Below are 288,358 nucleotides of genomic sequence, written 5' to 3' on the forward strand. Positions count from 1 at the left end.
AACAAAGAATCCTAAAATTCATGAGGCAACAAAAGACCCCGAATAGCTAAAGCAATCCTGAGAAAAAAGAACAAAGCTAGGGGCATCACAATACCTGACTTCAAAATATACTACAAAGCTATAGTAATCACAACAGCATGGTACTGCACAAAAACAGATGCACAGATCAATTTCAAAGCCCAGAAATAAAACCACACATGTATGGACAGCTAACTTCAACAAAGAAGCCAAGAACATACAATGGAGAAAGGAAAGTCTCTTCAATAAATGGTTCTGGGAAAACTGGACAGCCACATACAGCCACAAAGAATGAAAGTAGACCATTATGTTGCACCATACACAAAAGTTAATTCAAAATGTATTGAAGACTTGAAGGTAAGACATTAGACCGTAAAACTCCTAAAAGAGGATATGGGCAGTATACTCATTGATATTGGTCTTAGAAGGATCTTTTTGAATACCATGTCTACTTGGGTAAGGGAAACAAAGAAAAAATAAAGAAATGGGACTTCATCAGACTAAAGAGCTCCTGCAAGGCAAAGGAAACCAGGAACAAAATGAAAAGACAACCCACCAACTGGGAGTAAATATTTTCAAATCATATATCCGACAAGGGGTTAATGTCCAAAATATATAAAGAACTCACTCAACTCAACAACAACAAAAAACAACCCAATAAAAAAATGGGCAGAGTATATGAACAGACCTTTTTCAAAAGAAGACACACAGATGGCCAATAAACACATGAAAAGATGTTCAACATCACTAATCATTAGGGAAATACAAATCAAAATTACATTAAGATATCACCTAACACTCGTTAGAATGGCTATAATCACAGAGACAAAAGTAACAAATGTTGGAGAGGATGTGGAGTAAAGGGAATCCTCATGCACTGCTGATGGGAATGCAAACTGGTGCAGCCACTGTGGAAAAGGTTATGGAGATTTCTCAAAAAATTAAAAATAAAAATAGCATAGACCCAGCTATCCCACTACTGGGTACTTATCCTAAGAACTTGAAATCAACAATTCAAAGAGACTTATGTACCCTTATGTTCATTGCAGAGTTATTCACAATAGCCAAGATGTGGAAGCAATCCAAGTGCCCATTGAGTAATGAATGGATAAAGATGTGGTGTGTATATATATACATATATACATACAATGGAATACTATTCAGCCTTACAAAAGACAAAATTGTCTCATTTGCAACAACATGGATGGACGTTGAAGGTATTATGTTAAGCGAAATTAGCCAGACAGAGACAGACAAACACCACATGATTTTACCCATATCTGGAAGATAAACAAATACATGGACAAAGAGAACAGATTAGTGGTTACTAGAGGGTAAGGGGGTTGGGGGTCGGCAAAAGGGGTAAAGGGGCACATATATATGGTGGAAGATTAATAATGTACAACTGTAATTTCACAATGCATAAACTATTATGACTTCAATAAAATAATTTAAAAATAAATACAAAAAATCAGAGCAATATTATCCAATTATAACAACTGAGAAAAAAATGAACTGAAAAAATACAGATACCAGCAATGAACAAGTGGAATTTGAAGTTAAAAAACACAGCATTATTTACTTTAGCCCTCCCCAAAAGGGAATATGTAAGTAGAAATCTAACACAATATGTACAAGGTCTATATGAGGAAAACTATGAAAGTCTGATGAAGGAAATCAAAGAACTAAACAAATGGAGAGATTTTCCCTGTTCATGGATAGGAAGGCTCAATATTGCCAAGATGTCAGTTCTTCCAAATTTTATCTATAGATTCAATCTATAGATAAAATCACAATCCTAGCAAGTTATGCTGTGCATGTTGACAATCTGATTCTAAAGTTTATATAGGCATACAAATGACCCAGAATAACCAACACAACATTGAAGGAGAAGAAGAATATTGGAAGACTGACACTACCTGACTTCAACACTTACTATAAAGCTACAGTTAACAAGACAGTGTGGTATTGGTGAAAGAATAGACAAATAGATCAGTGGAACAGAATAGAGAGCTCAGAAATAGACCCACATAAATATAGTCAACTGATCTTTGACAAGGGTGCAAAGGCAATACAAGGGAGCAAAGAGAGTTCTTCCAAAAAATGTTTCTGGAACAACTGGACATCCACATGCAAAAAAATAAATCTAGACACAAATCTTACACCCTTCATAAAAATAAATTCAAAATGGATCACAGGCAAAAATGTAAAATGCAAATCTATAAAACATCTAAAAGATAACATAGGAAAAAAATCTAGATAACTTTGAGTTTGGTAATTTCATTTTTTGTTTATTGAGGTAACGCTGGTTTATAACATTATATAGATTTCATGTGTAAATCATTATAATTCGACTTCTGTATACACTATATCGTGTTCACCACCAAAAGTCTAAATACCATTCATCACCATACAAATCTCCCCCTTTACCCATTTTGTCCTCCCCCACCCTCTTCTCCTCTGGTAACCACCAATCTGTTCTCTTTATCTGTTTGTTTGTTTTTATCTTTCACGTATGAGTGAAATCATTCAGTATTTGCCTTTCTCCGTCTGACTTATTTTTCACTTAGAATAATACCCTCAAGGTCCATTGATGTCGCAAATGGCAAGATTTCATCTTTTTATGGATGAGTAGTAGTCTGTTGTATATATGTACCTTATCTTCTTTATCCATTCATCTATCAATGGACACTTAGGTTGTCTCCAAGTCTTGGCCATTATAAATAATGCTGCAATGAACAGGGGTGTATATATCTTTTCAAATTTGTGTTTTTGTATTTTTTGGATAAATACCCAGAAGTGGAATAGCTGGATCGTATGTTAGTTCTATTCTTAATTTTTTAAGGAATCGCAATACTGTTTTTCATAGCGGCTGCACCGTTTACCTTCCCACCGGCAGCATATAAGTGCTCCCTTTTCTCCACATCCTCTCAAATACTTCCTATTTCTTGTGTTTTTAATAATAGCCATTCTTATGGGCATGAGGTGATATCTCATTGTAGTTTTGATTTGCATTTCTGTAATAATAGCGGTGTTGAACGTCTTTTCATGTGCCTGTTGGCCATCTGTATATCTTCTTCAGAAAAATATCTGTTCAGATTCTCTGCCTATTTTTTAGTTTTTTAATTGGTTTTTTTTATTGGATTTTTTAATTGGGTTGTTTTTTCTGTGTGTGTTGTGTTGTATGAGTTCTTTGTATATTTTAGATATTAACCCCTTATCCAATGTAGGATTTGCAAATATCTTCTCCCAATTGGTAGGTTGTCTTTTTGTTTTGTTTATTGTTTCTTTTGCTGTACAGAAGATTTTCAGTTTGATGTAGTCCCATTTGTTTATTTTTGCTTTTGTTTTCCTTGCCTGAGGAGACATATTGTAAAAGATACTGCTAAGACCAATGTCAAAGAACATAAGGCCTATATTTTCTTCTAGGAGTTTTATGTTTTCAGGTCTTACATTCAAGTCTTTAATCCTTTTAAGTTAATTCTTGTGTAGGGTATAAGATAGTGGTCTAATTTTATTCTTTTACATGTGGCTGTCCAGTTTTCCCAACATCATTTACTGAAGAGACTTTCCTTTCTCTGCTGTATGTTCTTGGCTCCTTTGTTGAACATTAGCTGTCCCTGTGTGTATGAGTTTATTTCGGGGCTCTCAATTTTGTTCCACTTATCTGTGTGTTTTTATGCCAATACCATTCTGTTTTGATTATTACAGCCTTGTTGTATACTTTGAAATTGGGGAGTATGATCCCTCCAGCTCCGTTCTTTTTTCTCAGGATTCCTTTGGCTATTTGGGGTTTTCCATGGTTCCGTATAAATTTAAGGATTTTTTGGTTTATTTCTGTGAAAAATGTCATTGGGAATTTGATAGTGATTGCCTTGAATCCATAGATTGCTTTCGTAATATGGACATTTTAACTATGTTAATTCTTCCAACACATGAGCACAGAATATCTTTCCATTTATTTGTGTCTTCTTTAATTTCTTTCAAAAATGTCTTACATTTTTCTGTGTATGGGTGTTTCTCTGCGTTGGCTAAATGCATTCCTATTTATTTTATTCTTTTTGTTGCTATTGTAAAAAGGGTTGGTTTCTTGATTTTTCTTTCTCCTAGTTCATTGTTAGTGTATAGAAATGCAACTGATATTTGTATGCTGATTTTGTACCCTGCAGCTTTACTGTATTTGTTAATTATTTCTAATAGCTTTTGGTGTATTCTTTAGAGTTCTCTTTATATAAAATCATGTCATTCACAAACAGTGATACTTTTAGTTCTTCCTTTTAATTTGGACACCTTTTATTTCTTTTTCTTACCTCATTGCTCTGGCAAGGACTTCCAATACTATGTTGAATGAGACTGGCAAGAGTGGCATCCTTGTCTTGTTCCTGCTCTTAGAGGGATAGCTTTCAGTTGTTCACCATTGAATATGATGTTAGCTGTGGGTTTGTTGTGCATGTCCTTTATTATGTTGAGGTAATTTCCCTCTATACCAATTTTATTCATTGTTTTTATCATAAATGGATGCTGAACCTTAAACACTTCCTTTGAATCTATTGAGATGATCATGCAATTTTTATTCTTCTTTTGTTAATGTGGTGTATCACATTGATTGATTTGTGGGTGTTGAACCATTCTTGCATCCTTGGAATAAATCTGACCTCATCAAGGTGTGTGATCCTTTTAATGTATTGCTGTATTCAGAGTGCTAATATTTTGTTGAGGATTTTTTCATCTATGTTCATCAGTGGTAGTGGCATGTGATTTTGGGAGGGGGGCTTTCCTTGTCTGGTTTTGGTATCAGAGTAATGTTGCCCTCATAAAATGAATTAAGAAGTGTCCCCTCCTCTTCAATTTTTTTGGAAGAGTCTGAGAAAGATAGGTATTAAATCTCTTTTGAATGTTGCGTAGAATTCACCAAAGAAGTGGTTTGGTCCTGGACTTTTTTTTTTTAGGAGGTTTCTATTAGTGTTTCAATCTCCTTACCATGATCAGTCTGTTCAGATTCTCTATTTCTTCTTGATACAGTTTTGGAAGAAAGTCCAATTCTAAGAATTTGCCTATTTCTTTAGGTTATCAAATTTTGGGGGGTATAGCTTTTCATAGGATTCTCTTATATTCCTTTCTATTTCTGTGCTATCCATTGTAATTTCTCCTCTTTCATTTGTGATTTTATTTATTTGAACATTCTCTTTTTTCTTAGTGATTCTAGCTAAAAGTTTTTCAGTTTTGTATATCTTTGCAAAGAACAAGTTCTTAGTTTTTGTTCTTTTCTATTATTTTTTAGTCTTTATTTCTGCTCTGATTTTTATTGTTTCTTTTCTTCTACTAACTTTGGGCTTCATTTGTTCTTCTTTTTCTAGTTTCTTTAGGTGTAATGTTAGACTGTTTATTTCAAATTTTTCTTGTTTCTTGCAGTATGCCTATATTTCTGTAAACTTTTCTTTCAGTACTGCTTTTGCTTCATCCCATATACTTTGATATGTCATATTCTCATTGTAGTTTGTCCCTAGCTATTTTTTGATTTCTCATTTAATTTCTTTGTTGACTCAATAGTTAATCAGTAGCATGTTGTTTAGTCTCCACGTAATACTCCAAATAATCCATTTGTGAATATTCCATCTTTTTTCTTGTTGTTAATCTTTAGTTTCATATTGTTTTGGTTGGAAAATATGCTTAATCTAATTTTAATCTTCTTAAATTTATTGAGATTCTTTTGTTTCTCAACATATATTCTATCCTTGAGAATGTTCCATGTGCACTTCAGAAGAATGTATATTCTGCTTCTTTTGGATGAAATGTTCTATATATATGTCTATTAAGACCATCCAATCTAATGTTTCAGTTAAGGCTTATGTTTCCTTGTTGACTTTCTGTCTGGATGAACTATCCATGATGTAAGTGCGGTGTTAAAGTCCTCTACTATTATTGTGTTGCTGACAATTTCTCCCTTTAGGTCTGTTAATAACGGCTTCTTATATTTTGGTGCTTCCATGTTAGATGCATATACATTAATAAGTGTTATGACTTCTTTTTTTTTAATTTTTTGTTTATTGCAGTAACATTGGTTTATAACATTGTATAAATTTCAGGTGTACATCATTATACTTCTTTTTCTGCGTAGATTACATCATGTTCACCACCCAAATACTAATTACAACCCATCACCACACACATGTGCTGAATTATCCCTTTTGCCCTCCTCACTCCCCCCTGCCCCTTGGGTAACCACCAATCCAAACTCTGTCTCTATGTGTTTGTTTGTTGTTGTTGTTATTATCTACTACTTAATGAAGGAAATCATACGGTATTTGACCTTCTCCCTCTGACTTATTTCGCTTTGCATAATACCCTCAACGTCCATCCATGTTGTCACAAATGGCTGGATTTCATCGTTTCTTATGACTGAGTAGTATTCCATTGTGTATATATACCACATCTTCTTTATCCATTCGTCCCTTGATGGGCACTTAGGTTGCTGCCAAGTATTGGCTATTGTGAATAACTCTGCAATGAACACAAAGGTGCATGTATCTTTACGCATTGGTGTTTTAAAGTTCTTTGGATAAATACCCAGCAGTGGAATAGCTGGATCATAAGGTAGTTCTATCCTTGATTTTTTTGAGGAATGTCCATACTGTTTTCCATAGTGGCTGCACCAGTTTGCACTCCCACCAGCAGTGTATGAGAGTTCCCTTGTCTCCACATCCTCTCCATGTTATGACTTCTTGATGGATTGTCTTCTTTAACATTATATAATGTCTATCTTTGTCTCTTTTTACCTTTTTTGGCTTGAAGTCTATTTTTTCTGATATAAGTATGGCTGCAACAACTTTCTTTTAGCTGCCATTTGCTTGGAATATCATCTTTCATCCCTTTATTTTCAGCCTATGTTTGTCTTTCAAATTGAGATGGGTCTCCTTGAGGCAGCATATTTCTGGGTGTTGTTTTTTAATCTATCTAGCCACTCTGTTTCATTTGATTGGTGAATTTAATCCATTTACATTTAGGGTGATTATTGATATATGAGGACTTAGTACTGCCATTTTATCTTTTGTTTTCTGGTTGCTCTATATTTCCTTTGTTTCTTTTACCTTGTGTTTCTGTGTACCATTTTAGTTTCGTGTTTTTCTGTGATGTTTTTCTCAGTTTCTTTTTTTGTGTGTGTGTGAGGACGATTAGCCCTGAGCTAACATCCATTGCCAATCCTCCTCTTTTTGCTTAGGAAGATTGGCCCTGGACTAACATCCATGCCCATCTTCCTCTACTTTATATGGGACGCTGCCACAGCATGGTTTGACAAGCCATGCATCAGTCCATGCCCAGGATCCAAACCCGCAAACCCTGGGCCACTGAAGCAGAGTGTGCAGTTTCTTTTTTTTATTTTTTGTTTCTCTGCTCTGAATTTTTGTTTGGGTTACCATGAGGTTTGTATAAAAGGCCTTGTGGATAAGATAGTCCTTTTTCTGCTGATGGCATCTTATCTTTATTTTCCTATGTAGATTCTGTCCTGTTCTTCTTCCCCTTCTATGTTTTTTAAAATTATTTTATTGAAGTCATATTTGCTTGTAATATTGTGTAAATTTCAAGTGTACATTATTATATTTCAGCTTCTATATAGACTGCATCATGTTTGTTGTTGCAAATTAACCCTTTGTATGTTGTGAGGTTTTTACGAAATTGAAGTAGTTATAGTTATTTTTAATGCCTCCTTTCCTTTTAATTTTTATATTACAATTGTGTTTATCAACCTATTGTGATATAGAGTTGAAATTTTCTGATTCTGGCTATTTATAACCTTCTTCAAGGTTTTCTGTACCTTTTCCTTTTTGTTTCAGGTGGGAAAGTTCCTTTCAACATTTCTTGTAGGGCAGGCCTAGTGGTGATGACATCTAGTGATGAAATACGCTGAAAGCCTGTCGGAGGTTCCTTTATAGGTTATTTTCTTCTCTCTTACTGCCCTTAATATTTTTTCTTTGTTGTTAACTTTCAACCATTTTAACATTATATTGGAGACCTTGGAGAAGGTCTTTTTGCATTGATGTAATTAGGAGTTCTATTGGCTTCATGTACTTGTATGTCCAGTTCCTTCCCCAGGTTTTGAAAGTTCTTAGCTATTATTTAGTTGAACAAGCTTTCTGTTCCTTTCTCCCTCTGAGATACTTATAATCTTTGTTACTTTGCCTAATTGAGTCACATATTTCTCAAAGAATGTCTTCATTTTTTAAAAATATTTTTTCTCCCTCCTCCTCCTCCTGAAGCATTTCTAGGTTTCTATCCTCGAGGTCACTAATTCTCTCCTCCATAAGGTTTACTCTATTGTTTATGTTTTCTACATTATTTTTCATATCGTTAATTGTGTTCTTCATATCCAGAATTTGTTTTTTTTTTTTTACAACTTCAATCTCTTTGGTGAAGTATTCCTTCTGTTCATTAATATTATTCCTGAGCTCATTGAAATGTCTATCTGAGTTTTCTTGTAACTCATTGAGCTTCTTTATGATAGTTATTTTGAATTCTCTGTCAGTTAGATTGTAGTCTTCCAGGACCTCAGGTTTGGTTTCTGAAGAGTTGTCATTTTCCTTCTGTTCTGCAGTGTTACTGTAGTTCTTCATGGAGTTTGAAGAATTGATCCTGTGCCCCTGCATTTGTGGTAGTAATCACCTTTTCTTATTTGGGTACAGCTTTCTTTACTTTGGCTCTGGTCACCTGGGTCTCATGTTCCTAAACTGGTTCTCCATGGCCTCAGATGCTGCTGTCCTGTGCACTTGTGTTGCTGTTCCCAGTTTGTCTTGGGGTGCTGGGTTCATGAGTGTCCCTGTTGCTGGCAGGGACCTGGGGACCCAGGGACTTGTATATAGCCCTCACTGCTCATGGAGCTGGTATCAGGTTTGCCACTGCTGGAGGCCAGGTCACCAATTATGCTGTGGTTGCTGTTGCTTCTGGTCACAGATTCCACCTGCAGTCATTGGGGGAGGGCAGGGGCTAATTTTTATCTTCCCACCCCATCTGCTTATAGTTGTGCCAGTCAGCTGTTCTTCATTCACACAGGCCAGCCACAGCTGCTCAGCAGGTTATCCTCATGTGGGTCGGGCCACTACACTTGGTGGGCAGGTCGTGCTTACACAGGTGGGGCCACCACTTGGACAGGGTGCCTTAGCTTGGGCTAAGCTGCCACCACACAGTGAGGAGCTTTCATGCAGGCAGTGCCATCAGCACAATGGGCACCCCTGCAGTCCAGGCTACTGCTGCTCTGCAAATGTTTATGCACAGGATAGGCTTCCTCTGCCTTCACTCACAGTTGTGCTGGCCATTGTGTGAGGATCCATGACCTGGATCACTGTCTCTAGGGATGAAAAGAGGGCCACTCCTCTAGTTCCACTGCTTCTTGGGGGTCCAGCCCACCCACCTTCAGATGTATAGCTGCATGGATCTCTCAGGCATCCTGTTGTGTGGTGTAGGGAATCGTCTTATGGTTAATGGATGTCCATTAAGTTGTAACTTAGAGAGGAGAGACAACAGGAATAACTCACTCTGCCATGATGCTGCTGTAACTTATTGTCATTGATCTCTGACAGTTTTATTATCATATGTCTTGGAGAGGATCTTTTTGTGTTGAGATAATTTGGTGTTCTATTAGCTTCATGGATTTGTATATCCAGTTCCTTTTCTAGTTTTGGGAAGTTCTCAACTATTATTTCTTTAAATAAGCTCTCTGCTCCCTTTTCTCTCTCTTCTCCTTCTGGGATGCCCATATTCCTTGTGTTGCCCTATTTAATGGAGTCAGATAATTCCTGTAGAATTTCAACATATTTTAGAAATCTTTGTTCTCTCTCCTCTTCTACCTCCATCATTTCTAGGTTTCTATCTTCAAGGTCACTAAGTCTCTCTTCCATATGTTCTATTTCCAATGATTTATAATGCTCATTCATCTCATTTATTGAATTTTTCATCTCCGAAATTTCTATTTGGATCTTTTTTTAGAGCTTCAATGTCCTTGGTAAAGTATTTCTTCTGTTCATTAACTTTATTCCTGAGCTCATTGAACTGCCTTTCTGAGTTTTCTTGTAGTTCATTGAGTGTCTTCATGATAGCTATTTTGAGTTCTCTGTCATTTAGATCACAATCTTCCATGACTTTATGTTTGTATTCTGGAAAATTGTTATTTTCTTTTTGTGATTCCCTGTTACCATGGCTTTTCATGGTGCTTGATGAGTTATTCTTTTGCCAGTGCATTTGTCTTAGCAAACACTTTTCTTATTTAGGTATAGCTTTGTTTGTTTTGAGCCTAACTATTCAAGCAGTTGGTGATTAGGGAACTTTCTTTTGTTTTTCAGTAGGTGGCACTATTGTGATAGTTTTTGGTTTCTCTTACCTGAGCTGCCTCTGGCTATATTTGAGAACTGGCACTTTCTACCCTCTACGACCTCTATTAGGGATGTCCCTGGTACCCTCATCATTGCCACCTATGCCTCCAGGCATCACTGATACCTTGCTGTTGCCAGTATCACTGTAGTTTCTGGCTTCACTGTTGGGGCACACGGATGGTGGAACCTCCACAGTGTTCAAGACTAGCTGAATCCCAAACACCACCATCATGGAGAGGGGAAGTGGAGAGGGGTTAGGGAGCCATTTTCATGCAGCACTATCTCTGCTGTTGCCTGATTCCTCGTGGCTGCAGGCACAACTGTGGTTGGGAAGCTGGAGTCATGTGCACACCTTTGTTGCTGTTACTGAGTTCTGAGTTGTGGCCAGGGGGTTGGGATCACAGTGCTCTGCCTCCACCTTTGCCTGGTTCCCTGTGGGTGCAGGCACTGCTGCAGTTGGGAGGCTGGAGTCATGTGCATGCCTCCACTGCTTCTACTGGGCTCTGAGCTGTGGTCAGGGGATAGAGATTATGGGGCTTTGCCTCTGCTGTTTCTCCTTTCCCTGTGGCTGCAGCTGCCACTTTAGCTGGGAGGCTGAAGTCATGTGTGCACCTCCACTTCTGCTACTGGGTTCCCTGGGGCTGAGGGAAGCTGGCTTAGCCACCATGGCTGGGGGCCAGGATTGTGCCACTTCATCCACTGTTCCCCCAGTTCACCTATTCTGTGTGCTCCAATCCACTCACCTTTGTATGTACGTATGTATGGATCTCTCTGGCATCCTGATGTGTTTGGCAACACAGCCTTTGTTAAATTATGGGTGTTTTACTTATTGTAGATTGAAGGGGAGGGACAAAAGGAGCATCTCATGGCACCATGATGATGACATCACTCCTGGCAATGACCTTTAAATACAATACTGAAGGCATAGTCCATGAAAGAAAAAATTGATAAGCTGGACTTCACTGAAACTAAAAATTTCTGTTCTGAAAAAGATACTGTCAAGAGAATGAGAAGACAAGCCACAGACTGGGAGAAAATATTTGCAGAAGACATATCTGATAAAGGACTGTTATACAAAATATACAAAGGACTCTCAAAACCCAACAATAAGAAAACAAACTGATTAAAAAATGTGCTGAAGACCTTAAGAGACACCTCATCAAAGAGGTATACAGATGGCAAATAAGCTTATGAAATGATGCTCCATATTATGTGTCCTCAGGGAAATGCAAATGAAAGCAGCAATGAGATATCATTACACACTTATTAAAATGGCAAAAATCCAGAACACTGAAAACACCAAATGCTGGTGAGGATGTTTAGCAACAGGAACTCTCATTCATTGCTCTGCTCTGGATTGTGTGTGTGACTGTGTGTATGTGTGTGTGTGTGTATTTCTGTCAACTTCTATCACAAGTATAGATAGATTGATGTAACTACCACCACAATTAGCATACAGAATTATTAAAAATAGCTTCTTAGTAGTAACCTTCATAGTCACACCCTCCTAAAATTTTATATTTAGATCTATGATATATACTGAGTTATTTTTTGTATAAAGTTTGAGGTTTAGATTAAGCTTATTTTTTTTTCTGGCTTATGGACATCTAATCACCATTGTTTGAAAGAGGCATCTTTTCTCTATTAAATTGTTTTTAATTTTTGTCAAAATCCAGTTGGCTGTACTTGTATGAGTCTATTTTGGAACTCTATTCTGTTTCATTAATCTGTGTGTCTTTCACTCACCATTAATAACATGCTGTCTCGATTAATGTAGCTGTACAATAAGTCTTTAAAATGAGTAGAGTGATTTCTCTCACTTTATTTTTCTTTTTCAAAATTGTCCTAGCTATGTTAATTCCTTTGACTTACCATATCAATTTTAGATTAAACTTGTCAGTATGTATAAAGGAATCCTGCTGGAGTTTTTATAGAAATCGTGTTAAACCTATAGATCAAATTGGGGAGAAATCACTTCTTATCTTTGTTCAGTTTTCCAATCTGTTAACAAAGTATATCTCTCCATTTATTTGTTCATTTTTTTATTTCTTTAATCAACATTTTGCAGTTTTCAGCACATAGATCCTACATATTTAGCTATATTTATGGTTAAAGATTTATTTTATTTTGGACCTATTATAAATGATATTGTTTTTAAATGTGGTTTCTAATTTTTCATTGTTAATGTATAGAAATGCAATTGATTTCTGTGCCTTGACCTTGTATAATGTGGCATTGCTAAACTCCCTTATTTGTTCTGATCTCTCTCTCTCTCTCTGTAGATTCTTTGTATTGTTCCACATAGACCACCATGCCATCTGATAACAAGGGCATGTTAATTTATTCCTGTCCAATATGTATAGATATTATTTTAGTTTAGTAGTTTTACTTTATTGCATTGGCTAGGACTTTCAGTATTATGTATAATAGCAGTGGTGACAGTGCACAACATTGCCTTATTCCCAATCTTAGGAGGAAGACATTCAATTTTTCACCATTAAGGACAATGTTAACTGTTGGTATTTTGTAGATGCTCTTTATCAGATTGAGGACGTTTCTTTATATTTGAAGTTTGTTGACAGTTCCTGTGTGAATGGTATTGAATTTTATACAATGCTTTTATATAATTATGTTTTTCTTTTTTATACATACTGTTAATATGGTATATTACATTGGATTTTGAATATAGAATTAGTCTTACGTTTATTGAATAAATTATACTTTTTCATGGTTTACTATTCTTATTATATGATGATGATTTGATTTGCTAAAAATTTGTTGAGCATTATTTACATTTATATTTATGAATAATATCTGCCTTGTATATTCTTTTTCTTAGAACTGTCTTTGTTTTCCTATCAGGATAATTCTTGCCTCAAAACAAGGAGTAGGACATGTTTTTTCCACAATTTTTTGGAAGACATCATGTAGAATTGATAATATTTGTTCTTAAAATGTTTGATAGAATTTGTCAGTTAAAACTTTTTCAAAATATTTCTAAATATAAATTCAATTTATTTAATAGTATAAAATGATTCAGATTAATTAATTTAACATGAAACTTGTTAATTTGTGATTTTTGAAGAATGTGTTCGTTTCAACCATGTTCTATGCATCTAAAGTTGCTAATATTAACATTATTTTTTAACATCTGTAAGATCTGTAGTGATATCCCTTAGCTCACTCTTGATAGCTGTAATTTAACGGTATCTCTCTTTTTCTGGCCAAAGTTGTTAGAGGTTTATCAATTTTATTGATATTCTCAAAGCACTGCTTTTGAGTTTGATTTATTTATTCTGTTTTCATTAGCAGTGCTTCTGCTTATTTTGGGTTATTTTAATCTCCTGTTTCTAGTTTCTTAAGTTGTGAGTTTAGGTAATTGAGATGGTTGTTTCTTTTTTTAATTTATTTGTATTTATAAATTTTTCTTTTTTCCCCAGCTTTATGAAATATGTTTGACATATACCATGGTGTAAGTCTAAGATGTACAATGTGATTATTTGATATACATATATTTGCTAAATGAGTACCACAACAAAGTTGGTTAGCATATCCACCACCTCAAATAGTTACCATTTTTTTGTGTGTGTGTGTGTGTATGGTGAGAACATTTAAGGTCTACTCTTATAACAACTTTTAGGTATATAATGCAGCATCACTAATTATAGTCACCATTCTGTACATTACGCCCCTAGCACTTATTCATCTGATAACTTGAAGTTTATACTGTTTGACCATCATAAATCATTTTTCCCAGCCCCCAGCCCCTGGGAAACACTATTCTACTCTCTATTTGAATGCGTTTGTCTTTTTATATTCAACATATAAATAAAATCATACAGCATTTGTCTTTGACTTATTTCACTTAGCATAATGATCCCTAGGTTCATCCATGTTGTTGCAAATGGCAGTATTTCCTTATTTTTTAGGGCTGAATAATATTCCATTATATACAAAAAATCAGATTTTCTTCATCCATTCATCCATTGACAAATAATTAGGTTGTTTCCGTGTCAGGTATTGTAAAAAATGTACAATGAACATAGGAGTGCAGATTGCTCTTTGAGAGACTGATTTTATTGCTTTTGGATATACATCCAGAAGTAGGATTGCTGGATCATATGGTAGTTCTATTTTTTGAGAAATCTCCATACTATTTTCCATAATAGCTGTACCAATTTACATTCCCACCAACAGTGTACAAGGATTTCCTTCTCATTACATCCTTGCTGGTGCTTGTTATCATCTCTTATCTTTTTGATAATGGCCATTCTAACAGGTGTGAAGCGATAATCTCATTGTGGTTTGAGTTGTACTTCCCTCATGATTAACAGTGTTGAGCACAACTTTTCATGTACCTGCTGGCCATTTGGATGTCTTCTTTGGAAAAATGTCTTTTCAAGTCCTTTGCCCATTTTAACATCAGATTATTTATTTTTTTGCTATTGAACTGTAGAAGTTACATATTTTGGATATTAACCCCTTATCAAATATATGGATTGCAAATATTTTCTCCTATTCTCTAGGTTGCCTTTTCATTTTGTTGATCATTTCTTTTTCTGTGCATAAGCTTTTTAGTTTTATGTAGTCCCATTTGTTTATTTCTGTTTTTGTTGCTTGTGCTTTTGATGTCATATCCAAAAAATTAATTGCCAGGACCAATGTAAAGAAAATTCTTCCCTATGTTTTCTTCTAGGAGTTTTATAGTTTCAGATCTTATATTTAAGCTTTTACTCCATTTCAAGTAAATTTTTGTGAGTGACATAAGATTACATGTCAAGTTTTATTATTTTTCATGTGAATATCCAATTTTCAAAACACTATTCAAGAGACTATTTTTCCCCATTGAACATTCTTAGGTCCCGTGGCAAATGTTAATTGACTGTATATGCATGGGTTTATTTCAGCCTCTTGATTCTGTTCCATTGGTCTATGTGTCTGTTTTTATGCCATTACCATACTGTTTTGATTACTATAACTTTGTAAAGTATTTTGATCAGGAAATGTTGTGCCTCCAGCTTTGTTCATCTTTCTCAAGATTGCTTTGCCTATTTAGTCTTCTGTGGTTATATATGAATTTTTGGATATTTTTTTCTATTTCTGTGAAAAACACCAGTGGAGTTTTGATAAGGATTGCATTGGATCTATAGGTGGCTTTGGGTAGTGTGCACATTTTAACAATTTTAAATCTTTCAGTCCAGAAACGCAACATATCTTTCCATTTATTTCTGTCTTCTTCAATTTCTTTCATCAATATCTTATAAGTTTCCAGTGTACACAGCTTTCACCTCCTTGGTGAAGGTAATTCATAATTATTTCAATATTTTTGATGCCATTGTAAATGGGATTGTTTTACTTATTTATTTTATATGTGTGTGTGTATATATATATATATATATATATATATATAGTCTGTGTAAGGAAGATCAGCCCTGAGCTAACATCCATGCTAATCCTCCTCTTTTTGCTGAGGTAGACCGGCTCTGAGCTAACATCTATTGCCAGTCCTCCTCCTTTTTTTTCACCAAAGCCCCAGTAGATAGTTGTATGTCATAGTTGCACACCCTTCTAGTTGCTGTATGTGGGATGCGGCCTCAGCATGGCCAGACAAGTGGAGCGTCGGTGCGTGCCTGGGATCTGAACCCAGGCCGCCAGTAGTGGAGCACGTGCACTTAATCACTAAGCCAAGGGGCCGGCCCTGGGATTGTTTTCTTAATTTCTTTTTAAGAAAAGTTTTTCTTAGTGTATAGAAATGCAGCTGCTTTTTAATGTTCATTCATTTATTTGTTTTTTTTATTTTTTTTTAAATTTTCTTTGTGAGAAAGGTTAGCCCTGAGCTAACATCTGTTGCCAATCTTCCTCTTTTTCCTGAGGAAGATTGGGCCTGGGCTAACATCTGTGCCTTTCTTCCTCTACTTTATATGTGGGACGCCTGCAACAGCATGGCTTCATAAGCAGTGCATTGGTCTATGCCTGGGATCCAACCTGCAAACCGTGGTCCACCAAAATGGAGTGCACGCACTTGACCACTACTCCACTGCACTGGCCCCTGTGAGTTCTTTATGTATTTTGGAAATTAATCCCATCAGATATATGATTTGCAAATATTTTCTCCCAGCTGGTGGGTTGCTTTTTGTTTTATTGATGGTTTCCATTGCTTTGCAGAAACTTTTAAGTCTAATGTAGTCCCATTTGTTTATTTATTTTTTTGGTTCCCTTGTTTGGGTAGACGTTGTATTCGAAAAGATAGTGCTAAGACCAGTGTCAAAAAGCATGCTACCTATATTGTCTTCTAAGTGTTTTATGGTTTCATGTCATACCTTCAAGACTTTAATCCACTTTGAGTTAATTTTTGTGTATGGTGTAGGATAATCAACTTTCATTTTTTTGCATGTGGCTGTCCAGTTTTCCCAGTACCATTTATTGAAGAGACTTTCCTTTCTCCATTGTATGTTCTTGGTTCCTTTGAAGATTAGCTACCCATAGATGTGTGGTTTTGTTTCTGGGCTTTAACTTCTGTTCCATTGATCTGTGTGTCTGTTTTTCTGCCAGTACCGTGGTGTTTTGATTACTATAGCTTTGAAATGTACTTTGACGTCAGCGAGTGTGATACCTCCAACTTTGTTCTTTTTGTCTCAGGATTGCTTTGGCTATTTCGGGTCTTTTGTTGTTCCATATAAGTTTCAGAATTCTTCGCTCTATTTCCATGAAGAATGTCATTGGGATTCTGATTGCCATTGCATTGAATCTGTAGATGTCTTTAGGTAATATGGACATTTTAACTATGTTTATTCTTCCAATCCATGAGCATGGAATATCTTTCCATTTCTTTATGTCTTCTTGGATTTTTTTCAATAATGTCTTACAGTTTTCAAGGTATAGGTTCTTCACTTCCTTGGTTAAATTTATTTCTATGTATTTATTCTTTTTGTTGCGATTGTAAATGGAATTATATTTTTGATTTCTCTTTCCCCTAGTTTTTATCCGTGTATAGAAATGCAACTGATTTTTGTATGTTAGTTTTGTACCCTGCAAATTTACTGTTATTTGTTGATTATTTATAATAGTATTTTGGTGGATTCTTTAGGGTTTTCTGTGTATAGAATCATGTCATCTGCAAATAGTGACGGTTTTACTTACTCTTTTCCTATTTGACTTATTTTATTTCTTTTTCTTGTCTGATTACTCTGGAAAAAACGGCTAGTACCATGTTGAATAAGAGTGGTGTGAGTGAGCATTCTTATACTATTTCTGTTCTCAGAGGAATCGCTTTCTGCTTTTCCCTGTTGAGCATGATGGTGGCTGTGGGTTCGTCATATATGGCCTTTATTATAAATAAATATTATTTATTATATTGAGGTACTTTCCTTTTATACTTATCTTATTGAGAGTTTTCCACATGAATCAATGTTGGATCTTGTCAAATGCTTTCTCTGCATCTATGGAGATGTTTGCCATTTTTATTCTTCCTTTTGTTAATGTGGTGTATCACATTGATTAATTTGCAGATGTTGAACCATCTCTGCTTCCCTGGAATAAATTTCACTTGATTGTGTTGTGTGTTCCTTCTAATGTGTGGTTGTATTCCATTTGCTAATATTTTGTTGAGGATTTTTCTATCTATGTTCATCATTGACATTGGCCTGTAATTTTCCTTTTACTGTTGTCTTTGTCTAGTTTTTGTGTCTAGATAATATTGGCCTCGCAAAATAAGTTAGGAAGTGACCCATCTTCTCCAATTTTTTATATTTTGAGAAGGATAGGAATTAAATCTTCTTCTTCTTTTTTTTTTTTTTACTTTTTTGTTTATTGCAATTAAATCTTCTTTGTATGTTTGGTATAATTCACCAGAGAAGCCCTCTGGTCCTGGACTTTTCTTTTCTGGGAGTTTTTTGATTACTGTTTCAATCTCTTTGTAATTAGTCTATTCAGATTCTCTATCTCTTCTTGATTCAATTTAGTGAGGTTGTATGAGTCTAAGAATTTATCCATTTCTTCTAGGTTATCCAGTTTGTTTGCTATTAGCATTTCATAGTATTTTCTTATATTCCTTTGTATTTCTGTGGTGTCCATTGTCGTTTTTCCTCTTTCATTTCTGATCTTATTTATTTGAGCCTTCTCTCTTTTTTTCTTAGTGAGTCTGGCTAAGGGTTTGTCAATTTTGTCTATCTTCTCAAAAAACCAGCTCTTAGTTTCATTGATCCTTTCTATTGTTCTAGTCTCTATTTGATTGATTTTTGCTCTGAGTTATACTATTGTTTTTCCATCTACTGACTTTGGACTTTTTGTTTTATTTTTCTCATTTTTTTACACATAGTGTAGGCTTGTTTTTTTGAAATTTTTCTTGTTTCTTGAGGTAGGCCTATATTGCTTTAAATTTCCCTCTTAGGACTGCTTTTGCTGCATCCTATATGTTTTGGTATTGTGTGTTTTCGTTTTCATTTTTCTCCAGGTATTTTTTTATTTCTTCTTTGTTTTCGCATTGATACAATAGTTCCTCTGTAGTATGTTGTTTAGTCTCCACATATTTGTGACTTTCTTTGCTTTTTTCTTATAGTTTATTTCTAGTTTCATAACACTGTGGTCAGAAAAGATGCTTGATATCATTTCAATCTTCTTAAATTTATTGAGACTTGCTTTATTTCCCAACATATGGCCTATCCTTGAGAATGTTCATGTGCACTTGAGAAGAATGTGTATTCTTCTGCTTTTGGAATGAATGATCTATATATATCTATTAAGTCCATTTGGTATAGTCTTTCATTCAAGACCCCTTTTCCTTGTTGACTTTCCGTTGGATGATCTATCCATTGATTAAGTGGTGTGTTAAGGTCTGCTATCATTTTGTGGCTGTCAATTTCTCCCTTCAAGTCTGTTAATAGTTGCCTTATATACTTTGGCATTCCTGTGCTAGCTGCATATATATTAATAAGTGGTGTATCTTCTTGGTGGAATGTCCTTTTTATCATTATATAATGCCCATATTTGTCCCTCATTATCTTTTTTATCTTGAACTCTGCTTTGTCTGATACAAGTATGGCTACACCCACTTTGTTTTGCTTGCCATTTGCTTGGAGTATCATCTTCCATCCCTTCACTCTGAGCCTATGTTTTTCTTAGAACTGAGATGTGTTTCCTGGAGGCAGCATATTGTTCTGTGTTCTTTTTTAATTCATTCAGCCACTCTGTGTCTTTTGATTGGTAAATTGTACCCATTTACATTTAGAGTGTTTGTTGATATATGAGGGCTTAATAGTGCCATTTTGTTTTTTGGTTGTTCTATATTTCCATTGTTTCTTTTCCTTGTTTTTCTGTCTACTATTTCAGTTTTGTGTTTTTCTGTCTACTATTTCAGTTTTGTGTTTTTCTCTTATTTATGATTTGTGACTCTGTGCTGATTTTTTGTTTTGTGGTTACCATGCAGTTTGTATAAATGATCTCATAGACTAGATTGTTCTTTTTCTGATAGCATCTTATGTCCATTAGCCTATACATGTTCTGTCCTTTTCCTCTTCTCTTGCTATGTTTTTGTTGTCTTAACTTTTTGTTTTTTGTTGTTGTGAGCTTGTGACCTAATTGAAGTGTTTATACTTAGTTTTGATGCTTTCTTTTCTTTTATCCTGTATGTTATATTTCAGTGGTTACTAATCTCTCTCTCTCTCTTTTTTTTTTTTGGTGAGGAAGATCAGCCCTGAGCTAACATCCATGCTAATCCTCCTGTTTTTGCTGAGGAAGACCAGCTCTGAGCTAACATCTATTGCCAATCCTCCTCCTTTTTTCTCCCCAAAGCCCCAGTAGATAGTTGTATGTAATAGTTGCACAACCTTCTAGTTGCTGTATGTGGGACACGGCCTCAGCATGGCTGGGGAAGTGGTGTGTTGGTGCACGCACGGGATCCAAACCCGGGCTGCCAGTAGCAGAGCTCGTGCACTTAACCGCTAAGCCACAGGCCCGGCCCCAGTGGTTACTAATCTATTCTGATATATGCTGCAATTTTCTATTTCTATTTGTCTCTTTGCTCAAGGTTTTGCAAATGTTTGCTTTTCTGTTTCAGATAGTAGGGCTCCTTTTAACATTTCTTGTAAGGCATGTCTAGTGGCAATGAACTCCTTCAGCTTTTGTTTCTCTGGGAAAGATTTTATTTCTCCAACATATCTGAAGGATAATTTTGCTCAAGAAAGTATTCTTTGCTGATAGCTTTTGGCTTTCAGTATTTTGAATATATCATTCCAGTCTCTCCTAGCCTGTAGGGTCTCTATGAGAAATCCACTGAAAGCATGACGGGGGTCCCTCTGTAGGTTATTCTCTTTTTTCTTGCTCTCCTTAATATTTTTTCTTTGTCATTGACTTTTGACAATTTTAATATTATATGTCTTGGAGCAGATCTTTTTGGATTGATGTAATTAGAAGTTTTGTTAGCTTCATGTATTTGCATGCCCAATTTCTTCCCTAGGTTTGGGAAGTTCTCAGGTATTATTTCTTTGAATAATCTCTCTGCTCATTTTTCCTTCTTTTTTCCCTCAGGAATACCTATAATCCTAACATTACTTTTCCTATTTAAGTTGGATATTTCTCAAAAAATTTATTTTTTTCAAATCTTAGTTTTGTCTCTTCCACTTGAATCATTTCTAAGTTTCTATCTTCGAGGTCACTAATTCTCTCCTCCATATGGTCTGGTCTATTTTTAATGCTTTCTACATTATTTTTCACATTATTAATTGTTTTCTTCATCGCCAGAGTGTCTGTTTCTTCTTTTTTCAGAGTTTCAATCTCTTTTGTAAAGTACTTCTTCTGTTCATTAACTTTATTCCTAAGTTTACTGAACTGTCTCTCTGAGTTTTCTAGTAACTTGTTGAGTTACTTTATGACAGCTATTTTGAATTCTCTTTCAGTTAGATTGGAATCTTCTGTGACTTCAAGTTTGGTTTCTGAAGAGTTGCCATTCTCCTTCTGCTCTGCTCTGTTACTGTAGTTCTTCACGGTATTTGATGAACTGATCCTCTGCCAGTGCATTTGTGGTAGTAACCTCCTTTCTTATTCAGTTACAGCTTTGGTTACTTTGATTCTGAGCTGCACCTGGTTGTATTTGAAAGCCTGCACTTTCCACCCTCCACTGCCTCTGCCAGAGGCATCATCAGTGCCCTCCTTGCACTGCTTGTGCCTCTGAGGTTGCTGGTGCCTTGCTGCTTACAACGTCACTTCAGTCTCAGGTGTTGCCACCAGGGTCACCAGGCTGTATGCACTTCTCCTGGTTCTGGGGTAGCCTTGGTCTCATGTTCCTCCACTGGCTCTCCACAGGCTTTCCATGGGCTCAGACGCTGCTGCTCCTAGGTTGTCTACAAGTGCTGGTTGCACCATTGTCAGGTGTGCTGAGTTCATGGTTGTCACTATCACTGCTGGGGCCCCAGGGACCTGGGGAATTATATGCATCCTCCACTGCTAATGGAGCTGGTGTTGGGGGTGCTGGGTCACTGGATTTACTGTGGTTCATGAAGCCTCTGGTTGCAAGTTCCACCTGCAACCACTAGGGAGGAGCAGGGGCTAAGCAGGGAGAGGTTTTTGTTACTGCTCACTACACAGCCTCTGGTACCTAGTGCTAGCTGGTGTGTTCTGAAAATTCAGGTCAGGTTGCCTTGCCCCAACCAGGAAAATCCTAGGTTTTCATACTATCCTGAATGTTGGAAAGACCTGGACACTGCCAGAGGAGGGCGAGGGGTCACACATACTGCCTCTGCTGGGAGACAGGCAGTGAGCAAGCCATGTCCACCTTCTCTGCCCCTGCCATGACTGCTCACAGTCTGGGTCCTCTTGGAGATAGGCAGGGAACAAACATGCCTGTTTTCTCCACCCCACTGTGACTGCTTACAGGCTAGCAGGCTGAGTCTGCTGGGAGATGGGCAAGGAACAAGCCATGCCTGTTTACTCACAAGTGTGCAGGACAGTGTGGGCATCTGCACCATAAATCACTACTGCCTGGGGATGGGGGGAGGGCTGCACCATTTTTTGGTTTCCCCCAATTTTTTTGAACCCCAAAATGGCCCCCTCATTTCTTTTTTCATATTGTCCTGTCTGATTTTAGTATCAGAGTAAAATGAGTGTTGGTTTCATAAAATGAGTTGGGGCATGCTCTCTCCTTTGTATTTTTTGGACAAGTTTAAGAAGGATTGACACTAATTCTTCTTTAAATGTTTGGTAAAATTCACCACGGAAAACATTTGGTCCTGGACTTTTTTTTGGTAGGAGGTTGATTACTACGTTGCTGTCTGTAGTTATTATTGGTTTACAATTTTCTATTTCTTCATGATTCAGTCTTGATAGCTTGTATGTTTCTAAGAACTTAACCACTTCTTCTAGGTTATTGTAGTGTAAGTCCCTGACAATAGGCTTTTTTTTTTAATAGTATATATATATTTTTTTATTGATGTTTTAATGGTTTCTAACATTGTCAAATTTTGGGTTGTACATTTTTGTTTGTCCATCACCATATATATGACTCCCTTCACCCCTTGTGCCCAGCCCCCACCCCCACTGCCCCTGGTAACCACAGTCCAGTTTTCTCTGTCCATGTGTTGGTTTATATTCCACATATGAGTGAGATCATACAGTGTTTGTCTTTCTCTTTCTAGCTTATGTCACTTAACATAATACGCTCCAGGCCCATCCATGTTGTTGCAAATGGGACGGTTTTGTCTTTTTTTATGGCTGAGTAGTATTCCATTGTATATATATACCACATTTTCTTAATCCAGTCGTCAGTCGAGGGAAACTTAGGTTGCTTCCACTTCTTGGCTATGGTGAATAATGCTGCAATGAACACAGTGGTGCATAAGCCTCTTTGGATAGTTGATTTCAGGTGCGTTGGATAGATTCCCAGTAGTGGGATGGCTGGATCATAGGGCATCTCTATTTTGAATTCTTTGGGGAATCTCCATACCGTTTTCCATAGAGGCTGCACCAATTTGCATTCCCACCAGCTGTGTATGAGGGTTCCTGTTTCTCCACATCCTCTCCAACATTTGTTGTTTATTGTCTTGGTGATTATAGCCATTCTAACGGGCGTGAGGTGGTATCTTAGTGTTGTTTTGATTTGCATTTCCCTGATGATTAGTGATGTTGAGCACCTTTTCATGTGCCTATTGGCCATCTGTATATCTTCCTTGGAGAAGTGTCTGTTCATTTCCTCTGCCCATTTTTTGATCGGGTTGTTTGTTTTTTTGTTGTTCAGTTGTGTGAGTTCTTTATATATTATGGAGATCAACCCCTTCTCAGATGTATGTTTTGCAAATATTCTCTCCCAGCTGGTTGGTTGTCTGTTCATCTTGATTCTAGTTTCGTTTGTCTTATAGAAGCTCTTTAATCTGATAAAGTCCCACTTGTTTATTTTTTCTTTAGTTTCCCTAGTCTGGGTAGGCATGTCATCCGAAAAGATTCCTTTAAAACCAATGTCAAATAGTGTGTTGCCTATATTTTCTTCTATGAGTTTTATAGTTTCATGTCTCACCTTCAGGTCTTTGATCCATTTTGAGTTAATTTTTGTGAATGGCGATAGCACATGGTCCACTTTCATTCTTTTGCATGTGGCTGTCCAGTTTTCCCAACACCATTTATTGAAGAGACTTTCCTTTCTCCATTGCATGTTCTTAGCACCTTTGTCGAAAATTAGCTGTCCGTATATGTGTGGTTTTATTTCTGGGCTTTCAATTCTGTTCCATTGATCTGTGTGTCTGTTTTTGTACCAGTACCATGCTGTTTTGATTACTATTGCTTTGGAGTATGTTTTGAAGTCAGGGATTGTGATGCCTCCTGCTTTGTTCTTTTTTCCTTAGGATTGATTTAGCTATTCGGGGTCTTTTGTTGCCCCATATAAATTTTAGTATTCTTTTTTCTATTTCTGTGAAGAATGTCATTGGGATTCTGATTGGGATTGCATTGAATCTGTAGATTGCTTTAGGTAATGTAGACATTTTAATTATGTTTATTCTTCCAATCCACATGCATGGGATATCTTTCCATTTCTTTATGTCATCGTGGATTTCTCTCAATAATGTCTTGTAGTTCTCATTGTATAGGTCCTTCACCTCCTTGGTAAGATTTATTCCTAGGTATTTTATTCTTTTTGATGCAACTGTAAATGGTATTATCTTTTTGAGCTCTCTTTCTGTTAGTTCATTATTAGCATACAGAAATGCAACTGATTTTTGTAGATTGATTTTGTACCCTGCAACTTTGCTGTAGTTGTTGATTGTTTCTAATAGTTTTCCAACAGATTCTTTAGGGTTTTCTATATATACAATCATGTCATCTGCAAATAGTGAGAGTTTCACTTCTTCATTACCTATTTGGATTCCTTTTATTCCTTTTTCTTGCTTAATTGCTCTGGCCAAAACCTCCAGTACTATGTTGAACAGGAGTGGTGAGAGTGGGCAGCCCTGCCTCGTTCCTGTTCTCAGAGGAATGGCTTTCAGTCTTTCCCCGTTGAGTATGATGTTAGCTGTGGGTTTGTCATATATGGCCTTTATTATGTTGAGGTACTTTCCTTCTATTCCCATTTTATTGAGAGTTTTTATCATAAATGGATGTTGTATCTTGTCAAATGCCTTCTCTGCGTCTATTGAGAGGATCATGTGGTTTTTATTCTTTGTTTTGTTGATGTGATGTATCACGTTGATTGATTTGCGGATGTTGAACCATCCCTGCGTCCCTGGTATAAATCCCACTTGATCATGGTGTATTATCTTTTTAATATATTGTTGTATTCAGTTTGTCAATATTTTGTTGAGGATTTTTTCATCAATGTTCATCAGCGATATTGGCCTGTAATTTTCTTTCTTTGTATTGTCTTTGTCTGGTTTTGTTATCAGGGTGATTTTGGCCTCATAGAATGATTCAGGAAGTGTTCCATCTTCCTCTATTTTTTGGAATTGTTTGAGGAGGATGGGTATTCAATCTTCTTTGAATGTTTGGTAAAAATCACTGGAGAAGCCATCTGGTCCTGGACTTTTATTTTTTGGGAGGTTTTTGATTACTATTTCAATCTCTTTACTTGTTATTGGTCTATCCAGATTCTCCATTTCTTCTTGGTTCAATTTTGGGAGGTTGTATAAGTCTAAGAATTTATCCATTTCTTCTAGATTGTCCAATTTGTTGGCATATAATTTCTCATAGTATTCTCTTATAATCCTCTGTATTTCCATGGTATCCGTTGTAATTTCTCCTCTTTCATTTCTAATTTTATTTACTTGAGCCTTTTCTCTTTTTTTCTTAGTAAGCCTGGCTAAGGGTTTGTCGATTTTGTTTATCTTCTTGAAGAACCAACTCTTTGTTTCATTAATCCTTTCTACTGTTTTTTTGGTCTCAATATCATTTATTTCTGCTTTGATTTTTATTATTTCTCTCCTTCTGCTGGCTTTGGGCTTTGTTTGTTCTTCTTTTTCTAGTCCTGTTAGGTGTAATTTAAGGTTGCCTATTAGGGCTTTTTCTTGTTTGTTAAGGTGGCTTGTATCACTATGAGTTTCCCTCTCATGACCGCTTTTGCTGCATCCCATATGGTTTGATATGGCATGTTATCATTTTCATTTGTTTCCAGATAGTTTTTGATTTCTCCTTTTATTTCATCAATGATCCATTGGTTGTTCAGTAGCATGTTGTTTAATCTCCACATTTTTGTCACTTTCCCAGTTTTTGTTTCATGGTTCATTTCCAGTTTCATAGCCTTATGGTCTGAAAAGATGCTTGTTATGATTTCAATCTTCTTAAATTTATTGAGGCTTGCTTTGTTTCCCAACATATGGTCTATCCTAGAGAATGTTCCATGCCCGTTTGAGAAGAATGTGTAGTCAGCTGTTTTTGGGTGGAGTGCTCTGTATATGTCTACTAGGTCCATCTCGTCCAGTTTTTCATTTGTCTAATATTTCTTTATTAACTTTTTGTCTGGATGATCTATCCATTGCTGTAAGTGGGGTGTTGAGATCCCCTACTATTATTGTGCTGTTGTTGATGTCTCCTTTTAGGTTTGTTAATATTTGCTTTATGTACATTGGTGTTCCTATGTTGGGTGCATATATATTTATAAGTGATATGTCTTCTTGATGTAGTGTCCCTTTTATCATTATATATTTCCCTTCTTTGTCTTTCTTAACCTGTTTTATCTTGAAGTCTTCTTTGTCTGCTATGAGTATGGCAACACCTGCTTTCTTTTGTTTGCCCTTAGCTTGGAGTATTGTCTTCAATTCTTTCACTCTGAGCCTGTGCTTGTCTTTAGTGCTAAGATGTGTTTCCTGAAGGCAGCATATTGTTGGGTCTTGCTTTTTAATCTATCCTGCCACTCTGTATCTTTTGATTGGAGAGTTCGATCCATTTACATTTAGGGTAATTATTGAAATATGAGGGCTGAATGTTGTTGTTTTGTCACTTATTTTCTGGTTCTTTTGCATTTCCTTTGTTTCTTGTCCCATTTGTTTTGGACTGCCAATTCAGTTTGGTTGTTCTGTCTTATGTTTCTTCTAGTTTTCTCTTTGTTTATCATATGTGGTTTTGCTTTGATTATTTGTTTAGTGGTTACCTTGAGGTTTGGGCAAAAAATCTTGTGTATGAGATAGTCCATTATCTAATAGCCTCCTATTTCCTTATACTAAGCCAATTCAGTCACTTTCCTCTTCCCCTTCTAAGTTGTTCTTGTTATACCTTATTCTATCTTGTGTTGTGGCTGTGTGTTTACAGTGATGAGGTTAAATTTATTTTTGGTGAATTTCTTCCTTTGATCTTTGAGTTTAGTATTTAAGTGGTTGCTAACCTATTCCGGTAAAGATCTACTATTTCTCTGATTTTGTCTACCTACTTTTCTCCTTCCTCCAAGCTTTGTGTTCCCTTTCTCTTCTTTTTTTCAGGCCTGAGGGCCTTCTTGTGTATTTCTTGTAGTGGGGGTCTCATGGCCATGAACTCCCTTAGCTTTTGTTTATCTGGGAGAGTTACTATTTATCCATCATATTTGAAGGATATTTTTGCTGGATAGACTATTCTTGGCTGAAAGTTTTTGTCTTTTAGTATTTTGAATATATCATTCCAGTCTCTTCTAGCCTGAAAAGTTTCTGTTGAGAAATCCACTGAGAACCTGATGGGAGTTCCTTTGTATGTTATTTTTTGTTTTTGTCTAGCTGCCCTTAATATTGTTTCTTTGTCGTTGACCCTGGCTAGCCTTACCACTAGGTGTCGTGGTGAAGGCCTTTGTCTGTTAATATATATAGGTGTCCTGTTGGCTTCGCTTACTGGTATTTCCTGCTCCTTCCCCAGATTTGGGAAATTCTCAGCTATTATTTCCTTGAATAGGCTCTCTGTTCCTCTTTCCCTCTCCTCTCCCTCAGGAATACCTATAATTCTTATGTTACATTATCTAATAGAGTCAGATATTTCTCGGAGTCTTTCTTCATTTCTTTTTAGTCTTAGTTCTCTCTCCTCTTCCATCTGGAGTATATCTGTATTCCTATCCTCTAAAGTACTAATTCTTTCCTCCATATTGTCAGCTCTGTTCTTTAAAGATTCCAGATTCTCCTTTATCTCCTCCATTGTGTTCTTCATCTCCATCAGCACTGATTGGTTTTTCTTTATGATTTCAATCTCTTTTGTGAAGAAACTCCTAATCTCATTGAATTGTTTGTCTGTGTTGTCTCGTATTTTGTTGAGTGTTTTTATGATAGCTATTTTGAAATCTCTGTCACTTAGATTATGGATTTCTGTGTCTTCGGGGTTGATTTCTGGGTGCTTGTTATTTTGTTTCTGGTCTGGTGATTTCATATATTTTTGCATTGTGGTTCTTTTGTTGGTTTTGTTTTTCCTCATCCTGGAAGTCTCTGGTTGCAATTTCCACCTGCCGCCACTGTCTGGTGGTAAAGGGCTGTGTAGTCTAAGCCCCCTGTGCTCTGCCCCAGTTTTTCTGCTGCGATCTGCAGTTTTGTTTTTTGTTTTTTTCCCCCTGCGATCCACGGGTCCGGTCGTTTGATCAGGTCTGCCGTGGATCACTTGGTCTGGTCTGTCGCAGATCTCTTGGTCTGGTCTGCTGCGGATCGCTAGGTCTGCTCTGGTCCGTTGAACTGCAGGGTCCGGTTTGCAGGGAGTGGGGAGCTCTCTTTTACCCTCTGGGTCCCTGATGTGGGAGGCTTCTCGTTTGCCCCTCTTTATCCACTCTCTGGGGTGCTCAGATGTTGATGGTAGCCCTGTGGCTCTTCTGATTCCTCTGTGCGGGAGTTTCCCACTGGCTGAGAGAGCCCGAAGAGCTACGTTTTCCCCGCCAAGTGCCACCCCTCCCCCCTCTCTGGGAGCCGCCCGGACCGGGATTGCTGATCTGATGGAGAGGGAGAGGAGTCCTCCTTACCTCTCCCCACTTCCTCCGGGGACCCAGCATGTTCCGCTCTCAGATGTGCGGCAGTGTGGATCTTTCTGCTCTAGCTTTTCACTGTCTGGGATTCCATTGTTGGTCTCTGACTGTTCCTTTTGTTGTATCTTGTCGGTGGAAGAGTTCATGGGGAAGCTCACTCCGCCATAATGCTGACCCACATTTTTTTTTTGTGTGTGAGAAAGATTAGCCTCGAGTTAACATCGTTGTCATTCCTTCTCTTTTTGCTGAGGAAGATTGGCCCTGGGCTAACATCCATGCCCATCTTCCTCTACTTTATATGGGACACCTCCGCAGCATGGCTTGACAAGTGGTGCGTCAGTCCACCCCGGGGCTCCGAACCTACAAACCCTGGGCTGCTGAAGCAGAGCACACGAACCCAACTGCTATGCTGCCACCTGGCTGGCCCCCTGAGCAGATTTTTTGACAGATGGACTACCATTGTTTTTTCTTCTGGTTCTTCCAACTATGAATTCAGAGCTGTCTCTGCCTTCCTCCAGCTCAGCTGAATACTGACCCCAGATGAGCAGATTTCCCAGGAGGCCTACACTAGGGAGACATATGGGCATTTATTCTTATGGGCTTTCTGCTAAGATTTCTCTACATCTAGTCTCTTAGAGCTTATGCAGACTAGTATAGTATGAACTGACTGTGTAAACTTGGTCAAGCCTTTTGTTGTCTATTGGTCTCAATTTCCTTAAGTGTACAAAAGGAATGATCATTCTTCCACCCTTCATCCAAGATTCTTATACCTATTAAATGAGATGTTTGTATATGTGAAGATTCTCAGCACAGTGCCTGACATACACTAGGTACCCCAAAAATTGTAGTTAATTCAGAGCCAGTCTGATAGTGATTTGATTTGCATTTTAGATAGAGACATCTCTCTATAGTGGTCTGAAATCCCAGGTATTTGGGTTGCTTTCTCTATCCACAGAGCAGTGCACAAACATGTGTGTAACCAGGTATACACATGAACATTTATTCTAAGAAATATTCCATATTTATTTGATTCTCAATAGAAATTTGTCAAATAAGGTTGAATTGCTGCCCAATGGGATAGAAATTTAGAGTTAGCACTGAATTTAGGGGTAGATGACTTTGGTTCAATTTTTAACCTTACCAAAGATTAGCAGTGTGACTTCGAGCAAGTCACTTTCTGACTCCTGGTTTTCTTATCCTTCAAATAAGCATTTTTTTATTGGAGGAGCTTGACTTTAGTTTTATGAGTTCCCTTGTAGAATAGTTTAAGAGATGCTGCTGAGTTTTTACTCACTATCAGCTGAAAATTTGCAGAATTGGCATCCAAAAGGACCACCAACAGTTAATGATTAAACATCACCATAAGAAATGAGTGGCTGAAGTTGATAATGTCTCTGTGTCTGGAAATCTCCAAACACACATTTCTCATTAAAGGCAGTAGGATAGCTCACATGACCTTAGAAGAAGTGAAGTTTAAGCCACACTGGACTGGGAATATGAGTGACCTCTGTTCCAGTCTCAGCTCTTTTCCTAGGGAGTGACTTTGGACAAGTCTCTGTAAACTCCCTTGTTTGTTTCATTGAGATGGGAGAGGGGAAATAGGGGTTTTGAACCTGAAAATTTCTGTCATCCCTTTTAGCTCTGATAATTTACAAGTCTATCTCTTAGGCCCATTCTAATCTGAGACTGTAGTGATAAAGCTCATCAAAATCCAATTCTGGCAGGCTACTGTCCCCTGAAATGCCCTCACTACCTCACTCTTTTCTCTCCAGCCAGACAGACAGCCAATGAGACCCAACAAGGTTGGAATGTTTCTTGGGGCTATCCACATGCTATTAAACTCTGTTAGTTGTTTCCTGAAATAAAAGATCTTCCCATTAAGAAGATGAAACCAAAGCTTATCAATCTGAAGAGCTGCAGGGGACACCTAAGCCAGTACTCTGTTTATTTTTCTCAAGTATTTGCCTTCATATTGCTTGGCCTAATGTCCATAGTTACATGGCTTCTATCAGTGGGGATGATAGGAGGGTGAGATCAGTTTTACAAAGATGTCTCCAGAAGTGGTTGATACGAAATTTAGTGATATGATATGTATGTATGTACTTTTACCAGCCCACTCCCTCAGCTGTCTCTACCATGTACTAGGCATTGTGTTGGGTGTTCGGGGGAGGATGGATTATAGTAGAGAGAAGGAAGACAGAGGGAGGGAAAGAAACTGCCATTTAGTGAGGATCCACCATAGGTCAGGCAATGTGCTCTGTGCTTTGCGTACATTAGAGACTTGTAATATAGATATTAGTATCACTCCTATTTTACAGATGAAGAAACTGAGATTCAGAGAAGTGAAGTGGCACGGTAGAGCCAGCTAGGTTCCAGGTCTGGACAATTTCAAAGCCATTGTGTTTTCTACTAATGCCTTGCTTGTTCTGCTCAGTAGGCAACCTGTTTCTGTTTTAGGCCTTTGTTAATGCTTTTCTAGTGCCTGGAAAGCCTTCTTTTCTTCCTAATCAAATCATATCTATTTGTCTTTCCACTTTCAGGAAGATTTTTGTGTGTGTGTGTGAGGAAGATCAACCCTGAGCTAACATCTGTGCTAATCCTCCTCTTTTTGCTGAGGAAGACCAGCTTTGGGCTAACATCTATTGCCAATCCTCCTCCTTTTTTTTCCCCCCCAAAGCCCCAGTAGATAGTTGTATGTCATAGTTGCACATCCTTCTAGTTGCTGTATGTGGGAAGTGGCCTCAGCTTGGCCCGAGAAGTGATGTGTCGGTGCGCGCCCGGGATCCGAACCCAGGCCGCCAGCAGCAAGGCACGCACACTTAACCGCTAAGCCACGGGGCCAGCCCCAGGAAGATTTTTTTAAACTTATTCAAATGACCTGAAATCGCACCCATTTTAATTGCCTGCAACATTAGTTGTCACTATAATATCTTGGAGGAATCAGTTCTATACCGTCCAATGTTTTTCAAAGAATCTAAGCATATTTTAGTTGGAAAACACTACAGAATGTTAGAGCTGCTAAACTACTTACCCTAGGTCTAGGGTACATACTTAACATATGGGAGGACTGAAGGTCAGAGACAGAAAGAGACTAGCTCAAGGTCCCACATTGGCTCAGCAGCAAAGCCTGGACTAGACCCAAGGCTTGGTTACCCCTTAGCCCATACTAGCAGTGTGCACTTCAGAGGGAAGGTGGCCCAGTGTTGGGAAAGCAGTGACACATCTCCTCCACATCAGGGGCCTGAGGACCATAGTACACAGGAGAACAGAATATCCATCTCCTAGGTCATATTGGTTAATTTCATCTTTGTTAATTTGACAGTCCAAAATACTCCCTTTTTAAAATCTCTATTCATTTGACGTCTAGTAAAATTGGACCATTCTTCACATAGCAACATAATTCATGCAGCTGCAGACCAAAAGTCCTACTGTCTCTCTTATATACTAAATCCAGTCCAACAGCAAATTCTGTCAACTATTTCTTCAAAATATATCCTGGATCATGGCACTTTGCTCCACTTACACTGCTATCACTCTAGACTAAATCATCATTATCTCTCACCCAGACTATAACAATACCTTCATAATTCATCTCTTTTCTTCCACCCTTACTACCCTAAATCTATTCCCTATATGGCTGGTAGAGTGGTCTTTTAAAGATATAAATCAGATCATATCACTTCTCTATCAGAAACCTCTAGTGGCTCCCATCTCCCTCAGAAATAATCTGAACCCTTTATCATGACTGTAAGTCTCTGTATTATCTGGTCCCTGGCAACCCCTGTCACCTCATCTTCTAATTTTATCCTACCCTTACTCACTCCGTACCAACCACCATGGCGTCCATTGGTTGTTCATTGGATATCCCAGGTATGCTACCATTTCAGGGCCTTTGCAATTACCATTACCTCTGCATGGCATGATTTTTCACCAGACATCATTGTGACTCAATAGCTCACCTCCTCACTTCGTTTAGGTCTCTGGTTAAATGTCACCTCCTTAGACAGGTTTTCCTGACCATCCTATCTAAAATAGCAACCCTCCTTGGCTACGATCTATCCTCTTTCTCTACATTATTTTTCCTCATAGTACTTATTGCTTCCTGACATTAACTTATATGTCTACTTATTTTTTGTCTCCCTCCACCGTCAATAAGCACTATGATGGCAGAAGTTTTGTCCGATTTGTTCACTACTATAACCCCAGCACTCAGAACAGTACCTGGCACAAAGCAGTTCCTCCATAAATATTTGTTGAGTGAATTTATTGAGTGAATGAATCAGTAACATCTTTGCTGATGATGGCCACATTAGCCTTATAGAAGTTGATGGTACCCAGGGCAAATTTCATTATGTCTATTAAATAGGTAAGTTAAAGGGGGGAAAGAAAAGAGATGGGGCTTGCCTCAGGATACCCAGTGAGTCTTTAACAGGCCCAATATCAAATTCCTGTCTCCTGAAATATACATCAGCATTTTCCACAGAGGTTCATCACTGCAGAGTGTTTTTGAGGGATGTATTTTCATGGGCACCAAGGCTGATTACCAGAAGTTTAAATGAACTTAATGAGATATTGTAAGCTCTGCATTTTTGTTCATAGAAGCTGACAAAATAGTGAAATTTCAGTTGATTAGTCAACAACCAAATTTTAGTAGCTGAGAGTGAAAAGCATACAAATAGGCCCTGATTTGTCCAACAGTTCGTTTGCAGGTAAGAGAAATGACTATTTTGCATTATTCAAGACATGAAAATATCTGTCACTGAAATGGAACCAGTTTATACAGTAAAACTTGTTTCTTAATGAAAACAGGTTTGCAAGGACCATTTTGGATACAAATAAATTACATAATAAAACCAAAACACCCCAAAGTTAGCTTTGCCTTGAATTATTTATGTAATGTCTTCCTTTTCAGTGTTATATCATTTATTCCTCTAAATCATCTCCTTCTAATCCGAGCACAAGGAGGACAGAAAGAACTGTCTGCATTGTAGAATTGGTTAACTCTGAAGCTGAGTACTTAAACAACTGCTCTTGAGTCATACAGCATGCCAGTGACAGGAACAGAATGACCACATGTTCCTAATCCACCATTACAAGGCTCTTTGTGTCCACTATCACTCTACTTTCACCATGCTCATCCCCAGCACCCAGCAATAGAATAACCATACACCAGTCAGGAGGTCTTGAGTAGAGTAACTAAGAGCACAGACTTGAGAGTCCAATGACCTGGATTTGAATCTCAGCTCTACCTCTTAGATGTAAACTTTGGCAAGTCACTTCACCTCTCTGTGCCTCCCTCTCATCAGTAAAACAAGGATAATAATAGTTGTGAATGAGATGATGCATGTCAAGCACTTAGCACAATAACTGTCATATCATATATGATATGTTAATGTTTGTAATAATAATAATAATAATAATAATAATAATAATAATAATAATAAGTACTTTTCCTGATGGAGCATCTCCTATGTGCCTGATACCACACTAAGGGTTGGGATAAGAATAGAAGAGGGCATATGAGTTATTGTTGGTATATGTGCTCATAGTTACAGCTCCCTGTCCTTTACTCCTTTTTTCTCTCCCTTCCCTCCTCTTGGGGCAACTCATATCTGGGAGAGAGAAAAGATTCCCTGTCTGACAGCTTCTGGCAGGAAGGGGGATGAAACACCCAAATCAGCTTGGTGTTATGGCCTCAGACTTACCATACCTCAAGGACAAGGGACACTGACTAGTCTCCCAATCAACTCAACCAATCTGACATATCCTCAGGCTGCCAACTTGGATTTGCTTAGTTACCTGGGATCTTAGCTTCCATTTTGGTTCCTATCTTCCTGAGCTCCCTTATTCTATCTTCCTTGCCCCATCTCCTTGGTCTTTCCTTTTCAGCTCAGGTTCTCCTGGTTGCCCTTGATTCATCTTTGTTTCTTTCCACCTTATGCTCATTTCTCTTGGAAATTTTCTCTGTGAAGAAGGACTACAGGTTTCTGAATGAGGACTCTCCAGGGTCTGCACAGGTTGGTTGGCTGGGGGACAGGCCAAGAAATTCAGAGGCCCAGCTTGGAGCTTTCTCATGGAAAAAAAAATTACCTTGCACCCTATGATAGATGGGGAGCCCAGCATATTCAAAATTAAAATTCTTAGGTTAAGAATATAATTTCTACAGTAAGACCAGGTTTTAATCCCATCTCTGTCTCTTACTAGTTTGTTATTTTTAACAAGTTATTTAATTTCTTTCTGATTTATTTTCCTTATTTATAAAATGGCAATAATAAGAACAACAATTTAATTGGATTATGGGAAGGATTAAGTGGAACAGACCATGTGAAATTCTCAGAATAATGCTTGGCATATGTCAATGACTCAAAGAAAGTTAATTATTATCATTTTTATTACTTCATCATTATTATTCCTAATTTAATCTTAAAACAGTATTTGACACATAGCAATCATTCAGTAAATGTTAATTACTATCATTATTATTATTGTCATAGTATTATTTTCCTATAGCTGCCATATCTAATTCCCAGAAACTTAGTGCCTTATGTTGAGAAAGAAAATGCAGCTACCAATCACAAGTGAGGATTTCCATTGCGTGGAGGATGGCAAAGATCTTAAGAATGCCAAGCACTAGAAGTAGGAGCTTACAGACCTTGGCCCACTGAATATTTTGCAGCTTTGGAGACACCAAGGAGGACTCATCATATAAGGGCACTGGTTGGAATAACTTTCCTCACAGAAAGAAGAGACACAGTGAGATCAGTGTGTGTAGTGTACATTGGTCTCCCATTGCCAGTGCCGAATTATCCCTTTCACCCTCCTCCCTCCCCTCTTCCCCTCTGGTAACCACCAATCCAATCTCTGTCACTATGTGTTGTTTTCTTTTTTGTCTGTTTATTATAAGTAGGACAAGGGCCCCTTTGAATGTCTTATGGGTCTGTACCCTCTCCCAATGCACATAGAAACTTAAGATAGATGTCTACTTAGGTCTGGGATAGGGGAGAGATTATTAGAATTCCCGCTGGCCATCTCAGGAAATTTAGATTCCAGCTTGGACAGTGCTGGTTGTCCTCCCTCCGGAGGACAGAGAGAGAAACAAATTGGAGATGAGTACCATATAAAACATGGATTATAAGAAAAAATAGAGTAGCAATAGACCTAGTTCTGGTGCTGTTTTCTCTCTACTCCCCTACTTTGTTGTAGAACCTTATGCATTAAAGTTCTTTTCTCTTTCTGTTCTCCTGTTTCCTTAATAATAATGGCAAACACATAGAGTTTATACTATGGACCTGGCACAATTACAATCACTTTGCATATATTAACTTATTTATTCCTTACAAAAGCCTTATGAGGTTGTTACTGTTATTATGCCCAGATTACAGATGAGGCAATGGAAGCACAAAGAGACTAAGTAATTTGCCCAAAGTCACCAAGCCAAAAAGCAGTAGCTAGGGATGCATACTTGTATACTCTAGCTGCAGAATTTGCTCTTAACCACTATGCATGCTGCCTTCTCTGGAAAATTACAACAAGAATAATGCATGTCTCATTGGGCTTTTGTGAAGAGCAAATGTGATATATAGACTCACATGAAATGTTCTGAATAATAGAAAAGCAGTATAACAATATGAATAAATTTAGAAATGGTGAAACCTTGGGCCATCCCTTTCTCTATCAGAGCCTCAGTTTCCATGACTGTAACTGAAGAGGGTTGGCCCTCTGAGCATCTGATCCAATGAATGCAATGCCTCTCCCTCCAACCAGTGAACATGAAAACAAAATTTTGCAATGATTTCAGGGGGTTCATGGATGTTCCCCTACAAAGATTACCTATAGAACCTATGTTAAGAACACTTGTTCTAGCATCAAGCTTTTCTACATATGGACTCGAGAAAGTCTCTCTTTCCAGAATTTCAGAGCCCCTCTTCTCCTCATGATAATGACAACCTCTCAATTAGTATCAAGTTTAATTATTATTTTAAATTCCATTTCTCTCTTCCTAAGGCCTGTGAAGTAAGTTGGGCATGAATTATCATCTCCATTTTACAGATAAGGAAACTGAGGCCCAAAAGCATATGACTGAGTGAGTCAGTGACAGAACTAAGTGTGGAATACCAGGCTCCTATGTACTATTGCTGGCCCTCATAGGGCGATTTATGCCACAGGGCTGTATGTTGCTCTGGAAAAATCCCAATTCAACTTAACTAGCATCACAGGAGTTGTTTTAATTCACAAGTGAACATTAATTCATGACATAAACACTCTGAAATTGTGATTTAACTGGAATGAATTTTTCACTGTCTTTTTTGTAGTAGAAAGGGTCATCTTAAAAACAGCAACTTTCCAGTTCCTGAACTGAGTGTCAAGATATCAGTATAGATTTGCTGACTGACTCACTTGCCTCTGAGCATGCTATGAAAATGTCATTGGGTTTAGAAGTGGTGAAACCAACCCTGAAGGAACAAATTCATTGGAATTGCTAGATGAAGACTTTTAAAATATTAGCTCTTAAATATGTTCAAAGAGCTAAAGGAAAACACAGACAAAGAGCTAAAGGAAACCAGGGAAAAGATATATGAACAAAATGAAAACATTAACACAGAGATATAAATTATAAAAAGGAATCAAATGAAAATTCTAGAGCTGAAAACTCCAATAACTGAATTTAAAAATTCACTAGAGGTATTCAATAGCAGACTTGAGCAGAAAGAAAAAAAATGAAGAAAAATGAAGACTGCTTAAAAGACTTAATGGGGCACTATCAGAGGAACAAGTATACACATAATGGGAGTCCTAGAAGGAGAAGAGAGCAAGAAAGGGGCAGAGAGGTTATTTGAAAAAATGATGATTGAAAACTTCCCAAATTTGAGGAAAGATGTGAATCTACAAATCCAAAAAGCTTAACAAATTCCAAGTAGCATAAACCCAGAGAGAACCACACTAAGACACAATATAAGCAAAGTGTTGAAAGACAAATACAAAAAGAGATTCTTGAAAGAAGCAAGAGAAAAGCATCTTGTAACCTACAATGGACCCTCCAGAAGATTATAAGCCATTGTCTCAGCAGAGACCTTGGAGGACAGAAGACAATAGGGGGTGATATTTAAAGTGATGACAGAAAAATACTGTCAACCAAAAATTGTGTATCTGGAAAAACTGTTCTTCAAAAATGAGGAACAAATTAAGACATTCCCAGATTTAAAAAAAATATGCAGATGTAATTTATTACCACTAGATCTGTCCTATGAGAAATACTAGCAGGAATCTTTCAGGTTGAAATGAAAGAATGCTAGAATGTAACTTGAAGCCAATAAACATTTAACAATCTCTGGTAAATGTAACTACATGGAAAAATATAAAAACCAGCATTACAGTAATTTTGATTTGTAACTCCACTTTTATTTTCCATAGGACTTAGAAGTTAACTGCATAAAATAAGTATAAATATATATTAATGGGTACAAAACAAGATGTAATTTGTGACATCAATAACATAAAGTGGGGGGATGGAGATATAAAAGCATAAAACTTTTGTATGCAATTGAAGTTAAGGTGGTATCAATTCAAAATAGATTATTACTTTAGGATACAATATGTAATCCCTATGGTAACTACAAAGAAAATATCTATAGAATGTATACATAAGGAAATGAAAAGAGAATCAAAATGTGTCACTAAAAAAGTCAACTAAACACAAAGGAAGGCAGTAATGGAGAAAATGAGAAATATATAAAAAAGTATAGCAAAATGGCAAAAATAAGTCCTTCCTTAACAATAATTATATGTGAATGGATTAAACTACCTAATCAAAAGACATATAGTACCAGAATGAATTAAAAACTATGATCCAACTATATTCTATCTACAAAAGACTCACTTTAGATCTAAGGACATATATACGTTGATAGCAAAGGGGTGGAAAAAGTCATTCCATGAAAATAGCACCCAAAGGAGAGTAGGCATGGCTATACTAATATCACATAAAATACACTTTAAATTAAAAAAAAAAACTAATACAAAACACAAAGGACATTGGATATTAATTATAGAATCAATTCCCCAATTATATTTAATAATTATAAACATATGTACAAATAATCAGAACTCTGAAACTCATGAAGCAACATTGACAAAATTGGTAGCACTCTAATAATGGTAGGAGACTTTAATACCCTACTTTAAATAATGGATAAAACAACCAGACAAAAGATCAATAAGAAAATAGAGGACAAACTATAAGCCAGTTGGAGTAACAGATATATACAGAATGCTCCACCCAACAACAGCAAAATTCACATCATTCTCAGTTGCACATGAAACATTCTCCAGAATAGACCATAGGTGAAGCCACGAAACAAATCTTAGTAAATTTTAAAACATTTAAATTATATGTAATATCCACTCCAATTGCAATGGAATTAAACTAGAAATCAACAGCAGATGGAAAACTGGAAAATTAATAAATATGCAAAAATTAAAAATACACTCAACCAATAGTTTGAAGAATAAATCACAAGGGAAATTAGAAAATATATTGATAGAAATAAAAACAAAATAACAACATGCCCAAATTTATGAGAAACAGAGAAAGTAGTGTTAAGAGGTAAATTTATAGCTCTAAATGCTTACCTTATAAAAGAAGAAAGATCTCAAATCAACAACTTAACTTTATACTGTAAGGGATTAGAAAGAGAAGAACTAACTAAACCAAAGCTGGCAGAAAGAAGGAAATAATAAAGATTAAAGCAAAGATAAATAAAATATAGAAAAACAATAGAGAAATTCAATGAGACTTGAAGTTAGTTCTTAGAAACGATCAAGAAAATTGGCAAAACTTTAGCTAGATTTACTAAGAAAAAAAGAGAGAAGACTCAACTTACTAAAATCAGAAATGAATGTGAGTACAATACTACAGATTTTACAGAAATAAAAATGATTATAAGAGAGTAGTATGAACAAGTTTACACCAACAGATTGGATAACCTAGATGAAATGGATAAATTCCTAGAAGCACACAACCTAAAATGACTGAATCATGAAGAAATAGAAAGTGCGAATAGACTTTAACGAGATTGAGTCCATAATCAAAAATCTCTCAACAAAGAAAAGGTATGGACCATGTGGCTTCACATGTGACTTCTACCAAATATTTAAAAAAGAATTAACATCAACTATTCCCAAACTTTTCCAAAAATTTTAAGAGGAGGTAACACTTCCTAACTCATTCTATGAAACTAGCATCACCCTGACATCGAAGCCAGAGAAAGACACTGTAAGAAAACAACAGGGCCGGCCCCCGTGGCTTAGCGGTTAAGTGCGTGCCCTCTGCTACTGGTGGCCCAGGTTCGGATCCTGGGTGCGCACCGACGCACCGCTTCTCCGGCCATGCTGAGGCCACGTCCCACATACAGCAACTAGAAGGATGTGCAACTATGACATACAACTATCTACTGGGGCTTTGGGGAAAAGAGGGAAAAAAGGAGGAGGATTGGCAATAGATGTTAGCTCAGAGCCGGTCTTCCTCAGCAAAAAGAGGAGCATTAGCATGGATGTTAGCTCAGGGCTGATCTTCCTCACAAAAATAAATAATCTAAAAAAAAGAAAACTACAGACCAATATTGCTTATGAATATTGATGCAAAAACTCTTCAACAAAATTCTACCAACCAAATTCAGCAGCATATTAAAATGATTATACACCATGATTGAGTGGGATTTATTTCTGAAATGCAAGGACAGCTCAACACATGAAAAACAATCAATGTAATACAACACATTAAACGGATGAAGGGAAGAAAACAGTTGATCATATCAATTGTGGAAAAAGTTTTTGACAAAATTGAACACACCATCATGATAAAAACACTCAAAAACCTAGGAATAGAATGAAACTACCTCACCATATAATGAGGTCATGTATGAAATACCCACAGCTAACATCCAACTCAATGGTGAAACAGTGAAAGCTTCTCCTCTAAGATCAGAAACAAGACAAAGATGCACTCTTTCACCACTTGTATTCAACCAAGTATTAGAAGTTCTAGCCAGAGCATTTAGGCAAGAATATAAATAAATGTCATCCAAATTGAAAAGGAAGAAGTAAAATTAACTCTGAACACAGATGACATAAATCTTATATGTAGAAAACTCTAAATATTCCACAAAAAACATTTAGAACTAATAAACAAATTCAACAAAGTTGCAGGATGCAAAATAAACACACAATACCACTTGCCTTTCTATTCACTAACAATGATCTCTTAGAAATAATAATTAAGAAAACAATTCCATGTACAATAGCATCAAAAAGAATAAAATACTTAAAGAAAACTTAACAAAGGAGGTAAAAGACTTGCACACTGAAAACTACAAAACATTGCTGATGGAAATTAAAGAAGACATAAATAAATGAAAAGACTTCCCATGATCATGGATTGTAAGACCTTATGTTGTTAAGACGTCAGTACTACCCAAAGCAATCTACAGATTAAATGCAATCCCCATGAAATTCCCATTCATGTTTTTTGAAGACATAGAAAAATCTATCCTAAAATTCATATGGAATCTCAAGGGACCTTGAATTGCCAAAAAAATCTTTAAAATGAAGGAAAATTTGGAGGATTCCCACGTCCTGATTTAAAAAATTACGCCAAAGCAAGCGACTGTAATCAAAACAGTGTAGTTTTGGCATAAAGATGACGTACAGACCAACAGAATAGAGTAGAGAATCAAAAAATAAACTCACATATATATGGCCAAACAATTTTTGACAGGGGTGAGAAAAACATTCAGTGAAGAAAGGACAGTTTTTCCAACAAATTGTGCTGTGAAAACTGGACATCTACATGCAAGTGAATGACACTGGACCCTTCTTCCACACTTTATACAAAAATTAAGTCAAAATTGATCAAAGACCTAAATATAAGAGCAAAACCATAAAAATCTTAGAAGAAAATATAGGGGAAGATCTTCATAATATTGGATTTGACAACAATTTCTTGGATATGACATCAAAAGCCCAGGCAACAAGAGAAAAAAAAATAGATAAAATAGACTTCATCAAAATTAAAACTTTTTTCCATCAAAGAACACTATCAGCAGAGTGAAAAGGCACCCCACAGAATGGGAGAAAAATATTTGAAAATATTATATCTGATAAAGGATTAATATCCAGAATAAATGAAGAACCCCTATAAGTCAAAAACAAAAAAACTACCCAATGTGATGTAAAAATGGGTAAAGGACTTGAATAGATATTTTCCAAAGAAGATACATAAGTAGGCAATAAACACATGAAAACATGCTCAACGTCACTAATCATTCAGAAAATGAAAATCAAAATCACAATGAGATATCACCACACACCCATTATGATAACTATTATTTTGAAAGAGAAAAAACAATAAGTGTTGGCAAGTATGTGGATAAATTGGAGCTCTGTGCACTGCTGGTGGAAATGTAAAATGGTGCAGCCATTGTGAAAAATACTATGACAGTTCTTCAAAAAATTAAACATAGAATTACCATATGACCCAGAAGTTCCACTTCTGGCTATACACATCAAACAATTTAAATCAGAGACTTGAACAAATATTTGTACAATCATTTCCTTAGCAGCATTATTCACAAAAGTCAAAAGTTGGAAACAAGCCAAATGGTCATCAATGGATAAATGGATAAACAAAATGTGGTATATACATACGATGGAATATTATTCATTGGCATTCTGACACATGCTACAACATGAATGAACCTTGAAGACATTATGCTAAGTGGGATAAGCCAGACACAAAAGGACAAATATTGTACGATTCCACTTATATGAGATACCTCGGTACCTAGAAGAGTCAAATTCATCGAGTCAGAAAGTATAATAGTGGTTACCAGGGATGGGGGAGAAGGAAATAAGGAGTTATTGTTTAATGGATATAGAGTTTCAGCTTGGGAAGATGAAAAGATTTTAGAGAAGGATAGTGGTGGTTGCACAACAATGTGTATGTACTTAATGCCACTGAATTATGTACTTAAAATGGTTAAAATGGTAAATTTTATGGTATGTATATTTTACCACAATTTTTAAAAAAGCTGCAGTGATGGGGAGAGGGAGAGATGGAGAGATAAGAAGAAGGCAAAGTAGGAGAAGGGGAGAAGTAGGAGAGGTGAAGGAGAAAGAGGAAAAATTTCCACACAGTTTTCTGAAATTATTTTGCTAATATAACCTTGTCTGAATTCAAGGACATTCTGAAGCATCTGCCCTGTTTTATTTAGGACACATTATGGCAAAGTGGATTAAATTCTAAACAATAGAACATTTAAATCATGTCATTCAATAAACATTCAGCATCTATCAGGCACAGTGTTAGGTGCTGGAGACAGGCCTCACTCTTGAAATGCTCAAGAGCATGGACAGGGGTTGGGAATGACAGGCATATAATCAAATAATTACAATAGTATGATCTGTGTTGTAATAGGAAAGTGTGTGGTAGGAGGAGCTCAAGAAATTCTGCCTGGGGGAAAATTTGTTTTGCTTGGGTGCTTGTGGGCAGGCTGGGAGGTGGGGGAATGGACACCATCAATTAGAAATAGCTTTACCTTTGATATAGTTCATAAAAAATTAATAGGAAAAGAAAGAGCAAGGGCATTTTAGCCAGAGGGAATAGGGCATGTGTGCGAATGTTCTTAGACTTAAAGAGCAATGCCTGTTTGGGAAACATGTCATAGCCAGTAACAACTAGTTACACGTGTGGGAGTTATAAATGTAGGTTTGGGTCAGATTCTGAAAGGCTTTGATTGTGACTAAGGAGCTTAAATTTTAGGAAGGCAATCAGAGGTTTTTAAGAAGGCAGTGATGTGATCAAATATGCATTTTAGGAAGATTATAATAGCTATCCCTACTTATGGAGTGCATGTTTCCACCAAGTTCGTAATAAATAACATCACAACAACCTGCATTGGGGCAGATATTATTGAACCCATTTGACAGATGAGGAAGTCGAGGCTCAGTCAAGGCAGGAAAAGGATCTTGCCCAAGTTCTCACAGCTTAGTAAGTGGCTGAGCTGGAATTCAAATCTGGGTCTACTAACTCCAAAATGCATGCTCTTAAACAACGTGTCATGCTGCTTTCACTGTGGGGACTAGAAAGGGAAACAAAGTCAGAAACACAGATGGCTTTTGTAATAATCCAGGTTAAAAGTGATGTGAGTCTGAACCAAGGCAGTTGGTACCTTCATTTTTACCAAGCATGCCCTATAGACATACATCCAAGTTAAACTTCAGTAAATTTGAGGGCTTCTGGTTCTGCCCTGATGGACCAGCTACATTCCACTCAGATCCTTCCTCTCACAACGGAAAAACACTGAACATAACAAGACAAACTACCATAGGAAGACTCTGAAAGGTATGAAGAGGAAGAAAGGCTACCTAGGGACCTTAAGACTTGAGGAATATACTGGGATAAGTTTCCTGGATTTCTTTTCAAACTCCTACATATCCTAGATAGGACACTGGAGAAGCCTCCAATTCATAACTGCCAAAGACAGGCACAGACAGAGAAATGCTGTGAAAAACCCTGTTTGCTCAGGCAAAAAAAAAAAAAAAAAAAAAAAAAACTGGAAAGGGTGGCTTAACAACAAAAAATCTTTTTTTTTTTTTTTTAAGATTTTATTTATTTTATTTTTCCCCCCAAAGCCCCAGTGGATAGTTGTATGTCGTAGCGGCACATCCTTCTAGTTGCTGTATGCGGGACTCGGCCTCAGGATGAACGGAGAAGTGGTGCCTCGATGCGCACCCGGGATCCGAACCCGGGCCACCAGCATCGCAGCGCGCGCACTTAACCACCAAGCCACAGGGCCGGCCCCAAAAAATCTTTTCAGCAATGTGTCCTATTCCGTCCAAATACCACCAGAAAATCTTCACCCTATCCCCACAAGGACAAAAAGGGAACTGATCTTCCATCCTATTCCCCATTCCCCTCCACCATGTAGAATCAGTCCTCACTTTTTTTTAATTGAGACATAAATGACACATAACATTATATTAGTTTAAGGTGTACAACATAATGATTTGATATTTGTGTGTGTTGCAAAATGATCACCACAATAATTCTAGTTCACATCCATCACCATACTGATAGAATTTATTTTTGTGATTAGAACTTTTAAGATGTATTCTATTAGCAATTTTTAAATATGAAATACAGTATTATTAACTATTACAGTATTATTAACCACGCCGAATATTACATCCCCATGACTTGGTTATTTTATAACTTGAAGTTTGTACCTTTTGACTCCCATCACCCATTTTGCCCACCCCCAACCCTCCAACACTGGCACCATCAATCTGTTCTGTGTATCTATAAGGTTGTTTTTTTTTAGATTCCACGTATAAGTGAGATCATATAGTATTTGTCTTTCTCTGTCTGACTGATTTCACTTAGCATAATGCCCTCAAGGTCCATCCATGTTGTCACAAGTGGTAAGATTTAATTGTTTTTTATGGCTGAATAATATTCCATTATGTATATATTCCACATTTTCTTTATCCATGCCTCCATTTATGGACACTTAGGTTGTTTTCATATTTGAGCTATGGTAAATAATGCTGCACTGAACAAGGGGGTTCATATATCTTTTCAAGTTAGTGGTTTTATTTTCTTTGGATAAAACCCAGAAGTGAAATTGCTGGATTATGGGCAGTTCTATTTTTATTTTTTGAGGAAACTCCATACTGCTTTCCATAGTGGCAGCACCAATTTACCTACCAACCAACAGTGCTCAAGGGTTCCCTTTGTATCCACATCCTCACCAACACTTGTTATTTCTTGCCTTTTTGATAGTAGCCATCCTAACAGGTGTGAGGTGATATCTCATTGTGGTTTTGATTTGTATTTCCCTGATGATTAGTAATGTTGAGCATCTCTTCATGTACCTGTTGGCCATGTGTATGTCTTCTTTGGAAAAATGTCTATTCAGATTTTCTGCCCATTTTTAAATTGGATTATTTGCTTCTTTGCTATTGAGTTGTATGTGTTTTTCATATATTGTAGATATTAACCCCTTATCAGATATATGATTTGCAAGTATTGTCTCCCATTCAGTAGGTTGCCTTTTTATTTTGTTGATGGTTTCTTTTGCTGTGCAGAAGCTTTTTATTTTTATGTAGTCTCACTTGTTTATTTTTGGTTTTGTTGCCCTAGCCTGAGGAGACTGGTCCAAAAAAGCATTGCCATGATTTAGGTCAAGAACCTCACTGCCTTTGTTTTCTTCTAGGAGTTTTATGGTTCAAGGTCTTAATCCACTTTGAATTTATTTTTGCATATGGTGTAAGAGATTGGCACAGCTTCATTCTTTTGCATGTAGCTGTCCAGTTTTCCCAATTCCACTTGTTGAAGAGACTGTCCTTACCACAATGTATATTCTTGCCTCCTTTGTTGTAAATTTATTGATCATATATGCATGGGTATATTCTCTTCCATTGATTTCTGTGTCTGTTTTAGTGCCAATACCATACCATTTTAGTTACTATAGCTTTGTAGTATAGTTTGAAATCAGAGAATGTGATGCCTCTAGCTTTTTTCATCTTTCTTAAGATTGCTTTGGCTATTAAGGGTGTTTTGTGATTCCATAAAATTTTAGAATTATTTGTTCTAGTTCTGTGAAAATTGCCAATGGAATTTTTGTGGGGATTGCATTGAATCTGTAGATTGCTTTGGGTAGTACAGACATTTTAACAATATTAATTCTTCCACTTCATGAGCACGGAATATCTTCCCCTTTATGTGTGTCTTCTTCAATTTCTCTCATCAATGTTTTATAGTTTTCAGTATATGGGTCTTTCACCTCCTTGGTTAAATTTATTTCTAGGTATTTCTTTCTTTTTGATACATGTGAAAACAGGATTGCTTTCTTACTTTCTCTTTCTGATAGTTTGTTATTAGTGTATGGAAATGCAACACATTTTTGTATATTGATTCTGTATCCTGCAACTTTACTGAATTCATTTGTTAGTTCTAACAGTTTTTTGGTGGAGTCTTTAGGTTTTTCTATATGTAATATCATGACATCTGCAAATAGTGACAGTTTTACTTCTTTCTTTCTGATTTGGATGTCTTTTTTCCTTTTCTTGCCTAATTGCTCTTAGGACTTCCAATACTATGTTGAATAAAGTGGCAAGAGTTGTCAATCTTGTCTTGTTCCTGATATTAGAGGAAAACTTGCAGCTTTTCGCCATTGAGCATGATGTTATCTGTGGGTTTGTCGTATGTGGTCTTTATTACGTTGAGGTACGTTCCTTCTATACCCACTTTGTTGAAAGTTTTTATAATAAATGGATGATCAATTCTGTCAAATGATGTTTCTGCAGCTATTGAGATGACCATATGATTTTTATCCTTCATTCTGTTAATGGGGTGTATTTCATTGATTGATTTGTGGATGTTGAACCATCCTTGCATCCCCAGAAAAAATCCCACTTAATCATGGTGTATGATGCTTTTAATGTATTGTTGAATTTGTTTTGTTAATATTTTGTTGAGGATTTTTGTGTGCATGTTCATCAGTGATATTCACCTATAATTTTCATTTATTTTTGTGTCTTTATCTAGTTTTGGCATCAGGGTAATTCTGGCCTCATAAAATAAGCTTGGACGTATTCTTTTCTCTTCAAATTATTGAAGAGTTTGGGAAGGATTGATACTAATTCTTCTTTGAATATTTGGTAGAATTTACCTGTGAAGCCATATGTTCTTGGACTTTTGTTTGTTGGGAGGTTTTTAATTACTGATTCAACCTCCTTACTAGTAATTGATCTATTCAGATTTTCTATTTCTTCATGATTCAGTATTGGAAGGCTGTGTATTCCTGGAATTTATCCATTTCTTCTAGGTTTTCCAATTTTTTGGCATATAATTGTTCATAGTAGCCTCTTACAATACTTTTTATTTCTGTGGTATCAGTTGCAACATCTCCTCTTTCATTTCTGATTTTATTTATTTGAATCATCCCTCTTTTTTTTCCTGGTGAGAGTAGTTAAAGGTTTGTCAATTTTGATTATCTTTTTGCAGAACCAGTTCTTAGTTTCATTGATCAGTTCTATTATCTTTTTAGACTGTATATGATTTATTTCCACTCTCATCTCTGTTATTCCCTAACTTATACTAACTTTTGGCTTCTTTTCTTCTTCTTTTTCTAGTTTCTTGAAGTTTAAAGTTAGGTTGTTTATTTGAGATTTTTTTTGTTTCTTGAGGTAGGCATGTATCTCTACAAACTTCCCTCTTAGAACTGCTTTTGCTGTGTCCACAGCTTTTGGAAAGTTGTGTTTCTGGTTCCATTTGTTTCAAGGTATTTTTTTAATTTTCTCTTTGATTTCTTCATTGACCCATTGGTTGTTTAGTAGCATGTTGTTTAGTCTCCATCTGTTTTTGTTCTTTCAATTTTCTTCTTGTAGTTGATTTCTAGTTTCATACCATTGTTGTTGGAAAAGATGTTTGATATGATTTCAATATTCTTGAATTTATTGAAACTTTTTTTGTGGCCTAAAATGTGATCTATCTTGGGGAATTTTTTATGTGCACTTGAAAAAAATGTGTATTATGCAGTTTTTGGATGGAATGTTCTATATATATATCTATTAAGTCCATCGGGTGTCACCTGACATTTAAGGCAAATGTTTCCTTATTGATTTCCTGTCTAGATGATCTATTCATTGAAGTAAGTAGGGTGTTAAAGTCCCATACTATTACTGTATTGCTATCTTTTTCTCATTTTTATTTCTATTAATATTTGCTTCCTATATTTAGGTGCTCCTATGTTGGGTGCATAAATATTTATAAATGTTATATCCTCTTGTTGGATTGACCCCTGTATCATTATGTAATGACCTTCTTTGTCTCTTATGACTGTCTTTGTTTTAAAGTCTATTTTGTCTAACTACCACAGCTTTCTTTTAGTTTCCATTTGCATGAAATTGGAGTATCATTCTCCATCCCTTCACTTTCAGTTTGTGCATGTCTTTACATCTGAAGTGATTCTCTTACAGGCAGCATATAGATGGGTCTTTTTTTTTAATTCATTCAGCCACTCTAAGTCTTTTGATTGGAGAATCTCGTCCATTTTCATTTAAAATAATTACTGATAGGTATGTACTTATTGCCATTTGGTTATTTTTTTTCTGATGTTTGTATTTCCTTTGTTCATTTCTTCTTCTCTTCCTCGCTTCCTTTGTGATTTGATGATTTTTCTGTATTGAGATGCTTACATTACTTTCTTTTTGTCTTTTGTGTATCTACTATAGATTTTGCTGTGTGATTACCATGAGTCTTACATAATACAACTTATATTTATAACAGTCTATTTTAAATTGATAACAACTTAAGTTTAAATGCATTCTAAAGCTCTACATATTTACACACCCTTCAATGTTTTATGTTATTTATGTCACAATTTACTTCTTTTTACCTTATGTATCCACAAATTATTGTAGTTATAACTACAATAATTTTTACTAATTTGCCTTTTAACCTTCATACTAGCTTTTTAAGTGATCAAGCCACCAGCTTTACAAAGTAGATTATTTTGAATTTTACCTAATATTTACTTTTACCCATGAGATTTATGATTTCATATATTTTCCTGTTATTAATTAGTGCCCTTTCATCTCACCTTAAAGAGTCCCCTTTCACATTTCTTGTAAGGTCAATCTAGTGGTGCTTGTCTAGAAAAGTTTTTATCTTTCCTTCAATTGTGAAGGACAACATTGCTGGGTAGAGTATTCTTAGTTATCAGGCTTTTTTTCATCACTTTGAATATACGGTGCCTCTCTCTTCTGGCCTGCAAAGTTTCTGCTGAAAAATTTGCTGATAGTCTTATGAGAGTTACCTTGTATATAACAAGTTGTTTGTCTCTTGCTGCTTTTAAGATTATTTCCTTATCTTTTAACTTTTCACATTTTAATTATAATATGTCTTGGTGTGAGTCTCTTTGGGTTTAATATTTGGAGCTCTCTGGACTTCCTGGATCTGGATGATTGTTTCCTTCTCCTTTTAGGGAAGTTTCCAGCCATTATTTCTTCAAATGAGTTTTTTCTCCTTTTTCTCTCTTCTCATTCTAGGATTCATAGTGTGAATGTTGGCCTGCTTGATGTTTTCACATAAGCTTCATAAGCTCTCTTTACTCTATTTCATTCTTTTTGCTGCTCTGATTAGATGAGTTCTACTGCTCTGTTTTTGAGTTCACTGGTCCTTTATTCTGCTTCATTTAGTCTGCTGTTGAATTCCTATATTGTATGTTTAAGTGCAGTTATTGCATTCTTCCCCTATGTGGCTTCTACTTGGTACTTTCTTATATTTTCTATCTCTTTGTTGAAATTCTCACTTTGTTTATCCATTCTTCTCCTGAGTTTGCTGAGCATCTTTATGACTATTACTTTCAACTCTTTATCAGGTAAATTACTTATTTCCACTTCATTAAAGTTTTTTTCTGAGGTTTCTATGTTATTCTATTGTTTGGAACATATTCATTTGTTTCTTCATTTTCCTTTACTCTCTGTGTTGGTTTCTATGCATTAGATAAAAGAGCCACATCTCCCAGTCTTGAAGGAGTGGCCTCATGTAGGTGATGAACATTATCATTCAATCTTGCCCTAGTTCTTGGTTGTCTCTCAAATCTTTGTGATTTTCAAAGAGCCTACTTTATTCTTAGTGACTCCCAGTAGTTGAGGGTGTGCCAAAACCCGTCAGTGTCCCAAGTGGAGGATCTTAGAATCTTGATTCAGGATGATTGAAAGCTGTACCTTCAGGCAGCAGTTTTTAAAGTATGCAAATATACTTCTTTTAAGGTAAGAGTTGGAGATGGTGTTTCTGTATGCTCCCTCTGCACTGAGTCCTGGAGTGATAGTCAGTTAAGAACTGTTTCTTTGTTTGCTACTGTCCTATTGAATCCATGATCACAAGTCCTGTTGGCCACCAGAGTCAGGATATCAAGGGATGTGTCCTCTGGGTGGCAGCCACAAAAGCTCGGGCACCAGATGTGTACACAAGCTCCTTTCTTGGAGATACCAGTGCTGTGGGGTAGGACAGAGGGAGAGCACAAATATGGTGCCTACTAGCCTACCGAGTCTCTGAAGAGGATTGTAGTCAGCCCCTAGAAGTGTGTTTAATTAGAAGCCTGCCCCTGAGGCTGCAGCTATGAAGATAAGCTAATAGGCCTTTTTCACAGAAGGATTGGGTGTTTCAGTCTGTTGCCTCTCTGTTGTGCCTTGGGGGTATAGCTGGTTAAGAACTCTTTCTCTGTTTGTTACAGTACTATGGGACCTGCAAGCCTAAGCCCCACTGGCCCCCAGAGCCACACAATCTAGAAGTGTGTCCTGGGTGGCAGCTGCTAAAATCAGGGTGCCAAGTGAGTGTATAAGCTCCTTTCTAGGATATCCTGGCCTCCTGGATCAAGGCAGAGTGAGAACACAAAGATGGTGACTGTTGGCCTCTGTCTTTGAAGAGTATTTCACTATTTCCTTTGTTGTGTGTTAAATTAGATGCCTGTCCCTCAAGCTACAGCTTTAAGATAAGCAAATAGGCCTCTTTAACAGGAAGACTGGGCACCTTTCTGTCAGCTGCCTCTGCACTGGTCTCTGGCATGAGTGAGTCCACATGAGCCCTTTAAGAACTGTTTCCAAAATCACTATACCTTTTTGAGTCTTGTGAATGCAAGCATCATTAGCATTCAAAGCTAGATGTTTTGAGGGCCTATCTTTTAGGTGCAGGTCTTAAATTTTGTGTGGCCAGATGTGTGGTTCAAACCTTTCACTCCTCAGGGAGAAGCTTGGGGTTGTGAATTTCCTCCTGATTGTGAGTCATCACACTAAGGGTGAGGTTTATGGCAAGATTGTGTCTCGCCTTTTCTATCCACTTCAATGTGGGTTTATTCCCATTCGCCCAATGTGCATGAGTCATTCAGCTAGTTTTTAGGTTTCTTTCAGAAGAAATTGTTCCATATGTAGCCACAGATTCAGTGTATCAATGGGACGAGGTGAGTTCAGGATCCTTCTATATCACCATCTTGAACTGGAACTTCCTCCAATCCTCACCTTCTGATTCCTCTTCTAGTTCACATTGGAGTGGCTGACTGAGAAGATTATTTTTCATCCCCTTCACAGCAGAAGTATATAGCAATGATCAGAACCCCTTGCTGAGTAATGTCAACAAGGTCAAGAAACAAGCTAGTCTTCCATCACCCACCAGGCAGAACCAAGAGGTGTTCTGATTCTCCCTCCTGAGTAATGCCAGTGGGGCTAAGTGGGAGAGTTGAGCCTCCATTTATCACCTAGAAAAAGCAGATAGTGCTCTGATTATCATCTCAAGGTAGTCTTGTTAATGGGATTCAGTGCCAAATTGAGCCTCCATAACCACCCTGCATCAACTAGATTTAACGAGGCAATGCAAAGCAAGGCTAGTCACCTTTAGGCTTCACCTCTCACCTTTGTGTCAGTTGCACCCAATAGGAAACTTAGACTTTACCCTCTTCCAGCATCATTGAGATTGAACAAGGCAATGTGAGTTGGGGTTAGTCAACACGGCACTTTCCCCACGACCCTGATGTCAGCAAGACCAAAAGGAGAGCTGAACCTCCATACCTACTGACATTAAGGTGTATAAAAAGGTGGTGTCACCAGGGTGGTTGACATTCTGCTTCCTCCCTTTTCTGGAGGCAGTAAGTCACAGAGGGGAGCTGAGCCTCCAATCAAACCCAGCATCAAAGAGGAGGAAAGAGGTGTTTCAGGAATAGGCAGTGGACACTCAGCTCCCCTCTTCCCCTGGTGCAGTGGTCAGTAGTGAGCTGAGCTTCTGTTTCTGTCCTTCTGCAAGAAAACAGTGAAAGTTAATCTCCTGCTTCTCCTTCCCATGGTGTCAGGAAGCCAAGGGAAGAGCTGATCTTATACCCCCAAATAGAGGTAAGGAGAAAGTGCAAGATGAGAAAGTGTCAGCAGATATGAAGGGGCAGTTGAATTTCCATTCTACTCACCTGTAGAGAGGCAGTGTAAGTCAATGTCCCACTTTGCCAAGGTGGTGCCAGTGAAGTTCAGCAGGAAATTGAATATACATATCTATCCACACTTTGGGCTACATCTTAATAGGGGAACTGCTGGCTGGAAAAGAAGATAAAATAGGATCAAAAGTCTCATAATATAATATCCAAACATTCCAGGTTGCATTAGGAAATCACTCACCATAAAAAGTATAAGGAAATTCACACCTCAAAAAAGAAAAGATAATCAACAGATGCCAACACCAAGATGAATCAGATGTTGGAATTATCAGACAAGGATTTTAAAGCAGTCATCATAAAAATGGTTCAACAATCAATTATGAATTCTCTTCAGACAAAAGAAAAAATAGACAATCTCAGCTAATCAGTAGGAATTATAAAATGAAAATTATAGAATTCAAAAATACAATAATAGAAAAATTTTAAAAATTCGCTGGATGGGCCCCACAGGAGAGTGGAAATGACATAAGACACAATCAGAGAACTTGAGGGTAGATCAGTGGAATTTACCCAATCTGATCAACAGAGAGAAATAGACTGGAAAAAATGAATACAGCCTCAGCTACCTTTGGGACAATAAAAAAGAGCTAGATTTTATATCATTGGTGTCCAAAAAATGGAGACAAAGAGGGACTGAAAAAGTATCTGAAGAAATAATGACTGAAAACTTTGGAAATTTGAAGAACTACATAAACCTACAGATTCAAGAAGCTGAGTGAATATTAGGTAGAATAAACTCAAAGAAATCCACATCAAGGCACATCCTAAACTTATGAAAAATAAAGACAGTTAAACATCTTGAAAGCAGCCAAAGACATGTTCTTTACACAAAGACATATTCTTTACATAGGAACACTAATTTGAATAACAGTGAATTTCACATCTGAAAGCATGGAGGCCAAAAGGAAGTAGCACAACATTTTTCAAGTACCTAAAGATAATAACTGTCAACCCTGATTTGTTATCTGGTAAAAATATCCTTCAGGGATGAACGGTAAATAAAGACATTTTCAGATAAAAAAATACTAAGAGAGTTTGTTGCTAAAAAACTACTCTAAAATAATGGCTAAAGAAAGCTTTTCAAACAGGAGAGGTAAGAGGATGAGATTTGAAATTTCAGAAAGGAAAGAATAACATCAGAATAGGTTTAAAACATTGGTAATTATAATAGACTATCCTACTTTCAAGACTTTCTTAAATCATATTTCATGGGGAAAGCAAAAAACATCACACCATCTGATGTAGTGTTCAGTGTATATAGAGGAAATGTTTAAGATTTTTTTTTCCCAAAAGAGGAGAGGTAAAAGGACCTAAATAAAAGTAAAGTCCCTACATTTCACTAAAAGTGGTAAAAATGTTAACAACAGACTTTGATAAGTTATTTATGTATGTTTTGATACTTGTGTAACCACTAAGAAAATTATACAAAACAATATACTCAAAAACACTATAAGTATATCAAGATGTAATCCCAAAAAAAATTCAAATAACCCAGAAGAAGATAAGTAAACAGAAAAAATAAAGAGTATAAACAGAAAACAAAAACTAAAATGTTAGACTGAAACTCTGTCACATCAATAATTACCTTAAATGTAAATGGTGTAAGTATACCAATTAAAGGCAGAGGTTTGCATAGTAAATTAAAAGTAAAACAAGATCCAACAGTATGCTTTCTACAAGAAACTCACTTGAAATACAATACAATCATGCACAGCATAATAGTGTTTTAGTCAATGACAGATCCCATATACAACAGTGGGCCCATAAGATTAGTACTCTATAGCCTAAGTATGTAGTAGGCTATACCATCTAGGTTTGTGTAAGAACTGTAGAGGAGAAATTTTCCTTTACACTTCTAGGTTCTTCTGGCTGGTCTAAGAATTAAATTGACATGAGACAGATTAACAGGAGAAAAACAAACAAAAGTTTAATAACATGTATATATGGGAGAAAACCTGGAAAACCAAGTAACTCATCAAAGTGGCTGAAGCCCTCATCAGCTAAAGCCATGCTCAGCTAAAGAAAAAGATGTTGGGGGTGGGGAGAGTCAGGGACTTCAAAGGGAAGAAAGTAGGTAAAAAGGAGAAAACATTTGGAAAACAAGTGTTTGGCCACACAGAAACAGAAGAACACAGAAGGAAGCCCAACAAACAGGCTTTTCCAGATTCCTCCCTGTTTACTATCTAGTTCATGTTATGCTAAGGGGACAGCTCACTTCTTTAGACAAGTTTTTGTAATCTGAATTATTTTAAGCAGTTAAGGGGGAGATAACACAAAAATTTTTATGATCCTTTTGGTTTTTTTAAATAATAAGCCTAAAATAATACTTATGCTAAAGTGACACATTTTGGGGTGGCAAATTTTCATCCCTTTCAATACACTCTATGATATTCACAGAATGATGAAACCACTAATGACATATTTCTCAAAACGCATCCCTGTCATTAAGCAAAGCATGACTATATAGGTAGTTTGCACATAAGAGGATGGAAAAAGAGATACAAGGCAAATATTAATCTTGATAAGTAGGAGTGGCTATATTAATATCAAATAAAAGAGTCTGCAGAGCAAAGAAAATTAGAGACAAAGAGGGGCGTTGCATAAGTATGAAACAATTAATCTACAAGGAAGACATAACACTTCTAAATGTGTATGTACCAAATAGGAGAAGCAACAGAGCCCCAAAGTAAATGAAGCAAACTGATAGACCTGAAAGGAAAAATAGATAAATTCAAAATTATAGTTGGAGACGCCAACAACCCACACTTAACAATTGATAACACTACTACACAGAAAATCAGCAAATATATAAAAAAATTAGAACACAATTGACCAATAGGATCTAATTACATATGTAGAACATTCCACCTAATAACAGTAGAATGTTAATTTTTTTAAAGCATCCATAGAACATAATATATACCAAATACCGAGCTGTAAGATAAATCTCAAAAAATGTAAAAGATTGGACATCATACAGAGTATGTTCTCTGACCACAATGGAATTAAATAGAAATCAAAACCTAATTTAACAATACACTGAAAGTATCATACGCAATGATCAAGTGGGATCTAGTCCAAGGATGTAAGGATAGTTCAACATCCCCAAATCAACCAATGTGATACATCACATTAACAAAATAAAAAATAAAAATCATATGATCATCTCAATATATGCAGAAAAAGCATTTGACAAAATTCCACATCCATTTATGATATAAATTCTCAACAAGTGTGGAAGGAGGGAACATACCTCAACATAATAAAGGTCATATATGACAAGGGCACAGCTAACATCATACTCAATGATGAAAAGCTGAAAGCTTTTTCTCTAAGATCAGGAAGAGGATAAGGATTCCCAATCTCTCCACTTTCATTCAGCATAGTATTAGAAGTCATAGCCAGAGCAATTAGGCAAGAAAAAGAAATAAAATCATCCAAATTGGAAAGGAAGAAGCAAAACTGTAACTATTTGCAGATGACTTGATATTTGTAGGGGAGGAAGATAATTCCTCTATGCTCTAGATCTTTCTGCTGAGCTATGAATTAAATTGACATGAGACAGAATAACTGGAGAAAAATCAATCAAGTCTTTATAGCACATATACATGGGAGAAACCCAGGAAAACTGAGTAACTCCCAGAATGGCCAAAGCTGCCACCTTAAACAGCATCTTTAGCTAAAGACAAAGGAGGATGCTGGGAGTGGGAGAACTCAGTTATGGGAGATTACCAGAAAAGCACAGTAAACAAGAGTAAGGTTATTATGTAGATTTAAGTCTTTATCTTCCACATTGATAAGAGTTCTTAGAGATAAGGTCATCCCCCTCCTCCTGGTACAGAGAGGGAGATATCTTTACAAATGGAGATTTCCCTTGCAAATGTAAATGTCTCTTTAAAAGGGTAACTTCCACTTGGTTTTCAGAGCTTGTCCCATGTCTGAAGTTTTTTAAAAAAATAACCAGCCAATAATAGTCCTCAGGCCAAAGAGACACATCTTGGAGTGGGCAATTCTCATCCTTCACAGTAAAAAGTTTCATAGTCCTTTGAAACTTTAATAAGTTTCATAGTCCAAAAGGTGGGTTGGTAGATTGTTACATCTCATTGATCACATTTCTTAGTCTTGATGATACATCAGTCCAGTTAAATTCATTGTAAAAGGTGTTGATGCAGGTGGGCTCCCAAAGCTGAGCCTATATTGTGGAAGCAAGCAATCAGGTATTTAATAGGAAGTATTTCTATGGAAACAAACAGAAGAAGGTTAACACTTGGAGCAAATTAAATTGTAAATCAGTTTCTGAGCTCAGGAGACAGCCAGTCAAGAGGATTTTTAGATGTCAGGGTCAAAGCATTTTTTCCAGCTTGAAATGTCTCTGATGATGTGATCAAGTGTTCAGGCATCCTTTTGAGTGGCTTACACAACAACAGGCATGCTATTCTGGTGATCTCTCTTAAGTTTATATCAAATTGTCCAGTTTCACTTTGCCAGGCTTTAGGAACCAGGGTCGTTTCTGTTCTTAATGATTTCAAATGCAAATGATGGAAAAAAATTGAAAATGTTAGCTTAGAGATTTATAGCCAGATATTTTAGGAAACTAGATGAATTCAGGATCCAGTCCAGTTTACAGGTAGGGAACAAAAAGCTCAAAGACAATTAACAGAACTACAATGTAATATCCACAAATGTATATTAAAGTTTCTACTGAAACATATTTTTTTCTCTCTAAAATCACCCTCATTTTTACCAAAGATAGCCAAATTAAGACAAACTGGTTTGTAATATAAGCTTAGTTTCAATAAATTTTGCCAATTATTTACATAAGTACAGCAAGAATAGAAATTGATCATACAGGCTCCTTTAAATCTGCTTTGCTGTAACTTGTTATAAGGATTCTCAGATTGAATTTTAAAGGCATTTCCAGGCCAGGGGAGCTAAGACAAGGACTTTGTCATCAGAATTTGCCTGCAATACCTATAGATTTGGGTAAATTCCTCTCTTCTTTTGAGGTTTCCCAAAACACTGATGTTCCTTGCACCCATCAGAGAAGTGACCTTCCTTACTCACCTGGTAGGTTGCTGGAAACCCTTACAAGGTACCAGGCCAATATTTTCATGGCTTTATTTCATAAAGTCCAATCTTAGTTCCTCAAAAGCTGTCTGGTCATATCTGAGTATATGCATGTTTCTCTCAAATATGACATTCCAGTCAAAGCTTTGGTAATATAACCAATGTTTCCAATTGTGTCCTGTTATATGGAGAACAGATTCTTATTGAACTTATGCAAATAACCATATTGATATGTTAATAAGAATATTTACTCACTAATTCTGGAATGATCAAGTAAGGAGAAAAAATAAATGTTTCAATTCTGTTTACAAAAGTATAATTTACCAAATTGCTATAAGTCATAGTTATCTTAAGAAAAAAGAGAAGGGCCGGCCCTGTGCCTTAGTAGTTAAATGCACATGCTCCACTACTGGTGGCCCGGGTTCAGATCCGGGGCATGCACCGATGCGCCACTTGTCTGGTCACGCTGTGGTGGTATCCTACATACAGCAACTAGAGGGATGTGCAACTATGACGTACAACTATCTACTGGGGCTTTGGGGAGAAAAGGGGGGAACAAAGGAGGAGGCTTGGCAATAGATGTTAGCTCAGGATCAGTCTTCCTCAGCAAAAAGAGGAAGATTGGCATGGATGTTAGCTCAGGGCTGATCTTCCTCACAAAAAAAAAGAAAAAAATTTCCTTCAATTTGAAAAAAAACAAAATAATTTAAAAATTCCGCAATATTTTAAATGGAAAGTCATAAAAATCATAATCATCCTCGTCAGTTTATTCAGTCCCATATAATCAACACTTGATATTGATCATTTGTTAGCAGTTTATCAGGAACCTGTATTCTAAAGTGTCAGAGTCCTTTCCATGAATCTCTCTGAAGATGAAACATATTTGAAAAGGCATCAGAGTTAAACAATAACTATCGGTAAATGACAAAAGACTTAAAAATGACAATTGACAAAGAAGCTTGGTTATTTTTGTGACATACAACATTCTAAGATAATAACTAGAATTATGACTGATAACCATGATCAGAATTTTAGTAATGTTATATAATTTTTTGAAAATACTTATATCTATAACATTTACCCACATAGTATCATAGGTCTCTATGAAACAATGCTTAGTAAATCCATTTAACCATGGTTACAATTAAATAATTTTAGGTGAATGTAGAAAATTAAATAGCTGTAAGAAAAACCTTAGCATCTGTGATTAAAAACCTGCTAAAAACAATATAGTAAATTTATTTTGATAAAACATAAAATCCTTACCCTCCTAGTCAACTACTCAAAGAAAAAACTTTCATAATTTCTTTACCAAGAGCAGACTAAAAGTTTAAGAAAATTATCCTTTTGAGAGAGAGAAAAAAACAAATCCTAACTTTGCATCAGCTTACTTTTGATATTAAAACTTATTCACTTAATTAAATTTATTTTAATCTTAGCCAAATTGACAATGCATAATTCTTTTCTCAGGTTTCCTATTCCACAAACCTTTTATAACATTTTTTTTTACATTCAGAAGTTGTCCCATGCCTTCTTTTCTTTCCCTCCTAGTACTTTAGGGAAAATTTATCTTTATTAACCAAATAAAAATATTTCCATTACCTATACCTTCTTTACTGAAGACGTATATCTTACATTATATTCTGTGGCTTGGTAAGTTTATGAATACATTTTATAATTTTTTAGAAACACATTACTTCATAGTACAATCTTTTAATAAAATGCAAGACATGTTTATTAATAGACCCAAACACTTTTTATTTTCTCTGTAATAATAAGTCAAAAGTAGATAAACCTATATTTAATAATTAATGCCTAATATTTTATCTTATTTGGAAATGATCTAGATAGTTAATGAGTTTTTATCATTTAATTTAACCCAGCAAAAATTCAAAGTTTCTAACTACCAAATAGATTTTGGAAGTTACTGAATACATGTCATAAAATATAATTATTGCTAAAAGTTTAAACTCTTATCTCATTTACTTCTAAATAATTTGTTCCCCACAATTATGTTTAGATTACCCACAAAAACTTCATGAGACATTAGACAAAATTAGCTATTATTTAAAGCTGTTATTTTCTGACAAATTTGTAACAGGGATAACACGAGCTTATTTGACTAGTAAACCCTGGCTGTATGTCTGCATCATATCCAGTGTTGACAACTCTGTGGATGTGTCTATTTTAATCAAACCAAAAATGTAAACAAGCTTTTATTTACCAAATATTATTTCATACCAAGTTAACTTGAAAGACTTCTGGGTTAGTTTCATTTAGAAATAATTTTTGTAAGTGCTTGCTTTAAGCAAATTAAACAGAGCGCTTTATTTTGGCCATACCATCCAGAGGTAAAATATGACACATATATAAAATATATAGAGACACACATGAACACACAGGTAGACACAGAGAGAGGTGTTAAATTTTTGTTATGAATCAGGTGCAGTACAAAACTTACTAGTTTATGAGAAACATTTGTATTTCAAAGAATGGCTCTCAGGTCCTAGAGAGCATGAGAGCAGATAATCTACATTATGATGGCAAAGAAAAAGCATTCAAGTTTTTTTTTCAAGGTGGAGTTTCTGGGGCATATTTGCCTTATCAGTTTCTAATGTCTCAATCTTTTATCTCAATTAATATCTAGGAGAATTTTGAGAGGAACAGGAGAGGGTTTTATTATCCTTTTTATTAGCACCTGATATTAGCCTCTAGTTTTTATCTCATATGGTGTGGGCTCAGGCAACTCTATTGATTTCCCTTTAGTAAATTTAATTATCATTGTCTGAAGGGCAGATTTAGATGCTGTTTTACAATCAGGCAGGGGAAATATTCCCCAGTGATACATCATGTCTCTCTCCACAATAAAATCTATAGCACAATCAGGCAAAAAGAGATGCAATCACTTAACATAAAGCTCATAAATATATCAATTTTTTTACAGAATTTCATCTGAATTCCATCAACTCTTATACATCTAATCATAGCTTTCATTAGGACTTTATCAATAGGTCTTGGTCTTATAATTTTGGATAGGGGAAACATTCCCAGTCAGACATTTTAAAACATACTCAGGCAAAGTTGATATAACCTCTTTATATAAAAGTAGCGTAAACATCCCAAACTTTATAATCTTATCAATATTTATACTTTTACATTTTCTCAATTTAATTGTACCTTGATTCAGGATCTTAATGCTAGTCATGATCTTTTATTATTTCTTGTTTTTCTTAATTTGGCCTTTTCATAGGTACCAATAAAACAATTATGATGAGAGCTCTCACAATTTCTTTTCCCAATTTAGAAGTTTTTCTAATTTAAATGATCCATCATCTGGCTACATTGATGAGTAGGATCTTAATAGAGACTCATACCAATAAGCTTAACCATGGATGTAAGTGCTGTCCCCAGAGGAGATCTGTAAAGTTTACTCCCAAAAATAGTCTAAGAAAACAATTGCCATCATTGCACAACAGCAATGAAGGTTGAGACGACAAATGCCCCTAATGAAATCAATTGAGACCCCCTATGACAAACTCCGCTGAAAGCTGGCACAGCTGGACAAAAAGAGTGTGTCCAGGAACCCCAGTATACTCAACTGGCAGCCAAGATGCATGCCAGTACATGCATCCTATCGATGGCAGAGACCATAAAGGTCACAAAGCCAAGCTTTCAAGACATAGAACAAGACAAAAGAGAAAAACCTCACCTTATATGCACAGTAACAGCTTTAGCTAAGCCTTGGGTCTCTTGAAGCCAGAATAATACCTAGGAGGGAGATGCCATGGGGTTAGGGATCATGTGTGCTTTACAGAGTACCTCATTGTTGAACAGATGTTTTCTTGAAGTTGGTAGGGGACCTGTGTCATCTACCCCATTCCATGACCCAATTTATCCTTTCATGGGAGACATCTTGAGGTGCCGAGTGCCCTAATGGCTCTTAACTGTTTGATCTGTGCTCACCAAATATGTGGCCTTTTTGGCTTCCAAGATACCCTTAGCAACAGCTTTCACCTCATGTGCATATTCCCAGACAAAAGGCTTATAGATGCTTGCATCTTGCTCTATGGTTTTTCCTTTTTATGACAAATGACAAAAAAGAGACAAGGAAAAATAGTGACCATCTCTGGCAGGAAAAGGATCAATTAACCAATGAGTACCCAACCGAATTTCCTAGAGTCACTGACTCCAAGAAGTTACCTTTACCAATATTTTCTCCTGCTAATCTAAATTTAGAAAAGAAAAAAAAACAAAACAAAACTTCACCACTCTCACTTCCATTGGACCCTGCAGGCAGTGATCCAGGAGACTGACATGGTAAGAACTTTTACCTCCTGCCAGCTCTTGTCAGGGGTCCAGGATCTCTCAGCTGCAGTAGTCCAGGAGCAAGCAACATCTAGCCAGTAAAGTTTTAGCCCATTCAAGTCATCAAACTGTAGGGGAGGAAAAGAATTCCTCTACGCTCTAGGTATTTCTGGCTGGGTTATGAATTAAATTGATATGAGACAGAAAACCAGAGAAAATCAAACAAAGCTTTATAACATGCATGCATGGGAGAAACCGAGGAAAATTGAGTAACTCCCAGAATGGCCAAAGCTGCCACCTAAATAGAATATTTAGCTAAAGACAAAGGAGGATGTTGGGGTGGGGGGAGTCAGTTATGGGGACATAACCAGAAAAACACAGTAAACAAGATTATTATGCAGATTTAAGTCCTTGTTTTCCACTGTGATAAGAGTTTCTAGAGATAAGGCCATCCTCTTTCTTCTGGTACAGAGAAGGAGATATCTTTACAAATGGAGATTTCCCTTACAAATGTAAATCTCTCTTAAAAAGCGTAACTTCTACTTGGTTTTCAGAGCTTGTTCTATGTCTGCAGTTTTTTAAAAAAATAACCAGCCAAAAATAATCCTCATGTCAAAGAGACACATCTTCTGATAGCCAATTCTGATCCTCCACATATTATATATAGAAAATCCTAGAGACTCCACCAAAAACATGTTAGAACTAATAAGTGAATTCAGTAAAGTTTCAGGATACAAAATCAATATGTGAAAGTCTGTTGTGTTTCTATACACTAATAATAAACTATCAGAAATAGAAATTAAGAAAACAATTCCATTTCCAATTGCATCAAAAAGTATAAAATGCCTAAGAATGAATTTAATCAAAGAGGTGAAAGACCTGTATGCTGATAACTATAAGACAGACATTGATGAAAGAAATTGAAGAAGACACAGATAAATAGAAAGATATTCCATGCTCATGGATTGGCAGAAGTAATACTGTTAAAATGTCCATACTACCCAAAACAATCTGCAGATTCAATATGATCTCTACCAAAATTCCAATGGCATTTTTCACAGAACAAAGAATCCTAAAATTTGTATGGAACTATGAAAAATTCAGAATAGCCAAAGTGATCTTGAGAAAGAAGAACAAAGCTGTAGGTATCACACTTTCTGATTTCAAGCTATATTACAAAGCTATAGTAATCAAAACAATATGGTATTGGCATAAAAATAGACACATAGATCAGTGGAACAGAATAGAGACACCAGAAATAAATCTATGCATACATTGTCCATCAATTCACAACAAAGGAATCAGAATATACAATGGGAAAAGGACAGTCTTTTCAATGAATTGTGTTGGGAAAACTGGACAGCCACATGCAAAAGACTGAAACTGGACTACTATCTTGCATATACACAAAAATTAACTAAAAATGGATTAAAGACTTGAATGTAAGACCTGAAGCCATAAAACTCCTAGAAGAAAACATAGGCAGTAAGATCCTTAATCTAAATCTTGGCAATAATTTTTTCTACCACTCTCCTCAGGCAAGGGAAACAAAAGCAAAAATAAACAAGTGGGACTACATGAAAACAAAAAAGCTTCTGCACAGCAAAGGAAATCATCAACAAAATGAAAAGGCAACATACTGAATTGGAGAAAATATTTGCAAATCATATATCTGGTCAAGGGTTATTATGCAAAATATATATAAAGGACTTATACAACTCAATAGGAAAAAAAAAACTGATTAAAAATTTGCATAATATCTAAATAGACATTTGTCCAAAGAAGACATATAGATGGCCAACAGTACATGAAAAGATGCTAAACATCACTAATTGTCAGGGAAATGTAAAGCAAAATCACAATGAAATATCACTTCACACCTGTTAAAATGGCTATTACCAAAAAGAAGAAATAACAAGTGTTGGTGAGGATGTGGATAAAAGGGAAACCTTGTGCACTGTTACTTGGAATGTAAATTGGTGCTGTCACTGTGGAAAACAGTGTGGATGTTACTCAAAAAGTAAAAAATAGAACTACCATATGGTGCAGCAATTCCACTGCTGGGTATTTATCTGAAGAAAATGAAAACACTAAATCAAAAGATATATGCACCCCCATGTTCATTGTAGCATTATTTATAATAGCCAAGATATGGAAAAAACTAAATGTCCATCAATAGATAAACAAAGAAGATGTGGTATATATATTTAATGGTATACTCCAGCAATAAAAAAATGAAATTTTGCCATATGAGAAAATATGGATGGACCGTGAGGGCATTATGCTACGTAAAATAAGTCAGACAGAGAAAGACAAATACCATATGATTTTATTTCTATGTAGAATCTAAAAAAAAAAAGAAGAAAAATCTCATAGATACAGAAAAGAGATTGGTATATTGGTAGTTCTCAGTAGCAGTGAGTGGGAGGTGAGCAAAATGGGTGAAGGAGGACCAAAGGTACAAAATTCCAGTTATAAAATAAATAAGTCATGGGGATGTAAACTACAGCATGGTGACTATAGTTAATAATAGTCTATCGCATATTTGAAAATTGCTAAGAAATTAAATCTTAAAAATCTCTTTCATGAGAAAAAAATTTTTTTTAAGTTTTGTAACTATGCATGGAGAGAAATGTTAACTAGATGTTGTGGTGATCATTTCACAATATATACAAATATAGAACCATTTTATTGTACATCTGAAACTAATAAAATGTTATATGTCAATTATACCTCAATTAAAAAAAGAAATTAAAAACAAAAAACAACAGAAAATCTCTAAACATTTGGCAGTTACCCAGGAATTTTTAAAACTTACATGGAACTGAATGAAAATGAAAATAAAACACATCAAAATACTTGGGGCACAGCTATAAATGTGCTGAGAAAAAACATTATAACACTTAATGCTCAGTTTTGAAAAGAATGTAGCTCTGAACACAATAATCTAAATTCTTATCTGACGAAACTAGAAAAGAAGAATAAAATAAACCCATAGCCAGCTGAACTGAACAAATAATACTGGTAAGAGCCGAGTAAGTGAAATTGAAAATAGTACAGAAAATCACTGAAACAAATAGCTGATTTTTCAAAAATGTCTTTAAATTAATAAACTCCTTCCTAGACTTATGGAGATTAAAAAAAAAATGAAGACACAAATCACCCCTATTAGGAATGAAGCAGGGACTATCACTACAGATTCTGCAGCCATTTAAAGGATAAGGAAATAATACAAAAAAACTTTGTGGTCATAAATTTGACTACTTAGAAGAAATGGATCAATTCCTTATAAACCACAATCTACCTAATATCAAACAAGGAGAAATAGAAAACCTGAATAGTATATAACCATTAATGCAATTGAATTTGTAATTACAAAGCTCCTAATAAAAGTTTCTAAGCTAATATGGTTTCACTGGAGAAATCTATCAAAACATTTAAAGAGTAATTAACACCAATTTTACACAATCTCTTCCAGAAAATCCAAGAGGAGGGAACTCTTCCCAACTGACTTTATGAGACCAGCATTACCCTAATACCAAAACCAGATCAAGACATCACAGGAAAGAAAATTACAAACTTTGAATCTCATGAATATACATGCAAATATCTGCAACAAAATATTAGCAAACAGAATCCACAGAGTACAAAAAGACAATATGAACAAGTGCTATTTATTACAGATTTGTATGGGCGATACACATTTGAAAATCAATGTAACCCACTATAACAACAGGTAAATAAAAAATCATATGATCATAGCAACAACACAGAAAAAGCATTTGACAAAGTCTAACACTCTTTCACGGTGAAAATTCTAAGAAAACTTGGAATAGAAGGTAATTTCCTCAACTTCATAAAAAACATCTACAGAAAAACTGCTGCCATTGTCACACTTAATGATGAAAGAATGAATGCTTTTCCCCTAGGATCAGGAACAAGGCAAGGATGTCTACTCTCACCACTCCTTTTCAACATAGTACTAAATTTCTAGCAACTGCACTAAGGCAGAACAAGACACTAAAGTCATGCAATTTAAATGAAAAGAAATAAAAGTAATTTTATTTGCAGGTGATATGGTTGCATAGGTCGAAAATCCCAAGGAATCTATAGAACAAACTAAAACAAAACAAGCAATGAGAAAATTATTCTCCTAGAACTAATAAATTAGTTCAGCAAGGTTGCAGGATACAAGATCAACAAACAGAAATTAATACATTTCCATATAATAAGAATAATTGTGTGGAAACCAGAATTAAAAATACACAATACCATTATACTCTCTCTCACAAAAACAGAAAGACGTAGCTATAAATTTAAACATGTATAGGACTTTATCCTGAAAACTATAAATACTAATAAAATAAATAAAGGAAGATCTAAATAAATAGTGATACCATGTTCATGGATTGAAAGATTGAACCTAGTAAAGACGTAAATTATCCCAAGTTGATCTGTAAGTTTAATGGAATTCCTACCAAAATCTCACAAAGATTTTTTTGGTAGACATAGAGAAGCTTATTCTAAAATTAATATGGAAAGATATGGGTCCTAAAATAATGAATATAATTATTAAAAAGAAGAATAAAGTGGGAGGAATCACTCTAATTCATCTTAAAAGACCTAGTTTTTAGCTACAGTGTGTTACTAGCATAGGGATAGACACACTGATCAATAGAACAGAATAGAAAACCTAGAAATAGATACATACGGATATGCCCAACCTATTTTTGATGAAAGTGCAAAAGCAACTCAATGGAGGAAGAATAGCCATTTCAACAAATAGCCATTTCAGCAATTGGACATTCATAGGCAAGAAAAAAAAGAACATTGAACTAAACCTCATACCTTATACAAAAATTAGATCAAAGTGGATCACATACTTAAATGTAAAACTATAAAAATTTTAGAAATAAAACAGGTGAAAATATTTGGGGTCTAGGGCTAAGGAAAGGTTTTCTTAGACGACACCAAAAGCACAACCCATAAAATAAAAATTTGATAAATTAGACTACCAAATTTAAAAACTTGGTCTGCAAGACTCTTCTAAGAGGATAAAAAGACAAACTACAGACTTGGAGAAAATATTTGCAAAGCACACATTTGACAAAGGACTAGTATCTAGAATATATAAATAACTCTCAAAACTCAATAGTAAAACAAACAAAAACACTAAACAATCCAAATAGAAAATGGACAAAAGATATTAACAGACATTTCACTGAAGGAGAGAATATACAGACGTCAAATAAGCACATGAAAAAATATTCACCTTTATTACCCACTAGAGAAATAGAAAAAAAATTTAAGGCTAGTCAAAGGAGAAATACAAATTAAAATCACAATGAGATATCACTACACACCTAATGAGAATAGCTAAAATGAAAAAGATATAATGTAAAATAGATGCTACAATAGGAAAGACAAGCCCATCTTTTCAAAAATTCTGTCTCTCCCAGGCCACATTCTCTAGGTGGCCCTGTAAATGTTTGTCAGCCAAACATTTACATTTATAAGGAAAATCTCCATTTGTAAAGATATCTCCCTCTCTGTACTGGGAAGAGGAGGGATGACTTCATCTCTAGAAATGTATCAATGTGGAAGGTGAGGCCTTAAATCTGCATAATAACCTTACTCTCATTTACTGTGCTCTTCTGGTAATCTCCCATAACTGACTCCCCCCACCCCCAACATCCTCTTTTGTCTTTAGCTGAAGATAGTATTTAAGATGAGAACCTCCACCATTTTGTTGAGAAACTCAGTTTCCCTGGTTTCTCCCATGTATACATGTTATTAAACTTGGTATTATTTTCTTCTGCTAACCTGTCTTTTAATTATTTGGACAGCCATAAGAACCTTAAGGGAAAGGGCAGAAGGGGATTCTCCCTCTTCCCCAACAACCTCCTACTAGATATAATGCATTGCCCTGACTACTTCATGTTAGATTTGGCCGTGTGACTTGCTTTAGCTAATGGAATGTTAGAGGATGTGATATGAGCAAAGGCCTTGAATATACTTGCATAGTTTGTTTTGCCCTCTTGGGCTCTAGCAAGTCACCATAAGAAGAAATGTTCTGGGTTGCTACTGGCACAAGGAGAAAGGGGTCACATGGAACAGACCCATACCCAAACCACAGCCTAAAGCCAAGTCCAGCTGAGCCCGGTTAAGGTTAGCAGAATGATAGGTGATCCACAGACCCAGGAGCAAGAAAAATAAATGTTTGCTGTTTCAAGCCATTAAGATTTTGAGGTTGTTTATTATGCAGAATTATTGTAGCAATATATTACTAATATATTTCACTTTTAGAAAAATGATTATTCTCTTTTATTTTTCCACATAAACTTGAGAATCAGCCTGTCTACACACTAATTGGATACACGCATTTATTCAGTTAGTGCCATTATTAGTACTACATTAAATTTATAGATCAAGTTTAGGGGATCAAATTCAGGGGACATCTTTATAACATTGAGTCTCCTTATTCAAGAATAGGGTATATTTCTACATTTAGTCTAATTATCTTTTCTGTTCTTCAGTTAAATTTTAAGGCTTTTTAAAATGTAGATATTGAACTTTTCTGTTAATTTTTTGGTATTTTACCCTTTTCTTGTTTTTGTTGTTGCTATGCTCTCTGAAATCTTAAGCAATAACTTCTTAAATGTTGGTTGTATAAATCTCTGAACTAGGTTCTGAAAGTAAGCAGGCTATGATGCCACAGTAAGAGTTAAAGGAACTTTACAATGAAGAAGAAACAGGCCTCCTTAGTAGGGCATTAAAGGCTTTACATGATCTGAGCCTCTCACTTCAGGCTTGAAGTTCCTTGAATGCACCATAGTTTTTGATATTGCAATAACTTTGCATATGCTATTCTCTCTGTCTCCGTTATCCAACTCTCTTCTCTCAGAATGTCTACTTCTTACTCAATCTTCAAGATTCAAGTCAAGTATCACCTCTTTTTCTCTATGAAGCCTTCCTTGATCATTTCAGGCACAAGTGACAATCTGCATCGTATCCTCACTGATACACAGATCATTCCAGGCACTGTACCATATAGCATCTGTCTTGTAATATTGACTGTTTGCTAACTGCCCTCCTTCTTCACTCTACCACACAACTGCCAATTTTCCCCAAAAAATGTATGTTTCTTGAAGGCAGGGAGCATGTCTCATTTGTCTCTATATTCCTGGAACCTTGCACATGACCCAATACTTAGTAACTAATTATTTGGTAACATGTTGAATGAACGAATGAATAAATAAATAAATAAATGAGAAAATGAATGTCAGAACTGGAAGGGACCTTGAAGACCATCTTGCCTAACCTCTTCATTGTACAGATGGAGTGATGAGGCCCACAGAGAAATTTACCCATGATCACATAGATGTGGGACTAAAACTCTGAACTCTTAGGCTCCCCTCCAAGGGAAAATGGCCTAAAAGGAAAGCAGGGTACTGATCCCAGATGTCCACCCTTTTCTTTCTGCTGTATTGCATCTTCTTCAAAGCCCTGCAGTACAATAGTCTATTATGGATTTTTTATGGACAAGTTAGCACTGCTGTTGCTTAGACCTCCGGCTTCCTTTCAGTCTAACCTATCAGTTTACTGTCTCCTGAACTCACTCACTTCCAGGCCACTGTTGGTCCTTTGCCTTCACCTTTGTTCTTCCTTCACTTCCTTTACACCTATCTTTCCTCCTTTCTGCTTAATATCATTTCTCTTACAAAGCTGCCTTTGTGTCTAGTTCCTCCAGAAAGTCTTAACCAAAAATGTAGAAACAAGTTCCTGATTCATCTGGGAGATAACATATTCCTTTAGGTCCTGTCTAGATCACTGCAGTGCAATAAAAAGACAGAGGGCCCTGCTAAGACAAATATTGGATACTTGAATCAGGGTTTGTAGTATATGAAAATGATCCCTGATGTGCCTAGAAAAATTACAGAGATTGATGATGTATAAGTTTTAGAGCCTTACTGTTATAGTTCAAATTTCATGTATTTCACTCACTACCTATATTACCATGAACAAGCTCTTGGGTTAAAACATGAAGTTACAGGCCGGGCCACGAGGGACGGGGAGAGGAAGCTGAAGTGTTGCTGGCCCGAGGAGCGTTCACCTGAGTCGGTGGTGGCGTTTCTGGACCCTTGCCATGGAGGCGTCTAGCGAGCCTCCGCTGGATGCTAAGGCCGAGGTTACCACCCAGCTTATAGATTTTCAGTGGAAACTGGGTATGGCTGTGAGCTCGGACAGTTGCAGATCTCTTAAGTATCCTTACGTTGCAGTGATGCTAAAAGTGGCAGATCATTCAGGCCACGTAAAGAAGTCCTTTGAAATGACAATTCCCCAGTTTCAGAATTTCTACAGACAGTTCAAAGAAATTGCTGCGATTATTGAAACTGTGTGAAAACTGATTGCTATCATCATTCTAAAATCGTGGACTTCACTTTCTTCAACAGAACTGCATAAGGATCAAATGATATTTATTGAATGAAAATTGAACTTTTGTTTTTTCATTTTTTTAAATAAAAAATCAGACAAACAGAAAAAAAACATGAAGTTACTGATATTCAGTCATTTTTAATTACACATATAGGAAGTTCATGTAGTTCAACATAATATTTAATCTCTCTGTTTCAATTTGATTATTTGTAAATTAGAATAATAATAATATCTATTTATGAAGTTGTTATGAGGATTAAATAAGAGATTCTGTGCAAAGTGCATAGCCCAGAGTAAGCACTCTATAAATATTTGCCATAAATATCATTAATTACCTTAACTTTTTAAATCTAAAATTAAATTATAGAAGCCTCAAATGAAGAAATATAAATCATCCAATTATATAAATAATTGTTCAAAAAACATTGACTTACAATTATGTATCAATAAATCTGGAAAAATGGCAAGATAAAAAATTATAAGTTTAATTCTAAATACTTTTGATAGCCATTGAATATTTTTCTCAAGAAAATGAAAAACCCTAAAATTTTGTGTATCAGATTGTTTTTATACTGCTTTCTTGAGCTATAAGCGATGTACAGTAAACTGCATCTATACAGGGCATACAATTTGTTGAGTTTTACATATGTATATACCCATGAAACATCTTTTCAATCAAGAGAGTAAACGTACCCATCAACTCCAAAAACAAACAAACAAATGACAACAACAAAAACATTGACTTATTCCTGCCATGTGTTTGGAACTATACTGGAATCAAGAGACCAAGTAGTTGCGGCAAATGTAAAAATTTTCTAGTCTAACTGGGTAATCATTTCTAAACACATACACCAGCATTCTTAGCAATTTCATTGTATCATATCCCCTCACTCTCCTTTAGCTTCACAAATGGCTTCTCTATTGGGGCCTTATAAACATGCTCCAGTCATTTCCATTTAAAAAAACAATACAAAACAATTCTCTTTACCATATGTTTCTCTCCAGCTATACTTTGTCTCCTCCCTTCTCAGCCAAACCCTATTTGTTGTCATTATTCACTGTCTCCACCTCTGTAGGTTCTACTCTGATGATCCAATAGTATCCTATGATTACTGTATTTCTGTCATAACTGTTATCATGTTGTACTGTAACCATCTACTTATTAATATGTCTCCCCTTCTAGACTTTAAGTTTCTTGAAGCAGTGACAGAGTCATATTGATTTTTGTATCTTCAGAGCCTACCCCAATGTCGGGAATGTATCAAGCAGTCATTACACTTTTATCAAGTAAATAATGGATGAGATGGTCAGCCCAGTACCTTCATATAAATAAGTCTAACATTTGTTCCTCAGTCTTATGTTATCAAACTACTCAGATGTAGTGAACAATATTTTAAAGAGAATTTTTGTAACGTAGTATTATAGAAAAGCGCCTTCCTCCTATTCCTCATTTTACTATTGACTCATTGTGTACCTTGAGACAACAAAGTCTTTTCTCTTCTCTGAGGGGCCTCATCTGCCTAATGAAGGGCTTAGCTGGTCCAAATTCTCTTCAAAGTTTCTTTCAAATTTCAGTTTTAAATGAAACACAATTATCCTGCAAAAAGCACAAAAGAACATTGGAAATGACTTTAGACACTGGTGGCTATCCCAATACCTTCATCCTCCAGTACAATGTTGTGTGCCTTAAAGAAACTCAATACATGGGAAATGAACTGCCTAGGTACAAAATTGATAGTAAGATTATGATTAAACAGGCCAATTGAATGATCATGAAGATTGAACTGAATTAATTGGGTTTCTTTATTGATTAGTTCACCTAGACAATGATTTAATTCCTTCCTGCAGCTTGCTTTGGTCACAACAATTGTTCTCCCTTTGTGGAAATACGTTCCTTCCTTGTAGAGTTGCATAAGTTACACACTTTTACATCAACAGTGAGAAAGTTACACAGATCCACGTCCCTCATGAAGGAAGGTTTAGAGCAAAGGAGATTTTTCATCAGTGATGCTATAATACCTTTAATTGGGGGATAACACACCTAATTTTAAAAATTAGTCTAGAGTTACATATTTCTCTGCTTGTATTCAAGAGACAGTCAAATGTAAATTACTAAGTCAAAGGAGATGGATTTTCATTTAGCATTTATTGTCTTCCGACATGTCTCATCCAGAAATGGAATGACATAATTTTTGTATCTTTGTAGATTAGAAGCTGAAGGGCTTGTTTAAGTGACATTTCTGGGCCCTGAAAGAGAAAGCAGGGAGTACATTCCTCCTTTCTCCCATTCAATCCCAACAAAAATGTATTCTCCCTCTCTCTGCTTCCTCTTTAGGGAATCACACTGTGGGTCTCTGTCTGTTGGAATCAAACCTGGAGGGTCTATAAGCTTTATCTCCTCTAGGCTCCCCTCCTTGAGGAGGGCTAGGAACATGAGAAACCAGGTTCTTCAGACATTGGAGGCTAGAGATAAGTAATGACAAGCTGAAAGACTCCAGGACTTTTTTTTTTCCCAGAAAACAGGAGTCATCCTCTTTAGAAGCCCAGCTGTTCCTCTCTTCCCCCTCCCCCCTACCTCCACACACACAACTCAATATAGCTTCCAGTTTTCTTAGGGCACTTTGCTTCTTATTTTATGGGAAAAGTGTACACAGCTCTGGAGGAACCCTCTAGCTTCCTCTACCTCACTCCTCTCTTAAAAGGGACAAGGACAGAATGTGTCTAGGACTACTGATGGTGAAATGCCATTCTGAACCCTGGAAAAATATTTAGTTAAGATTTATCTTAGAATCTTTATTGGGAGAAAACTCCAAGGGGGAAGGGAAGATAAGAATGAAAGAACGTAGATGAGGTACACGGGACTGTGAGCCAAGAAGGCAACAAGTCTGAGATGGACCTCAAAGACTTTTAAAACCCTTGAGTGACTTGTTCAAATGAAAAACAAAAAGATGAGGCTACTAGGTCACGGAAAAGACCGTACCCCCCAAATAACCAAATGAGGCTGAAGAAGAATGACCACCACCTCACTCACACATTACCCTGAATTATAATTCTCTCCAGGCACTGTATAAGGGGTGATGCTTCAGCATCAAAGAATTGCAACCTCCCTCAGTTTAAAGACTGCCCCTTTCTGGAGGGACTGTGAGGGCTTAGGTAAATGACCAGTTAATTTTCCAGTCAGCACCTACTTCCCATCCCATCTTCAGTCCAAGGAGCAATGTGAAGGCTTGAGCTGACACCATTTGCTTAATGTTCCTCTCTAAGTGGAACTGGCTCTCTTTCACTTGTTAGGGGAAACCACCAGCAGTGAAGTAGAAATCAGTGAATCAGCTACTTCTGCTCTTCCATTTCCTTTTTGAACATTCTAATGAGAATGCACTCTAGAGGCCTTGGACCTCAGCTCTAACCATGCTTTCATCTGCTAGATCTTATCTAGTCTAGCCCCATATTTTAAAAAATAACATTTGTTAAATTACAAAAGTAAAATAATCATATTACTGAAAGTTTGGAAAGTGAAGAGAAGCCAAAAGAACCAAATACAAAAAACCTACCTCTGGAACACAAGCCACTGTTGATCACTCTATTTTATTTCAATTCAGCTGTTTCCCCCTGTACATATTTTTTGAATATTGTATGCAGAGGGCTCAGCCAAGTATTTTATTCTGGCTCGTGCACTTTTCATTCTTCCCATATTGTTTTTTAATCTTCCAAATCATCTCTTTATTGAAAAAGATTGTGTGACTTTTTAATGTCTGAACAGAAAGGAAATAGCATCTTTCATCATACCACCCTAATACATTAACATTATGCTTCTGCTTGTTCCTTTCCAGTAACACCTTATGCACAGGTAGAACCATTTCAACATAATTTCAACCATACCTTCAGACCACTCTCTGAGGGGCTATTGTGACTTAAATTCATAAATATTTTCCAAGATCCTAGATAGTCTTCATAATTACTCCACTCTTTAAAAATTATAAAAGCAATATTACCACATTAACAGTACTTTTGAAATTGAGAAGATGGACTAAATCTATTTAAATCCGCCTCTCAGAACAAAAACAATTTTAGCAATTTGGAACACATCCTTTGAGACTTTTTTATGCATGTTTTTCTATACTTGTAATCCTATTGTTAGATCCAATTTTGCATCCTGCTCTCTTGCTTAATATTACATCCTGAGTATATCCACTTGTTACATAGATTTTATTCTTGTATTTTCTTAAAGAAGTAATATGACCATACAGCAGGGAATTTAGAAAATGGAGGGTGCATGGGAAGAACAGATCACTCCTAACCTCATCACTGCACTTGGCCACTATTAGCAGTTCAGTGTATTTCTCTTTAGCTTTTATTTATTTTACTTAAAATTTTTCATATATTTACAAATATGTTTATATTTTTATATAATAGGTTTAGTTTTTTAAATATTTATATAATTATAAAAATATATAGCATGGAATTTTGTATCTATATATTTTTAGAGGTTTTAAGAATATGTTTATGTAATGATTTTGTGTGCAATTTTGCAAGCTTAATTAATTCTGCTTAATTTTATATCATGAACATTGGGATCTTTTAAAGTTTAAAAAATATATATATATATGTTTACAGAATGGTAATAATAGAGTCATTTTTAATCTTGTATTTTATTTTTTAGAATACTTTATATAACAGTAGTATTGCTTTTACCTCTGTTACCACCCAAGGAGGGGAGGGTCATCTGCCCAATGCAAGACATGCCAATAGTCAAGAGGCAAGGAGGTAGGAGAGAAAGGAATTTTTATTACAGCTTGCTAGCAAGGGTAAAAATGGCTGACTAATGTCTGAAAGAACCATCTTACAGAAGAAAGGCTAGAGGCAAGTTATATATAGGGCTAGTATCTGGGTGGGGGCGTCTGTGATCTCTGGGTGGGGATAGACATCTGGTCTTAGTTCCTGATAGTCTTTTCTTTTACTGGATATGAATCAGAGACTGGAGCAACACTCTATACCCTGATCTTTCTGTTGTCATTGATGATAGCTATCAGCATAGACTCTCTGCCTGGGGATCATCACATTCTTAAGGAACTCAAAAGAACAAAGTTATCAACTTATAGCAGCTGGGAGGGGCCATAAAACCCACAGAGCATGTCTGAGATATTTAATCAGAGGTCATTCAAATTTACAACAGAGTTTCTTTTCTACAATATGGCATCCCTCATGTCAACCTTGTATTGAGCCGATGTCACCTTCAATTTTGTATGCTTCATTTTTACTTACTTTGTAGATATATTGCAAAATTATCTTCTCATTGTATCTGCTTAACAAACACTAACACAATGCTTACTGTATGCCATGCACTATTTTAATTGGGTCTATATATTAGTTCATTTAATCTGAATTACAACTGGATGGGGTAGGGTTACAGAAGAGGAACCTAAGGGAAAAGGGAGTTAAATAACTTGTCCAAGGTCTTACAGCTTATAAATGACAGGTGCTGGGATTCAAACCTATGCATTCTACTTCTAATATCCATGCTCTTAATCATCATGCTATGCTGCCTCTCTATCATTCTTTGTTATCCTAATGATTTCAAAATAATCCATTTAGTGGTTGTACCATTTTCCTATTATTCAGTATTTTAATTGTCTTCAATTAATTACTATTAGAAGTAACAGCAGTACTGATATGCACATATACCTTTAAATGTATTGAGGTTTATTTTTAATCCCCCTCAACTTGTAGCTAAGGAAAAAGATCTAGGGAGGGAAAAATGATTTACTCAATGGAAGCTTCAGCAGAATGTCAAGAAGGACAGTTACAAAGTCAAGACAAGTAGACCAAAATAAGGCCCGCATCTGTCTCAATCAAAAATATTTAGGAAATAGGATATCTACAGGAACTAGAAAGAAGGAGAAAACCAAGCAGGAAAACAGATTTGAGGCATCCATAACAGGCAAGGGACTCAATCACTGAGCTGCAGATTCTGCTTGCCTCAAGTAAGGCAGCTCATGTAGGTGGCAAAAGCCTAGTTTCAGGCCTCAGCAGAGTCTTTGCTTAAACCCCAGCACCAGGGTGAGGAAATCACTTGCCTTCTCCAGGCCTGAGCTTCTGAAGGTGCAAAGTGCAGTTCCAGCCTCCCTAAAACCTTCATTTCTCCCTGGCTTTTGTACTATTCATTGACCTGGCTTTCTTTCCCTGCCTCTTTTATGCCTTCTTCTAGGTCTCCCCTTTTGTTTCCATTCAATTGTAAATTTTGCCATGCTGCTGGGTCTCTCCTCAGCCATAGCTTCTTAACCTACACACTTTCATTGTTTCAAACTCCATCTACACGCTGATGGCTCCCAAATCTCTTTCTCCAGTCACACCTTCCTTAAGCTCTGGACCTATTATAACAACAGATGATGACACCAACTGTCATTGCTCCAAGACTCACATGTGTTAGGTACTGTCTAAGCATTTTCAATGTATTATTTTATTTTATGCTCACAATTACCTTGTGAGGGAGGTATTATTATTCTTCCTTCCTTACTGATGGGGAAAGTGGGGCACAGGTTGCTTAATTAACTTGTCCAAAGGGCATGCAGCTAGCACAGAGATTTGGACACTGGTAGTGTGGGTCCAGAGTCCAGCCATTTAACAAGTGCATTATAGTCTCCTTATCTAGCTACCTGCCTGTTGGTCATGTCTTGATTTCCTACAGGCCATCAACATTAGCATGGTCCAAACAGCCACCTGAAATGTCTTATGGAATATAAAAATGTGCACACAACACAGAACAATACACAGAGAAAGATTTCATGAAGCATAGCAATCTTAAGCACTTATATACCTGTGCATAACATTTTAAATTAAAGCTACAGGTGGAATTAGACCCCATCCGGACCAGTAATTTTCAATGTGTGGTCTTTGAACTGCTGGCATTATTCACCCAAGGATGGGAGGGGGATTCTTAAAAATTCAGATTCCTGGGCCCCACTCCTACACATACAGAATCTCTGTGGGTGGTGCTCAGGAATATGCATTTTTAACATGGTCACAGTAGATTTATTTTGTGCACTCAATTTTGAGGATCACTGACCTAGTTCCATTATATTATTTGATAAGTGGGGACACTGAGGCTCAGAGATGAGTGAGACTTGCTCAAGGATGTGCACATAGATAAGTAACTGGAAATTTACTCACTAATGTAGATAAGAAAAGACAAAATCTCTCTCTTTTTTTTTTTTACATTAGAAGGCAATTCATGGCTACTGTAGGGAGCTTTAAAACAGAGTATAAAGGAAAATGTAAATCACCTGGAGTCTTAGCTCTCTATAATCAGTTCTTCCTCTCTTAGCAAGGAAGTTATTCTTGCCCTCTAGAGTTCTATTCAGAGATAACTAGCATTAACAATTTGGCACAAGTCATTTTTATCTATATTATAAATAAATACATAAATAAACACACACACGTATATATGTGCATATATACACATATACATTTTGCATTTTGGGGGGACAAAATTATAAAGTTACTGTGCAAGCTATTTTGTAATCTGCTTTTTTCATTGATGATATCATGAATATTATTCTTTTATAATATTTTTAATGGATGCAAGTTATTCAATATGGATATGAATGCACCATATTTATTTATTTATTCCTCAATTTTGGGGCATTAGGTAACTTCTAATATTTCATGAAGCACCCTTTGTTAGGGGTCAAAGATTCAAATATCTACATGGCCAACACCTAACCTAGCCTGAAGACATCAGAGAAGGCTTCTAGGAGGAAGTGACAGGACCTGAATTTTTAAAAATGAGTGGGAATTAACTAGATTATGAAAGTGAAGAGGATATTCCATCAAATGAGTAAAGAGTGCTTGGTAAATATAACAGGGAGTCATGATAAGTATGAGGGGATATCTATATACTATCTACAGGGGGTAGCCTCTGCCTCTTGGCTACAACCAATTGCTATTACAAAGAAATGTGGATCTAGTGCTACTAGATCACCTAAATTTTCAAGAGAAGTCAGAAATGCCAATTTGTATGAGAAATCTTGTGATTTTTAAATATAAGAACCCAATTCTCAAATGTTTAAGTACTCTGCATGACAAACCGAATAGATGGGTAGAGGTGGGCGGGTGAGGGATATTGGTCAGGGGTCCTGGCCTGGAAATTTTTGCACATAAATATGTGTTCATATTCCTGATTTTTTCCTAAGAATAACTTTCTAGAAGTAGAATTAGTGAATCAAAGGATATATACATTTTTAAGGTTGTTATGATATATATTATTAAACTGTTTCCAGAAAACATGTACAAGTTCTGTGAGAGTGCTGTTTTCAACTGTAACAAACAATGCATATTATACACATTGTTAAACCTTTCCCAATTTGAGAAGCAGGAAAAAAAATGGTATCTTGTTATATTTTCCATGTATTTGAACTTTTTTTTTCATATTCTGCTTAGCTATTTCTACTTCTTTGGGACTGTGTGCTTTTTACACCTTACTGTATTCAATAATTATAAATATCATATTTCTATTATTTTCCTAGGACTTTAACTAGAGAAACTTTCACTTTCTTATTTAGGAGGTAAAAAACGTTCTGAAAGTGCATATCCCTCTCTCTGGGGTCAGAGTTCAGGTTCTTAAGCTACCTCTTTCTCTTTGGTGAGATCTTCAGCCTTAGTCTCTCCCTTACACAGTTCTTGAAGTCAGTCCTGAGAGATTTTTCCCTCTCTGCTGCAAAGATCTCTACTTTTCCCTTTCTGACTTTGTCATAAAATGAAGATCTGAGCTATATAGAACTGCTTTTTTTCCTGGGGAGACACCATTGGCACTATGCTTTTTGAGTAACAAGAAGATTTTTGTCCATCTATTAGCCTCTAGTATCCACAGCCTGTTTGAAAACAGAGCTTTTGTAAATCCCAATTTGCATCAAATACTTCAAACTTTTATCATATACATTAATTAATAAAGCAGTAGTTCCTCTCAATGAGGCAGAGACCAAATTGTAGATTGCATGCAAAGCCTCTTCTGATTTTATGAAAGGAATCATTCCCCTTTTCCATAGCATGTAGTTAAATACACATTTTAAACTACTTCTGCATTTCAAGAAAGAGATACAGTATTTCACAGTCCAGTCCTTCACTGATAGTGACACACTCTTATGTCTAGGCTACCTGGGAAGCAAGGGCATCTCCTTTACTACATTGTAGAGGTAAAAAGGTAAAAAAAAAAACAAAAACAAGACAAAAACACCCATCTTTTATTATGCAAATTTCCAACATACAGGAAAATAAAAAGAAGAGTATAATGAGTTCCTGGGTGCCTATTGTTCAACTTCAAAAATTATCAACATTTTGCCAATCATATTTTCTATTCCCCACTTATTTATTTGATCTATCTGTCTACACAAATAATCCATAATCAATCTATATATCAATGTTGGGATTAGTTTATTATGAGCCAGATGTGAGGACTAGCCCAGGGCCTGCCTTCTCCAAGGAAGGAAGGGCACCAAAGAAGTGGGGTATACAGAGTAGTTATATGCCATCTTGGAACAAAGAGCATACATCACATAGGATAGGACCGTACCTTTTACAATAGTCATGAGATTGCTTTGCTGGAATAGCAGATTGGTGAACACAGCAGGTTCATGTTCACAAGGTGAGTGGTCACAAGGTGAGCACAGCAGGTCAGTAATTAATCCTTAGTTTAGGGAGAGATGCTTATTCTAAAGGAAATGCTGATATGGGAGAGGTTACATCTCTATCTTTAAGGGCATCATTCTTGTCTTTGGGACATAGAAAATATTTAAAGCAGATGTATAATGCACGCCCAACAGGCAACATCGGGCCCTTTTGGAAAAACAAGATCAGGCCAAATTAGTTTTAAACCAAATGGCTTCCACATATACTCTAATATATCTTATTTCTTTTCATTTATGTATCATTTCCCCCCTTTCATCTATAATCTTTTGATAGATAGCATTGACGATCAAAATATTACCCCTCAGTGCCAGGGTAGTTGCTTCCTGCCCTGGGTCCATCATGTACCTCAGTGATAGGCTTTTATCTCATTGACTTGCCCGGTTATCCACATTGGGGGCAAATAGACAAACATAGAGGTATATATTAACAGAGGAAGCATTTCACAGGTTTTTCAATTAATTTTAGGTTGTTGCACAAACATTGTTCATGTGGTTTTCTATGGCTTCTTATGCTCACATTGTTTACAATTATAATTGCAATCCAGATTGTAAAGGGGAACCAATACCTGAAAGAGGCCAACCAAACAAACCAAGACTGAGTACAGGATTGCTTAAGGCATTCACCTGCTTTTTCATGTGCTTTAGCAGAGAATACATATTCAAAAATTCATCAGGTATAAAAGCATAGCATCCAGTTTGAATGATTGTATGTGTACCACCTTGGGATGCAGTTAATCTAAGTCCATTTCATCTTGAAGGGCAGCCTTTTTCATTAAAGACATTTTAGTGTTTAATAAGGCTATTCCTGCTTGACTGTCATTAAGAGCTTGTTGAGTAAATTTACTCAGGGTTTCTATATGTGATAATGACATATTTTAGCCCCAAGGAAGGAACAAATATGGCCACTATGTGGCCATACCAGTGGAACACTGAAAGAGCCCATCTGGCCTTAAAGAGAGGAAGATTGGTAACAGGTGTTAGCTCAATGCAACTTCTTCTCTGCATCTAAGGGAAGCTCAGGGTGCAGTGTTTTAGCCATCAAGGCAGTAGCCAAGGCCAGATATTTGTTCCACATAAGCACTGAGTTCCATTAGGAGCCACTCAATAAATGCCTGGCCTTCGAGACCAGTCTGTTCCAAATTAATCACTTGCTTTAAGTATGATAGTATTCTGAAAACCTTAAATGGAACAATTATAAAATAGGTATATAGTTTAAGCATTACAAAGGTTTAAATGAGGACATATAATGTTTGGAATACAGGCTTGGTCTGGACTCTTGGGACAGCTGTCTACAATAGATGCCTTCTTATTCTTATCCTGGTTTGGAGATATTTACATTGGTCAGTTGAAGTTGGGTATCAGAAATATGAACTGAAACCCACTCAGGTGGAGAAGACTTTTTTTTTTTAATTAGAAATGTGAATCCATGAGTCTATGCCTTTTGATTCTGCAGTGCATGAATTGGTTAAAAGTACCTGATCTGGTCCTTTCCCACAAGGCTTCAAAGAGTCTTTTATCTGGTGTCTTTTTTAATAAACAGTCTCTAGGTTGAAGTCCATGATTCTAAAGGTCTTTGTCTCCCAGGCACTCACTGTGAAAAGAATCAGCTACCAACCTCTCATTTCTTTTAAGTGTCTCAATGAGACCTTGACTATAATTAAGATATCTCTTTTAAGCAAAGTTGGCTCATACATTCTTTCATCTAATTGAATAGGCCGTCCATTATTATCTCAAAAGGGGACAACCAATGTTTACCAAAGGGTATAGATCTAAGATCGAGGAGCACTAGTGGAAGATCTTTTGGTCATGAGAGATTAAATGCTTCTGAAAGCTTTGCCAATTGAGTTTTGATTGTGCCGTTAGTTAAAATGTTGCATTATTGACCAAATGACACAAATAGATTTAATAATTTGCCTGGTGAAATAAGTTTCCTGATCACTGTGTAACTTGCTAGGAATTCCTCAAACAGGAATTATCCTTTCCAATAATAATTTACCTAAAGCTATCACTCTTCTGCAAGAAAAGGCCTCAACCCAATAAGAGAACATACAGATCATTACAAGATATATTTATACTTGAGATGGTGGCATTTAAACAAAGTTCAATTACCATACCTCAAATGGTCCCTTAGGAAGGGGATAGTGGCCTTGTGGTTCATGAAATAGTTTCCCTAGATTATATTTTGGGCATATAGCACAATTAATATAGGCTTTATGAGCCACTGTGGGAAAAAGTATCCAAAAGTATTGTTTTCCCCTTTTTGTTGCCACCTTTGTTTCTCTTCTTCCATGGTGATTTCTTGAGCCTATAGAAGGAAATCTTTTACTGGATTACCAGAGTTAATAGAAAGTAGCGGGCATTCTTGAGGCTGGATGGTGTATCCAGCTTGATAACGTCCTTGCTTATCATTTAAGTAAGACTCATCTGTAAACCCAAGTAGATAACAGAATGTAGTCATGGTTGTTTTTCTCCTGTAGTGCTGGAAGCAAGCCAGCAGGGTTAACATAGCGAATAATATTTACCTATGCAATATAACCTAAGGTTTATCATCATTTACTTGACAATGCTTGCCAAGCAATTTAGCATGCCAAACAAGCCTAGTTAGTATCTCCCTCTTTATAGGAAAATAGAACAAATTTCTTTGAGAAGTCCCAGGGGCCCTCTGAAAATTCTCAGAGAAACTTTTTAAGTCCAAAGAAAGATTTCATTTAGGATATGAATTTTGGGGATCTTGTCAAAAATGTCAAAAAGTTTTAAAACACTTAGTCAAAGAGGATCCAGGGGTTGCTGATCTTGTCACCATGAAACAAGGGTCACTGTGAAACAAGGGTCACTGTAAAACAATGCTTAGTTATCCATTAAGCCAAAGTGAAACTCACATAAAAGTAAAGAAAACGTTTTATAATCTCTTTATGAAAAGCAGACTTAAAGTCCAGTAAAATCATCCTTTTAATAAAGAGAAAAACACATTATACTTTTTGTACCAGCTTACTTCTGATATTAAAACTTATTCACTTAATTAAATTCCTTTTAATCTTAACCAACTTCACCATGCATAAAACTCTTTCCTCAGGGTTCCTCTGCAACAAACCTTCTATAACTTTCTTTTTACATTCAGAATTTGTCCCATGCCTTTTTTCTTCCCTCCTAGTACTTTAGGACAAATTTATCTTTCTTAACAAAACAAAGATGTTTCCATTATTTATACCTTCTTTACTGAAAACATACATCTTTCCTTAATTACAAAGATGTTTTCCTTATTAATTTTAGTAGCTTTAATCACATATTTTAATTAGAATTTTTAACCCTTACAGACCTTAATTTTTAGTGAAAAATAAGTAATTGTAAACAGCCTTTTACATTAGCATTCTGTGGCTTGACAAATTTATAAATACTAGTTATAATTTCTAGAAACATGTTACTTCATAGTACAATTTTTAAATAAAATAAATGTTTACTAATATATCCAAACTCCTTTTAGTTTCTCTGTAATAAGAAGTGACCTAAAAAATTAATAAATTTTTCATCATTTAATTTCACTTAACAAAACTTCAAAGTTTCAAGTTACTAAAGAGATTTTGGAAGTTGTCTTAAACACACATGCCATAACACATAATTATTTTAAAAACTTCACCCAACACTTTCATCTTTTTCACATCTATTTAGTTTAATCCTTCCCAATAGTTATTTAGATTGCCTACAAAACTTCATGAGACATTAGGCAAAATTAGCCATCATTTTAAGTTATTATTTTTGCTAGCCAGTTTTGTAATAGAGATAACATCAGCTTATTTGACCAATACACATAGAATAAAGGCTGCATATCTGCATCATATCTAATGCTGATAAAACTGAGGACATGTCCATTTTAATCAAATCAACAAACAAATAAGATTTTATTTGCCAAATATTATTTCATATCACGTTAACTTGAAAGACATTTGGGTTAGTTTCTATTACATTTACAAATAATTTATGGAAGTACTTACTTTAAGCCAGCCAAACTATACCATCCAGAGGATATCACATACGTATAATATACATAGACACACATACACAGAGACTCCACATCTATTGTTTCAAAATTACTATCATGAATCAGGTACAGTAATAAAAGGCTCCCTAGTTATGAATCCAAATTTTGTTTTAAGTAATTTACTAATATTTTGTGGAGAAGACACTCAAGATGCTAGATTTTTGGTGGGGGCACTCTCATAGCTGTTTTTCTTTCCTTTTCTCCTTTTTTTTCCCTTCAGCCTTGGGAATTAGTGATGGGCTAGATCTTCCCAAGAGGGTTTTCAAACTCTTTGAGATAAAAAAAAAATGGGTGGAATCTTAACTGTCTCTAGAGCTGCTTTTTAGTTTTGCAAGGATTTTTTTTTTAAGGACAGTTTCTCTTGATTCCTCAGAATTTGAGTTGTAACTTAAATGACATTATAGGTCAATCTACCTGTCCAAATACATCATCCTTAATTTGTTTCTTTCCCTCTGGGTGATTAGTTTTATTTTAACTTAGGTAAGAAGGCCTGGAAAGAAAATTCCTATCAGGCTCTGAATATCAGCTTCCAGTTTGGCTGAATTTCTGATCATAAGTTGCTAAATCCTTTCAAATACCTTGTCAGGTTTCAGCTGGGACATACAGTAACTACCTGGCTGTATTGAACAGTTCCAGTAATCTTTTTTTTTTTTTTTTGTGAGGAAGACCAGCTCTGAGCTAACATCCATGCCAATCCTCCTCCTTTTTTGCTGAGGAAGACTGGCCCTGAGCAAACATCCATTGCCCATCCTCCTCCTTTTTTTTTCCCCTTTGTCTCCCCAAAGCCCAGTAGATAGTTGTATGTCATAGTTGCACATCCTTCTAGTTGCTGTATGTGGGACACGGCCTCAGCATGGCTGGACAAGCAGTGTATCTCTGCACGTCCACGATCTGAACCTGGGCCACCAGTAGCAGTGCGTGCACACTTAACCACTAAGCCAGGGGGCCAACCCCCCAGTAATCTTTAACACAGCAGTTTCCCAGAAAATCTCTCAGAGTATCATTAACTCTGGGAGTAGATTACAGGGGTGTCTGTAAAGCCATGGCCTAATATATTTTCCTTTAGGTAACTTTTATAACTTAATTTTTACTAGTTGTTTGTAACAGAACTTTCAATAAGGTTATTTTGGAATTTTAAAGTTTTTGCTTTTAAACATTCTTCTTGAATGATCTTATCTAAACAGCATGTTCCTTCTCATGGCCAATGTAATTCCCCTGAGCTGGCAGCAGTTTGGTAGGATACTCAGCCATGAATGGAGTGGAACCCACACTTCTGTCTGACTATCTCTGACCGGAAAATGGGGTGCAACTGAATTTTTGTCTGACTGTACTTTGGGACCTGCAACCTGACAATTATTAAACCAAGCCCTCAGGACAGGAAACGAGCTTGGTAATATTTTTTATTTTTGCTGTTCTTTGTAAACATTTACAGCTTCTGGAACCTTTAGTTTGAGTCATCATGGCAGAAGGTGGCAAGCTTGACTCTTTAATAATTTCTCCATTACCTGGCTCTTAAAAAGGAGCCCCACAGTGGCCACTGTAATTTTAAATTTTCCCAGGTTATCTTTCCGGCCATTTACAGATTTTCTTAAGCACGTGCAAGTTTCAGCATGAAGCAAGCTGGAGTTCTGGAGGGAGGCTGCCCATTTGGGAACTGGTCAGCTTTTAGAAGCTCAATTTCCCATTTTTCTTTGTTTTATTTTAATATAAAGTCTGAGCAATTTCTAGTGACAGTGTAGTGTGTCATAAATGTGCTGCTTCTGAGTGTTACTCCCTAAAGAAAGGTTGTAAACACTTTTATGTGCCTCAGATTCTCCCACCAGCAGTCTAAAACTACCGTGGGGGCTCAGAGTGCATGGGCAAGCAACACTTATATGTGCTTCCCCGAATGAGCCTTTAATTAATTAATGTGAATGATACTGGAGTTCTCTATGGGACCCCTACTCATCGCAAGGATTGATCCTCTGACACTGCCACGAGGTTCTCAGTCACCTGAAAATGACTTTAGGCCAGGAGGAGCTTGTATCCCTTCTCTTTGGACCTGAAAAGTTCAGATTCTCATTTCTCTATCAAGTAGTTTGTTCAGACTTTATAAACACAATTCTTTCCAATGTAAAACCAAATTAAAAGGTCAGCCTGTCTCATTCACTCCAAATTTCCCCCTAGGTTCCCCTGGCCTAGGAAATTTCCCCTAGGTTTCTCTTTCCTAGTAATTCCTGCCTAGATTCCTCTTACCTAGGGTATGTAGCAGTACTCCCTTAAGACACTTAGTCTTAAGGCTTGAACCAGCTCATACAAACTCTAGACCATTGACTTAAAATAAAGAGGTCTGAGTTTCAGGAGAATTCACCAGGGTCACCTGAAGAATGCAGTGATCTGGGGTGGGGGGCTCAATGGCTCTTTATTGGTACTGAATGCCAGTTCGGTGTAGATTCCAGGTGGTGTCCGGTGGGTTTCTCTGAAATATGCTGTAACTATGCTGAAAAATGTCAATGCAAATAATCTATAATCAATATTTAAATCAAAATTGGGGTGCGTTTATTATGAGCCAGATATGAGGACTATCCAGGGGCCTTCCTTCTCCAAGGAAGGAAGGGCACCAAAGAAGTGGGGTGTACAGAGTGGTTATATACCATCTTGGAACAAAGAGCATACATCATATATGATAGGAATGTCCCTTTTACAATAGTCATGAGATTCCTTTGCCAGCACAGCAGATTGGTGAAAACAGCAGGTCCATGGTCACAAGGTGAGCACAGCAGGTGAGTAATTAATCCTTAGTTTAGGGAAAGATGCTTATCCTAAAGGAAATGCAGATATGGGGGAGGTTACATCCCTCTCTTTAAGGGCATCATTCTTGACTTTGGGACATAGTAAATATTTAAAGCAGATGTACAATGCATGCTCAACAGGCCACATCAGGCCCTTTTGGAAAAACAAGGTCAGGCCAAATTAGTTTTAAACCAAATGACTTCCTCATATACTCCAATATATCCTATTGTTTTTCATTTATTTATCATATCTATTATCTATTTATTGTCACAGTATTTTAAGGCAAATCACAAACACCCTATCATGTCACCTATAAACTCATCAGTATTCATCTCTAACTGATGATTTTATATTTTTTGCACAACAATGCCATTATCATACCTAACATAAATACCCATGTTCCCTTAATATTGTTAAAATTCCATTCAAACTTCCTCCAATTGACTGAAGATGTTTTTTCACAGTGATTCATTCAAATCAGAATCCAAACAAGGTCCACACATCATATTTGGTTGATTTGTCCCTAAGTGTCTTTTAATTTTTGTTGATGGAAGAATTTTTTTAAAGACATGATCAAGAGAGACTAAACAGGGAACATGAGTTTAGTTTTAATAGGCTTGAGAGCAGGTGAAAATCCTTAGGTCCTAAACTTCTGTCTAGTTTTCTCTCTGTTCAGGCCAAACTGGCTCACTGAGGAAGCACTAACCTGTCCACCCAGATAGTATGTATACTAGTCCAGGATGAACACTCCTGACATTTTACAGGAAGATCTTAGTAGATTTTCCCTGAGTTTGTGCCTGTACTCCCCACTGGACCCCAAGCTTGGTTAATATACACTTATTGGGCATTCCCATAACATTTAATTCTAGCTTTGGCACTGGTCACACTGTATTACAATTGTAATCATCTGTTAATATACCTCTCTATTTTTTATCTCTGCCTTTCTAAATATATTTATAATTTTGCCTCTCTAGTGGAAAAACTAGAATATCTAAGCCACAGGTTTAATCAAGTAATGAGATTTATACATATTAGTGCCTTTCTTTCACCAAACTTCTTTCTATCTTTTATAAAACTTCAACTGGAAACACCCTTCCAGCCGTGACAGTCCAACTGCCTCAGTATACCAATGAAAGCAACAAGTTCCAAAAAACTGATGACACCAGCTCAACACAAGTTTGACATAAGGGAAGCCATATGTTAGAAAAGAAATCATATTGTAACTTTGAATGACCTCTGATTAACTAACCCAGCTGGATATGCATCCTCCAGGGAATATACGTGCTCTATAGATTTTATGGCCCCTCCCAGCTGCTATAAGTCAATAAATTTGTTCTTTTGAGTTCCTTAGGCATGTGATGACCCCTGGGCAGACAGTCTATGCTGATAACCATCATCAATGACAACTGAAAAATCCAGGTATAGGGTGTTGCTCCGGTCTCTGTGGCATATTCAGTAAAACAAAAGACTACAAGGAACTAAGACTAGATTTCTGCCCCCACCCAGAGATCAGTTGGATGCCCTCCCCAAAGACCAGATGCCTCCCCCACCAGGAGACCAGCTCCTATATAACTGGCCTCTAGTCTTTGTTCTGTAAGATGCTTCTTTTGGATATTTGTCAGCCATCTTCCCCCTTGCTAGCAAGCTGTAATAAAACCCTTTCTCTCCTACCACCTTGCCTCTTGACTATTGGCATGTCTTTCAGTGGGCAGATGACCCTCCTTGTGCAGTAACACTGACACATTTGGCATAAAATCAGACAGGTGTGGGACTTTTTTGTTTGAGGAAAATTAGCCCGGAGCTAATATCTGTGCCAATCTTCCTCTATTTTGTATGTGGGTCCCCATCACAGCATGGCTGACAAGTAGTGTATGTCCACACCCAGAATCCGAATGTTTGAACATGGGCCACCAAAGCACAGCATGTGAACTTAACCACTATGCCACGGGGCCGGTCCCACCCCTCCACTGCTTTTTTTAGTGTAATCTTCAGTTAGAAATTTGGTTAGAAAGAGACTTTCTGTCGCTCCAGAATGACAAGAGTCAGCTTTTACATACCAATGTCAATTAATTGTAAAATATGCTCCAGTCATTAACATATAGAAGCCTAATTTTTTATCATAGTTGAATGGGAGGCTACTTCCTGACACACCCAAAGAGAGTGCATGTGGATCCATCCACATCGACACATACATTATTATTATTAGCCTTACTTAATTCCTGGAGGCATTTCATCAGTCTGAATGCTTGTTATATTGCTTTAATTCTTTTCAGACCATTCTCAGAAGAGTATCCCAAGTGGACTAAAAGTGAATTTTCCCAAATGAAACTGATGAAGGGCTCCTACTTTTAAATTCTCCCAAAATTTGTCCATCCAAGGGAGACTTATGTGGGATGAGTTCAACTCTGCAGAAGCACCTGCAAAACCTGGCTCAAAATCGCATGGCTCAACACAGGAAATAGTTAAAGGGTTAATGTCCCTGACGTCAGCAGCACCACTCCTCATTACCCAAGACTTTTCTCCATATTCAGCAACCTGAGCTCCTTTGTAAAGCACTAGTTAACCCTACCCCTACACTCCAATTGGTAGCCCAAAGTCATGCTTTTATCTTTTGTGGAAAAGAGGAAGGGGTAAAGAGAAAGGTCAGTGACCTGCCTGGTGATTACTATTGAATCTCTTCATTCTCTCACTTTAAACTGCATTGCCAATACCCAAATAATCCAGGAAGAAGAATGTGAGAGTTGGGGTAGGGTAGGGTCTAGTGGCTGATTCTGCCTTCCCCAGGTTCCCTTCCTCTCTTTGAAGAGCAGGCCTGCAGGTTGGAACCATTAGTAGGTTGCTTAATTGATTTACCGGGGGGAAACCTGTATTGAAAAACATGCAACAGAATAGAGTAGAAAATATCTCAGTGCATCACCTCTAATGAGGCTAAATACAGAAAGGTAGTAGAACATAGTAGAATGGCCTCTGAAACTGCACTACTTGGGAGTGAATCCCAGCTCTGGCAATTACTCATTACTTGACTTGTTTGTGATTTGGTTTCCCTAGCTGCAAAATGGAATAGTTATTACTATTATATTATATTTGTAATTACTAATTATTATTAATTAGTAATTACTAATATATACATTTATAGTTCCAATTGCATAATGGTCATTGTGGGAATTGAGTGAGTTAACACATTTAAGGTACTCAGAACAACATAGACAATAGATATTTTTCATGAACTTTTGGTTTCAGATATGTATTTGAGTGTAAGTGCTGGTTTGTGATTTAAAATTTACTACATACTGTGGCTACAGATTAGAAAAGGTTGAGAGACTCAGCTCCTGTTTCATGAGTTGTAATACTGGTATACAGTTATTATCTCCTACTCCTCTGGCTCTCTAGCTACAGAATTATCATAAGCTTGTTAATGAGTTAATGAAATGTAATTAAAATGGTCTCACCACCCAATCATAGCTTGAGTGCCAAGAAAACTGACTGGAGTGTGTGTGCGTGTGGGGGTGAATGCAGCCCAAGGTCCTCAATAAAAAGCTATAGTCCAAATTAATACTTCTCTCCTGGCCCCAGGGATTCTCCTTCCTGAGCCTCATCTGCATCTCCCTGCTTTCGACCTGATAAAAGTCTAGGACTAAGTAATTCGGAGCAGATCTCTTCCCTCTCCATCCCAGTTTCCACATCTTTCAATTAGTAGTTGATTGAGGGACAGGACTCTGATTTTGAGGTGGCCCTTCCTGCACCAGATCTACATTTTAACATTAAGCATATTCAGAATGAGCCAAAGGTAAGGACCAAAGTTGCCCTTAAGCATTTGGATAGACATTAAAGTGGAGGTATGTAGGGACTTTGTTATAATAAAATGCCTTGGGGTGACCAGCTTAAGCTCCTTTTTTGCCTATCTAAGCCCTAGCAGCACCTTGTAGTCCAGAGGCAGCTCTGGAACAGATCACTGCTAACTGGCCTCCTAGACCTGAAATCAGCTCTGGGGATTAATGAATTCAAAGACTGGATCTCATCTTCCCAGTTGCTTTCAACTCTCTGAGAAAAATATCATACATGTGGAACAGGCAGATAAGATTTCACCTTTGCCCAACTTCAGGCAGGGCCCAGCTCTAGGAGGGAGCCAAGCTAGGCATGAGCACCAGTGTAACTCTGCAAACTCAACCTCCATAAGTGCAGTGCTGCTTTTTTAACTGGAATGTGTCCAAATCCCTAGATTCATTTTGGATTCAACAAAGACACAATGTCTCCCAGCAGACAAACCCAGCAGATCACCATAAATCTCTTTAATTACAAGAGCAAATGCGGCCCATCTGGCCTGCAGAGGTAGTCACCAAGAGAGCAGAGCTCATGTCCTTCTGTGTTATAGGGACACTAGCCTACATACCCTTTAAGCCATGTGTCCTTGAGACTCTTTCTCTGGGCCACGTGGCAGCACTCATGATGATAGCAGTCCTGGGTTTGGCCGAACTAGCTGTTTCTCATGGGACAGTTAGCACAAAGACTGCCATGGTCAAGGGAACACGGAGGCCCTCTGGGGGGAGCGCTGGTCCTTGGAATGCAGGTCATAGAGTGACAATCCCCCTTGGTAAGCACACAGCCTTTGTTCCTCTGCCTACTTAAGCAAGCTTTTCTCTGGGGGGGGATAGCAGGTACACATTTCTGTCCAACTAGCCACCATTGGACCTTCTCTGTAACTCCCCAATAGATGCATATGTCTCATTCGCTGTCTCCAGGTCTTTTCTTTGGTCTCTCGGCAACCTATCCTGTGCTGCTCACCCAGCTGGGCATGTGACGGAAAATGTGTCCTGTCCCAAACAGTGCTGATGTGTGAATGACAAGTATTCTGTGGCCTCACACTACCCTGAATTTGTAAAACCAAAAGTATCACTGGGAGTGTTCCACTAAATTTGTCACTGTCCTCATTGACTGGCTGTCCCAGCTGGAAAATATCTGTAAGACTAGTTATGTTTAGTTCAAGACTCTTTGTTTGTGGGAAGAGAAAAGTGAGGACCCAGAGAGGAAGGGCAAGGAATTGTCCAAGGTCACACAGCAAGTCAGTGGCAGAGCACAAAATAGGACCTAGGGATCCTGCCTCCCAGACTTATACTTTTGCCATGATCATCTGTTTTGGAGTTAGGTGTTGTGTTAGTTTTCCCATGGCTGTTGTAACAAATTTCCACAAGCTTAGTGGCCTAAACAACATACATTTATTATCTTAAAGTTCTAGAGATCAGAATTCCAAAATAAGTCTTATGAGGCTAAAATTAATGTGTTGGCAGCAGAGCTGGTTCCTTTTGGAAGCTCCAGTGGAGAATCTGTTCCTTGCCATTTCCAGTTTCTAGAGGATGCCTGCATTACTTGGCTTGTAGCTGCATAACTCCAACCTCTTTTTCTGCCTTCACATCTCTCCTCTCTGACACTCCTGGCTCCCTTTCTCTCTTATAAGGATGCTTGTGATTACATCGGGCCCATATGGATAATCTGGATAATCTCTCCATCTCAAGACCCTTAACTTAATCACATCTGAAAAATCCTTTTTGCCAAGTAAGGTAACATATTCACAGGTTCTGGGAATTAGGATGTGGACATCTTTTGGAGCATATTATTCTTATTGCCCCCAGGAGTTTTCTCCTCAGGCAAATGAAACGAATGGATGAGCTGTCTTTTTAGTCCTTTTTAGTAGCATGATTAGGAAGCAAAGTATAACTCAAACACAGTAAAAGTCCCATTATAAAATGCCATACTGTATCATAGATTAGTTACATTATGAGTCAGCCTATGTCATGCGTGGAGAGTGAGGAGCATTGTATTTACTCATTGTATTATGGAAAACATTCTCTTTGGGAAAAATCTGTAGACCTCAAGATTGCATTATTTTTATATAGAAATAAAAATTAAAATATAAAACTGTCTCAGAAAGTTACCTATTGATTGCTCAATCCACAAATTTTAAAAAATTCTAAACAAGAACTATTTCTCTCCTCTGTCACCCCTGTCCTAAGTCTTCCATATCCAAATCTCTCATCTATCTTCCCCTCAGGCTGCTCTCTTCTCCCTATTCACCTCCTTACTACCTCCACCACTAACTTTGACTTTGTCTTCAATAGAAATAACAGATAGTTTTACATCACATTAGTTATTCCAGATATCTCTAAATAAAATATAAGCTCATTATTATGTCAAAATGAAGGTAGTTATATGACTTGATACTATATCTTGTTATGTATGCATTAATAAAGAAATATATACATCATATATTGGCTTAAAATATTTTGATAACTGTTTCAATATGCAATCATATTTTTTTATTTTATGCTTTTATTTTTAATTTATGTTTGTTTTCTTTTTTTTTAACTTTTTCTTTATTGCAGTAACATTGGTTTATGACATTGTAAAAATTTCAGGTGTACATCATTGTACTTCTATTTCTGCATAGATTACATCATGTTCACCACCAAAATACTAATTACAACCCATCACAACACACATGTACCGAATTATCCCTTTCACCCTCCTCCTCCCCGCATCCCCTCTGGTAACCACCAATCCAATCTCTGTCCCTATGTGTTTGTTTATTGTTGTTATTATCTACTACTTAATGAAGGAAATCATACGGTATTTGACCTTCTCCCTCTGACTTATTTCACTTTGCATTATACCCTCAATGTCCATCCATGTTGTCACAAATGGCTGGATTTCATCGTTTTTTATGGCTGACTAGTATTCCATTGTGTATATATACCAAGCTTCTTTGTCCATTTGTCCCTTGATGGGCACTTAGGTTGGTTCCAAGTCTTGGCTATTGTGAATAACGCTGCATGAACACAGGGGTGCATGTACCTTTGCAAATTGGTGTTTTCAAGTTCTTTGGATAAATACCCAGCAGTGGAATAGCTGGATCACATGGTAGTTCTATCCGTGATTTTTTGAGGAATCGCCATACTGTTTTCCACAGTGGCTGGACCAGTTTGCACTCCCACCAGCAGTGTATGAGAGTTCCCTTCTCTCCACATCCTCTCCAACACATGTTGTTTCCTGTCTTGTTAATTATAGCCATTCTGACGGGTGTGAGGTGATATCTCATTGTAGTTTTGATTTGCATTTCCCTGATACTTACCGATTTTGAACATCTTTTCATGAGTCTGTTGGCCACCGGTATATCTTCTTTGGAGAAATATCTGTTCAGGTCTTTTGCCCATTTTTTAACTGGGGTGGTAGTTTTTTTGTTGTTGAGATGCATGAGTTCTTTATATATTTTCGAGATTAAGCCCTTATCAGAAGTATGGTTTGCAAATATCTTCTCCCAATTGTTAGGTTGTCTTTTCGTTTTGTTGATGGGTTCCTTTGCTGTGCAGAAGCTTTTTAGTTTGATGTAGTCCCATTTGTTTATTTTTTCTATTCTTTCTCTTGCCCGGTCAGACGTGGTGTTTGAAAAGATGTTGCTAAGACCGATGTCGAAGAGCGTACTGCCTATGTTTTCTTCTAGAAGTTTCACAGTTTCAGGTCTTACATTCAAGTCTTTAATCCATTTGGAGTTAATTTTTGTGCATGGTGTAAGGTAAGGGTCTACTTTCTTTTTTTGCATATGGCTATCCAGTTTTCCCAACACCATTTGTTGAAGAGACTTTCTTTTCCCATTGTATGTTCTTGGCACCTTTGTCAAAGATTAGCTGTCCATAGATGTGTGGGTTTATTTCTGGGCTTTCGATTCTATTCCATTGATCTGTGTGTCTGTTTTTGTGCCAGTACCATGCTGTTTTAGTTACTATAGCTTTGTGGTATATTTTGAAATCAGGGAGTGTGATACCTCCAGCTTTGTTCTTTTTTCTCAGGATTCCTTTAGCTATTCGGGGTCTTTTGTTGTTCCATATAAATTTTAGGATTCTTTGTTCTATTTCTGTGAAAAATGTTGTTGGAACTTTGATAGGGATTGCATTAAATCTATAGCTGGCTTTAGGAAGTATGGACATCTTAACTATGTTAATTCTTCCAATCCAAGAGCACAGAATATCTTTCCATTTCTTTGTGTCTTCTTCAATTTCTTTCAGAAAACTTTTATAGTTTTTGGTGTACAGATCTTTCACTTCTTTGGTTAAGTTTGTTCCTAGGTATTTTATTCCTTTTGTTGCAATTGTAAATGGGATGGTATTCTTAATTTCTCTTTCTGCTACTTTGTTGTTAGTGTACAGAAATGCAACTGATTTTTGTATGTTGATTTTGTATCCTGCAACTTGACCATATTCGTTTATTACTTCTAAAAGTTTTCTGGTGGATTCTTTAGGGTTTTCTATATATAAAATCATGTCATCTGCAAATAGTGACAGTTTCACTTCTTCCTTTCCAATTTGGATCCCTCTTATTTCTTTCTCTTGCCTGATTGCTCTGGCTAGGACTTCCAGTACTATGTTAAACAGGAGTGGTAACAGTGGTCATCATTGTCTGGTTCCTCTTCTTAGAGAGATGGCTTTCAGTTTTTCACCCTTGAGAATGATATTAGCTGTGGGTTTCTCATATATGGTCTTTCTTATGTTGAGATACTTTCCTTCTATAACCATTTTATTCAGAGTTTTTATCATAAATGGATGCTGTATCTTGTCAAATCCTTTCTCTGCACCTATTGAGATGATCATGTGATTTTTATTCTTCATTTTATTAATGTGGTGTATTATGTTGATTGATTTGCGAATGTTAAAGCATCCCTGCATCCCTGGAGTAAGTCCTACTGGATCATGGGGTATAATCTTTTTAACATATTGTTGTATGCAATTTGCTGGTATTTTGTTGAGGATTTTTGCATCGATGTTCATCAGTGATATTGGCCTGTAATTTTCTTTTTTTGTGTTGTCCTTCTCTGGTTTTGGTATCAGGGTAATGTTGGCTTCGTAGAATGAGTTAGGGAGCTATCCCCACTCCTCAATTTTTTGGAAGAGTTTGAGAAGGATAGGTATTAAATCTTCTTTGAATGTTTGGTAGAATTCACCAGGGAAGCCGTCTGGTCCTGGACTTTTATTTTTGGGGAGGTTTTTGATTACTGTTTCGATCTCCTCACTGGTGATTGGTCTATTCAAATTCTCTACTTCTTCTTGATCCAGTTTTGGAAGGTTGTATCATTCTAAGAATTTATCCATTTCTTCCAGATTGTCGAATTGGTTGGCATATAGCTTTTCATAGTATTCTCTTATAATCTTTTGTATTTCTGAGGTGTCTGTTGCAACCTCTCCTCTTTCATTTCTGATTTTACTTATTTGTGCCTTCTCTCTTTTTTTCTTGGTGCGTCTAGCCAAAGATTTGTCAATTTTGTTGACATTTTCAAAGAACCAGGTCTTGGTTTTATTAATTTTTTCTATTGTTCTTTTGGTCTCTATTTCATTTATTTCTGCTCTGATTGGTATTATTTCCCTTCTTCTACTGATTTTGGGCTTGGTTTGTTCTTCTTTTTCCAGTTCCTTTAGGTGCATTGTTAGATTGTTTACTTGAGATTTTTCTTGTTTGTTGAGATAGGCCTGTATCGCTATAAACTTCCCTCTTAGAACCGCTTTTGCTGTATCCCATAAATTCTGGCATGTCGTATTTTCATTTTCATTTGTCTCCAAGTATATTTTGATTTCTTCTTTGATTTCTTCGTTAACCCAGTCGTTGTTCAGTAGCATTTTGTTTAATCTCCATGTATTTGTGGCTTTTCTGATTTTCTTCCTATAGTTGTTTTCTAGTTTCATACCGTTGTGGTCAGAAAAGATGCTTGGTATTATTTCAATCTTCTTAAATTTATGGAGACTTGTTTTGTGGCCTAATATGTGATCAATCCTGGAGAATGTTCCATGTGCATTTGAAAAGAACGCATGTTCTTCGGTTTTTGGATGGAATGCTCTCTATATATCTACTAGGTCCATCTGTTCTACTGTGTCGTTTAAGCCCAATGTTTCCATATTGATCTTCTGTTTGGATGATCTATCCATTGGTGTAAGTGGAGTGTTAAAGTCCCCTACTATTATTGTGTTACTGTCTATTTCTGTTTTTATGTGTGTTAATAATTGCTTTATATATTTAGATGCACCCACATTGGGTGCGTAGATATTTACAAGTGTTATATCCTCTTGTTGGATTGTTCCCTTGATCATTATGTAATGCCCTTCTTTGTCACTTTTTACAGTTTTTGTTTTAAAGTCTATTTTGTCTGATATGAGTACTGCTACCCCAGCTTTCTTTTCATTGCCATTTGAGTGGAGTATCTTTTTCCATCCCTTCACTTTCAGTTTGTGAGTGTCTTCAGGTCTGAAGTGTGTCTCTTGTATGCAGCATATATATGGGTCTTGTTTTTTTATCCAGTCAGCCACCCTATGCCTTTTAATGGGAGCATTTAGTCCATTGACGTTTAAAGTAGCTATTGATAAGTATGTACTTACTGCCATTTTTTAACTTTTTTTTTTCTTTTCCTCAGGGTTTTAGTAGTCCTTCTCTGTTCCTTTCTTCTTCTATACAGAATTGATGGTGACTTTAGTTTGACCTCTGTCTGAAAGCTGTACTCTTAACTCCCCTCCTCCCTCCTTTTATGTTTTTGATATCATAATTAACCTCTTTTTTGTGTATTGTATCCATTATGTTCTAATCATGGAAATAGATAATTTTTCCTATTTGTGGTCTTCTCTTTTCCCCTTAAATCAGTCCCTTTAACATTTCTTGTAGCACTGGTTTCTTGGTGACAATCTCCTTTAATTTTTGCTTATCTGGGAAAATTTTGATCTCTCCTTCCATTTTGAACGGTAACCTTGCTGGGTAGAGTATTCTTGGCTGTAAGTTTTTTCCTTTTAGCACTTTAAATATACCATGTCATTCTCTTCTAGCCTATAAGGTTTCTGCTGAGAAGTCAGCTGATAGCCTTATGGGGTTTCCTTTGTATGTAACTTGACATTCTCTTGTGGCTTTTAGGATTCTCTCTTTATCTTTAATTCTGGACATTTTGATTATGATGTGTCTTGGTGTGGGCCTCTTTTGGTTTATCTTGTTTGGGGCTCTCTGTGATTCCTGTAACTGGATGCCTGTTTGCTTCCTTAGGGTAGGGAAGTTTTCATCTATTATTTCTTGAAATAGATTCTCTGCCCCCTTGTCTCACTCTTCTCCTTCTGGGACACCTATAACACGGATGTTAGTGTGCTTGATTTTGTCCTAGAGGTCCCTTAGACTGTCCTCAATCTTTTTAATTCTTTTCTCTTTTACCTGTTCACCTTGGGGAATTTCTTGTAGTCTTTCGTCCAGCCCACAGATCCGTTCTTCTGTATCCTCTACACTGCTTTTCAGTCCCTCTAATGAATTTTTCATTTCCAGTATTGTATTCTTCATTTGTGATTGGTTCTTTTTTATATCTTCCATTTCTTTGTTGACATTCTCACTGAGTTCATCTATTCTTCTCCCCAGATCAGTGAGCATCCTTAACGCTCTTAGGTTGAACTCTCTGTCGGGTAGGTTGCTCATTTCTGTTTCACTTAGTTCCTTTTCTGGGGTTTTGTCCTGTTCCCTTACTTGGAATGTATTCTCTTGCCTCCTCATTTTGCCTCTTTCCCTGTGCTTGTGTCTACGTATTAGGTAGGTCAGCTACGTCTCCTCCCCTTGGATAGGTCACGTTATGTAAGTGATGCCTTAGGAAGCTTCCAGTGTGCTTCCCTCAGTTCTCAATGTTCCACGGGTTACCCCTATGTGGGCTACATGTGTCCTTCTGTTGTGGCCTGTTTGCTCTCCCTGTAGGCGCCCAGGGAGGCTGAGTTATGCTCCTGGCCAGCTGTTGTAATGCTCAGCTGCTTGTAGTTGTTGTGGGCCCTTCAGTCTCTTTATCAGGTGTGGGGTACCCCAGCACAGTTGGCTGTAAGTTCTAATACCACATTTGTGTTGCAGTATTTCTTTTAAGTGAGTAGGCCTCCAGTGTGGCAGATTGTTAGGCTCAGGGCCTTACAATTGCTGTAAACCTCTAGCCTATTAGGTCTCTTGTCAGCTCTCTGAGGATTGCAGCTGGGTGGGGCTGGCCTCAGGCACAGGAGCACCCAATTGTTTCAGGCTTTGGAAGGTGGGGCAAACCTCCTATGTGGGTCTTTGAGAAGCACAAGTCTTCTGCAGCTGACAAACCCTGCTGCCCACAGGTCCACACACACAGTCAACACAGTCCTGCCCTGTGTGAGCACCCCGACCTCCCCAAACGGACCCAGTCTCTCCACGGCGGGAGCCCCACACACTCCGCCACCACCCCACACTCTCCACCCGCTCCTTGTGCACACCCCGCCCCGCTCAAGTCAGCTCAGTTGCCAGGCTGCAGAGAATCCAGTCACCAATCTATGCAGGTCCACAAGTTGCCTGAGGGTTTGTTGTTGGGTGGGGCCAGTCTCTAGGGTGGGCTGCCTGCCCTGGCTGAGCTGGATTAAATCAGTGCCCTAGAGGATGGGGCAGACCCTGGGCTAGCAGGCCTCAGGGAGAACTCCAATGGCGTCTGTGTCAGCACGCCCACACCGGGCCACAACAATGGCCGCCGCCAATGTCCCAGTCCCTGGAGAGGTCTCACTCCTCACCGAGATGCACTCAGGGCCTATTAGGTGAGTCTCTTTTCATGACAGCACTGTGCACCTTTCTTTCTGGTGATTTTAGGATGCTTTCTGAAACGGGTGAGTTTGCACGCGGGTCCTTTAAGGGCCAGTTTTAGTTTCTTTGTGAACCGGGTTTTCTGGGGGTACTCCCCAATGCTTTAGTAGCAGTCACAGTCAGATATTATGCCACTGGTCTCGATTGTGCTGGGTCCACAAAATGCCCACAGTGCGGGCGCTCCCCAACTCAGGGCCCCGAGCCTCCAGGGAGGCTGCGTACCTGTGAGCTGCTCCTGGTGGCCGTGAAGCTGGCGGCTTGTGAAGGCAGCATTTTTCCTCTCCAGAAGGGAGTTTCTGCCTCTTCTACCTCAGTTAGGATCCGTTGTTGCAGGAGCTCCTTTTATCCAGTTTTCAGTTCTCTCTCAGGGGTAATTTTTCCACTAGTAGTTGTAAATTGGCTGTGTCCATGGGAGGAGGTGAGTTCCGAGTCTGCTTACGCTGCCATCTTGACTCCACAAAAATCTATTTTATGCTTTTAAAAAAATTATTCAAAGAAGGGATCCATAGGCTTCATCAGACTGCCAAGAGACATTCATGGAGAAAAGAAGGTTAAGAATCTCTACCTCATGTGTGACCTTGAACAAGTCTTTCCTTCTTAAGTCTCATTTCCTCTATTTGAACTTAAATTCATTCTCAGAGGCCTTGGCCAGGCTCAAAGTTTTAAGCTTCAAACGAAGAAAGTAGGAAAGACCAGAATGAAGACCAACCCAGGGCCAGAGATTGTCTAGCCAGAACCTTCCAAGCCCACAGGGGAGACTCAGAGTGAGGCTACACTGCAGGATGCCTCACCAGAAATCCTGCATTTAATTTTGACTGAACTGAAAAATTAAGCAGATGCTGCTTTAGCTGGGAAGAACTATCTGATTAAAAGTGACAGTGTTCCATGTCACCATAAACTGCAGACATCAGAAAGGTATTTTCCAGAATCACAGATAGCTATCAGCTGAGGAAACTTATAAACCAGGAAAAAATGATTAACTGCAAAACACCTTTTTTTTCTACTGGACCAAACTGTGGGGGCATTGGCTGACTGACTGAGTCAGACTGTCAGACTGACTGCCCCTTAGAAAATCACCTAAAGGAAGGATTTGGCCGGATAAAAAGAAGTCTTCCAGTCTTAGAAGACATTCTTAAGATACACATTAAGATGTGTCAAAATTTTTCTAAAATTAACAGAATATCGTATCAAAGTATTTTTACATAAAAATATTGGATTCAAAATTGCACTATTATCTCATGTCATGTTTGTTGAGCTGGTCAATTACTGGGTTACTGTGAGGTAATGCTGGCTCTTTAGTTTAATTTAGATGTGTAATGCTAAACCAGAAAACAGAGTTCCAAAGCATATTTTAGCACAGTTTTGATATTAATCACAAAAATTTCTCAACTTGATTACTGCCACAAAAAAACAGATGATAGAGCCATCAAAGTGCAAAGGGTTCAGCAATCAGAGAAGAAAAAGGTCATTTTTAGCTTGTTTCATCAGTACTAGATTACTCCTAGTCCATACTGAAAATGATATTCTCTTAGGCCATGGGGTAGGACAATTTCCTCTCCTTACTGTCTTCTTGATACTGGAGGCTCTGTGAACCTTCCTTGACAGACATCAGAGTGAGGTGGGAGGAGCAGGTATTTGCTTGCGAGGCAAGGGAATCAAGGATCAATCCTGGATTCAATCCCCATTTTACTGTGGGAACTTGGATAAGTGAGCCCAGCTCTCTGAACCTCAATTTCCTTATCTATGGGCTACCACATAGACAGCATTTGGCAACAGCAGGAGCTCACCAAGTGTCAATTCCTTAACCTTCTGTGTTCTCTTGACCATCATAGTCATCTCTACTCTCCTCATCCTAACCAAATCCTGCTAAATCCACAAAAGCAGGGATTTTCTTTTGTTTGTTCACTGACGTACCCCCAACACTTAGAACAACGTCTGCCTGGCTCATAATAGAGACATCTAAATATTTGTCGAGAAAATGAATGAATTCCCACAGCCTATAGTTTGATTATTGGAAAGATAATAATGAATCATGCAAGGTTGGGAATGCACAGTGCACAGATTGTGACAGGATTCCAGGGCCATCACATACAAATGTGTAAATTGGAAACTGCACAAGGGCACTCTGCCAAGGAAGAGCATTGGGGCTGAAACTTAGAGGATGCTCTGCTTGCCAAAATCCGTGTCAACTCAACAAGGCACAATTTTCCTTAATTACACACAAAAAACTTGTTCATAGGGTCTGTGTTTGCTGGTCCCAGGAAGAGATGTCTTTTTCTAATCTTCACAAAGACACTATATGGGTTAGCTTGCAGCTACCCTACATGGGGTGAGTTTCCCTTCTTTCTCCATATTGTGTAGCTTTGTGCAGAACTAGGTGCATGGTAAACATCCAAAAAAGCCCTGCTTATAAATGTAGAGAAGGGTTACAGGGTCTTATTTTACACCTATGGCTGCTCATTGCTCTTTCCATCTCATGAGGCATTTGGAAACAAGGTGATTCACCAAGGTGGAAAAAACAACATAGCTACTCTTTCCAGAGCTGAGACAAATGAAAAGTCACCTAAAAAGTTTCTAAGGTTGCCATTCACTAGCCAAGTTAGCTGAAAGCAAGACCCAACAATACGCTGCCTCCAGGAAACACATCTCAGCTATAAGGACAAGCACAGGCTCAGAGTGAAAGGATGGAAGACAATACTCCAAGCTAATGGCAAACAAAACAAAGCAGGTGTTGCCATACTCATATCAGAAAAAGTAGACTTCAAGATAAAACAGGTTAAGAGAGACAAAGAAGGGAAACATATAATGATAAAAGGGACACTCAACCAATAAGATATATCACTTATAAATATATATGCACCCAACAGAGGAACACCAATGTACATAAAGCAACTATTAACAAAGCTAAAAGGAGACATTGACAACAACACAATAATAGTAGGGGATCTTGATACCCCACTTACATCAATGGATAGATCATCCAGACAAAAAGTCAATAAAGAAAAAGTCAATTTAAATGAAAAACTGGGATCGTCGGGGGAGTCAAGATGGCGGCGTAGGCAGACTCGGAACTAACCTCCTCCCATGGACACAGCCAATTTACAACTACTCGTGGAAAAATTACCCCTGAGACAGAACTGAAAACTGGATGAGAGGAACTCCTGCAACAACGGACAATCCTAACTGAGGTGGAAGAGGCAGAGACTCCCTTCTGGAGAGGAAAAATGCCGCCTTCACAAGCCAACAGCTTCACGGCCGCTGGGAGCAGCTCACAGGTACGCAGCCTTCCTGGATGCGCGGGGCCCTGAGCCGGGGAGCGCCCCCGCTGTGGGCATTTTGTGGACCCAGCACAGTCGAGACCAGCGGCATAATATCTGACTGTGCCTGCTACTAAAACATTGGGGAGCACCCCCAGAAAACCGGGTTCACAAAGAAACTAAAACTGGCTCTTAAAGGGCCCACGCACAAACTCACCCGTTCCAGAAAGCACCCTAAAATCACCAGAAAGAAAGGTGCACAGTGCTTTGGTGACAAGAGACTCACCTAATAGGCCCTGATTGCATCTCAGTGAGGGGTGAGATCTCTCCAGGGACTGGACATTAGCGGCAACCATTGTTGTGGCCCGGTGTGGGCGTGCTGACACAGACGCCATTGGAGTTCTCCCTGAGGCCTGCTAGCCCAGGGTCTGCTCCACCCGCTAGAGCACTGATTTAATCTAGCACAGCCAGGGCAGGCAGCCCACCCTAGAGACTGGCCCCACCCAACAACAAGCCCTCAGGCAACGTGTGGGCTTGCATAGATTGGTGACTGGATTCTCTGCAGCCTGGCAACTGAGCCGACTTGAGTGGGGCAGGGTGTGCACAAGGAGCAGGTGAAGAGTGTGGGGCAGTGGCGCAGTGTGTGGGGCTCCCGCCGTGGAGAGACTGGGTCCGCTTCGGGAGGTCGGGGTGCTCACATGGGGCAGGACAGTGTTGACTGTGTGTGTGGACCTGTGGGCGGCAGGGCTTGTCAGCTGCAGGGCTTGTCAGCTGCAGAAGACTTGTGCTTCTCAAAGACCCACATAGGAGGTCTGCCCCACCTACCAAAGCCTGAAACAATTGGGTGCTCCTGTGCCTGAGGCCAGCCCCACCCAGCTGCAATCCTCAGAGAGCTGACAAGAGACATAATAGGCTAGAGGCTTACTGCAATTTTAAGGCCCTGAGCCTAAACAACCTGCCACGCTGGGGGCCTACTCAATTAAAAGAAATACTGCAACACAAATGTGGTATTAGAACTTACAGCCAACTGTGCTGGGGTACCCCACACCTGATAAAGAGACTGAAGGGCCCACAACAAATACAAGCAGCTGAGCATTACAACAGCTGGCCAGGAGCATAACTCAGCCTCCCTGGGCGCCTATAGGGAGAGCTAACAGGCCACAATAGAAGGACACACGTAGCCCACATAGGGGCCACCCCTGGAACATTGAGAACTGAGGGAAGCACACTGGAAGCCTCCCAAGGCATCACTAACATAAGGTCTCCTATCCAAGAGCAGGAGACGTAGCTGACCTACCTAATACATAGACACAAGCACAGGGAAAGAGGCAAAATGAGGAGGCAAGAGAATATATTCCAAGTAAGGGAACAGGACAAAACCCCAGAAAAGGAACTAAGTGAAACAGAAATGAGCAACCTACCCGACAGAGAGTTCAAACTAAGAGTGTTAAGGATGCTCACTGATCTGGGGAGAAGAATAGATGAACTCAGTGAGAATGTCAACAAAGAAATGGAAGATATAAAAAAGAACCAATCAGAAATGAAGACTACAATACTGGAAATGAAAAATTCATTAGAGGGACTCAAAAGCAGAGTAGAGGATACAGAAGAACGGATCAGTGAGCTGGAAGAAAGACTAGAAGAAATTACCCAAGGTGAACAGGTAAAAGAGAAAAGAATTAAAAAGAGTGAGGACAGTCTAAGGGACCTCTGGGACAACATCAAGCACACTAACATCCGTGTTATAGGTGTCCCGGAAGGAGAAGAGCGAGACAAGGGGGCAGAGAATCTATTTGAAGAAATAATAGATGAAAAGTTCCCTAACCTAAGGAAGGAAACAGACATCCAGGTACAGGAAGCACAGAGAGCCCCAAACAAGATAAACCCAAAGAGGCCCACACCAAGACACATCATAATCAAAATGTCCAGAATTAAAGATAAAGAGAGAATCCTAAAAGCCGCAAGAGAATGTCAAGTTACATACAAAGGAAACCCCATAAGGCTATCAGCTGACTTCTCAGCAGAAACCTTACAGGCTAGAAGAGAATGGCATGATATATTTAAAGTGCTAAAATGAAAAAATTTACAGCCAAGAATACTCTACCCAGCAAGGTTATCATTCAAAATGGAAGGAGAGATCAAAATTTTCCCAGATAAGCAAAAATTAAAGGAGTTTGTCACCAAGAAACCAGTGCTACAAGAAATGTTAAAGGGACTGATTTAAGGGGAAAAGAGAAGACCACAAATAGGAAAAATTATCTATTTCCATGATTAGAACGTAATGGATACAAATGCACAAAAAAGAGGTTAGATATGATATTAAAAACATAAACGGAGGGAGGAGGGGAGTTAAAGAGTACAGCTTTCAGACAGAGGTCAAACTAAAGTGACCATCAATTCTGTATAGAAGAAGTAAGGAACAGAGAAGGAATACTAAAACACTCAGAAAAAAAAAAAAGTTAAAAAATAGCAGTAAATACATAGTTATCAATAGCTACTTTAAACGTCAATGGACTAAATGCTCCCATTAAAGGCATAGGGTGGCTGACTGGATAAAAAAACAAGACCCATATATATGCTGCATACAAGAGACACACTTCAGACCTAAGGACACTCACAAACTGAAAGTGAAGGGATGGAAAAAGATACTCCACGCAAATGGCAATGAAAAGTAAGCTGGGGTAGCAGTACTCATATCAGACAAAATAGACTTTAAAACAAAAACTGTAAAAAGAGACAAAGAAGGGCATTACATAATGATCAAGGGAACAATCCAACAAGAGGATGTAACACTTGTAAATATCTACGCACCCAATGTAGGTGCACCTAAATATATAAAGCAATTATTAACAGACATAAAAACGGAAATAGACAGTACACAGTAATAGTAGGGGACTTTAACACTCCACTTACACCAACAGATAGATCATCCAAACAGAAGATCAATAAGGAAACATTGGCCTTAAACAACACACTAGAACAGATGGACCTAGTAGATATATAGAGAGCATTCCATCCAAAAACCGAAGAATACACGTTCTTTTCAAATGCACATGGAACATTCTCCAGGATTGATCACATATTAGACCACAAAACAAGTCTCCATAAATTTAAGAAGATTGAAATAATACCAAACATCTTTTCTGACCACAACGGTATGAAACTAGAAATCAACTATAGGAAGAAAATCAGAAAAGCCACAAATACGTGGAGATTAAACAAAATGCGACTGAACAACATCTGGGTTAACGAAGAAATCAAAGAAGAAATCAAAAAATACCTGGAGACAAATGAAAATGAAAATAAGACATGCCAGAATTTATGGGATACAGCAAAAGCGGTTTAAGAGGGAAGTTTATAGCGATACAGGCCTATCTCAACAAACAAGAAAAATCTCAAATAAACAATCTAAAAATGCACCTAAAGGAACTGGAAAAAGAAGAACAAACCAAGCCCAAAATCAGTAGAAGAAGGGAAATAATAAAAATCAGAGCAGAAATAAATGAAATAGAGACCAAAAAAACAATAGAAAAATTAATAAAACCAAGAGCTGGTTCTTTGAAAAGATCAACAAAATTGACAAACCTTTAGCTAGACTCACCAAGAAAAAAAGAGAGAAGGCACAAATAAGTAAAATCAGAAATGAAAGAGGAGAGGTTACAACAGACACCTCAGAAATACAAAAGATTATAAGAGAATACTATGAAAAGCTATATACCGACCAATTCGACAATCTCGAAGAAATGGATAAATTCTTAGAATGATACAACCTTCCAAAACTGCATCAAGAAGAAGTAGAGAATTTGAATAGACCAATCACCAGTGAGGAGATCGAAACAGTAATCAAAAACCTCCCCAAAAATAAAAGTCCAGGACCAGACGGCTTCCCTGGTGAATTCTACCAAACATTCAAAGAAGATTTAATACCTACCTTTCTCAAACTCTTCCAAAAAATTGAGGAGGGGGGGAAGCTCCCTAACTCATTCGACGAAGCCAACATTACCCTGATACCAAAACCAGACAAGGACAACACAAAAAAAGAAAATTACAGGCCAATATCACTGATGAACATCGATGCGAAAATCCTCAACAAATTACCAGCAAATCACATACAACAATACGTTAAAAAGATTATACACCATGATCAAGTGGGATTTATTCCAGGGATGCAGGGATGGTTTAACATTCGCAAATCAATCAACGTAATACACCACATTAATAAAATGAAGAACAAAAATCACATGATCATCTCAATAGATGCAGAGAAAGCATTTGACAAGATACAGCATCCATTTATGATAAAAACTCTGAATAAAATGGGTATAGAAGGAAAGTACCTCAACATAATAAAGACCATATATGAGAAACCCACAGCTAATATCATCCTCAATGGTGAAAAACTGAAAGCTATCCCTCTAAGAACAGGAACCAGACAAGGATGCCAACTGTCACCACTCCTATTTAACATAGTATTGGAAGTCGTAGCCAGAGCAATCAGGCAAGAGAAAGAAATAAAAGGGATCCAAAATGGAAAGGAAGAAGTGAAACTGTCACTATTTGCAGATGACATGATTTTATATATAGAAAACCCTAAAGAATCCACCAGAAAACTTTTAGAAGTAATAAACGAATATGGTAAAGTTGCAGGATACAAAATCAACATACAAAAATCAGTTGCATTTCTGTACACTAACAACGAAGTAGCAGAAAGAGAAATTAAGAATACCATCCCATTTACAATTGCAACAAAAAGAATAAAATACCTAGGAATAAACTTAACCAAAGAGGTGAAAGATCTGTACACCGAAAACTATAAAACATTTCTGAAAGAAATTGAAGAAGACACAAAGAAATGGAAAAATATTCTGTGCTCTTGGATTGGAAGAATTAACATAGTTAAGATGTCCATACTTCCTAACGCCATCTATAGATTCAATGCAATCGCTATCAAAGTTCCAACAACACTTTTCACAGAAATAGAACAAAGAATCCTAAAATTTATATGGAACAACAAAAGATCTCGAATAGCTAAAGGAATCCTGAGAAAAAAGAACAAAGCTGGAGGTATAACACTCCCTGATATCAAAATATACTACAAAGCTATAGTAACCAAAACAGCATGGTACTGGCACAAAAACAGACACACAGATCAATGGAATAGAATCGAAAGCCCAGAAATAAACCCACACGTCTATGGACAGCTAATCTTTGACAAAAGAGCCAAGAACATACAATGGAGAAAAGAAAGTCTCTTCAACAAATGGTGTTGGGAAAACTGGATAGCCACATGCAAAAAAATGAAAGTAGACCCTTACCTTACACCATACACAAAAATTAACTCCAAATGGATTAAAGACTTGAATGTAAGACCTGAAACTATGAAACTTCTAGAAGAAAACATAGGCAGTACGCTCTTCGACATCGGTCTTAGCAACATCTTTTCAAACACCACATCTGACCGGGCAAGAGAAACAATAGAAAAAATAAACAAATGGGACTACATCAAACTAAAAAGCTTCTGCACAGCAAAGGAAACCATCAACAAAACGAAAAGACAACCTAACAATTGGGAGAAGATATTTGCAAAACATACATCTGATAAGGGCTTAATCTCCAAAATATATAAAGAACTCATGCATCTCAACAACAACAAAACTAACGACCCAATTAAAAAATGGGCAAAAGACCTGAACAGACATTTCTCCAAAGAAGATATACAGATGGCCAACAGACACATGAAAAGATGTTCAAAATCACTAACTATCAGGGAAATGCAAATCAAAACTACAATGAGATATCTCCTAACGCCCGTCAGAATGGCTATAATTAACAAGACAGGAAACAACATGTGTTGGAGAGGATGTGGAGAGAAGGGAACTCTCATACACTGCTGGTGGGAGTGCAAACTGGTCCAGCCACTATGGAAAATAGTATGGAGATTCCTCAAAAAATCAAGGATAGAACTACCATATGATCCAGCTATTCCACTGCTGGGTATTTATCCACAGAACTTGAAAACACCAATTTGCAAAGGTACATGCACCCCTGTGTTCATTGCAGCTTTATTCACAATAGCCAAGACTTGGAAGCAACCTAAGTGCCCATCAAGTGATGAATGGATAAAGAAGCTGTGGTATATATACACAATGGACTACTACTCAGCCATAAGAAACGATGAAATCCAGGCATTTGTGACAACATGGATGGACATTGAGGGTATAATGCAAAGTGAAATAAGTCAGAGGGAGAAGGTCAAATACCGTATGATTTCCTTCATTAAGTAGTAGATAATAACAACAATAAACAAACACATAGGGACAGAGATTGGATTGGTGGTTAGCAGAGGGGAAGGGGGGAGGGAGGAGGGTGAAAGGGATAATTCGGTACATGTGTGTGGTGATGGGTTGTAATTAGTACTTTGGTGGTGAACATGATGTAATCTATGCAGAAATAGAACTACAATGATGTACACCTGAAATTTTTACAATGTTATAAACCAATGTTACTGCAATAAACAAAAAATTAAAAAAAAAATTAAATGAAAAACTGGACGAGATGGACCTAGTAGAAATATACAGAGCACTTCATCCAAAAATAGCTGACTACACATTCTTCTCAAGTACGCACGGAACATTCTCAAGGATAGACCATATGCTGGGAAACAAAGCAAGCCTCAATATATTTAAGAATATTGAAATCATAACAAGCATCTTTTCAGAGCATAATGCTATGAAACTGGAAATCAACCATGAAATCTGGGAAAGTGACAAAAATGTGGAGATTAAACAACATGCTACTGAACAACCAATGAATCATTGATGAAATTAAGGAGAAATCAAAAACTATCTGGAAACAAATGAAAATGAAAATATGCCATACCAAACCATATGGGATGCAGCAAAAGTGGTCCTGAGAGGGAAACTCATAGAGATACCAGCCCATCTTAACAAACAAGAAAAAGCCCAAATAAGCAACCTTGAATTACACCAACAGAACTAGAAAAAGAAGAACAAACAAAGCCCAAAGCCAGCAGAAGGAGAGAAATAAGAAAAATCAGAGCAGAAATAAATGAAAATGAGACCAAAAAAACAATAGAAAGGATTAATGAATCAAAGAGTTGGTTCTTTGAGAAGATAAACAAAATCGACAAACCCTTAGCCAGGTTTACTAAGAAAAAAAGAGAAAAGGCTCAAAATAAAATTAGAAATGAAAGAGGAGAAATTACAACAGATACCACGTAAATGCAGAGGATTATAGTGAATACTATGAGAAATTAGGTGCCAACAAATTGGACAATATAGAAGAAATGGATAAATTCTTAGACTCATACAACCTCCCAAAACTGAACTAAGAAGAAATGGAGAATCTGAATAGACCAATCACAAGTAAAGAGATTGAAAGAGTAATCAAAAACCTTCCAAAAAATAAAAGTCCAGGACTAGATGTCTTCTCTGGTGAATTTTACCAAACATTCAAAGAAGATTTAATACCCATCCTTCTCAAACTATTCCAAAAAATAGAGGAAGATGGAACACCTCCCAAATCATTCTACGAGGCCACCATCACCCTAATACCAAAGCCAGAAAAAGACAATACAAAGAAAGAAAATTACAGGCCATTATCGCTGATGAACATAGATGAAAAAATCCTCAACAAAATATTCGCAAACCGAATACAGCAATACATTAAAAAGATCATACACCATGATCAAGTGGGATTTATACCAGGGACGCAGGGATGATTCAAAATCCGCAAATCAATAAAGTGATACACCACATCAACAAAACAAAGAATAAAAACCACATGGTCATCTCAATAGACGCAGAAAAGGCATTTGAGAAGATAAAACATCCACTTATGATAAAAACTCTCAACAAAATGGGAATAGAAGGAAGGTACCTCAATATAATAAAGGCTATTTATGACAAACCCACAGCCAACATCATACTCAATGGGGAAAGACTGAAAGCCATTGCTCTGAGGGCTTTCCACGAGGCAGGGCTGCCCACACTCACCACTCCTGTTCAACATAGTACTGGAGTTTTTGGCCAGATCAATTATGCAAGAAAAAGGAATAAAAGAAATTCAAATAGTTAATGAAGAAGTTAAACTCTCACTATTTGTAGATGACATGATTTTATATATAGAAAACCCTAAAGAATCCATTGGAAAACTATTAGAAATAATCAACAACTACAGCAAAGTTGCAGGGTACAAACTCAATCTACAAAAATCAGTTGCATTTCTGTATGCTAATAATGAACTAACAGAAAGAGAGCTCAAAAAGATAATACCGTTTACAATTGCATCAAAAAGAATAAAATACCTAGGAATAAATCTTACCAAGGAGGTGAAGGACCTATGCAATGAGAACTACAAGACATTATTGAAAGAAATCGATGATGACATAAAGAAATGGAAAGATATCCCATGCACATGGATTAGAAGAATAAACGTAGTTAAAATGTCTATATTACCTAAAGCAATCTACAGATTCAATTCAATCCCAGTCAGAATCCCAATGACATTCTTCACAGAAATAGAAAAAAGAATACTCAAATTTATATCGGGCAACAAAAGACCCTGAATAGCTAAAGAAATCCTAAGAGAAAACAACAAAGCGGGAAGCATCACAATGCCTGACTTCAAAACATACTACAAAGCAATAGTAATCAAAACAGCATGGTACTGGTATAAAAACAGAGACACAGATCAATGGAACAGAAATACCATACTAATTGACTTTTATCAGAATTTGCCTTTTAACAAGAAATGGATAATTGTCTTCAGAAAAGGCACCTCTCTGTAACATATCTTTTTTTTTAAATTTTTTGTTGATTGCAGTAACATTGGTTTATAACATTGTATAAATTTCAGGTGTACATCATTATACTTCCATTTCTGCATGGATGGCATCACGTTCTCCTGTTTACCACCCAAATACTAATTACAATCCATCACCACACACATGTGCCTAATAATCCCTTTTGCCCTCCTCCCTCCACCCTTCCACTCTGGTAACCACCAATTCAATCTCTGTTTCTATGTGTATATTTGTTGCTGTTATTATCTACTACTTAATGAGCGAGATCATATGGTATTTGACCATCTCCCTCTTACTTATTTCACTTTGCATAATACCCTCAATGTCCATCCATGTTGTCACACTTTGCTGGATTTCATCATTTCTTATGGCTGAGGAGTATTCTATTGTGTATATATACCACATCTTCTTTATCCATTCGTCCCTTCATGGGCACTTAGGTTGCTTCCAAGCTATTGTGAATAACGCTGCAGTGAAGACAGGACTGCATGTATCTTTACGCATTGGTGTTTTCAAGTTCTTTGGTTAAATACCCAGCAGTGGAATAGCTGGATCATATGGGAGTTTTATCCTTAATTTTTTGAGGAATCTCCATACTGTTTTCCATAGTGGCTGCACCAGTTTGCACTCCTACCAGTAGTGTATGACAGTTCCCTTCTCTCCACATCCTCTCCAACACTTGTTTCCTGTCTTGTTAATTATAGCCATTCTGATGGGCGTGAGGTGATATCACATTGTAGTTTTGATTTGCATTTCCCTGATAGTTAATGATGTTGAACATCTTTTCATATGCCTGTTGGCCATCTGTATTTCTTCTTTGGAGAAATGTCTGTTCAGGTCTTTTGCCCATTTTTTAATTGGGTTGTTAGGTTTTCTGTTGTTGAGATGCATGTGTTCTTTATATATTTTGGAGATTAACCCCTTATCAGATGTATGGTTTGCAAATACCTTCTCCCAATTGTTAGGTCATCTTTTCGTTTTGTTGATGGTTTCCTTTGCTGTGCAGAAGTTTTTTAATTTGATGTAATCCTGTTTACTTATTTTTTCTATTGTTTCTCTTGCCCGGTCAGACATGGTGCTTGAAAATATGTTGCTAAGACCGATGTTGAAGAGCTTACTGACTATGTTTTCTTCTAGAAGTTTCATAGTTTCAGGGCTTACATTTAAGTCTTTAATCCGTTTTGAGTTAATTTTTGTATATGGTGCAAGGTAAGGGTCTACTTTCATTTTTTTGCATGTGGCTATCCAGTTTTCCCAACACCATTTGTTGAAGAGATTTTCTTTTCTCCATTGTATAGTCTTGGCTCTTTTGTCAAAGATTAGCTATCCATAGATGTGTGGGTTTATTTCTGGGCTTTTGATTCTATTCCATTGATCTGTGTGTCTGTTTTTTTGCCAGAACCATGCTGTTTTGGTTACTATAGCTTTGTGGTATATTTTGAAATCAGAGAATGTGATACCTCCAGCTTTGTTCTTTTTTCTCAGGATTCTTTTAGCTAATCGGGGTCTTTTGTTGTTCCATATAAATTTTATGATTCTTTGTTCTATCCCTGTGAAAACTGTTGTTGGAACTTTGATAGGGATTGCATTGAATCTATAGATTGCTTTAGGAAGTATGGACACCTTAACTATGTTAATTCTTCCAATCCAAAAGCACGGAATATCTTTCCATTTCATTGTGTCTTCTTCAATTTCTTTCAGCAATATTTTGTAGTTTTCAATGTACAGATCTTTCAACTCTTTGGTTAAGTTTATTCCTAGGTATTTTATTCTTTTTGCTGCAGTTGTAAATTGGATTGTATTCTTAATTTCTCCTTCTGCTACTTTGTCCTTAGTGTATGGAAATGCAACAGATTTTTGTATGTTAATTTTGTATCCTGCAACTTTACTGTATTCGTTTATTACTTCTAAAAGTTTTTTGGTGCATTCTTTGGGATTTTCTATATATAAAATCATGTCATCTGCAAATAGTGAGAGTTTCACTTCTTCCTTTCTAATTTGGATCCTTTTTATTTCTTTTTTTTCCCTGATTGCTCTGGCTAGGACTTCCAATACTACGTTAAATAGGAGTGGTGGGAGTGGGCATCCTTGTCTGCTTCCTGTTCTTGGAGGGATACCTTTCAGTTTACACCATTGTGGAAGATATTAGCTGTGGGTTTGTCATATATGGCCTTTATTATGTTGAGGTACTTTCCTTCTGTACACATTTTATTCAGAATTTTTATCATAAATGAATGCTGTATCTTGTCAAATGCTTTCTCTGCATCTATTGAGATGATCATGTGATTTTTATGCTTCATTTTATTGATGTCGTGTATCACATTGATTGATTTGTGGATTTGAACCATCCCTGCGCACCTGGAATACACAAACATCACTTGATCAGGGTATATAATCCTTTTAATGTATTGTATGTGATTTGCTAGTATTTTGTTAAGGATTTTTGCATCAATGTTCATCAGTGATATTGGCCTTTAATTTTCTTTTTTTGTGTTGCTCTTGTCTGGTTTTGGTATCAGGGTAATGTCCGCTTCGTGGAATGATTTAGGGAGACTCCCACCTCAGTTTTTTGGAAGAGTTTGAGAAGGAGAGTTATTAAGTCTTCTTTGAATGTTTGGTAGAATTAACCAGGGAAGCCGTCTGGTCCTGGACATTTATTTTTCGGGAGGTTTTTGATTACAGTTTTGATCTCCTTACTGGTGATTTGTCTATTCAAATTCTGTATTTCTTCTTGATCCAGTTTTGAAAAGTTGTATGATTCTAAGAATTTATCCATTTCTTCCAGATGGTGCAATTTGTTGGCATATAGCTTTTCATAGTATTCTTTTATATTCTTTTGTATTTCTGAGGTGTCCATTGTAATTTATCCTCTTTAATTTCTGGTTTTACTTATTTGAGCCTTCTCTCTTTTTTCTTGGTGAGTCTAGCTAAACGTTTGTCACTTTTGATTTTCTTTTCAAAGACCTAGCTTTTGGTTTTATTAATTTTTTCTATTTTTTTAGTCTCTAGTTCATTTATTTCTGCTCTGATTTTTATTATTTCCTTTCTTCTACTGATTTTGGGCTTTCTTTTTTCTTCGTTTTCCAGTTCCTTTACGTGCATTGTTACATTGTTTATTTAAGATTTTTCTTGCTTTTTGAGCTAGGCCTGTATTGCTATAAACTTCCCTCTTAGAACCGCTTTTGCTGTATCCCATAAATTCTGGCATGTTGTATTTCCATTTTCTTTTGTCTCCAGGTATTTTTGATTTCTCCTTTGATTTCTTCATTGACCCAATCATTGCTCAGTAGCATTTTGTTTAATCTCCACATATTTGTGGCTTTTCTGACTTTCTTTCTATAGTTGATTTCTAGTTTCATACTATGGTGGTCAGAAAAGATGTTTGGTATTATTTCAATCTTCTAAAATTTATGGAGACTTGTTTTGTGGCCTAATATGTGATACATCCTGGAGAACATTCCATGTGCATTTGAAAAGAACATGTATTCTTCGGTTGTTGGATGGAATGTTCTGTATATATCTACTAGGTACATCTGTTCTAGTGTGTTATTTAAGGCCGATGTTTCCTTATTGATCTTCTGTTAGGATGATCTATCCATTGGTGTAAGTGGAGCGTTAAAGTCCCCTACTATTTTGGGTTACTGTCTATTCTCTTTTTATGTCTGTTAGTAATTGCTTTATATATTTAGGTGCACCTACATTGGGTGCATAGATATTTACAAGTGTTATATCCTCTTGTTGGATTGTTCCCTTGATCATTATGTAATGCCCTTCTTTGTCTCTTTTTACAGTTTTAGTTTTAAAGTCTATTTTGTATGATATGAGTACTGCTACCCCAGCTTTCTTTTCATTGCCATTTACATGGGGTATCTTTTACCATCCCTTCACTTTCAGTTTGTGAGTGTCTTTAGGTCTGAAGTGTGTCTCTTGTATGCAGCATATATATGGGTTTTGTTTTTATCCAGTCAGCCACTCTATGCCTTTTGTTGGAGCATTTAGTCCATTGATGTTTAAAGTAGCCATTGATAAGTATGTACTTGCTGCCATTTTTTAACTTTTTTTCCTCAGGGTTTTAGTAATCCTTCTCTGTTCCTTTCTTCTTCTATTGCTCTCTTGCCTTGTGATTTGATGGCTCTCTTTAGTATTATGTTTGGGTTCCTTTCGTTTAGTTTTTTGTGTATTTATTCCAGGTTTCCCGTTTGTGATTACCATGGTGTCCATATACAGAATTGATGGTCTCTTTAGTTTGACCTTTGTCTGAAAGCTCTACTCTTGAACTCCCCTCCTCCCACATTTTAAGTTTTTGATATCATGTCTAACCTCTTTTTTGTGCATTTGTATCCATTACCCTCTTATCATGGAAATAGATAATTTTTCCTATTTGTGGTCTTCTCTTTTCCCCTTAAATAAGTCCTTTTAGCATTTCTTGTAGTACTGATTTCTTGGTAACAAACTCCTTTAATTTTTGCTTGACTGGGAAACTTTTTATCTCTCATTCTATTTTGAATGGTAACCTTGCCAGGGAGAGTATTTTTGGCTGTAGGATTTTTCCTTTTAGCACTTTAAATATATTGTGCCACTCTCTTCTAGCCTGTAAGGTTTGTCCTGAGAAGTCAACTGATAGCCATATGGGGTTTCCTTTGTATGTAACTTGTCTTTTTCTTTCATCATTTAGGATTCTTTCTTTATGTTTAATTCTGGACATTTTGATTATGATGTGTCTTGGTGTGGGCCTCTTTGGATTTATCTTGTTTGGTGCTCTCTGTGCTTCCTGCACCTGGATGTCTGTTTTCTTCCTTGGGTTAAGGAAGTTTTTATCTATTATTTCTTCAAATATATTCTCTGCCCCTTTGTCTCACTCTTCTCCTTCTGGCACACCTATAACATGGATGTTAGTGTGCTTGATGTTGTCCCAGTGGTCCCTTAGACTGTCTTCGCTCTTTGTAATTATTTTATCTTTTACCTGTTCAGCTTAGGTGGTTTCTTCTAGTCATTTGTCCAGCTCACAGATCCGTTCTTCTGTATCCTCTACTCTGCTTTTGAGTCCCTCTAATGAATTTTTCATTTCCAGTATTGTATTCTTCATTTCTGATTGGTTCTTTTTTATATCTTCCATTTCTTTGTTGACATTCTCACTGAGTTCATCCATTCTTCTACCCAGATCAGTGAGCATCCTTAACACTCTTTGTTTGAACTCTCTGTTGGGTAGGTTGCTCATTTCTGTTTCACTTAGTTCCTGTTCTCGGATTTTGTCCCGTTCTCTTACTTGGAATGTATTCCTTTGCCTCCTCATTTTGCCTATTTCCCTGTGCTTGTCTTTATGCATTAGGTACATCAGCTACCTCTCCTGTTCTTGGATAGATGACCTTATATAAGTGATGCCTTATGAGGCCTGCAGTGTGCTTCCCTCAGTTCTGAATGTTCCGGGAGTGACTCGTATGTGGGTTATGTGTGTCCTTCTCTGGTGGTGTGGTTGCTCTCCCCATAGGTGTCCAGGGAGTCTGAGCTACGCTCCTGGCCAGCTGTTGTAATGCTCAGCTGCTTTTATTTGTTGTGGGCCCTTCAGTCTCTTTATCGGGTTTGTGGTGCCCCAGCACAGTTGGCTGCAAGGTCTAATAGCATGTTCCTATTGCCATATTTCTATTAAGTGAGTAGGCCCCCAGCATGGCAGGTTGCTAGCCTCAGGGGCTTACAATTGCTATAAGCCTCCAGCACTTTGAGGCTTGCAGCTTGGTGGGGCTGAGCTCAGTCACGGGAGCACCCAATTGTTTCAGGGTTTTGAAGGTGGGGCAAAACCCCTATGTCGGTCTTTGAGAAGCACAAGTCTTCTGCAGCTGACAAGCCCTGTTGCCCACAGGTCCACACACCCAGTCAACTCAGTCCTGTCCCATGTGCATGCCCCGAACTCCTGCAGTGGACCTAGTCTCTCCACGGCGGGAGCCCCACACACTCCACCACCACCCCACAATTTCCACCTGCTCCTTGTGCACATCCTGCCCCACTGAAGTGGGCCCAGTTGCCTGGCTACACAGAATCCACTCACCAATCTATGCATGCTAACAAGTTGCCTGAGGGCTTGTTGTTGGGTAGGGCCAGTCCCTAGGGTGGGCTGCCTGCCCTGGCTGAGCTAGATTAAATCAATGTTCTAGTTGATGGGGCAGACTCTGGGCTAGCAGGCCCCAGGGAGAACTCCAATGGTGTCTGTCAGTGTCTGTGTCAGCATGCCCACACCAGGCCACAACAATGGCTCCCACCAATGTCCCAGTCACTGGAGAGGTCTCACCTCTCACTGCAATGCACTCAGAGCCTATCAGGTGAGTCTCTTTTCACCAAACCACTGTACAGCTTTCTTTCTGGTGATTTTAGATTGCTTTCTGAACCAGGTAAATTTGTGTGTGGACTCTTTAAGAGCCAGTTTTAATTTCTTTGTGAGCCAGCTTTTCTGGGGGTACTCCCCAATGTTTTTGTAGCGGGCAAAGTCAGATATTATGCCACTCATTTCGATTGTGTTGGGTCCACAAAACGTCTATAGCAGAAGCGCTCCCCGGCTCAGGGTCCCGCTCATCCAGGGAGGGCTGTGTACATTTGGGTTGCTCCCGGGCGGCCGTGAAGCTGGTGGTTTGTGAAGGTGCCATTTTTTTCTCTCCAGAAGGGAATTTCTGCCTCTTCTACCTCAATTAGTATTGTCATTTATTGCAGGAGTTCCTCTTATCCAGTTTTCAGTCCTCTCTCAGGGGTAATTTTTCCACGAGTAGTTGTAAATTGGCTGTGTCTGTGGGAGGAGGTGATTTCAGAGTCTGCTTACTCTGTCATCTTGGCTTCTCTCCTCCTTCTCTGTAACATATCTTTAGCATTAGGCAAAGTCATAGATGACTGGAAATGTATTTTCCTTCTCCTTTGTGGAGAAAGGAGATTGATCACCATTTCCAAGACACTGAGTGGGTCAGTATTAAAGCTCTCCACCAGTACACCAATCACTTCCCCTTTTACTCCCTGGAGTCAGGGCAGCTAGAGCAAGTGATGACACACAAGCATAGATTTTGAAGTAAAAGATTTGTGAAATGTGAACTGTAGGTAAAATATTTTTAACCTCAAATGGTTTCAAGTTGAAGAAAAATCAACAAGTGTAGAAGGTTTGAGCTCAGCAGCTCAAAAAGCAACGAGTTGTGATTCTACATGGGAATAGCAAATAACGACAGTTTTACAAAAAGAAGTTCTCTTGGAGCTTAGTTCTAAAACAACACAGAGCCAAAGCATGGCCCCATGGATGAGTGGTTAAAGTTCTGCATGTGCCACTTTTGTGGCCCAGGTTCGTGGCTCTGGATCCCAGGTGCAGACCTACTCCACTCACCAGCCACTCTGTGGAAGTGTCCCACATACAAAAACAGGAGGAAGACTGGCAATGGATGTTAGCTCGGGGCTAATCCTCCTCAGCAAAAAATAAATAAATAAATAAATAAATAAATAAATAAATAAATAAATAAATAAATAAATTTTAAAAAATAACGTGGAACCATTTCATAGCCTGCTTTATCCAGTTAAAGAGAGAAAACTTAATAACTGTCTTCAAGTGCATGAAGAACCATTATGTGGACACTTCTGTCCATTGTAGAGCCCAAATTATTGGAACTAAAAGAAAATTTAGAATCTTAAAGATAATCAAAAATATTTTCTTTAAAAGTGGAAGATATTGAGATAATCTCTTTCTAATGAGTACAAGACACCAAGGGAAAAAGCTTGGGGATGGAGAGACAGGTGGAAAAAAACAGAATGGAAAAAAAAAGCAGTCAGTATAACCAGTGAGAACTGTGCTCCACAGGCAAAATTTTCCAAGTTGCAGACAGGCTAGCAGTATACCTTGATGTATGTGCCCAGCCAGAAGACTAGAGGTAATGGAGTTTTGCCGTAGCATTATATGTAGATACAGTTACAGTTATGAGGGTTGAAGGGGAAGAAGTCAATATTAACTGGAATTACAAACACATAGTTATAAATATTTTTACATGTGTTATCTGATCCAATTCTCACAATAGTCCTATGAAGACACACTATTACTAAACTGAGGCAGAAAGAGGTTGAGAAACATTACCAAGATTTTGCAAGTGGTAGAGCCACGATTTGAAGCTGAAAAGCCTGGCTTCAAAGTCTGTGCTCTTAATCATCATGTTATGGTGAAAGAATCTGCTGTGGTAGAAGGAGTTCAAAATTACGAGTCCGGAAACCTAGGTTCTAGACCTGGCTCTGCCACTAACAGGCTGTGTGACCTTGGGAAAGTCCCTTCTTCTCTTTGTGCTCCAATTCTATCATGATGTTAACTTAGATTTCTAAGACTATGATTCTATGGTGAACTTGGAGCAATTCATCCTGGTAGGGTACATGGATATAATAACTTGGGGTTTAGCAATCTCTTTAGCAGTGAGAAGTCTTCATCAATGAGTAGAGTTCATAGGGACAGAGATGAGGAGAGAGAGTGTTGAAGGAACAGGGAGTGTTGGGTCTGGAAAAGACTCAGAAGGACTAAGCACCCATGAGTAGAATATACAGGGGAACATATTTCAAAAGTAGGACCTATGAAGAGAACTAATACTTATTGAGCTTATAATACTTATACATATATATATATATATATATATGTATATATATATATATATAATCTCCTCATTTTACAAAGGAGAAAATTGGCTCAGAGAAGCAAAGTGACTTAATCTAGGTCACAGTGAGTTTGTGATAGAGTGAGGATTCACTTGACTCTAAACAAGGTTCTCCTTCTATTCAACCATACTCCAGATATTTTAAATAGTGACAGCTTGCAAAAGGTAGAATGAGCTGGTGGGTGGTGGCAAAGTGGGAGCTGACCCTCTTGGAGTTATGGAAGCCAAGCCTGAATGACTGCTCCATGAGAAAGCTGTATACAGGATTCAAGCTCACTTAGACTTTTGGATTCTAGGCAGGAGAAGGGTGGGGAATAAATAATGGGAAAGTGAGAAGAGAGATGATAGAGAGAAAAGCACAATTTTTCCAGTGTATAGTGCCCATGTTGCAAAACTCCAGAAGATTCCATTTACAACTCCTTGGAGTTGTACAATGCAGTGGCCCAGCTCCTGTTTCAAATACTTTATGAGGAGTGCCAAACTCTGTTTATTTCCTTCACCTTTCTCCTTTTATTTATTTATTTGTTTTATTTATATTTCCTGAGCTAACATGTGTTGCCAATCTTCCTTTTTTTTTTGCTTGAGGAAGGTTCACCTTGAGCTAACATCTGTGCCAATCTTCCTCTATTTTGTATGTGGGTCACCACCACAGCATGGACACCAATGAGTGTTGTAGGTCTGTGCCCGGGAAGTGAACCTGAGCTGCCAAAGCACAGCATGCTGAAATTAACCACTAGGACCCGGGGCTGGTCCCTCACCTTTCCTCTTTTAATTACCAAGTTACAGGTGATTCTAATATTTATTTTGTGGCTGAGAATCATCTTGGGGCTGGGAAATCAATACTTCAAAATTTCTCCCAGCCACAGAGTGACCTCTTACTGACAATTTTTTTCAATAGCTCAGTTAACTCTCCTATTGCCATTATAAATTGTAATGAATGTCTGGCATCTCTTAAAATTTCATCAACATCTAAATAACTAAGACATCTATCTGAAAAGAGCCTGCAGGAGGTTTTCAGTGACACTTAATGGAAAGAGAGCAGACTTTAATGGCAGGGATATCTGATTTTCTTTCAATCCTAATTCTGCCATTTATCGCTTTGGGCAAGTAACTTCACCATGCAATGTCTGCATTTCCTCATCTGAAAAATGAAAATAACAGTATTTACTATATAGGGATGATTATGTAGATTCTTTGGGATGATAGTGCAGGTAAAAACCACCTGGTGAATCATAGATACTCAATGCATGTTAGTCTCTCACTCCACTCATTTCACCAAACACTACCACTTCCCTTCTATTTCTGGTCTTGTATCGGAGAAGGACTATGTTGATATCTTCAGTTGTTAAAGATAATGAAATAAATACCTGATCTATATTTGTCTGTCATGTTGACATCCCTTTTGAATTGGGCAAGTTAAATTTTGGGGTTTTAGTACTGATCATCATAAACTCATTCTTTTAACTATTTCTTGGGCATTTGTGTGCCTTCCGTTATTCTAGACCCTGGAGCTACAAAATGAAATATATAGTGTCTACTCTTAAGAAAGTCATAGTTTCAGAACCTCTCTGACATACTTGGAACCACCAACCATTTGCTTTTCCTTGAAATAGTCTCCTCCCTAAGCCTTGGGACATTACTTCTTTTTCTTGTGGCTCCTCCTACCTAACAGATCCCATTTTCCATGTAAGCTTCTCTTTACCATCACTCTCCACCTCAGGTGCTATGTAAATCATTGCTCCAAACCAAGATTTTTAGCATTCATAGCATTTGAGTCATCTGCTTCTCTTGTGATTCCATTCAATGGAAATTACCCCTAAGAGTCCAGCTTCATTAGCATGCCTTAAATGACACTGTTGCTTTGGGTTTGTGGCTTCATTACTGTCTTCATAGGTAAAGATATTATTTTTGGAACAAGAGAGAGTGAGATATTAGTTGTGAGCACAGCACCTAATTGCTTTCTTCAAGAACTGTGACCTGACAAACACTATCCCAGAGTCCCAGAAAGTGCAGCCAGGAGAGGAATCAGCATTTATTGATTACCTACCATATGCCAGGTACCAGGCCAGGCAATTTTACATCCCCTAAGCCATCAAATCCTCTCTGTCAACACCTCTACAAATTGCAACATTGTCATCTTCATTTTATAGTTGAGGAAATTGAGATTTAGAGAGGAGGAAGGACTGCTCAAGATCATCCAGCTAGGAAGTAATGGAGTCAGGATTCAAATTTTTATCTGCCTGACTCCAAAGCCCATGCACCAGATTGGGAGGACCATGTCAGGCCCAGAATTTAAATAAGAAGGTTTGATTTAGAAGATAGACATCCCCCTCCCTTTTTTTATCCCCTTTGTAGAATAAAGTATAAAGAAAGGAGAAATTAGGGGCCAGCCTGTTGGCGGAGCAGTTAAGTGTGCACACTCTGCTTCGGCAGCCCGGCATTCATGGGTTCGGATCTCAGGCGCAGACCGATGCACCGCTTGTCAAGCCATGCTTTGGTGGCATCCCATATAAAGTAGAGGAAGATGGGCACAGATGTTAGCTCAGGGCTAATCTTCCTCAGAAAAAAACAAGAAGTAAAAAAAAAAAGAAAAGAAAGAAATTAACCAATACATCACAGTATACGCTTCTTGGCTCCTTTGAAATCCACTCAACCAATGCAGCTGCACCTATTCCTCACCACTTCATACTTCTTTAAACATCTAAGTCTAGTTTCTACTCTTCCTCTTCCTTGTCCTATTTTGCCACAACTCCTAGTAACCAAAAACAATATTTCTACTATCTTTCTCCTCCTCCACGTCTCTGTAGCATTTGTCACTGGAGATCACCCCATTCTTTTTAAGACTCTCTTCTTTTTCTTCCATTGGACAATTATCTTCCTCTATCTGGGCTTCAGTGTCTCCATCTGCACAATATCCTCTTTTAGGGAATTAGACTAGACAGGCTCTAATGGCCCTCTCTACAGCCTAGTTGTTCAAAATTTCCCTTGGTTTTTCTACCTCCTTGACTGAACCTGCTCTGTCTTTTGGCTCATTTTTCTCCTCCTGCTCCTCATCTAGAAATTCCTCAGGCTCAATTCCACCATATAAAGTATTGTTCCTCTACACTCGTTCCCTTGGAAAATTCATTTACTTTTTTAGTGAAACGTTTTGAAAACAGCAAGGACTTTGGAGTCCTAGAGACTTGTGTTTGAGTTTTCCTGAGCTTGTCTGTCAAAATGAGGTTAACATTCCTTACAACATGATATTAGGGTTTTCAAAAAGATTAAATGAGGTAATGTATGCTTTCCTCTAGCATAAACTCTCAATATCTGTTAATTTTCTTTCTCTCCCTACTCTACACTAACGATTACAGATCTATAATTTAAAATCTAGCCTTTCACTCAAGATCCAAGCTCATTTTTCTAATGACTTTCCAGTCACTGAAATTCAGCCTATCCAAACTAGGTGCATTTTACAGATGAGGAAATGGATACTCAGAAAAGGGAAATGGTCTAAGATTCTACTGCTCAAATTCAAGTCCACATCTGTCCAACTTCTAGACATTAGGCCAATGTTGTAACTCAGTCTACCTGTCACCTCTTTGAGTCTTAACTCTTCCTTGTAGTCTTGTCCAACTACATTTATCACCCCTCTTTTGAACTCAGTCAGCACTTTGCCTCTCTGCCATGTAATTTGACACTTTGTCATGTGCTGGCTTATATTGTTCAGTAATTATTTTGTGTAGAAATCTTGTATTCCCAACTGGATGGAAAGGCAGAAACATGTCATGCCTCTCTTGTCCTTCATGGCTCCTGGCATGGTGGTGGGGGGCATATAAGATAATTCATAAACACTTTATACACTTGACTAGAGGAAACTGAGGGACAACATATATCTTTTTCTTTTTTTTTTCCTGTCCTCTCTTCTCTATTCTTTCTTCCTTCCTTCCTTCTTTCCTTTCTCTCTCTCTCTTTTCTTTCTTTTCTTTTTTCCTTCCTTCCTTCCTTCCTTCCTTCCTTCCTTCCTTCCTTCCTTCCTTCCTTTCTGTCTCTCTCTCTCTCTCTGTCCCCCCTCCTTCCTTCATTTCTCTCTCTCTCTTTTTCTTTCTCTCTTTCTTTCTTAGATGGGGAAAATCCATTAAGGAAAGATATCATAAAAGGATAATCTCATACCCAGTAATAGAGGTTTGGCTACTGAACCTGGCACCCTCGTAAGTTAACTAGTACTGGGAGGGCCTGCAACAGCTAGAAAGAGCTGGGGGTGGAATGCAGATGAAGGGTTGACTTTAAGAACTTTTCAAATACAAGGATGGAAGTGATTTTGCAACAATCTCTTCAGATATTGAAGGAGAGAGATTAAGAAGTCCTTTCTGCTCTTTATGTATGCTGCTTCCCTAAGCTCTGAGCTGCTGTTCCCCTTGGATGCTTCCTTCATGCTGCCTCTCTACCCCTCTTCCCATGATGAGTCAAGATCATAGAAAATAAGCCTTACAGCTACTTGGCTAATGGCATATAGATAAAAGAATTGGTAACGTGACTATAGATATGACTTTTCATCTTGCTTTTATCTGCCTGGTCCTCAGCCACCACCCACATTGATAGTTTATGATAACAAGAATGAGAACTAGAAAAATCCATTTATCAGAACATACAACAATAACCTTGTACGTGGCATTGTAGAGACAAAATATCTGAGTATTTGTCAGTTTGTCTCTTGATAAACAGTTAAAAGAAGGAAGACCACAGACTTTGAAGTCAGACCAACTTGAGTTCCAAGCCTGGCTCCACCACTTAATGGCTATTTAACCCTAAGAAACTTACTTAACTTCTCTGAGTCTCTGCTCCTCATTTATAAAATGGGAGGTAAAAATACCTATCATTCAGAGATTTTATAAATATTAAAACAAAGTATGGATGATGGTTGGTAGTTAATAGGAGCACAATAAATGATATTGGATGTTTCTTATGTGTTTCCCATTGTGTTAGGCATTTTAGGAGATTAATAATAATAGTAATGATAATAAGCAACAACTCTTGAATTCTGATGAAGTGTTAAGCATTGATTTAAACACCTTATCTATTCCTCACAACAACCTTAGGAGGTAGAGGTAATCATTATCCACACCTTACAAGTGAGCACACTGAGGCACAAGGAGGTTAAATAATTTGCCTAAGGAACAGAGTAAGTAGTCAAGATGGATTGTGAGCCTTGATTATCTGACTCTAAGACTAAGTTCTTAATCACTATATCCTGCTGAAAAAGAGGCAGATCTATAAGACGGCTGCTCCATTCTCATCACAAACACCAAACAACTAGGGAAAAAGAGAGTGTTGAACCACTTGGCACCAATTCCAAATGCAATGGAAGTTTAGAGAAAATAAAGCTCGTTTTAAGCTATAATAGCTTGATTTTATAGGGGATGCTTCATATTAGAATGAAGATTTAAAACTATATGTAGAATTTCATAGTTTAAATGTACCATAGAGATTCTGCCTCATTTTAAATGGAAGGAAATTTAGGCCCAGAGGGGCAAAGGACCTTCTTTATGGTCACACACCTAGTTAATGATAAAACCATAATAAAACTCAGTTTGACTATAAGAATAATTGACTTTTTGAGGGGAAGGGTAACATTGAGGTTCTTCATGGTCATACAGGTAGTATAACTGCAGGAATGAAGGTGTTTAAGAATAAAAACCTTCTTTAGCCAATGAGGCAAGAGAACTCAGTAGAAGTGGTATATGGCCAAGTGTATGACAACTAGATCTGTGTATTAGTATGTTTAGTGGGATCATTATCCTGAACACCAATTTACCAAGTGATATTTACTTTCTCAATTACCACTGTCCTGATATTAAGCCTTGAAGGACAACTTAAAATTGAATAAGTGACTGGTTGCAAAGAGTGGGAAATTCAGGTGTATGGGGGAGGTAGGTTTATAAGAAGTGGAAACAGAGTTTTATTAAAGGCAGAGAGTCTGATATAATCATGTCACATGTAGTGAGTGAGGAAAAGACAAGTGTGGATGAATGCAGCCCAAGCAGAAGGGTCCAGGTCAGAACTTTTTAGTTGAAAATTTTTACTTGATTCATTTAGCGTAATGCCCTCAAGATTCATCCATGTTGCTGCAAATAGCAAGATTTCATTTTTTATGGCTGAATAATATTCCATCATATTTATACAAAATACATTTTCTTTATCCATTTTTCTGTCAATGGACTTTTAGGTTGTTTCCATGTTATGGCTATTGTAAATAATTCTATAATGAACATGGGGTTGCAGATGTCTCTTTGAGATAGTGATTTTATTTCCTTCAGATATATACCCAGAGGTATAATTGCTGGATCATATGATAGTTATATTTTTAATTTGTTGAAGACCCTCCATATTATTTTCCACAGTGGCTGTACTAATTTACATTCTCACCAGCAGTGCACAAGTGTTCCCTTTTCACCACATCTCGTTCATACTTGTTATCTCTTGTCTTTTAGATAACAGCCATGCTAACACGTGTGAGGTGATACCTCATTGTGGTTTTGACTTGCATTTCCCTGCCCATTAGTGATGTTGAGTGCTTTTTCATGTACCTGTTGGCCATTTCATGTCTTCTTTGGAAACATGTCTATTCAGGTCCTTTGCCCATCTTTTAGTTGGATTATTATGCTAAGTGAAATAAATCAGGCAGAGAAAGACAAATACTGCATGATCTCACTTATATGTGGAATTTAAAAAAATGAACTCATAGAAACAGAGAACAGATTGGTGGTTGCCAGAGGCAGGGGGTGGGAAGTGGGGGAAATGGGTGAAGGTGATCAAAAGACACAATTTCCAGTTATAAGATAAATTCTGGGGATATAATGTACACGATGTTGACTATAGTTAACAACATTGTATTGTATATCTGAAAGTTGCTAAGAAAGATTTTAAAAGTTTTCATCATAAGAAAAAATGTAACTATGTGAGGTGATGGACATGTTAACTAAAATTATTGTGGTAATCATTTCACAATATATACATATATCAAGTCATTATGTTGTACACCTTAAACTTATACAATTTTATATGTCAGTTATATGTCAATAAAGCTGGAAAAATTTTAAATACAAAGTTTTACTATACATTTTACCATTTCCTCCAATGGTAACATTTTGCAAAACTATAATACAATATCACCACCAGGGTATTCACATTGATACAATAAAGTTATTCAGATTTCCACCGTTTTAACTGCATTCATCTGTGTGTTTGTGAATGTGTTTAATTCTAAATTTTTTTATCACATATGTTGGTTCATGACCAAAGTCAATATCCTGAACAATTCCATCACCACAAGGATCCCTCATATTTCCTATCATAACACACTGTCCTTTCCCTGTCACTGCCCCCCCTTGGCCATTAAGCAGCCCAATGTACCTAACCCCTGACAAGCAATAATCTGTCTTCATTACTCTAAGTTCATCAATTCGAAGACATTATATCGACTGAATCACACATTATGTGACCTTGTGTGATAGGCTTTTTTTTCACGTAGCATAATTCCCTGGGGAAACATCCAAGTTGCTGAGCATATCAATAGTTCATTCCTTTGTGTTGCTGAGTTGTATCCAATTGTACCAATGTAACAGAATCTATTTAATCATTCATCCATTGAAGGAAATCTGATTATTTCCAGTTCTTGGCTATTATGAATAAATCAGCTATGAAAATTTGTGTGCTGGTTTTTGTGTGAACATAAATTTTCATTTCTCTAGGATAAGTGACCAGGAGTATAAGTGGTAGGTCATGTAGTAGTTATCTGTTTAGTTTGATAAGAAACTTCCAACCTATTTTCCACAGTGGATGTAGCATTTTACATTCCCACCAGCAATGTATGAGTGATCCAATCTCTTCATGTCTTTACCCAAATTTGGTACTGTTTCTATTTTTTATTTTAGCTCTTCTAATAGATGTGCAATGATATATGTTTGTGATTATAATTTAGTAAGGTTGACATCTTTTTACATGCTTATTTGCCACTTGTATATCTTCCTCAGTGAAATGTCTCTTCATGTCTTTTGCCCATTGTCTATTTAGATTGTTTTTTAAACACTGAGTTTTGAGACTTCTTTATATATTCTAGATACTAGTCCTTAGTTGGATTTGTAGTTTGAAAATATTTTCTCCAAGTTTATAGCTTGTATTTTCATAGTCAATAGGATCTCTCATACAATGAAAATTTTTAATTTTAATGAAACAATTTTTCAATTTTTCCTTTTATGGATCATGCTTTTGGTGTCAAGTCTAAGAATTCTTTGCCTAGCTTTAGATCTTCAAGATTTTCTCCTTTGTTTTTTATTTTTACAGTTTTATGTTATATATTTAAGTCAGTGATCCAAATTTGATTTAAATTTTGTATAGCACATGAGATTTAGGTCAATGTTAATTTTTATTTTTTATGCGTCTAGTTGCTCCAGCACCACTTGTTGAAAAAAATATCTTTCCTTGATGGAATTGCTTTAGTAATATTTGTCAAAAATCAGTTCAGTCTATTTCTAGGTTTTCTATTTCTTTTTTTTTTTTTCTGGGAGAGATTTTCCCTGAGCTAACAACTGTTGCCTAACTTCATCTCCTTTTTTTTTTCTCCCTCCCCAAAGCCACAGTACATAGTTGTATATTCTAGTTGTAGGTCCTTCTGTTTCTTCTGTGTGAGCCACTGCCACAGCATGGCTACTGACAGATGAGAGGTGTGGTTCCATGTCCAGGAACTGAACCCTGGCCGCTGAAGCAGAGTGCACCAAACTTTCACCTTTAGGCTGTCAGTGCTGGCTCTCTATTCTATTTCTATTTCTAGGTTCCATTCATCTGTATATATATTCCTCTGCCATCCCACAATATTTTCATTACTGTAGATATACAGTAAGCCTTAATATCATGTAGAGTGTTTCTCTCATTATTCTTCATTAATATTGTTTTAGCTATTTCAGGGCCTACACCATTCCATATAAATTTAAAAGTAAGCTTAACTATATTTACAAAAAAACTTACTGGAATTTTGCTACAAATTGCCTTAACTCTATAGATCAATTTGGGGAGAATTGGCATGTTTACTATGTCAAATCGTCCAATCCATGGCCATGGTATGTCTTTCCATTTGTCTTCTTTGATTTCTTTCATCAGCATTTTGTAAATGTCAGCATATAGATCTTTAATTGATTTTTTAAAGCGTATACCTAAGTGTTTCATTTTTTTAGAATTATTGTATATAGTACTGTTTTTAAATTGTGTTAGAATATAAATAACATAAAATTTACATTTTTAACCATTTTAAAGTGTACAATTCAGTGACACTAAGTACAATCACAACGTTGTGCAATCATCAGCAATATGCATTTCTAGAACTTTTTCATTATTCCAAAAAGAAACACTGTGCCCATTAAACAATAACTCTCCATTCTCTTCTCCAAGCCCCTGGTAACCTCTATTTTACTTTCTGTCTCTAAGAATTTATCTATTTTAGGTACCTCATGTAAATGGAATCATATAATATTTATCCTTTGGTGTCTGGCTTATTTCACTTAGTGTAAAAATGCCAAGGTTCATCCATGGTGTGGCATGTATCAGAATTTCGTTCCTTCTTAAGTCTGAATAATATTCCATTGTATGGATATACCAGATTTTGTTTATCTATTCATCTGTTGATGGACTTTTGGATTGGTTCCACCTTTTGACTATTGTGAATAATGCTGGTAGGAACATTGATGTACAAATATCTGCTTGAGTCGCTGCTTTCAATTCTTTCGGGTATATACCTAGGAGTGAAATTGCTGTATCATGTGGTAATTCTATGTTTAACTTTTTGAGGAACCACCAAACCATTTTCCATAGCACAGTACCATTTTACAGTCCCACCAGCAATGCACAAGTGTTCCAATTTCTTCACATCCTTGTCAACATCTGTTATTTTCTGTTTTGTTTTGTTTGACAGATTTTTTTTACATATTCTGGGTATTAATCCTTTACCAGATAAATGACTGTCAAGTATTTTCTCCCATTCTGTGGATTTTCTTTAACTCTCATGATAGTGTCCTTTCATACAGAAAAGTTTTAAATTTTGGTGATGAACAATTTATTTTTTTTGTTGTTGTTGCCCAGGCTTTGGGTATGATATCCAAGAAATATTGACAAATCTAATGCAATGAAGATTTACTCCTGTGTTTTCTTCTAAGAACTGTATAATTTTAGCTCTTATTTTTACATCTTTCATCCATTTTGAGTTAATTTTGTATATGGCATAAGTTAAGGTTCCAACTTCATTCTTTTGCACATGTATATCCAGTTTTCCCAACAATATTTATTGAAAATCTTTTCCTATTCACCATTGAATGGCCTTGGCATCCTTGTCAAAAATCAATTGACCATATATATGCAAGTGTTTATTCCTGGGCTCTTTATTCTATTCCGTTGGTTTATATGTCTGACGTTATGCCATTTCCACACTTGGTATTATGTTTTTTGTTTCAGTTTCTGCATTTACATTGTCTGTATATATGAATGTAATTGATTATCTGTATGTTTATTTTGTATTCTGCAACCTAGCTGAATTCATTTACTAGTTCAGAGATTTTTTTTATAGGTCCTTTGGCATTTTCTATGTAGACAATCACATCATCTTTAACTAGAAATAGTTCTATTTCTTCCCTTTTGCAAAGTTTGGCTTCTTTTTCTTTTTCTTGTTATATTGCAGTGCTTAGAACTTTCAGTACTATGTTGAATAAGAAAGGTGAGAACAGACATCTTCATGTTAGGGGGAAAGCATTTAATTTCCACCATTACATATGATGTAATCAGTAGTATTTTGGTAGATATTCTTTACCTCTATTCCTAGTTTGCTGAGGTTTTAAAAAAAAATTATGAATATGGAGACAGTAAAAAGATCACTTGTTGCCAGGGGCTGGGAGGGAGGAAGGGATAAGTAGACAGATGAGAGAGAAATTTGGGGGCAGTGAAAATACTCTGCATGATACCATTAATGATGGATGCATGTCATTTTACATTTGTCCAAACCCACACAATGTATAGCACTCAGAGTGAACCCTAATGTAAACTTTGGAATTTAGGTGATTATGATGTGTCAATATAGATTCATCAGTTGTAACAAATGTACCACTCTGTTAGGGGATATTGATAATGGGCAGGTTATGCATGTCTGGGTGCAGGGACTATATGGGAAATCTCTCTACCTTCTCCTCAATTTTGCTGTGAACCTAAAAGTGCTCTTAAAAAAGCAAGTCTCAAAAAAAAAAAAAAAGACCTTTGTTCTGTGTCAGCTTTGCTAGGAACAGAGGAAGAGAGAAGCTCAGCAGAGGATTTTTTCCTTATTCCCCTAAAAAAATTTCCTACTGGGGAAAAACTTCCACAATTTAAAAAATAGAAATGAGAAGATGTTTATAATAATAGAGGTGGAAGTTAAAAAGGCAAACTATGAGTTGCTTCACAAAATCATAAAACTAAGAAATAAAATTATCCCCTAAGAGTTAAGCTATAAAATTTACATAATAGGAATTAGAAAAAAAAATTTGTGAATTGTTGTTGGGTTTTGCCAAATACTCTTTTGGTCAACTGATATCATTATATGATTTTTCATCTTCAACATGTTGATATAAGGGATTACGTTGGTAGATTTTAAAATGCTTAACCAGTCTTACACACCTAGAATAAATCTCACTTGGTCATTTTTTATACATTGTTGGAATAAGTTTGCTAAAATTTTGTTGAGGATATTTGCATGGAGGTTCATGAAGGATATTGGTCTATATTTTTCTTTTTTTTGGTACTATCTTTGTCTGTCTTTGGTATCAGGATAATATTAATGTCATAAAACGAATTGGATAGTCTTTCTTTTTTTTTTCCTGGAAGATATTATGTAAAATCAATATTCATTCTTCTTTAAATGTTTGCTAGATTTTTCCAGCAAAACCTTCTGGGCCTGGAGATTTCTTTTTAGGGAGATTTCTTTTTAGGGAGATTTTTCATTACAAAATTATTTTTTTAATGGCTATAGGGCTATTCAAATGATCTATTTCATATTGGGTGAATAATGGTGAATTGTGTTCTTTTGAGGAATTTTTTCATTTCATCTAAGCTGCCAAATATATGAGTGTGGTTATTTGTAGTATTAATTTATCGTCTTTTTTAGCAGCTCTATTGAGATATAACTCGTATATCAAACAATTCACCAAGTTAAAATGTACAATACAATGGTTTTTAGTAGTCACAAATATGCGCAACTACCATCACAGTAAATTTTAGAATATTTTTATCACCTAAGAAAGAAGCCTCTCAGCCTTTAGCTTTCACCCCAAATGTCTCCATCCCCCCCAGTCCTAAGAAACCTAATTTCTTTCAGTATAAATTTGCCTATTCTGGACATCCCATATAAATGAATCATGTAATATCCGGTCTTTTGTGACTGCCTTCTTTTCTTAGTCTAAGGTTTTCAAGGTTAATGCTTGAAACAAGTATGTGTCACTGCTTCATTCTTTTTTAGTGCTGAATAATATCCATTATATGGGTATACCACATTTTATTTACTCATTCATCGTTTGATGGACATTTAGGTTGTTTATCTTTTGGCTATTTTGAATAATGTTGTTATGAACACTTGTGTACATCTGTTTGTGTGGACATATAATTTAATTTTATATACCTAGGAGTGGAATTTCTGGGTCATATGAGACTTCTATGTTTAATTTGAGGACCTGTCAAACTGTTTTGCAAAGTGGCTGCACAATTTTATATTCCTACAAACAGTGTATATGAGGGTTACTATTTCTCCACAACTTCACCAACACCTAATATCATCTGACTTTTGATTCTAGCCATACTAGCGGGTTTGATTTGCATTTCTCTGAAGACAAATTATGTTGAGCATCTTTTCGTGTGTTTGTTGCCCATTTGTATATACAGTCATGGATCACTTAACAATGGTGATACACTCTGAGAGATGTGTTGTTAGGCTATTTTGTCATTGTGTGAATACCATAGAGTGTACTTAAAAACCACGATGGCATAGCCTACTACACACCTAGGCTATATGGTACTAATCTTATGGGACCACCATCATATATGTGATCCATCGTTGACTGTAATGTTGTTATGAAGCACATGACTATATATGCATTTTTTTGCAAAGTGTGTATTCAGACCCTTTGCTCTTTTGTATTCTTTTATATTTCTTATTTATTTATTTTTTTTAGGTCTCCTTTCTTTCCTCACCTGAAACCCAATCTCTCAGCTCAAAAAGAAATCACTGTTTTGTATTCAGACCCTTTGCTCTTTTGTATTCTTTTATATTTCTTATTTATTTATTTTTTTTAGGTCTCCTTTCTTTCCTCACCTGAAACCCAATCTCTCAGCTCAAAAAGAAATCACTGTTTATATTTTCTATGTCACACAAAGGAGTTTAATAAAAGAAAAGCATTGGTATATTTTATTTATTTGTTTATTTTTTATTGAGGTAACATTGGTTTATAACATTATATAAATTTCAGGTGTACATCATTTTATTTTACTTGTGTATAGACTATATCATATTCACCGCCAAAAGTCTTAATTGCCATCTATCACTGTATAATTGTACCCCTTTACCTTTTCTGCCCTCCTCCATCCCCTTTCCCCCTGATAATCACCAATCTATTCTCTGTATCTATGTGTTTGTTGTTGTCATTTTATCTTCCACATGTGGGGAAATCATATGGTATTTGGCTTCCTCCATTTGACTTATTTTGCTTAGTATAATACTCCTAAGGTCCACCCTTGTCACAAATGGCAAGATTTCATCTTTGTTATGGCTGAGTACTATTCCTTTGTCTCTTATAATCCTTCGTATTTCTGTGATATCTCTTGTAATTTCTTCTCTTTTGTTTCTGATTTTATTTATTTGAGTCTTCTTTTATTTTCTTAGTGAGTCTAGATAAAGGTTTGTCAATTTTGTTTATCGTTTCAAAGAACCAGCTCTTAGTTTCATTGATCTTTTCTATTGTGTTTTTAGTCTCTATTTAATTTATTTCTGCTCTGATTTTTATTATTTTCTTCCTTCTTTTGATTTCAGGTTTTGTTTGTTCTTCTTTTTCTAATTCCTTTGGGTGTAATGTTAAATTGTTTATGTGATATTTTTCTTGTTTCTTGAGGTAGGCCTGTATTGCTATAAAGTTCCATCTTAGTACTGCTTTTGCTGTATCCCATAAATTTTGGCATGTCGTATTTTCATTTTCATTTGTCTCCAGGTGTTTTTTGATGTCTCCTTTGATTTCTTCATTGACTCAATAGCTGTCCGGTAGCATTTTGTTTAATCTCCACATATTTTTGGCTTTTCCAATTTTCTTCCTGTAGTTGATATCTAGTTTCATACCATTGTGATTAGAAAATACACTTCATATTATTTAAATCTTCTTAAATTTATTGAGACTTGTTTTCTGGCATAATATATGATCTATCTTGGAGAACGTTCCATGTACTTTTGAAAAGAATGTGTATTCTGCAGTTTTTGATGAAATATTCTATATATATCTATTAAGTTTATCTGGTGTAATATGTCATTTAAGGCCAATATTTCTTTATTGATCTTCTGTCTGGATGATCTATCCATTGATGTAAATGGAATGTTCAAGTCCTATACTATTATTGTGTAACTATCAATTTCTCCTTTTATGTCTGTTAATATTTGTTTTATGTGTTTAGCTGCTCCTATATTAGGTTCATAGATATTTACAAGTCTTAAATCCTCTTGTTGGATTGTTCCCTTTATCATTGTGCAATGCCCTTCTTTGCCTCTTGTTGCAGTTTTTTTTTTAATAAAGTCTACTTTCTGATATAACTATTGCTACACTAGCTTTCTTTTCATTTCTGTTTACATAGAATATCTTTTTTCATTCCCTCACCACCTTTAGTCTGTGAGTGTCTTTAGATCTGAAGTGTGTCTCCTGTATACAGCATATACTTGGGTTTTGTTTTTTTATCTGTTCAGCCACCTTATTTCTTTTAATTGGAGCATTTGGTCCATTTACATCTAAAATAATTGTTGATAAGTGTGTACTTATTGACATTTTGTTACTTTTTACGGATATTTTGTATCTCTTCTCTGTTCCTTTCTTCTTCTCTTGCTCTCTTTCTTTGTGGTTTGATGACTTCCTTTAGTGCTATGTTTGAATTCTTTTCCCTTTATTTTTTGTACATTTATTATAGGTTTTTGTTTTGCGGTTACCATAAGGTTCATATCTAATAATCTATGCATATAGCAATCTATATTGGGTTGATGATCCCTTAAGTTTGACCCCATACTAAAAGCCCTACGCTTTTACACCCTCCACACATTTTATGTTTTTGACATTGTATTTTACCTCTTTTGATTTTGTGTATCTCTTACCCTCTTATTGTAGATATACATGATTTTAGTACTTTTGTCTTTTGATCTTCATATTAGCTTTATAGGTGGTTGATAAACTACCTTTACTGTATATTTGTCTTTACAGTGATATTTTTTCTTTGATAATTTTCTTTTTTTTTTTTTTTTTTGGCTTGAAACAACAAAAATTTATTCTCTCACAGTTCTGGATGACAAAAGCCTGAAATCAAAGTGTCAGCAGGGCCATGTTTTCTTTAAGGCTCTAGGAGGAGGATCCTTACTTGCCTCTTCCTAGCTTCTCGTTGTTGCCAGCAATCCTTGATGTCTCTTGGCGTATAGATACATCACTCGAATCTCTACTTCTGTCATCACATGGCATTCTCCCTATGTGTCCGTGTCCACATTTTTTTTTATATAAATTTTTTGTTTATTGCAGTAACATTGGTTTATAACATTGTAAAAATTTCAGGTGTACATCATTGTACTTCAATTTCTGCATGGACTACATCATGTTCACCACCAAAATACCAATTACAACCCATCAGCACACATGTACTGAATTATGCCTTTCACCCTCCTCCCTCCCCCCTTCCCCTCTGGTAACCACCAATCCAATCTCTGTCCCTATGTGTTTCTTTATTGTTGTTATTATCTACTACTTAATGAAGGAAATCATACGGTATTTGACCTTCTCCCTCTGACTTATTTCACTTTGCATTATACCCTCAATGTCCATCCATGTTGTTAATTTTCTTATTTCTATTTACAGCCTTCTCTTTTCCACTTCAAGAAGTCCCTTTAACATTTCTTGTAAGTCCTGTTTAGTGGTGATAAACCTCTGTAGTTTTTGCTTGTCTGGATAACGCTTTATCTCTCCTTCCATTCTGAATGATCATCTTGTTGAGTGGAATATTCTTGGTTGTAGGTTTTTTCCTTTCAGGACTTTGAATATATCAGGCCATTTCCTTCTAGCCTGTAACGTTTCTGCTGAAAAGTCAGCTGATAGCCTTACAGGGTTTCTCTTGTACATAACTTGTTTTTTCTCTTGCAGCTTTTAAGAGTCTCTATTTATCTTTAATTCTTGACATTTTAATTATAATGTGTCTTGGTGTGGGCCTCTTTGGGTTCATCTTGTTTTGTATTCTCTGTGTTTCCTGTAGCTGGATGTCTATTTTATTCCTCAAGTTAGAAAAGTTTTCAGTCATTATTTCTTCAAATAAGTTCTCTGCCTCTTTGTCTCTCTCTCTTTGTCTCCTGGGACACCTATAATGTGAATATTAGTATGCTTGATGTTGTCCCAGAAGTCCGTTAAACTGTCCTCATTCTTTTTAATTCTTTTTTCTTTTTTCTGTTCAGCTTGGGTGATTTTCTCTACTCTGTCATTCAGATTGCCGATCCATTATTCTATGTCATCAACTCTGTTCTTGATTCCCTCTAGTAAATTTTTCACTTTAGTTATTGTATTCTTCAGCTCTGATTGATCCTTTTTTTATATTTTCTAATTCTTTGTTGAAATTCTCACTGTGTTTATCTATTTTTCTCCTGAGTTCTGTGAGCATCCTTATGACCATTAGTTTTTACTCTTTATCAGGTAACTTGTTTATCTCTGTTTCATTTAGTTCTTTTTCTGAGGATTTTTCCTGTTCTTTTATTTGGAAAATATTCCTTTGCCTCCTCATTTTGCCTACTTATCTGTGCTTATTTCCATCTATTAGGTAGATCAGCTACATCTCCCAATCTTGGAAATGTGGTCTAATGTAGAAGATGTCTTATAGAACCCAGAAGCATGTTCACTTCTCATCATTATAAGGTGAGCCACATAGCATCAATGCTCTCACTTTATGTTTATTTGGGAATGTCTTTATTTCACTCTCATTTTTGAAAGATAGCTTTGCTGGATATAAGATTCTTGATTGCTTCAGATTGATCTCCCTTGACAGTGATTCCAGGCTTGCCTCATAGTGTTGTAAGATTTTCAGTTTGACTGGCAGAAGAATGAAACTACCTCGGCAGATTTCTGTGGCTGGGTTGGTGGTTGGGAAATGCTAGGTTGGGGTGTGCTGTTAGATGCCCTCTTCTTCCTTAAGTCCTGGGATCCCAAAACAGTTCAAATTCTTTTTAATCAGCTCTTATAGTTCTCTTCCAGTTGTCTTTTGAGATATTTATAAGGTTTAGTTGTATACAGTAGGAATGAGCCATCTTACTCTGGATAAATGCTTTTTGCCATCTTATTCCAACCAGAACTGTTCTGATGAGAAGTCTTGAAACGTAAAATTGTATGGTTAGAATGTAGATAGATTATGAAGGAGCAATACACACTATAAGCATTTAGATTTGAAGCTACAAGCATCTAGGGGTTCACTGTAGGCTCTTCATCAAAACAGTGATGTGATAATAGTGGCATTTTAAGAAGATTAGTCTGAACACAATATGCAAGATAAATTAGAGGTTCAAGTTGCTTCTAGTTGATTATATTCTAGTTGGTTACCACTGATGCATCTGATGCTATCTACCATAAGTTGTGCTATTGATAAAAACATTAAACTGCACAGGCTCTGAGTTCAGCCCTAGAGGCACACCGTTTATTATGCTGTTTTCCAGATCTAAGGCCTCATATAATTCTATATTTAAGACCCCAAGTTAAGGCTATAAATACTAAACTTGATCCTAAACCAAATCTCACCTCAGACAAATATCAGGCAGTGGATACCACTGCACCATGGAAATTTTCTCAGTGTCTAAAGCCATGCACTAGATCCCTGAAACAAAGTAGAAACCCTGACGCTTGCAGGCCTTGATCATTTACTGTTGTCATCAACAGACTAATTATAATGAAGTTTAAATAAACTAAGCTATTAAATCCCATTTATCTAGTGATACTATCTCAACAAGAATAAGAGAGCTATTCCAAGAAAAGTGAGGACAGAGATGTAGGCAACAATTATGACAGAGCTATGAGGGACAGGGAACAGATGATAGCATATACACAAATGTACTAGGGGCCTGGGAGAATTTAGAGGAAAACTACCCCTACTTGGTCTTGACTGAAGTGTGTGTCATGCTGACACAGTCTGGTATCACTGTTGGCCTCAGAATTGGAAATCAATGACCCATGTTATAACAAGTTGAAAAATTAGCTATTAATCAGGCAGGGTCAGGAAGTGTAGGTAAGAATGAGAGAGAATGCTAGTCTCAGTCTATACCTTCTGCCTCAGTCTTTCCAAGTTCTTTATAGCTGGGTCACCTACAGGCACAATACCCCATACCATTACCCATCCCCAATTTCTGTGCCAAGACTAGTTTGGTCCCATCTCACTCCATTCCATTTGTGACTCCTATTGCGGGGCGTGCCTTCTATGAACCCCTCAAACATGTTTAAAAAAACCCTGCTGTTCCTCCTTATCCTTTCCATCACAAAGTAAAATAACCCAAATTACTTTAAGTTCTCAGAGAAATTGTTTCCTTCTCCTTTGATCAGGTCTATTTGTTTTCTGGATTATGTTCAGATATTCTTTGGACAACTTGGTGACAAAAAGTGGATGCAGTAAAACTCTTTTTATTTATTTTAATTGAAGTAACATTGGTTTATAACGTTGCAAAAATTTCAGGTGTACATCATTGTACTTCTATTTCTGCATGGACTACATCATGTTCACCACCAAAATACTAATTACAACCCATCACCACACACCTGTACCGAATTATCCCTTTCACCCTCCACCCTCCCCCCTTCCCCTCTGGTAACCACCAATCCAATCTCTGTCCCTATGTGTTTGTTTATTGTTGATATTATCTACTACTTAATGAAGGAAATCATACGGTATTTGGCCTTCTCCCTCTGACTTATTTCACTTTGCATTATACCCTCAATGTCCATCCATGTTGTCACAAATGGCTGGATTTCGTCGTTTCTTATGGCTGAGTAGTATTCCATTGTGTATATATACCACAGCTTCTTTATCCATTCGTCCCTTGATGGGCACTTAGGTTGCTTCAAGTCTTGGCTATTGTGAATAAGGCTGCAATGAACACAGGGGTGCATGTACCTTTGCAAATTGGTGTTTTCAAGTTCTTTGGATAAATACCCAACAGTGGAATAGCTGGATCATATGGTAGTTCTATCGTTGATTTTTTGAGGAATCTCCATACTGTTTTCCATAGTGGCTGCACCAGTTTGCACTCCCACCAGCAGTGTATGAGAGTTCCCTTCTCTCCACATCCTCTCCAACACATGTTGTTTCCTGTCTTGTTAAATATAGCCATTCTGACAGGCGTGAGGTGATATCTCATTGTAGTTTTGATTTGCATTTCCCTGATAGTTAGTGATTTTGAACATCTTTTCATGTGTCTGTTGGCCATCTGTATATCTTCTTTGGAGAAATGTCTGTTCAGGTCTTTTGCCCATTTTTTAATTGGGTTGGTAGTTTTTTTGTTGTTGAGATGCATGAATTCTTTATATATTTTGGAGATTAAGCCCTTATCAGATGTATGGTTTGCAAATATCTTCTCCAAATTGTTAGGTTGTCTTTTCGTTTTGTTGATGGTTTCCTTTGCTGTGCAGAAGCTTTTTAGTTTGATGTAGTCCCATTTGTTTATTTTTTCTATTGTTTCTCTTGCCCGGTCAGATGTGGTGTTTGAAAAGATGTTGCTAAGACCGATGTCGAAGAGCGTACTGCCTATGTTTTCTTCTAGAACTTTCACAGTTTCAGGTCTTACATTCAAGTCTTTAATCCATTTGGAGTTAATTTTTGTGTATGGTGTAAGGTAAGGATCTACTTTCATTTTTTTGCATATGGCTATCCAGTTTTCCCAACACCATTTGTTGAAGATACTTTCATTTCCCCATTGTATGTTCTTGGCTCCTTTGCCAAAGATTAGCTGTCCACAGACGTGTGGGTTTATTTCTGGGCTTTCAAATCTATTCCATTGATCTGTGTGTCTGTTTTTGTGCCAGTACCATGCTGTTTTGGTTACTATAGCTTTGTAGTATATTTTGATATCAGGGAGTGTTATACCTCCAGCTTTGTTCTTTTTTCTCAGGATTCCTTTAGCTATTCGGGGTCTTTTGTTGTTCCATATGAATTTTAGGATTCTTTGTTCTATTTCTGTGAAAAATGTTGTTGGAACTTTGATAGGGATTGCATTGAATCTATAGATGGCTTTAGGAAGTATGGACATCTTAACTATGTTAATTCTTCCAATCCAAGAGCACGGAATATCTTTCCATTTCTTTGTGTCTTCTTCAATTTCTTTCAGAAATGTTTTATAGTTTTCGGTGTACAGATCTTTCACCTCTTTGGTTAAATTTATTCCTAGGTATTTTATACTTTTTGTTGCAATTGTAAATGGGATGGTATTCTTAATTTCTCTTTCTGCTACTTCGTTGTTAGTGTACAGAAATGCAACTGATTTTTGTATGTTGATTTTGTATCCTGCAACTTTACCATATTCGTTTATTACTTCTTAAAGTTTTCTGGTGGATTCTTTAGGGTTTTCTATATATAAAATCATGTCATGTGCAAATAGTGACAGTTTCAATTCTTCCTTTCCAATTTGGATCCCTTTTATTTCTTTGTCTTGCCTGATTGCTCTGGCTACGACTTCCAATACTATGTTAAATAGGAGTGGTGACAGTGGGCATCCTTGTCTGGTTCCTGTTCTTAGAGGGATAGCTTTCAGTTTTTCACCATTGAGGATGTTATTAGCTGTGGGTTTCTCATATATGGTCTTTATTATGTTGAGGTACTTTCCTTCTATACCCATTTTATTCAGAGTTTTTATCATAAATGGATGCTGTATCTTGTCAAATGCTTTCTCTGCATCTATTGAGATGATCATGTGATTTTTGTTCTTCATTTTATTAATGTGGTGTATTACGTTGATTGATTTGCGAATGTTAAACCATCCCTGCATAACTGGAATAAATCCCACTTGATCATGGTGTATAATATTTTTAACGTATTGTTGTATGCGATTTGCTAGTATTTTGTTGAGGATTTTCGCATCGATGTTCATCAGTGATATTGGCCTGTAATTTTCTGTTTTTGTGTTGTCCTTGTCTGGTTTTGGTATCAGGGTAATGTCAGCTTCGTAGAATGAGTTAGGGAGCTTCCCCCCCTCCTCAATTTTTTGGAAGAGTTTGAGAAGGATAGGTATTAAGTCTTCTTTGAATGTTTGGTAGAATTCACCAGGGAAGCCGTCTGGTCCTGGACTTTTATTTTTGGGGAGGTTTTTGATTACTGTTTCGATCTCCTTACTGGTGATTGGTCTATTCAAATTCTCCACTTCTTCTTGATCCAGTTTTGGAAGGTTGTATGATTCTAAGAATTTATCCATTTCTTCCAGATTGTCGAATTGGTTGGCATATAGTTTTTCATAGTATTCTCTTATAATCTTTTGTATTTCTGAGGTGTCTGTTGTAACCTCTCCTCTTTCATTTCTGATTTTACTTATTTCTGCCTTCTCTCTTTTTTCTTGGTGAGTCTCGCTAAAGGTTTGTCTATTTTGTTGATCTTTTCAAAGAACCAGCTCTTGGTTTTATTAATTTTTCTATTTTTTTTTGGTCTCTATTTCATTTATTTCTGCTCTGATTTTTATTATTTCCCTTCTTCTACTGATTTTGGGCTTGGTTTGTTCTTCTTTTTCCAGTTCCTTTAGGTGCATTTTTAGATTGTTTATTTGAGATTTTTCTTGTTTGTTGAGATAGGCCTGTATCGCTATACACTTCCCTCTTAGAACCGCTTTTGCTGTATCCCATAAATTCTGGCATGTCGTATTTTCATTTTCATTTGTCTCCAGGTATTTTTTGATTTCTTCTTTGATTTCTTCGTTAACCCAGTCATTGTTCAGTAGCATTTTGTTTAATCTCCATGTATTTGTGGCTTTTCTGATTTTCTTCCTATAGTTGATTTCTAGTTTCATACCGTTGTGGTCAGAAAAGATGCTTGGTATTATTTCAATCTTCTTAAATTTATGGAGACTTGTTTTGTGGCCTAATATGTGATCAATCTTGGAGAATGTTCCATGTGCATTTGAAAAGAATGTGTATTCTTCGGTTTTTGGATGGAATGCTCTGTATATATCTACTAGGTCCATCTGTTCTAAGGTGTCGTTTAAGGCCAATGTTTCCTTATTGATCTTCTGTTTGGATGATCTATCTGTTGGTGTAAGTGGAGTGTTAAAGTCCCCTACTATTATTGTGTTACTGTCTATTTCTGTTTTTATGTCTGTTAATAATTGCTTTATATATTTAGGTGCACCTACATTGGGTGCGTAGATATTTACAAGTGTTATATCCTCTTGTTGGATTGTTCCCTTGATCATTATGTAATGCCCTTCTTTGTCTCTTTTTACAGTTTTTGTTTTAAAGTCTATTTTGTCTGATATGAGTACTGCTACCCCAGCTTTCTTTTCATTGCCATTTGCGTGGAGTATCTTTTTCCATCCTTTCACTTTCAGTTTGTGAGTGTCTTTAGGTCTGAAGTGTGTCTTTTGTATGCAGCATATATATGGGTCTTGTTTTTTTATCCAGTCAGCCACCCTATGCCTTTTAATTGGGGCATTTAGTCCATTGACGTTTAAAGTAGCTATTGATAAGTATGTACTTACTGCCATTTTTTAACTTTTTTATTTTTTTTCCTCAGTGTTTAAGTAGTCTTTCTCTGTTCCTTTCTTCTTCTATACAGAATTGATGGTCACTTTAGTTTGACCTCTGTCTGAAAGCTGTACTCTTTAACTACCCTCCTCCCTCCTTTTATGTTTTTGATATCATATCTAACCTCTTTTTTGTGCATTTATATCCATTACGTTCTAATCGTGGAAATAGATAATTTTTCCTATTTGTGGTCTTCTCTTTTCCCCTTAAATCAGTCCCTTTATCATTTCTTGTAACACTGGTTTCTTGGTGACAAACTCCTTTAATTTTTGCTTATCTGGGAAAATTTTGATCTCTCCTTCCATTTTGATCGATAACCTTGCCGGGTAGAGTATTCTTGGCTGTAAGTTTTTTCCTTTTAGTACTTTAAATATATCGTGCCATTCTCTTCTAGCCTGTAAGGTTTCTGCTGAGAAGTCAGCTGATAGCCTTATGGGGTTTCCTTTGTATGTAACTTGACATTCTCTTGCGGCTTTTAGGATTCTCTCTTTATCTTTAATTCTGGACATTTTGATTATGATGTGTCTTGGTGTGGGCCTCTTTGGGTTTATCTTGTTTGGGGCTCTCTGTGCTTCCTGTACCTGGATGTCTGTTTCCTTCCTTAGGTTAGGGAACTTTTCATCTATTATTTCTTCAAATAGATTCTCTGCCCCCTTGTCTCGCTCTTCTCCTTCCGGGACACCTATAACACGGATGTTAGTGTGCTTGATGTTGTCCCAGAGGTCCCTTAGACTGTCCTCACTCTTTTTAATTCTTTTCTCTTTTACCTGTTCACCTTGGGTAATTTCTTCTAGTCTTTCTTCCAGCTCACTGATCCGTTCTTCTGTATCCTCTACTCTGCTTTTGAGTCCCTCTAATGAGTTTTTCATTTCCAGTATTGTATTCTTCATTTCTGATTGGTTCTTTTTCATATCTTCCATTTCTTTGTTGACATTCTCACTGAGTTCATCTATTCTTCTCCCCAGATCAGTGAGCATCCTTAACACTCTTAGTTTGAACTCTCTGTCAGGTAGGTTGCTCATTTCTGTTTCACTTAGTTCCTTTTCTGGGGTTTTGTCCTGTTCCCTTACTTGGAATGTATTCTTTTGCCTCCTCATTTTGCCTCTTTCCCTGTGCTTGTGTCTCTCACATTATTAGGTAGGTCAGCTACGTCTCCTGCTCTTGGATAGGTGACCTTATGTAAGTGATGCCTTAGGAGGCTTCCAGTGTGCTTCCCTCAGTTCTCAATGTTCCAGGGGTGGCTCCTATGTGGGCTACGTGTGTCCTTCTATTGTGGCCTGTTAGCTCTCCCTATAGGCGCCCAGGGAGGCTGAGTTATGCTCCTGGCCAGCTGTTGTAATGCTCAGCTGCTTGTAGTTGTTGTGGGCCCTTCAGTCTCTTTATCAGGTGTGGGGAGCCCCAGCACAGTTGGCTGTAAGTTCTAATACCACATTTGTGTTGCAGTATTTCTTTTAAGTGAGTACGCCTCCAGTGTGGCAGGTTGTTAGGCTCAGGGCCTTAGAATTGCTGTAAACCTCTAGCCTATTAGGTCTCTTGTCAGCTCTCTGAGGATTGCAGCTGGGTGGGGCTGGCCTCAGGCACAGGAGCACCCAATTTTTTCAGGCTTTGGAAGGTGGGGCAAACCTCCTATGTGGGTCTTTGAGAAGCACAAGTCTTCTGCAGCTGACAAGCCCTGCTGCCCAGAGGTCCACACACACAGTCAACACAGTCCTGCCCCGTGTGAGCACCCCGACCTCCCCAAGCGGACCCAGTCTCTCCACGGCGGGAGCCCAACACACTCCGCCACCACCCCACACTCTCCACCCGCTCCTTGTGCACACCCTGTCCCACTCAAGTCAGCTCAGTTGCCAGGCTGCAGAAAATCCAGTCACCAATCTATGCAGGCCCACACGTTGCCTGAGGGCTTGTTGTTGGGTGGGGCCAGTCTCTAGGGTGGGCTGCCTGCCTTGGCTGAGCTGGATTAAATCGGTGCTCTAGCGGGTGGAGCAGACCCTGGGCTAGCAGGTCTCAGGGAAAACTCCAATGGCATCTGTGTCAGCACGCTCACACCAGGCCACGACAATGGCCGCCGCCAATGTCCCAGTCCCTGGAAAGGTCTCACCCCTCACCGAGATGCACTCAGGGCCTATTAGGTGAGTCTCTTGTCACCAAAGCAGTGTGCACCTTTCTTTCTGGTGATTTTAGGATGCTTTCTGGAACGGGTGAGTTTGTGCGCAGGCCCTTTAAGAGCCAGTTTTAGTTTCTTTGTGAACCGGGTTTTCTGGGGGTGCTCCCCAATGCTTTACTAGCAGGCAAGGTCAGATATTATGCCGCTGGTGTCGATTGTGCTGGGTCCACAAAATGCCCACAGCGGGGGCGCTCCCCGGCTCAGGGCCCCGCGCCTCCAGGGAGGCTGCGTACCTGTGAGCTGCTCCCGGTGGCCGTGAAGCTGGCGGCTTGTGAAGGCAGCGTTTTTCCTCTCCGGAAGGGAGTCTCTGCCTCTTCCACCCCAGTTAGGATTGTCCGTTGTTGCAGGAGTTCCCTTCATCCAGTTTTCAGTTCTGTCTCAGGGGTATTTTTTCCACGAGTAGTTGTAAATTGGCTGTGTCCACGGGAGGTGGTGAGTTCAGAGTCTGCCTACGCCGCCATCTTGACTCCGCCTCAGTAATACTCTTAAAAATTTTTGATTAAAGAAAAATATAGACTAAAGGAATTACTTGGTATAATGAAATAAACAAAGGTTAGGGAGCTAGAAAACCCAGGTTCTAGACCTGACTCCATTCCTAAGTTACCTTTAGGCCTTAGACAAGTCCCCTCACACTCCTGGTTCTGTTTTCCAAATCTATTTCTTTCCCATTGTGTCATTTTATGCTTTTGCTTCTGATTGCTGCCTCTCAATCATTTTCCAAACCCTAGCATCTTTTTGATTCTTTTAGTGACCACAATGTGTTGCTCATAATCACTCACATTCTGTTTGTGGTCCACTATACCTCTTGCCCACCCTTCAAGATTTTTTTAATTAATTATCTTTTCCTTAACTTGACCTTAGAATTTTGTTTCTTTGATTCTTAGGTGCCCATGTAGTAGACTAGAGTTGTTGTTACCTTTCCTATATCAGGTAATAAAAAAGCAGAAGTTGATTTCTTCTCCAGATATGTCCAAATGTTGCCATCTTGTGGCTCTTCAACTCTCAGTTTCATGGGAGACTGACAGTGAGGGCTTGCTACATGTCAGATTTCTGATGGAGTTTGGAGAATTGGAAAAAAAGTGTTCTGGTCCCTTAAAAAGTAGATAGAAACTTTAAAAATAAGCCTATTTAAGCTTTGGTGCCTCCTGGATTTATTAATGCCTCCTCTTCTCGTTCCAAAAGTAGCTGCCTAAGAGACTGTAGAGGGGCTATAGCTGTGGACAATGAGTACTATGGTTAAGATGATGGTGGAAAATTGCTGTTAGAGAGAGAGGACAATGTGTATAAACCACTGACTGTCTGTATCACTTACTTGGCACTTAATGTATCTTTTATATGTATTTGTCTTTGCTCTTTAGCTAAAAATATACTTTCTGAGGACAGCAAACTCATAGCTCTTTGGATCTCTTGTACAACCTAGCAGTATATGATACAGCACAGTACCCTGCCCATGGTAGGCACTTAACATGGGATTCTCAGTTCTTGATTCCTTTGACTCCAAAGAGTTGCAATCCTGAGCCACAACCTGAATGCTCATCTCCACTGGGCTGGCATATACCTAGAAAATCCCATCACCAGGGCTGAAATTAGTCTTGCTGTCCTAAGGAAATGAGTTAATTGTGTTCCACACCTTGGCTGGGCTATGTTCTGGGGATGCAGAGATGGATAAATAATGAGTCCTACCTTTGAGAACTGCAGAAATCTTGGCACATAACACTCCCAGCTCCACACAAACCTCTGCACTAAGAGATGAACAAATTCTAGCATGGCTTCTAGCAGCATAAGGCTATGTCCCTAGGATGACCTCAGTCCCCTGTCCACCTTAAAATACCTTCCTGAGAAAGCTCATTGTTACCAGGAGAATTTACTGTGTATTCTAGCTAACACTTGACAATAGGCCCTTGACCTTCCTTCCTTAGAGCATTTATTAAAAAGAGCTTACAATTATAAATTTTAGATTATATATTTTTTACCACAATAAAAAGGGCTTACAATTATGAATCCTTCCTCTCTCCCTTTGAGATGTATATGTATTTCCTATATCACAGGAGTGTCTTTCTTAAGGACCCCAAAGCCATTCCTTTGAAACGTAACGATCAGGAAGGATAAGGTCTCTGTCTCCCAATCTCTGTGGGAGGATAGAATCCTAACTTCAATAATTGTCAGCTAGCAGACATAGCTGGCCTAATCACATTTACATCGTCCAACTTTTTGTTATTTTTTACTTGACCCTTCCTCAACTCCATTCTCTCCCCTCCTTACTCCCTCATTTTTCCTTTCAAATGCTCAGTCACCTATGCACAAATCAGAATGGAAATCAGCTCTTTCCCCTACTGTCAGTAGGGACTGAAGTAGATCTGTTTTCATGGCTTCAAATAATGTCTGGCTTTGTTTATCGTTAACAGCCTCAAGGTACTTATAGAACAGTGGGGGTAACAGACAGGTAATAAATTAACTTCAGTATTTATGTTTAGTGTTAGGATAGGAGTGTGCCTAGGGTGCCAGGGGAGCACTTTCGACAGCAAGTTGTTGAAAGCGTCTTAGAAATGAAACCCTAAAAAAAGAGTAGGTGATCGATAACTAGATAAGGAGGGGGAGGAAATCATGTTCCAGGCATAAAGAAGGGCATGTGAAGAAGAAAAGGCATTAGAAAACATGAACCCTAAAGGAAACTGCAAGGTGTTTAATATGTCTGAGATGCAAGAAGTGAAGGGGGGGCAATAAAAGAGATGAGTCAGAGATATGGACAACATCCTGGTCATGGAACACTTTGTATGTTCTTGTAAGGAATTCAGACTTTATTCACTGTGCACGGCATGTAAACAGAGACTGTGTCTGGTATTGCTCACCATTTTATCCTCCATAGTATCTGGCTCATATATGTATGTATGGTATCTGGTTCATAGTGTTATCGGTAAATATCTTTTGAATTACAGGAAAAGAAGTGAGAGAGCAATGTAAAAATCACTTGAGAATTTGAAGTAGAAGAATTACATAATTGTACATATTTTTAGATAAATCTCTTTGGCGACAGTGAGGACTATGTATTTGAAGAAGGTAGGGCTAGAGGCAGTGCAAACACAAGAGACTATTACAATGATAGTGGTGAGATATGGTAGGGGTCTCACCTACAAGCTAAAAGGACGGATTCAACAGATATGTTGAAGCTACAATGAACAGGATTGGGAGACAAGGAAGAGTCTGGGACAACTGCTATTTTCTTAGCTTTAATGACTAGCGGTTGGAGGTACCATTCACGTACAGAGCCCTGGAAAAGGAGAAGATTTGAGAGATGATGAGTTCAGCGTTGAACAAGTTGAATTGAGAATCCTTTTTGATATCTCTAGAGCGAGAACCAGCAAGCACATAGCTATACAAAGTCTTTAAATACCAGCTATACTCTAATGACTCCCAAATTTCAATCTCCAGATCCAACCTATCTTCTGAACTCCAAGTTTGGCTCTACACTACCATTAAACATCTTCGCTTGGAGACTGACAGGCATCTTAACATAATAAACCCCAAAGCTAATTCTAGATTTTACCCATCCCAAAGGTTTCCTTCTCTTAGTGTTCCCCAGCTCAGAAAAAGTTACTGTCATTTACCCAGTAGCTCAGTCCAAAAACTTGGAGTGACTCTCTTTTCCTTTCATGACTTACACCCAATTCATCAGCAAATCATCAGCCTTACCTTTAAAATATATCTATAATTGGATCATTTCTCACCAACTCTACTACTTTCAAGTTGTTGTCAATAACCCATCATCTCTTACCTGGATTACTCTAATAGGCTCACAACTGGTCACTGCTTTCACTCTTTCCTCCTGTAGTAGCTCCTTATGGATGCTGTAACAAATTACCACAGACTTGGAGGCTTGAAACAATATACATTTATTCTTTTACACTTCTGGAGGTCAGAAGTCTGAAATTAGGTCTACCAGCCAAAAGTGTTGGTAAGGCTGTACTCACTACACAGAATCTAGGAAAGAATCTGTTTCCTTGCCTTTCTCAGAATTTAGAGCTGCATTCCTTACATCCCTTGACTTGTGGCCCCATCCTTTGTCTTAAAAGCCAAGAGCATAGCATCTTCCTTCAGTTGTCATGTGCCTCTGTCTCTGAAGTCAAATCCCTCTCTGTCCCCGTTTCATAAAGACACTTGTGATTTCATTTAGATCCCACCCAGATAATCCAGGATAATCTGTCATCTAAAAATCCTTAATTTAATCACATCTGCAAAATTTCTTTTGCCATAAAAGGCAACATTCACAAGTTCTAAAGATTAGGACCTGTATATCTTTGGGGGCCATAAAACTACATTCTTTACACAGTAGTTAGAAAGACCTTTATAAAAAATAAATCAAAATGGATTAAAGACTTGAATGTAAGACATGAAACCATAAAACTCCTAGAAGAAAATATAGGCAGTATACTCTTTGACATTGGTTTTAGCAGTATCTCTTCAAATATCATGTCTACTCAGGCAAGGGAAACAAAAGAAAAAATAAACAAATGGAACTACATAAGACTAAAAGCTTCTGCAAGGCAAAGGAAACCAATGACAAAATGAAAAGACAACTCACCAACTGAGAGAAAATATTTGCAAATCATATATCTGACAAGGGGTTAATTTCCAAAATATGTAAAGAACTCATACAAGTCAACAACAACAAAAAACACAAAGAACCCGATCAAAAAATGGGCAGAGGATTTGAACAGACATTTTTCCAAAGAAGATATGCAGATGGCCAACAGGTACATGAAAAGATGTTCGGCATCACTAATTATTAGGGAGATGCAAATCAAAACTACAATGAGATATCACCTCACACCTATCAGAATGGCTATAATTAGCAAGACAAGAAATAACAAATGTTGGAGAGGATGTGGAGAAAAGAGAACCCTCATACATTGCTGGTGAGGGAATGTAAACTGGTGCAGCCACTATGGAAAACAGTATGGAGATTTCTCAAAAAACTAAAAATAAGAATATCATCCAATCCAGCTATCCCACTACTGGTTATTTAGCCAAAGAATATGAACTCAACAATCCAAAGAGATTTACGCACCCCTATGTTCATTGCAGCATTATTCACAGTAGCCAAGACATGGAAGCAACCCAAGTACCCATCAACTGATGAATGGATAAAGAAGATGTGTTATCTATATACAACAAAATACTACTCAGCCATGAAAAAGACAAAATTGTCCTATTCTTGACAACATGGATGGACCTTGAAGGTATTATGTTAAGTGAAATAAGTCAGAGAAAGACAAACACCATGTGATTTCACTCATATGTGGAAGAGAAACAAACACATGGATAAAGAGAACAGATTAGTGGTTACCAGAGGGGAAGGGGGTGGGTGGGTGGGCGAAAGGAGTAAAGGGGCACCTATATATGGTGATGGATAAAAACTAGACTCTCAGGGGTGAGCACGACACAGTCTATACAGAGACTGATATATAATAGTGTATGCTGAAATTACACAATGTTATAAACTGATATGACCTCAATAAAATAATTTTTAAAAACCCATAAATCAGATCATATCACCTGCATGCTCAAATCCCTCCAGTGATCACTTAATGTACTCAAAATCAAATAAAATAAAATCCAAAACAAAGGACTTATGTTCAGAATATCTAAATATATAAGGAACTTCTACAGATCAATAATAAAGACAAACCACACAACAGAAAAAAATTGTCACAAATTTTAAACAGACACTTCACAAAAGACTTCCAAATTGCCAATAAATTATGAAAAGATTCTCAACTTTATTAGTCATCAAGAAAATGCAAATTAATCCAGTGAGATAACATTATGTAGGCACTAGAATAGCTAAAATGAAAAAGACATAAAATATCAAAGGTTTGCAAGGGTGTGGAACAATCAGAATCTAAATACATAGCTCATGAAAGCATAAACTGATACAACCTCTTTGAAATACTGGTACAGTCTACCAAAGCAAAATATATGCACACCTATCATTCAGAAATTCTACTCCTAGGTACATACCAAATAGAAATGCATACACATGCTCACCCAAAAGAAATGAAATCGAGTATTTTTATCAGGACTATCATAATAGCCTCAAATTGAAAACTAATCAAATGTCTGTCAACAGTAGTAGATAATTAAATTGTCGCATAATCATACAATGGCATACTTTACAGAAATGGCAATTAATGTATTACAACTACTGAAACAACAAGAATGAATCTCATAAATATAATGTTGAGTGAAAGACGCCAGACAAAAAGACAAATATGTATATTTTGTTTACGTAAAGTACAAAAACAGGTGAAACTAATATATAGTGGTAGAAATAAGGATAGTGGTTACCTTTAGAAAAGTATTAATTGGGGCCGGCCCCGTGGCTTAGTGGTTGGGTGTGGGCACTCCGCTGCTGGCGGCCCGGGTTCGGATCCCGGGTAAGCACCGACGCACCGCTTCTCCGGCCATGCTGTGGCCGCGTCCCACATACAGCACTTAGAAGGATGTGCAACTATGACATACAACTGTCTACAGGGGCTTTGGGGGAAAAATAAAATAAATAAAATTATAAATAAAAAAAGAAAAGTATTAATTGAAAGGGGACACAACTGGGTCTTTGGGGGTACTGGTAATATTATGTCTCTTGACTTTGTTGCTAGTTGCATTCAGTTTGTGAAAATTCATCCAGCTACACATATATAATTTTTGCACTTTTCTACATGTAGGTTATGCTTCCATTAAAAGTAAAATCAAATGCAAACTCTTTACCATGACCTACAAGACTCTACATGGTCTTGTAGATGGTCTCTTCAACCTCATCTACCTCCACTCCTCAACCTGCTTTTCTCACTCTGCTCCAGCCACATTGGCTCTTGCTGTTTTTAGAATACTCTAAACATCCTCCTGCTTCAGAGTCTTTACATTTGTATACCCTCTACCTGTAACATTCCTACCATAGATAGCTGCATGTTTAGCTACTTTATTTCATTAAGTTTCTGCTCAAATGTTGTCTTCTTAGAGACTTTACCTTAATTATTCTATTTAAAATTGCTACCTTCCCCCTCCATAGCTTTCTTATTTTTTATTGTGATAAGAACACAACATGAGATGTACCCTCTTAATACATGTTTAAGTGTACAATACAGTATTGTTAACTGTAGGCACAATGTTTACAGCAGATTTCTAGAACGTAATCATCTTGCATAACTGAAACTTTATAGTTGTTGAATAGCAACTCCCCCTTTCTCTTTCCCACAGTCCCTGGCAACTGCCATTCTACCTTCTGCTTCTAAGTGTTTGACTATTATATATAACTTATATAAATGGCATTATACAGTATTTGTCCTTCTGTGACTGCCGTATTTCACTTCCTCTAATGTCCACCAGGTTTATCCATGTTGTTGTAAATGACAGAATTTCTTTCTCTTTTAAGGCTGTGTAATATTCCATTGTGTTTGTGTGTGTGTGTATATATATATATATATATACAATATTTACTTTATCCACTCATCTGTCAATGGACGCTTAGGTTGATTCCATATCTTGGATATCATGAATAATGCTGAAGTGAATATGGAAGTACAAATATATCTTTGAGATTCAGATTTAAATTGTTTTGGGTATATATTCAGAAGTGAGATTATTGGATCACATGGTAGTTCTATTTTTAATTTTTTGGGAAACCTCCATGCTGTTTTCCATAGTGGCTGCACCATTTGCATTCATTAAAAGTGTTCCAATTTATCCATATCCTCAATGACACTTTGTTATCTTTTGTTTGGTTTTGATAATAGCCATCGTAACAGGTGTGAGGTAATATTTTATTGTAGTTTTGAAATACATTTCCCTGATTATTAGGGATGTTGAACATCTTTTCATGTACCTGTTGGCCATCTGTATGTCTCCTTTGAAAAACATGTCTATTCAGATCCTCTGACCAATTTTTAATCAGATGGTTTATTTTTTTGCTATTGAGTTGTATGAGTTCTTTATATATTTTGGATATTAACATCTTATAAAATAAATGATTTGCAAATATTTTCTCCTATTCCATGGGTTGCCTTTTTACTTTATCAATTATTTCCTTTGTTTGTGCAGAAGCATTTTAGCTTGATATAGTCCCACTTGTCTATTTTTGCTTTTGTTGCTTGTGCTTTTGGTGTGATGTCCAAGAAATCATTGCTAAGACCAAAGTCATGGAGCTTTACTCCTATATTTTCTTGTAGGAGTTTTACAATTTCAAGTCTTACATTTAAGTCTTTAATGTATTTTGAGTTGCTTTTTTTCTAAAAGTTTTTTTTTTTTCTGGGAAATATTCCCCCTGAGCTAACATTTGTTGCCAATCTTCCTCTTCTTTTTTGCATACCCAAAACCCCAGTACATAGTTGTATACTCTAGTTGTAAGAACTTCTAGTTCTTCTTCATGAGTCGCTGCCACAGCATGGCTACTGACAGACAAGTAGTGTGGTTCTGTGCCCAGGAACCAAACCTGGGCCACCGAAGCCGGGTGCACTGAACTTTAACCACAAGGCCATCAGGGCTGTCTCTGAGTTGCTTTTTGTGTATGATGTAAGATGAGAGGCCAATTTCATTCTTTTGCATTTAGATATCCAGTTTTCTCAACACCATTTGTTGAAGAGACTATCCTTTCCCCATTGTGCACCCTTGTCTAAGATTAGTTGACCATATATATATGGGTTTATTTCTGGGCTTTCTATTCTGTCCCATTGGTCTATATGTCTGTCTTTATGCCAGTGACATACTGTTTTAATTACTGTAGATTTGTAATATATTGTTTCCAGTTTGAGGTATAATTGACATATAGCATTGTATTAATTTAAGGTATACATCATAATGATTTGACATACATATATATTGCAAAATGATTACCACAATAAATTTAGTTAACGTCTACCACCTCACATAGTTAAAAATTTTTTTCTTGTGATGAGAACGTTTAAGATCTACTCTCTTAGCAACTTTCAAATACATAATATAGTATTGGTAACTATAGTCACCATGCTGTACATTTCATCCCCAGAAGTTATTTATCCTATAACTGGAAATTTGTACATTTTGATCACCTTCACTCATTTCCCCCACACCTCAACTCCCACTTCTCGAAAACACAAATCTATTTTCTGTTTCTATGAGTCCATTTTTTTTAGATTCCACATATAAGTGAAATCATACAATGCTGTTTTTCTCTGTCTGACTTATTTCACTTAGCATAATGCCCTCAACTTTCATTCATGTTGCAACAAATGGCAGGATTTTCTTCTTTTTCTTTCTTTTTTTTTGGTGAGGAAGATTGGCCCTCAGCTAACATCTGTTGCCACTCTTCTTCTTTTTGCTTAAGATTGTCACTGAACTAATATCTGTGCCAATCTTCCTCTATTTTATATGTGGGATGCCACCACAGCATGGTTTGATGGTGGTGTGTATGTCCACACCCAGGACCCAAACCTGCAAACCCTGGGCCACTGAAACAGAGCACATGATCTTAACCACTATGCCACCAGGCTGGCCCCTAGGATTTTCTTTTGTTTTTATCATTGAATAATATTTCATTGTATATATATATTCCATATTTTCTTTATCTATTCATCCATCAATGGACAGTTTGTTTATGTCTTGGTTAATGTAAATAATGTTGTGATGAATATGGGGGTGCACATATCTTCTTGAGATATTGATTTCATTTCCTTCAGATACATACCCAGAAAGTGGAATTCCTGGATCAAATAATGGTTCCATTTTTAATTTTTTGAGGAAACTCCATACTATTTTCTATATTGGCTGCACCACTTTACATTCCCACCAACAATGGACAAGTGTTCCTTTTTCTCTGCAGCTTGCCAACACTTGTTAGTTCTTGTCTTTTTGATGATAGCCATTCTAACAGATGTGAGGTGATGTCTCATTGTGGTTTTGACTTGCATTTCCCTGACCATTAGTGATGTTGAGAACCTTTTCATGTTTCTGTTGGCTATTTATATGTTTTCTTTGTAAAAGATATCTACTCAGTTCCTCTGCCTATGTAATATATTTTGAAATCAGGACTTGTGGAGCTTTCAACTTTATCCTTTTTTCTCAAAGTTGTTTTAGTTTTTTGGGGTCCTTTGTGTTTCTATATTAATTTTAGGATTGATTTTTCTATTTCTGTAAAAAATGTCATTGGGATTGTGTCATTGCATTTAATATGTAGAGTGCTTTGGGTAGTATGGAAATTTTAACAGTATTAAGTCTTCCAATCTGTGAACATGAGATGCCATTCCATATATTAGTGTCTTTAATTTATTTCCTCAATGTTTTGTAGTTTGCGGTGCACAAGTCTCTCACCTCCTTAGTTATGTTTATTCATAAATATTTTATTCTTTTTAATGCTTTTGTAAATGGGATTGTTTTCTTAACTCTCTTTTTGGACAGTTTGTTGTTAGTGTGTACAAATGAAAGTTTTTTTGTATATTGATTTTATATCCTGCAACTTTATTGAATTAGCAGGAGAGATTGAATCAGTAATCAAATTATCCCAACAGAGGAAATTCCAGGACCACATGGCTTCACTGGTGAATTCCACCAAACATTTAAATAAGAGTTAATGCCAATCCTTTTCAATCTCTTCCAAAGACTTAAAAAGGATGTTACACTTCTAAACTAATATTATAAGGCCAATATTACCCTGATATCAAAGCTAGACAAAGACACTACAAGAAAAGAAAACTACAGGCAAATATTCCTGATGAAAACAGCTGCAAAATCCTCAGCAAACTGCTAGTAAACTGATCAAGTGAGATTTATCCCTGCGGTGAAAGGATGGTTTGACTTGTGTAAATCAATTAATGTGAAACACCACATTAACAGAATGAGGAATAAAAAACATATGATCATCCCAATAAATGAAGAAAATATATTTGACAAAATTCAACATTTTTTCATTATTAAAACTCTCAACAAACTAGAAATAAAAGGAAATTACCTCAACCTAATAAAGGTCCTAAATGAAAAGCCTACAGCTAACATCAAACTCAACTGAAAGCTTTTCCTCTAAGATCAGGAACAAGGCACAGATGCCTACTCTCACCACTTCTATTGAACATAGTACTGGAAGTCCTAGCCTGGAACTTAAGCAGGAAAAAAAAAAGTCATCCAAATTGGACAGGAAAATGTAAAATTAGTCTGTTTACACATGACATGATCACATATGTAAAAAACCCCAAAAATTCCATAGTTTTCTATCCCTTTACTTGCTTTATTTTTTTCAAAGCACTTAATACTACCTTTCATTACATTAGTATTAATGTTTTTATTTTGTTTACCTTCTATTTTCCCCCACTAGAATGTAAACTACACAAGGTCTGAAACTGTTACTTTTTGGTAATATTCCCTGTGCTTTGAACAGTGCCTGGCTTGCAGTAGACATTCAACCATAGGAGCTGATAAGCCTATCTAAAAAGTAGGTATAGAAGAAAAGATCAACTAATCATTGAGTTAATCATTGAGTTGGAATATAAATGTTTAAGAAGAGATTAGTACAAGAAAAAGAAGCATCTATAAAAAAAGTTTGCAAAGGATTTGTCTGAATGAGAAAGGGAGACCAGGAAAGAGATATTTCAAAGAAGCTAAGGAAAGAGAGAGATTTGAGAGAAATGAGAAGACATCAGCCTCAAAAATAGCAGTTCTATTTAATAAGATATGACCTGAGACATGACCACAGGCTTTTGCAACATGGAGATAATCAGTGAATAAAGCAAGGGTAATTCCAGTGGAATAATATTATAAAAGCCTGAATGGAGTAGTTTGAGGAATGAATGGAAACTGAGGAAGAGGACACATGGAGTATAGATTACTCTTCACCATTTATTGAATACCTTTTTTATGCTAACACTGTGCTAGGTGCTTAACACACCTTACCTCTCTGAATCCTCACAACAAGCTGTCATTAAACCTATTTTGTAAATGAATAAACTGAGACTCACAGAACAAAAAAACAGTATTCTTCCCACTACTGCATGCTCCTTACTTGGGCTTCTGAGCTGTAATTTTGCCCAAGCTTTCCTTTTGTCACGGTTGTCAATTCTATAGGTTGACTGTTTTGGCATTCTTAGTTATGCTCCTGTTCCCTATGGGGATTGGTACTCTGGCTTATACCCCAGTTTGGTTGATACCTCTCCTGTTATCTTTCTTACCCAGAGATAGGCTTTGTTCTTCATGTCCCCAGACACTGGCTGGCATTCTACTGTGAACAAGGAAGACCACTCAAAGCTATGCATGTACCTGTCAGAGAGCATCATGATTACCTAGAAACTCCTGGTGCCAAGTTTATCTCCTTCCCAATCTTCAATTAAAAGAATTATACTTGGTTAGCTTTGTGGGAGATCAAACTTTGGCCATCCTGAAATATGTCTCTTTACCTTGATTATTTTCCCTGATGGACATTTGACCTCCCCCCTAACTGCCTAAAGAAATTTAACTCTGGGTATGGACAGACTGACAGGGTCCTCACTAAGCCCATTCTTTTCAAAGTTCTGTTTATCAAATATTTACATTTGTAAAGGTATCTCCCTCTGTGTAGTGGGAAGAGGGGGGATGACCTTATCTGTGAAAACTCTTACCAGGACTGAAGAAGAAGACTTAAACGTACATACCCTTGATTACTATAATTTCTGTCTCTCCAGCCACATTCTCTATAGGAGGCCCTGCAAATCATTGTCAGACAAACATTTACATTTCCCTCTTTATGTAAATTGTCTTCCCCTATGAAATCCCAAAACACCACAGACCCCCAACACCCTCCTTTGTCTTTAGCTGAAGATGCTATTTAAGACGAGAATATCTGTTATTGTGTTGAGAAACTCAGTGTCCTTGGTTTCTCCCATGTATACATGTTATTAAACTTGATATTATTTTCTCCTGTTAACCTGTCTTGTTAATTATTTGGCCAGCCATAAGAACCTTAAGGGCAGAGGGGGATTCTCCCTCTTCCCCCACAGCTTAATTGTTCATTCTTTAATTCATTCTTTACTAAGTATGTATTGTGTCAGGCATTGAACAAACCTAAGATCCTTCTGTTCTTAAATTGTTTTATTATGCAATATTTGATGCAGAATATACGTAAATTAATGAAGCATAATAACAACGTGAATGTGCATAAACCCTCAACTAATGTTAAGACCTAGAACATTATCAAAGCCCTTGTATCCACCAATCTGCACCTTCTCTATCCATCTCTACACTTGGGTTAGGAGTGTCATCAAAGGCACACTGGTTTTGATGTAATTAGACCTAGGTTCAAATTTAGGGTTCCCCACATAATAGCTGTGTGTCCTAATGCAAAGCACCTTTCTTCCCTGAGCCTAAATTTCCTCATCTCTATAATAAAAATTATGATCTAGCTCATAGTCCCAATGCCTACTAGGCAAAGATAATTGAAGCTATTAATAGCTCCAGGCATCTGGGCAGAAAGACATTGAGTCAGTTGGGGACTAATGAACAGTCCCATTTTATAATACATTAGAGAGTGCTAAGGCAGGCCAGAAAACATGACCAAATTGGAGCAAATGCTCTCCTAAAGGCCTTACTCTGCATTCATTAGGCAATGGACACAAACTGAAAATTTTTGAGGGTGAGATAAGTGGCACTGTGAAGATATCATTTTAGACATGCTTATGGTCAAGCCCTGGTATGGAAACTGGATTGGTGAGAAGAGACTGTACATGGATGGTGGAGCTCAGTAGTCCATGTGAGAACTAATATATTCATGACCTAAAGCTGTGCAAGTAGTTACATGAGGATTGGATTTGAGAGGCACCGCTGAGAAGCAATTGAATATCTTGCTGACTGATTAAATGCAGGGAGAAGTGACTGATTAGAATGATGTTTCCTAGCTTTGATTCTGGTAGCATGGAGAATGGTGGTACCACCTCCTAATCACAGAGAGGGAAAACATTCAAAAAAAAGAAGCAGTTTTGAGCTAGAGAAGAGGATTATGAATTTGCTTTGAGTTTGGAGTGTGTTATTTTGAAAGGCTAATGTGGCACCCAGGTGGAGTTCTCTGGCAAGCAGTTAAAATGAGAAGCTTGAAGTTTGGTAGAGGAATTGAGGCTCAAGATGTGGAAATGGGATTCAGGATTCTAGAGGTGATAGATGAAACCATGGAAATGGATGAGAAGAGGAGAACTAGGCAAGTCCAGAGCCTTGGGGGGAATGCTGACATTTTGAAAGATAGACAAAAGAAGAGGTCTCAGTGATGGCAATAATGATCAGAGAAGTACAAGGATATAGCATCACTGATGCCAAGGGAGATGAGGTTTTTCAGAAGATTAGGCAGGTCAGCAGTCTCAAAGGCTGACAGAAAACTAAGGGCATTAAATACCAAGAAAAAATAAAGATTATATTTCATAAGTTGATCACCAGTGACCTTGGTCGGAGTTATTTCAGTGGTGTGTGTGTTGAGGGGGGCAGCTTGTAATGGTAATGTGATTTGCAGTACATTGAAAGTCTCCCAAGGGCAGAGACCATGTCAATCTTGTTCACCTTTGCATCCCTAGGACTTGGTACAATGCCTGGCATATCTAGTAGGTGTTCTGTAATTGTTGAATGAATTAATGAATGAATGAACTAACAAGTTAATAATTGTATGGTTAGAGAGGGAATGCAGAGAGGGAAATAACTACTTTGTCAAGGTGTTTGACAATAAAAGAGAGAGGGAAAACTGTGGTAATTTGAGGAAGAAGTAAAAAATAAAGGATCTTATAAGGATAGGCAAAACTCAAATGTATTTGTATGCTCAGGGAAAGGCCTAGGGGAGATATTAAAAGTTCAAGAGGGGAGGAGGTAATTAGTGGAATCAGGTCCAAATGGAGGCTAAAGGGGATAGAGTCTTGGGCTCTGCTTGAGTGGTTTTTTGATAATGATAATGATGATGATAATGGTGATGGTGATGATGATCATGATCATGATAGCTTACTCTGGGCATTGCTGCCTGCCTTCTTTGAATAATAAAGAGATAGATGATTGCTCCTTTCACTCAACTCTGGTAAAAGGAAATCGGTGAACTTTCTAGAAAGTAATATGGAACAGGAAAGGGAACGGGAACTAACTAAAATATAACTTTCACATGGGGCATGAATCTTGATAAAACCCTAGTGAATTTTAACTAAAGTATAGCTTTCACATTGGGCATGAATCTTCACAAAACCCCAGTGAGATAAATATTATTATCCTCAATAAACATACGACTAAACTGAGACTCAGATACATAAAATTACTTGACCAAGCTAGAAAACAGCAGAACTTCTAAGACTACAAAATGATATGTTATATAGTAAACAGTATTCATTAGTAATAATAGCTGACATTTATTAAGCACTTACTTTGTATCAGGCACTCTTCTAAGCACTTTAAATAGAATAACTCAATAACTCAGCATGCTTATGAGATAGTACTATTATTATCACTGCTAAAAATAAGAGAACTGAGGAAAGAGACATGTAGTAACTTGCTCAGAATCACAAAGCTAGTAGGCAATAAAGGCAAGTTTGGAACCCAGGCAAGTTCACTCCTAAACTCAAACTAAACACTACTATGTACTATCAAGTATAGTTCCTGAAACATATTTGATGTTAAGTAAATGTTTTTAATAAATTTCTCTTAGTTTGAATCTTTCAAAGAAAGGAAATCTAATATTGGATCAGTCAAATTAAGCCAGTGGCTTACAGTGATATGCCTGATATGTACAGTAAGGAACAATTGATACCAATGAGGGATGAGTCTGTAGATACTTTACTGTTATCTATAGATTGTATGAGGATTGTCATATCTTCTGGGTGGGCAGTGGGATTAGAAAACTGTACAGGTCTGAAAATTATTAGACCTGAGTCCTAGTCTGGACTCTATCACTAGGTTGCTGTGAGACCTTGGGCAAGTCTCTCCCTCCAATTCTAAGCATCATTTTCCCTATCTGCAAATGAAAGATTTGGATTAGATGATCTTTATTGACCTTTATAGCTGGCTCACTGTAAATACTCCTGTGGTCTGAAATATTTTCGGGGAACTTGAGGACTCTTTCAGGATAAAATCACGGTTCCTTTAAGAATACATATGTAGGACCCCGAATAGCTAAAGGAATCCTGAGAAAAAAGAACAAAGCTGGAGGTATCACACTCCCTGATATCAAAATATACTACAAAGCTATAGTAACCAAAACAGCATGGTACTGGCACAAAAACAGACACACAGATCAATGGAATAGGATCGAAAGCCCAGAAATAAACCCACTCATCTATGGACAGCTAATCTTTGACAAAGGAGCCAAGAACATACAATGGGGAAAAGAAAGTCTCTTCAACAAATGGTGTTGGGAAAACTGGATAGCCATATGCAAAAAAATGAAAGTAGATCCTTACCTTACACCATACACAAAAATTAACTCCAAATGGATTAAAGACTTGAATGTAAGACCTGAAACTGTGAAAGTTCTAGAAGAAAACATAGGCAGTACGCTCTTCGACATCGGTCTTAGCAACATCTTTTCAAACACCACATCTGACCGGGCAAGAGAAACAATAGAAAAAATAAACAAATGGGACTACATCAAACTAAAAAGCTTCTGCACAGCAAAGGAAACCATCAACAAAACGAAAAGACAACCTAACAATTGGGAGAAGATATTTGCAAATCATACTTCTGATAAGGGCTTAATCTCCAAAATATATAAAGAACTCATGCATCTCAATAACAAAAAAACTACCAACCCAATTGAAAAATGGGCAAAAGACCTGAACAGACATTTCTCCAAAGAAGATATACAGACGGCCAACAGACACATGAAAAGATGTTCAAAATCACTATCAGAGAAATCCAAATCAAAACTACAATGAGATATCACCTCACGCCGGTCAGAATGGCTGTAATTAACAAGACAGGAAACAACATGTGTTGGAGAGGATGTGGAGAGAAGGGAACTCTCATACACTGCTGGTGGGAGTGCAAACTGGTGCAGCCACTATGGAAAACAGTATGGAGATTCCTCAAAAAATCAACGATAGAACTACCATATGATCCAGCTATTCCACTGTTGGGTATTTATCCAAAGAACTTGAAAACACCAATTTGCAAAGGTACATGCACCCCTGTGTTCATTGCAGCCTTATTCACAATAGCCAAGACTTGGAAGCAACCTAAGTGCCCATCAAGGGACGAATGGATAAAGAAGCTGTGGTATATATACACAATGGAATACTACTCAGCCATAAGAAACGACGAAATCCAGCCATTTGTGACAACATGGATGGACATTGAGGGTATAATGCAAAGTGAAATAAGTCAGAGGGAGAAGGCCAAATATCGTATGATTTCCTTCATTAAGTAGTAGATAATAACAACAATAAACAAACACATAGGGACAGAGATTGGATTGGTGGTTACCAGAGGGGAAGGGGGGAGGGTGGAGGGTGAAAGGGATAATTCGGTACATGTGTGTGGTGATGGGTTGTAATTAGTATTTTGGTGGTGAACATGATGTAGTCCATGCAGAAATAGAAGTACAATGATGTACACCTGAAATTTTTGCAATGTTATAAACCAATGTTACTGCAATAAAAAAATAAAAAATAAAAAAAAAAAGAATACATATGTAGGGACAGTTACTGTGGTTTTTGAGGTCTGTCAGAAAAAATATTCTTACCTCATGGAGATTTTGGCTGTAGACACAACTCTAGTCTGGGGGCCACAGGATAGAGGACATCATTATTTTTGGCTGTAAGACAGCCAGATGTCATGGAAACCACACAGGAGTATGAAACTTGAGACTTGTTTTGTTCTTGGCTCTGCTACTAATGAGCTACAGCATGACCTTAGAGAAAGCTTTCCGAATGTCTAATAACCTCTGTCTTCTAATCCGTAAAATGAGAATCCCATGTAGATCATCCTTTATATTTTTACAATTTAAAAGATTATTTGAGAGAAAAACAAAAATCTATTTGCCAATGGGAACATTAAAATAGCCTGGAATTTGTGTGGGAACTAGGTGGGTGAAGTTCTCCCTTGTGTTCTGGGGCCTCTGACAGGTAAATGTTTACTGCCCTGTAGAGACATAATTGCAGCCTGGAATTGTCACTGACTGCATATTATTACTTTTCAAAGAATGGTTTTTACTCTGGTGTGGGAGCCCCAATCCATGAACTTCATTACTACCAGAGTGTGGGCAACATTCATTCATCTAATTACTTGCTTATCTTGTTTAACAAAGATTTTATTGAAGCTTTACTCTGTGCCAGGTAGTATGCTAGGCAATAGAGGAAGCAGAAATAAATGATAGAGGCCCTGTTATAAAAAATATCACAATCTAATGGAGAAAATAAAGAAACCAATTAGAATGCAATACAGTTTACAAGGCTACACACACAGACAAGGAAAAGTAAGAGTACAGATGAGGGGCACCAAATGCAGCAATTGGAGAAGGCACTTTGGGGAATGCTTCCTGGAAGAAGTGAAGCTCGAAGTTAATCCCCACAGAACTAGGGTAGGGGTAGGGGCTGGAGCATATTCCAAGCAGAGGGGACACCATAAGAAAAGGCATAGATGAGTGAGAAAGACTTGTTATGTTTCAGAAACCACCATTTTTTGCTAAAAAGATAAGTGGTCAGAGACGAGATTAGAAAGGTAGGCAGGGTAGGTAACTGAATCCCTTGCATGCTACTACAAGGAGTTTGACCTTTATCCCATCCAGGATGGGGATTCATAGTAACATTCTTTATAGGACAATAATGTGATCAGAGATATTTGGGTGGGTGAAGGGAGTGATCACAGGTATTATACCAGAGTGAAGCATGAAAGGAGAGAAGAGAACCTGGAGGCAGGCAGATCCATTAAGAAGTCTGAAGTAGAGTCCAAGTATAAGGGGATTTGGGTGACAATAAATTCACCAAGGGGAGAAGTAGGTTCAGGGGGTGTGTATGTTGGGGTGCCACTGAGGGATATTGAATGGAAAGTGCCAGATATGGTAACATGGAAATAGCAGTGACCTGAGAGACAAGTGTGGAAATAAATGAAGACCACCCAAATGAGAATACTTGCCTCATAGAATGAGTTAGGAAGTGTTCTCTTTTCTTCTATGATGTGGAAGATTCTGTGAAGAATTGGTATTAATTCTTCTGTAAATGTTTGATAAAATTCACCAATGAAAACTTCTGGGCCCGGGATTTTCTTTATGAGAAGTTTTTTGATTAATAATTTAATCACTTTACTTGTTACAGTTCTATCTAGATGTTCTAATTCTTCTTGGGTCAATTTTGGTCGTTGGTTTCCTTCTAGGAATTTGTCCATGCATCTAAGTTATCTAATTTGTTGGCATAGCATTGTTCACAGTATTCCCTTACAATCCTTTTTACTGATGTGAGACTATAGGAACATCTCCTTTTCCATTTCTGATTTTACTAATTTCAGTCTTCTATTTTTCTTGGTCAGTCTAGCTAAAGGTTTGCCAATATTGTTGATATTTTCAAAGAACCAACTTTTTGTTTTGTTGATTTTATCTATTATTTTTCTACTTTCTATTTTATTAATTTCTACTCTAATCTTTATTTTTTCCTTTCTTCTGTTCCTTTTGTGTTTAGTTTGCTCTTTTCCCAGTGTCTTAAGGTAGGTTAAGTTATTGATTTGAAATCTTTCTTCTCTTTTAATGTAAGCATTTTTACAACTATAACTTTTCCTCTAAGCACTCATAAATATATCTCATAAACATTGGTATGTTGTGTCTTCATTCTTATTCACCTCAAATTGGTTCTTAACTGTTTTGATTTCTTCTTTGACCTACTGGCTTTTTAGGAGTGTGTTGTTTTATTTCCTTATATTTGTAAATTTCCTTCTGTTTTATATTTCTAATTTCATTCTATTGTTGCTGAGGAATATATATTTTTTATTTATGTCTTAGTAGTTTATAACATTGTGAAATTTTGGTTGTACATTATTCTTTGTCACCATATACATGTCTCGCTTCACCCCTTGTGCCAACCCCACACCTCCATTGCCCCTGTCAATCACAATAGAGTTTTCTCTATCTATGTGTTGGTTTATAGTCCACATATGAGTGAGATCATAGGATGATTGTCTTTCTCTTTCTGGCTTATTTCACTTAACATAATACCCTCCAGTCCCATCCATGTTGTTGCAAAGGGGGCAATTTTCTTTTTTTACGGCTGAGTAGTATTCCATTGTATATGTATACCTCATCTTCTTGATCCAATCATCAGTCAAGGGGCACTTGGGTTGCTTCCACTTCTTGGCTACAGTGAATAATATTGCAATGAACATAGGGGTGCATAAGTCTCCTTGGATTGTTGATTTCAGGTTCATTGGATAGATCCCTAGTAGTGGAATAGCTGAATCATAGGGTATTTTTATTTTTAATTTTTTGAGGAATATCCATACTGTTTTCCATAGAGGCTGCACCAGTTTGCATTCCCACCAGCTGTGTATGAGGGTTCCTGTTTTGCCACATCCTCTCCAACATTTGTTGTTTTTTGTCTTGGTGATTATAGCCATTCTAACAGGCATGAGGTGATATCTTAGTGTTATTTAGATTTGCATTTCCTTGATGGTAAGTGATGTTGGACATCGTTTCATATGCCTATTGGCCATCTGTATATCTTCTTTGGAGAAGTATCTATTCATTTCCTCTGCCCATTTTTTGATCAGGTTGTTTGTTTTTTTGTTGGAGAATATATTTTTTATGATTTCAATTCTTTAAAATATATCAAGCCTTGTTTTATGGCCTAAGATATGGTCTATGCTGGAGAATGCTCCACATGCACTTGAGATGAATGTGTATTCTCCTATCGTTGGGTGGATTGTTGTTTAGATGTCTAGTTGGTAATAGTTTTGTTCACGTCTCCTATTTCATTGCTGTGTGTCTGCCTACTTATTCTGTCCATTATTGAAAGTAGTGTATTGAAGTCTCCAGCTACTGTTACTGAACAGTCTATTTCTTCCTATCTTCCTCATAGATTGACTGTCTCATCCATCATTATAAAATGTGCTTTCCTATATCTAGTAGTCATTTTTATCTAACGTATATATCTCTGATATTAATGTAAGCACTCCAATTCTTTTTTGATTACTGTGTGCATGGTGTATCTTTTTATATCCATTTACTTTCAACATATTTTTGTCTTTGAATCTAAAATACATCTCTAGTGCATTGCATATGGTTGGATTATATACTTTTATCCACCTGCCAATTTCTGCTTTTCATTACAGTGTTCAATCCATTCCCAATGCACTTTAAAACAAAAACTGTAAAAAGAGACAAAGAAAGGCATTACATAATGATCAAAGGAACAATCCAACAAGAGGATACAACACTTGTAAATATCTACACACCCAACGTAGGAGTACCTAAATATATAAAGCAATTATTAACAGAAATAGAAAGAGACATAGACAGTGACATAATAGTAGGGGACTTTAACACGCCACTTACACCAATGGATAGATCATCCAAACAGAAGATCAATAAGGAAACATTGGCCTTAAATAATACACTAGAAGAGATGGACCTAGTAGATATATACAGAGCATTCCATCCAAAAACCAAAGAATACACGTTCTTTTCAAATGCACATGGAACATTCTCCAGGATTAATCACATATTAGGCCACAAAACAAGTCTTTATAAATTTAACAAGATTGAAATAATACCAAGCATCTTTTCTGACCACAACGGTATGAAACTAGAAATCAACTAGAGGAAGAAAATCAGAAAAGCCACAAATACATGGAGATTAAACAAAATGCTACTGAACAATGATGGGGTCAATGAAGAAATCAAAGGAAAAATCAAAATACCTGGAGACAAATGAAAATGAAAATACGACATGCCGAATTTATGGGATACAGCAAAAGCGGTTCTAAGAGGGAAGTTTATAGCAATACAGGCCTATCTCAACAAACAAGAAAAATCTCAAATAAACAATCTAACAATGCACCTAAAGGAACTGGAAAAAGAAGAACAAACAAAGCCCAAAATCAGTAGAAGGAGGGAAATAATAAAAATCAAAGCAGAAATAAATGAAATAGAGACTAAAATAACAATAGAAAAACTTAATAAAACCAAGAGCTGGTTCTTTGAAAAGACAAACAAAATTGACAACCCTTTAGCTAGACTCACCAAGAAAAAAAGAGAGAAGGCTCAAATAAATAAAATCAGAAATGGAAGAGGAGAAATTACAACAGACACCTCAGAAATACAAAAGATTATAAGAGAATACTATGAAAAGCTATATGCCAACCAATTCGACAATCTAGAAGAAATGGATAAATTCTTAGAATCATACAACCTTCCAAAATTGGATCAAGAAGAAATACAGAATTTGAATAGACCAATCACCAGTAAGGAGATCGAAACAGTAATCAAAAACCTCCCCAAATATAAAAGTCCAGGACCAGACGGCTTCCCTGGTGAATTCTACCAAACATTCAAAGAAGACTTAATACCTATCTTTCTCAAACTCTTCCAAAAAACTGAGGAGGAGGGGAAGCTCCCTAACTCATTCTACGAATCCGACATTACCCTGATACCAAAACCAGACAAGGACAAGACAAGAAAAGAAAATTACGGGTTGATATCTGATGAATATCGATGCAAAAATCCTCAACAAAATACTAGCAAATCACATACAACAACACATTAAAAAGATTATACACCATGATCAAGTAGGATTTCTTCCAGGTATGCAGGGCTGGCTCAACATTCGCAAATCAATCAACATAATACACCACAGTAATAAAATGAAGAATAAAAATCACATGATGATCTCAATAGATGCAGAGAAAGCATTTGACAATATAGAGCATCGATTCATGATAAAAACTCTGAATAAAATGGGGCTAGAAGGAAAGTAGCTCAACATAATAAAGGCCATATATGACAAACCCACAGCTAATATCATCCACAATTGTGAAAAACTGAAAGCTATCCCTCTAAGAACAGGAAGCAGACAAGGATGCCCACTCTCACCACTCCCATTTAACATTGTACTGGAAGTCCTAGCCAGAGCAATCAGGCAAGAAAAAGAAATAAGAGGGATCCAAATTGGAAAGGAAGAAGTGAAACTCTCACTATTTACAGATGACATGATTTTATATGTAGAAAACCCTACAGAATCCACCAAAAAACTTTTAGAAGTAATACACGAATATGGTAAAGTTGCAGGATACAAAATCAACATACAAAAATCAGTTGCATATCTATACACTAACAATGATGTAGCAGAAAGAGAAATTAAGAATACAATCCCATTTACAATTGCAACAAAAAGAATATAATACCTAGGAATAAACTTAAGCAAAGAGGTGAAAGATCAGTACACCGATAATTATAAAACATTGCTGAAAGAAATTGAAGAAGTCACAAAGAACTGGAAAGATATTGGGTGCTATTGAATTGGAATAATTAACATAGTTAAGATGTCCGTACTTCCTAAAGCAATCTATAGATTCCATGCAATCCCTATCAAAGTTCCTATAACATTTTTCACAGAAAGAGAACAAAGAATCCTAAAACTTATATGGAACAACAAAAGACCCTGAATAGCTAAAGGAATCCTGAGAAAAAAGAACAAAGCTGGAGGTATCACACTCCCTGATTTCAAAATATACTAAAGGGCTGGCCTGTGGCTTAGCAGTTAAGTGCACGCGCTCCGATACTGGCGGCCCAGATTCAGAGCCTCAGCGGGCCCCAAGGCACCGCTTCTCCGTCCATGCTGAGGTCGCATACCACATACAGCAACTAGAAGGTTGTGCAACTATGACATACAACTATCTACTGGGGCTTTGGGGAAAAGAAGGAGGAGGATTGGCAATAGATGTTAGCTCAGAGTCGGTCTTCCTCAGCAAAAAGAGGAGGATTGGCATGTATGTGAGCTCAGGGCTGATCTTCCTCACGAACAAAATAAATAAATAAAAACAAAAAGAATTTAAAAAAAAACAAAATATTCTACAAAGCTATAGCAACGGAAACAGAATGGTACTGGCACACAGATCAATGGAATAGAATAGAAAGCAACAATAACAACACATACAGTCAATGGAATAGAATAGAAAACAACAATAAACAAACACATAGAGTCAGAGATTGGATTGGTGGTTACCAGAGGGGAAGGTGGGAGGGAGGAGGGCGAAAGGGATAATTTGGCACATTTGTGTGGTGTTGGGTTGTAATTAGTATTTGGGTGGTGAACATGATGTAATCTATGCAGAAATATAAGTATAGTGATGTACACCTAAAATTTATACAATGTTATTAACCAATGTTACTGCAACAAACACAAAATTAAAAAAATATATATTTTCCCATGGCTTGTAATTACTTTTAAGACAATATGTATATCTGCCATTTTACTTTTGTTTTCTATGTTTTGTGTCATTTTTGCTCCTCTACTGGTCCTTTCATGATTTTTTTTCATTAAGTATTCTTTTTCCATTTTTCTAGCCTTATTGATACACAATTGACATATAACATTGTTTAAGTTTAAGGTGCACAATGTGATGATTTGATATACATATATATTGTGGAATAGTTACCACAATAACGTTAGTTAACACATCCATCACCTCATATAGTTACCATTGTGTGTGTTTTGAGAACTTTTAAGATCTACTCTCCTAGCAGCTTTCAAGTACACAGTATAGTATTGTTAACTGTAGTCACCATGCTGTACCTTATATCCCCAGAACTTATTTCCTTATAACTAGATGTTTGTACCCTTTGAACACCTTGACCCATTTCCACCACCGCCACTACCCCTGCAACCACCAATATCCTCTCTGTTTCTTTGTGTTTAATTTTTTTAGATAAAGAAAATGCGATAAACAAAATATACACACAATGGTATATTACTGGGCCATAAAAAACAAAGACATTCTGCCATTCACAACAACATGGATGGACCTTGAGGGCATTATGCTAAGTGAAATAAGTCAGATAGAGAAAGATAAATACTGTAAAATCTTAATTTTACATGGAATTTGAAAAGTAAATTTTTCTAGTATAATAATTTAACTCCTTTCATGAGTTTTTTCACTATTTATTTTTGAGTTAGTTTTCTTAGTACTTGGTTTAGAATTTAACACATACATACTAACTTATCAAAATCTACTTAAGATTTATACTACACACAGTCCCCGAATTACAATTTTTCAACTTTATGATGGTGCAAAAGTAGTACATGTTCAGTTGAAAATATACTCCAAATTTTGAATTTTGATCTTTTCCAGGGCTAGCGTTATTCTTTTGTGATGCTGGACAGCAGCAGCAAGCTACAGCTTCCAGTCAGGCATGCGATCACAAGGGTAGACAACCAACACTCTCACAACCATTCTGTACCAATAACCATTTTTTTTTCACTTTCAGTACAATATTCAATAAATTATGTGAGATATTCAACACTTTATTATAAAATAGACTTTGTGTTAGATGATTTTGCCCAACAGTAGGCTAATGTAAGTGTTCTGAGTATGTTTAAGGTAGGCTATGCTAAGCTATGATGTTCTGTAAGTTAGAAGTATGAAACATATTTGTGACTTATGATATTTTCAGTTTATGATGGGTTTATCAGGACATAACCCCATCTCAAGTTGAGGAAGATCTGTATATTAATTTCAGTAAGATATAGAAGTTAATTTTCTATATAGCTCTATTCCTTTTTCCTATTTTGTGGTATTATTGCTATATGTATTACACCTATAAATGTTACAGATTCAGTAATACGTTGTTGTACTTTTTACTTTCTCTTATTTTATGTCCTTTAGAGAAGCTTGGAGAAAAAGAAAAGCAAATATATATTTACAGCTTTTGTTATATTAACCTTCTTATTAATCATTTCTGGTTTCCTTCATTTATTCCTGTGGATTCAAGTTACTAACTGGAGTAATTTCTTTAGTTCAATATAGCTTTGCTCCCACCCACCTTGTTTACGGTGTTATGGGATAATTTATTACATTTCTAAATGTTATAGTCCCAAAAGTACAATTGCATACATGTTTTTTACATAATGGCTTTTTAAATCAGTTAAGAGAAGAAATATACATTTATAGAGTCTACTATAATTACATAATTACCTTTACCTACGCTCTTGGTTTTTTCATGTAGATTCAAATTATTTTCTGGGGTCATTTGCTGTCATCCTGAAAAACTTTAGCATGTCTTGTAAGGCAAGTCTCATAGCAACAGATTTTCTCAGTTTTTGTTTATCTAAGAATGCTATTATTTTGCCTTCATTTTTGAAAAATAGTTTTTGTAGATATAAGATTCTTGGTTGACACATTCTTTTCTTTCCACACTTTTAATATTTCATCCCATTGCCTTCTGGATTCCATTGTTTCTGATGAGAAGTTAGTTATTAATTTTATTGTGGCTTGTTGGTGACAATTCTTTTTTCTCTTGTTGCTTGCAAGATTCTCTGTCTTTGCATTTCAGCACTTTTGCTATAATGTTTATGGGTATCGGTTTCTTTGGATTTATACTACTTTTTAAAAATATTTTCAGATGTGTAGATTAATGCATTTTATTAACTATGGGAAGTTTTAATCCATGATATCTTCATTTTTTCCTACTTCTTTCTCTCTCTCCTCTGTTTCTGGTACTCTCATTAATGATGTCCCACATTTCTATGAGTTGCTGCTTATTTTTTTAATTACCTTTTTTCCTTGTTCTTCAGATTGCATAGTATTTATAGACTTATCTTCAGCTTTGCTGATTCTTTCTTCCAGCAACATAATTCTACTATTGAGCTGTACTAGTTATTTTTTATTTTGATTAATGTAATTTTCAACTCCAGAATTTTCACTTATTTATTTTTCATAATTTCTCTTTGTTGAAATTCTCCATTTGATGAGACACTCTCATCATATTTTCTTTACTTTGTTAAGCATGACTTCTTTTAGTTCTTTTAGCTTATTTAAAATAGCTGATTTAAAAATCTCTGTCTGCTAATTCCAGCATCTGGTCCCCTTCAAAGGTAATTTCTGATGCTAGCTTTTTTTTCATGTGTATGGGTCATACTTTTATGTTTCTTTTCATATCTTGGGATTTTTGTTGAAAAGTGAAAATTTAGGTAATATGATGTTACAACTCTTGATACTCATTCACCAACACATTCTCCAAGGTTTGTTTGTTGTTTTTGTCTGTTTATCTGTTTAGTGTCTTGACTAAACCATTTTAGTGAAGTCTATTTCTCCTACAACGTGAAGCCTCTGATTTCGCTTTTTGGAGACCTCAGCCTTGGATACATACACATTCACCCTGGTATGACAGTTGTTTTAGCGGGGTTCTCTGTCTCTCTCTCTGATATTTCCATTAAGCTGTCTGCTTCTTTTGGTATCACATCCAGCTTTTAGTTTTTGTTAATTGCTGACTGATTGCTCTATTGTTTTTAACAATTTCCTGTGGTGTAAGTTGTTTCAGAGTCTAATCTAACTAAATTCAGGAGGGGGGTTTTTTGAAGCCAGATTTTGAGATTTATTCTGATCACAGGAGGACTCTTCTTAGCTATCGCTTTCCCTGGTTTTCTTTGTTAAACTTCTAGCAGGGTTACAATTTAGGTTTCTGTTCTTATGGAGGCTACCAGCCTCCTTTTTATTGCTTACCACCAAAATCCCCGTTGTTTACCACAGCAACCTTAGGCTTATAATTCCCTACATTCTATTTCAAAAAGAATCAGTTATATTGGGGACAGTTTTATAGCTCTCTGTTCTTTTGTACTGCCTCTCTCCTTGAGCAAATTATCTGAGCTACTTTTCCAGGCACTCATGAGAGTGGTCAGTAGCCTTCTAGTCTTAGCTTACTGATCCTGGCATGCAACCTCCACCTTACGAGCACGCTAGGGTCAGAGGGATTGAACCCCAGTATTTCCAGCCTGTCACACCTGGGGCAGGGATTGAGTGCTGGGTTGCAGGAGGGACAATACGAACTCTCAGCTTCACTCACCAGGAATTTAACCTCTCCAATTCAAACTTGGATGGAGTGACATATGCCAGCAGCCTCATCCAAACATTGAGATACCAAATCTCTTGATTAGAATCTGAGGGGACAGTGAGCCCTGACTTCTTATATGTATCTGCCTAGATTATACCTTATATCAAAATGAGCTAGGGATAAAGAGAGTGAATGGGTCATGGTTCAAATGCCACAGACTCTTGCTAGTTTTCTCAAGTTTTAGTAGACTTTCTTGAATAAATGTGTCATCATTCACTGTATGCTCTTAAGACAATTTCTGAAGACCTTGAATGGATATATTTTTATTTTAATAACTTTCACCAGATGTGCTTGACTTGCTGGGTTGCAGGTCCATAGAGGTCTGCAAACTTCCATTCCACCTGCATAATTTCTTACAACTGCATACGAATCTACAATTACCTTAAAATAAAAAGTATATGCTATATGAATATTAAAGTCCTGTGAATCTATCGCTATGAGCTAGATTAGAGGCAATTTGAACAAGACTTCCACATGGAGAATGCATTTGTGAAGACAACAATGTGGTTTGGAGGGTTTTGTGAGAAGAACATTCTCTCCTTTAGGAATATGGAAAATTCTCAGCATGTCCATGTTACAAACAATGAGAAAATACATTCAGAAGAAAACACAAAAGGTGTGGCTGGTCAACTATTTGATAAGGAGATTAAGATAGCTGTGAAGCTCTGACCTAATCAGCAGTCTCTACAGAAGCCAATGTAGGGGAAGAGGGAGAATCACCCTCTGCCCTTTCCCTTAAGGTTCTTATGGATGGCCAAATAATTAACAAGACAGGTTAGCAGAAGAAATAATACCAAGTTTAATAACATGTATACATGGGAGAAACCAGGGACACTGCGTTTCTCAACACAATAGCAGAAATTCTCCTCTTAAATACCATCTTCAGCTAAAGACAAAGGAGGATCTTGGGGGTGGGGGGAGTCAGTTATAGGAGATTACCACTAAAGCACAGTAAATAAAAGTAAGGTTATTATGCAGATTTAAGACCTCAACTTCCACATTGATAAGTTTCTAGAAATGAGGTCATCCCCCCTCTTCCCAAGACAGAAAGGGAGATACCTTTACAAATGGAGATTTCCCTTATAAGTGTAAATGTTTCTCTGACAACTCCTTGAAGGGCCATCTAGAGAATGTGGTCAGAGAGACAGAACTTCTGATAAGATGGGCTTGTTGTTGCCTTTTCTATTGTAACATCTATTTTACATTATATTACAGCTGTCAGATAGAAGATCTGTTCCAAGAAGGAGTTACTATGTCAAATTCTTTAGGCAGTTAGTGGGGAAGGTCAGCCTAATGCCCATCAGAGAAAACAATCAAGGTAAAGAGATATATTTCAGGGTGGCCAAATCTTGATCTCCCACACCACCAATAGAGATGGGATTATATTAGCAGAAACACTGCCAACTGGGATGAAAGGAAACATAGAAAACTGGACATAGTGAAGGAAAACAGTTGGACATTTTAGATCCTACAGGATTGGACCATAGAGCTATTCTGTTGTGAACTCTTGCTATTGTTAAAGACAAGGGAAGAATGACCTCAAAGGCAATTCAGAGATGAACAAGGCTGTCATTCCTACCACACACCCAGAATATATGGGCCTGGATGTCAGGGCTGCTTCCACCTTGGTTTCCAAGGGCAGGGCCCCATGAACATGGGGTTACCTGGAGAGGGCTGCAACCTCTGCTCATCAGAGCCACAGGCACACAGCCTATACCCTGTAGAGCCATGGAGGCAGTACCACTGCCCCAGGGGGTCCTGGATTTGGAACCACCACCTCAGTGGGTCTAGAAAGTGAAATTGATACCCCATTAGGTCTAGAAGGCAGGACTACCACCCCAGTTGGCCTGAAGGGTAGAACATGGAGGCAAAGAGGATTATTCTCAAGTCTTAAGGTTTTGTTAAGTTTGTTTTGCTAGGTTTTGGACTTGCTTGGGGCCCATCACTCCCCTCTTCTTTCCTATTTCTCCCTTTTGGAATGGGAATGTCTATCCTATGCCTGTCCCATTATTGTATTTTGGAAGTACATAATTTGTATGGCTTCACAGGTTCATAGCTAGAGAAGAATTTTGCCTCAGAATGAATCATACTTTGAGTTTCACCCATATCTGATTTGGATGAATAAGATGAGAGTTTGGACATTAGATATTAGAGTTAAGACTGGAATGAGTTAAGACTTTTGGGGCTGTTGGGATGGAATTAATGTATCTTGCATGTGAGAAGAATATGAATTATGGGGTGTTAGCAGTAGAATGCTATGGACTGCATGTTTGTGTTCCTTCAAAATTCATATTTGAAGCCTAATCCCCAATGTGACCATATTTGGAGGTGGGGCCTTTGGAAAGTAATTAGGTCATGATGTGGAGTCTTCATAAATAAGATTAGTGCCCTTATAAGAAGAGACATGAGAAAGATGACCTTTCTCTCTTTAGGTCATGTGAGGCTACAGCAAGAAGGTGGTTGTCTATAAGCGAGGAATTTGTTCTTCATCAGACACTGGGTCTGCTGGTGCCTTGATCTTGGACTTAGCCTCCAGAACAGTGAGAAATAAATTTTTGTGGTTTAAGCTACATAGTCTATGATATTTTTGTTATAGCAGCCCAAACTGACTGAGACAGAGTGGGAGTTCAGGCTCCAAACTAAGCCTCCATTCATATCACTCTGGTTGGGAGATGCAGAAGTGCTTCATTACTGCTACACATAGCTTCCACTGACACCACAGAGAGGTGGTTTTATGGCCACTGAGCAGTAGTGAAAATCATCACTATCCACTAGCTCTCCTCTGTTACTACCCCAACAGGGAAGGGAGGGGCCCCTTGTTACTTCCAGGTGAGCATGAGTGTCACAGCTCCCCTCTAGAACTTCTATGACACCACCCTAATAAAGGTGAGCAGTTCCATGCTCATTACAGACTCACAGTGGGGGAAGTGTAAGCTCTCCACTTGGTCTTTGCTGTCCCGGGAGGGGGTGGGCAGGGTTTTCTGTGGTACTTGCCTGAAATAGAGAGGTTATTGTTTAAATTTACTGTATTGTTAGGCTGCCTCTTGTCTTTTCCTTTGGGGAGAAAAAAACAGGATTTTCTTAGGCCTTTTTTGTTTTTGTCTGTGATGGATATAATCGATCTTGCATGCAGTCTGGGATATATAAGGCTAAAAGAATACCCAAGGAATTCACTACCATGTCATTCTTTGGATCCATATGTCTCTAGTTGGTCTGCTTATTTTCTCTATCTTAAGAGTGTTCTTGTATTTGTTTTATATATAACTTTCAGGGGTTTTCGCTGTACTTAGGAGAAGAATAGGGAAAAATCCATGTACTTCATCTTTCTGGAAACAGGAAAATCATGTTTTAAAAAATTATATAATAATATTGGCAAATAAAAAGTAATGCTAAGTAAAATAAACTAGGATATGCATATATATAAACACACATATTTATATTATAATTACAATTTTGTAGAAAAGAAAATTGATGTGCATAAGTAAAAACAATTGAAGGAAATACTTCAGACTGTAGTTATCTCAGAGCAGGCTTATAGATGCTTATAGGTATTGTCCACATTTTCAACATGTATTGCTTTTATAGTCTCAAAAGAAAAAGAATAGTTTATTTTTTTAATTGAGATATAATTGACATATAACATTATATTAGTGTCAGGTGTACAACATAATTATTCAATATTTGTGTATATTAAAAAATGTTCACCATAATAAGTCTAGTTAACATCTGTCACCTTACGTAGTTAAAAAACAAATGTTTTCCTTGTGATGAAAACTTTTAACATCTACTCTCTTATTAACTTTCAGTTATGCAATACAGCATTATTAACTATAGTCACCATACTGAACATTACATTCCCATTACTTATTTATTTTATAACTGAAAGTTTGTACTTTATGACCCCTTTCCCCCACTCATCCCACCCACACCTCCCTCTGGCACCACCAATCTGTTTTCTGTATCGATGAGCTTGGTTTGTTTTTGTTTTAGTTTAGATTCCATATATAAGTGAGATCATATGGTATTTTTCTTTGTCTGTCTGACTTATTTCACGTAGAATAATGCCCTCAAGGTCCCTCAATGTTGTCAAAAATGGCAAGATTTAATTCTTTTTTATGGCTAAATAATATTCCACTGTGTGTGTGTGTGTGTGTGTGTGTGTATATATATATATATATATATAGACCACATCTTCTTTATTCATTTGTCAATTGATGGACACTTAGGTTGGTTTCATATCTGAGCTATTGTAAATAATGTTGCAATGAACATAGGGGTTCATATATCTTTTTGAGATAGTGTTTTTGTTTTCTTTAGATAAACACCTAGAAGTGCAATTATAGGATCATGTGATAGTTGTATTTTTAATTTTTTGAGGAACCTCCATACTGTTTTTCATAGTGGTTGCTCAAATTTACATTCCCACCAGGAGTGCACAAGGTTCCCTTTTCTCCACATCCTTACCAACACTTGTTATTTCTTGTCTTTTTGATAATAGTTATTCTAACACGGGTGAGGGGTTATCTCATTGTGGTTTTGATTTGCATTTCTCGGCTGATTAGGGATGTTGAGCATCTTTTCATGTATTTGTTGGTCAACTGTATATCTTCTTTGGAAAAATGATTTTTTCACACCTTCTTCCCAGTGTTAAATTAGATTGATTTTTGGTATTGAATTGTATGAGTTTTTTTATATATTGTGGATATAAACCTCTTCTCAGATATATGATTTACAAATATTTTCTCCCATTACGTAGGTTCTCTTTTCATTTTGTTGGTGGGGAAAACAATATTTTAGAGTAAGATTCTTTTACTTAAAAATTCATTTACTATGACAAGTACAAATGGCTATAAGAAAATGTTTAACTCCATTTGTATAAAACTTATTAAAAGAAGAAATAAATTCTTCTTTATAAAATTATCAAAGTTTTTAAAAAATGTTAATGTCAATGTTGGTGAGAGCATGAATGTATGCTATAGATGAAAGTATAAATTGATATAACCCTTTTGGCCAGCAACTTAGTAATAAGTCTTAAAATGTTCATACTTTTAACCCATTAGTTCCTCTTTTATAATTCTATATAAAACAATTTTTACAGGCTTTTTATACAAAGATGAAATATAATGGGGTCATTAAAATGTTCACAAGAGATTTTCAAGATAGAAAAATGCTTACAATAGAATGTCCAAAGATAAAAAGGATGCAAAAGGATATATGATCATAATTCTGACAAAAATATGCATAAAAACAAGACTACAATAAATACTAGGTACTCGAATGTATCACTTTTTTGAGTGAGGGGATTACAGGTGAATCATTTTTTTTTTTGTATTTTTCTTCATTTTCCACTTTGAACATATTTTTGTTTTTTTAAAATTTAAATGTAAAAATAAATTATTAATCTTTAAATGGGAATAACATTTATACACTTTCTTTTTTTTTAAGAAGCAAATCAATTTTTTGCCTAGGTACACAGTGTGTGTGGGGAGATTTCTATGGACTGGTATATCTTTCAGGCATTATTTCTACTCTGAAGATCTTGCCATGGCAGGCACATAGTTGTGGGCCTGGAGAATATGAGACAGGACTAGGTTGTGGATGGAAACTATTTCCTGAAAGTCCTTGTGGGTTTTGTTAAGAAATTTTACTTTGAAAGTGAGAAAAGCATTGGGCTTTTAGGTGAAGATAATTTCTTCAGGTTTAGACAATTGAGTTTCAGGTGTGTGTGGGATATTCAGATGGAAATGTCTGGAAACATTTGGAAATACAAAATTAGAGCTCAGGAGGGATGCTACAGATTTTTTGAGGCATTGACTAAGCGTCCATCTTGTCAACAAGTATCTATTGAGCACTGATTACATGTCAGACACATAATTAGCACTAGGAATAGGGCAGAGAATAAAGACAGATACTAGCACAACTGTCACGGAGCTTATGGTTAAATGGGAAAGTTGAAGTGATGGGAGTTTCCCAGGATAAGCATGTAAAGAGCAAAGAGCAGTGGCCTGAAAACTCAAACCTGGGGAACACTAAGAGTCGAGGAGAAGGAAGAAGAGCATTTATTAAAGGAACCTGAAAATGACCAAGTAAGAGGAAAAGTATAAGTGCATAAGATATCTTAAGCCAAAAGGAAGAGAATTTTAAGAAATACATATGGTCATCAATGTGAAAATTTTACATCTTGTGTATTAGTTTGCTTAGACTGCTATAACAAAATACCACACACTGGGTGTCTTAAACAACAGAAATTTATTTCTCAAAGTTCTGGAGGCTGGGAAGTCCAAAATCAGGGTATCAGTATGGTCAATTTCTGGGGAGGGCTTTCTTCCTGGCTTGAAGATGGCTGCCTTCTCACTGTGTCCTCGAATGGTGGAGAAAGAGAGAGAAATCTCTCTCCTTCTTCTTATAAGGCCACCAGTCCTGTCAGATTAGGGCCCCAACCTTATTACCTCACTTAACCTTAATTACCTCCTTAAGATCTTATCTCCAAATACAGTCATACTGAGGGCTTAGAGATCCAACATATGAATGCTGGAGGGATACACATCAGTCCATAAAACATGGTATGTAATATTAGGACTAAATAATGATTGCAAAGGCCATTTAAGAGTTTTCTGGGTAGAAATATGATGGAAATGGGAAGTATACACAGGGAGAAATATGTGTTGTTTTCCATCAGCATCTTTCTCCCAAGTCTATATGTATGCTTGAATTGAATGACAAAGTTTCCCAAAGTGAAGTAGGTGAAAGCCAGATACAGGAAAATGGATTATCCTGGAATGAAAGGAGGAACCCCCTACACTTCCTTAATGGTTGGAACAAATCATAAAAAGATGGACAGGAATATACATAGCTTGGAAATGATGATGTCTGAAGAAGTGCAGGGCATGGATAGTCAGAGATAAGTAAATTTTAGGCCTTAATACAAAGGTAATCTCAATCAAATGGGTAGATAACCGACAACTAACACACAATGTCAAAAGTGTTATAATGGAGACATACAAATGTGAGGCAGCACAGAGGAAGGAGAAACTAACTCTGTCTCTGAGTCTGAGGTTTCAGTACTTTCAAAGATATGGTTATATTTAACCTGGTCCTACACAGACGAGTCAGATTTTGTAGTATGAAAACGTTTCAGGTAGCTGTATCAGCTTCAGCAAAGATATGGAGATATGAAAAATTACACATCATATTCAATGCAGCAGGAATATAGGGAAGATTGTGGTTGGGGAGAGGACAGATGTAATGTGAAGTAATAAAGCAGGATAACATAGCTTAGTTGTCACAGCAATTGGGAGAAGTCTACAATGGCATGATTAATGTGTAGACTTTCCCCGTGTAAACATTTAAAAAGATATAACAAAACAAATGTCAAAGTTTAGGAAAATATTTTTATAGAATTAAAATGCAAATGTTGTTTTCTGTCTTTATTTTTAAATTACCACCATTCAAGTGGGAGTGAAGTGATACCTCATTGTGGTTTTGATTTGTATTTCCCTAATGACTAAAGATGTTGGGCATCTTTTCAGATGCTTGTTGGACATTTGTATATCTTCTTTGGAGAAATATTTATTCAAGTCCTTTGCCCATATTTAATCAGTTTGTTTTGTCTTTTTGTTGTTGAGTTGCAAGATTTCTTTGCCTAAAATTGATATCAAGTATTGATTTGCAAATTATTTTCTCCTATTCCATAGATTGTCATTTTACTTCCTTAATGTCCTTTGATACACAAAAGTTTTCAATTTTGATGAAGTCCAACTTATCAACTTTTTCTTATATTGCTCATGCTTCTGGTGTCATATCTAAAACCTCTGTTGCCAAATATGAGGTCATAAAGATTTTTCCTTTGTTGTCTTCTTACAGTTTTATGGTTTTCTGTCTTATTTTTAGATTATTGATCCATTTGAGTTAATTTTGTATATGATGTGAGGTAGGGGCCCTACTTAATTCCTTTGCATGTATATGTCCATCAGGACATGTTAAGAAGACAATTCTTTTCCCATTGAATGGTCCTGATACCCTTGTGGAAAATCAATTGACCATAGATATATGGGTTTATTTCAAGACTCTCAATTCAATTCTGTGATATACATGTCTATCTCTATGTTATTACAACACTCTTTTGATTACTGGAGCTTTGAAATAAGTATTGAAATTGGGACATGTGAGTTCTCCAACTTTGTCCTTCTGGTTCATTATTGTTTTGGCTATTTGTGGACTCTTGAAATTCCATACAAATTTGAGGATCAGCTTTTCCATTTCTGCAAAAAGCCCTCGGAATTTGATAGTGATTGCATTGACTCTGTAGATCACTTTGTCTAGTATTGTCATATGCAAAGTACTGAATATGTGTGTCCCCCAAAATTAATATATTGAAACCCTAATTCCAATGTGATTGTATTTGGAGGTGGAACATTTGTGATGTGATTAGGTCATGAGGGTGGAACCCTCAGGAATGGGATTAATGTCCTTAAAAGAAGAGGCTACAGTTAGCCAGCTCTCTTTCTGCCATGTAAGGATACAGCAAAAAGTTGTCAATCTGCAGCCCAGAAGAGGGTTCTTACCAGAACCCAACCATGTTGACACCCTGATCTCAGAAATCCAGCTTCTAGAATAGTGATAAGTAAATTTCTGTTGTTTATAAGCCATCCAGTCTATGGTACTTTGTTATAGCATCCCAAATGTACTAAGCCAGGAATTAGTATTAGTAGTTTGGTGCTGCCGTAACAAATTTTTAGAAATCTAGAAGTGGCTTTGGAATTGGATAGTGAGTAGAGGTTATAAGAGTTCTGAAGTGCATGCTAGAAAAAGCCATGATTGTCATCAAAGGAATTTTAAAGGTGATTCTGGTGATATCTCAGAAAGGAATGAAAAGAGTTGTAGAGAAAGCTTCTGACTTCTTAGAGGATACAAAAATAATCATGTACAGAATGTTGTTTGAAATATGAATTATAAAGGCCACTCTGATGATGTCTCATATAGAAATGAGCAATGTATTATTGGACAATGGAGAAAAGGTGATCTTTGTTTTCAAGTGGCAAATAACTTGCCTGAATTGTGTTTATATTCTAGGGTTTGTGGAAGGTATAACTTGTGACTGAAGAAACTGGATATTTAGCTAAGGAGATTTCTCAGCAAAGTATTGAAGGATTAGTTTGGTTCCTCCTGACTGTTTATAGTAAAATGAGAAAAGAGAGCAATGACTTGAAAACACAATTATTAAGAAGAAAGGAACTAGAACATAAAGATTTAGGAAATTCTCAGTCTATCCATATTGCAAATAATAAGAAAATATTTGCAGAAGAGAGCACTAAGGTTTGGCCAAGTAACAGTTTAATAAGGAGATTAGTATGAGTGTAATCCACAGACTTAATCAGCTACCCAGTGGAAAAACTGTCAGCTTGAACTGAAGGGGAAGGAAATATAAAGGAATGAAGGAAGGTTGTCAGACGTCTTGGATTTTATACAATGGGACCACATAATTATTTGGGTGTGACCGTGCTCTATTCTTCATGACAGGGGAATAATGACCCTGAAGGAGACTCAGAGATCATCAGGGCTGCCCCCTGGATTTCAAAACATGGCAGCGAGGGCATTGCCTGGGATTCAACCACCCAGAGAACCTTTGCCCAAAGCTGTGGGGGCTTGACCCTGGCCTAGCAGAGCTCTCTGGATAGGATCGCTGCCTGGCAAAGCTCTGGGAACAAGACTGCCACTCCAGTGGGTCTATAAGGTGGAACCTCTGCCCCAGTGTGTCCAGAAGGTGAGGCAATTGACCCAGTGGATCTGGAAGGCAGGAACACTGCCCCAGTGGGCCTGGAGGACAGAATGTAAAGCCAAAGGATTTTTCTTGATCCTTAAGGTCTCGTGAAGTTTGCCTTGCTAGGTTACAGACTTACCTATCACCCATCATTCCTTTCTCCTTTCCTATTTCTCCCTTTTGCAATAGGAATGTCTATCCTATGTCCGTCCCACCATTATATTTTGGAGGAACATAACTTGTTTTATTTCATTGGTTCAGACCTAGAAAGGAATTTTGCCTCAGGACAAATCATACCTCAAGCCACACCCATTTATTTATTTATTTATTTATTTTTTAATTGAAGTATAGTTGACATACAATCCAATATTAGTTTCAGGTGTACAACATAGTGATCCAGCGTCTATAAACGTTACGAAACAATCACAAGTCCAGTAACCATCTGTCATCATACAAAGTTATTATAGTATTATTGACTATATATCTTATGATGTACATTACATCTCCATCACTTATTTATTTTATAACTGGAATCTGGTACCTCTTAATCCCGTTGAACTATTTCACCCATGCCCTCACCCCCTTCCCCTCTGGTGACCACCAGTTTGTTCTTTGTACATATGAGCTTGTTCCTCTTTTGTTTTGCTTGTTCGTTTTTTTTTTTTAGATTCTGCTTATAAGTGAATACAGTATTTGTCTTTGTCTGACTTATTTCACTTAGGATAATATCCTCTAGGTCCATCCATGCTGTCACAAGTAGCAAGATTTCATTGGTTTTTATGGCTGATTAATATTCCATTGTATATATATATATATACACTACATATTCTTTATTCATTCATCTATCAATGGACACTTTGATTGCTTCTGTATCTTGACTACCCATATATTTAAATGAGACTTTGGACTTTAGACTTTAGAGTTGATGTTGAAAGGAGTTAAGACTTTTGGGGCTGTTGGGATGAAATTAATATATTTTGTATGTGAGAAGGACACGAACTTTGAGGACCCAGAGGTGTAATGCAATGGACTGAATGTTTGTGTCCCCTCAAAATTCATATCTTGAAATCTTAATTCCAGTGTGATGGTATTTGGTGGTTGAGCCTTTGGGAGGTAATTAGGGTATGAGGGTAGAGTCTTCATGAATGAGATTAGTGCCCACATAAGAAGAAGCCAAATCTTACATTCAAGTCTTCAATCCATTTTGAGTTAATTTTTGTGTATGGTGTAAGACAATGGTTTATTTTCATTCTTTTACATGTGGCTGTCTAGTTTTCCCAACACCATTTATTGAAGCAACTTTCCTTTCTCCATTGTATGTCCGTGGCTCCTTTGTCAAAGATTAATTGTACACAGGTGTGTGGTTTTATTTCTGGGCTTTCAATTCTGTACCATTGATCCCTGTGTCTGTTTTTGTACCAGCACCACGGTGTTTTGATTACTAGAGCTTGGTAGTATATTTTGAAGTCAGGGAGTATGACACCTCAGGCTTTGTTCTTTTTTCTCAGGATTCCTTTGGCTATTCAGGGTCTTTTGTTGTTCTATGTAAATTTTAGGATTCCTTGTTCAATGTCTGTCAAGAATGTCATTGAGATTCTGATTGGAATTGCATTGCATCTGTAGATGGCTTTAGGTTGCTTAACATTGCTTAACTGTATTTATTTCTCCAATCTGTGAGCACAGAACATCTTTCCATTTCTTGATGTCTTCTTCAATTTCATTCAATAATGTCTTATACTTTTCGATGTATTGGTCCTTCACCTCCTTGGTTAAATTTATTCCTAAGTATTTTATTCTCTTTGTTGTAATTGTAAATGGGATTGTATCCTTTTTTTTTAAATTATTTGTTGAGTCATGATAGTTCATAACATTGTGAAAATTCAGTTGTACATTATTATTTATCAGTCACCATATACATGTGCCCTTTTACCCCTTATGTCCACTCCCTAATCCCTTTCCACTCTGGTAACCACTAATCTGTTCTCTTGGTCCATATGTTTGCCTATCTTCCACATATGAATGAAATCATGTGGTGTTTGTCTTTCTCTGGCTAATTTTGCTTAACATAATACCCTCAAAGTCCGTTCATGTTGTTGCGAATGGGAGTATTTTCTCTTTTTTACGGCTGAGTAGTATTCCATTCTTTATCCATTCATCACTCAATGGGCACCTGGGTTTCTCCCATGTCTTGGCTATTGCGAAAAATGCTTCAATGAACATAGGGGTACATAAGTCTCTTTGAATTGTTGATTTCAAGTTCTTTGGATAAATACCCAGTAGTGGGATAGCTGGGTCTATGATATTTGTATTTTTAACTTTTTCAGAAATCTCCATACTATTTTCCATAGTGGCTGCACCAGTTTGCATTTCCACCAGCAGTGTATGAGGGATCCATTTTTTCCACATCCTCTCCAACACTTGTTGTTTCATGTCTTGTTAATTATAGACATTCTGATAGGAGTGAGGTGATATCTCATTGTAGTTTTGATTTGCATTTCCCTGATAGTTAATGATGTTGAACATCTTTTCATGTACCTGTTGGCCATCTGTATTTCTTCTTTGGAGAAATGTCTGTTCAGGTCTTTTGCCCAATTTTAAATTGAGTTGCTAGGTTTTTGTTGTTGAGATGTATGAGTTCTTCATATGATTTGGATATTAACCTCTTACCAGATATGTGGTTTGCAAATATCTTCTTCCAGTACTTAGGTTGTCTTTTCATTTTGTTGATGGTTTCCTTTGCTGTGCAGAAGCTTTTCAGTTTGATGTAGTCCAATTTGTTTATTTTTTTTCTGTTATATCCCTCGCCTGGTCAGACATGGTACATGAAAATCTGTTGCTAAGACCAATGTCAAACAGCGTACTGCCTATGTTTTCTTCTAGAAGTTTCATGGTTTCAGGTCTCACATTCAAGTCTTTAATCCATTTTGAGTTGATTTTGTGGTATGGTGTAAGATAATGGTCTACTTCCTTTTTTTTTACACGTGGCTATGCAATTTTCCCAACACCATTTGTTGAAGAAACTTTCCTTTCTCCATTGTATGTCCTGGCTCCCTTGTTGAAAATTAGCTGTCCATAGACGTGTGGGTTTATTTCTGGGCTTTCAATTATATTCCATTGATCTGTGTGTCTGTTTTTGTGCCACTACCATGCTGTTTTAGTTACTACAGCTTTGTAGTATATTTTGAAATCAGGGAGTGTGGCACCTCCAGCTGTGTTCTTTTTTCTCACGATTCCTTTGACTATTTGGGATCTTTTGTTGTATATAAATTTTTGGTTTCTGTGTGCCATTTCTTTGAAAAATGTTCTTAGAACTTTGACAGGGACTGTATTGAATCTATACAATGTTTTAGGAAGTATGGACATTTTAACCATGTTAATTCTTCCAATCCACAATCATGGAAGAGCTTACCATTTCTTTGTGTCTTCTATTTCTTTTCAACAAGGTTTTATAGTTTTCAGTGTACAGGTCTTTCATCTCTTTGGTTAAGTTTATTCCTAGGTATTCCATTCTTTTTGCTGCAATTGTAAATGGGATTGTATTCTTAATTTCTCTTTCTGCTAATTCATTGATAGTGTATAGAAATGCAACTGATTTTTGTATATTGATTTTGTATCATGAAACTTTACCATATTTGTTAATTACTTCTAAAAGTTTTTTGGTGCATTCTTTAGAGTTTTCTATGTATAAAACCATGTCATCTGCAAATAGTGACAGTTTCACTTCTTTCTTTCCAATTTGGGTCTCATGTATTTCTTTTTCTTGCCTGATTGCTCTGGCTATGACTTCCAATACTATGTTAAATAGGACTGGTGAAAGTGAGCATCCTTCTCTGGTTCCAGTTCTTAGAGGGATAGCTTTCAGTTTTTCCACCATTGAGGATGATATTAGCTGTGGCTTTGTTATATATAGTCTTTATTATGTTGAGGTACTTTCCTTCTATACCCATTTTATTCAGACTTTTTAACATAAATGGATGCTGTATATTGTCAAATGCTTTCTCTGCATCTATTGAGATGATCATGTGATTTTTTATTCTTCATTTTATCAATGCGGTGTATCATGTCAATTGACTTGTGTATGTTGAACCATCCTTGCCTAATTGGAACAGATCCCACTTGATCATTGTGTATAATCTTTTTAATGTATTGCTGTATGCAATTTGCTGGTATCCTGTTGAGGATTTTTGCATCGAGGTTCATCAGTGATATTGGCCTGTAATTTTCTTCTTTTATGTTGTCCTTATCTGGTTTTGGTATCAGGGTAATGTCGGTTTTGTAGAATGACTTAGGGTTCTTCCATCCCTTCACTTTCAATTTGTGAGTGTCTTTAGGTTTGAATTGTGTCTCTTGTATGCAGCATATATATGGGTCTTCTTTTTTTATGCAATCAGCCACCCTATGTCTTTTAATTGGAGCATTTAGTCCATTGTCATTTAAAGTAGCTGTTGATAAGTATATACTTACCGCCATTTTTTAACTTTTTTTCTCGATGTTTTAGTAATGCTTCTTTGTTCCTTTCTTCTTCTCTTGCTCTCTTCCCATGTGGTTTGATTGCCTTCTTTAGTATTATGTTTGGGTTCCTTTCCCTTAGTTTTGTGTGTATTTATTATGGGTTTCTGGTTTGTGATTACCATGGGGTCCATATACAGTAACTTATGTATGTAGGAATCTATATTAAGTTGATCGTCTCTTTAGTTTGACCTCTGTCTGAGAGCTCTACTCTTTAACTACCCTCCTCCCACATTTTATGTTTTTGATATCATATCTAACCTCTTTTGTGTGCATTTGTATCCATTACCATCTTATCATGGAAATAGATAATTTTTCCTATTTGTGGTCTTCTCTTTTCCCCTTAAATAAGTCCTTTTAGCATTTCTTGTAGTACTGGTTTCTTGGTGACAAACTCCTTTAATTTTTGCTCGTCTGGGAAACTTTTGATCTCTCATTCCATTTTGAATGATAACCTTACTGGCTATAGCCTTGGCTGTAGGTTTTCTCCTTTTAGCACTTTAAATATATCGTGCCACTCCCTTCTAGCCTGTAAGATTTCTGCTGAGAAGTCAGCTGATCGCAATATGGGGTTTCCTTTGTATGTAACTTGTCTTTCTCTTTCGTCTTTTAGGATTCTCTCTTTAATTCTGGACATTTTAATTATGATGTGTCTTGGTGTGGGCCTCTTTGCGTTTATCTTGTTTGGTGCTCTGTGTGCTTCCTGTACCTGGATGTCTGTTTCCTTCCTTAGGTTAGGGAAGGTTTTAGGTATTATTTCTTAAAATAGATTCTCTTCCCCTTTGTCTCTCTCTTCTTCTCCTGGTACACCTATAACACGGATGTTAGTGTTTGACTCCCAGAGGTCCCTTAGACTGTCCTCACTCTTTTTAATTCTTTTTTCTTTTACCTTTTCAGCTTGGGTGATTTCTCGTAGTCTTTCGTCCAGCTCACAGATCTGTTCTTCTGTACCCTCTACTCTGTTTTTTAGTCCCTCTAGTGAATTTTTAATTTCCAGTATTTTATTCTTCATTTCTGATTGGTTCTTTTTTATATCTTTCATTTCTTTGTTGACACTCTCACTCAGTTCATCCCTTCTTCTGCCCAGATCAGTGAGCATCCTTAACACACTTTGTTTGAACTCTCTCATGGGTAGGTTGCTCATTTCTGTTTCTCTTAGTTCCTTTTCTGGGGTTTTGTCCTGTTTCCTTACTTGGAATGTATTCCTTTGCCTCCTCATTTTGCCTTTTTCCCTGTGCTTGTGTCTATGTATTAGGTAGATCAGCTACCTCTCCTGCTCTTAGTGAGGTGACATTATATAAGTGATGACTTATGAGACCCGGCAGTGTGCTTTCCTCCATTCTGAACGTTCTAGGAGTAACCCCTGTGTGGGCTATGTGTGTCCTTCTTTGGTGGCGTGGCTGATCTCCCTTAGGAGCCCAGGGAGACTGAGCTATGCCCCTGGCCAGCTATTGTAATGCTCAGCTGCTTTTATTCATTGTGGGCCCTTCACTCTCTTTATCAGCTGTGGGGAGTCCCAGCACAGTTGGCTGAAGTTCTAATAGCACATTAACAGTGCAGTATTTCTTTTAAGTGTGTAGGCCCCCAGCATGTCAGGATTTTAGGCTTGGGGGCTTACAGCTGCTAAAAGCCTCTAGCCTTTAGGTCACTTGTCAGCTCTCTGAGGATTGCAGCTGGGTGGGGCTGGCCTCAGGCACAGGAGCACCCAATTGTTCAAGGCTTTGGAAGATGGGGAAAACCCCCTATGTGAGTCTTTGAGAAGCACAAGTCCTCTGCAGCTGACAAGCCCCTCCACCCTGAGGTCCACACACAGTCCACACAGTCCTGCCCTGTGTGCCTCCCTCGACCTCCTGAAGTGGACCCCATATCTCCAATGTGGGAGCCCCACACACTACACCACCGTCCCACACTCTCCACCCGTTCCTTGTGCATGCCTTGCCCCAGAGAGGTGTACACTCACCAGGCTGTAAAGAATCAAGGCAGCTCACTTAGCAGTCCACAAGTTTCCAGAGGCCTTGTTGTTGGGTGGGGCCAGACCCTAGGGTGTGTTGGCTGCCCTGGCTGAGCTGGATTAAATCGGTGCTCTAGTGGGTGGGTCAGACCCTGGGCTAGCAGGCCCCAGGGAGAACTCCAATGGGAGTTGAGTCAGATTTCTCTCAGAGAAATTCTTCCTTTCTTTTTAGTCTTAGTTCTCACTCCTCCACCATCTGCAGAATTTCTATACTTCTGCCCCCTAACTTGCTAATTCTGTCCTCCATAATATCAGTGCTGCTTTTTAAGGACTCCACATTTCTCTTTATCTCATTAATTGTGTTTTCCATCTCCAATATTTCTGATTTATTTTATAGTTTCAATCTCTTTGGGGAAGAATTCCCCCTGTTCATTAATTTTATTCTTGAGATCATTAAACTGTCTTTCTGAGTTTTCTTGTAATTCATTGAGTTTATTTATGATAACTATTTTGAATTCTCTTTCATTTAGATTGTAAATTTCTGTGAGTTTGGGATTGATTTCTGGGTACTTGTCATTTTTCTTCTGTTCAAGAGTGCTAATATACTTCATAGTATTTCATGGGGTGGATTTTTGCCATCATGTAGTGGTCGTATCTGATCACAGATTCCTCCTACCACCACTGTGTGTGGGGCAGGAGCTGTATTTTCTGAGCCCTCTGAGACCCCTGACAGATGTGCCAGTCCATTGGAAGCTGTGCTGGCAGGGAGTGTCTGCATTTGCCTGCTGGCTGATGCTGCTTTACACACATATGCACAGGCGTTTTGGCAGGGATCCCCTGCTCACGCTGTTGGGCCAAGCTGCTGCACCAGGCAAGAGCGAGGGGCACTTTATTTCTTGTGTGTGATCCCGCATGCCCTGGCTATGCACTCACTGTGTCTTCTGCTTGGTGCAGGCGTCCCCATGATTGCTTAGCCACCTTGGTGTGGAGCATTCCCATAGGCCAAGAGGCAACTCTGATAGTGCAAGCATTCCTATGTAGGGCTGCCTTATCCCCCTTCCTTTCTCAGGGTTGTGTGTCAGCCACCACATGAGGTCATGCCTCTAGGTCACTGCCACATGGGAGGGACTTGTAATCCCCTTACCTCCTTCCACTGCCTCCTGGGCGGGGGGGGGTCCAGCAACCCCACATTCAAATGTATGGCTGTGTGGATCTCTCAGACATCTATTGTGTTGCATGAATGTCTTCTGTTGGATTATGAATGTCCTTTTCATTGTATCTTAGTGGGGAGGGGATAAGGGAAGAGCTCACTCCACCATGATGCTGATGTCACTTCCTTGGCATTGTGTTCTCGACTTATCTTTCTGTTAGTATGTTATTAGTGTATGGAAATGCAACTGATTTTTGTATGTTTTGTACCTTACAACTTTGCTTTAGTTCATTATTTCTAATAGTTTCTTGGTGGATTCTTTAGTGTTTTCAATATATAGAATCAGGTCATCTGCAAACAATGAGAATTCTACTTATTCCTTTCCAATTTAGACCTGAAACCATAAAACTCCTAGAAGAAAATATAGGCAGTACAGTTTTCGACATCAGTCCTAGCAGCATCTATTCAAATACAATGTCTACTCAGGGAAAGGAAACAAAAGAAAAAATAAACAAATGGGACTACATCAGACTAAAAAGCTTTTGTACAGCAAAGAAAACATGAACAAAAGAAAAGATAACCCACGAACTGGGAGAAAATATTTGCAAATCATGTATCTGACAAGAGGTTAATTTCCAAAAAATATAAAGAACTCATACACCTCAACAACAAAAAAATGATCAACCTGATCAAAAAATGGGCAGAGCATATGAATAGACATTTTTCTAAAGTAGATATACAGATGGTAAACAGGCACATGAAAAGATGTTCAACATCACTAATTATTAGGGAAATGCAAATCAAAAAACTACAATGAGATATCATCTCATGCCTATCAGAATGGCTATAATTAACAAGACAAGAAATAACAAATGTTGGAAAGAATGTGGAGAAAAGGGAACCCTCATACACTTCTGGTGGGAATGCAAACAAGTGCAGGCACTATGGAGAAGAGTATGGAGATTTTTCAAAAAATTAAAAATAGAAATATGATATAGCCCAGCTATTTCACTACTGGGTATTTTTCCAAAGAACGTGAAATCAACACTTCAAAGAGATTTATGCATACTTATGTTCATTGTGGCATTATTCACAATAGCCAAGATGTGGAAGCAACCCAAGTGCCCATCAACTTATGAATGCATAAAGAAGATGTGGTATGTATATACAATGGAATACTATTCAGCCATAAAAAAAGACAAAATCAGCCGTCTGCAACAACATGGGTGGACCTTGAGGGTAATGTGCTAAGTGAAATAGGCCAGACAGAGACAGACAAACACCTTATGATTTCACTCATACGTGGAAGATAAATAAACACATGGATAATGAGAACAGATTAGTGGTTACCATAGGGGAAAGGAGTACGGGCAGGGCAAAAGGGGTAAAGGGGTCCATATATATGGTGATGAATGAAAACTAGAGTATTGGTGGTGAACATGATGCAGTCTATAGGGAAACTCATTTATAATAATGTACACTTGAAATTTACACAATGTTATAATAAGCCAATATGACCTCAATAAAATAATAAAATAAAATAAAGAAGTCCGAGAGCTAGCTAGCTTTCTTTATGCCATATGAGGATAGAACAAGAGGTCAGCAGTCTGCAACCTGGAAGTAGGCTTTCAGGAGAACCAATTCATGCTGGCACCCTGATCTTATTATTCCAGTCTCCAGAACTGTGAGAAATAAATTTCTGTCGTTTATAAGCCACTGGGTCTATTGCACTTTTTTTCACAGCAGCCCATAATGACTGACATCATCTTAACAATATAGTCTTCCAATCCATGGCCTTAGGATATCATTCCATTTATTTAGATATGCTTTAATTTCTTTCAGTGATGTTTTCTGTTTTTTAATGTGCAAGTCTTTTTTTCTTCTGGGTGATATTTATTTCTAACTTTTTTATTCTTTTGGATGTTATTATAAATGAAATTGTTTTCTTAATTTTTTTGGATTGTTCAGATGTTAATGTATAGAAGCACAACTGATTTTAGTGTGTTGATTTGGTAACCTGCAACTTTGCTTAATTTGTTTATTAGTTCTAATGGTTATCCTGTGGATTTCTTGGGATTTTCTGTATATAGGACCATGATACCTGCAAATAGGGATAGTTTTACTATTTCCTTTCTAATTTGGATTCCTTTTTTTTGTTTTTTTACCTAATTGCTTTGGCTAAAGTTTCCAGTTCAATGTTGAATAGCAGTGATGAAAAAGTCATTTTTGTTACTGATTTAGGTGTGAATGCTTTCAGTCTTTTGCCATTGAGTATGAAGTTACCTGTGAGTTTTTCATAAATGCCTATTATCAGGTTGAAGAAGTTTCCATATATTCTTTGTCTCCTGTAATGTTTTGGACTTAGAGTGTATTTTTTTTATATCAGTATAGACAGCTCTGTTTTGGTTACTATTTGTATGGAATATCTTTTTCCATCCTTCTACTTTCAACCTATTTGTGTTTTAGATCTAAAGCAAGTCTAAAGTGATTAGTAGTCAAGGATTAATACAAAGAACTCTTAAAAATTGATAAGAAATAAAACAAACAAGCTAATATGAACAGGTAGTTCACAAATCTAGAAATACAAACGGAAAATTTAAAAAAAGGGTATCAAACTTAATAAATGATCAGAGAAATGCATGTTAAAATTAAATGCCATTTTTAATCCATTACATAACCTAAATTAAAAAAATAATATTAATTTCTTTTTAAGATGTAGGGAAATGACCACTTTCATATATTGATAGAGATACGACTTGTCTGAAAATGTTTAAGAAGAAAATAATCTTGCAATATTTACTAAAAGTAAAAGCACACTCATGTTTTCTTCCAAAATTCTTACTTTTGGATCTTTCCAACAAAATAAAAGTAGTAATGCATAACAATATACATATCTAGGAACATGTATTTCAGCACATAGGTTTTAATAGAAAAAAATGGAAATAATTAGAAAGCCCATCAATATGAAAATATTAAGGTATAGCTATACTAGAAAACTGTATGCAGTTATTAAGAAGAATGAATTATATATATATACTTTACCTTGCTAAAATCCCCATGAGATATTATTAAATGAAAATTCAGATAAACTTTAAAAATAAAAAAATATAAACATGTGTATATGTTTATGTATATATGTGACCATACAAAAATTATGGCTGGATGCACAACAAACTGTCAACACAAATTACTTCATTCTAGTATGAACATTGTGGGTTAACAGTAGCTTAAAAAAAAGAAAAAATAATACATCTAAGTATTATCAGTGATTCCTTATGGCGAATTAGGAAAGATAGGAATGTCAAATTAAAAATGTTTTCTATATGTGTATCCATCATTTTATTAAAGAAAATGGCAAAAAAGAATTAGCATTTTTAAAAAGTATTACTCTTAGGTTCATATCATGGGTGACTAGGTTATTCCAATGTTATTAATAACCTAAATATAAACCAGAACAACACTGTCCAGTATAAATATAATGTGAGAAACATATCTAATTTTAAATTTTCCATTAGTTGCATTAAAAAAAGAAATTGTTTAAATTTATTATAATAAATTCATTTAGCCCAATATATCCAAAATATATTTATTTCAACATAAGTCAATATTATTAATAAGGTATTTTACTTTTTTAACTGTCTTCAAAATCTAGTGTATTAATATACATTTAGAACAGATATCAATTCAGAATAGCCACATGTCACACAATACCTATAGAAATTTCGACTGCCATTTTTACGGAAATGGAGAAGCTGATCCTAAAACTCATATAGAATTTCATGGGATCTAGAATAGCCAAAACAATCTTGCAAAGAACAAAGTTGGAAGACTCATACTTCTCAATTTTAAAACTCATTACAAAGCTACAGTAATCAAGATAGTATGGTAATGGCATAAGTATAGACATAGAAATCAATGGAACAGAATTGAGAGTCAAAATATAAACATCTCTCGTCAGGTGATATATTCTCAATTTCTTTAATGTGGTAAAATACACATAATATAAAATTTACCATCTTAATCATTTTTAAGTGTGCGATTCCATAGTATTAAGTGCATTCATAATATTGTGCAACCATCACCACAATTCATCTCCATAACTCTTTTTATCTTGTAAAACTGAAGTTCTATACCCACTAAAAAATAACTCCCCATTCCTTCCTTCCCCTAGCCACTGGCAACCACTGTTTTAATTACTGTCTCTATGATTTTGACTATTCCGAGTAACTTGTGTAAGTGGAATCATACAGTATTTGTCTTTTTGTGCTTCGCTAATTTCAGTTAGCATGTCCTCAAGGTTCATCCATGTTGCAGCATATGTCCAAATTTCCTTCCTTTTTAAGGCTGAATAATATTCTGTTATATGTATACACCACATTTTACTTATCCATTTATCTGTTGATGGACACTTGGGTTTTATTCATATTTTAGTTATTGTGAATAATGCTGCTGTGAACGTGGGTGTATAAATATCTCTTTGAGACCCTGCTTTCAACTCTTTTGAGTATGTACTCTGAATTGTGCTTGCCAGATCATATGGTAATCATATTTTTAATTTTTGGGGGAACTGCCACACTGTTTTCTACAGCAGATGTACCGTTTTACATTTCCACCAACAGAGCATAAGGGTTCTAAATTTCTCCACAAGATCACCAACACGTGTTATTTTCTGCTTATTTGGTAGTAGCCATCCTAATGGGTGTTAAGTAGTAGCTCATAATTTTAATTTGCATTGCCCTAGTAGTTAATGATGTTGAGTATCTTTTCATGTGCTTATTAGCCATTTGTATATTTTCTTTGGAGAAATGTATATTCAAATCCTTTGCTCATGTTTGAATTGGGTTGTTTATTTTTTGTTGTTGTTGAGTTTTAAGAGTTCTCCATATATTCTAGACCTTAATCCCTTACCAGAAATATTGTTTGCAATTATTTTCTCCCATTTTGTGGGTTGCTTTTCTAATATGTTAATATTGTCTTTTGGTGCACGTTTTAAAAAAATTTCATGAAGTTCAATTTGTCTAATTTTCCTTTTATTTCCTTTTGTGTCACATCCAAGAAATCATTGCCAAATCCAATGTCATGACAGTTTTGCCCTTTGTTTTCTCCTAAGAGTTTTATAGTCTTAAGTCTTACATTTTGGTCTTTCATCCATTTTAAGTTAAATTTTATATATGGCACAAGGTAAGGGTTCAACTTCATTCTTTCACATGTGTATATCCAATTTTCTCAGCGCCATTTGTTGCAAAGGCTGTCCTTTCTCCATTGAGTAGTCCTGACAACCTTGTCAAAAATCGCTTGACCATCTATACAAAGGTTTATTGTATGACTCTCGATTCTATTCCTTTGTTCTCTATTTCTGTATTTATACAAATACCACACTCTTTTGATTACTGTAGCTTTCTAGTACGTTTTGAAATCAGGAAATGTGAGTCCTCCACCTTTGCTCTTTTTCAAATTGTTTTAGCTATAAGAGTTTCCTTGAGACTTCATGAGTTTTAGGATGAATTTTTCTTTTGCTCAATAAATGTCATTGAGATTTTGATGAAGATTGTATTGAATCTACAGATTGCTTTAGGTAGTATTGACATCTTAACAATATTAAGTATTGATATATTAAAAATAACAATGAACATGGGATGTGTTTCCATTTATTTATGTCTTTAATTTCTTTCAGCAATATTTTGTATTTTTCATTGTCCAAGTCTTTCATTTCGTTGATTAATTCCTAAGTATTTTATTATTTTTGATGCTATTGTAAATGGATTTGTTTTTATAATTTCATTTTGCATTGTTAGTGCATAGAAATGCAACTGATTTTTGTGAGTTGACTTTGTATCCTGCTACTTTGCTAAATTCATAAGTCAATTAATTTTTGACAAGAGTGTTCAAACCAATCAATGGGTAAAGAATAGTCTTTTCAGAAAATGGTGTCTAATAACCAGATATCCACATGTAAAAGAATGAATTTGAACCTCTTCCTCACAACATATACAAAAATTATCTCAATGTGTATCAGATACCTAATGTAAGAACTGAAACTATAAAACTTGCAGATGGAAACATAAGTGTAAATCTGTGTGACCGCAGATTTTGTAATGGTTTCTAGATGTGACACCAAAAGAGAAGCAAATGAAAAAATACATGAATTGGACTTCAGCAAAATTTTTAAAAAATTGTGTAGCAAAACACACTATCATGTTTGACATCAGTGAAAACAGTTGAGTAGGGAACTCCAAGGGCCATCCCTTCACATAAATAATGAAAGAAACTGGCAAAAAATGTTAGAATCAACTTTATCTGAACTGTGGAAAATAGTCAAAGGTTTACAGGAACAAAGTAAATGCTTAATCAAGAAAAAGGTGATTGAAACCCAGTATGAGAATTTATAATATTTTTTACTTATCATTGCCTCATCCTCTCCCCTCTCAATCCTTGGCAGCAGCAATAGCAATCCAAATTCCTATGTTGAGTTTCTGGTATTAGAATGAGCAGAGAGATCTCTAAGAACTGTGGTTGTCTGTTTTGATGAGTTGAGTGACTCCCTGAATGACTAATGCAAAGAGCTTTTCTATATTTTGCCTAACTCAGAACTTTCTCAGGACAGAGAAGCAGCTAGTGAATGGGCATTCATTAAAAACATTTAAAGGGAAATGAACCAGTTGCTGCTGCATGGGGCAAGGGATATCAGTTGAAGCAAGCAATAGAAACACTGAAAATTCAGGGAGGAAAATTGGGGCATGAGATGCTTCAGGGAGTAAGGGCTTTGGAAAGTTTCCACACATTCATGGGAATCTAGAAGGCCACACAATGCCCAGGGCAGGTTGTAGTCTCAAGGAAGACCTGAGAAGGACCTAACTTTTCACCTCTGGCTGACCTTCAATTTCTGTACAAGCAGAAAGTAAAAGTGAAGGTAGAAAAACAGCTGGGTGTTGAAGGCATGACCAACAAACATACAGACACTAGGTGCCAATGCAGGGAGAATTGTTTTTTTGCCCTCAGGCACTCAACTTTGTCAAATCACAAGCTGACCATTAAGCCAATGGAACACATCTATCAGTAAGCATACAACACAAAGAATACAGTTTTCACAAAAATAGTTTAGAAAACTTACTAAAGAAACAAATACAAGTTTTTATAAGAAGCAGAAACAAACCCTGAGAAGAAGAGAGAATCTGAGATCCAGAATTAACACATTACAATATTCAAAATGTCCAGTTTTTAACAAAAAAAATTACAAGGCATGCAAAGAAGGAAGAAAGTGTGGCCCATTCACAGGAAAAAAGAAATGAACAGAAACTATCCTTGAAGAAGCACAGACATGAAATTACTAGACCAAAACTTTAAATCAACTGTCTAAAATATGTGCAGAGGTAAAGGATACCATGGACAAAGAATTAAATAAAACCAGGAGAATAATGTGTCATCACTAGAGAATATCAATAACAAGATAGAAATTATAAAAAGGAACCAAATAGAAATTCCAGAGGTGGAAATTACAATAACTGAAATTAAAAATTCACTAGAGGGATTCAACAACGTATTTGAGCAGGCAGCAAATGAACTTGAATAGAAGCCAATTGAAATTACCCATTCTGGGCCGGCCCGGTGGCTTAGCGGTTAAGTGCGCGCGCTCCGCTACTGGCGGCCCGGGTTCGGATCCCGGGCGTGCACCGACGCACCGCTTCTCCAGCCATGCTGAGGCCGCGTCCCACATACAACAACTAGAAGGATGTGCAACTATGACATACAACTATCTACTGGGGCTTTGGGGGGAAAATAAATAAATAAATAAAATATTAAAAAAAGGCAGTTATTTAAAAAAAAAAAGAAATTACCTATTCTGAGGAATGGAAAGAAAAAGAATTAAGGAAAATCAATAGAGCCTAAGGGACCTATGGAATAAAGGATGTCAACATATGCATAATGGTCCCAGAAGGAGGGGAGAAAAAGGAGAAGAAAGAATATGTGAATAAATAACGGTCAAAAAGTTCTCAAATGTAAAAGATGACAAGAATGTACACATCAAAAAATCTCAATGAACTCTAAATAGAATAACCTCAAAAAATCTACACTAAGACACAATATAATAAAATTGTTGAAAGACAAAGAGAGAATCTTGAAAACAGCAAGAAAGAAGCAACACATTAAATACAAGGGATCCTCAAAGAGAGTAACAGCCAATTTCTCATCAAAAACAATGGAAGCCAGAAGGCAATGTGATGGCATATTTAAAGAACTGAAAGAAAAATAAATGTCTACCAAGAATTCCATATCAGGCAAAACTATCCTTTGATAATGAAAGCAAAATTAAGACATTTCCAAATAAACAAAAGCTGAGAGTTAGTTGCTAGTAGACCCATCCTTCAAGAAACACTAAAAGAAGTCTTTTGAACTGAAATAGGACAATAGATAGTAACAAGAAGCCATACAAAGAAATCAAGAACATTGGTAAATATAACTAGATAGGCAAATTTAAAGGTAAGAATTTAGTTTTTAACTCCTCTTCTTATTTTCTGTATGATTTGAAAGACAAATGAATAAAACAATAATATAAATCTATGTCAGTGGGCACATCATACATAATGAGTGAATTTGTGATAATAACATAAAGGGAGAGGGATGGAGCCATATAGGAACAGAATTTTTGTATATAATTTTTGTATACTATTGAAGCTAACTTGGTATTAGTTCATTTTAAAATCACAAGGTTAACCATTAAGAAAATGACTAAAAAATATAAAGAAAAGTAAATGAGAAAGGAATGAAAATGGTACATTACGAAGAATCAATTAAACACAAAAACCTAAGAGATAATTTAGGAACGAAAAAGCCTTGCAGCATTCCAAAAACAAAAACAAATAGAAATATGGCAGAATTAAGTCCTTCTTTATCAAAAGTTGCTTCCAATATAAACGGATGAAACTCTTAATTAAAAGGCAGAAACTGGCAGAATGAATAAAAACCAGATCTAACTATATGCTGTCTACAAGAGACTCACATTAGATACAAAGACACAAATAAGTTGAAAATTTAAAACATGGAAAAAGATATTCCATGTGACTAGTAACTGAAAATGTATATTTAAGTCAAAAAAATTATACAAGAGACGAAGAATGACATTGTATATTGAGAGAAGAGTGAATCCATTAAGAAGACATAAAAGTTATAAACATATATGCACCTAACAGAGCTCCAAAATATATGAGGCAAAAATTGGCAGAATTAATGGGATAGTTCTACAATATTAGCTGGAGATTTCAATACTCACTCATTTTGATAATACATAGAACAACTAGAGAGAAGATCAATAAGTAGAAATAGGACTAGTACAACAATATAAACCAAGACCTAACAGATATATTCAGAACATGCTACTCAATGATAGTAGAATACACATTTTTTTCAAGGATAGATCATATGTTAGGCCACAAAACAATTCTCAATAAATTTTGTAAAAGATTGAAATCATGCAGCATATCTATTCCAAACACAAGAAATGAAACTAGAAATCAATAGCAAAAGGAAAACTGGAAAATTCACAAGTATGTAGAAATTAAACAGCAAACTCTCAAATGACTAATAGGTCAAAGAAGAAATCACAAGGGAAGTTAGAAAACAGTTTGGACAAATGAAAGCAAAAACATAATATTCCAAAACTTAAAGGATTCAGTGAAACCATTCTCAGAGGGAAAATTACAGTTGTAAATGCCCCAATTAAAAAAGAAGAAAAATCTCAAATCTATAACCTAACTTTATACCTTAAAAAACTAGGAAATGAGCAAACTAACTCCAAACCTGGAAGAAGGAAAAAAATTACAGAGTAGAATAGAGACAAACAACATAGAGACTAGAAGAAGAATAGAAACAGTCAACAAAACTAATAGTTGGTTCTTTGAAAAGATCAACCAAATTGACAAATATTTAGCTATACTGACTAATACAGAAAGAGAGAAGATTCAAATTACTAAAATCAGAAATGGATGTGGGGAAATTACCAACAACTTTAAAGAAATAAATCTCATTATAAGATAATTCTATGACCTAATTTGTTGATGTACAACCTAGTTGAAATGAACAAATTCCTAGAAACAATCAAAACTGATTCAAGAAGAAGTAGAATATCTGAAGAGACCTAAAACAATGAGATTGAGTTACTAATTAAAAAAGAAAAGCCCAGGACCAGATGGTTTCATGGGTGAATTGTACCAAACATTTAAAAAGAATTAACAACAACACATTTCAAACTACTCCAAAAAATAGAAAACAAAGGAACACTTTCTAACTCATTCTATAAGGTTGGTATTACCCTGATACCAAACCAGAGAAATATTCCACAGGAAAAGAAAAAAATTACAGACCAATAGCCCTTATCAATATAGATGCAAAAATCCTCAATAAAATACCAGAACACCAAATCCAACAGCATATTAAAGGTATTATACAATATGATCAAATGGGATTTATCCAAGGAATACAGGGGTGGTTCAACATAAGGAAATAAATCAGTGTAATACACCACATTAACATAATTAAGGAAAAAACTAAATGATCATCACATTTAATATGAAAAAAGCATTTGACAAATTCCAAAGTCGTTTAAGCATAAAAAAACAAAAGCAAAAAAAACAAACACACCCAGAGAACTAAGAATAGAAGGGAACATCTTCAACATGATAAAGAGCATTTAGGGAAAACCGCTAATATCATACTCAGAGTGAAAGACTGAAAAGCTCTCCTCCTAAAATCAAGAACAAGATAAGGATACTTGTTTTCAGCATTTCTATTTAACAATTTTCTGGAGGTTCTAGCCAGAGAAATTAGGCAAGAAAAATAAATAAAAAGCATCTAAATTAGAAATGAAGAAGGAAAACTGTCTATTTGCATGTAACATGATTCTATATATAGAAAATCCAAAAGAATCTACAAAAATGTTACTAGAGCTAATGAACAAATTTAGCAAAGTTGCAGATTACATAATCAACATGCTAAGTTTTGTTTCAATACACTAGCAGTGAACAATCTGACAAAGAAATTAAGATAATAATTTTGTTTACAATAGCTTCCAAAAGAATATAATGAACCAAGGAGGTGAAAGAGTTTGTACACTGAAAACTACAAAACACTGCTGAAGAAATTAAAGAAGACCTAAATAAATGAAAACACATCCTATGTTCATGGTTTGGAAGACATCCTCAAAGTGATTTAAGGATTTCAATGCAATCCCTATCAAATTTCAAAGGACCTTTTCTACAGAAATGGAAATGTTGGTCTTCAAATACATATGGAATTACAAGAGAGCATGAATAGACAAAACAATTTTGAAAAAGAAAAAAACAGTTGGAGGACTCATATTCCTGATTTCAAAACTTACTGCAAAGCTACAGTACTCAAAACCTAGGAAAAGATGCTTAACATCACTTTTCATTAGGGAAATGCAAATCAAAACCACGATTAGATACTATTTCACACCCAATAAAATGGATATAATAAAAAACAGGGAAAATCAAGTGTTAATAAGGATGTGGGATGGTGCATCTACTGTTGAAAACAGTTTGGTGGTGTTATGGATTGTATGTGTCCCTCAACAAAGATATGTTGCAGTCCTAACCTCCAGCACCTCAGAATCTGACATTATTTGGAAACAGGGTTGTTTCAGATGTAATTAGTCAAATTAGAATAAGGATATGCTGGAGTAGGGTGGGCCCCTAATCCAATCTGACTGGTGTCCTTATAAAAAGAACTCCATGTGAAAAGACAGAGACACAGGGAATAAGCCATGTGAACATAAAGCAGAGGTTGAAGTGATGCATCTACAAGCCAAGGAATGCCCAAGATTGCTAGCAAACCACCAGAAGCTGGGCGAGAGGCATGGAATAGACTTCCTCAGAGCCCTCAGAATGAACCAACCCTGCCAACACCTTCATTTGTAATTTCTAGATTCCAGAACTGTGAAACAATATATTTTGATTGTTTAAGCCATCCAGTTTGTGGTACTTTGTTACAGCAGCCCTAGCAAACCAATACAGGTGGTTCTTCAACAAATTAAACATGGAATTAAAATATGACCTTGTAATTCTACTCTTAGTTATGTATACATAAGCACTGAAAACAAGTGTTCAAATAAAAACTTATACACAAATGTTCATAGAAGCAGCATAAACAAAAGGTGGAAACAACACAAATGTCCATCAACTGGTCAGTGGATAAAAAATTGTGGTATATCCATAAAATGAAATATTATTCAGCCATAAAAAGAATGCTACAAAGTGGACAAACCTTGAAAACACTATGCTAATTAAAGGAAGCCAGGCACAAATGACATGTGTTATATGATTCCCTTTATATGAAATAATCAGAATAGGTGAATATCCTGAGCCAGAAAGCAGATTAGTGGTTACCAGGGCTGAATGAATGGGGCAAAGCGGAGTGACTGATTAATGAGTATGGGATTTCCTTTTGTAGTGATGACACTTTTCTGGAACTACATAGCAGTGACGGTTGCACAACACTGTGAATGTATTAAATGTCATTGACTTACTCACTTTAAAATGGTAATTTATTTTATGTATACTTTACCAAAATTAAAAAAAAAAGCTATCAAGAAAGTGAAAAGACAGCCCACAGAATGGGAGACAATATTTGCAAATCATATATCTGATTAGGGTTTAGTATCCAGAATATATAAATACCTGTTACAACTCAACAACAGCAAAAAAGAATAAATAACCCAATTTTAAAAATAGGCAAAGCATTTCAATAGCCATTTCCCCAATGAAGATATGCAAATGGCCAACAATCACATGAAAAGGTTTTCAATGTCATTAGTAATTAAAGAAAAACAAATCAAAACCACCATGAGATACCATTTCACATACACTAGGATGTACATCATTTTAAAAAAACAAGGGCTGGTAAGGAGGTGGAGAAATTGGAACCCTCATACATTGCTGGTAAGAATGTTAAATGGTGCAGCTGTTGTGGAAAACATTTTGGCAGTTACCCCAAAAGTTAAATGTACAGTTACCAGCAATACCAGCAATGACTCAGCAATTACAATTGTAGGTATATACTCAAGAGAAATAAAAACACATGTTTGCATAAAACTTGTGCATGGATGTTCATTGCAGCATTATTCAAGGAGAGCCCAAAAGGTGGAAACAGTTCAAATGTCCATCAACTGATGAGTAGATAAACAAAATATATATCCATACAATGGAATATTATTTAGCTATCAATACACGCTACAACATGGAAGAACTTTGAAAACTTTAGGGTAAGTGAAAAAATACAGACATAAAAGGCCATATATTGTCTGACTGCTAAATAGGAAAATCCACAGAAATAGAAAATAGATTTATAGTTGCCAGAGGCTGAGGGGAATGGGGAATAGGAGTGGCTGTTAATTGGTCCTGTGTTTCTTTTTGTGGTGATGAAAATGTTCTGGGATTAAATAGTGGTGATGACTGAAAACCTTGCAAATATACTAAAAACCACTGAATTGTACATTTTAACATGGTGAATTTTATGGTATGTGAATTATATATCAATAAAAGATAATTAAGGCCAGATGTTAAGGACATTGTTCTAGGAAAAGTCTCCAAATATATGGAGGTTTCAGGACCTAGGTAAAAGGGATGATTACTGACATAGGAGAGCAGTTTGAGATCAAGGAAATAGCAATAAGATACATGAGACAGGAGACCGGGGTCAATGCCTCATCCCACCAATAATACAATTCATGCCTTTAGGCTTCGATTTACTCATTTGAAAAATGAGGAGGATGGGCATATTACAACTAACACTTCCTTCTATACTAACATTCAATGAATTGTTGAAAATATTCGAGAATTTGGAATCTATCACAGGGGAACATTAAAACTGTCCCATGGGTAATTTATCTGTGAGGATATTATGATTTCCCAGGGGCCTTGAAAAAGACGTCTTATTATTGCAATGTGTGGCAAAAAGTTGTCAAAGAAAGTACCACTGAACCATGCTTAACTAATGGATCATGCAAACTTGGGAAAATTACTTTCCATTTCTGAATCATAGTCTCCTTTTTCTGTAAAGTGAATTTGTTAGACATGATAATTTGTAGGGTCACATCAGCTCTAACATTCTCTAAATTTTTCTTTGAAAACAATCACTTATTAATTAGTTCATTCACTAAACCAACAATTATTAGTGGCTATTCTGTACCAGGAACTGTACTAAGAAACAAATAAACAAAATAATAATATGTGCTCTCTGTCCTCAAAGGTTTTCCAGTCTAATGATGAGGGAATCACAAAAATAAATAATTGTTATGCTTACTAATCACAGACATCTGTACAATTACAATGAAGTAAAAGAAGGGAGTTGCCAGTTCTACTTGGAGAATTCAGAAAGTCTTTAATAGAAGAGCTGATTCTTGAGATGCCTTATGAAAGATGGGTAGCTGTTCTCCATGAAGGCAGGGGGATAATATAAAGGTATCCAGGCAGACAGAAGCAGTCTGAGCAAAGTTGCATAGGCATGAAGCAGACGGCACAGCATTGTAAATAACTTGACATGAGAGGGCCATCAGATGGTCAGGAGGGGGCAGGCTATGAGAAAAAGATTCACAAAGGGGCTAGATGAGAGAGGGCCTTGCATTCCATGCACACACATTCAAAATTTATTTTGTAGGTCATGGGAAGAGGGATTAATAAAGAGTTTGAGCAGGATATTAACGTGGTCAGATCTGTATTTTATAGTGATGTGTCTGATGGCAGAGTGGGGATAGGGAAGACTAGAATCAAGTTGGTTTAGGAGACTAGTGAAGTTTTCCAGGTGAGATGATGGGATCATCAGGGTCCAATAGAACCCTCTGCAATGATGAAAATGTTTTATATCTGTTTTCTACTACAGTAGGCTCTAGCAACATATGTAGTTTTTTAGCACGTGGAATATGGCTACTGTGATTGAGAAACAGAATTTTAAATTTTATTTAATTTTAAATATTTTATATTTAAATAGATAATATATATAGCTTTGTTCTTAGTGCCAGTGAGTTGATTCTGACTCCTAGTGATTCTATGTACAGCAGAGCAGAACGCTGCCCAGTCTTTTTGCACCATCCTTGCACCTTCCAGCGCTGTATCAGACAATGCTCCACTGCTATTCATAGGGTTTTCATGGCCAATTTTTTCGAAAATGGGTGGCCAGGTCCTTCTTCCTAGTCTGTCTTAGTCTGAAAGCTTCACTGAAACTTGTCCACGATGGGTGACAATGCTGGTATTTAAAATATCTGTGGCATACCTTTCAGCATTACAGCAACATGCAGCTGCCACAGTATGACAAATGACAGATGGGTGGTGTGGTTCCCTGACCAGGAAACAAACCCAGGCTACAGTGGTGAGAACACCAAATCTCAACCACTAGACCACCAGGGCTGGCTACACATATAGCTACTGGCTACCATATTGGACAGCACAGGCCAAATCTGATGTGATGGAGATGGAGAGGAGAGGATGGATTAAAAAAAAAAAAGTCAAGGAAGTAGAATTGACAAGATTATGTTCTGTAGAGAATGAGAGAGCTTGAGGAGTCAAGTATGGCTTGCAGGTTTCTGTCTTGAACAACAGAGTGAAAAATAGTATAATTCACCAGATATGATGGGAAATGTAATGAATTTAATTTTGGTCATGTTTACTTGGAGGTAAATGTGGGCATCGAGGTGGAATATATCTACGAAGCAATTGGTTATATAGCTTTGGAACCCCAGAAATATAAATTTAGAGGACATTAGCATATAGGACAATAATTTGGGCCTTGAGCAAGGATGTGATCACCTAGGGATGGGGTGTGGAATGAGAAAATAAGAGGGTTTAAAAAGACTGAGAAATAATGTACCAAATGTTGGGGAAGAGGGAGAATCTCCCTCTGCCCTTTCCCTTAAGGTTCTTATGGCTTGCCAAATAATTAAAAGACAGGTTAGCACGATAAAATAATACCAAGTTTAATAACATGTATACATGGGAGAAACCAGGGAAACTGCGTTTCTCGACAAATGGTGAAGGTTTTCACCTAAAATAGCATATTCAGGTAGACAAAGGAGGATGTTGGGGGGGTAGTGGTTTGGGATTTCAGAGAGGAAGAAGACAATTCACATGGAGAGGGAAATGTAAATATTTGTCAGACAATTCTTTGTAGGGCCACCTATAGAGAATGTGGCTGGAGAGACAGAAATTATAGTAATCAAGAGTATGTAGATTTAAGTCCTCTCCTTCTGCCCTGATAAGAGTTTCTAGACATAAGGTCATCTCCCCCTCTTCCCAGCACACAGAGGGAGATATCTTTACAAATGTAAATGTTTGGTAAACAGAACTTTGATAAGAATGGGCTTAGTGAGGACCCTGCAAGTCTATCCACACCCAGAGTTAAATTCCTTTAGGCAGTTAGTGGGGGATGTCAAATGTCCATCAGAGAAAATAATCAAGGTAAAGAGACATATTTCAAGGTGTCCAATTTTTGATCTCTCACACAAAGAATATATAGAGAACCACAAGTTAGCAGTTTCTCAGGAACCTAGGAAAATGAGAGTTAAAAAAAACATGTGATTAACAGTTAAACTTGAAGAAGGGTCAAATTAGATGGAAACTAAAAAAGTTCATTTGATTTACCAATTAGAAGGTAACCATTATCAGGACAAAAATGGAGGAGGAAGCCATATTGCAGTGGATTGAGGAGGTAATGATATAAAGACAATGAGTGTAGATTACTATTTCATAGACCTTGGGTTTGGAAGGAAAAAAAGATAGCATAAAGGAGATTCAAGATCATTTTGTTGTTGTTTTATATATTTATTATTAAAATAGGAAAGTCCAGAGTATGTTTAATTTTGAGGGAGAAGACATCTGTACAAAGGGAAAAGTTAAAAACATAGAGAATTAAAAAATAAATGAAGCCATGTTCTAGATGAGTAAATGGAATTCAGAAAAAATGTAGAGGGGTTAACTTTTACACTGGAGGATTTAACGTCTTCATTTGAAGCTGGAGGGAAAGAGATTGAGGGTGAGAGGGGGCTTTCTTTGCCAATACATTGTACATTTTTTGGGTTATTCAGTTAGGGGGACATTATTTCACGGGAACTTGTCTATAGGGATATAAATGGTCATTATTACTGCCAAGTGTTATGAAATCAGAATATCCACCATTCCCACGGATCATGAGGCAAGAGATCTAGTTATGCTATTACCTAGCTGTGTTTTCTTGGATAAGCCCTTAGCTCCTTTGGATTTCAGTTACCTTCACTGTAAAATGAGGCAGGAGGTTAACTTGAGGATCTCTAAGTCCTTTGTAGTATGGACATTACATGATTTTATTGATCCATTTATTGAGAGCATCTCGGTGGTATGTAATCCCTATTTGATGGACATTCTTTTCCTGTGGGTTGTTTCTCTGTGGGGCATCTATGTTTTCTAGACTGTGTTCAAGGGGTATTATCACTACTAGATATCATTAAAAGGTTCTGGATCATTAGGTGAGGAATTTGAATCTGGTACTACCTCTGCCAAGAACCAGTTCTTGAGGCTTTGGTGGCTTTACTGAACTGTGGAACTTGGTTTACTCAAATATAAAATCTAAAGCCTATCCCACATGTAAAAGCTTATTAACATAGCATATGTGTGTGTAGGATAGTCCCCTGCTCCTTCTTCTTGATAAAGTGAGTATTATAAACATTTGCAGAATAATGTGATAGAGAAATTCTGAGTTAAAAAATTTATAGTGAAGAGTTTACTGACGAAATGACGTTATGTCTGTGATTTGCTTTAACGTACTCCAATCAAAAAAGAAAAACATAGGAGAGGGATAGGTGAAATAAAATTGGAAAATTATTGATAACTATTCAATCTGTGTGATGGAACTTCGAGATGCATTATATTACCCTGCGTATGTTTGAAAATGTCTATAATAAAAAGCTTTAAAATTATGAAAGGGACAATCATAATAGGTTACATGTAGATTTGATATATCCATGTTATTTCCCTTTACTCTGTCCATGATCATACCAATAGCTGTGAGTTAGTTGAGACTATCACTTGAAAATAAAGTACAGTTTCATGGAAAAATAAAAAATAGGAGGAGTAATACTACTACTGCCACACGGGGACTCTCTCTGTCATCTTCTCTCTCTCTCAAAGAGATATTGCTCTAGTTGGGGGAGTATTACTTCTGTATAGGCAAAGGTGATAGTCAGTTGGTATGAGCTGGACTGACAATACCAGTTATTAAAATACTAAAATGCATCTATACTGGTTTAGCAAATAGATTCTGTTCTCATACCCCAGGGTTTCCTAACTCTAGCCTCAGCCTCAGCCCCAGCCCCTAAATTACCTCATCTTATAATCCAGCAACTGAGGTGTTGACACCAGGCACTGCAGAGGGGCCTAGGACCCTGCTCCAGTCCTCTCACGATGACTGCCCAGATTGGTTAGTGGCCAGGTCATACTGATTGGTTAAAAGTTCTGAATAACAATCCTGTGTAAATGTGGTTATTGTATGGAGGTGTATAGGTGGTCTCAGGTTTTGAGAGGCAACAAGGTAGTTCTTCTCACCCCCATGTTTTGACCGGCTTTTGTTCCTTGGATTACAAGTCACTCTTTCTAACCATATTTACTAATCAATTCTTCTTTCATTTCCTCTGCAATATGATCTCTTTCCAGGCAAGGAGTGAAAGTCTTATTCCTAGAAAGGTTCATAAGTACATTGATTATCCATGACTGCTGTGTCACTTCCCCTTACACAATTTCCTCTCCCAGGGACCTTCTACTCCCAAGCCCTCCCTTTCAGGGAGGTATGCTTTCCCAGGCACCGTCTGGCAAGCCTAACACTTAGAGGAACCTCAACCTGCCAAAGCACTTTTTATTCCCTCATGTTTCTATCAGCAGCAAAGATCCAAGCATGCCCATCAGAGGCTCTGGGTAATCAAGTCTCATACACAGGCTTGCTCTTCTAAAATCTGTACATCCCTTGCCAGATGGTAACAAAGACTAGTGGCTGATGAGTAGTTCTTGCAGCCCGGAGTAGCACAACGGCTCTGTACTGATGGAAGAAATCACTTTTTTCAGCTTTAGTTTAAAAAGGGTTCCCCACCAAGCCAACCTCTATTAATTTTTTGGTCAAATAGGTACAAAGTCTCAGAGGATTAACAAAGGGATATAGTTTGAAGCACTTTAAAAGTTACCCTAGCCAAGATACACTTAAGCACAAAAAGTAACTAACACAGAGCAATTATGAAGAGTAAGCATATTTCAATCCCTTCATCTGTTCCCCTCTGAAGAGAGCCTCTGGGGAGGGCTCCAAAGTATGGTTTGCACTTGGAGCTCCAGAACTTCACAATTCACATTTGCAGGTTGTCAGGCAGAACATCGTTTCAGAAGCAGTCTCTGTGTCCAGGAGAGGGCTGTCCAGCAGGTACAGCCTTCTTGGGATTCTACCATTAGAGTTCATTATTTTGGAGCTTCTCAGTGTTCTATATAAACAGGCATATATAAATAACACTTCAGGAGCATTGTGGAGGATTTTATTTTGTTTGTCATTTTTGAGTTTTTTTGTGGGCTATTTTGTCAGAGAAATAGTTAAATGTAACACTATAATATACTTTAAACACACTTTAGAAGAGCACTGTTAAGTTAGTATTGTTACCACACTTAATATTTTACTATTATATCTAAAACATTAATTAATATGGATATATAATACAGTCATAGAGAATTAAGTTGAATCATGGATAAGTAGAATTCTTGGAAAGGAGGTGAGGGTTCAAAAGGGGGATCTTGTATTATTCCTGTACTTATGCTTTAATTGTTACCACCTAACCTCTCTCGTTTCCTCCTTTGATTCCTGTCTGATATTTGCTTGAGAACAGAATTGCTAAGATAATTGAAAACCCACCTGATGCGTTAGCTAAAAAATACACATTTGTCCATTACAGGGCCTGTGCTTCTTTTGTTTGATTGTCTAATAATCTGCCTCTCAGCCTGTCTCTCTGTCTCTACCCTTGAACTCCCTTTTCCCCCTCAGCAGTCTTCCGCCACCTGAGGTGGCTTTCCAACTCTGCAACCATTTTGCCTTCAATTATCCAAGCAGGTTGTGGAAATTTCCTTTTTTCCCCAGTGAGATAGCTCTATCAACATCTTGCTTTCCCTACAGAATGTGAAGAATAACACTGTTTAAACACCAAATAGGAGAGCTACTTTGTAATTGTTTTTCATTCAATTAAGTGTTGTCACTTCCTCCCAGCAGTGAAAAAAAATTCTGTTATTACTAGCCAACTCCGGAGGATAAGGGTATGGGGAAGAGAGCAATCTCCTATGTTGACTTTACTTGTAACCAGTAGGATAACCTAGCCAAAAGCAGTCTTCTCTTAAATATCTTTACTAACCTCTAATTTGTTGAAAGAGGTCAGCATTTGAAGAGGAACATAACATTAGTGATAACAGTAACAATAATAATAGTCATAATCAGGTAGTAATATAGTAACAATAATGGCAATAATCACAAGATGAATAACAAGAGAATGAAACTATTAACAATGATAATAATACCTTGCATTTGAGAAGGCATTATGATGTTAAAATGCTTCCAAATATGTCATCCGTTTTCACAGATAACCCTCACAACAGTCTTGTGAGATAGGAAGGTATTTTTATCCCTATTTTACTGGTGAAGAAACTGAGACACACCAAAGTCAAGTGACTTGCCCAACGTCAGACTAATGGTTGGGTTAAGAAGGAAATCCTGGTCCTATGACGCTGAGTCCTCTGTTTTTTCCATGACACACACCATCCTGCCTCTATATCTAAATGAAAGCACAGAAGTGTGGCCTTTCATTGTACAAACGGTGTTTCTATAATAGGAACTGAATATGTACCAGACTCTTTCAGTTGGAGGGACATGTTGTACTGGGCTAGCCAGTCTCTGCTCAAGTCTATTAGGTCACCAAGGGCCCCATATTTGGGTAAAGTTTGTGGCCATGAATAAAGCTGTCTTCTGCGTAAAGTAAGCTGAAATCAGTTCACAGTACACTGTGACCATAGTTTATTACCAAGATTTATAAACAAAATATATAAACAAAACTATAATCTATAAGCAGATACTAAGCAAAGAGCCCTCTTTAGCTAGAAAGAACAGTCTCATTAGGGAAGGCTGAGATCTCAAGGAAACTATTACACTCCTTGCCCTTTTCATTAAAATTCTTTTGCGTGATGTCCTCTGATGGATATTCTAGGCCACAATAATTCATGAGAGCAGGGGCATTTAGCCTTCTTAAGGGCAAGGAGAAAAGATCTGTCAGAAGCAAGAAGCCTGAAACAGAAATTGTAGCATATTTTTCATTCTCTCTTTCACTTCAATGTTATCATAAAGACTGGCTCCCTTGAATACCCAGACAGTTGCATCACCTCATGGACCCTCTGATAGTCCCCAGCTGATGGAAGGACATAGGTTCTTCAAGGAATTCTCACAATGTATCCTGGTTCTGCCACCCTGTCCCTGTTCTGCTTCAGAGGCAATTCTGCTTCAATCCAGAATTGGTGGCATAAAGGGTAAAAAAAATGTTCAGCTGTATGATTGGGTGCATGTGTACACATGAATTTGTGCATGTGAGTAGTGGCGGCTGAAAGAAGAACGTCTATGTACAAGGGAAAATAGAGAACAGGGATACTGAAGTAAGATTAGATGTAGCTCAACACCAAAGAGGGAGTTGACACTAAGGAGGTAAGCAGGGAGTAATGAATTTAAAGAAACAGAAAGGAAAAGAAAAGAAAAAATGATACAAAAATAGAGGAGGAAAGGAAAAGAAACTAAAGAGTAGAACAAAGCACCAGAAATGGGGAGACCTCAATTACTGAGGAGGAGATGACAATCCTCTGCCCAGGAGATTATGAACCTCCAGTTAAGGCAATAACTAAAAGCCAAACTTGAGTAGCCAGGAGCAAATACGCATGAAAACTGAGCACCTGGGTGAAATGTTGGAAGGAGAGAGAAACAGTTTTGTACTCAATGAAGGTGCTTCTGAATGTATAGGTATGGTATGTCTGGGTCATGTGTGACAGCAGTGGTGTAAAATGAAGAGATGAGACTAGAAAAAAATAACAAAAAGTATGACAGTGTATATAGGGTCTGAATTAAAGTGAGTTGAGTTGAAGAGAATGTGAGAGAAAGGTAAAAACTTAGAACCATTATAGATAAATTGGAGTGGAGCTATATACATTTAACACAGATCTAATTGGGATAGAAACACAATTAGCACAGGAAGAGAATTAGCTCAGAAGATCACAGGAGTTGGGTTATGGATCTACAGAATTGTCACAGGGTGGTACATGACATCAAGAAAAGTAAAGTCAGGGGAAGGGGAAGTGACGTACCAGTAGTAAAGAAATCTTGATTCCTGGGGCAAAAATTTGCCACAATCTGAGAGCTTCCAAGACTTGACTTTAAGGCATGAAATCACATCTAGGCTCAGTTAGCATGGAAATTACAGGTAGAAATAAGTGAGAGTGCCAGACAGGAGGGTAGCATAAGATGCCACAAGAGGTAGTATATACATGCTTGTACCTGTGTGAATGTAAGTGTCTATGAGTATGTGTGTACGCATGCACTTGATTGTGTCAAAATTCCACTTTAGGATGCAACAAACTGTAGTTTATGGGGGAGTTGTTAGGGTTTGGAGGCTTGATATAATTTTCATGCAAATATTGGGAGAAGAGTATTACTGTAAGTCAATACAACAGCCGACTGGGATTGGAGGTTTCAGATAGGAAAAAAATCACTATAATTCACCAGAGACCAGATATGCAAGTATACACACTAGTAAAATACAAATACCAATGTGTTCATCCAGGTGAGAGAGCCCATGATTCTGGATAATAAGATGGGAAATCTGAAACCTAGACAAGCAGTCAGCAACCAGAAGAACTGCAAAAACTTCTGAGTTTGGGGAATCACAGTTGAGAAGATGAAGTAACACAAGTCCAAAGCCATTCACAAGTAGGTCTTGCTCCTTGAGATGACTTTTTGCCTTCTGAGATGACCAGGTTAAGTTGAGGCAGAAAGCAAATACATGAGAACAACAAGTTTGTACTCGGGTACAGTGAAGAAAAAGGTGTTCCTATTGGTGAGAAGGGGCTATTAGTCTTCCCTGTGATGCTTCACTCATGCCCTCCCTCACCCACCATTCCTCCATCTTACTAACACCAACTACTAATGGTAATCACAGATCATATCTGGAGTCAAAGTGGTTCTCAATCAGGGAATTTAGTTCTCACCCCTCCCATTTTTAAAGCAAGTTAGGTGAGAGTCAACAGAATCTTGCAGATGTCTTGTGCTGCCAGTCGCCCCAATAGTGGCACACTGGCCCCATCAGGTATACTGCAACCACCTCTCTGGTTCCAGGACTCAGAGTCATCAAGCAGAGAGTGGACTGGAGCTGTACCTGCAGGGATATCCATGATTGGAAAACATTGGCTTAAGGGCTGTATCGTTGCTGGTTGATTTGTTGTCATCATGTTGAGTATGAACATCTAACCTGGGCTAAGGGGGCGGGCCAAATTTCCTTGGGAGGAGAATGGAATGGTCATAGCCTGAGCCTCAGGGATGCTCTCAGTTTAGCACGCCAACAGGTACATGTGCCCAAGTACTACTTTGAACAAAATTCCAAGGGGTTAGATGGTCTTTTGGTGTAGATGCCTACCTTAGAGATTGATGGTTTGCACCTGGATACAGATATAACTGTCCTTGGTTGAAGATTCCTCCTCTTGCTCCAGGGAGACATCTGGATCATCCCAGTCCCTCTAGACAGAGGTCTGGAAATGTCTCTCTCATGTGGTGAAACTGGGCTCCTTAAATACCTTGGGCTCTGAAATTGCCAGAGGTACTCATGGGAGTGCAGATATCTGGAGTTCCTGGAGCTCATGACTCTCCTGCACTTGCACTTTTTGGTACACCTGGGACTCCTAGGATAATAAAAGGAATTTTGTGCACTGGGATGCTATAGATCTAAGTTTGGCACAGAGGATCCTGTTGAGTCAGCATTAAATGAAAGGACTGTGGAAGGTACTGCTCATGGCAAACCAGTGGAAGGCATAGAAAACTACACTCTCAGTTTTTATGTCTGCACTGGAAATAAGAACCACATAGCAACTGAGGGGAAACCAACATACTTTGAAGACTGTTACAATGAGAATTAGCGTTTGGATGCTCTTCTTTCACTTCTGGTAGTGTGCCAAAATTTGACAAGCAGACTCATCACCAACAGCATTTTGTATCCACAATCTCTTTCCCAGGTGTGAGTGTGTTACAAGTGCCAACAGTGGCAGGATGTACAGCAGGCCAAATAACCTGAGGTCCACGTACTTCTCAACAAGCTTGCTGGACCCAGGAAAAGCAGGGAGGCAGTGACTCCTGACGAGTCCATCACTGAAGCAGAGGAGAAGGGAGGTTATGATAACAAGACCAGTGGAATGGACATCAGGAGGCCTGGGTTCTAGTTGCTGTTCTGCCACAGTATGCCCTAAGTAAATCCTATCCCCTCCAATCTCTAGGTCTTAGTTTATTCTATTTTTGAAATTAAAGAATTGGACTAGATTCTCTAATGGGTTCTGGTTAAACTGAGGCCCACCAGATTCCTAATCCCCTGTGTTTCTAACCTGAAGCCTATCATTTTGGTCCCATTAATCTAGGTTAGAGTCAGATAGAGGCTCCATGTCCTCTATTGAGGAAAGTTGGAAGGGGACGAGAATGTAGTTAAGGACTTTCAAATGTCAACTTCCTGAGTCTTTGGAAAGAGGACGATAAAATGAGCTGTTAAGTGACTTGTCTGACTTACGTGCTGATGAGAAAGAACAATTTTGATAAATTGTGTGTAGAAGAGTGAGGAACACTGCTAGACTCCAGATTATGGCGACAGTCAGCATGCTTTGGGAATGTGTTTGTCTTGGTTTTATTGCAGGCAGAATGACCTGGAACAGAGGCAACATGCTTCTTGATATCATCTCCGGTCTGTGTTTTATGTATGGGCAATCACTGATTGAAGCGTTCCTACTTGGTTTACATAATTTACCTGGACAGTTAATACTGTTTACCTCATTCTAGTATGAACACAGTTGAATTGAAAGTAGCTTAGAAAAAAGAAAGGAAAAAATACATTAAAAATGTTATGGCTCTGAAGATGCTGGAACTCTAAATGGTACCCAGCTGAAGGAGGAGAAAGTGTGGAGGTGGGGAGATGTTTATGTGCCATTCCAAACATACTCTATCCTCAAGGCCTGCCCCATCCTGTTTGAAGAGTTATCTAATTTGCCTCAGAACTGCCTTTTTATTCAGGAGTGCACTCCAGAGGCCTTACCTGGTGTCAGTCCATGGCAACTGCCATGAGTGTTAGAGTTGAGATGTGGAGGGAGCAGTCCTGAGTGAATTGGCTGATGTGACACATGATTCTGCCAAATATCCACTGTCCACTCAGGAATCAGGCCTGGGGAAGGGAAGGAAAGAGGAGGTTGGCTAGTCAATCAAATAATACCCTCAGGCCTTGCAGAGAAGGCAAGTTCAAGAATGGGAGCTGAGGCAGGTTTATATCCCTTCTTCCTCTTAGTCCCGTCACCCATCCCTGGACCGGAGCAGCATTTGCCCTACGTGCTGGAACCAACCCTATATAGTCACTTATCAGGGTGAATGGACTGTTGAGCAGAATTATCAAAATGTCAGATGTTGCCAGATTGAAGTCAAGAAGGCCTCTTGATTTGTTGATTTCCTTGTGCTGGATGAACACTTTGCACACGAGCGAGTTGTCGAAAAGGGATATCATTATGTTGACTGTATACACCAAAGACAACACTATTTTCGCTGGGATGTGGGGTTTGCCCCCCAGCTATTGCCTGATTGTTTCTGTTGGCCCTTCCCATTCTAGATTGGAAATACTGTTTCCATTTAGACTTGTAAGATTTCAGCTTTGACCCTTGATTGGCAGAACCCAAGTGAACTTTTGGTGGAGCCAATTATCAGCACTTTCCACTTGCAATGGAAAAGGGGATGCCCCACTAATGGAATAGTTTATTTTTGTTTGGGCTGACAAATTAAGCAGGTTTCAAGGGGCTATAAAAGAGATAGATGAGGGAGCTCTTCTCCAAAGTCTAACAAACAGAAACTCCTTGATCTGCCTTAGATTTGAAGAATTAGAGGCTTCACTGCTTCACAGAAGAGTGGATCAGCTTTTCAAAGTTTGTTATAAAGTGGGATTCTGATGAGCCAAGAGCCAGGTCTTTACCTTTCCTGCAAGAGAAGGGAATGGAGGAGTCCTGCTGGTCAGCTTACATTCACTGGAATGATGGAATTCTGTGGGACCAGAGGAACCATTTACCCATGGGACTGAGTTATTCTTCCCCTTTCCTCATCTCCTTAAAGGAGTATGAACTTCTTTCCAGTCATTTGCAGACAATACCTATAAAGTATATTTGAAGTATATTTGATTTATTTCTCAACTATTACTATGGGAGAGAGCAAATGATAGCCTTGGCACCTTATGCCAAGCCTCCTCTCTCATATAGGTTTAAAGAAACTAAAGACTAAGTCTTTCATACTGCCTTTAAGGGCTCAAATCTGACTGAGAGTCAAGTCATTTTGTCATCCCTGAGTCAGAAGAAAGCAGCTATCTATAGCCCAGGCTCAGGGCCAGAGGCTCTATGCTCTTCCTAGGTCCCCTACTTTCAGACTCCCTATCAGGGCTGTAGAGTGGGAGAAGAGTGGTATACCTTGTTAAATTTGACACACTGGTAAAGTACATTAAAATTCTGGGTTCATTTCATATTTTTTAATTTGAATACTATTTACTTACATCTTCACCTCTGAGATACATTTTATCTACATTTCTGACTAATCTCCAGTTGGTAGTGACTAGGGAATTGCTAAAGGAACCCCGTAGTGAATCATTTCAAAAAGCAAATAATCATCGCTCTAATTTAATTTGGTCTAGTTTTTCTTTCCTCCTTTTTTTTTAAATGAGATTTTTAAATAAAGGTACACATATAAAAAATTGAAATGATTTCTTCCCTGCTCCAGGTAGAGCCAGGGATGATCCTTTCTCAGCAAATGTGAATAATATCCAGATAAACACCATGGTAACAACTAGTTTACATAAACAGTCCCAGAGAATACTGCCACTCATTTTAATCACATGAGTGAGACGAAGGGTGCATTAATTCATTTCCAAGGCTTTTAGGTTAAAACTATATTAGTTCCTGCCTCTCCCTTCCACTACAGACTTAGACCCAAACAGCAGGTTGTGATTTTTGAAATACTTACTTTGCATTAGCCACCATAAGTACCATCTACTATGTTTTACTTCCTGGCCAGGCAATACCTAGCAAATGCATTTAGCTAATTCCTACACATTGCCTCTTTTCTGACTAACTTAATAGTTTTGAGGTATGAATCATTTCATTCAATTAAGATTTATCTATACAGGTATACAATCAATCAATCCATCAGCAATGTTTACCAAAAACCTCTGAAACTCAGCTAGGCCAGCTACCTTGAAAGATGAGAAAAGAAGTTGCTCACTGACAAGTCATAGAGATGAGTCTAATGAACCAAATAATTAGAGAATGATCCCAGTTGGAAAACTAATATAGTGAAAAATGTAGATGATTTATGTGCTCTAGGTGTTGAGAAAACAAAGCTATCAGTGAGAGCTGAAATAGTCAGAGGAAGTTTGAGAGAGAGTGGAATCAGATCTAGATTTTGATGTAAACTCAGACACAGCCTGGATTCTCACCATCACATTGTTCATCAAACCATGCCCAAGGGCTACCCTAGAGGTACCACTGTCTTCTACTGCTTATTGCACTAATTAACTAGTTAATTAGTTAATAAATGAATCCCTAATCAGATCTGTGGTTTCAGGATCTAGCAGGCTAGATACCTCTGGTTTCTGGCCTTGGATCCATCTTGGGTGCCTTACAGTGAGGTGAGGGGACTGAGGCCTTTCTACCTTGTCTTAATAAAGTCAAGGCCAGCTCTGGAGTGCTCTTCCTTGTCCTGGGGGACATAAATAAAAAGATCAAGACAGAAGAAAAGGGTCTCTGAATCGCTAACTAGTCTCTAACCCCAGAAGGTGGCAACTAGTTAATAAAATGGGGTAAGTAATGTGTATGCGAGTGGGAGGGTGGAGTAATTTCAACAAACAGTAGACTTAGAAACAGAAGACCTTCGGGTTCCATTCCCACTCCAACTCCCTGCTCTGTCATCAATTTGCAGTGTGACTTTGGGCAAATTAATTTTCTGTACCTTGGTTTCCTCAAATGTCGGATGGAAATGATATATACCTCACAAGGTGGTGGTGACGATTAAATGAGATCATAATAGGGTATGCATGAAAATGTATGCTACTTAAATGAAAGGTTTTATCATAATTTTATTGATTATTGTTTTTCTTGACATCCCCACCTCACCCCCTTCACTGTAATTAACTTATCTACTGTGGAATATCTCTCAGTCCTTCTCTGAGGCTACCCATTTTTTGTTGTTGTTTTTAAACCAATGAGCTCAGGTAGAAAGGGAGCAAAGGGAATATGTGTGCATGTATATGTGGAGCGTGTGTGTGTTTGTGGTATGTGTTGTGTGTGACTGATGTGTGTTTGGGAGACATGTTGTGTTTGTTGTATGTATTTGTGTGGAGTATGTTTGTTGTGTGTTTGCAGAGTGTAAGTTTGCATGGTATGTATTTATCTCCTACACAGCAGATGTATGCTGTATGTTTGTGGGTGATATGTTTGCTTGGTGTATGTTTATGTGGTACGTGTCTCTGCTGTGTATGTTTATATACTATATACTTGTATGGTACATGCTTGTGGGGCATGTTTGTGTTGCACATGTTGGGCAGAGGGAGTTACAGACTTTCCAGGTTTCCTTGTTTTTCTCCATCTCTTCCTCCCACCTCCACCTGTCCCCTCCCAAAAAAATAAATGTGCCAAAGGTCAAATAAGAATGGTCAGATCCTGAGCTAGGATCTTGGATCCCTCAGGGCCAGTGAACTCAGCATTTTCCCTAGTTTTGCAGATTCCCCTGTCTCAGGTGATACTTCTTATGCTGCAGATACCATTATTCCTGATTGAAACACTTCACAGTAGCTGCCCACGCCACAAGGGAGTGTGTGTGGTTGGGGGAGGGGAGTTGCTGTGTAGTCCCAGGAATTGAGCTTGATTCTCTGTCTGTTCCAGGGGAGGTGATGTTGTTTCCCCATCTAATCTGGATGAGGGAGGGGGTCAGGAGGCTCACCCCAATGCTCCAGTTACAGCTCTGGCCCCAGTGCTCCTGAACTGGATGGGCCCTGCACCTCATTGAAAAGACCTCTTCACTGCCCCCAGGGGAGAGGGCAGATAAAGGAGTGCAACTCAAATTTCCAGCTAATACACCTTCCTAAATTTCTAAGCTGATGTGAAGTTGGGGTTAAGGTTAGAGTGAGATTCCTTCACTAGTATCCTGGGGCAGAATAGGAATAGATAGCGTGGAGGCGTACACCCTCTTTTCCTGATCCTAGCCTTTCTCCCAATTTCCCTATCCCAGGCCAGTGACAGGGGTGTGGTTCCTCTGAGAGACAGCATCCTCAGTGGGGGAGGTGGGATGCAAGAGGGCAGTGAAGGTAAGCGCCCCTACCCCCATTGCTACCAAGTCTGGGTAAGGGGAGGGTGCACAGCACTCTTTTGGAGTTTTCATATCCCTGGAGATGGGGATGGGATTCAATCACTTAAATTTACCCTATTTTGTAAAGACTCATTCCTCATCAATAGGCAGAAGGGGGCAGTAAAGAGTGCATTCTCTAGCTCTTAGCTACTTCCACAAATTCCAGGAGGGCGGGGCTTTAAAGAAACTACTTCAAGGTAAGACCTCTTAGCACCTGGCAGGCAAGGGTTGCCATAACGAATATCAATCTAACCTTCAGCTACACCAAGATTTGCTTTTTCCCGCCTTGCAGGGAGAAGGGATGGAGAAGATGTATGCACCTCCAGCCTGGGCTAGAGCCCATTCCCCAATTTCTGAGCAGGTAATTCCATTGGCAGTGGGGATCCTATGAAAGGAGACTTAGCTTGGACATGAGTCCTTTCCAGTATGGCATTGTTACCGCCCAACATGGGCTTTCTGCTGGCCACAAGACATGACAATAGTCAAGAGGCAAGGTGGTAGGAAAAAAAGGACTTTATTATTACAGCTTGCTAGCAAGAGGGGAGATGGTTGACTGTCTAAAAAAAAAACCATCTTAAGGGAGCACAAATCTTACAGCAGTTATATAGGCCTGTGGGCTACAGGGGAGGGGGCTAGGAATGATGACCCTCCTGTCCCACAGACTGGGAGTCGCCACACCAGATCCTCCAGTCCTCACTGAGGATGGCTATCAGCACAGACTCTGCCTGGGGGTCATCACACTCCCAAGGAACCCAAAAGAACAAAGCTATCATCTCATCACAGCTGGGAGGCACAGGCACAGGCAGGGGTTGCAAAGTCAACATAGCAGTTACTTCTCCTGGAGGGTGCATATCCAGCCCGGCTAGTTTGTCAGAGGCCATTCAAAGTCATGACAGGGTTTCCTTTCTATAACATGGCTTCCCCCAAGTCAACCTTGTCTTGAGCTGGTATCAATTTTCCCCCTTGGCTGTTTAACTCCTCAATCTTGAGGGATGTCCTGTTGTCCCATCTTATTGAACCAGTCTTTTAGTAAGACAGTGATGCAGGTGGGCTCCCAAACTTAGGCTTACATTGTGGAAGTGTGGCAGATCAAGATTTGGCCACCCTGAAATATATCTCTTTACCTTGATTGTTTTCTCTGAGGGACACTTGACCTCCCCCACTAACTGCCTAAAGAATTTGACGTGGTAACGCCTTCCTGGAACAGATCTTCCATCTGATGCCTGTAACATAGTGTAAAATAGATGTTACAATAGGAAAGGTACCAACAAGCCCATCTTATCAAAAATTCTGTCTCTCTGGCCACATTCTCTAGATTGCACTACAAGGAGTTTGCCAGACAAACATTTACATTTATAAGGGAAATCTCCATTTGTAAAGGTATCTCCCCCTCTGTACTGGGAAGAGGGGGGATGACCTCATTTCTAGAAACTTATCAATGTGGAAGTTGAGGCCTTAAATCTGCATAATAACCTTACTCTTGTTTACTGTGCTTTAGTGGTAATCTCCTGTAACTGACTCCCCCCATCCCCAACATCCTCCTTTGTCTTTAGCTGAAGATGGTATTTAAAAGGACACTTTCTGCTATTGTGTTGAGAAACGCAGTGTCCCTGGTTTCTCCCATGTATACATGTTATTAAACTTGGTATTATTTTCTTCTGCTAAACTGTCTTGTTAATTACTTGGCCATCCATAAGAACCTTAAGGGAAAGGGCAGAGGGAGATTCTGCCTCTTCCCCTACAGAAGCAAGCAACCAGGTAATTAATAAGACAAACAGAAAAACAAAGTTAATAGTGGGAGCAAATTATAAACCAGTTTCTGAGTCCAGGGGATAGCCAGTCAAGAATATTTCTAGATGTCAGCGCCAAAGCATCTTTTGCAGCATAAATGTCTCTGACAATGTCATCAGGTATTCAGGTACCTTTCTGAGTGGCTTACATTAGCAACAGACATGAATCTCTTGTGGGAGATCAAGATTTGGCCACCCTGAAATATATCTCTTTACCTTGATTGTTTTCTCTGAAGGACATTTGACCTCCCCCACTAACTGCCTAAAGAATTTGACATGGTGGCTCCTTCCTGGGACAGATCTTCCATCTGATGGCTGTAATATAATGTAAAATAGATGTTACAATAGGAAAGGCACCAACAAGCCCATCTTATCAGAAGTTCTGTCTCTCTGGCCACATTCTCTGGATGGCCCTGCAAGGAGTTGCCAGACAAACATTTACATTTATAAGGGAAATCTCCATTTGTAAAGGTATCTCCCTCCCTGCATGGGGAAAGAGGGGATGGCCTCATTTCTAGAGACTTATCAATGTGGAAGGTGAGGCCTTAAATCTGCATAATAACCTTACTCTTGTTTATAGTGCTTTAGTGGTGATCTCCTGTAACTGACACCCCCCACCTCCAACATCCTCCTTTGTCATTGGCTGAAGATGGTATTTAAGACGAGAATTTCTGCTATTGTGTTGAGAAACGCAGTGTCCCTGCTTTCTCCCATGTATACATGTTATTAAACTTGGTATTATTTTCTCCTGTTAACCTGTCTTGTTAATTATTTGGCCAGCCATAAGAACCTTAAGGCAAAGGGCAGAGGGAGATTCTCCCTCTCTCCCGACACTCTCTTAAGTTTATATCAAGTCCACCAGCTTCAGTTTGCAAGGCTTCAGGAAAAAGGGCAGGTTCAGTTCTCAGTGATTCCAAATGAAAATGATGGAAAAAAAATCAAAAATGTTAGTTTGGAGATCTGTAGCCAGATATTTCAGGAGATTAGAAGAATTCAGCATCCAGTCCAGTTAACAGATATAAAACAGAAAGCTCAAAGACAATTATCAGAACTAGAACCTAATATCCAAGAAGGTGTACTATAGTTTCTATTGAAACATAGTTTTTCTCTCTAAAATCACCCTCATTCTTTGTAAAACATAGCCAAATTAAAGCTAACTAGTTTGCAAAATAGGTCTAGTTTCAATAAACTTGGCCCAATTATTTACATAAGTACAGCAAGAATAGCCATTGATCACATAGGCTCTTTTAAATCTGCTTTGCTGGAACTCTTTATAAGGAATCTCAGATTGGACTTCAAAGGCCTCTCGAGGTCAGGAAAGCCAAGCCAAAGACTTTGTCATCAGCCTTTGCCTGCAAAACCTACAGATTTGGGTGAATTCCTCTCTTATCGAGGTCCCTCAAAATATTTCGAGGGTCCTTGCACCTGCCAGATAAGTGACATTCCTTACTTATCCAGTAAATGCTGCTTCGAACACTGAACATAAGGTACCAGGCCAATACTTCCATGTGGTTTTATTCCATAAAGTCCAATCTTCGTCTCTCAGAAGCTATCTTGTCACATTCCAGTCAAAGCTTTGGTAATATAACCAATGTTTCCAATTGTGTCCTGTTATGGGGAGAACAGATTCTTATTGAACTTATGCAAATAACTATATTACCATGAAAATAATACTCACTCACTAAGAGTTTCCAAATCCTGGAGGGATCAGGTAAAGAGCAAAAGATAAATATTTCAATTCTGCTTACAAAGGTATAATTTACCAAATTGCCATAAGTCATAGCTATCTCAGGAGAAAAGAGAAAAAGTTTCATTAAACCTGAAAAAACAAAACATTAAAAAAATCAGCAGCATTTCAAACAAAAGTCATAGAAAAGTAATAATCATCCCCATCAGTTCATTCATTCCAGTGTAATTGATTCTTGATCTTAATCTTCTTTTAGCAGTTTCATATAGTCAGCAGTTTCTCTGTTACAGTTCTGTTATTTCTTACCCAGTTCAGTTTTATAATCTGAAAGTTTATCAGAAACCTATACTATAGGATAAATGTCAGAGTCCTTTCCATGAATTTCTCTGAAGATGAAACATATTTTGCAAAAGCATAAGAACAAAGAAATAACTGTAACCAACAAGACCCCAAAATGGCAATCGACAAAGAAATTTGGTTAATTTTGTGACATATAATACTTTAAAATAATAATCAGAATCAGACTGATAACCAGGACAGATCAAAATTTCAGTAATGTTATACAATTTCAAAACACCTATATCAATAACATTTACCCATATAATATCACCTAAGAAGGTTTATCATTACTTATTTGACAATGCTTCCAGTATAATTTAACATACCAAATAAACCTAATAAGTTTAGTATCTTCCTCCTTATAGGAAGACATCAAATTTCTTTGAGAAGTCCCAGGGCTCTTTGAAAATTCTCAAAGAAAAAAAGGCAAAAAAAGACTTTAAGATACGAATTTTGGGGAGCTTGTCAAAAATATCAAAGGGTTTTAAACACTTGGTCAGACAAGATCGAGGAGTTGCTGCTCTTGCCGCAGTGAAACAATGCTTAGTTAACAAACAGCATTTAAATAGTCAAAAAGAACTTAATAGAGAGACATCAGTCTTTTGAACGTAGGAAATTACCTTAACAAAACAGATCTCTGTCCTTTAGATAAACTTACTCAAAGGTAAAGAAAAACCTTTTTACATAATAACTTCTATCAAGAGCAGATTAAGAGTACAATAAAATTATCCTTTTAAAAGAAAGAAGACCATACGGTATAATTCCTTCATTAAGTAGTAGATAATAACAACAATAAACAAACACATAGGGACAGAGATTGGATTGGTGGTTACCAGAGGGGAAGGGGGGAGGGAGGAGGGTGAAAGGGGTAATTCGGTACATGTGTGTGGTGATGGGTTGTAATTAGTATTTTGGTGGTGAACATGATGTAATCTATGCAGAAATAGAAGTACAATGATGTACACCTGAAATTTTTGCAATGTTATAAACCAATGTTACTGCAATAAACAAAAAATTAAAAAAAAAAATAAAAAAATAATATAAAGAAGACCAAATTTTAATTTTGTACCAGCTTACTTTTGATATTAAAACTCATTACTTAATTAAATTCATTTTAATCTTAGCCAGCTTGACCATGCATACAACTCTTTTTCCAGAATTCTTCCTCCACAAACCTTCTATAACTTTCTTTTTACATTCAGAATTTTTCCCATGTCTTCCTTTCTTCCCTTCTAGTACTTTAAGCGACAAATTTATCGTTCTTAACCAACCAAACATGTTTCCATTCTTTGCACCTTCTTACTATATATATCTTTCTTTGTATACAGAGCTGTTTTCCTTATTAATTTTTGCTAACTTTAATCACATATATTAATTAGAATTTTTTTTAACCCTTATAGACTTTTACTTCTAAGTAAAAACTAAGTAACCCATTATAAACTTTCTTTTATATCAGCATTGGCAAGTTTATTTCTTGGCAAATTATTGGCAAACACTTTTCATAATTTCTGGAAACATGTTACTTTATAGTAGAATCTTTTAATAAAACACAAGACATGTTTACTAATAGACCCAAAACACCTTTTAGTTTTTGTAATAAGCTGAAAGTAGATAAACTTTGATATGTTTAGGAATAATGTTTCAGTATTTTATCTTATTTGAAAATGACCCAGATACTTAATGAACTTTTACCAAAAACTCTCAAGTTTTAAGCTTCCAAAAGGAATTTTGCAAGCTGTTTTTCCCAAGTATACAGACCACAAAACATAATTATTGTACCCCAAAACTCTCACTTATTTTCATCTAAGTCATTTTTTTCCAACAATTGTCAATCAAACCAACAAACTTAAACCATCTTTCATTTACCAAAGACTAATTTATATCATGTTAACTTGAAAGATATTTGGTTAACTGCATTTAGAAATAAATTTTGCAAGTGCTTACTTTAAGCCAATTAAATAGAGCTCTTAATTTTAGCCATACCATCCGGAGGTAAAATATCACACATTAGGTAACAGACACACATACACAGAGACTGCACAGCTATTACTGCCATGAATCAGGTACATGGCTCCCCAATTATGAATCCAAATTTTTGTTTTAAGTCGTTTTACTAATATTTGTGGAAAAGACACTCAAGATGCTCGATTTTTGGCCAGGTGCGCTCCTCTGGCCTTTTTACTCTTTTTTTTCCTTGAGTCCTATGAATTGAGTTAGATAACAATTCCCAGAGAGGCAAGGCGATAATCCTTTTTGAGATAAAGGAACTGGGTGGAATTTGTACTGCCTATAGACCTGCTTTTCCAGTCTTACAAGAATTTTTTTTTCAAGGACAATTGCTCTTAATTTCTCAGAAAGTGGGTTTTAACTGAAATGACATTATAGCTTGATCTACCTGTCCAACTATATCACAAAGGCACAGAGAAACCACTCAAGTTTTCTCCAAGATGGAGTTTCTCAGGCATAACCCATCCAATTAAATTAATTAAAATTCACCCAGGGCTGAGTGTCCAGGGATGCTTGGGGCGTTCCCCATGGTGGTAAAACCGGTGTCTCACTGACAGCAGCCCAGAGAAAGGTGCAGAGCCCAACTGCCAGCTTCAATACAGCTATAAGATTTAGTCAAGTCCCACTCAGCCCGGACACTTAGTCCCTGAGCTGGCACAAAACAAGCGAGGGAGGCAAGAGGCAAAAGCCTGGAGTGGGCTGGGGGCCGGGCCTCTCAACGCTAAGGTTGAGAGTTAAGTCTCTGGCATAGGTTTTCAAGTTTTCAATTTTACAGAAGGTCCAGGTTCTGCTCAGGTCCAGCCTGAACTTAACCTCGACTGTGTGACAACAGAGGAGGTGAGGAACAAAAGAGAAAAAGAAGGGAAAGAGGGCGTCGGGTCTCGCTTTCATGGGCTCTTCCCAAGAATTATCAGGATAAGGGTCACACAAACAACAGTTCCTGTGCCAGGGCACACAACCCCAGCAGTACAGTTTACAGAATAAATTACAGATATCTTGTCCCCATAACTGACTCAGTAGGCGCCTAAAATATTCAATGCATTCTTGACAGGAGACAAAACAGGATTCCAGATTTCAGTCAAACGACCAAGGGCCAACCTGGACTCACTCCAGGTGCCCCCCAAACCAGGAGAACTCCCAGTGGTGGAGCTCGGACTCTCTGAAACCAGAAGACAAAGGAGAGTTCCCAGATGTGCCCAAATAGATTAACAGAAACCAGAAACCAGAACCGTCAAGAGAAGGCACCTCTCTTGGGGTCTCTGGGGTGATCAGGCCTGGAAACCAGAGGTGAGCTCCTAGGGATGGAGCCTTGACTCTTTTAAGATTTCTTTCTCAATTCAAAAGCTCAAAAGGAGCTCAAAGTGGGCTGTAACTTTAAATTATCCCAGATCATCTTGCCAGCTGTTTACAGTTATCTCCATTTTAGGGGCTTTTCCCAACGTGGCCATAACAAACAGGATAATTTCTAAAGAGAGTTTGTTATGATCACTGAGAAACTCAGTCCCCAAATAGCCAATTTTAAGCTATTTACCAACACAGACATGGACACAGACACAGAAAAAAACAGACAACCAGCGAACTAGTTCCCAGATTTAGGGTATAAAGTCCTACAACTGTTCCCACTCCGAGTGCACGCCCAGACAGTTCCATTGGAACCCAGATGGCCCTGCCATAAGTGGAAGGACCCCAGATGGCCCTGACGCAAACAGGAGGACCCCAGATGGAGGGGAAGAGAGTTCATGAGCATCCTCAAGAGACACCCTATTTCAATTTTTTAATTTTTTTAATTAATTTTTTTTGTGTGTGTGAGGAAGATCAGCCCTGAGCTACCATCCATGCTAATCCTCCTCTTTTGGCTGAGGAAGACTGCTCTGCGCTAACATCTATTGCCAATCCTCCTCCTTTTTTCCCCCAAAACCCCAGTAGATAGTTGTATGTCATAGTTGCACATCCTTCTAGTTGCTGTATGTGGGACGCGGCCTCAGCATGGCTGCAGAAGCAGTGCGTCGGTGCGCGCCTGGGATCCGAACTAGGGCTGCCAGTAGCGGAGCACGTGCACTTAACTGCTAAGCCACCGGGCCGGCCCCAAGAGACACCCTATTTCAGATTGAGCCCTTTGACTCTCCAAATGTAACCGTTTCTCATCCTACCACTATCAGCATTAGGAGGCAGCCGGCGTCGGTACGGGAAAGCAGGTAGGGCAGTCCACCGAGACAAAGAGAGCCTCGGCGGCCACTAGAGACTTACCCAACAGGTTGCCCATCCAAGGTCGGCTGGCCACGAGCAGGACTTGTAGTCCCATCTGGGTCGCCAAATTGTCACCGCCCAACATGGGCCTTCTGATCGCCACAAGACATGCCAATAGTAAAGAGGCAAGGTGGTAGGAAAAAAAGGACTTTATTATTACAGCTTGCTAGCAAGAGGGGAGATGGTTGACTAATGTCTAAAAAAAAAAACCATCTTAAGGGAGCACAAATCTTACAGCAGTTATATAGGCCTGTGGGCTACAGGGGAGGGGGCTAGGAATGCTGACCCTCCTGTCCCACAGACTGGGAGTCGCCACACCAGATCCTCCAGTCCTCATTGAGGATGGCTATCAGCACAGACTCTCTGCCCGGGGGTCATCACACTCCCAAGGAACCCAAAAGAACAAAGCCATCATCTCATCACAGCTGGGAGGCACACACACAGGCAGGGGCTGCAAAATCAACATAGCAGTTAGATCTCCTGGAGGTTGCATATCCAGCCAGGCTAGTTTGTCAGAGGCCATTCAAAGTCACAACAGGGTTTCCTTTCTACAACATGGCTTCCCCCACGCCAACCTTGTCTTGAGCCAGTATCAGCATGACTGGTCAGCGAGGTGGGACTGGGATTACCGGGGCGTGGGAAGGTTGGCAGCTCCAGATCCGGCCGCTGGCTTTCCAAGACCAAGGTGGTGGGGTCAATCTAACAATTTGAGTGTACTTTGGTGAAAAAAATTTTTTTCCAATGTGAAAGCATCTGGGGGGTGGTGACAGCAGCCAAAACAAGCAGCCTCTGGACGCTGGGAGAATGCACATGGGGTATAGGGAATGGGAGAGTGAGCTTTCCAGAGGCTTTTGGGACAGACATCCTAAATTTTCATGAGCACCACCATCGCCACTGACCATGAACATGACTCTCCAAGAGCCCTTGGTAACTCACCTTGGAGCCCTTTAGCACAAGCATGACAAGGAAGCCATGCGCCGTCCATCCTCAGTTTGCCAGTCAGGAAAAAAGAGAAGGTGAAGGCTCACTGCCCTATTCCTCTAGCTAGAACTGCTTCACCATGGGAGCTGTCTCCCTGGCGCTGTGCACCGCTGCGGACCGCTGCTGCAGCCAAAATGGCTCATGCGCTCCAAGACGCATGGGGCGCTGGGAAGTGACTTCAGCGGCGAGGGCGGGGCTCCAGGCGGGTGGGCCCGCAGAGCTTTGTCCTAGACTTGGGCTTCAGCCTCAGCGAGGAGATGCTGTCTGGGTCTGCAACTCAGATAAGGGCACAGGTGGCTCACGCGGGAGGGAAGGCGAGCCGATTTTCCAGATGCCAACTGGGGCTCCGTTAGCCCCTATCGAAGGCGCAGACATTCTGGGGGCCAGATCAGATAGAGCATTTGAGTGGGGAGGGTATTTGTCGCCAGTATGGCGCATTCGTCCCATTGTAATCTCTCATCTAACTGTGCCCAATTCAGTTTAACAACAAGCAGGCAATTAACGTATATCCCCCGCGGCTCCCTTTCTTTCATTCTCATCTCCTGCCCCTTCCTCCCTAAGGCATCTCGGCTTTCAGATTCCTTTTTCTCAGACCAGCAGCTGGTCGGGGCCACGCAAGCGCTGTGGAGCCCTCTGGGCACCGAGAGCTTGAAATGGAGAGATTGGGAGTGGCGTGTGGAGGGGGAAAAAAAGGCAATTTGAGAAAAAGGGCTGTGAAAAACTGCATACCATTAAGTTTCCAGGGATGAAAAACAGCATATATGGAATCACAAGAGTATGTGTCTTTTGCAACAAAACTTACCGTGGTCCCTATTTTCCTATTTTCCCCTGAAAAAGCAAAGTGTATGTAGGGAGTGGGGATGGGGAGACATGAGGAAGAGGGGGAAGGAAAAAAAACGGGAAAGCAGGCAATTTCCTACTTTAAAATCCACAGCAAAGAGTCTTATTTCTTGAAGCTCCAGAGGTTTATTTTTTTATCTTTGAAATTTTATTTTCCTTTCTTCCTTTTTTTTTTTTTTTTTGGTGATTATGTGTGTATGGGTGTGTGTGTCCTTGTGGAGAAAATAATCTCCCAATGTGTCTTTTATTTTTTCAAATGGATTCCTTATTTCCTCTGCACCCCAAATCTTCTCTAAGGGATGCATAAATACTCTAAAAACTCTGATGCACACTGATGAACTAACTTCCCCCTGGGGAGAGTGGGGCACTGTCAATCTTTGCATACCTAATTTTCCCCAATAGTATGAGAGCACTGTGGATTTCTTCCATAAAGCTTGACTTTCTGTTGGACAGTTTCAAGAACCTGGTACTTGTACCTCGTATTTCTTGCAGAGACTGTGGGAACACCTCGCATCTGCCACATTCACCAGATTTCCCCCAGCAGCGAGGAACACTCGGTATCTTTCCCATACACCATGGATTTCCTTTGGAGAGTGTGGGAGAACCCAGCGCCCCAGATTTCTCTGGGTTTCTGTGATAGTCTCCACATTATCTCTTGCGCACCTCAACGTTATCTCTATTTGGAGCGGAAATACCATAACTTGCCCTCACTCCAACTTTCACCTAGACCATTTGGAAATATTTTAAAATCTAATTGAATATGAAATTTTGCAGCATCACCTTGTATTTACTCCAGTCAGGGTTAGAGCATGCACATCTTTCCGGCACCAGGTTTCCCCCTATGGTCAATGCAGTAACATTGTGCTGTCTGCCACGCGCATTAAATTTACCACAGACAGGACCAGGGGACGCTGTGTCTCCGCAGGCACCAAATTTCCCTAGACAGCCAGAGGACATCCTGCATCTCTCCTACAACCAAAATTTGCTGGCAGGCAACTCTAGAGAATCCCTTACCTTCCCCCACATTCAGTAACCACAAAAGAGCCCAGATGTTCTGCTCCAGAACCTAAGGGTGGCCAAGATCTCTGGAGGCATTTCCAACCATCTCTCCATTTTGCTAGATCCCAACATCTCCTCCTCAGACAAGCCCTGACAGTCACTAGCAGACCCTCAGGCACACAGTGCCTCCAAGGACTCAGCAAGTCCCCCAACCGACATTGCAAGATCCTAGCTCTGCCAAAAGAAGCATATTGGCTGGCCCTCAGCAGCTACACACATCTTCAAAATGAAATCAGTTATATTAGGTGGATCTAGGGGCAAAAAAATCCCAATTCGATACTGAGAATGCAGACTTTTGAATAAGCACAGCGAGCCAAAACCTTTACAGCACAATAGCTTAGCAAGCGCCTTCACGCAGCCCCCTGAGCGCCCCGAGGCACAAAATCTCAATCTAGCCAATGCACCTCCTCTAAAACCTTTCCCTCCCCGCCCCACCCTCTCATCTTTACCGAGGCTTGCTGCACCACCACTAATCTAGCAGAACCTGCAGTCCCAGCCTAGCATAGCATCTGCGCAGCCTAGGGGTCCATGATTCTCTAAGGGTCGCGGATTCTGCTTTGGATCTTCCAACTGCCTCTGGAGCTCAGCTTTCTGTAGCACTCAGAATTATTCTGATGTTCCCTTTGCTTCCTAGAGCTACAGCAGTTGCACATGAGGTTCTTGGAGAGGTAGCACAAGCCAGCCCATCAGGGCCCTCGAGAGAGCACCGGCTTGCTGTGAGGTCTTGTTTGGAGGGACCTCTAAAAGCCTCTGGTAACCAATTTATAGGATTTCACAGGGAAGGAGGAGGAGGGCGGCCCTGCAACGGATTGATGCAGGGAGCAGGTGATAGTTGTGGACCTTGGGCTCAGTATCCCCTCCTCCCTTGCCACCCACAGGGTGCCATTTGTCAAGACTTGGAGCTGTCACTCAGTTTTCCAATCCATTCTTTTCCAAAGTTCAACTTCTAACCAAGTCAAAGGTTTTGCGTACCCCCACCTGCTACTAACTCAGCCCCAGCCTACCAAAAGAGAGATGTAATGCAGGTGTCTTCGTCGCCCAAAGGGGCACTCCTAGCGCCTAAAGACCTAAAGGAAAATTCGGCTAGTGGCCCTGAAAAGAAAAAAAGGTAACGAAAAGGATGTGTGTATGTACAGACTCGTTTTTTCATGGTGAAGGAAGATCTTTCACATACATTAGGTTTTTTTCTTTCTTTCTCTTTCTTTCTTCCCTTTCTTCTTACCTCCCTCCCTCTCTTCCTTTCTTTCTTCCTTCCTTTCTTTCCTTCTTTCTTTTATCTTTGAGCCTTAAAACACCGGCATGAATTTTCATTTTCAGAGGGTCGTGTATTTTCTTTTTCAGGTGGGAAAACAGAGGGGCAAGTCATTTGTTTGAGATGGAAATATTAGTGGCAGAGCGAGGTCTCACTCTGTATCTTCTGACTCCAGGTATTTCCATGGTGCCTCAACATAATTTCTCTGACCTGAGACTGTGAGGTTAGGTGTTCTTACTTTGTTTTTGTGCTGTTATGCTAATAATGCAGAATTGTGCATTTGGGGACTCAGGTTCATTGTGTTTAAGTTTATTTTTTAGCTTATTTTTTGGTCACCAAGTAAATAATATTTGACTTGCTGAAGAGATAATATGGTGAATCAACATCTTTCATGATCTCTTTTTAGTTGTTCAATAAATTGGGTCTTGTTGCAGAATCAGTCACCCAACCCTGTTGATTTTTTCTTCTACAAAAACCTCTTCCTCTGTATTTATGCTAACAGTTTCTCAAACTCTTCAGGGAATTATTTTAAGAGCCTCCTAACTCACCTCCCTGACTCCCCCTCCCTGTGTCCCCAGATGTTTATGACTTTATATATTCTGAGTACAAGTCCCTTATCAATATATGATTCATGAGTATTTTATCCTATTCTGTGGGATGCCTTTTCACTTTCTTGATGGTGTCCTTTGAAGCACAAAGTTTTTAATTTTGATGATGTCCAATTTATCTATTTTTCTTTTGTTGCTTATGCTTCTGGTATCATGTCTAAGAAACTATTGCCTAATCCAAGATCATGAAGTATTACTTCTATATTTTCTTCTAAGAATTTTATAGTTTTTGCTCTGACACTTAGATCTTTGCTCTTTTTTGAGTTAATTTTGTATATAGGGTAAGGTGTGAGTCCAATTTATTCTTTTTGCCTGTGCATATCCAGTTATCCCAACACCATTTGTTGAAATGACTATTCTTTCTCTATTGAATGTTCTTGGCACCCTTATTGAAAATCAATTGACGGTAAGTATGAGGGTTTATTTCTGAACTCTCTATTCTATTCCATTAATCTATATGTCTATCTTTATGCCATTACCATACTGTCTTGATTACCATAGCTTGTAGTGAGTTTTGAAATTGGGATCTGTGAGTCCTCCAATTTATTTTTTTCTATTTCAAGAATGTTTTAGACATTCTGGGTTACTTGCAATTTCATGTGAAGTTTAGGATCAGCTTGTCAATTTTTTTGCCAAATGAAGCCAGCTTGGATCTTGATAGGGGTTGTGTTGAATGTGTAGATAAATTTGGGGAGTATTACTATCTTAACAATATTAAGTCTTCTAATCCATGAACATGAGATGCATAGGATGTCTTTCTATTTATTTGGGTCTTTAATTTTTTTTGACAATGATTTGTAGTTGTTAGGGTACAACTTTTGCACTTATTTTGTTAAATTTGTTCCTAATTATTTCATTCTTTTTATGCTATTTAAAAATACAAGTGGAATTGTATTTTTAATTTTACTTTCAGATTGCTCATTGCAACTGCATGTAAATACAATTGATTTTTGTATACTGCTTTTGTATCCTATACTCATGCTGAAATTGTTTACTAGTTATAATACTTTTTTATTGCATTCCTTAGGTTATTCTCTATATAAGATGATGCGATTTGCAAATAGACACAGTTTTACTTTCTCCTTTCCAATCTGAGTGCCTTTTATTTCTTTTTCTTGCCTATTTGCCCTGCCTAGAACCTCTAGCATAATGTTGAATAGAAGTTGTGAGAGTGGGCATCCTTGTCTTGTTCCTGATCAAAGGGAAAATAATTCAGCCTTTCTTCATTAAGTATGATGTTAGCTGTGGATTTTTGTAGATGTCCTTTATCAGTTTGAGGAAGTTCCCTTGTATTCCTAGTTTATTACATATTTTTATTACAAAAGGGTGTTTGATTTTTTCAAATATCTTTTCTGCATCTATTGAGATGATCACATGGTATGTGTCTTTTCAACATTCTATTGATGTTGTGTATTACATTAATTAATATTCAGATGTTAAAGCAAACTTGCATTCCTCAGATGAATCCCATTTGTTCGTGGTGTTCAATCTTTTTCACATGTTACTGCATCAGTTTAATAGAATTTGGTTCAGATTTTCTCATCTATATTCCAAAAGGACGTTGGCCTGTAGTTTTCTTGTGATGTCTTTGTCTGGTTTTACTATCAGGGTATACTGGCCTCATATAAAAATTTGAGGTTTTTCCTCTTTATCTCGTTTTTGGAAGAACTTGTGAAGAATTGATATTATTCTTAATATTTGGTAGACTTCAACAGTGAAACTATCTGGCCTCATTTTTTCTTTGTGGAAAGAAAAATTATCAATCAAATCTCATTGCTTGTCATATGTCTATTCAAATTTTTTATTCTTCTTGAGTCAGTTTTGGTAGTTTATAGCTTTTTAAGAATTTGCCCATTTTGTCTAAGTTACCTAATTTGTTGCATACAGTTGTTCATAGTACAGTCATTCCTCCGTATCTGTAGGTGATTGGTTCTAGGACCCCCTGTGGATACCAAAATCTGTGAGTACTCAAATCTCTTGTATAAAATTGTGTAGTATTTGCATATAACCTGCGCATATCCTCCCATATACTTTAAATCATCTATAGATTACTTATAATACTTAATACAATGTAAATGCTATATAAATAGTTGTTATACTGTATTTTTTAGGGAATAATGACAAGAAAAAAAAGTCTGTAAATGTTCAGTATAGATGCAGCCATCGTAGGCCTTTTGATCCGCAATTGGTTGAATCCACAGATATGGAGGGCAGACTGTATTCCCTTATAATCATTTATACTTCTGGAATGTCAGTAGTCATGAGCCCTCTTTAATTTTTGATTTTAGTAATTTGAATTACTTTCTAATGATTGTTCTAGAGTTTACGATATACATCTTAACTTCTAAGAATATACTTAAGAGTTATATTAACTTATTTCCAGTGAGATATAGAAATGTTACTCTTATGTAGCTCTATTCCCTCTTCCTCTTTTTTGTATTATTATTGTTATTCATGTTACATCTATATATGTTACAGACCCAAGATTACATTGTAATAATTATCACTTTATATAATTTTATGTCTTTTAAAGAAGCCGAGTGAAGAGAGGACAGTGAGTATATTTTATAGAGTTGGTTATATTAACCTTTTTAATTACCACTTCTTGTTCTCTTCATTTGTTCCCATGACTTTGATTCACTATCTATTGTCATTTCCTTACTCTATAATGGCTTTTTTCCTCTCCACTTCCTTTTATTGTAAAGTATATTAAGTTAATATGTGTTATAAAATTATATACACACAAACACACACAATTACTTTTTGAATTGGCTAATAGAAGAAAGATGCAATTATATTGTCTTTTTTACATAATTACTTTTACTAGTGTTGTTTGTTTTTTAATGTATATTTGAATTACTGCCTTGGGTTACTTGCTTTCAGCCTGAATAACTTCCTTTACTATTACTCGTAAGATGGGTCTGCTAGCAATGAATTCTATTTTCAATGAATTCAATTTCTGTTTATACAGGAAAATCTTTATTTCACCTTCAGTTTTGAAATACTGTTTTGCTCAATATAAGATTCTTGGTTGACAGATTTCAGCACCTTTGAATATATATTCCCTCTGTCTTCTGGCGGCCATTGTTTCTGACAAGATTCAACTGTTAATCTCTTTGAGGGCCCCCTTGTACATGGAGAATTGTCTTTCTCTTGCACCTTTCAAGATGTTCTCTTTTTCTTTGACTTTCAACATTTTGACTATGATGTGTTTGGGTATGTGTCTCTAAGTTTATTCTATTTTGAGTTCATTAATGGTATTCCACATTTCTTTGAGGCTCTATTCATTTTTCTTCATTATTTTTCTCTCTCTCTTCTTCAGATTACATAATTTCTATCAATCTGTTTTCAAGTACATTGATTCTTCTGCTAGTTCTAATTTACTTTTGATCCATTTTAGTGAAATTTTTATTTCATATACTGTACTTTTTACCTTCAGAATTTCCATTTTGTTGCTTTTATAACTTCTAATTTTTTATTGATATTCTCTATTTGGTGGAGTATCGCTATCATGCCTTTCTTTACTTCTTTAAGCATGGCTTCCTTTAGTTATTTGAACATATTTAAAATAGCTTATTTAAAAATCTCTGTCTGCTAAGTTCAACATTTGTATCTTCTCAAAAGAAGTTTCCATTGCTTGCTTTTTTCTTTGTGAATGTTTCACACTTTCCTGTGTTTTTTTTTGTATATCTCATGATTTTTTGTTGAAAACTGGATATTTTAGATGATTTATTGTAGCAACTCTATAGCAACAACCAGAGCTTGTTGCTGTTGTTTGATTGTTTAATTTTTTTAGTGACTGTACTGTACTATTTCAGTGAAGTCTATTTCCACCAAGGAGCTCAGCTTTGGGTATCACACAGTCACCTTAGGTTAACAGTGGTTTTAGCAGGGAGCTCTTTGTCTCCTTCCCTGATCTCTCTGTTAAGCTGTCTGCCCTCTTGGTATCACATCCAGATATTAGCCACCAGTAATTGCTAGATGATTGCTATATTGTTTTTGACAACGCCCTGAATCATAACTTACTCCACACTGATCTAATTAAACTTGAAGCTCTTTGCAGGAATAGTCTTTTAGGCCAGACTTTGAGGCTTTCTCCAACCCCAGGAAGACTCTTCTTAGCCATCTCTTTCCTTGGTTCTCACTCTTAAACTTCTATCTAACCTAAGGTTTAGATTGTTGTTCTCATGGAACTATCAGCCTTCTTTTCATTGTTCACTGCCCAAATATCCATTGTTTTCAACAGCACCCTTAGGCTTGAACTTTCCCATGTTCCAAAAAAATCAGTTATCTTTGGGAGACCTACTAAACTTGCTGTTCTTATATACTGCCTCTCCTTTTGGATAAAGAGCTTGAGGAAGGAACATTGGCCTGCTTCTCTCGGAGAGACACTTCTGCTTTATTAACAACACATTAGACAGGGGCGATAACCACTGGTCTTCTATACTCGCCTCTTCTGGTTTGGAACCTCTCTGCCTTACAAGAACACTGTGATGAGGAAAATCAGAGCTCAGTATTCTCAACCTGCCATGCCCGGGGTATAGCTTTCACCGTATGTGTGGGGGCTGGGTAAAGTAAAGGAACCCCAGATGGCTCAGCTTCTCTTTCCTGAACTAGAGCTTCTGAAACCCAGATCTGAGAGGGATGAGAAATGCTATAGGCCTATTTAGTCTGTGAAGATATAATAGCTCTATACTGAGGTCTGGGGGGAAAGAGAGATCTGTGTTCTTGGCTATACCTGTCCTGTGTAGAGCTTCCATCATGCTGTGCTAGGGGTATAAGAAGAGAGCAAGAAATGGCTCAAATCTGATAGGCGCTAATATTCTTACCAAGATTTGGTAGATTTTATTGAATAAATGTTTCTTCATTTGCTGTCTCTCCTTTGAATCATTTCCCGTGGCTTTAATTGATAGTTTGTTTCTAATTTTCACCAGTTATGGTTGTTTGACTAGGGTACGGGTCCATGGACGTCCTCACATCATCAGTCCAGAGGTCATTCCATCTTCCTTAACTTCTTAAATATATAATCAACAGAATGTAGTCTGTGATTATATATGCTTTAGGTTCGTTGTTTCCTTTCTCTATTAATTATAGTTCCTACCTAGACAAAAAAACTAGGTATTCTCTTACTGCCTCTTTGCCAGTCAAAATAATAAATAGCTGTTTTCTGAGTGCCTACTCTGTGCTGGGCCTGGAGATGGTAGTGAACAGAAGGATGAAGTAATGAGTCAGACCCAGCCCCTACCCTCTTGTATATGAAAGGAAATAAATTTGGATATGACTTAAACACAAGGCAGAGCATGATCAGTTCCACAAGAAAGGCATAAAAAAAAGTGCTCTGGAAGCAATATAGCTTTTTTCCTTTTGAAAAAAATAATTAATTAATCTATCTACTTATTGATTGATTGATTGATGGAGAGAGGGTCTCTGCTTTATTTATGATTCTAGTAGGTGATATTTAATCTGGACCTTAATTGATGGGCAAAGTTCTGATAGATGGAGATGGGAGAGGGGGCATTCCAGGCAGAGGAGAATGATCTCGGTCATGAAGATATTAGACAACAAAATATATACTCTCTGTGTCTGAATTGGGCAGGTTAGAAAAAATGGTCTAAGCCAAATTATGAAAGGCCTAGAAAACCAGGCTGTGGAGTTAGGGCTTCATTTTGTAGACAGTGGGGCATCATAACATGTTTTTATAAGGTTTTTTTTTTATTAAATGTAAGTTTTTTTTCTTTCAAGGAAGATCAGCCCTGAGCTAACATCCATGCCACTCCTCCTCTTTATGCTGAGGAAGACTGGCCCTGAGCTAACATCTATTGCCAATATTCCTCCTTTTTTTTCCCTTTTTCTCCCCAAATCCCCAGTAGATAGCTGTATGTCATAGTTGCACATCCTTCCAGTTGCTGTATGTGGGACAGAGAAGCGGTGCATCGGTGTGCGCCCGGGATCCAAACCCGGGCCGACAGTAGCAGAGAGCATGCACTTAACCGCTAAGCGTCATAACATATTTTTGAACAGGGCAATGATTGAGAAAGAGCAGATGCTTGACTGCAGAATGAAGGATGGATTTTCAGAGGTGAGACTGTAGGGAAGGAGACCAATGATAAAAGAAGATATTGCTATCTTCTAAGGCAGAAATGGCAAGGGCCTGATCTTAGGCAGTGACAGAGGGGAAAAAACAGTGAAGGACTCAAGTGACCTTTAGGAAATGGGCACTAGAGGCTTTGGAGACTGATTAGATGACTCCTTTATAAACTTGGAATAATAGTCCAAATTTCAGGTTTTTATGAGAGATAATAGAGATATCCACAGCTTAGAATGGTTAAGAGTTCATTCATTCTGGGCTAGAACTTAAGTACCACTTAGCAGCCTGTATCTTCTTAACAATTCCTGGGAGGGTTCCAAAATTGCAGAGGTGGGTGTCTAGTCATGATCACTTGTATGAGACAGAGAAGAAGGCAGTTATGAAAATCTGAGCTTCTGCTTTCAAGAAACTAAGTTTTAGAGAGATAAGCTTATAAAGCAATTAAAAAGTTTAAGACTATAGCCATCTTCCCCTTACTCCAGAGCCTAGCATTAAAATGGCCATATTGAAATATCTCATAAATGCTTGCTAAATTGAATATAACCAAAGTATAATGTTCAGTATGGGCTCATGAAAAGTATAAGTCAGTAGATTAAAGAAGTCAGAGAAAGCTTCCTGGTAGAGGCAAGGTTTGAACATAGCTTTGAAAGAACATAGAATTCAGGTACCCCTAGTGGAGGGGAGAAGAGATGGAGTAGGGTTGGAAGTAGGGAATGGAAAAGGGACTTGGTATGAGCAAAGACTATGATTAGGTATATAAATCCAGAAAGACATCATGCCTTGCTGGAGTAGACATTGGGGTAGAGTTAGGGGAAAGAATAGTGTTAGAAAGATAGAGTGAGATAATTATTAACATGGCAGGGCGGAGTCAAGATGGCGGCATAGGCAGACTCTGAACTCACCTCCTCCCGTGGACACAGCCAATTTACAACTACTCGTGGAAAAATTACCCCTGAGACAGAACTGAAAACTGGATGAGAGGAACTCCTGCAACAACGGACAATCCTCACTGAGGTGGAAGAGGCAGAGACTCCCTTCTGGAGAGGAAAAACGCCGCGTTCACAAGCCGCCAGCTTCACGGCCGCCAGAGCAGCTCACAGGTACGCACCCTCCCTGGAGGCGCGGGGTCCTGAGCCGGGGAGCGCCCCCGCTGTGGGCATTTTGTGGACCCAGCACAATCGACACCAGCGGCATAATATCTGACTTTGCCTGCTACTAAAACAATGGGGAGCACCCCCAGAAAACCCGGTTCACAAAGAAACTAAAACTGGCTCTTAAAGGGCCTGCGCACAAACTCACCCGTTCCAGAAAGCACCCTAAAATCACCAGAAAGAAAGGTGCACAGTGCTTTGGTGACAAGAGACTCACCTAATAGGCCCTGAGTGCATCTCAGTGAGGGGTGAGACCTCTCCAGGGACTGGGACATTGGCAGCAGCCATTGTTGTGGCCCGGTGTGGGCGTGCTGACACAGACGCCATTGGAGTTCTCCCTGAGGCCTGCTAGCCCAGGGTCTGCTCCACCCGCTAGAGCACTGATTTAATCTAGCTCAGCCAGGGCAGGCAGCCCACCCTAGAGACTGGCCCCACCCAACAACAAGCCCTCAGGCAACGTGTGGGCTTGCATAGATTGGTGACTGGATTCTCTGCAGCCTGGCAACTAAGCCGACTTGAGTGGGGCAGGGTGTGCACAAGGAGCAGGTGAAGAGTGTGGGGCAGTGGCGGAGTGTGTGGGGCTCCCGCCGTGGAGAGATTGGGTCCGCTTCGGGAGGTCGGGGCGCTCACACGGGGCAGGAGTGTGTTGACTGTGTGTGTGGACCTGTGGGCGGCAGGGCTTGTCAGCTACAGGGCTTGTCAGCTGCAGAAGACTTGTGCTTCTCAAAGACCCACATAGGAGGTTTGCCCCACCTTCCAAAGCCTGAAACAATTGGGTGCTCCTGTGCCTGAGGCCAGCCCCACCCAGCTGCAATCCTCAGAGAGCTGACAAGAGACATAATAGGCTAGAAGCTTACTGCAATTATAAGGCCCTGAGCCTAACAACCTGCCATGCTGGGGGCCTACTCAGTTAAAAGAAATACTGCAACACAAATGTGGTATTAGAACTTACAGCCAACTGTGCTGGGGTGCCCCACACCTGATAAAGAGACTGAAGGGCCCACAACACCTACAAGCAGATGAGCATTACAACAGCTGGCCAGGAGCATAACTCAGCCTTCCTGGGCGCCTATAGGGAGAGCTAACAGGCCACAACAGAAGGACACACGTAGCCCACATAGGGGCCACCCCTGGAACATTGAGAACTGAGGGAAGCACACTGGAAGCCTCCCAAGGCATCACTAACATAAGGTCACCTATCCAAGAGCAGGAGACGTAGCTGACCTACCTAATACGTAGACACAAGCACAGGGAAAGAGGCAAAATGAGGAGGCAAAAGAATACATTCCAAGTAAGGGAACAGGACAAAACCCCAGAAAAGGAACTAAGTGAAACAGAAATGAGCAACCTACCAGACAGAGAGTTCAAACTAAGAGTGTTAAGGATGCTCACTGATCTGGGGAGAAGAATAGATGAACTCAGTGAGAATGTCAACAAAGAAATGGAAGATATAAAAAAGAACCAATCAGAAATGAAGAATACAATACTGGAAATGAAAAATTCATTAGAGGGACTCAAAAGCAGAGTAGAAGATACAGAAGAACGGATATGTGAGCTGGAAGAAAGACTAGAAGAAATTACCCAAGGTGAACAGGTAAAAGAGAAAAGAATTAAAAAGAGTGAGGACAGTCTAAGGGACCTCTGGGACATCATCAAGCACACTAACATCCGTGTTATAGGTGTCCCGGAAGGAGAAGAGCGAGACAAGGGGGCAGAGAATCTATTTCAAGAAATAATAGATGAAAAGTTCCCTAACCTAAGGAAGGAAACAGACATCCAGGTACAGGAAGCACAGAGAGCCCCAAACAAGATAAACCCAAAGAGGCCCACACCAAGACACATCATAATCAAAATGTCCAGAATTAAAGATAAAGAGAGAATCCTAAAAGCCGCAAGAGAATGTCAAGTTACATACAAAGGAAACCCCATAAGGCTCTCAGCTGACTTCTCAGCAGAAACCTTACAGGCTAGAAGAGAATGGCACGATATATTTAAAGTGCTAAAAGGAAAAAACTTACAGCCAAGAATACTCTACCCAGCAAGGTTATCATTCAAAATGGAAGGAGAGATCAAAATTTTCCCAGATAAGCAAAAATTAAAGGAGTTTGTCACCAAGAAACCAGTGCTACAAGAAATGTTAAAGGGACTGATTTAAGGGGAAAAGAGAAGACCACAAATAGGAAAAATTATCTATTTCCATGATTAGAACGAAATGGATACAAATGCACAAAAAAGAGGTTGGATATGATATTAAAAACATAAACGGAGGGAGGAAGGGAGTTAAAGAGTACAGCTTTCAGACAGAGGTCAAACTAAAGTGACCATCAATTCTGTATAGAAGAAGTAAGGAACAGAGAAGGAATACTAAAACACAGAGAAAAAAAAAAAGTTAAAAAATAGCAGTAAGTACATAGTTATCAATAGCTACTTTAAACGTAAATGGACTAAATGCTCCCATTAAAAGGCATAGGGTGGCTGACTGGATAAAAAAACAAGACCCATATATATGCTGCATACAAGAGACACACTTCAGACCTAAGGACACTCACAAACTGAAAGTGAAGGGATGGAAAAAGATACTCCACGCAAATGGCAATGAAAAGAAAGCTGGGGTAGCAGTACTCATATCAGACAAAATAGACTTCAAAACAAAAACTGTAAAAAGAGACAAAGAAGGGCATTACATAATGATCAAGGGAACAATCCAACAAGAGGATGTAACACTTGTAAATATCTACGCACCCAATGTAGGTGCACCTAAATAAATAAAGCAATTATTAACAGACATAAAAATGGAAATAGACAGTAACACAATAATAGTAGGGGACTTTAACACTCCACTTACACCAACGGATAGATCATCCAAACAGAAGATCAATAAGGAAACATTGGTCTTAAACAACACACTAGAACAGATGGACCTAGTAGATATATAGAGAGCATTCCATCCAAAAACCGAAGAATACACGTTCTTTTCAAATGCACATGGAACATTCTCCAGGATTGATCACATATTAGACCACAAAACAAGTCTCCATAAATTTAAGAAGATTGAAATAATACCAAGCATCTTTTCTGACCACAACGGTATGAAACTAGAAATCAACTATAGGAAGAAAATCAGAAAGGCCACAAATACGTGGAGATTAAACAAAATGCTACTGAACAACAACTGGGTTAACGAAGAAATCAAAGAAGAAATCAAAAAATACCTGGAGACAAATGAAAATGAAAATACGACATGCCAGAATTTATGGGATACAGCAAAAGCAGTTCTAGGAGGGAAGTTTATAGCGATACAGGCCTATCTCAACAAACAAGAAAAATCTCAAATAAACAATCTAACAATGCACCTAAAGGAAATGGAAAAAGAAGAACAAACCAAGCCCAAAATCAGTAGAAGAAGGGAAATAATAAAAATCAGAGCAGAAATAAATGAAATAGAGCCCAAAATAACAATAGAAAAAATTAATAAAACCAAGAGCTGGTTCTTTGAAAAGATCAACAAAATTGACAAACCTTTAGCTAGACTCACCAAGAAAAAAAGAGAGAAGGCACAAATAAGTAAAATCAGAAATGAAAGAGGAGAGGTTACAACAGACACCTCAGAAATACAAAAGATTATAAGAGAATACTATGAAAAGCTATATGCCAACCAATTTGACAATCTGGAAGAAATGGATAAATTCTTAGAATCATACAACCTTCCAAAACTGGATCAAGAAGAAGTAGAGAATTTGAATAGACCAATCACCAGTGAGGAGATTGAAACAGTAATCAAAAACCTCTCCAAAAATAAAAGTCCAGGACCAGACGGCTTCCCTGGTGAATTCTACCAAACATTCAAAGAAGACTTAATACCTATCCTTCTCAAACTCTTCCAAAAAATTGAGGAGGGGGGGAAGCTCCCTAACTCATTCTACGAAGCCAACATTACCCTGATACCAAAACCAGACAAGGACAACACAAAAAAAGAAAATTACAGGCCAATATCACTGATGAACATCGATGCGAAAATCCTCAACAAAATACTAGCAAATCGCATACAACAATACGTTAAAAAGATTATACACCATGATCAAGTGGGATTTATTCCAGGTATGCAGGGATGGTTTAACACTCGCAAATCAATCAACGTAATACACCACATTAATAAAATGAAGAACAAAAATCACATGATCATCTCAATAGATGCAGAGAAAGCATTTGACAAGATACAGCATCCATTTATGAAAAAAACTTTGAATAAAATGGGTATAGAAGGAAAGTACCTCAACATAATAAAGACCATATATGAGAAACCAACAGCTAATATCATCCTCAATGGTGAAAAACTGAAAGCTATCCCTCTAAGAACAGGAACCAGACAAGGATGCACACTGTCACCACTCCTATTTAACTTAGTACTGGAAGTCCTAGCCAGAGCAATCAGGCAAGAGAAAGAAATAAAAGGGATCCAAACTGGAAAGGAAGAAGTGAAACTGTCACTATTTGCAGATGACATGATTTTATATATAGAAAACCCTAAAGAATCCACCAGAAAACTTTTAGAAGTAATAAACAAATATGTTAAAGTTGCAGGATACAAAATCAACATACAAAAATCAGTTGCATTTCTGTACACTAACAACGAAGTAGCAGAAAGAGAAATTAAGAATACCATCCCATTTACAATTGCAACAAAAAGAATAAAATACCTAGGAATAAACTTAACCAAAGAGGTGAAAGATCTGTACACTGAAAACTATAAAACATTTCTGAAAGAAATTGAAGAAGACACAAAGAAATGGAAAGATATTCCGTGCTCTTGGATTGGAAGAATTAACATAGTTAAGATGTCCATACTTCCTAAAGCCATCTATAGATTCAATGCAATCCCTATCAAAGTTCCAACAACATTTTTCACAGAAATAGAACAAAGAATCCTAAAATTTATATGGAACAACAAAAGACCCCGAATAGCTAAAGGAATCCTGAGAAAAAAGAACAAAGCTGGAGGTATCACACTCCCTGATTTCAAAATATACTACAAAGCTATAGTAACCAAAACAGCATGGTACTGGCACAAAAACAGACACACAGATCAATGGAATAGAATCGAAAGCCCAGAAATAAACCCACACGTCTGTGGACAGCTAATCTTTGACAAAAGAGCCAAGATCATACAATGGGGAAAAGAAAGTCTCTTCAACAAATGGTGTTGGGAAAACTGGATAGCCACATGCAAAAAAATGAAAGTAGACCCTTACCTTACACCATACACAAAAATTAACTCCAAATGGATTAAAGACTTGAATGTAAGACCTGAAACTATGAAACTTCTAGAAGAAAACATAGGCAGTATGCTCTTCGACATAGGTCTTAGCAACATCTTTTCAAACACCACATCTGACCGGGCAAGAGAAACAATAGAAAAAATAAACAAATGGGACTACATCAAACTAAAAAGCTTCTGCACAGCAAAGGAAACCATCAACAAAATGAAAAGACAACCTAACAATTGGGAGAAGGTATTTGCAAACCATACATCTGATAAGGGTTTAATCTCCAAAATATATAAAGAACTCATGCATCTCAACAACAACAAAACTACCAACCCAATTAAAAAATGGGCAAAAGACCTGAACAGACATTTCTCCAAAGAAGATATACAGATGGCCAACAGACACATGAAAAGATGTTCAAAATCACTAACTATCAGGGAAATGCAAATCAAAACTACAATGAGATATCACCTCACGCCCGTCAGAATGGCTATAATTAACAAGACAGGAAACAACATGTGTTGGAGAGGATGTGGAGAGAAGGGAACTCTCATACACTGCTGGTGGGAGTGCAAACTGGTCCAGCCACTATGGAAAACAGGATGGAGATTCCTCAAAAAATCAAGGATAGAACTACCATATGGTCCAGCTATTCCACTGCTGGGTATTTATCCAAAGAACTTGAAAACACCAATTTGCAAAGGTACATGCACCCCTGTGTTCATTGTAGCGTTATTCACAATAGCCAAGACTTGGAAGCAACCTAAGTGCCCATCAAGGGACGAATGGATAAAGAAGCTGTGGTATATATACACAATGGAATACTACTCAGCCATAAGAAACGATGAAATCCAGCCATTTGTGACAACATGGATGGACATTGAGGGTATAATGCAAAGTGAAATAAGTCAGAGGGAGAAGGTCAAATACCGTATGATTTCCTTCATTATGTAGTAGATAATAACAACAGTAAACAAACACATAGGGACAGAGATTGGATTGGTGGTTAGCAGAGGGGAAGGGGGGAGGGAGGAGGGTGAAAGGGCTAATTCGGTACATGTGTGTGGTGAAGGGTTGTAATTAGTATTTTGGTGGTGAACATGATGTAATCTATGCAGAAATAGAAGTACAATGATGTACACCTGAAATTTTTACAATGTTATAAACCAATGTTACTGCAATAAACAAAAAATTAAAAAAAAAATCATGGCAAATAGCATCTCATTAATTCATTGATTCAACCACTCAACAAATTATCACTCAACCACTCAACAAATAATCACTGAATAACTACTATGCACCATGCATTATACTAGATATGTATAAGACCACCAGAAGAGGGAGAAAACTAATAGGAAGAAAGCCATAGTACATCCTTGGCAGACTAGGGTCCCAGCTTTTTATCTCTGGACATGGGAAACCAGAAAAAGGGAAGGGGAATGACTGCCTATGAGGATGAGTCAAATCCATCAGAACCATCAGAATCATCCTGTTGCCCATCTGTCACTTGGAGATAGGCTGGTGGCTTAGCTCTAAGCCCCTCTTATGGTCTCAGTAATCCCCTAGTAAAGTCAGGGAGAACAAAACCACTCCAAACCAGCTCCTTCCATGGGCTGTCCAAAATACCTGAGGACTCTGGGGAGGCTTGAGAGCCGGGCAGGGAGTACTTCCTGGTAAGGACTGGGAGGATGGCAACGTCTATTCTCAATGACCAGCAAACTTTAATTGAGTATCTACTGCTTATCTAACCCTTGGCAAGGATTATGGTGGGCTTACTGATGAAGGCAAGTGGCAGTAACACCATTCTGTCTCTTTCTCCATATCTTTAGTGGGACCTGAAGACTTACACCAATAAAACAGTTAACTGGCAGTACTAAGCAGCATGTGATTAAGAGCTAGAAGAATAGTGCAGACTGTAAGGGCTATAGACATTCAGAGGCGAGAAAAATACATCATTGTTAGATGGAAACAGTTGTAAAAGCACTCTAGAGAAGATGGGATGTGAGATGAGACTTGAAGGCCAGACAAAGTTTGAATGATTTAGTGGAGAGAAAAAAGGAGGGGGCAGGCTGAGCAAAGCCCTGCAGGTGGACGAGTATAAGACCAAGGAAAGGGAGATGACAAGGAGGGAGAAGTGGTGAAATCTTGTTGGATACTGGTAAGAATGAAAGCAAGAACAGCAAATTGATTTCAGTTTCAGAAGAGCCTTTAATGTCCAGTCAAAAATTTTAGATTTTCACCCAAAGCAATGGGCACTATTTTGATTGTTGAATGCCACACTCCTTGGCAGGCCTCATGTTGGGGGCATTCTAGGCACCTTTATCCTGGCTATAATTCTTAGATATTCCAGTTTTTCTTGCCATTTGGATATCTTCTAGGGTCACTAATTGTCCTGGTTTGCTCAGGATAGAGGGATGTCTTGGGACATGGGATTTTCAGTGCTAAAACTGCACATCTCCAGCAAAACAAGATGAGTTGGTCACCCTGATATTCCCCTTCTTTATCTCTCTCACTTTATTTTTCTTTTCTTGCCTCTTTCTGTGGATTCTTTCTCTCCTCCACCATCACTATCACAAACATACCCTGTCCATGATCCTCACACCTTCAGTTCCTCTCCTCACTCTATTCCAAAAAGCTTCTTCCAGTACCTCAGGAGATACCTAAGACTCTGAGCTGTGTTTACCACCAGTTGTCTAGGTTTTATCCATCACCATACAATTGTTCGCCTTTACCCCTTTCACCCTGCATCCACCCCCTTCCCATCTGGTAACCACTAATCTATGTTGTCGCAGTGACTGATTTTCTCTTTTTTATGGTTCAGTAGTATTCCACTGTATATATGTACCACAACTTCTTTATCCATTCATTCGTTGGTGGACACATGGGTTGCTTCCACATCTTGGCTATTGTGAATAATACTGCAATGAACATAGGCATGCATAAATCTCTTTGAAGTGTTGATTTCATGATCTTTGGATAAATACTCAGTAGTGGGATAGATGAATCATATGGTATCTCTATTATTAATTTTTTGAGAAATCTCTATATTGTTTTCCACAGTGGCTGCACAAGATTGCCTTCCCACCAGCACTGTATGAGGGTTCCCTTTTCTCCACATCCTCTCCAACACTTGTTATTTCTTGTCTTGTTAATAATAGCCATTCAGACAGGTGTAGGTGATATCTCATTGTAGTTTTGATTTTCATTTCCCTAATAATTAGTGATGTTGAACATCTTTTCATGTACCTGTGGGTTATCTGTATATCTTCTTTGGAAAAAAGTCTGTCCATATCTTCTGCCCATTTTTTGATCAGATCGTTTGTTTTTTGGTTGTTGAGTTATGTGGGTTCTTGATATTTTGGAAATTAACCCCTTGTCAAATATATGATTTGCAAATATTTTCTCCCAGTTGGTAGGTTGTTTTTTTCATTTTATTCATGTTTTCCTTTGCCACACAGAAGCTTTTTAATATGATGTAGTCACATTTATTTATTTTTTCTTTTGTTTCCATTGCCTGGTTAGACATGGTGTTCAAAAAGATGCTGCTAAAACCGATGTCAAAGAGCATATTGCCTATATTTTCTTTTAAGAGTTTTATGGTTTCAGGTCTTAAATTCAAGTCTTTAATCCATTTTGAGTTAATTTTTGTGTATGGAGTAAGATAATGGTCTACTTTCATTCTTTTGTACATGGCTGTCCAGTTTTCCCAACACCATTTATTGAAGAGACTTTCCTTTCTCCATTCTATGTTCTTGGCTTCTTTATCGAAGATTAGCTGTCCATAGATGTGTGCTTTTATGTCTGGGATTTCAAGTCTGTTCCATTGAACTGTGTGTCTGTTTTTGTGCCAGTACCATGCTGTTTTGATTACCATAGCTGTGTAGTATATTTTGAAGTCAAGGATTGTGATCCCTTCAACTTTGTTCTTTTCTTTCAGGGTGGCTTTGGCTATTTGGGGTCTTTTGTTGTTCCAAATAAATGTTAGGATTCTTTGTTCTATTTCAATGAAGGATGTAATTGAGATTCTGATTGGATTGCATTGGATCTGTAGAGTGCTTTAGGTAATGTGGACATTTTAATTATGTTTATTCTTCCAATCCATGAGCATGGAATATCTGTCTCTTTCTTTATGTCTTCTTCAGTCTCTTTCAATAATGTCTTATAGTTTTCAGGGTATAGGTTTTTCACCTCCTTGGTTAAATTTTATTTCTAGCTATTTTACTCTTTTTGTTGCCATTGTATATGGGATTGTTTTCTTGAATTGTCTTTCTGCAAGTTCATTATTAGTGTATAGAAATGCAACTGCTTTTGTATGTTGATTTTGTACCTTGAAACTTTGCTGTATTTGTTAACTATTTCCAATAGTTTTTTGGTGGATTCTTTAGGGTTTTCTATACATAGACTCATGTCATCCACAAACAGTGAGAGTTTTACTTCTTCCTTTCTAATTTGGATCCCTTTTATTTCTTTTTCTTTCCTAATTCTTCTGGCTAAAACTTCCAGTACCATGTTGAATAAGAGCGATGAGAGTGGGCACTCTTGTCTTGTTTCTGTTCTCAGAGAAATGGCTTTCAGTTTTTCACTGTTGAGTATGATGTTGGCTGCAGGTTTATCATATATGGTCTTTATTATTTTGAGGTATGTTCCTTCTGTACCCATTTTATTGAGGGTTTTTAATCATAAATGGATGTTGGATCTTGTCAAATGCTTTCTCTGCATCTATTGATCTATTGAGATGGTCATGTAGTTTTTATTCCTCATTTGTTAATGTGGTGCATCACATTGATTGATTTGCAGATGTTGAACCATCCCTGCATCCCTGGAATAAGTCCCACTTGATCATGATGTATGATCCCTTTAATGGATGTTTTTATTTGATTTGCTAATATTTTGTTGAGGATTTTTGCATCTCAACAAACATTTTGCTGATGTTTATCAGCAATATTGGCCTGTAATTTTCCTTTTTGTGTTGTCCTTGTCTGGTTTTTGTATCAGGGTAATTTTGGCCTGGTAAAATGAGTTAGGAATAATCCTGTCCTCTTCAGTTTTTTGGAGTCATTTGAAAAGGATAGGAATTAAGCCTTCTTTGAATGTTTGGTAGAATTCACCAGAAAAGTCTTCTGGTCTTGAACTTTTTTGGGGGATGTTTTTGATTACTGTTTTATTCCTTTTGCTTGTGATCTGTTTATTCAGATTCTCTATTTATTCTTGATTCAGTTTTGGGAGCTTGTATGTTTCTAAGAATTTATCCATTTCTTCTAGGTTATCCAGTTTGTTGGCATATAGCTTGTCATAGTAGTCTCATAATCCTTTGTATTTCTGTGGTGTCTGTTGTAATTTCTCCTCTTTCATTTCTGATTTTATTTATTTGAGTCTTCTCTGTTTTTTTCTTAGTCAGTCTGTCTAAGGGTTTGTCAATTTTGTTTACCTTCTCAAAGAAGCGGCTCTTAGTTTAATTGCTCCTTTCTATTGTTCTTTTAGTCTCTATTTTGTTTATATTTATTATTTCCTTCCTTCTACTGACTTTGGGCTTTGTTCATTCTTATTTTTCTAGTTGTTTTAGATATAGCATAAGCTTTTTTATTTGAGCTTTTTCTTGTTTCTTGTGGTAGGCTTGTTTTGCTCTAAATTTCCCTCCTAGTACTGCTTTTGCCACATCCCATACATTTTGGTATGTTCTGTTTTCATTTTCATTTGTCTCCTGGTATTTTTTGATTTCTCCTTTGATTTCTTCATTGATCCAATAGTTGTTCAGCAGCATGTTATTTAGTCTCCACATATTTGTGACTTTCCCAGCTTTTTTCTTATAGTTGATTTCTAGTTTCATTCCACTGTGGTTGCAAGAATGCTTGGTATGATTTCAGTTCTCTTAAACATATTGAGGCCTGCCTTATTTCCCAACATATGGCCTATCTTTAAGACTGTTCCATGTGCATTTGAGGAGAATGTGTATTCTGCTGTTGTTGATGGAATGTTTTATATGTATCTATTAAGTGCATCTGGTCTAGTGTTTCATTTAAGGCCACTGTTTCCTGTTGACTTTCTGTCTGGATGATCTATCCATTGATGTAGGTGGGCTGTTAAGGTCCCATACTATTATTGTGTTGCTTTCAACTTCTCCATTTAGGTCTGTTAATAGTGTCTTTATATACTTTGGTGCTCTTGTGTTAGATGCATATATATTAAGAAGTGTTATGTCTTCTTGGTGGAATGTCCCTTCTGTCATTATATAATGCTCATCTTTGTCTTTCATTATCTTTTTTATCTTGAAGTCTACTTTGCCTGATGTATGTGTGCCTACACCTACTTTGTTTTCTTGCCATTTGCTTGGAGTTTCATCTTCCATCCCTTCACTCTGAGCTTATGATTGTCTTTAAATCTGAAATGTGTTTCTTGGAAGCAGCATATTGTTGGGTCTTGTTTTTTAATCCATCCAGCCACTCTTGTCTTTTGATTTGTGAATTCAGTCCATTTACATTTAGAGTGATTAGTGATACATGAGGGCTTATTACCGCCATTTTATCTTTTGTTTACTGAATGGTCTATATTTCCATTGTTTCTTTTTCCTTGTATTTCTGTCTGCCATTTCATTTTGGCAGCTCAGAATCAAAGTGACCAAAGCCTTACCCAAATAATAAAGGTGTTTGCTACCATAAATGAATGAGCGAAGGATCAACTCATCAAGCAGCATTAAGACATAGAGTAACATGGTAGCATAAAAAGAAAATGACAACTATCTAGAAACCAAACTTGAAGTTGCAGAAGATTGTGATCTAACTGATAGAGAATTCAAAATAGCTGTCAAGAAGAAACTCAACAAGCTACAAGAAAACTCAGAAAGGCAGTTTAATGAGATCAAGAATAAAATTAATGAAGAGAAGGAGTACTTCATCAAAGAGATTGAAACTCTATCAGAAATTCTGGAGCTAAATACCACAATAAATGAGGTGAAGAGCTAAATAGAAAGCATTGGAAATAGAGCAGACCATATAGAAGAGAGAATTAACAAGCTCGAAGATAGAAATCTAGAAATGATTCAGGTGGAAGAAGAGAGATAACTAAGATTTTTTTAAAAAATGAAGAAATTCTATGATAAAGACCTGACTCAATTTGTAAAAGCAGCACAGGGATAATGACTATCACAGAAGGATAAGAGATGGAGAAGGAAGCAGAGAAATTATTCAAAGATATAATAACTGAGAAGTTTTGCAACTTGGGCAAGGAACTGGATATACAAGTACTTGATGCTAATAGAACTCCTAATTATCTCAAAGCAAAAGACTTTCTCCAAGCCACATTATATTAAAACTGTCAAAAGCCAATGACAAAGAAAGAATATTAATAGTGTCCAGAGAGAAGAAAATAAATTACAAAGGAACCTACATCAGGTTTTCAGCAGATTTCTCAGCAGAAACTACAAGGTAGGAGAGAATGGAATGATATACTAAAATATTGAAAGACAAAAACTATCAGCCAAGAATACCCAGCAAACTTATTGTTCAGATGTGAAGGAGAAATGAAGTCTTTCCTAGACAAATAAAGGCTGCAGGAGTTCATTGCCACTAGACGTCCCTTATAAGAAATGCAGAAAGGAGCCCTCCTCCCTGAAACAAAAGATGAAAGTTTATAAAGCATTGACCAATGTGATAGACAGACACAAAAAATTTCAACTCTATATGAGAATAGCTAGTAAGCACTTAATTATAACATAAAGGTCAAAGAGAAAGTATCAAATATAACTATAACCACTTCAATTTGGTAACTAACACACAAAATGAAAAAGGATAATTTGTGACAACAAAAGCATAGAATGGGAAGAGAAAAAGGATAGAAGCAGCATAGGCTAATGGAGATAAGATGCTATCAGCAGAAAAAGGACAATCTCATCTACGAGATCTTTTATGCAAACCTCACGGTAACCAGAAAACAAAAATTCAGAGCATAGTTATGAAACATAAAAAGAGAGGAAACTGAGACATACATAACAGAAAACCACCAAACTGAAATGGCCAACAGAAACACAAGGGAAATGAAACAATGGAAACATAGAACAACCAGAAAACAAAAAATAAAATGGCAGTATTAAGATCTCATATATCAATGATCACTATAAATGTAAATAGATTGAATTCAACAATCAAAAGACAGAGTGGCTGGGTAGATAAAAAACAAAAAACAATATGCTGCGTCCAGGAGACCCATCACACCTCTAAAGACAATCATAGGATCAGAGTGAAGGGATTGGAGATGATACTCCAAGCAAATGGCCACCAAAAGAAAGTGAGTGTAGCCAAACTTACATCAGACAAAATGGACTTCAAGCCAAAAAAATAACAAAAGACAAAAATGGACATTAAATATGATAAAAGGGACATACCACCAAGAAGTCATAACACTTGTTAATATATATGCACCTACATAGGAACACCAAAGTATATAATGCAACTAGTAACAGACCTAAAAAGATGAATTGACAGTAACACAATAATAATAGAAGACTTTAAGAATCCACTTACATCAATAGATAGATTATCCGGAGAGAAATTCAATAAGGAAACATTGACCTTAAATGAAGGACTAGAACAGGTAGACTTAATAGAAATATATAGAACATTCCATCCAAAAACAGTGGATTACACATTCTTCTCAAGTGCACATGGAACATTCCCAAACATAGACCATATGTTGGGAAACAAAACAAGCCACAAGAAATTTCAGAAGATTGAAATCATATCAAGAATCTTTTCTGACTACAATGATATGAAACTAGAAACCAACAGCAGGAAGAAAGCAGGAAAAGTGACAAATATGTAGAGGCAAAACAACATGGTACTGAAGAACTATTGGATCAATGAGAAATAAAAAAATACGTGGAGACAAATGAAAATCAAAACACAACTTTCCAAAACCTATGGGATGCATCAAAAGAAGTAGGAAGAAGAAGTTTGTAGCAATACAGGTCTACCCGAAGAAACAAGAAAAAATTCAAAAAGCAATCTAACACTATATGTAAAAGAAATATAAAAAGAAGAACAAATGAGCCCAAAGTTAGTAGAAGGAATGGAATAATAAATAGCAGAGCCAAAATAAATAAAATAGAGACTAGAAAGAGAATATAAAGGATCAATGAAACTAAGAGCTTGTTCTTTGAAGAGATAAACAAAATTGAAGAACCCTTATCTAGACTCACATAGAAAAAAAGAGAGAAGGCTTAAATAAATAAAATCAGAAATGAAGGAGGAGAAATTACAATGGATATTACAGAAATGCAAAGGATTATAAAATAATACTATTAAAAGCTACATGACAAAAATTTGGATAACCTAAAAGAAATGAATAAATTCTTAGAATCATGTGAACTCCCAAAACTGAATGAGAAGAAATAGAGAATCTGATTGGACCAATCACTGGTAAAGATATTGAAACAATAATCAAAAACCTCCCAGAAAACAAAAGTCCAGGAATAGATGGCTTCTCTGGTGAATTCTACCTAATATTCTTAGAAGATTTAAAACCTATCCTTCTCAAGTGCTTCCAAAAAATTGAAGAGAATAGGATACTTCTGAACTCATTTTATGAGGCCAACATTACCCTGATACCAAAACAAGACAAAGATAACACAAAAAAGGAAATTTACAGGCCAATGTTGCCAATGAACATAGATGCAAAAATCTTGAACAAAAAATTAGCTAATCACATACAACAATACATTAAAAGGATCATACACTATGATCAAGTGTGGTTTATTCCAGGGACACAGGCATGCTTCAACATCTTCAAATCAATCAGTGTGATATACCACATTAACAAAATGAAGAATAAAAATCACATGATCATCTGAATAGTTGCAGAGAAAGCATTTGAAAAGATTCAACATCCATTTATGATAAAATCTCTTAATAAAATATGTCAAAGGAAAGTACTTCAACATAATAAAGGCTGTTTATGTGAAACCCATAGCGAACATCATATTCAATTTTGAAAAACTGAAAGCTATCCCTCTAAGAACATCAACAACAAGACAACAATGCTCGTTCTCACCACTGTTATTCAACATAGTCTTTGAAGTCCTAGCCAGGGCAATAGGGCAAGAAAAAGAAATAAAGTCATCCAAATTGGAAAGGAAGAAGTAAAACTGTCACTGTTTGCAGATGATATGATTTTATACATAGAAAGTGTAAAGAATGCACCAGAGAAATACTAGAAATAATTAACAAATACTGTAAAGTTTCAAGGTACAAAACCAACATACAAAAATTAGTTGCATTCCTACACACTAACAAAAAACTAGCAGAAAGAGAAATAAAGAATACAATCCCATTTACAATCGCAACAAAAAGATTAAAATAGCTAGCTGGTAATAATAAAAGTCATAACTGAAAGAAAATGAAATAGAAACTAAATAGACAATAGAAAGGATCAATAAAACTAAGAAATTGCCCTCAAAAAGAGAAACAAAATTGACAGTCCCTTAGCTAGACTCATTGAAAAAAATGAAAGAAGTCTCAAATAAATAGAAGCAGAACTGAAAGAGGAGAAATTACAACAGATACCTCAGAAATACAAATGATTATAAGAGAACATTATGTAATGCTATGTGCCAACAAATTGGGTAACCTAGGAGAAACGGATAAATTCTTAGAATCATACAGCCAACTAAAACTGAATCAAGAAGAAATTGAGAATCCGGATAGACCAATCAAAAGTCAACAGATTGAAACAGTAATCAAAAACCTCCCAAAAAACTAAAGTCTAGGATGAGGCGGCTTCACTGGTGCAGTCTACATAATACCCAAATAAGATTTAATACCTGTCTTTCTCAAACTCTTCTAAAAAATTGAAGAGAGGGGATGATTCTTAACTCATTTTGTGAGGCCAACATGACCCTGACACCAAAACCAGACAAAGACAACACAGAGAAGGAAAATTTCATGCCAGTATTACTGATGAACATAGATGCAAAAATCCTAGGCAAAATATTAGCAAATTAAATACAGCAATATATTTAAAAAATTATAGACCATAATCATGTGGGATTTATTCCAGGGATGCAGGGATGGTTCAACATCTGCAAATTAATCAATGTGATACACCACATTAACAAAATAAAGAATGAAAATTACATGATCATGTCAACAGATGCAGAATGAGAATTTGGTAAGACTCAATATCCATTTATGATAAGAAAACTCAATAAAATGGGTATAGAAGAAAAGTACCTCAACATAATACAGGGCATATATGAGAAACTGACAGCCAACATCATACCCATGGTTCAATACTGAAAACTATTTCTCTAAGAACAGGAACAAGACAAGGATGATCACTCTTACCACTCTTATTCAACATGGTATTGGAAGTCCTAGCCAGAGCAATTAGGCAAGGAAGAAAAATAAACATATCCAAATTGGAAAGGAAGAAATAAAACTGTCATTATATGCAGATGACATGATTCTATATATAGAAAATCTAAAGAATTCACAAAAAAACTATTCAAAATAGTTAATAAATACACTAAAATTGCAGGGTGCAAAATCAACATATGAAAATCAGTCACATTTCTATATGGTAACAACAAACTGGCAGAAAGAAAAATTAAAAAACAATTCCATTTGCAATGCAACAAAAATAATAACCTGAGATAAGTTTAACCAAGGAGGTTAAAGACCTGTACACTGAAAACTATAAGACATTTCTGAAAGAAATTGAAGAAGGCATGAAGAAATGGAGAAATATTCTGAGCTCATGGAATGGAAGAATTAACATTGTTAAAATGTCTATATTACCTTAAGCAATCTACAGATTCAATGCAATCCCTATCAAAATCCCAATGACTTTTTTAACAGAAATAGTACAAAAATTTTTAAAATTGGTATGGAACCACAAAAGATCCTGAGTAGACAAAACAATTATGAGAAAAAAGAACAAAGCTGGAGGAATCACACTTCCTGATTTCAAATTATACTACAAAGCTGTAGCAACCAAAACAACATGGTATTGGCATAAAAGCGGACACACCGATCAATGGAACAGCATTGAGAGCCCAGAAGTAAACCCACACATGTGTGGACAACTAATTTCTCACAAAGGATCCAAGAACATACAATGGAGAAAGAAAAGTTTCTTTAATAAATGGTATTGGAAAACTGGACAGCCAATTGAAAAAAATGAAACTAGACCACTATCTTACATCATACAAACAAAAATTAACTCAAAATAAATTAAAAACTTGAATGTAAGACCTGAAACAATAAAATTCCTAAAAGAAAACATAGGAAGTACTTTCTTTGATATCAGTCTTAGCAATATCTTTTTGGCTATGTCTCCTGAGGCAAGAGAAACAAAAAAAAACAAATGGGACTGCATCAAACCAAAAAGCTTTTGTACACTAAAGAAAACTATCAACAAGACAAAAAGACAACCTACCAATTGGGAGAAGATGTTTGCAAATCATATATCTGATAAGGGGTTAATATCCAAAATATATAAAAAAACTCATATAACAACAACAAAAAGCAAACAATGTGGTTTAATAAATGGGCAGAGAATCTGAACAGACATTTTTCCAGAGAAGATACACAGATGACCAACAGGCACGTGAAAAGATGTTCAATATCACTAATTATTTGGGAAATGCAAGTCAAAACCATTATGAGATATCACCTCAGGCCTGTTGGAATGGCTATTATCAAAAATATAAGAAATAGCAAGTGTTGGAGAGGATGTGGAGAGAGGGGACTCATCATACGTTGCTGGTATGAATGCAAATTGGCGCAACCCATATGAAAAACAGTATGGAGACTCCTCAAATAATTAAGAATAGAACAACAATACAATCCAGCTATTCCACTTCTGGATATTTCTCTGAAGAATACAGAAACCCTTATTTGAAAAGGTATACCTGCCCTTATGTTCATTGCAGCCTATTTGCAATAGCCAAGGTATAAAAACAACCTAATTGCCCATTGACAGATGAATGAATAAAGATGTGATATATTTATACAATGGAATACTATTCAGCCATAAAAAATGAAATCTTGTCATTTGCGACAATGTGGTTGGACCTTGAGGGTATTATGCTAAGTGAAACAAGTCAGATGAAGAAAGACAAAAATCTTAACATTTTACTCATATTTGGAGTATAAAAAAGCAAAATAAATGAAGAAACAAAAGAAAACAGAAACAAACTGATAGAAACAGAGAACAGATTGATGGTTACCAGAAGGGAAGGGCTTGGAGGGAGGGCTAAGTGCCTAAAGATGTTCAATTGTATGTTGACAAATGGAAACTAGATTTTGGTGATGAGCCTGCTGCAGTGTATACAAAAGTCAAATTATTATGTTGTATAGATGAAACTTCTCAATAAATAAAAGGAAAGAAAAAAGGATGATTTCAAATAAAGAACCTAACTTTACACCTCAAAAAACTAGAAAAAGAAAAACTAAGCCCAATGTTAGCAGAAGGAAGAAAATAATAATGATCACACCAGAAACAAATGAAACAGAGGCCAGGAAAACAATAGAAAAGAACAATAAAACTAAGAGCTGGTTTTTTGAACAGATAATGAAAATTGACAAACCTTTAGCTAGACTATGAAAAAAAAAGGGAGAAGACTAAAATAAAGAAAATCTGAAATGAAGGAGGAGACGTTACAGCTGATACCACAGAAATACAAAGTACCATAAGACACTGTGAACAATTATACACCAACAAGTTGGACAACCTAGAAGAAATGGTTGAATTCATATAAACATTCTGCCAAGATTGAATCATGAAGAAATAGAACATTTGAACAGACCAATATCATGTAACAATATTGAATCAGTAATAATAATAAAAAAATCTCTCAACAAAGGAAAGCCCAGGACTAGATAGCTTCACTGGTAAATTCTACCAAACGTATAAAGTGTAATTTACACCAATCCTCAAATGCTTTCAAAAATTGAGGAGGAGAGAACAATTCCCAACTCATTTTATGAGCCCACTGTTACCCTGATACCAAAGCCAGACAAAGACACTACAAGAAAACTACAGATCAACATCCTGGCAAATTAAGATGTGAAAATCCTCAAATACTTGCAGACAGAATTCAACAGCACATTAAAAGGATTATACATTATGACCAATTTGAATTTATTCCCAGAATGCAAGGGTAGTTCAACATATGAAAATCAATCAATGGGATACAACATGTTAACAGAATGAAGGAAATGAAACCCCACACGATCCTTAATTCAGAAAAAGCACTTGACAAAATCTAACATCCTTTCATGATAAAATATTCAACAAACTAGGAATAGAAGGAAATTATCTCAACATAAAAAGGTCATATATGGAAAGCAACCCAGAGTAACATCATACTCAATGGTGAATGTCTGAATATTTTTCCTTTAAGATCATGAGTAAAGCAAGGTTGTCCACTCTTGTCACTTCTATTCAACATAATATTGGAAATCCTAGCCAGAGTAATTAGGCAAGAGAAAGAAATACAAGCCATACAAATTGGATAGGAAGAAGTAAATTTATCTTTTTTTACAGAGGACAGGATCTTATAATGTAGAAAACTCTAAAGACTTCACCAAAAATTTGTTTAAAATAGTAAACAAATTTATAAAGTTTCAGGATACAAAATCAACACATAAAAGTCAGTTGCATCACTGTACACTAACAATAAAAAGCATGAAAAGGAAATTAAGAAATTAATTTCATTTACAATTGCATCAAAAACAATACAATACTTATGATTAAACTTAACCAAGGAGGTGAAAGACTTGTACACTGAAAACTACAGAATATTGCTGAAAGAAATGAAAGAAGATAGAAAGATATCTCGTTTTCATGGATTGGAAGACTTAATATTGTTAAGATATCCATACTACCCAAGGGATCTTCAAACTCAGTGTAATCTCTATCAAACTCCCAATGGCATTTTTTGCAGAAATCAAAGAATTCATCTTAAAATTCATATGGAATCTCAAGGGACCCCAAATAGTGAAAACAATTTTGAAAAATAACAAAGTTGGAGAACTCACACTTCCTGATTTCAAAACATATTACAAAATTACAGTATTCAACAGTGTGATCCTGCCATAAATACAGATACATGTGTCAGTGAAATAGAAAAGACAGCCCAGAAATAAACCTTTGCATATATGGTCTTATAATCTTCAACAAGATTGCCAAGACCACTCAATGGGGAAAGGATGGTCTCTTCAACAAACGGTGTTTGGAAACCTGGATGCAAAAGAATGAAGTTGGACCTTTATATTACATCATATACAAAAATTAACCTCAAATTGATTAAAGACCTAAGTGTAAGACCTAAAACTATAAAACTCCTAGATGAACATATAGGGGAAATGCTTCATGACATTGGAGTTGACAATGATTTCATACATATGACATGAAAAGCCCAGGCAATAAAAGCAAAAAGACAAATGCTACTACATCAAAATAAAAACTTTTGTGTATCAAGAACGCATTCAAAAGAGTGAAAATGCAACCTATGGAATGGGAGAAAACGTTTGCCAATCATATATCTGATAAGGGGTTAATATGCAAAATATATAAAAAACTCCTGCAACTCAACAACAAAAACAACAAATAATCTAATTAAAAATGAGCAAAGGACTTGAATAGACATTTCTCCAAATATAATATTCAAATAGTCAACTAGCGTATAAAAATGCTGAAAATCACGAATCATCAGAGAAATGCAAATCAAAATCACAATGAGATATTGCCTCACACCCATCAGGATGGCTACTCTCTAAAAAAACATAAAATAACAAGTGTTCAGTGGATGTGAAGAAATTGGAACCGTTGTATACTGTTGGTGGGATTGTAAAATGATGCAACTGCTATGGAAAACAGTATGGAGGTTCCTCAATAAATAGAACTACCCTATGATCCAGCAATCCCATATCTGTGTATATACCCAAAATAATTGAAAACAGGGTTTCAAAGAGATACCTTCACACCCATGTTCACAGCAGCACTATTTATAATAGTCAAGAGGTGAAAATAACTCTAATGTCTTTTGATATGTGAATAGATCAACAAAATGTGGTATATACATACAATGGAATATTATTCTACCTTTAAAAGGAAGGAAATCCTGTCACATGTTATAGCATGGGTGAACCTTGAAGACATTTTGTTGTTGTTAGTGCCATGGCATCAATTCTGACTCCTAGTGACCCTGTGCACATCAGAGCAGAAGGCTGCCTGGTCTTTTTGTGCCATGCTCTCCACTTCCAGTGCTATATCAGACAATGCTCTGCTGCTTTTCATAACCAATTTTTTTGGAAGTGGGTGACCAGGTCTTTCTTCCTAGTCTGTCTTAGTCTGGAAGATCTGCTGAAATCTGTCCACCATGGGTGACCCTGCTGGTATTTGAAATATCAGTGGCATAGCTTTCAGCAACACACAGCTGCCACAGCATGACAACCGAGATGGGTGGTGTGGTTCTCTGACTGGGAAACAAACCTGGGCCATGGTGATGAGAGTTCTGAATCTTAACCAGAAGACTGCCAGAGCTGGCTTTGAGGACATTATGCTAAGTGGAATAAGCCAGTCACAAAAAGACAAATACTGTATGAGTGCACTCATATGAAGTATCTAAAGTAGTCAAATTTACTGAAACAGAAAGTAGAATGGTGGTTACCAGAGATTGGGGGGATGCGGAAAATGAAAGTTGTTTAATGGATATAGAGGTTCAGATTTGTAAGATTAAAATATGTTTTGGAGTTCTGTTTCGCAACAATGTGAAAGTACTTAACACTACTGAACTGTTACTTAAAATGGTTAAGATGATAAATTTTATATTATGTGTTTTTTATCAAATACATACAATGGACTACAGGTATGTGAAAATTTCAGTTATGCAAGATGAGTAAGTTCTAGAGATCTGCTGTACAACACAGTGCCTATAGTTAGCAATATGTATTGTGCATTTAAAATTTTGTTAAGAGGGTGGCTCTCATATTAAGTATTCTTACCTTTTCCCCCAAAAGTCACAAGGAAACTTTTGGAGATGATGGATATGTCTATTACTTTGATTGTGGCAATGGTTTCATAGGTGTATGTAAATGTCCAAACTCATCAAATCGCATTCATTAAATATACGCAGTTTTTGTGTTTCAATTATACTTCAATAAAGCTGTTTTTTAAAAAAGAAACACATTAATTATCAATACATGGAATTGCAGAGGATAAAGGGAAATGACAGCTAATTGACACCATCATTTTCTAGGTGGAAAAGCAGAAGCCATGAGAGGAGAAGGGTTTTGTCTAAGGTTTCACGGTGAATTAATTCCAAATCCAGACTATTCTTTGGGTCAGCACCTAGTTCTGTTCCTTTTTCACTATGCTGGATTGTGAACTAGCTGCCAAAATGAATAGGATGGAGCGCAGAAGCCATCCAACTATGTATATTCCAAACTTTCTCTAATCAAGAGATGAAATGTTTCCTTACTCTCTGACCAAGTACTATTTCTAAAGGTCAAATATTTTAATAAATAAATGCAGATTTTTGAAACATGCATTGCATCAGCACTAAACAGCTTCATAAAACACTTAAATAATTGGAACATAATATTGTGGAACAGATGATCTCTTTCTCCCTTTTTTTAGAACTCATAGAATCATACAATCGAAGGATTGAAAGAAAGAAGGTTCCAAGATTAAATTTAGCTATACCTCCTTGTTTTATATGAAAATATTAGAGGACATAATTTTACAGCCTTTTCTTGAATGCTTGCCAGATTCAAGGAACTCACCTCCTCTCAAAGCAAACTATTTCCTCTTTGAACTGCTGTAATCACTAGAAAAAGCTTTTCACATCTAGCTGAACTCTGCTTCTGTATAACCTATACCCGGAGACATCCAAAGGGAAAGCATATACACCTCTCTGGACTCGGACAAGCCTCTGATCAAGATCACTAAAACTACCCTATATTGGATTTAAGCAGAATAAGAACAAGTTAGCAATTCTTCCCATGTGCTTACATTGCAGGCTCGCATAAACTAAAACCTTTCACAATTGAAAAATGTAATCATCCTACAGCTTTCAAAAGTTTTGCACAGAGAGACACTTTCTCTTTCTATTATTTTGTACCTTGTTAATAGCTCATTTGAGAATCATAGGCTTACCTGTGGATAACAAATTAATCTATTGCCCAATATCTTGAGTTCACTCTGAGGAAGCTAAGTCCTTATTTGAGACTATTTCACTGGCTTTCTGTCCTATGTTGTTGGCTCACTGGTTCAAGTTATCTACCATGCTCTTTTTCTAAATTATCTAAATATCTCAGTCCTTTCCCTGGAGTCAGTGCATACATACTGTTAGAGCCAGTAACAAAGTGTCCTATTGCAACAGCAAACTCATTTCTGTGTTCACTCTCAAATTTTTCTTCTGTGCCCCTTGTTCCTGTCCTCTTGTCCTCTCACTCTCTTGGCCCCATCCCTTTCTAGCTCTTGCCACTCATCTCATTCCATCCCTGCTTGAATGATCCATTTGCACTAATATTTCCAGCTTTTGGACCTCAGTCTTCCTGTTCATCTCTCAAATTTGTCCATATTCTAGGCTTTTTTTTTTCAGCAAACCTTTATTTACTGGTAAATAATGTACACATAATTTGTAGGTGACTCAAATATGAGCAAGAAAAGATCCTTGCCCTCAGGGAGCTTATGGTCTATGAGGTAACCAAGTGACAAGTGCAAATTGACTGTTAAGAGGGCAGAATATGAGAATTTTAGCAACACAGGAGGGTTAAAGGATTAAGAGCCCACATCCACTGGAGAGGCCGGAGAAGGAAGTAGGGAACCTGATAAAAAAGTTTTTCAGCAGAAGTACCATTTGAAATGGGGCCTGAGGTACTGATAGAATTGTTGTAGGTACCTTGTATAAGTGGAATCATATAGTATTTGTCCTTTTGTGTCTGGCTTATTTCATTTAGCATAATGGAAAGACAATTTTATGTAGTCGAATACATTGCTTATAATTTTTTTAAAACACTGTAACAAAATAAAAAGACCATGAAAACCTAGAAAAACATGTCTGCAACATATATGACAAAGGTCAAATTCATAGAGACAAAAAGTACAGTGGTGGTTACAAGGGGCTGGAGGAAAGGCTGGATAGAGAGTTATTGTTTACTGGTATTTCTGGAGATGAATAGTGGTGATGGTTGCACAACAATGTGAATGTACTTAATTCCACTGAAATGTACACTTAAAAATGGTTAAAACTATAAATTTTATGTTTTGTGTATTTTGCCACAATAAAAAAATTAAGCATTTCAAGGATTATATAGTTTGCATCTGTTTAAAGTTTCCATACCTCAAGATTATAGAGAAGTCTGTTTATACTTTTAGAAGTATTATTTGTTAACATGGAGTTAGTAGGAAATGCAACCAAATTCTAGGTTTTGACATACATGTAGATGCTCCATCCCTATCTGCTCCATTCCTATGGGCCCATACTGGTCCAGCCCAGAACCTCATTCTCTCTCCAGTCCCTCCCTCACACAAGAAGGAGTAGACTATTCAAAACCCTTTCCCATACATGAGTCATTCCTCATGCATCTTCTCACAAAATAGTTATTAAATGTCTACTATATACAAGGCTGTGCATTAGAGGCTGGGAGTGACATCCAAATAAAATAGCCATCATTGCTTCCTTCAAGGGCATAAAAGTCCAGCGATATTTTCATGGCGTCTTACTAAACTTAGGTCTGTCTGACTCCAGACTTCAGTTTAGTTCAAATAGTCACTTCCTTTCTCTGAGTCTCATTTTTCTCATCTACAAAATAGAGTCAACAATATTTGGGGATAGTGGAGTATTTAAGAACATGGACCTTGGAATCAGACAAATTTGGGTGCAAATTCCTGCTCTGCCATTTTCCAATTTTGTGACCTCATCTGTTAAATGGGATATAGCAGACACACAAATACTGTAATAACTATTGTAAGAATCATATGCAATAGTGGGTTTAAAGAGTTTAGCATAGTGCTGGAAGCATAGTATCTATTCAATAAAGGATAGTTTGATTCTTGCCCTGAGAGGAAGGCAGTAAAAAATTAAGAGACTGTGGGGGCTGGCCCGGTGGTGTAGTGGTTAAGTTCACGTGCTCCACTTCAGTAGCAGGGGTTTGCAGGTTTGGATCCTGGGCATGGATCTACACACCACTCATCAAGCCATGCTGTGGCAGCATCCAACATACAAAATAGAGGAAGATTGGCACAGATTTTAGCTCAGGGGCAATCTTCCTCAAGCAAAAATAGGAAGATTGGCAACAGATGTCAGCTCAGGGCCAGTATTCCTTACCAAAAAGAAAACAAATTAAGGGAATGTGTTGGAAAGAGTTTTACAAATGAGAAACTGGGTGCCCTGTCCATAGATGTGAGTTACCATTGTGTACACAATTAACTATAAAGAAAGGAACCTATGAAGCTTATTGAAAGAAAAGTACAATGAACCTGTTACAGGAATTCCAAGGAAGGAGAGATCACAGTCAGCTGGAGACAACTGGGGTTTTATTCATGCATTCATTCTTCTAACCAGTATTAATTGAGGGCCTACAATATGCCAGGCACTGTAGCAGGCCCTGGGGATATGCTGATAAACATAACATTTCCTAACCCTAAAGAACTTATATTCTGTGAGAATGCAATATGCAAACCAACAAATAAACATTTAATATGCCTGATGGGGTTAAGCACTAGGAAGAGAAATTAAATAGGGTAATGGAATATAGAGAGATGGAGGGTAGTAATACTATTTTAGACAGGATTGTCCAGGCAAGTCTTTCTGAGGTGGTGACATTTAAGCGGAGGCCTGAATTAAGTGAGGGAGTGAGCCAGGTAACATTCCAGGTAGAAAGTATAGCAAGTGCCAAGACCTTTAGGTGGGAGTAAACCTGATTCATAAAGGTTTGAGTCTCAGTTTAAACTTTAAAACACCCCCATTGAATTGGACTGTGTAGAGTTTATGTTCCCCTGTTTGACAGAAAAGAAACCTGAGGCTCGAGGAGGTTCAAGGATTTTCCCAATGTCTCACAGCTAGTCAGCAACAGTGCAAGGATTAGAAAATTAGTCTTTACCTCCACCTCAAATGTTCTTTTCTCTGCACTGTGCTGCCCATGAAAATTCAAGATTAGCCAAGCCATCATTTAGGCAAGTATTCTGCAGGACTTTCATCTCAATACTATTAAAAATGCAATTGTGAATATTGCTTGTGCTTATAATTCTATTCAAAATCAGCAATTTAAAGAGGAGCATGAGGATTTGTGGGATGGTGTCAGGCAGCAGAAGTGTTCAGGTCCTCTGGAGATTAATAGATGAATTTAGTGTCAGTCCTTCCCATGCACATGAGCACAAGTTCCTGAAATGGGGGGCAGGGGCTTATCCTTCACACCCTATGAATAAACATAATATAAATGAAATTAAGGAGAGAGTTGAAGAGAATGTTCCTGTAGAAGATTGGATTAAAAATGCAGAAATGATTGAGAATGTTTTAAATCCTGCCAGAAAATCAGAGGGCAGGGAAAATGAAAGTGTGGAAGATTTTCTCCAGTGTAAGAAAATCACTTGGTGGGAGGCTGCTTTGGCCTCTGATTCATGATTGAATTGAACAGAAAGACAGCCCTGTTACCATGTCCAGGAGGGCGGTGGTGGCTCATCTGTCACTTGGCCTTTGTGAAGGAGAGGTAAAGGATAAAAATGCAAACTACCATCGCTAACTTTAATAAGGAAGGAAGTCCTAGAGTACTGTTAGATAGCATCAGGCCAGGAAATGAGTTCTGAAACATGAGTTAGCCTTTTGCTCTGCCACTAACTAGCTGTGAGAATTTGGTCAAGTCACTTCCTCTTTCAGGGCCTCACTTTCTTCATTGCCAAAATGGGTTGAATAAGACTTGGTGATCTCTAAGGAAGAAGAAATTGCCATGTATTAGGCATATATTGTGACGTAGATACTATTGATTTGACCAATAAGGAAATGAAACTCAGAAAGGTAACTTGCTCAAGATCATATAGGTAATAGAAGGTCAGTCTGATTTGAACCCACTTAAGTCTGTTCACATGAACCTACCAGAGAGCGCAAAAATAAAACATAAAACATAAAGCCTGTCTGTGCTTGGACTGCTAAACTGATTATCTTGAAAAATACTTTTTTAGAGAAACCCCCGTGCTGATGCTTCTAGGTAATGTAGTGTGAGGCTATTGTTGCTATTGTAAATGTAAGCAAAGTGAGGGGTGCTCTGTGTGTGAGGGAGAGAATTAGGAAAGTTTGAGAAACATCTAGATATTAATAAAAAGTTAATACTAAGTGCTTATAGGCCCCTGAACTCTGTGGGCCTCAGTTTGCCTATTGGTATAGTTTGGGAGCTGGACCAGATGACTTCTAGGGATCTTGTTGTTTTGTAAACTGAACCCTACATGCCATCTATGTAATTATTGATCTGGGCAGGAGACAAAGTGACTACAACTGCCAGTAGGAAAGAGGCTCTACTAGGCTTTTCCACTGGCCATTCAGCTTCTACTGAGACCTAGAGTACTATCACCAACCACCTGGATTGGGACAAGGAACTGGCCCTATCACCAGCTCCCAAAGTGAACTGCTGAAGTTGGGAGTGACAGGATTCTGACCAGAGTTCCTACCACCTGAAACCACAAAGTCAATGTCACTGGTAATCGTGAGGCTCCAGCATCGGGCATATATAAGGAAAAGTATTATACTTAATTACAGCTCTTGGGCCCATGTACCCTATTGTCTCTGCATTTCTCTCACCACCTTGCCCGGATCTCACTTGTGCTGTCTCTCTTTCTCTCTCCCTCTGTCTCTCTCTCTCTCTCCTCTGTCTCACTCTGTCTCTATCTCTCATCTTTCTCTGTCTCACTGTAGACAGAGAAGACTACTTTAACTGCTTCAGTGTGAGAAACATGGGGCATGAGTGTAAGAACACTTTGGAAACATTCCATGACTCCACAGACACCAATCACAGCCAAAACCCTCATCTCCTGCATTTGCCAGGCCACAGACTCTCACTCTGGCCTTGGAGCACTGATATGGCTATCAGCTCTTCACTAACAATGAAAGCCTTTAAAAACTGGCTGGTGTCATGAATATGAATACAACTCGCTAATAAAACCTCCACTCACATCTAATTTCTACAATAGTTTCCTAAGTGCTTTCCCATTCACAAGTTCATATCATCCTCATATCATTAATGTGAGACTGGGACTGGAATGGTGTGTATGTATGTAAGTGTGTGTGCATGTGCATGCACATGCACGTGCATGCACATGTGTGGTGTATTATTGTCCACATTTGACAGATGTGTAAAATGGAGCCCTGAAAAAAGTTTGCTAAGTTGTTAAAGTTAGCAAGTAGTAGAACCAGGTAGGTCCTTTCTCTGTATCAAAAGTTTCGGTTTTGTTGCTTATGTACATTTAGTCATATTAAACCAAGCCAACAACTTTTTCCTGTTTTTCAAGCTATTCATTTTATTACTTTAAAAGGTACCCTAGAGATGAAACAAAATCAGAATTATTCCTGCATCTAGGAAAAAGAGAACCTCATTTTTAAAAATAAGACCTACTTGTCCCTTTCTGGGCAAGAGACTTTTGAGATACCTGAATATGCACTCTCCAATTCCATTTCTAGTGATATTGCTCCCTTATCTCCTTGTGAAAATAAGAGACTGGGAAGTAAAGAAGGCTTCAGTCCAAGTGCTTCTTTTTTTGTCCTGTCTCATAGTGTACCATTACATTAAAGCATCATCAATTGTGTCAAACAAGATATACTGACTTAATAGCGGGCTAAGCCTAGAACCAAAATCCTGTGTGTTTCTCACCTTGATACATTGAGGAACACTATCAAGGCCATTTTTGTAATTCCAAAAACAGTTTTATTTCCCCGGGAAATGGAAATCTCCAGCTTTTCTCTGCAGTGCTAGTCCATCTGTACAGTATTTTGGGGTGCTGCTGTTCACAGGAGAAAAGCATCTGTGTCTTGATTTGAGTTCTTCATTGTTTCCACGAATTTCAGACACAGTGTCAAGACTGTGCAGGCTGTCCAGAGTGACACAGGTGTTGTCTTCAGTAAGTTTTCTCATGTGGCCTTGTTAGCATATGCCCCAGGCAATAGTAAACTGTCAGCCAGACCTAAAATAATAAATCCTGCAGCCAATAGTCATGGAGTCCTTGACTCCTCTTGCCACTGTAATAATTCGGCACTCAATCAACAAGTGGTTATTTTGAGATCACCATAGTCCAGGCTCGATGCTAGGTTAAGGGAGTCACAGAATGGTGAAATTAAATTGAATTATAGAGAAATTGAGGACTCAAAAAGTGTCAAGGGTTTTATACTTATCACCCTTAATGACAAAGCTATATAGGCAGGTAGTAATAAGAATAGCTTCCACTTATGGAATGCTCGTTATGTGTAGCAAGCCATATCCTAAGCATCCTACATGTATTGGTGCATTTAATCCTCACAGCTTGGAGAGGTAGTAAACTTTCTTAATTTCACACAGCTACTTAGTCACATCAAGAGGACTCACACTCAAGTCTCTCTGACACTGATGTATGTATTCTTAACCACTTGGCAAAACTTCCTCCCCATTTTGTGAATGAGGAGGGAAACTGCAGTTTAAAGAGGTTAAGCAACTTGCTCACTGCCACACAGGAGACAGCTGTTTGGTCAGCAGCTGAGATTTAGTAGGTTGGTCACCAAAGCATGTACTCACAGCCTGTTTTCTGTTGGGTAATGTTGGGTACTAGCGGATTTCATTAGCTAAAGTAATTACTGCTTATATGCCCCTCAAATAAAAAAAAAAATGTTTATAGAACTAAGCTAGAGAGAAGATGGCTCTTGCTAACATATTTATTTTCGTATATGAGAATATGATTTCTGTATCAATGATGTTCAGCTTTAAAATCAAATAGGCTGACTCCTTTGAGAATTTAGATGGTGAAGTGTGAAATATGTCATCATTCACACAGTGGAAGTGGGCCTTCTAGACAATTAAGGCTAGCTTGAGGAAAAAAGTGTAGGGGAGAGCAGACTCATAACATCACAGACATCTAGCAAAATAGGTAGCTGAAAAAAGGGAAGGCAACAATCTGGGTGTGTGGGTTGTCTACTCAGGGAAATCAGGAAACATAAATCAAACTGAGGAACTTAAGAAAGCTGGGTGATACATTTTCACTCCTGGAAAATAGCCAAGACTGAACAATGCCATAATTAGTACTTTGCCTTTCAGTAGTGAACATCATTTGGAAGAAATGGGGCTGCAGGAAGTCTAGAAGGCTGAAGCCCTACAGAAAAGAGGAAGCTAGGTAGGTCTAAGGCAAGAGGCTAAGCTAAAACTGCTAGGTTTTCCTCCCATTAAACACTTTTTTGTTCTTTGACTGCTATTTTTCACAACTTGCTTCATATGACACTACATAGAGTGCCTTACTTTAGGGATTTATTTAACGTATTTTCATTTTATCTAAATAAATAATTACAGTCCTTTACATCCCTGTTTTTTTTTCATATGTCCCAAAGAAACATCACCAATTACCTAAAATATGTCAGGCATATTATGAGAGGTATTTTATTTAATGCTCACAACCAGCCTTGAAGGTAGTGATTGACAGTTTTTAAATCCCTACTATGGGCTAAATATTTTACAGACACTTAGTATTCATTCATTCATTCAACAAATATTTTCACACTTAATATGTATTAGGCACTAAATTATCTTCATTTCTTTATAACCCTAAACTCTCTAGTAAGCACTCAAGATAGGTGTTATTATCTCTATTTCATAGATAGGGAAATTGCGGCTCCAGGAAGTCAAAATAAACTTCTCAAGAGCACAAGGTTAGTAATTTGCAGACACACGATTTGAATTCATGTGTAGTCATTGCACTGCGAGCTGAGCACTGCTTCTATTGTACCTTCCTGACAAACTGATGGAAATAGACATGGGCAACAAAGCAGATGAGAAAAAGAGAAGCTTTGCTGCAGCTTCTCTCCTTCCAAGTTAGTTTCTCAGCCAGTTAGTCACATTATTTACAAAGCAACTACTATGCACCTAGCCCTATATTATGGTCCTGAGTGCATTCCGATTCAGGACCTATTATGGACTCATTGTGACATGTATTCTTTCATTTCACAGTGACTCTATGAAAAAAAATCAGCATTAACTCCACTTACATATAAAGCAACTGAAGCTCAGAGAGGCAAAGTGACTGGCCCAAGGTCATAGAGCCAAGGTTCAAACCCAGATCTCTTGCTCAGTGCCCCACATTGTCTCTCTTTCATACGAACCTATCTGCTATCCATCCTCCTTGGAGAAGCCTGAAAACACACACACACCAGGAAATCACCATTACAGCCACCTACAGAAAATTTCAGACTGAACAAGAAGCAAGATCAACTCAGTAATTCTAGGAGTTTATGAGTGAGGCAGAGTTGGTGTACATGTTAGTATCAAAGAAAAATAAATTCCTTAAACATTTCCAGAGTGCTTACTAATTTGAACCCAAGACCAAATGACAGTAGGCTAAAACAGCTGTGGCATCCCAGAGGGAATAGTGGTCACTTCTGACTGATGGGTAAGGGAAACATAGGGAAAGCTTCTTAGCGGAAGTGTCACAGGAACTGGGCTTTGAATGTTGAGAAGGATTGAAAAGGAGGATGGGGTGGGAGAGCATTCCATGTAGATAAATCAGAATGAGCAAAGACATAGAAGTGTAAACTCACAAAGACATGGCCTGTTCCTGGAATATCAGGTACTCCAATGTGATTGGAGTTTACAGGGCATGAAGATCCACGGAGAGAGAAACCAGAAAATGAATTTGTAACCAATTTGTGAAGAACCTTTCATGACTTTCTAAGATATTTAGATGGCATTATCTTGCAGAATAGATAATGGGAAACTGCGAGTTTTTTTTTTTTAATAAAGGTTTTATTTTTCATGGCAGTTTTAGGTTTATGGAAAAAATTAGCACAAAAGCACGGAGAATTCCCATATACCTCTTCTTCTTGTCCCCTAGCACACAGTTTCCCCTAATATTATTCTCTTGCTTTAGTGTGGTACATTTGGTACAATTGATGCACCAATATTGTTATATTCCTATTAACTAAAGCTCATAGTTTACATTAGGGTTACTCTTTCTGTTGTACAGGTCTATGGGTTTTGACAAATGAGTAATTTCATGTATCTGCCCTTACAGTATCATGCAGAATTGTTTCACTGCCTTAAAAATCCCCTGTGCTCCCTCTATTCATTTCACTCTCCCTCTCTCTCAGGGAACCCCTGGCAACCACTGATCTTTTTAATGTCTCCTTAGCTTTGCTTTTTCCAGAATGTCATATAGTTGGGATCATACAGGATATAGGTTTTTCAGATTGGCTTCTTTCACGCAGCAATACACATTTAAGTTTCCTCCATATATTTTTGTTCTTTGATAGCTTATGTCTTTATATCACAGAATAATATCCATTGTATGGATGTACCATAGTTTGTCCATTCACCTATTATCTGATTGCTTCCAGGTTTTGGCAATTATAAATAAAGCTGATACAAACTATCATGCAGGTTTTTGTGTGGACATATAGATTTTCAACTCATCTGGGTAAATATCAAGGAGCATGATTTCTGGATCATATGGTAAGACTGTGTTTAACTTTGTAAGAAATTGCCAAACTGTCTTTCAAAGCAGCTATACCATTTTGCATTCTAACCAGCAGTTAATAAAAGTTCTTGTCACTCTGCTTACTCACCAGCATTTTGTGTCAGTGTTTTTGATTTTAGCTATTCTAATAGGTGTGTAGTGGTATTTGATTGTTGTTTTAATTTGCAATTCCCTAAGGGTGTATGATGTTGAGAATCTTTTCATATACATTTTTCCATGTGATCTGTTCAGATCTTTTGCCCATTTTAATTGGGTTGTTTGTTTTCTTAACCGTTGAGTTTTTAAGAGTTTTTTGTATACTCTGGGTACAAGTTCTTTACTGGATATATGTTTTGCAAATATTATCTCCCAGTCTCTGGCTTGTCCCTCACTCCTTATGTCAGTGTCTTTTACAGAGCAGAAGTTGATATTTTTAATAAAGTCCAACTTATGAATTTTTTTCATGGATTGTGCTTTTGGTATTGTAACTAAAAAGCCAAACCCAAGGTCTCCTAGATTTTCTCCTAAATTTTCTTCTAAAAGTTTTAGAGTTTTATGTTTTACTTCAGGACTATGATCCATTTTGAGTGAATTTTTGTGAAAGATATAAGATCTGTGTCTAGGTTTGTTTTGTGTATGTGGGTGTCCAGTTATGCCAGCACCATTTGTTGAAAACACTATGCTTTCTCCATTGAATTATATCTGCTCCTTAGTCAAAGATAAGTTGATTATATTTGTGTAGGTCTATTTCTGGGCTCTGTATTCTGTTTCACTGATTTATTCATCTATTTTTGGCCAATGTCACACTGTCTTACTTACCATATCTTTAGAGTAAGACTTGAAGTTGGTTAGTGTTAGACCTCCAATTTTGTTCTTTTTCTATGTTGTGTTAGCTGTTTGTATCTTTGCCTTTCCATATAGACTTTAGAATTAGTTTGTCAATGTTTACAAAATAACTTCCTGGGATTTGAATTGTGATTGCATTGAATCTGTAGATCAAGTTGAGAAGAACTGCTATCTTAACAATATTGAATCTTCATATGAATGAACATAGACTATCTCTTCATTTATTTAGATTTTTTTTAATTCTTTCATCAGAGTTTTATAGTTTTCCTCATATAGGTCTTGTACATGTTTTATATGTAATTATCAGATTTATATGTATTTCATTTTTTTGGTGCTAATGTAAATGGTGCAGTATTTTTAATTTAAAAATGCCAATTATTCATTGCCAGTATATAGGAAAACAATTGACTTTTGTATATTAACCTTGTATCCTAAAATCTTGCTAAATCACTTATTAGTTCCAAGAGTTCTTTTGCTGTTGCTCATTCTTTGGGATTTTTTTTTTGTGAGGAAGATCAGCTCTGAGCTAACATCCGATGCCAGTCTTCTTTTTGCTGAGGAAGATTGACCCTGGGCTAACATCCATGCCCATCTTCCTCTACTTTATATGGGACACCACCACAGCGTGGTTTGACAAGTGGTCCATCAGTGTGTGCCCAGGATCTGAACCTGTGAACCCCAGGCCGCCGAAGTGGAGCACACTCACTTAACTGCTACGCCACTGGGCTGGCCGCGATCACTCTTTGGGATTTTTATATAGATAATTATGCCATCTGCATACAAAGACAGTTTTACTTCTTCCTTCTCTATTTTCCTTTTCTTATTGCATTAGGTAGGATTTTCAGTATGATGCTGCATAGGATTAGTGAGAGGATACATCCTTGCCTTGTTCCTGATCTTAGGGGTACTGTTGGTGCTTTTTAAGCTGGGAAAGTCGGGTGACACAGTTAAAGGTTGTTTTAAAAATCTCACCCAAGGACACTATGAAGGATAGATTATAGGTGGAAAGTGAATGAGACTGGAAACAGGAATTCCATCTATGAGGCCACTGCAACAGTGCAGGGAAGAGTCAAGCAGCTTGAGAGATAAAAAATATATATGAGAAATGAGAAGTCAGAATGAATCTGACATCATGACTGAATGGATCTAGAAGGTATAGTTGTGAGAGGACCATGTAATGAAGAAACTATCAGAATTATGGTGGGCAAGTTCTTGGATAAGTTGCTATCTGAGTTGGCTATATGGAAAGTTAGAAAATTTGGACTGGGGTAGAAGAGAATAAAGGGAGTTTTCTTAGTGGAGTCTAGTGAGAAATCTTCTCCTCTGGGGCTAGGCTTGTCTGGTGGTTGTGTGATCCAGAACCTTGGAGAGAGGCTTTTGCAAAGAACTCACATAGAATCACCCAATTTTCTTTAGGCCAAGTATTTTGGCCTTAGTATACTGTCACACTGATGGTCCATAACTTGTTGTTGCACTAATTGTCCTTTCAGGAGGTAAAAATGGTGCATGTGTCTCTTATTAGCAAGAAGTGAATAAAGACTGTGAAAACATTGGCAGTACAAGTCTGGGAATTAAGAATGAGATGGAAGAAAGCAAGATCTAAGACCAGGGATGGGTCCACAATGGCTTTCTAAACTCCCCTAGGGGCTAAAGGCACAGGGATCAGATGTGGAGCCCACTGAGAAGACTAAGAGCATAAGGTGGGCACTGAGCATAGCCCAGATACCAGAACTTGAACCTAATTTCAGGAACATACCAGAAGAAAAGCAGGAGCCTGATACCAAGGCCCAAAGATTCAGGCTGAGGCTCTTTCAGTCTTTCCTATAGTCAAGTTCAACAAACCAGTAGTGGTACAGGACACATTACTTATCTTCAAGGAGCTTACAACATAGTGTCTCAAGCCAGGATTGATTCTGGAGACAAGGGCAATGCTTTTAGCCTGCAGGTGAAATTTGAAGAGCTCTAATTGGGAGATGAAAGAAGCAGAAGTTGACATCTTTAATCTGAAGTGGCTAAAATCCCAAGCACTATAAAAAGCTAGTTTGAAAAACAATATTTTTAAGGGAGCCTTAAAATACCCCTCAATTTATATCATGTAAGGTACATACTACTGTGCCATTGCACCAGAATTGTCCTGATCCCAGGACAAAATTTTAAGAACTTATGCCTAGTAAAAGACCGAGGTGGGGTGAGGGAAGACATGTGTGACTTAGTCTGTATAGGCCTAGGGAAAAAAGCCTCAGGAAGACCAATTGGGACCCAATATAAAGAAGATATTTCTAACAACCAAATATGCCTAGGTATGAAATTGGCTTCTTAGGTAGGTAGTGAGATTCCTGTCATTGGAAATGCTGCAAACAGAGACTGAATGTCCATTTTGGGGGGATATTTACTGTTCTGTGGATGTTGTAGGGGATCAGTCATAACATGTATGGCCAGACTATAATTTTTATGATCTCTCCAGCCCTGAGAGTCTATAAGGTCAAGACATGGGGAATTCTGCAATAAATCCCCACAGAAATTAAAAATTGGCCTCTCTTCACAGCAAAGTGCCTTGAAAAGTACAATGCATACTCCATAAAGTTCTACCTGTATCCTCATGCCTACTAGCTGGGGATTTATAAGCCTGCTCCTGTTGCAAACTCCTGTACATTAATTTTGTGATATTTTTCGTCCTTTGTCCTCAAAGAAACTTTTCTTGCTATTCTTCCCTTCTGAGTTTTTCCAGCCTAGTTGCCTGAATTAATATGATTTTTAAAGTTTTATTTTATTTTCAATTGAAGTTACAAACATATAACTTTAAATTTACCATCTTAAACATTTTAAGTATGCGATTCAGTATTGTTAAGTATATTCACGTTGTGCAACAAATCTCTAGAACTTTTTCATCTTGTAAACTGAAACTCTATGCCCATAAAACAATAACTCCCCCCTCCTTCTCCCCCCAGCCCTCGGCAATCATCTGTTTATTTTCTGTTTCTACGATTTTGACTAATTTAGATGCCCCATATGAGTAGAATCATACAGTATTTGTCATTTTGTGACTGGCTTACTTCACTTAGCATAATGTCCTTGAAATTCATTGATGTTGCAGCATATGAGACAATCTCTTTCTTTTTTAAGGCTGAATAATATGCCATTGTATGTATATTCCACATTTCATATATCCGTTCATCTGTTGATGAACATTTGGCTTGTTTTCACATCTTGGCCATTGTGAATAATGCTGCAATGAACATGGCTGTGCAAATATCTCTTCAAGAGCCTTCTTTGAATTCTTTGGATAAATAACCAGAAGTGGGATTGCTGGATCATATGGTAATTTTATATTTAATTTTTTGAGTCATTTCCATACTGTTTTCCATAGCAGCTACACCAAGATGATTTTTCATTTTATTTGGGGGGGCAAAGAATCAGAGCAAAAGGAGTTAGATGAGGGAAGATGAGGCTAGGTAATGCCTCCATTAGAAGCTATTTGATAGCCATCCTGGAGTATCTGGGGCCCAGGTCCTCTGAATGAAAGAAGTTTAGGTAAGGGAATATGATGGATTAGGTCCCATATTTTTCAGGGGGAGAGCTTTCTCTTAGGGCTTATCTGTCATTGTCTTGTGACTTGGCTAGAACCAGGGGCTAAGGAGGCAAAGAGGAAGGCTCTTTCTGCTATTGTTGCCAAGTTGCTAAACACTCTCCTAAGCCCCATCTGGTTTAAGTGTGCTTAGAATTCTGTTATCTCACTGTCTAATTTGTACCGGTAGCACCTTAGAATTGGAAATGTCCTTAAAGACCATCTATTCTTACTCTCAATATTAAAAATGTGTAAACGAAGGCTCACATAAATCACAGGATTTGTCCAGTTTCACTAACCAAGTCAATAGTAGAGTCAGGAACAGAACACAGCTATCCAAATTCCAGGCCATTGCCCTTGCCCATACACCATACTAACCATAGAATGCCAAAGTGGAGAAGTCACCTAGAATCATTTAATTTGATAACTCATTTCCCAAATGAGAGAACAGGTTCAGGGATAGGAAATGCTGTGTCCAAATGCATTCAACAATCTAATAATAGAGAAAGGTTTCAAAACCTGCCAATAGATACCAAACCTAGGGCTCATTCCTTATTTTTTATGACTCCTCCTCTTGCTCTTCCTATCTCTGCCTACTCTGCAGCTAAGATCTTTCATCGGCAAGTCCTTTGGTAAATCTCAATACCTCCTTCCCCAAAGATGCATTTGCATCCAATTTATAATTTTCTCAGTAAACAGAGCTTCTTCTAAATTCCAGTCTTTGGAGGCTGTCCCCTCTCCCTGGGGCCCTAAGCATTCTCAGAAAGGAATGGGTAAAGTTCTGAATCTAGGGCCCAGGTATGGAGATGTGTAGAGAGAACTTATTCTTCAGGTGGTGGCTTCACTAAATAAGAAAAGATACCAATCTTAAGTCTATTTGTTCACAATTGGTATGTATATATTTAAAACAATTGCCCCCAGAGACAGAAATATACCTGGGAGGTGTCAGAAACAGGTTACATCTAACCCATGTATCCCTCCATCTTTTCTTTTTCTCTCCCTCCCTTTCTACTTCCTTCTCTTTTCACCTCACTTCCACATAAATTTGTGAGCTTCCCAGGGAAACACAAAACCCCTGTTTTCAAAAGGAGTTCTCTGTCATCTATGATATATTTTCATGGTCCTTTTAATGTTATACATAGTAATAAAAATATACAATCTTGACTGTTTCACCTTATTGATTTGTATTAAGCCTGCCTTGTTCCACATGGAAATTTTGGTAGCATCTAGAATCATATGCATGATAAAATATAAGAAAAATAAGGAAAATCGGGAAAAGGAAAAAAAAAAAGAAAGGGAAGAAATAAGATTAAGCCAATTGTGAGGTTAGTAAATAAAACACATTCTATGATGTACTGAAAATTTGCTAGAGGTTGACCATAAATTTGGCCTGAGCTTCCTAGTGGGCAATTACAGAGGCACTAACCTGCATGCCCTTTAAGAGCCATATGCCCTTGAGGCTACTTGTCTCAGCTACACTCCAGCACTCATGATGATAACAGTCCTGGGCTTGGCTAAACCAGCTGTTTTCTCATGGGATAGTTAACACAGAGATGCTCACAGTCTGAGGGAACATGAAGGCCCTCTGGGGGCACTCTGGTCCTTGTAATGCAGGTCATAGAGGGACACTCCCCCTTGGCAAGCATGCAGCCTTTGTTCCTCTGCCTACTTAAGCAAGCTTCTCTCAGGGGGCAGTTGCAGGTGAACATTTCCAGGCCAGCCAAGCACCACTGGACCTTCTCTGTAAGTAACTCCTAATAAGCCCATATGTCTCATTCACTGTCTCTGGGTATTTTCTTTGGTCTCTTGTCAACCTATCTCACACTGCTCACCCAGCTGGGCATGTGGCAGAACAACAATGCAAAGAAGAAATTATAAAAGTATATGATTTTTACTATCCACAAGATAAAAAACAAACCAGTTTCTTAGGAGAACAGCTCTTCCTAGTGCTGAGGCCTGAGAGAAACTCTCCTTGGTCCACGTTTCTCAGGAAATTTGATTTAGAGTTCAATTAATTTCTATGGGTGAGAAGAAAAGGAATGTATGCCCATTTCTCTAAGTTTACAGTCCATCTAGATAACAAGAACAGAATCGTTACTATGGAGAGTAATGAGGAACAGGTGAGTCAACTGTGCTAACAGAAAATATCACAAATATTGACTAAATCTATCAGTGAGGGGAGTGACATCAGCATCACAGTGGAGTGAGTTGTCCCATCTAAGTTACAGACCATCGGACACCCATTGACCAATAGAGGATTCCCTACAGAGTGTAACAGATGCATAAGAGATCCATGCATCTATACAGCTGAATGTGAGTGGACTGGACACCCAGGAGGCTGTGGAACAAGGAGAGCAGCCACCCCTTCACCCAGCAGAAGCTATCCAGGGTGTGGATCCTCATGCAGTGGCTCCTACAACAGTGAGTGGAGGTGGCAGGCAGCCTGGCCTGTGCAACTGCCAGTGGGGCTGAACTGTGAGCAGATGCGGAGGGAGCAGAAAAAACAGCCCCTGCTCCCCTTCCCAACAGTGGCAGGTGAAACCTGTGACCAGAGGTTTCAGGAACAACAGTAGAACCAGTGACCCAGCCCTCAGTGGCAGCACCCCCAATACCAGCTCCAGCAGTAGCAGGGGCTGCATACATGTCCCCAGGACACTGGTCACTGAGCAATGACACCTGTGAACCCAGCACCCCTGGCAGTGGTGCAACCAGCACTGCCAGACAACCCAGGAGCATCAGCACAAGTGGTGCACAGAGCAACAGCATCCAAGCCTGTGGGGAGCCAGTGGAGGAACGTGAGACCCAGATGACCCCAGAAGCATCAGAAGTGCTCACAGCCTGGAGACTCCAGTGGTGACACTTGAGACAGCAGTGACATCATAGTCAGCAAGGCGCCAGGAAACTTAGAGGCACAAGGTGGCACAAGGAGGGCACTGATGATGCCTGTAGCAGAGTTAGTGGAGAGTGAAAAGTGCAGGTTTCCAAATACAACCAAAAGCCACACAGAACCAAAATAACTAAAGCTGTAACCAAATAGGAAAAGGTGCTTACTACCAGAAATGTGCCATCAAAGGATAAACTCATCAAACTCTATGAAGAACTACAGTAACATGGCAGAACAGAAAGAGAATGACAAATCTTCAAAAACAAAGCTTGAAGTCACATAAGATTACAATCTGACAGGGAATTCAAAATAGCTGTCATGAAGAAACTCAGTAAGTTACAAGAAAACTCAGGAAGACAGTTCAATGAGCTCAGGAATAAAATTAATGAACAGACGGAGTACTTAACCAAAGAGATTGAAACTCTAAAAGAAATCCAAACAGAAATTCTGGAGTTGAAGAATACAATTAATGAGATAAAAAAATAATGTAGAAAGTATTAAAAATAGAGCAGATCAAATGGAGAAGAGAATTAGTGAGCTCAAAGATAGAAGCATAGAAATGATTCAAGTGGAGGAGGACAGTAAACTAAAATTTTTTAAAATATGAAGAAATTCTGCAAGAAATATCTGACTCAATTAGGAAAAGTAACATAGGGATTATAGGTATCCCAGAAGGGAAGAGAGGGAGAAAGGAGCAAAGACCTTATTCAAAGAAATAATAGTAGATAACTTCTGAAACCTGGGAAAAGAACTGGACATACAAGTACATGAAGCTAATAGAACTCCTAATTACATCAATGCAAAAAGACCTTCTCCAAGGCATATACTATTATAACTGTCAAAAGTCAATAACAAAGAAAAAATTTTAAGAAGAGCAAGACAGAAGAAAATAACCTACAAAGGAATCCCCATCAGGCTTTCAGCAGATTTCATAGCAGAAACCCTGCGGGCTAGGAGAAAGTAGAATGATATATTCAAAATAATAAAAGACAAAAATGATCAGCAAAGAATACTTTCTCTAGCAAAATTATCCTTCAGATATGATGGAGAAATAAAAGCTTTCCCAGACAAGCAAAAGGTGAGAGAGTTCATCATCACTACACCTGCCTTACAAGAAATGTTGAAAGAAGCCCTCTACCTGAAACAAAAAGGCAAAGGTTTACAAAGCTTCGAGAAAGGAGATAAATAGACAGACAGAGAATTACAGCTTTATATCATAATAGGTTAGTAAACAATGATAACATAAAGGATAAAGGGATAGAAAGCATCAAAAATAAATATAATGACTTCAATTTGGTCACACACTCACAACACAAAAAATAATAATTTGTAAAAACAGTAACATAGAAGGAGAAGAAAAAAGGGATGGAACCTGCATAGAACAATGGAAATAAAAGGCTATCAGAAAAAGGACTATCTCATCTATGAGATCTTTTTTTTTTTTGTGAGGAAGATCAGCCCTGAGCTAACATCTGATGCCAGTCCTCCAATTTTTGCCAAGGAGGATTGGCCTTGGGCTAACATCTGTGCCCATCTTCTTCTACTTTATATGGGACACTGTCACAGAATGGCCTGACAAGTGGTGTGTCAGTGTGCGCCTAGGATCCGAGCCTGCAAACCCTCAGGCCACCAAAGCAGAGCCGTACACTTAACCACTATGCCACTGGGCTGGCCCCTCTTCTATGAGATCTTTTATACAAACCTCATGGTAACCACAAAACAAAAAATCAAAGCAGAGTCAAAAGTCATAAATAAAGAGAAAACTGAGAAAAACATCACAGAAAACCACCAAAATGAAATGGCAGACAGAAATACAAGGAAAAAGAAACAATGGAAATATAGGGCATTCAGAAAACAAAAGATAAGATGGCAGTATTAAGCCCTCATGTATCCATAGTCACTCTAAATATAAATAGATTGAATTCACCAATCAAAAGTCACAGAGTGACTGGATGGATTAAAAAACAAGACCCAACAGTATGGTGTCTCCAGGAGACATATCTCATCTCTAAAGACAAACATGGGGTCAGACTGAAGGAATGGAAGGTGATACTCCAAGCAAATGGCAAGCAGAAGAAAGCAGGTGTTGTCATACTTATATCAAACAAAACAGACTTCAAGACAAAAAGGATAACAATAGACATAGATGGGCACTATATAATGATAAAAGGGACATTCCACCAAGAAGATATGACGCTTATTAATGTACATGCACCTAACACAGGAGCACCAAAGTATATTAACAGACCTAAAGGGAGAAATTGAAAACAACACAATAATAGTAGGGGGCCTTAACATCCCACATACCTCAATGGATAGATCAGACAGAACATCAACAAGGAAACAGTGGCCTTCAATGGGACACTAGACAAGATGAACTTAGTAGATATAAATAGAACATTCCATCCAAAAACAGCAGAATACACATTCTTCTCAAGTGCACGTGGAACGTTCTCAAAGATAGAACATATGTTGGGAAACAAAGCAAGCCTCAATAAATTTAAGAAAACTGAAATATCAAGCAAGTTTTCTGACCACAGTGGTATGAAACTAGAAATCAACTACAAGAAAAAAGCTGGGAAAGTCACAAATCTGTGGACACAAAACGACATGCTACTGAACCATGATTGGATCAATGAAGAAATCAAAGGAGAAATCAAAAAATATCTGGAGACGAGTGAACATGAAAACACAACTTACCAAAACTTATGGGATGCAGCAAAAGTGGTATTAAGAGGGAAGTTTATTGTGATGCAGGCCTACCTCAAGAAACAAGGCAAATCTCAAATAAACAAACTCCCACTATACCTAAACCTATTAATGATAATTTATTTACACCATACTTAAAATCACCAATTAAACTGATCTGTAAACTGTGAAACGCATCCTATTAGAACCACATCAGCATGGTCTTTTTTATATCCCACCACCTCAAAATCTAAAGCCCACATCTTTGTTGAACAATATCCTAACTGTCTGAAATATCTCTGTTCACAGTTCCTCCCAGCTTGGCGGGTACCATGAGTCAGGCCACATCTCTTTCTAGTGCCCCCACCCACCCTAACCTTCTTCCCTTACTCAGGAAGATACTCTTGGCCTTGACATTTTCGTAATCAACCTGAGTCTAGCCAAAAAAGAAATAGAAAAAAAGCAAAAGAAGCAACCATGCTAAATTAGTTTTAACCTTTCAGTTTAAAGGGAGAAAATAATGTTTTCAGGTTGTACTTTGAAAAGGAGAACTCTGAGTTTCTCAGCTCTTCCATTCCTAATTATGGTTTTCACCTTTCTGTCAAGTTCCCTCTAGCCTCACCCCCACCCCATCCTATGATGGACAAATGGGGAAGGAAAAGGAGTAGAGTTTTGTTTTTTCTTTTCTTTCTTATTTTACTGAGCATTTTCAAATCCCTCTCACTGATTGCTGCCTGACCTACTAAATCTTTCTTGCAATCCCTTGGCCTGTCTGTGACCAAACTACGTGTTTACCCCTCTCTATGCTCTGGGCATTGGTAGAGAAGAGCTTTCTCTCCTCATCACCAAACCCTATGAGGCAGGCACTACTATTATCCCAATGGACGAGGAAAAAATGAAACACAAAAAGATTAAGTAACTTGACCAAGATTCATAGAGCTAGGAAATGGCAGAACTGGGGTTGAATGCAAACTGATTCCAGAATCCATGTGCTTAACCATTATGCTCTACTGCCTCTGTTCAAGGAATCCTTTTGCAGCTGACTAATTTCCAGGCATCATGGAAAATACACTAGAAAGCTATACTTTTTGTGGTGTTAAGATATACATAACATAAAATTTGCCATTTTTAAGTGGATAGTTAGTGGCAGTAAGTACATGCCCACTATTGTGCAATCATCACCATCCATCTCCAGAACTTTTTCAGCTTTTTCAAAAACAGAAACTATACCCATTAAATACTGACTTCCAATTCCCTCCTCCCCCCATCCCCTGGTAACCAGCATGCTACTTTGTGTCTTTATAAATTTGACTACTCTAGGTACCTCACATAAGTAGAATCATATGATATTTTTCCTTTTGTAACTGGCTTACTTAGCATAACATCTTCAAGGTTTATCCATGTTGTAGAGTGTGTCAGAATTTATTTCCTTTTTAAGAGTGAATAATATTCCACCATATATATCTACCACATTTTGTTTCTCCATTCATCTATTGATGGACATTTGGGTTGCTTCTACCTTTTGGCTATTGTGGAATAATACTGCTGTGAATGTGGTTGTACAAATATTTCTTTGAATCTCTGCTTTTACTTCTTTTGAGTATATACCCAAAAATGGAATTGCTGGATCATATGGTAATTCTATCTTTACATTTTTGAGGAATCACCATACCATTTTCCACAGTGGCTACGTCATTTTACATTCCTACCAGAAATGTACATGCTTCCAATTATAGAAAGGTCTACTATTAAGAAGAGTTCCTTTCATATCCAGAGCAGAAGAATAGTGTACTATAATTATTAAAAATAAGTTTTCTCCTAGAATCCAGTACTGCTTGACTGAGCCTAGTAAGCAGAGAAAACAAAGCCAACATTGTGTTCCCTATCTTATGTGTCACCCACACTTCCTGCTTATGTGTCTTCTATCAATATATTCTAGCTCCAGTAACTCCAGATACATCATAAATGTGTCCAAGGTCATGGGGAGAGACAATAATAACAATAGCAGCTATCATTTATTGAATACTTATTATGTCCATAGGCACTGACCCATGTGCTTTGAAAGATTTGTCTCATTTAATAATTAAAACAAACCTGGAAAGAGAATTCTATTATTGCCCCATTTTAGGTATGGGGAAAACTAAAGCTTAATAGAGTTTAAGTTACTTGCCCAGGGTCACACAGCCAGCAAGTAAGGAGCAGAGACTTAAACCTATGTCTATCTGATTCCAGATAGAACACGGTCTTAATCAATAAGCTATACTTCCTATTTCCACTAAATCAAATGAAATATTTATTTAGCACATAATATGTCCCAGATGTTATTCTATTCATTAAGAATATAACTATGAAGAAAAAAAAAATCCCTGCCCTAGTGGCATTATCATTCTTGTGGAGATTGAATTAGTTACTCTTAAAACTATAGCAATCCAATAAGGGAACTAAAGCTTAGAGAACATATCCAAGATCACCCACTTTCTTTTTTTTTTTTTTTAAAGATTTTATTTATTTATTTTTCCCCCAAAGCCCCAGTACATAGTTGTCTGTCATAGCTCCACATCCTTCTAGTTGCTGTATGTGGGACGCGGCGTCAGCATGGCTGGAGGAGTGGTGCCTCGGTGCGCACCCAGGATCCGAACCCGGGCCGCCGGCAGTGAAGCGCACGCACTTAACCGCTAAGCCACGGGGCCGGCCCCAAGATCACCCACTTTCAAAACAACATTGCCAGCTCCTCCTGTCCAGTCCCCTCTTGGTTAAACCAGCTGAAGCCTTTGGATGGCTTAGAATAAGCCACCCCTGTAATGGAAGAGCATTAGAATCCAATGCTGATAATGTTCTCTTCATATCCCCAAGCAAAGAAGAAGGACCTATTCATTTCTATAAAGTGCTTATGATGCTGAGCTACTCTAGCAGAACCAAATGTAAGTAACTCATAACTGTGTCTATGTTCCCCATCCCTGCAGCCTAACTCCTCACTGATAGGGCATGACTCCCCAGTTGGCTAATAAAATACCTGTAGAGCATCATTATCTAGTTTAAGTCTTCATGGACTAATTCCAATCAGAATTTTCGATCATTATCTTATTTGACGTCTTAGTTCTTGAGAACACTTTCTTGAAATATTTTCTTCCACAGCTTCCACGACACTACTCTTTGTAGTTTTCATCCTACTCCTGCCTGTTCCTTCTCATCCTCTCTTTACCAGCTCCTCTTCCCCTTGGACATTGTGGGAGCTTCTTGGGGCACAGTCATGGATTTCACTCCTATTGCTTTTATTATTGCCTGTGTATAGATTTAGATCTACAGCCCTGACCTCCCTTCTGAACTCCAGACCTCTATAGCCTACTGCCAATTGGTCATATCCACTGGATGTCCAGTGAGACATCAACTTAACATATGTGAGATGCAATTAATCATCTCCTTCCCACCTGTGCTCCTTTCTTCTCCAATGTTGCCTATCTAAATAAATGGCATCCCTCTTTGATTACTCAATCCGGAAGTCTGGCTCAAACCAGAAACCCTGGAGTTATGCATGAATCCTCCATCTCCTTCACTCCCCCCCATCCAATCAATTACCAAGTCCTCATCAATTTTACTTCCTAAATATGTTTTTAATTCATCCACATATTTCCATTTCAACTGTTACCACCCTGATTCAAGCCACCATCATCTCCAGCCTAGGCTACTGCATTAGCAACATCCCTTCATTCAACCAACAAATACTTATTTAAGACCTACTTTGTGCCAGACACTGTAACTCATAACTAGTCTTCTTGACCATAATCTTACACTTTTCTCAATCTAGTCTTCACATTGCTATTAGAATGATCTTAAAAAACCCTTCAATAGCTATCCATTGCCCTTTGGATAAAGTTGCAAAACCTTCAGATGGTCTACAAAGCTCTTTGTGGCCTAGACACTGGCTACATTTTCAGCCTCATTTCCTGCCACTCTCTCCTTTGCTCAGGCTCCTGAATACCAAGTTTCTTTCTAGCCATCAAACATACCAAGTTTGTTCCTATATTAGGGCCTTTGCATTTTCTGTTCTCTCTGTCTGGAACACTCTTCCACCACCACCCCTAACATACACACAAACATATATACACACACACACTGTCCTTAGCTGATTTACTTTTCTTTTTCCTTCAGATTTTAGCTCATATGTTACTTCCTAAAGTAATCTTTTCCTGAAAGACAAGAAGAGGTCAGAATTCCCCATTAATGTAATTCCCACAGCATCCTGCAGCTCTATCTCATAACTTTTATCACACATGAAATCATTTGTTTTAAGTCTGCCTCCTCCACTAGATTATATCCTCTGAGGACAAACACAATGTTTGTCTTGATCCCCACATCATCCGCAGCATCAAGCACAGTGCCTGGCACACCTAGGCACACAATAAATCTTTGTGAAATGAATGAACATTCTCCTGGGCTTACTCCTCCACATCCCTCACAATTGGGTCTGTGGTACCTATTTTCTGCTTCATTCTGAGCCCTCCCCTCTTCCACTGAAGTGAGCTGGGCCTTATACCACTCTGATTTCACAACAGGCTGAGCTCCAGAATGGTTTCTGCTCATTGGTCCTGAAGTGTTAGCTCAGGTGGCATCATGATCCTTTTTGTAACATTTGCTCCTTGGCTTAGGAAAGCAGTATAGCATAGTA

General features: G+C 37.4%; 2 protein-coding genes across 23 annotated transcripts; one reads left to right on the forward strand and one right to left on the reverse strand.

Annotated features, from left to right (window-relative positions):
• Window positions 1–44,390: 44,390 nt before the first annotated feature.
• Window positions 44,391–230,137, reverse strand: LOC147911898 (uncharacterized). 22 transcript variants are annotated; one of them, XR_015550411.1, is made up of 7 exons: window positions 229,731–230,136; window positions 228,795–228,886; window positions 222,731–222,829; window positions 221,849–221,947; window positions 216,394–216,519; window positions 52,764–52,887; window positions 44,391–52,064 (listed from the first exon to the last, which is right to left on the reverse strand). XR_015550411.1 is itself a non-coding variant. In XM_087426695.1 (7 exons), the coding sequence occupies exons 3-7, from the start codon at window positions 224,020–224,022 to the stop codon at window positions 213,820–213,822; spliced, it is 918 nt and encodes a 305-aa protein (XP_087282821.1). In that variant the 5' UTR covers window positions 224,023–224,122; window positions 228,795–228,886; window positions 229,731–230,130; the 3' UTR covers window positions 210,557–213,819. The 22 variants fall into 22 exon arrangements, 9 of the variants coding, with proteins under 9 accessions (XP_087282821.1, XP_087282823.1, XP_087282820.1 ...); XR_015550414.1 differs by lacking the exon at window positions 44,391–52,064 and adding an exon at window positions 52,379–52,599; XR_015550417.1 differs by lacking the exons at window positions 44,391–52,064; window positions 52,764–52,887 and adding exons at window positions 210,557–215,465; window positions 223,965–224,122 and having other exon boundaries at window positions 229,731–230,132.
• LOC101392474 (COMM domain-containing protein 6) lies at window positions 70,230–70,706 on the forward strand. The gene has a single exon (XM_087427745.1). It carries the CDS (start codon window positions 70,306–70,308, stop codon window positions 70,558–70,560), a length of 255 nt encoding a protein of 84 aa, XP_087283871.1. The 5' UTR covers window positions 70,230–70,305; the 3' UTR covers window positions 70,561–70,706.
• Window positions 230,138–288,358: the final 58,221 nt, after the last annotated feature.

This window comes from Ceratotherium simum, chromosome X (assembly GCF_057802395.1).
Source record: "Ceratotherium simum simum isolate JZ-2026a chromosome X, ASM5780239v1, whole genome shotgun sequence".
In the NCBI taxonomy this organism is placed as follows: Eukaryota; Metazoa; Chordata; class Mammalia; order Perissodactyla; family Rhinocerotidae; genus Ceratotherium; species Ceratotherium simum.

Bases quoted from the DNA above. Each gene is read 5' to 3' on its own strand.
- LOC101392474 (XM_087427745.1), top strand. From the start codon at position 70,306: ATGGAGGCGTCTAGCGAGCCTCCGCTGGATGCTAAGGCCGAGGTTACC.
- LOC147911898 (XM_087426691.1), bottom strand. From the start codon at position 219,091: ATGTCCCCCAGGACAAGGAAGAGCACTCCAGAGCTGGCCTTGACTTTA. The intron at 216,520-218,964 runs GTATCTAGCCTG...TCCCTTCCCCAG, and splicing joins TCCAAGGCCAGAAACCAGAG to GCCTGATTCCTGAGTGGACA. The intron at 214,159-214,740 runs GTAGGCATCTAC...TCTCACCAATAG, and splicing joins GCAAACCATCAATCTCTAAG to GAACACCTTTTTCTTCACTG.